Source organism: Perca flavescens, chromosome 12 (assembly GCF_004354835.1).
Source record: "Perca flavescens isolate YP-PL-M2 chromosome 12, PFLA_1.0, whole genome shotgun sequence".
Taxonomy (NCBI): Eukaryota; Metazoa; Chordata; class Actinopteri; order Perciformes; family Percidae; genus Perca; species Perca flavescens.
Window position 1 is genome coordinate 14,129,095 of NC_041342.1, and position 241,613 is coordinate 14,370,707.

Genomic DNA, 241,613 nt, shown 5'->3' on the forward strand with positions numbered 1-241,613 from the left:
GGGGTGCCCGGACCCCAGGTTGGGAACCACTGTCTTAGAGCATTTAACCACTCAGTGTGTAATTATGTTTTATTTTGCTGAAATTTCTTATGGTATTTTAACACATTTGTCTGCTAATAATTATATAAACCTATCATTATAAATGTACATCATAGAGATTTAGATAAGCATGAAAAGGCGGGGAGAATCTCATATAGAAATGTGTGCATAGATGGGTTTACCTTCCACTAGATGCCATCATTAAAGAAATGCTAAACTTTGTGGATAATTGTGAGTTTTTGGTGGTGTAATAGCACAAGACATTTGTATTTTTCACCTTTCACAAGGTTTATTGTTGCTCCCCCGGCTCAACAACCCAGAGATTACTGCATCTCTAATTGTGAGATCTCCCACAATAAAGAATATTTTACTCATGGACTGTACTGTTTATCACTTGAACAACAAGATGAACATGAACAATGGCAAAAGAGATTTACAAAAAGAGGGATGTTGTACAGGCCGAGAAACAGCAGGACTGCATTTTTCATGTTCAATTGTAATTTGAGAATTTGATCTGACCACTATTCCCAGTGTGGTATAGAATAGAGCCATGCTGCCCTCTGTCTGTAATATACCAGAATTGCTCTTCTCCACCCAAAACAAATGACATTTTTTTTTTATATTATTTCAGAAGGGAATTCTGATTTAGTTTTCATTTCCATGTTTGTGAATTAAATTAGAGTGGTTAGTCTTGAATTGTAGTGGTAAAGGAGATCCCTTATTATATAAACATAATATATAAAAGACTGCTTTCTAAATCAACAGCAACCAAATACAAATTTGGAACTTCTTGTAACATAATAACGTTACGTTCAATCTATTGCCAAATAACTTGATACAAAGCTTATTAAGACTATCGGCTCCACTAAACTCTCTCTGTATTTCTCAGCATGGCTGTGTGTGTTTAGAAATTGGTGTCGCCCGGTGACTTTCGCACGCCGAAAATCAAGTGAAGATAATTACCTCTTCTGAAGAGTCCATCATGTTTTTTTTAAATTCTCCGTTTCTTCCTTGGCTACGTAGCAACTGTGTGGAGGAGAGGTGGGGGTGAAGCGCAATCACGGAAGGCTTGTGTCATGTGGACGCATCAACAGAATTGTTGTCATTACTTAGAATTCCTCATGGGGGAGACAGAAACTACGCACTATGGGCCACTAAGTACAACCCTTTTGAACCATGCGCCAAAAGTGGATTTGGATACGCACCTGCGCCATGCGCTTCATGCCGTGTATTTAGATCGTTTAAATAGAGCCCCATAGCTTTAATATGAATATTTGAAATAGGTCAAGGAATGGTTGTAATAGGCCTTTTTCCATTTAAGACATCTTGTCATGTCATAGTAGGGAAAGCACAGGTGTAAATAATGCAATGAATGATGGCTGAATTCCATTTAGCTGCTTCAGTTTCAGGGTCCTGTTATGGTGCATGTTGGCTCACTGTCACACTCTCATAGCTTATCAGGACACTTGAATAGAACAGAGCCATCGTTAATGTTATTAGGAACACCTGTGCTTTCCCTGCTATGACAAGTTAAAATGTACAAAGATGAGGACTTTAACAGAAGGTGAAACACATCTCTAAAACTGAAGCAAATGTATCTAAATTACGTTTCAGCATAAAACATAAAACTATTTTTTTTGCATAAGCATTCAGTCCCTTCAACTCAATATTAAGTATAGAGCCATCTTTGATAGTAATTACAGTCTTGGTCTAAGTCTAAGTCTGTACATCTGTATCAGCTTTGCACTGGCAGGAATTAGGGCCACTAGAGTTTCACGGATAAAACACTATACAGCAGCTTTATGTGTTTCAAGGTAATTAGGTCAATGGTGGTTAGCGGTAAACGTACACCAGATCAAAAGGTCATAATTTACAAAGTGACACCTGTATGTGCGGCTTCTTACACTTCGCTGACACAAGGTAATACTCCTGATCAAACATAAGACTTTTGATGCTACAATGCATGGTCGCACAAGCCCAATAGTATCTTATTCATTTATTTGACTGCAATGTGCGACCTAGTTACATCTGTGAAGTCTGAATCAATAGTTTCTGTAGACATTCTTTCAATATCGTGAAGCAATGCGGCTGATGATGAATGCTTTGATGAATGACAATCCAAAACCACATTTTTGTGCATAAACCATTGTTTTAAGCAAAATAGCTGAAATTGAAAGCTACATTAGCCGACCATATCCAAAGGTCAATCCTGCTCACTGTTAAAGACAGGTAAATAGCTTAATATATAGTATACTATAGTATTTAAATGGTTTTTTTTCACTGACATTATTCCTATTAAGCTGCATCTGAGGATTTCTGTCTCATCTCAATGGGAAACATGTTGGTGGTTCTGCTGACAGAAACTAATCTGTACTTGAGATGTTTGTTCTCTTTTTCAGTGCTTGGAAATGATATATGATTTGTACTTAAAGAATGTATATTTTTCAGAACTTGGAAAATTATACTTGATGTGTATGCATGATTATGCTGTAAGTAAGGCCTATATAATTAACTTGTATACACTTACTTAAAGACTTGATTGCACCTCATCTATCCTTCCTTACCTGTTTTTCTTTTCTATGTTTTAGTTGTTCTGGTAGGGTTCAGTTTACTTCCCTTGTCTTTTATTCTCAATGAAATGTACTTGTTTTATTGTTATTATCACATTCTAGGTTTGTAGGTTTCCAAATGTAGCTGTCTCATCTGTGTGTCACAACATGTGTAATACTGGGCATGACATATACATTTTGGTAACAGATTAAAAGGAAAAACCAACATAAATTGTCTTTAAAAAGTGTTGTCCTATCTTGTAACTGACATGCATCTGATTGTGCTGTTATGACCATATATACCATAGATTTCTGACCCTTTTATGCAATCCGACCCCATTGAGCCACAGATGAGACTCAGGAGATCAATTGATAGTGCAGGGTGAAAGACAAATTACAAAATATGATCCCAGGGTCATAACAGTGACACATAAAAACACTCAACATAAAGGCAGCATGGTGGCCCAATGGTTAGCACTGTGGCCGCACAGCAAGAAGGCTATAGGTTCAAATCCAGGTTGTTCTGGGCCTTTCTGTGTGGAGTTTGTATGTTCTACCCATGTGTGTGTGGGTTTCCCCCACCATCAAAAACATGTACTAGGTTCTCCAGTCAGTGCCCTTGATTAAGGCACTGACTCGGATCTGGAGTTGGTCCCTGGGCACTGTAAATGGCTGCCCACTGCTCCCTTGAGGGATGGGTTAAATGCGAGAATGAATTTCACTACATGTGTGTGACAATAAAGTACCTTTACAAAATGTCTTATTAGTCCATCATATGTTACCAAAACAACTGCAGTGCTGCATAGATGTAAGGCCATAGCATAAGATTGATATTATGATATATCAAAACAGTGACCTCTCCTGCCATATGGAACACGTTTATGTACTAGGCTAAATTATTCAGATATTCCCTTTTAATTTGTCACTCGGCTGTATACTGCTATTTGATTTGTTTGAATTGTCTCCAACTGATTAAATATTAATAAAAAAAACAAAAAAACTTGCAAACATTTTGTCTGTTTTGTGTTGTATTAGCCAGCAGGGGGGGCTCATAGACTAGGAAAGATGTGCCAATTATCATTTAAAGGAATAGGGCTGTGTTTATTTCCATTTCTGGTGTCTTCACTCGAAGAAACAGTACATTTAACTTAAAGCGCCCAAAAAGCAACATGCACGTAAACACCCACTGGCTCTATTTACTTCATGTGTAGGGGCTGGAAGCCGACTCCTGGGGGCTTTTACAAAATGTAACCCCTGCGTGTTGGCTACAGTATGTCTGCCTATTTGCAGGCTACCGCTACCAAACACCCGATGCAATGCCTGCATCAGTGTGCGTGCGTGTATGAGAGAGAAAGAAAGCAGGAAAGGAGACCTTTTCGTGTGGTGCGTCAGCCTGTGGAAATCCATTTGGTCGTGTTTCATCTGAATGGATGCTAACGTTAGCTGGACGAGAGAACCCGCACATTCGCGTATTGAAGTTAATCCATCTTGAGTCAGTTTGAGTCACTACTGCTACTGGCAAATATTTGCATGAGCTTGAGTACCAACAGTTGCCAATCCAGCTCCGAGCCAGCTCGAATCCATGCACCATCTTTTCCAGCCCTTCGTAGCCATTATTTTATTTACTAAATGCCCATATCCCTCCGCAGGGTCAGAGAGTATTTTGAAGAAATTGTCAAACGGTTTGCTTGGTATTTATATCGTATCTTCTCATCGATGTTATTAAACATTTGCCACACTCACGAAACATCCCTTTATCGACGGGCCACAACGATTTGGAAAGATGTGTGTGCCGTAGTTGTGGTAGGGGGAGGTGGATCTAATTTATGAGGAGCCTAGAGGGGCTGTGCTTCGGTGCCACTTATCATTAGATATGGCCACCGTTATAGAGTACACCGAAGCGTCATCTTCAACTTAATTTAGTCAAATTTCATAGTAATTTCGCAGTTCGGGCACTGTGGCAGGCGAAATGTTATTTTTGGCAAGCTAATGTTTGTTTTTACATGTCTTTGGAGGCGGCTGTTACTGCGTGGCAGGCTGGCTGCGAGAGTCTCCTAGCCGCTTGGTCCCGCAGCTTGTCGATGCTGAAGAAAATAGAACCAGTTGCCAACCAAGCGGTCGGCACCCAACATTTGCTTTGCGCGTCGCTGTATATTCGCTGAGGATTCACATTTAAAGTTTCATTTACAGGGTGTTGACGTCTGCAGCCGCTTGGATTTAGGCGTTGGTTTGTTAATACGTTAATGGTAAAATTGTTGGCTGTAGACTTGGGTGGCTAACGTCAACTAACGTTAGCTATATAACCCGAACTCGTGCGACGACAGCTGTCATTGGAGAAAGGAAAGTGATCCCCACAAATGCGTGTGGAAGTGAAGCGGTTTTCTGTTGGATTAACATCATCTGCCTTTCCATCAAATGGGCAAAGTTGGGAATGACATTGCAACATTGGAATATAATGATACGCGTTATGCATTTTTGAGAACTGCGGTGTTGCTTCATTGGAGAGAGGCTAGCTAGCTCAATTAGCTTGCTTGCTAGCTGGGTGATAAAAGTGCGACGTTTCATCCCCCAGTATTTTGGATATGAAGAGGATAATTCGCTATTCATAGGGCTGGAAGGTAAGCCACAGTGAGATGTCAAATTATTGTTAATGCAAGCTAGATTTGTTTGGCATATTCACCTTGTGAAGTAAAACTGAGCCAACATTATCCACCTCCAGTCTGATGTTGGGGGTTTGTCGCCGCCTTGGCTTTCATGACTCAGACTATTCAACGGAACGGAACATTCAATAGAAACGGTTCATGGGTGCTAAACAATGAGAAATAGAGGGGTAACGTTATATGTCCACAGTTTAACACAATATGTGCGGTCATCATTCACACACAACCAACGCTAGTTTAAACCGAGAAGCAGAAATCGAAGCTTACGTCATTGTCTAACGTATCATTTTCACTTTTTGTGTAGCATTGTAGTTCCCCAGAGCAGTTCCGTTTCATTGAATAGACCAAGCCTTTGTGTGTGTTGGGCACAAATGCTCATCATTGCCCCGTACCCAGTTGTAAGTTGGCTAGTTAAGCGTAGTTAAGGTTACCCGTTAAGTTTGCCATTATCCCCAGACCATTATAAAATTAGACGTGGGACAACACAAGGCTGAAGCATTATTGTTGTGTTTTGGCGTAGGCGTTAGTTACAAGCTAGTACGATGAGTTGGCCAACTAGCGATAACTGCAACCATAGGTAACCTGTTTGCTATGTGAACCTCTTTTAAAGTTATCTTACTGACTAATGTCTCTCAAAGCCGAATTCAGTCTGCTATTGCCAGTTAAACATGAAATATGGCTTCATTTCTCTCTGCATCTTCAGTCACATTTAGACTATGTAAATTTTACTTTTGTCTATGGTTGCCAAAAAAGGCGACAGAGTTCAACACAACAGGCTAGCTATCGCTAGCTATATGCAACTGCTTTGTGCCCAAGCTTGAGTTAACAAAAGCTAACGTTAGCATGTCTCCAATTGTACCTATGGTGGTCGTGACTGCCTCGTAGTCACCGGATCCTAACCTCAGATGCCCAAACAATCAATGTTCTTCTCATAACTTTCGTTTATGGCTTACCTAGTACATCTGGTTAATAAACTGGTCATTATCCAACTAATTTTTCTTACATCACCACTTAGTTTTTTAGGGAAACAGTGTACTCCTGTTTCTTGTCTAAGGATTTAGGCTCACGTTCATAATTTCTGAATATGTGTTCTGACAGTCTAACTATTGTAATGACTAATATTTTTTATGGACTTTGGTGTTACTGGATCACCATCTGTCCAGAGCCTGGAGGTCAATATAGACATAAGAGAAAGAGAGAAAATTACCACAGATCAGCAGTAAAAGATGGTGTCAGTTCCACAATATCTAGCAGCTCAAATTTAGACCTCTCCTGCCTCTCTAATTTCTTTTTAATTAATAATTTTAGGCGATACAATGTCCTTTTCAAGCCACAGCACATGCGTAGCCAGCAGTAATAAAAAAATAAATGATGTTTAGGACAACATAATGTGCTAAAAGCAAATTTATATAATGTGGGGCTACATTTGACATTGCATTGTACAAATTAAGTTGCATTGCAAAGGATACAATGTAATGTCAAATTAGGCCCAATATGGTTTACACCATTTTACTGAAAATGAAAACTAGCAAAGTTGACTTTCTCATGACTCATCCTAAAGATTAGTCATAATGAAGTCTGATGTAATTGCATTTTGGTACAAAAAAACAGTTAAGCGGCATATGTGGATTTTTTTTTTTGCATTTATCTTTCTGAAATTATTACTGGTGTGTGAAAAGATGCTACGTCTTCTGTTTGGAACAAGTTTGCTTTTGAAAAGGATTATGTGCAAAAACTGGTACTCTTTCTTACTTTCTTTTCAGGTTAATTCTGGAAAGGTCAAGGGGTAAAAAATATATAATAAATAATATATATATATATATATTTTTTTTTTTTCTCTAATTATTAAAGACTTATTGAAACAAATTTATTACTGTTACAACCCAGCTAGGCTTTACTAGGTTTAATGATATTTTCTTCTATCATACTGCATCACTGCCTAGTCACAAGACTCAATAAACCACAAACCTTTCATGTTACTGTACAATCATGCATGAAAATCATGGGCCAACAAATAATACATTATTTACTGTATATGTATATCTAGCCAATGTTTAGCTTTATAGTTATCATTTATTTTAATTTTAGCAAGGTTTGAGACTTCAAAATAAACTCACTGAACCACAGCCATGATATACAGTGCTATGGGCTTCTCAAACTGTTAGCTGCTAACTGACGCAAACCAACCTGAGCATCTCATTCCGTATAACTGACTTCTTGTTTTTTTTCCACCAACTGCTAAGAACATGATCTGGTCATTAACTTGCTAGATGCTCAAATCTCTTGACCAGCCACTTGTTAATTTTGTCCTTGTCTTGCACAACAGCAACAGCTGCAGTCAGCCATCACTGTCTACACTAGATGTGCTCAGCCACAGATTTGCTGTGAAATTAGCATTTTGACAGTGCTTTCAGCCCAAAAAACAAAAAAAATCGGTGCAAATCTTTATTCATACAAACTTTTATCCTGCAACAGTTTAGCTCTCAGTGATGAACAAAACAGTTGCTGTTCAGCATTACTTGCCTGCAGCACATTAAAAGCCTTAACTGCACTGCCTTGCTGAGAGAGGCTTGCTGATGTTCACGAGACACGTGTAGCAAAACACCTTCAAATCAGTGCGACACGTGAACCAACACCATACAGGCAGGTGACAAATTAAAAGGAAAAACCGGAACAAATGAGTTGAGAAACACAACTGCCGATGCTGTCATAAAGGGCACGGGGGGTCACTACATGGTTTGAGCATGAACATTAAAAGAATCCCAAGCTATGCTCTATTACCACATCTCAACCCAGTTGAACGTTATTATCAAAATGCCAAATGAAAGAATATCTTTTGGGAGAATGGTCTTCATTCCTCCAGTAGAGTTCCAGAGACATATGCCAAGGAGGATTGGAGCATTTCACAATAAAATTGCATAAACTGTCAAACGGTCAACATTAGGTTTTGATTGTTTAAACCGTAATTGCGATGGGAAAAACCATTCACATCAGCCTCCTAATTATAGTTCTGAGTCGGTGATATTTGGAATTTCTGACACTGACGATATCGCTCACTTGTAAATTGAAATGCATCAATGTCAACAACGGTTGGCAGAATGGCTGCGAAGCACCACTGCTGTTGTATCAAAAAAAAAATCCCATATTAACACAATAGATTTACTTAGTTTTATAGGAGCTATATATGGTTTGTTTGTATCTGATGTAATTTGGTTACCAACATTTGGTTATGTAAATGTGTAACCCAACAAAAGTAGCTAAATTAGGCTATTTATGTAGTGTGACTACAAGGTTAGCACCTTGGAGTAATGCTTCAACACTCACAAGTTGGAGTAAGGTGTGCCATCCTGTTCTTTTAAATCTGCATAATATTCTGCATTTTGTGAATATGCTTTAGTACCTAATAGTCAAAAGTAAGGTAACTTTTGGAGATGAGCCAAAGCTATACTAGGTGAAATCCACTGTGAAAATTAAGTGATGAGTTACCCTACCATCTATAGAATTGTTGGCTGAAAATGCAAAGCAGTGTGTGAGTGAGTCATTTGGTCAACAACAACACTTCATCACATTAAGGTGTGTTAAGCACTGACAAAACAGGGTGGGAAGAGAAAACGCAAACCTTTCCTCAATTTTCCTTTTTCCCCAAAAGACACAATGGAAGAAAGGTCTGTCCCTATTTTTAGACATCTGATTGGACCAGGGTTCATGAGAGGTGCCGATTGGCATGACTTTGCCTGGAGCGTAATGTGGTGTTTCCTCTCACACTTTATCGTAGACATAAAAAATAGTGCCTGAGCATCAGTGACGTCACCCTTTGGTTTGTGGACAGCCATTTTGAAGCCTTGAGTTTGGTAATTTGTAGGGCTGTGCTCGATTTAAAGAAATTCTTAGTCAACTAACACTCATTCAATTGTATCGACTAATCGATTAGTTGATTTAATCGACAGATCTGTAAATCTGAGTTTCTCCGCAAAGAGTCATACAAAAGTACCACTTTAATTCTTGCGTTTACCAGAGATGTGCTTGTACGTTTCTTGGAAATAAGTCATTCAGCATGAAAAAAGTGTAAAACTTGACTAATCGACAAAGAAATCTAAGTTGACTAAGACCAAAACGACCGATTAGTCGACTAATCGACTAAGAGGTAGCAGCCCTAGTAATTTGGCCGTCGCCATCTTGGTTTTTTGAAACCTGAAGTAACGATTTTTGACAAGAGGGTTAAGCTTGGGAAGCTGAAGTGGCCAAGCCGTTGTTGTTTATAGTTGCAATGTCGATACACAGCTAAACGCCAATGAGAGAAAGTTGCAGGTTTTCAACCTTATGTTGACATGTTGCTATTGTGTTTGCGTGTGCAAAATACCACAAAATGTGTTGTTATATTATTGCTAACAATGGCTAACCTGCCTAGAGTCCCCAGACCCCCGCTTTACCGATTTGTAACTGGACACAATAGACTCTATGAAATGCCATTTTATTCAATATTAAATAAACTAGCACAGTGCCCGTTGAAAATGTGCCTGTTTTGAACAGGACGATTGCTTGGCCTGTGGTATTGCTGCTTGTAGAATTCTTCAAAACCAAATTGTATCCCAAAATTACTTACAGAAGGACCCCAAACCACTTAATATGCAGCTCCACTGTATAGCCTGCTACTGACTTACCGATTTACCTGACAGAACGTTGTAGATTCAGAATGTAATCACAAAATATCACAATGAAAATGTGGAATAATCAGACATTAGCGTCATGGACTCATGGCAGTGCGCTACCCACCTGGCCCGTTATGAGAGCTAATCAACACATGTCTGCACTCACCAACCACCAGAACCGGACCGCGTGCACACGCAGAGAGAGAGCGAGAGACGTCTCGTCGTATGATCGTTAACCAGCAGAGGTGTTCATTTCCATACAAGTTTAGTGGCTTGACGGTTAACGGTGAAGTAGGGGATTTGATTTGCGGGGGTATTTTGGTGACGGTAATGTTATTAGTGTTGTAGGTTAGCAGTAGAGTTAATTACTGATTAGACTTAGGAAAGTGAAGAAAAGTTAGTTTAGTCTATCTGGCAATCATGTAGCTAACGTTGGAAGCAGGAAAATAGTCAAAGGTGGTAACGCGTTCTGCGTGTGCCGTCTGCGTGTGACGTGCAGGTTACCTTCCCACCAACCACGCCCCCAAACATGGACACACACATATACAGATATGTCTTGCTTTTATAAATAGATAAATAATTATGCCTATGAAATGCATGCTGAAATAAATAAATTATGCAATAAATAATTATATAAATAGATATATTCTACTTCCTTGCCTTGTGAGAGAAATGGGCCTGTGACTGCCCTGCCGGTAGTTTGAATGGCATACTTAAGGAGGCACGTCCATCCTTTCTAAAATATATTATACTCTATATGAGCTGTATTATAACGTTAACCTATAGCTATCCTTAGTAGCTAGGCTCCTTACATGCTTGCTAATAACTTATTTAAACAGCTGGGTCTCCAAGATTGATAGCGTTGTGTTAAGAACATAGGTAGACTAAATAAAGCCTCTCACACATAGTTCCCGTTCATTACTGGGATAACATTTCAGGCACTGCTAGTGATTTTTCACTATTCACACAGCCGCATTCAGGATCATTTCCGCCTTGTGCCTTTTTACACTTCTCATAGCAATGCCAGAATAGATGGGGGAAGGGACAGCCAAACAGTGCTTATCACATAGACAGTAAAATAAATGGACCAATGGATCCTGTTGCTCTGGACGGAGATCTGTGAAGGCTATTGGAAGCACTTTTCCGGTGAGTGCTGAGCGTTACTGCTCATGCTTCCAACTGAGCTTGAAGACGTAGATGTGAGAGACGGAGAGCGTAGGTATATGTAAGGAGATAACATAGGCATAGGCTTCTCCTGTACTATACGGTAATTCCTCTACTATGCAACAGTAAGTCGTGTGGTTATGACACAATCGTTAGCCTATTTTTACAAAAACGACTGCTACGGAGCCATAACGTAATGGATCCTTTTATACATTGTCGTTTTTCTTTAGAAATAAATAATGGACAAATAAAGTCTTTAAATGCTTCAGATGTAAAGTTATTCGATGTCAAAGTGACGTCAAAATGAATGGCAGTCATTGGAATGCCAGCAACGGGTGAGTGCTTGTTAGCATCAAAATGGCGCCATGGGAGGTACGCGTTGTGGAGAGGCTTACTCCCTTGGCTTAGCCCTGCAGTGTTCCTGCTTGCATTCACACCACAGCCATACCAGCACTTTCCCTGGAATATTACTAGATCCTGAGGTGGGAAATTAGTGGGACAGACTAGAACACTTGTAGGCGTATACTGCCCCATCAGGTCCGGAAGAATTGCATCCCCCGATATCTATGGTACCGTAGAAAAACGAGTCACGTTTTCAGAATTTTGTACCCGGTCTCGTGACATCTCCAGTGTGAAAGGGCCTGAACTTGTCAGAGTAGACTTGAATGCAGTCCCTCCAGAAAAACGCGACTATGCGATCGCATAATCAGCCAAAGTCCTCATATTTATGCAGGGGCCGCATTTTTTTCAAATACACCACACTTTCGCCGCATAAATTGCAGATTTCCGCGCAAAATATGCGGGGCTTGATTTCATTATTCCTGCATTTTCGTTGCAAAAAAAGTCACATATATCTTAGCAGAAAGAATGTTGCGTTTACTTCATACAAGAGCAGTCATTTTCCCTTGTTGCCATGGGAACGTTATGAAGTGACGAAATTAAGCAACGTGAATATCATCGAAAAGCAGGGTGTTGGGGGGATAACTTTTTTTTTTCTCTTTTTCCTCAAATCGCAGTTTTTGCAAGTTCCCTGCAATTTCAGCACAAAAAATTGCATAAATATCATCCCGCATATTCCATCGAATTTTTTTAAGAAAACGTGCCGCATAATCAAGGATTTTTGCCCACAACAATCACAAAAAAACTCCGCATTTTTCTGGAAGGACTGTGAATGCATCAGTTTCGGACAAATTTGTGCACAGCTGTTCATGTATGTTGGCATTTAGGGCAGCAACTAACAATTTATTTTCATTGTTAATGTGTCAATTATTTTCTAGATTAATCGATTAGTTGTTTGGTCTATTTAATGTCCGAAAATTGTGAAAAATGTAGATCAGTGTTTTCCAAAGCCCAAGATGACATCCTCACGTCTTGTTTTGTCCACAACTCAAAGATATTCAGTTTACTGTCATGTCAATCTCTTTTTTTTTTTTTTTTTTCTTCAATTTCATTGTTAAGATGCTTAATATTTTAATTCATACTTTATTTCATTCTTTTTATTAAAAAGGATTGTTTTTTGTTTGACTATCTGGAAGAGCTCAGTAATACAATTGTATATTGATTGCTCACACCTGAATTGAATCAAATCAAAATCTTATCATGGCAGAGTTTTTGATATCCTCAAATATTGTATTGTTGTCTAAAGACCCAATATAATATCACAATATGATAAAACTTTTGATTTACGCCCCTAGCATTCACCATTGAGCTGTTTGTAGTGGGTTTTCTTTCAGTGGTTGGGTTTCAGCAAATAGAAAACCTGGAGCCACTTGATGTGGGGTGATGCACAATGCTTCGAATGACATGTCATCTTTTTTTTTCCTATCCACTTTACACTTCTTGAAAGTCTGTAAACTATTAGAAAACAGCAGAAGTGAAAATCAGTATCCGTCTATTCTCTGTTGAAAAAGTTGAGTTAATTTTCCAAGCATATGTATGTAACACATCATGATCCCATCTTTCTTTTTTCAGAATGTCATCAGAGGATAAGACTGTGGAACCCTCTGACCAGGGACCCTCACCGCCCTCCAGCAGTGTAGGGGCCGCATCCACAGGAAGTCCTGCCCACGCAGACAAGCGACCACGTGGCAGGCCGCGCAAGGATGCTGCTGCCATCCTACCCCAAGCGCCACCTTCATCCACGTCTAAGAACAAAAAGAAGTAGGTTTTTATATCTGGCCATTCAAATTAATTGATTATAGGAGAAGGCAGTGGTGCATCTTGACACACTAAGATGGCCCATTCATATATGGAGTCATCAATAAAGACACCCTTTTGGAATAACACTTGAAAGTTATTTCCTCCTAAAGGCTGATTTATAGTAGTACGTAGACTCAACGCAGAGTCTACGCTGTAGCCTATGTAAGTGGTCTACGTTGTTGTGAGGATTTATTCTTGTACCCTGGTGTGTCTGTGTCGATCTAGCGTATCTCTTTAAGAGAATAGCAGAGCCGGTATGTGTGTGTGCGTGGGAGAGCGAGTGATGGGGATTAGCTCTGGAGCTAGTACCGACTCCGGTGGTGGCGATGGAGAAACAGTGTCTCCCCTGTGCTCCCGGACCATGGTCGGAAAGCTGTAGCAGAGAAAGTTAACCCTCTCCTCCACTCATGTTGTTCGAGAACCCAGAAATGAGCAGGAGGAAATGCGACGCTACCATGCCATGGCCAAGCAGACCAGTTGCGGTCTGAGTCGCCACAATGTGAAGTTACACTTCTGGGTAGGTGCGGGTCAGGCTACAGTGTAGGCTACAATGTAGGTTTCGTACTTACCTATGGCGTAGATTCAACGCAGAACCATAAAATGGGCATAAAAATCTGCTGAACATGGTACATAACCCAGAATGAGAAAAGAGACTGGTGTTCCTTAAAATGATATACAGTATCATCAAACATGGTTCTGGTCAGTCTTTTATCTGCCATTCTAAATCAGCTTACAACATATTGAATATTGAACTGTGGGTACCCATAGCAACAGTACTTTTTTGACGCTATGTTACTCATTAACTCTAACAGGTAAAACTAGACTAACATGGGTTAAATGGACTAAAAGCTTGATTTAGAGCAAGGCCACAAATGTCTTATGAGGCATGTTACAAGGTGCCTGGCTTCTTTGTGACTTCTGTAGTAACATATAATGCAGCTTAGAGCTGCTCTGTAATATAATGCCTGCAAGGTTCTTAACTCTCTCCTTAGTCTGTCCTCTCAATCAATCTTAATACTCTGCTCCCAATGGATTGTCTAATCTGCCAGCATCCAGACAATGCGTTAATGCCACAGTGGAAGGAGGATGACCTGGTACACGCTTAAATTGCTTCATGTTGATGAACTGGTTAAGAACAAACCATCAGCAAAAATCATAGTCATATTTTTTTTGCTCTTCTTAGTTATTTATATTGTTGTAATGGTCTGTGTTGTCATGGTCAGAATTATTTTTTTTTTTTAAGGTTAGAGAGGTATATAGCTTAATATTAATACCACAATTATCCCATCTAAGATTTTAATTACATCCACTATACCTCAAGTGGGTTCATATACCATAAAATGTTCCCCTCCACCAACTCTCAACAATGATCAGAGCTTTGTGGATAGACCTCAGGTTGTACTGCCTTTCAGCCATCTCAATGCTACCTAATTTCTTATCTCATCTGTTCATAAAAACACTAGACTGATGGGTGGCTGATCATCTTTGCTTAAAACTACCTGTTTGGCAGTGTAGAAACCAAACTGTGCCAACTGTAATTGGATGATAAGTGACAAATACAAATTGATTGATTGATTGACACTATGCTCAGTCGCATACACTTGAGAGTGAAACAACATCACAGAGCTGTGAATTATCTTCACAGCACAATTTTGTGTTCAGACCAACTGGCTTCCTCTTCTAATAAAAGCAGTGTGTGTATAAATATTAAAATTACCAATGTTAAGTGATAAAAGCCAATTTGCTTGTGACAAAGGAGGATGTGTCAGAAAGCGCTCTTGTAGACCTGGTAGTTGGAATTTACTAGATTTGCCCACGCTCCATCTGCTAGTCAGTCCGTTTCAGAACAGCATGATCCTTTTCAGGTTTTCCAGGCAGCATGCTGCTAGCTGGAACTACTTACCACAGCATTATTTTCACCTTTCTTTTTCTATTTTTTTCTCTTTCTCCCTGTGGTGGGACTGTGGGGGGGATAAGTTGTGCAGGGTATGGGGTTGAATGTTAGTCTGGAGCGTTTGTGAGTGAAATAACTGGCTGTCTCAGTGCTGTAATTTGATCCCTCTAGCGTAGTTGTATAATTACAGTTGAATGTTAAGTTGCAGTCGATGTAAAGACGTCCCCACCACCAACTACTTTGTGTGTAAAACATCAGATTGTGGTCATAGATGAAAATGTCACAAACACACAGCTAATTTCTGCTTAGGATTTGCCTTCTGGAATCAAAACCCACTTAAATGTCATTAGCTATAGGCAGTGAAAGTGTTTGCTGTGAGCATGTAAAGAAAAAGCCTGTGAGACAGAAGTTGTGGTACTCAAAACATGAGCATGATAAATGACAGAAAGATGTAAATGGTTTGTTGCTCTGCTGCTGGTGTAAACACGGTTATCTTGATCCTGGTGCATAGCTGTCTGCAGCTTTATATATCTCTGTCCTCTTGTGTTGTGCTGATCAAATGAAGTAGGCTAAAATTTCGGAAATGTATATAATTAGTCTTGTCTGTCTAGACTTACAGTAGGTTTATCAAATTGATAAATTGCATCAAAGATTTATTATAAAGTTATGTATTATATATAAGCTGGGCCGGTTACCGGTTTCAAGATATACCATGGTTTGAAAAAAAAAATCACTGTTTCAAAACCACTAAAGATTTTCCATCATACCGTTCCTGAGGTATGAGCTGTTTTTTAGTAGTCGTCAAGGACAAAGTGGAGTTTAGAAATCCCTCTCCCTGCCAGTGTGCAGTTTAAAAAAGAAAAGAAATATGTTTTGTTTAATGGGAAAAAAAGTTGTTCAAAGCTGTATTTGCAATACCGTGAAACTGTAATATTTTTGCTGAAGGTTATCATACCGTCAGTCTTATACCGGTTTATTTTTTTTTTAATATCACATTTAGTCATTAATTATTATTATTATTATTATTATTATTATTATTATTATTATTATTATTATTATTTGAAAAATCGTGTTCCTCTTGAGAGTTATATAAGTTCAGATTTTGCCATGCACAAATCTGAAACTACAGCAAGACAGCCCATCTTTGCCCTAGCAACTACTGTGTGCCGTTACAATAGTTCTGTTAGTTAGGTTAGTTTTAACCTTATTAAGATATTTAAGTTTGACTCAAGCAGTTTTTAGCCAAAGTTTGCTAGAGGCCTCTTCTGTCATTCTTGCGTTTTTAGGGTTGTTCCTTATCTTGACATGGAAGTCATTTAGAGGGAGGGGTTGATTTGGCATCTAGCCATTTGTGATTTCTCTCTCCAGTGGCACCGAAAATTACCCCACCCCCAATCCCTCCATCTCCTCCCCCACTTCCAACCCCCTGTATCCTCCTGAGTACCCATGAGACATGCTGCTCTCATTTGGCCTGCATTTCTCTCCCCACTTAGCATGCTAACAATTGATGTTGCCATTTCATTTGAATCCATGACAATTATTCCCTCCATACGGCGCTTCCAAGATTAGTTTGACAGAGCTTCCAATGGAGGATGCTGACACTGACAGATCTTTCCATACTGTATGTAAAAGGCGGGTATGTGCTGGTGTGTGTGTGCATCTGTATGAGTTGGCAGCACACAGGAATATGGTTGGAAATGTAGACATGTCAGTCTGATTTGCTGACATTGCACATTCAGTAAGATATGGGAAGGGTTGCACTTTCATTATAATGGGTAAATTTGAAATTTCATGTTTTAAAATTGTGATGACGTCTGGGGAAGTAAGAAAAAGGCTAAGATTACATTAACCATGACACATGAGAGAAAATCTTGAACAGAAGCAGTAATGAGATATTTTTGGGTCACTCAACAGGAGGTAGACACATGAGAAGGGATATCCTAATCAAGTTGTTTTGCCTTGGATCTCAGTCCAAGTCCTTTTTTAATAATGAATATTTGCCAATACACAGTTCTGAACCAGTACATCCGTATCTACCTACAAACTAAAGCTGGACCGTGCAATCCAATTTACTACAGCACAATATGTTTGACAACTGAATTAAAATATGTAGTAATGTTTAATGCTTTCCTCGATAGTTTACTTTTTTAAATTTTTTTTTTTTTTTAGCATTGTGTCCTATAGAAAGGAGTGTCAGTATGTAGCGGTTGTGGCCAGTAGTATTGGACACGATTCGGGCAGCTTCTATTGGTCCTTTGAATGAACAAATGCCTAAGTTTGAGTACAGTTTTCAACCAGGGCTCCACTATGAGGAAAATATCAAATTTCCGATATTGTAATTGCGATATGATTCACTATATTGGAGGGAATGATCATTTTTGCATGATTCTCATTTTCCATGAAATAAAATTTGAATGATCATGGTGTGATTTTTATGCGATGATCTGTTCCAAATGCAGATTTTTTTTGGAGGCCAGGAATATCTGCAGCAACACAATACCTAATTTAGAAGTTAGTTTGTTTCCTTTGACTGCGCTGTGGTTAACCTACTGCTACACTGTGTGTTAAGGCCCAGACACACCGACCAGACGGCCGACCCTTGGCAGAAAAGGCACTTGGACTGATCAGTCTCCCCGAGTTGGTCAAAAAAGTGCCTCGGAACACACCAAAGCAACGAGCCACGATCTGTATTGTCGCCCAAAAATCAAAATCAAACGGCGGTTTGTTCGGAATACAATCTCATATTGTACTAAAATAGTTCACCGAAACGTGTGTCTGAAAACATTTTAAGCGAGAAATAGGCCATTGCTGAATCTGTCTTCATTTCAGATCGACAAAGTTCAGTTTAACCCTTGTGTTGACTTCAATTTTTGTTTTATATCAGAAAATATGGGACGTAAAAATAAGCGCTGAAATGTAAAGAAGAAAAATTTTAGAATTTAAAACGTTGGAAAAAAGCAAAAACAAACGATGAAGGCCGACGACGGCCCTGAACACACCGAACAGACTCGAGTCACTGACCTCGCCGGACTGTCCGACGGCCGATTATCGGCTTTGTGTGTCTCAGGCTTTAGGAATACGATGTAGTGTTTAGACAGAGCGCAGATGGACAAACCTTCTAAAACATTATGCAAACGGTCAGTATTGCACCAGTTTCATCACATAAGTGTTCAAATATGAGTAGGACTCGGGTTTTGGTACTGTTATCATACCTGCAAACTAGTCGCTTTGTGGCGAAAATCGCCGTTTTGAATGGGAAAATGTCATCCACGTGAATTGTGTAGATCCAAAGAGTTTTAATTTGGGGGGTCCCGAGACCTGCAACGTGGATTTCGGTGCCACTTAAATGCCTGCGCTTCTCTCTGATGCCCCGAAAACGGTCGTTAGAGGGAACCGAAACATCGCCGCACGGGACTCTAGTTAACACTACACTTGACAGCAGGTAACGTTAGCCTACCGTTAGCTAGCAGCTGTAGTAAACACAGTTAAAATGCTGACCGCTAAACGGTGTAAAAGTGTGTCTGTATTTCACTGTAGAGGATTCTAACACCAGTCTATAGTTGCCGTTGTCTGAAAAACAACACAGATGTTGCGTTCAGGGAATATGTCCCCTTTTTCAGCACTTCTGAGTTTGCAGGTATGTGTTATAAACACAGCAATTGTTTTGGATGCCTTTTTAAAAAATAAGATTTTTTTTCTCAACATAACCCTTTTTATCATTTAATATAAGACTTAATTAGCAAAAAGAGATCAAAGCCATTCTTAAAATGAATAAACCAACACCAGTTTGATACTCCCTGGATTGCACAACAAAAAACATGATTTAAGTAAATAAATAAAAACATATCTATTTTGGCAAATGAAACCAAAAACCAAAGTTCTCAAATGGAAGTAGAGTATCAAGACTTTTGCTTCCATAAAATAGTCTAAATTGGCAAAACTTTTGGTGCTACACATTTTTGGTCAGTGCGGATAAGGTTTGAAAATGCCTGTTTGTAGACAGCTGTAAGCTTTGTTCTACTAATAACACGGTTATTATTTGGCTCAACACGTACTCAAATACACACCCCCCTAAAGTAATAGACAATTGTATTTGGTTTCAATAATCAATTCCAATTTGGATATTTAAAAAAACACAAGCCGTGATCAAGCCCAATACTGTATTCACATGGGAGCTTAGGACATCACTACTTAAGTCATGGATTAGGTCAATCTTTTCATGACAGAGTCTTCACTTTTTTTTAACACAGTCAAGTACGTATTACCAGTGTCATTTGTATAGAGCAGTAACATTACCTAAAACCTAGTCATGTAAAGAGCAGCATCTTGAGTAGACTCTAGAAGCACTGTGTACAATAAATCTTTTATTTGTTTTTTTTTTGCCTTAAAAACTTAATAGAACAACAGCAATGATTTTTAAGTATTATGTTGGGGTTTTGATGAAAATATTTCTTTGATTGCAATAAATGTAGTCTTCAGAGACAAAGTTTTGCCACAGTTAGGCTGTAACTTGTAGTTTTTAATCTCACACAGACCTTTAAGAAATGTGTTGTATATGATGATTTTGCAGGTCGATTTGTGCACATTCATGGTTAGATGATTGTTTGTTCGGTCTTAAATTACACAACTATTATCATTTAATAAGTCATGTCTGTTCTCTGATTTGAATTTCAACGGGAGCATGTTTAGTTAGACTCTAATGAGTCGCCATACCTCCAGGGACTGTAAATGATAAGGTATTTGTTCCATGCTACTCTGAAGATGAACACACACATTTCAGTTGTAGTGTATGAGCAGTACAGTACATTTTGATTCATTATAACCATGTCACCCTACATAGGCATAGTAATTTAATGCCTGGTGCCTTTTTATTTTAATACCCAATCTCTTAACCTGAATCTTTAGCAGCATTATTCAGATTGGCCTACCTCCATCTTTAAACCTGACATACTACCAGTCTGTATTGTACACCCCCCACTACCACTCTTCCACCTTGCCCAGCGCATTGAGTGCCTCCATTAAAAATCAGTGACAGCTGTGACTATATTTAACTAATTCATGACCGCACCGCCACCCCCCTCCTGACACAAACCCAGGCACTTTTTCATGTCTTGTTCGTTTTTTTTTTTTTTTTACTGCCTCTGGTTATTTGTTTGTCTCTTCCTCACCCTAGGGGTCGCACCAGAGGAAGGGTTGTTGTGGATGAGGAGGACAGCATGGATGGGACTGAGATAACAGAGTCCATAGGCCCTCAGGACACAGGTGAGACTTTGCAATCCCCTTTTTTGATCCATTATGTAAACGTTGGTTACGTTGGTAGTGATATAAGACTTGAACTTGCACATCAAGGAAGCCTCCTGCAGAGTGTGCTCCGATAGGGTATTTCAGTAAAGGTAGAAGAAAAGTCTCCCTCTCCTGGAGAAGGATGGATGAGAGCTTTTTCTTGGCACCCCATGCTTCTACTTCAGGGCTATAATTGAAAGGGTTTAGCTTGAGCTGCGAAGCTGCAGTGGGTGTGTATTTTTTTTCTTTTCCTCCCCTTACTGCTTCCATCTCTCCTCCTGCTCCGAGATTGGCATTGAGGTGCAGTGGGAAAGAGCCCTAGGCTAATGCCCTCTAAAAGCTTTTTAAAATCCCATCAGTCTCTCCAGACCCATTTATGTGCTTTTTTATGTGTACATCACATCACGTGCCCATGCCTCCCATTCTCATACATCTCAGTGCTGCCCTGTTACTGTGCTGGAGATATTCTGCCAGTGGCTACCTTTACTTTTATTAGCTGTGGTTTATGTTACACAAACAATAGCCAATTATTAGGAGTTTTAAAACATTGTCACAATATGATTCCCTGTGTTATTTGTTTTGAAAAAAACGACTTGCACTTGAGTTTTGCCTTTTCAGTCTACTCCAATGTCTCTGCCTCCAGGCGCCAACATTAAGTCTACAATTTCTATACAGTTTTGTGCCAAAAGTGATGTGTTTGCAGCTGAGATCAAGCAGTATATCTTTATGTGCTTTTAAAGGGTCAAGACTTAGGTTTCATAGTGACATATTAAATGCTTATCAGAATAACAAGGTTATTGTTAATTAATATAAAAATAAAGGTGACTCACTCATATCGCAAGACTGTAAAAAGTTTTCCACAGGTGCATAGACCTTTTTCACAACAAACCTGTTGACATATCATAGTAGGAAAAGCACAGGTGTATTCAGAACCATTAATGATGGCTGCATTCCACTTAGGAGAGGCCCTGGTATGGTGCATGCTGACTCACTGAAACAGCTTACTGGGACACTTGATGGAATTGAGCCATCGTTAAGGTTATCAATTTCAGCTGTGCTTTTCCTACTATGACAAGTCAAAATGTCTGCTGTGAAAAAGGTCCATTCAGTTATTTGGAGGTAATGAGCTTGAATATCTCCTTGTGTAATTTCATTGGATGACAATGAATCATTGCAGTATTAACCTAATTACATTTCAATGAAAAGTTAATAAAAATTCTGCATGGCCCAAAGTCTCAGTGAGAGATACTTTTGGGAGTTGTTTTGTATGATTAGCACAGGGAATTGAGCCCTTTTTTTGTAATTTAGCTCAAAAGCACTCATAATAACACAATTGAGTTTAGTTGTATTTCAGGCATAATATTTCCCATTAATATTAAACCCCACTTCTTATTGATTCTTTTTTTTTTTTTTTTTTCCTGTCTCCTTTTGTTAATGCTATTCTGTGCAAGATCTTGATGTTTCCAGTGGGTTTACTGTAATCGGTGCTTGAGCATATCGTCCCCGTATTTTACCACCTTTCTCACTAATAAATGTTGTGTTTTTGGCCTGGAGGAAACTGACTAGAATGCAATCAACCTGCCCTATGACAGCATGTACCTTTCAGAAGCTGCATGCTGAATTTACAGTCATAATTGGCAATTAATTGAAGATCAGATAATAGCATTGAGTGCATTGTTGAATAGGCTGCAATGCTCATAAATGCTGTTGAGAGATATACTGCTTTGTTGTTTCTTACTGACTAACTGATTCTTTTATGTTTTTGTTACTATCAGAAACACCAATCCAGCCATTGGAAACTGTGGAAGTGGTGGCCACTGAGGTGCCAGAGGAGGACAAGCCCTCTTCCCCTCCGACACAGAGTCCTCCAGCCGAGAATTCAGCCGGGCCATCTGTCCCAGCTAGTAGAGAAGTCAATAGCAGGTTCGAAACATTAAAGTTTGCCTATAAAAAAAAACACACACAAGGATGTTCATTTCTAAAAGGGTTTATATGAATGTGTACATGTATAAGCATTTGTGTCCAGCAATGTGACATGCTGTTTGCCTTGCTGTGTACACATGCATGGATGAATTGAAATGGAGTCATCAGCTGGTAGAGCCAACACTCTCCTCCCAGGTGCCACTGTTAAAGGTTGTAATTGATCTTTGGTCTGTCTCTGCTATCGATGTTGGTGATGGAGGGCACACCAGCAGAATCTCCTGGGATCTTATTAACAAGTCTGTCTCATTCTCTAAAAATGTGATAAACATTTCCCACTTGTTTAAGTTCTCAGCAACTTTTTTTTTCTTTCTTTCTTTCTTCATACTATCGGTGACGTGTCGCTGTTTTTGTTCCGGCGCTGCCTGCTCTTATATCCGCAGCTGTCTGGAGCTCTGTGCCCTGCCGTTGCCTGGAAAAGGCATTCGCCGTTATAACCTTATTTTTAGTTTCATAAACTTTCCCCGAATTAATGAATATGTAGGATATTACTATAGACAGCCCTCCTCTTACGTTGCAGCTTCTCGTTTTTGCTATTTAGAAACTGCCAATCCTGAATGGTAGAGTGGCTGTAAAATGGTGGAACGGTTTAATTTCCTATAAATTCTAAACAACAAAATCCCCCCCCCCCTGCTATTTTGTTGTTTAAAAGCTATCATTATGAAGCATAAGCAAACATGAAACATAAAATGCCTGGCAAATTGTAGGCAGTGTGTTTTCATTAGTCATCGCACGTTTCTAATGTATGATTTACGTGAGTAACAAATGAAATTTATAACCACACAACAAACACACAACCCGCCCACCGAAATGATGTACATGTTTATTTGCATATAGAGCGGGAAAGTGAGATCTGATCACAAGTGGTCATTCAAGACTTATTTGAAGACCCATTCTGTCGCCAGGTGGGGATACACGTAATAAGAGCTGTCCAATTGTGATCGAATCACTCAGATCGGATTTTAATACCAGGTGGAAATGTGGCCAGTGTGTGCGCTTGCCTCACAAATATAGGCATTGTGCTTATACTGGTAAGCAGTATGCTGCTGCTGCCAGAGTAGGAAGGCCTTAATTTATGGTGACATGCGTGGCGCTGTATTAAGTCACAGTAGGTATATATAATTAAACAACCCCTACCACTCATTTTCTTTGTTTCAGTGAACGTCTCTGTGCCTTCTGTTACTGCGGTGGCCGTAGCCTGCTGGGTCAGGGGGATCTGCAAGTATTCAGCACCACGCCTCAGCTTGAGTCACTCTTCAGCCACAAGGGTGGAGGAGGCTCAACGAACGAAAGCCGTGATGGTGATAAAACCACTCAGCCAAAAATGGCCGGAGAGACCACCTCAGGACAGAAGGAAAAGACGAAGTAAGTGGGCCTGGCTAAGACCGTTGTCACAAGTGGTTTGGCTGTCCGTGTTGGTCAGGATAGTAAAGCCATCTGTGATGAGTACCTGTAGTAAGAAAATTCAAACTGGACACTGATGGGGGGGAAATAACAAATGTAGTAAAATATTTATCGTGACTTGGGTGTTCGGAATTTTTTGGTCGAAAATTCATTCATTTATTTCGGGTGAAATTACCTTTTACCCTGTCCCTGGAAAACAGTATTGATACTCACTGGATTATCCTGGTCAAAGAAAACAATTGTGGTGGTTAATAAATAACCACACATGCATATTTACCTACACACTAACTGGTTCACACAAAGGAGCATGCACACAAAACAAACACACAGACTTGACAACCTAAAGGGCCCCTCTCAGTTAGCAGGTTGTGTTCTACATTCAAAGGCTAAATTATTACTTTGCCTTAGCAGTTGGTGTCCCCAGGCCCCAGGGATGCCACATCAGGTGAAGGGTGCACATGAGCCTTTCCTGGAGCGCTACATATTTGCACACTGTTCGAACAAAAAAACCCTCCTCAATCTCTTTTGGACTGCCTAATTTGTTTTGGTCGTTTGGAAGCAGTTGGGTCTCTCTCTGGGTTCCCAGTGACGTAATGGGCAGTGAGAGCAGTACGGGTCTGGCCGCATGCCAAGTCAACCAGAAGCTGTGGTGCTGCTGCTGCTGTGTGATTGGTCATTGGGGACAGAACTTGGTTGTGCCACACAGAGGCACAGGAGGGAGCACAGGGCAGGAGGAGAAATTCTTTATTTATCAGGAAAGCAGAGCGGGTGGACAAAGGGCAAAACTGTGAAAATGTGAGGAGGTGGGAGAAGATCATTTCATAATGAGGTGATGAAACTTTGGCTGTAAACAATAATCTGTCAAGGCTGTGTCATGAGTGTGCCATCATGCTTCCAGAAACCAGTCTCTTGATTTTGGCCGTTGGTTTGTTTACTGGAACTAAGGTCCTTTTTAAATGCTAATGCTCCCTCTCCACATTTTCCGCATGCTATGCAGCTCACTAGTTCAAGCCAGGGACTCGGGGAAACACATCCTTTTCAACAGATTTCATGAGACAGAACAGCCAGCCTCTTGTGCACACGCCAAACAAGATGGCCCTCTTCCTCCTCCTCCTCTCCCTCCTCCCCCACAGCTTTTTATTTGCGCTCTAACATTTTTCCCCCAGCTCATTTTCTCTGTCCTCATCTCTCTGCTTTTGTAAAAACTGCACATCGTCCTCTACCTCAATGGCTCTACTCTCGATTCATTCCTAAATTGACTGTCTGTCCTTCTGTGTCTCAAATATTCTAGCTGTCCTCTTTTTATAATAATAAAAATAAAAAAAAACTGTGCTGACCTGCTTTTTCTGCAAACCTCTTCCTTTGTTCCAGTGGGTCTGAAAGCTGCGAGGAAGAACCAGACCCAGCCAGTCGATTTTGGGATGAACTTTCTCATGTCGGCCTTCCAGAAGATCTTAACGTCCAGTCTCTCTTTGAGTCAGGTAAGACCAATAGACATTTTTACTCCTTTTTACGAAGCATCGATAGCACTTTTAATGGAAAGTTAACATTTTTCATGAATGCATTATCTGTAAAAGCTCAATACGTTGATTCATAATCTGCACCAGATATTAATTAGATTCTAACTTTTTGTTGTCACAACTTTTAATAAGAAGCACCTTTTTATGTCTTGAAATTTCAGGGCAATGCTGGGCACATCAGAGTTGTGCCTTGTGGTCCGAAGGTGTTTGTGAGGGCGAGGGACAATCTCTGCTTAATGTGGACAGAGCCATTGACTCAGGGAGCACAAAGGTGAGTCAGGGGAGAACATCCATGGACTAATAGGTGTTAACACCATCTTAATGTGTTGGGGCAGCAGGGAGGGACTTCTTCACTGAGGCACAGCAAAGCTGATGGATCAGACTGGCTGGTAAAGGTCGGCCCGGCAGCGTGGATCTCTCAGCTGTGAAATGGAAAAGGTCACGCCACTCAACAGCGCTGAGCTCTCCTGGCAGCTTAGCTCCTAGTGTTAGCAGTGGCACAGCTCTCCAATTGCGTTTGCTGCCCATTGGACGTGTAGCCCATCAGCAAGTCTTGCACTTGATCTCCAGAGTGTCTATTAGTGCACACTCCTAAAACTGAGAGGAATAGGGAATGGATTATGTTCTGGCATGAATGTGATCAGGGGTTTAAACAGAGGTCTTCTCTAAACCAGATGACTATTTTTCCAAAGGGACATTAAAGGATCAAGCACTGTCTTTATATAAGCTAAGTCAGTCATAAAAATGTTTTGGAGTTTGTTGTTGGCTTGACAATTAATAAAGTAAAGTTGTGGATAAAAACATTTTAGACATATTTTGGGATCTCTCTTTCTCTGCAGCACTGTGCATACTGTAAGCGCCTTGGAGCATCCGTCAAGTGCTGTGCTGAAGGATGTGCTCAACTCTACCATTTCCCCTGTGCGGGGGCAGCTGGGACCTTTCAGGATATCAGGAGTCTCTCGCTCCTCTGCCCAGAACACATTGAACTGGCCATTCACAAATGTAAGTCAAGTAGTTTTGAATACATACAGCAATAGTAAAATGATTTACTTAAGTGAAAATGAGAAATGTGACGAAATTACATTGTGTCAACTGTACTGTCTGATGTAAGCTTGTCTCACTGATTTTCCTGACGTAAATCCTGTTTCTTTCATTTTTCTGCCCATAGTTGTAGATGATGTACATTGCGCGCTATGTGATAGCCCAGGGGACCTATTGGACCAGCTCTTCTGCACCAGTTGTGGTCAGCATTACCATGGGATGTGCTTGGACATGGCGGTGACCCCTCTAAGGAGGGCAGGTTGGCAGTGCCCCGAGTGCAAAATCTGCCTGACATGCAAGTGAGTCACCTTCCCATTCGCCTAAATAATGTATCTCAGACTGAATGTTTGTTTTTGTCCACTCTATCTCTTCTTTCACTTTTCGTGTTACTAATTTTCTCTATAGCTAACATGCATGGTGCCTACTGCTGGTTTGTTTACCTCCGTGGTTTGTGAGGAGCTAACTAGATGTTGTACCCTGAAGCTCAGTCTTGTAACTTCTGACCTTATTTAAACAGCAAAGGAGCTCTGCTAGCAACCAGGCCTGTTTGTCTTAGGTTAGGTCTGTTACGTTTTACATAGAAATTCTTGTACCCATTTTACAGATTCCTTCAAATTGTTAAGGTTTGACAACACAAATCCTTTTGTCATTGCCTGTGCATAAAAATAGCTTTTATTGTGGATGTTATACCAATATTTAAGCTTACCTGTATTTATAGGGGTATAAATAATTAAAATTCATCCGGTGTTGGTCAGGAAAAGGCCACAACTAATTATTTGTCCTTACTCCTTGCCAACCATACAATTAGAGATGTAGCACTCCAACACATTGTGACACACAGCTATACGCCCTAAGCTACTGTATATCAGCTGGGCTAATACTTTAGCATACTATAATTTCAGCAGGAGCAAGCACTACTTTGTTTGTGTTAACTATGACAATACAGTATTGCATTCACCCTTCTGATGAACTACAATTAATCATTCCTGTAATAGCTTTGTAAACAATCTCTATATTTGCCACCTTTAGCAACTAAAAACATTACACTGCTGGCTATATAACATTATATATTAAAGTTAAACAAAATACTGACATAAATAAATAATAAAACCTTACTAGTTAAATGTATTACAATGTAAATTAATGTCCTCCACAGGTAACTGCTTTGGCTCGGAATGCAACATATCAGGCCAACTTGTTGCATGTCCTCGCCTACTTGGTGCTGAAAGCCTTATCTTGTGTATGTGTTTATCAACGATGGGTGGTCAGTTAATGTGCTCAGCCAGTGGTCCAGCTGGCCTGGCAAAAATAGTATTTTTATTAGAGATGCACCGATTACAATTTTCTTGGCCAATTCCGATTTTCTTTGAGTTAGGCCAGCCGATACCGATTTTAGCCGATTCCGATAAAAAATTTTGTAACCACTTTACAGCACACACATATATTTATTTTCTATCTTTTCTTTAATAGAACATTTTGCACAGAACATAGAACATTTTTTTAACAGATAATGGATCACTATAAAATAGAACTATATAAATTACTCCTGGTGTGGGAAATTCACCCACATCTAAAGTGAAATGTTAGAACCATTTCCTTCTTTTCACATCCAATATCCAACTAAAAAAAATTAGATTTTGGATTTTGGTGTTGTTGTGTTGCTGACATGTTGCAGCTTAATTCCCGAGGTTCCCTACATGTGCTAGAATAGCGCGGACTCGCGCTTCACACCGTGAGCGGATCCGCGTGACACACGGCGGAAAAGTTGAGAGAAAGGAAAAAGAGACTGTGCTGTCGCGTCCGTGTGTGCGTGCGTCCCTGAGAACTGTAACTCGTATAACTTATGTTGTCAGTTAATTGTAGCACTGACCGGCATGGAATCAGCATATGTCAGACTGACCTGCCGGTCGCCGTTCATGGCCGAGCACGTGAAAACCGGCCAATTCCGGTGCATCTCTAATTTTTATTAGGAATTACTATTATATTTTTTGGGTTGTATGAAAATACAACATTTAAGGGTTGACAAGAAATGCACTAAAACAAAAAATCTATTTTCTGTAAAATAAGAATAGAGAGCACATATTACATAGTAGCTATGGCAGGATAAGGCTGGTTTTCTATTCGGATTAATTCATTCATTCATTAACATGATAACTAATGGAATTGATATTTGCCATAACACTGAGATCCAGTATCAACAGATCACTTCAAAGAAAGTCTCAAAAATGTACACCTGATTTGAAAAATCAAAGGGAAGCAAGTGCTCAACTGATAACTAAAGCATTATAAAAAAAACAACAACAATTGTTTAGGAAACCTCCTAAAGACGAAAACTTCATTAATGTGTATCTGTGTAGGTTTTTGCTGTTTATGTGCAGTATATCAATGTCCTGTGCTGTCCCATTTCATACAACCTTCTCTCTCCCTCTTTGTAGGAACCCAGGAGAGGACACTAAAATGCTGGTGTGTGACATGTGTGACAAAGGCTACCATACCTTCTGTCTACAACCTGCTATAGACACTCTTCCCACCAACGGATGGAGATGTAAGGTAGGAAAGACCTCATGTGATTCTGGATGGCCTAAAATAAGGTTTAATCTGACTGGTATGTAAACATATTTTAGAGTTACTTTACTATTGAAGTGCCAACCTATTGTTTCCCCCAGGTATAATTTTGCAGCAAACTGCAACACAAAATCCCAACTGTGTGGGCATTAATATTCAATGGAAAATATTCAAGATATGAATCTTTGCTCTGGCACAGAGTAAAATGTCTACCACCCATGAGAATATGACTTTTTCCTGGTTTGTATTTGTACTTCCTGTGGTTAAGAAATGACTCACACCAGCTGATCTTTTAAAGGCTTCAGTTCAGCCTCAGTTAACTGTGTGTGTGTGTGTGTGTGTGTGTGTGTGTGTGTGTGTGTGTGTGTGTGTGTGTGTGTGTGTGTGTGTGTGTGTGTGTGTGTGTGTGTGTGTGTGTGTGTGTGTGTGTGTGTGTGTGTGTGTGTGTGTGTGTGTGTGTGTGTGTGTGTGTGTGTGTGTGTGTGTGTGTGTGTCGGCCCCTCCCATCATCCTCCAGCAGAGTAAATGTTGTGCTTGTCACTCAGGCGGCTGGTTAACACACCAACCACTTTTCTGCAGTGGTCGGAGAGGGTGGTGGCAATAGAGCCAGAAGGTGATTAAAGGTCTTCACAGTTGGCTATTTTTAATTTTTTAGTTTCAATGCTCTGTCATGTTCCTCTATCATGTATGAGCACTAGAATGGCAGGCTAAGCTTGAGACAAAGGGCCCTATTTTAACAATCTAAGTGCATGGCGTGAAGCGCATGGCGCAGGTGTGTTTAGGGCGTGTCCAAATCCACTTTTGCGAGTTTGACGGCGGAAAAAAAGGTTGGTGCGCCGGGCGCATGGTTCAAAAGGGTTGTACTTAGTGTCTTCATTAATTCATAGGTGTGTTTTGGGCGTACCATGCACTAAACCAATCAGAGGGTCATCTCCCATTCCATTTAAAAGCCAGGCACGTTTGTACCTTGGCGCATTGCTATTATGATGGCGGATTTGCACGGTAATATTTTTATTTGTAATTTTGCATGTTTGTGTGCTGCTGCGCTTCCCTGTGTGTGTAACGAGCATAGTGTGCGCGCGCTGTGCACGCAACGCACCGAACAGACTCGAGTTACTGACCTTGCCAGACTTTCCGACGGCCCATTATCGGGTTGGTGTATCAGGGCCATTAAACTAGCAAAGGCACTTGCGTCGGGCATTGCGCTGTGCTTCGCCGGGTGCAAGATAGGGCCCAAAGGCTTACTCAAGCTGAGTGGCGAGCCAGTCTACTAAGCTGCAAAGTCACTAAATTGCCGAGAAAAAGTACGTGCTGGTACACTTTTCCTGAACAAGCTTCGTGATCATGTCTTGTGGAAAATAAGCAAGAACAGTTGGAGACCACCTTTGCTATGTAGAATTTCTGTTTTTTTCCTCTTACAATCTTAAAATGTACTTTTTCCAGATCCCAATGAGATTGCTTTAGTATTGAGTGTCTAACAAGCCCTATCCAATATTTGTTTTTATATTTTTGCATTCATAATACAGCTGCATAGAGTATATTTAGCCTAAAGTAGCCCTACTTTAAATTGTATAAACCTATTAAATTATGTTTGAAAGCTGAATATGTTTGCACTTAAGAGGCATTCTGCTGAAATAGAAGCCAAATGTTGTGCAGGTATGTAGCTAGAACCTAATACATTTGATGCAAATTTTATTCTTTTTGGCATTTATTTAAAAACTGGTTAGTCTAGATGATCTGTCTGATTAGAAAACTGCCTTGTAAATCCATTTCATCAGGGCCTAAAAATATTGATGTTATTTTTTTAGTCCTATTCCCCAGCTCTACCTCATACGTTTAGCTGGAAAAGAGTTACGGTCTTAAAGATACTCCCTCACATTCGCTGTGGGCCTGAACAAATTCCATGCTTGTATTCATTGTATTCTAATCGTATTGAGACTGAGAGACATATTACTCCTATTGCTCCTCAGAACTGTAGAGTATGCATCCAATGTGGAACACGAACCAGCGTGCAATGGCACCACACCAGCTTGCTGTGTGAGAACTGCGTCCAAAACCAGGACCCTGCTCTAAGCTGTTCTATGTGCTCCTGCATCCTGGACCCTGAGCATCACAAAGACTTAGTCTTCTGCCAGACTTGTAAGAGGTAAGGAGCATTTGTCTATAACTTAAATACTTAAAACACAACACTTTTTGTCCTTGTTTTATTCCTGTAGCAATTGTATGTTCCCTGGTAACAGTAAGGAAACGCTAGTAAAACCTCAGTAATAAATGTCACATTTTAATATTTCACAGTGATCCCAGTCGAACAATCCCTTAAAATTCCTTTGCCCTCCTTTCAGATGGCTACACCTGGAGTGCGAGCGTCAGAACTCAGGCCAAGCAGAAATCCACCCCAGAGAGGACTATGTTTGTTCCAACTGCAAGTCTCCTGCTGCAGAGCAGGCGCTACAGGCAGAGGATATGGACACCGGCCCAGAGCTCAGCCCTCAGCCAGCCTCCATGCACACAGACTCTGAGACTGGTCTACAGCTGGCTCAAAAGCACACGGACCTAGAACCTGGCACTCCGGGGCCTCCTGAAATGCACAATGACCCCCAACCGGAATTACTTGCTGTTCCATTGCACTCGGATCCAGAGCCTGTTCAGGCTACCGTCCAGGAGGAGATGCTGGCCACGTCAGCCCAGAAGCCTGGTGGGTCTTTGTTCCAAAAAGGTTAAATTAAACCCATGAAGATGACTGCTCTGATTTCTTTACTTGTTTTATCTTTAAATCTTGAAGTCTTTATTTTCCTCACTGCCCCAAGTGCCCCTCCTGAGAATTGAATCTGTTTTATCAGCATATTAATCATTGCTTGTTATTCCAAGGACAGGCCAAGGAATGTAATGCTTTTGATTATACAAAATCATACACACAAGCACCAGGTCATACGATTAAAAAACAAACTTTGTAGTTGAAGGTTCATTCACTCAGCCTCTAGCCATGCAGAAGCATATTAAAGTTTGGACCCTGCAACATGAAATTGGGCTGTAGTGTTGGCGATGATGAAGTTTTGAAAGTCAGAATTGTTGCAGATAAAAGCATTAGGAGTTGTTTGGGCTAAGAACAGAGTGAAACACTCCCTCTTTTATGTGGATAATTTTCTGAGGTCTCCCCAATAACCAGATGGAGTCCTACTAGTGACAGATTAAAGAGACTCTTTTGTCTTTGTAACTCTGTGTTTTGAAAATTAGAAGTACTTTGTTTCTCCCTCCTGTCTCTTGAGGCTGTAGCTTGTGCTGTCAGTCTATATAAAAGAGAAATTGATACGTGAGTGCTTTTTTTCTTTTCCTTTTTTTTAATGGGTAGTTAAGTAAAACTACATAGTGCAACGGCAGTGATGGGCACTTGAGTCGGCTGCTCACACTGCTAATCACCCTTAAATTTGACTTGGGAGTTGTGTGTGACAGAACCAATATGGAGACTTGGGACCTGACTCAAACTCCATTTTTTGAGCATATCTAGCTAGATGCTATTTAGTAGAAGAAGCACCATAGTAAAACCCTTCCTTTGCAACATCGGTGATTCATTGTGGTGCAAGCTGTACCAACACCTTGAGTTACGTGATGCTGGTATCTGCCTGTATGAAGCTCAGGGCTGCTTCTCCACTCCATGTGAGTTTTGCCAGCAGTGGAGTGGAGTATCAGGAAAAATAAGGGTGAGCTGGGGATGCCAGTGGTACCTATGTTGCCCACTCTGTCTAGACAGCAGACTCCACTGGCAGGAGAGACTAGCTAGAAGTAGCACGATGGTGATGATATTAGATCCCCTGTCTGCAAACCTGCCTTAGAGCTACACTTGCTCATTCATGACTGCTCACAGTTTGCTTGCTCCGCGTGCACATGTGCTCTCACTTTACTAGCTTTTTCCTGTGGTCATGAGCCACTTCATCGTTGGATTTAGCTGGCAGGGCGATGCTTCCCCCACTGTAGTGATTTGTGTATTGATTTAAGAGAAGCTTTAGGAGGTTTATGTTGAGCACCTCAAAATAAGACAGATTTTACCGTTTTTCTTTTTTCAATACACATTTCATAATGCTCTCTGGGATTTTGGGTCGACACCTATTAGACTATTAGTTTAAAATTTTACTTTATTTTTTTGCAGTGTATTTGGTATTCCTGCCCCCAATAAGAATAGGAAATTTATTTTAATAATCTGCTGAAATGTACTTAAATATTTGTGGATTTGTTTTACTTACTTTTTAACTTTATGTGAGATCATGACTATGCTGCCAACCATGTGCACATGTAATGTAATTAAAGTTTTAACCAGAGCTGTTTATCACCTGCCAGGATTCTCCACCACTCATGGTTTAACAGCAGGCTTACTGTGACTCAACTGACAGATGCTGTTAGATCAATTCCTTGACTGCAAGTTAGACCTGACTTATGGCCTCTGCTGCAATCAAAGCCGTGTATTTATCTTAACCATCACCTTATTCACTGTAGGAGATATAGGAAGCAGGGTGTTAATATGAATGAGAATGTGTGTTCAGCTTGGTCAATAGTTGAAGGCTGGAGATGGTTAGAGGCCCATCTCCTAATTGACTTTCTGGCATCGGCACCGGATGAGCACCTGCAAGCTGCACAGTCATGAGCCCAGAGCACACAGACCCTGGGATGTTGGTTGTCATGGTTACTCCCTTCCCTGGCAGAGATGCTTAGCAGGTGCATGTGTGTGTCAGGATCAGTGTGACATGGGAACTTGTGGATTGAAATGGTGGGTGCCTCGTTAAGACTAGGCTATCTGTACGGTCAGAGGCTGTCTGGCAGAATATTGGCTTGATGTGTAGATGCCTGATAGCCAGGAATGACTGGTTCTATTCATACCAGACTAGTCAAATGCATTGATGTTTAAATACAAAACCAAATGGAGAGTCAGGATAGGAGACTCTACAAGACCAAATGGAGAGAGAGGGTAGAAGACACTAGATTAATACTAAAATAGTGTATGAAGCATATAAAGGCTTGCCATGTTGTCTTTATATGCATTGTGACTGCTTGTTACTTGAAAGCCACTCCTTTTCAGTAACCGTCTGTCACATCCTTTTTAAGGCTAATGCAACATTAAATGCAAGCATTAAAATTAATGTTAAATCCACATATAATGTATATTGAACCATAAATAATTCCCTTTTCCATTTGTTGGATCAAGAGATAATTGGTGATCTGCAACACAAGGTTTTAGTGGTTCAGTGGTTTTTCTAAAGGGAGAAGACTTTCCTCGACTTGTGGATTCCCATTATTGTATAGTCATGCTGGTTTTACCATTAGATTTGAAATAATGGTTGGATAGTATTGATGCAAGCAGAAATATCTCTCTCCTCTCAATCAGTTTGACTGCCGGGTATCCAAGCCTGACATTTTCCCATGGTCCATTTTCTTTATTGCCTTACCACTTTATCTTTAACGTGTTCATAATCTCTCCAGACTATTAGTTCTCTCTATTAATGAACGAATATCCATTTCTTTCTATAAAATATTTTTTATAATCAATCTTCTCTCTTTTAGAAGTCTCAGTGGATGCAGATGTTGTAGAGAAACCGGTTACTGAACCTTCTGTCAACAAAATCCTAGCCGAATTCAAATTAGGTTTGTACACACAATTTAATCTGCATTGTGGAACCTCCCTATTGATTTGTATTATTGCAACTGTGATTGTTGTGGTAAAGTTTCTGTTGGTGTGAATAAACTGTGAGCATAACAACTGTTAACATGCTGTGTAAACATTGTTTACAGGTAGTATTAGACAGGGCCCCACCACATCCACGTCATTTACAGAAATTGCATACCATTTACATACTATTTCTTTAGTAAGGTTGACTACTTGAAACATTAGCATAACATTGTATTGGTTTACACTTTTATCTTTCTTCATGTGTTAATGTGCATGATATAAAGCTATCCAGATATGTTCTTCTCACCACTGTGTATTTCCTCCTACAGAAACAAAACCAGCAGCAAGAGCCCAGCTTACAACTACAGAGAGTCCTGCGTGTTCAGCGACTCCCAGCCAGGAGTCTGAGTTTTTTCCAGCCCAGTTTTCTATGGAGGCACTACAGACACAGGACACCACATTACAAATCAAACCAGCAAAGACAGAGGCCTGCCCCGAGCAGGGCATGGCCAACCCCAGCACAAAGGATTTTAAGGCCATCATCTCAACCACCAAAGAACCAAGTACTGCATCAGTACCTTTCACGGACCAACCAATGGAAGTCTCACTACCCCAGCCTTTGAGTATGGATGTAGTCAGGGCTTCATTTTTGGAAACTGCTCCAGAAGAACTTAACAATGAGAGGATGGAGGGTATTTTTCACAGGAACCTGGCAGAGACCGTTAAGCCCTCAGCCTCTAATACATCAGAGGACATGTACACTACACAAGAGAGCAAGCCCAATCTGTCATTTCCCAGCCTACCTTCAGAGGAGAAACCACTCAAGACATCTGTGGAAAGGTTGGCAGAAATGGTTTCCTCTCCTTGCCACTCCTCCCCTCTGGGCAGAGGGACATCTCCCAGAGAACTACCCCAGACCCAAATCCTACCTTCACTGGGTGACTACAGCTGTGTAATACCCACCACCACCCTTATACCCCTCACCCCTAAGATTGGCATGGGAAAGCCAGCCATCACCAAGAGGAAATTTTCTCCTGGGAGGCCACGAGTAAAACAGGTAGGAAACTGACTATCCTGTCACAGAAGACCACTGATTGGTTTACTTTCTGGCTCATTCGGTCTTACTCACTACCCCAGCCCAACTAATATACCCCTGGAGTCTAGGCTAATATATGGTGCTCATACTTTATATACTCCAAATGACCTGTGTGTAAGTGTCCTGTGGGCTATGCTCTATGAAGGTGGATTAGGTTTTTTGGTGGGTTGGTTGAAGCAGCTTCTATGGTTTAGGATATATTCTTCAGTAATGTTTTCAAATGTTTTCTCAGTCAATTAAACCTTGCAGGACACCATGCAAGGAGGACAGCGTGGCGAGTGATGCTTTTTCTCAACTCATTGTGCCCTTTCACGTTTTTGCACCACATGAGTAGTTAGTCACAGTGTTTATGCCGAGTTCGGTTGAAGTATTAATTATTGCCAGTGGGAATTATGTTGTTTTGTTTTTTTTATGGCTAAAACACCTTTTCCTGAGAGTCCTCACCTTATTCCACCTCAGTGGAATTTTTCATCCGTCACTGTTCATCTCATTTATATGTTAAAAACATGTGCCACTGTATTTTCCCATTTAGGAAGAGCATTCATCATGTCACAAATTTCCGTGACCATTACCATGTCCTACATGTAATATCTCCCTATTACGCCATCAACTGCAGTGGGTCACTAGTGACTGAAAAAACTTTTAATCTTCTAATATTAGTGTCCCAGTGTCATTAAAACAAACAAATTATAATAGAAACATTGAATGTAGACTCTCGCAGACAAATAATAATGGGAGTTGAATCACACCCTTGGCTATAATATATTATGAATGATGCTGGTGAGGGTAGATTAATTTAGTTAGCAAAATGTGTTTTTCCCCCCAGATATATCCCATCTCTTAAATAAACATTATATGGCTCAAACTAATTTGTTACACAAGGCCTGGGGAAATCTATTCCAGAAATTTGAAAGTTGCTCCTCTTTAGTCCAATGTGCTTTTTGTCTGATGTGCTCATGTGCTGCTGTGCTGACGCAATTCCCCTTGTTTTGTCAACATGCCAAACATACACGGTTGTCATGACGAGAGGTTGCAGGGCCTCTTTCCTGCTGTATGGTGCCATGATACCCTGGCAAATTATGCTGTGTAAAATGCAACTAACACAATTGTGCTCCACAGTTTTGCAAATTTCAAAGAGTTTATTAGAAATATTCCTCTTAAACTCATATGCATGAGAACTCTAAGGATTGGCTTTAACACAGACCGTAACCTAATAACTTATCCTGTTAATATTTTGGCACATCAGATGCTTTCTAATACTGTAGCTCTGCATATTATGGATGTGTATTGGGTAGTTCCCAATTGGCCACATTAGAAGCTCCCTACATCTCTCTAACATCTTTCTTTATATGTTTTGTTTCTTTGCTGGCTTTGTTTTTAAGTTGCTGCATTTTGTCGCCCTCCTCCCTCCCTCTCTCTCACTCTCTCACCCGCCCCCCTTACCTTAGGGTGCATGGAGCCCCCATAGCAGTGTGAGCTCCCCCTTGTCCTGGTCGCCAGACCAGACAGAGGGGTGGGACGTCCCAAAGACCAGGCAGTCCTCTGGCAGCCCCGGCTGGAGCATCAGAGTGGTAAATACTGTGGCTCACCAGAGACAGCATGGCAGCAGCTGCCCTCTGTTAGCCCTCGGTTTACCCTAGTGACGCACACTCCCCGAGTGTTTCTCAATGTCACTGTGATTTATACCGTAGCCTACTCTAACAATTACCACCACCTTACAGTGAGAAGAGGAGATTCATAGACCAATGGCTAAGCTAATTACTTTATGAAGTGGAACTAAAAGATACGGCTTTATTGAAAATGGGTTTTGCTGGCTTTGCTGTTGAATTTTGAGATCAAGGGTATGGTGTAATAAGACCTTCCACAGTCTAAATATTTGGCTAATCATTTTTAGTAATGCATGAATCTGTCCTGTTTCCTCTTTGTCAGCCATACTCGGCTGCGTTCTCTTCTTATTCAGAGACCTGTTGAAGTAGTTATTTATTTATATTTTTCTTCTTTGATTTTGTCAAAAGTCTGTGGCAGTTGGTTGCCATGGTGACAATTGTTACTCTTTGCAAGGCTGGGTGAGGGTTAATTTGTGCACTGTGGCAGGGGTCCGGTTCAGGTTAAACACCGTTGAACAGTGTGTCTGTCAGAAAGCACAGTGCATGGGAGGGGCCTTGGTTTGGGATTGGTGTCAAATGTGGGGTGACTGGGAAAGGATTTTGGGGGCAGGAGCTAGAAGATTCAGACTTAAGTTTGACAGTCATGATAAGACAGAGGTCTCCTGTCAGAAATGTGCCAAAGGCACAGTGGATCTCGCATTGCTAGAACAACAGCTCAGTCCTTTTCTCAACTCTCTCACTTGCTGGCTGTCTGGCAGAAATTATAGTGTACCTCTCAGATAACAGTAATTTCCATGAACTACCAAAATGTCAAGAATCACGTTGATTATTTTTCTCCTTGAGCATTTGGATGATGTTCAAATGCTAAAGATTTTTTATATATATATAAGATTTCTGATGTACTCCTTTTAAAAATTAACAGGTCTTATACATAAATACTTGAATGTATTAAAGGGGTGATAGAATGCAAAACCAATTTCTTAGTTTAGTAATGTGTGTAATAATAATGTGTTGAGTTATTTAAACAAACGATTGAGGAAATAAACGCCTCTTGTCCGAGTCTCATTGATAGAGCCTGCGGCTGGATGGAGCTCTATCAATGAGAGCTAGCTAGCCTCCTCTTAGAATTCCTCTGAAATTCACAAAAATTCATAAAATTGAAATCGGACAACATTTTTAGCTTTATAAGACCTTGGGGTAGATGTTATATAAGTGGTGTGACGAAATTCAAACTGTAAATATACTCTAATTACGCCGAAAGTGAAGCTAACTAGCCGCAATATGTACGCATAGGATTGAAGGGACCGTCGCAGCTGACGAAACCCCTAATGTTCACAAAAATTCATAAAATTGAAATCGGACACCATTGTTAGCTTTATAAGACCTTGGGGTAGATGTTATATAAGTGGCGTGACGAAAATTCAAACCGTAAATATAGCTACTCTAGTTATGCCGGCAGCTGGTAGCCAGCCAGCTCCGCGGAGCCCCGAGTATTTTAGTAGTCCAGTACCCAGGGAAACGGTTACTTTCACTGGGTATGGAGGTTGCTGCTTTCTCGTCAGACTATGTGGAGCTCCTAGCTAAAGTCCGACACGTCTTACCAAATTTGAAATTAGCCATACATTTTTGTAAAACGGCCCATATTTGAGCTTTATATAGTTGATTTCTCGCTTAAAAAAGTCTCAGAAGTGAATTTAATAACAAAATAGCCCAACAAACAATGTATAACTTTGCAGTGTCTGAAATATGAGACCTGCTGTCGAGTCTCCAATGTTTTTCTATCTAGTTTGCTCAAACCAATCAGCATGCAGCTCATCTAAATATTCATGAGCATACCATATTTGGAAGAAAAGCCCTTGTTCCAAATAGAGCCATATTCACAGGGTAGTTAAGGGCCTAATAAAATAGCAGAGACCTTAAGGAACAGTGTAAAATACCCTATATAATCATTCTATCACCCCTTTAAGTAAATCACTTATCATGCAGGTTGTACAAAGAACACCATAACTTACATTACCCTTCTAGAACTGGATGAACGATGATGTTCCTGTTGTGCAGTCACAAATATTTGTCTGTGCACTGAGCAAACTATGACTTAATGATTCATGATTCGAAGAAAAACAAACTTTTGCAAACTATTTTTAGTTGGGGGAGTGGTCATTGTCACTATGTTCCCGTACAATATGTCTATATTGTCTCCTTAGGTGCCGTACTACACATTTTCTGATTTTTGTCTTTTCTCTATAGGGTCGAGGCTCAGGCTTCCCTGGGAGGAGGAGGCCCAGAGGGGCTGGTCTGTCAGGTAGAGCTGGACGTGGCAGGGCCAGAGGCAAGAATGGAGTTATTCCCGGCATGAACCCTGGGGTATGTGCTGTCAGCTGGGTAACATTGTGACATCTCTGGCAAATGTTGCACTATTTAAAAAGCAGTGTTTATTTTCCCTCCAGCTGAAGACAGGGATGATATATTGTAAGCCGCATTAATGTTACAGACGGAGTTAACTGTTTGCTAGTTGCCTTTTATTGTAAAGACTGCCCCTTTCCTCAATCCTTCCAAATGATGACTCAGCAGTGAATGATATATAGAAATAGATGATAGTAACTATTCTTGTCATAACTGTGGATCTTGATAGTGGAAAATGATGATACTGCCTATGTCATCACACTGTGTTGTGTTGTTTATTTTTAATTTTTGTTTCCCTGATATGCAGGTCACCACAATAGAAACACCATACCCAGTCAAGGAGGAGGAAGAGAATGCCATGCATAACACGGTGGTCATATTCTCCAGCAATGACAGTTTCACGCTAAAACAGGTTTTTGTTTTTAATACTTGAGTTGCTGATGTATTCATTGTGAATCCTCATCCTTGAATTTCTCAATTCACTTAAGATGGCCTGAAATTAAATCTGTGCTTAAAGACCTCTCCCACTGGAGATCATTAATTCTTGTAGAGATACTGCCAAATGCCTGCAGGAAATGCAGTTATGTAAAGCAGGATCATATTCAAATTTTATTGTTTCTAACTTTCTGTCTTCAATATTCCTGTATTCAGTTTAATTCTGCAAACAATACTTGACTGGCAGCTACCGTTAACATCATCAACGTTTTCGAGACAGCAGTAACTATAAAGTTAGCAGTGTGGGAGAGTATTTCAGATGTTAAAATCCTTTAGTGTTAGATAACTATTCATATAATTAAACAATACAGATGAGGTGCTGCTTATCAAGGCACCAACCCCTGAAGGGCTCAAGTGAAACCGATCAGCGCTTAAAAGACTGTTCTATCTAGCTCTCGGCTGTGAATGCAGGCTGAAAAGGGCTCACTCAATCATTCTGGTTAAAAAAGGTCTTTTAAAGGCAAATGTTTCCAATAATGTCCTGTATTCCTATTACATTGCTATTCACTATGTTTTTTGCACAGCTATATTAGAGGATAGAAGACAAGTGCAAGTTGTTATTGACAGTGCTGCATCAGGGTGAAGAAAGCATTTTCATTCATTCCGTATTAGAGATAGCATGCAACAACATACTGATAATGACTGTTAATTACAGCGCCAGTGACAGAACATATTGATAACTATGTGATTGGGTGGTGAAAAGCCCTGAAACTGACACTAGCGGACTAGTTTCTTTATTTTGTCTTTTAAACAAGGAAGGTATATTAACTGGGTAAATAGGAATTACAAAAATGGGACTTGTTCTAACTCTAGAATTTCAGTGTCTGAACTGAACTGCCTTAGTGAAATGGGGTAATGATGTCTTATTTCCTTTTAGGACATGTGTGTGGTGTGTGGGAGTTTTGGCCTTGGTGCAGAGGGCCGTCTTTTGGCCTGTGCTCAATGTGGCCAGTGCTACCATCCATTCTGTGTTGGCATTAAGGTACATTTACTATTTAGCTTGTACACTGCATAAACATGATACTACAAGTACATAGCAGAAATACCATCTTATCATATGGCCTACATATGAATGTCCCATCGTTGCTTTCACAGATCACCAAGGTGGTGCTGAGTAAAGGCTGGCGTTGTCTGGAGTGCACAGTGTGCGAGGCCTGTGGCCAGGCCACAGATCCTGGCCGCTTGCTACTGTGTGATGACTGTGACATTAGCTATCACACCTACTGCCTGGACCCTCCACTGCAGAACGTGCCCAAGGACAGCTGGAAGTGCAAATGGTGAGTGACATGTGATCATCTCAGCCAAATTAGCTTCAACAGGCATAATTTAAATTACAATTGAATTTGTGTTAAGTTTAGTAGCATGACGCATGTAAAGCATGAAAGAATTGTACATATTAAACACTCTGCTGTTTGATGTTGTAGTAAGCAGTTCAGGCCAGATCAATAAATATAAGTACATCTGCACTGTCTTTCAACTATACAAAGCCATGTAAAGGGAATGTCTTAAATATTTCAGTGGGGATAATTTAAGATTCTAAAAATTACAAATGAAAAGCAAAAGAATTTCATATTTGCAGCATGTTGACCGTGAAGTGAGTAGGCAGGGTTTTTGCTTTACAGTTAATCTACATCTGCGTTATTATCTTTGAGGTAACCTGGGTAGAATGACCTCCGTCCTCCCTGTCTCCTGCAGGTGTGTGTCCTGTACCCAGTGTGGTGCCACTACCCCAGGCCTAAGGTGTGAGTGGCAGAATAATTATACCCAGTGTGCCCCCTGTGCCAGCCTTGCAACATGCCCCATCTGCCTGTTGGACTACAGTGAAGGCACCATAATTGTGCAGTGCCGGCAATGTGACAGGTGTGCAGTGTTTCTGCAATACCTAAGAAAAATACCCCCAAACTTTTTTTTTTTTTTTTTTTTTTTTTTTTTTTACATAGTTGCTTCTTATCTTAACCTTCTCTTCTATCCACAGATGGTTCCATGCGTCTTGTCAGGGTCTCCATTCAGACGAAGATGTCGAAAAAGTTGTAGACAGTAGCTTCGACTGCACAATGTGCCGAGCTTTCAAGACCACTAAAGGTGGGAGCATAATATTCCGGATTAATGAAAATACTCAATACTTGACAAAGGTCCAGAGGGATCAAAACATTAGTTTCTTCAGTAAATGGTGATGTTGTAGCAAGAGCAGAGTGCAGGAATTTTCTTTTTTGAAGCATAGTATTCCTCTTTGTGTGTGTCTGCTGTAAGTGAATAGACTCAACTATTGACATCCTCCCGTTTCTGCTGTTTGTTTTCCATGGCTTTTGTTTTATGCTGCTGCAGTTGTGACCAAGGCCAGAGACGCCATTGAGCCCGTACTTATGACGCAGATTGTCACAAAGGCTAAAGAAATGGGTAAGTTCAGAGCTTCAAAATTGATGGATTAAAAATTGCAACATAAAGAAAATGTTTCTCTCTACAAAATGGTCATTTGACTTCAGTTTATACAATACATGCTCATTCTAGCCATGTTTGTTTTTGGTCTTTTCAGATCTGTCGAGGACCTACACCCAGGATGGTGTTTGTTTGACAGAGTCAGGGCTTTGCCAGCTCCAGAGCTTGTCTGCTACAGCATCACGGCGCAGGAAACCCAAGCCGAAGCTAAAGCTGAAGATCATTAACCAGAACAGTGTGGCAGTGCTTCAGGCTCCCGTAGACCCCCTCTCAGAGCACTCTCGTGATGAAGACATAGAGGACAACAGAGGTACTTCTCGCACAAGCCTCTTCTTTCATCTCAGACTGCTAACTAGAGGCCTTCAGTACAGTAGTGACTTGGACTATCGGTATTGGCTTTTTTGTTTATGTTGTTTTTTGCTGGAGCGCAGCAAGGCGAGGACAGCCCTATAAAAACGAAAGTCTCTCACTGACTGAGTCAGTGATGAAGTTACACCATTGGTCAGTCAAGTGTTGGTGTTTCGTGTTTCCACTGTTAATGTCTTTGACTTCACGATCAATTATCTGATTCACTTCCTTAATACATAGGTGGTGCTTGTTGTTTCTGCAAATGTGTAGGGGGTTGACACAGTTTGATGCACATGTTATAAGAGTAGCTTAGCTGCTTTTAGGAATAGCTGCAACGTGTGTGCGTAGTGAGTGTGTGTGGTCGAGCGAGGGAGAGAGAGTGGCGGTGCATGCGCTCAGAGCAGACAGCTGTTGGCGATCGGAGCAGAGAAGAAATTGGCAGTAAAGTTGTCAAATGGTAGTAAATGTACAGTGGTTTCAGTTCCTCAAGACCCAAGTTAAGTAAAGAAAATCTCCACTGTACCTCCCTACCACGGTCTAGAAGCTGGAGCGGGAAAGTTATCTTGCTGTGTTTCAACATTTGAGGCTGTGCGCATGTCGCATACCATTGCCTGTCCACTGTGTGTTGGCAAGTGACTGAAATAGAACAATACCACATTAGATGAGTAATCCAGAACCACAAATTGTTGAAAATAGCATGATTATATAGTCCTCAATTATTGACTCAAACATGGCTTAACAAAGTCATATGATATGCTACTTTAGTACACTTTAAGAACAAATATTAGTGGGATCTCTCAGAAAATTAACACATGAACATTTAATATCCAGGAATTCACATTACAGACACTGCTGACTGTACTGTACCTGTGACAGTTGGGGCACAATTTGGCACATTGAACATACACAGCCCAGCCATATACCAGGTTTCCACCGAATCTTGTTTTCTCCCAGTTTGACTTTTAATGTTTTTCAAACCTTATACAGCTGTACAGTTTACACTTAGAATTACTAAAGCTGATCTAATTCTGATATGTTTGAGAGTTAGCGCTGCATTAACAGAATGTAACCTGCATCACAGATTCCTTTTAATGTACCCCAACAATATTTTTCTGTATTTTCCTGTGTTGCTTTGTTTAATAACTGTAGAGATTGAAGTCTGGAAGTGTTATGGTGGCAAGTTTTGGACAAGATATATAGACTGATATACACAGCACGGTCAAAATACTGATGAGATTTGCTCACTACAGCATGTTTGCTGATATTTTCTGTCAGTGTAAATATTATTAGTTGAAACTGCTAGTCGCTCTTATTTTGCTGTGCTTTACGACTACAATTCAATGTTTCAGCAGAAATGGGTCCTGCTTCATATAATCAATACCAATTAATTGGTACGATCCAGATGATCGGCTCGGGATACCCCTAATTAGTAGTAATACAATTAATTTACTAGGGCTATGCTCGATTAAAGAAATTCTTAGTCGACTAACACTCAGATTTATAGATCTGTCGATTAAATCAACTAATCGAATAGTCGATACAATTGATTTATTCGACAAATCTATAAATCTGAGTTTCTCCGCAAAGAGTCATGCAAAAGCACCACTTTAATTCTTGTTTACCAGAGATGTGCTCGTACGTTTCTTGGAAATAAGTCATTCAGCATGAAAAAAGTATAAAACTTGACTAATCGACTAAAGAAATCTAAGTTGACTAAGACCAAAACGACCGATTAGTCGACTAATCGACTAAGAGGGAGCAGCCCTATAGTTTACCCATTATTTAAACCTATGCAATTATTTCTCTAGTCAGAGTTTAAAAAAATAACAAAGAAAATGAAGGTCCATAGAAATGGAACTGGGGAACTTAACTTCAATCAGGCTAATGTCCTGCCACTGAGTGCAGTTCAGATAGAATTGACCCTTGTGGCTGTGTTGAGGGGCCTGGCTGGGGTGTTCTCTGCCGCAGGGCTGTCACTCATCATCAGTGCTCTCTCCCTCTTGCAGAGGCGGAGCTCCTAGATTGTGAGACGAAGTCTGACTCGAGTCTGGAGCGAGAGCCAGCAGAAGACGACTCCAAGGGGGCTGACGGCGGCAAGAAGAGGAAAAGGAAACCGTACCGGCCGGGTAGGGCACCTGATTGAAGGAGACAGCTCCTCTGAAGCGTAAAATGGTGCAGTACATGCCCGACGTTGTAGCTGTAGCAAAGCACTGCCATCTCAGGGCCTCTGATGTACTCAGGGCTCTATCTAGTGTTTCTGAGCTTTCATGCTGACACACTGGACAATTAATAGAACCATCCATACAATCAAAGTCAATATATCTCAAATCACCTCCATGATTGTAATGAAAATAGGTTTTTTTGGTATATGTATTGATTGATTGCTAATAAATGAATAACCTCTTCTTTCAAGGCATTGGTGGGTTCATGGTCCGCCAGAGGAGTCGTCCAGGTCAAGGTCCAGGCAAAGCCAAACGAGCCATCTGCAGAAAGGATTCCACTGGCTCTGTGTCAGAGAATCCCTTTGGAAAAGATGGGGGTCTGTACACCTTTACTTTCTACACACATCTGTATTATAATAGATTTTCCTCTGAACTGTCAATTTATGTTTGTATGTGATTTTATGTGTGTCACTATTCTCTTTTTTTTTGTAGGATGGACAGAGGCTCTGCCTGATACCCCTGTGGATGAGATGCCCCCTGGACCAGAGGTCCAAGAAAAAATAAAGAAACGCTACCGAAAGAAGAAAACAAAACTGGAGGAAGCTTTTCCTGCCTACCTGCAGGTCCGTCCCCTTTGATAGCACACTCTTGCCTCTAATACTGTGTACAAACATAATGGGCACATAATATGAAATTATATGACTATATAACCATAAAGAGTAAACCACTATACAACCATTGTTGGGGTATTATATTGTAACTCTGATCAATGTGTAGAAAAAAAAAAGTCTTTCTCAATTTTGTACACGGTATCTACAAATAACTGGCTTCAATAATAATCAACTTTTTATTAATTTTATTCAGCTCATTTTGCCAACACATATACCATATTTTAACCATTTCATATTCTAAAAGGCACCTGTCATGGCGAGAGAAAATATTGCGTTAAAACATCTAATTTCATCAGTTGATTGCAAATCTATTTTTGTTTTATTGTTATGCAAGCCTCCTGTTCATATGCACAGATTGTCTGGTCTTGTCATGCCATATCTTCATAAAATACCTTTTATCTCACCCTTGGGAAGGTTGGGAATCCAAAGTACATTGCCTGGAAACCACTTACAGAACCCTTCTGTGAGCTTTTTTGAAAGAGGAACAGCCTAAAGGAACTCACTGTAGAGGATACTCGTCTCTGATCGTGCTTTTTAAATGGCTCCTGTCTGTGTTGTAAATTGACATACAAAAGCTTAACCGGAGATGGCTCCCTGTCTCTAGCCAGTATCTCGGTGTCCCCTTTTGTTGGCCAAAACAGAGATATGTGATGTGCATTAAGACACCGGCAGCTGTCAGTGCTGCTTTATCCCACCACAGTCGGGGGATGTTTAGTCCCACCTAAAGGTCCAACACAGTGAAGCACATTTCATTAATTATTGAAATAGCAACACGTTGGGCTTTTAATGTCCTGGTGCAGCAGGGAGCTGCAGTTACATGTCTTTATGGATAGTAGATGACTTGTGGGTATAAGTGGTGGGGGGCTCACAAGAGTGAGGTCAGCAGCAACATGACTGTTAGTTCGAGCCTATCTGTTTCACTTCGGTCAGTTCTCATGGGCCTTCAATGTGTGCTGAATAATGTGACATGGTGATGTGTTTCCCAAGAATGATGTCAAGAAAGGTAAGCTGACGGTCCTTGAAGAAAAGTGTCAACACAGAGAGACTTGACCAGTCCCTTGTGTTGTCATGTTCAGGAGGCATTCTTTGGAAAGGACCTACTGGACAAAAGCAAGCAGAGCAGGCAGCAGGTGGTCGAATCAGGCTTACTGGAAGAAGGGCAAAGCCAAGTGGAGAGGAAGCACCCCACCACCAGCTTCCTGGACCCTTCATCAGACCCTCTGCTCAGCGCCTCAGCAACATCTCTTCCCACCAGACCAGCAGCAGCACGTACGTACACACATTACTTTAGTTTTCCAGGACAAGGGATGTAAGGATTCATTGATTCAAAGCGTTGGACTAAATATTAGATTTGACCAAATAACTGCGGCTTAAATTTGAACTGGAAAGGAATCCATGCAGGTATTGGAAATGCCTGACACTACAGGGGTATCTCTTATTTTATTGGCATTTTGCTCCCCCCATGAGAGTATTAACCTTTTTCACACAGGACACATGTGTTCAGTGGAACACATGTCCAAACCACATTTCACCCATTCATACAAAACACAAAGTCAAAGTGTCAAAGGTTAATCTCTGGTCATTAGTGTTCACATACTAATTTGTGTAGCTACAGCTCTATTCACTTTACTGCTACGCCAAAGAATTACATAGAATTCCAAATATACTAAATCAAATGAAGTTTCAGTTTTCTTTGCAAGCACGCTCTGCCTCGCCTGCCCACTCATACGTCTCCTGCTCTCTCGACCGTTCTCTCAGTTTTACATGAAACGGCACGTATGTCCCTTGCGCTGCCCTGAATGACATCCGTTGTGTAATGTTATGCAGCCAGAAAAAATATACCACGTGTCTGAAACAGAGTAGTAACAGTGGCTTGTCAAGGCTGATTCCAAATTGAAAATGTATCATACTGTCTTTGCCAACACTTTAAAGCTGTCCAAATATTAAATAAAAAGTTTGCAATGAATGAAAGATTCATGCACTCTCACAGTGGTTTAACATGTTTTTATTGCCAAGTGGAGCACAGCCACTACCATTAAAGTGTCTGTCAACACACCACTCACTAAGGTCCATGCATGCTCAAAATCTATTACTTAAGCCAATGTGTACTGTAAATAAACCGCAGAAAACCATTATAACTAATGTAGACTGATTATTGCTTTCCTTGTCACAGCCAGTAGCTGAACTGCATCAGAAGTAAACTGGGATTGTCCTAATGTTTGAATTACATCCTATTGTAAAGTATTAGTGTGGCACATCAAATCAGTGTCAGGCGATTAGGGATAGGGTCTAAAGGGTGCTAAAATACCAGAAATTCTTTGACCGCCTTTTATATTGGCAAAGAGTGAAATCAAAGAAAAGAGTCAAATTACTGAAAATATATCGGACAATCCTTACGCTTTAGTTCTTTGATAGTCAATCTTTGAATTTGGCTGAATATTAAGTATTAAAACAGTTAGTTCTATTTCATCCCTGCTATTTCATCCCATACTTAAAGCACTGAATATTCCCTTTTGCGCATGCGCAGTTCGGGTATGTATACCAACAACGTGACTGGACCCGTTGATGACCCGAGAGAGGCTATATGTTCCGGTGTCATCAGTTACGGTATCTTCTTTCGGGTTCACGGGGATTCCAAGTGACGGAGCCCTCTGGCGGTCATTCGGGATTCATAGAACCATAGTTTTATTGATAACTTTCGTTTTAAGTAGATTTGATGATGAGTTTGACATAATACCAACTCATATGCAGTAGTGTTGTTTATAAAAATTCAAAAGATGGGTATCACGGGTGGTACTACTAGGTATCAGCGATGATATTGCAGTTCAGAAAATGGTGTGCTGCAGTTTAAAAAGTGAGATATGGCAAATAAACACCAGTTTTAACAGTTTGAAGAAGTAAAACTGTAACCTTGACGACTGTGACCTTCAGACAATAAGAAAGAAATAGAACATTTTTAAGGGAAAACACTGTAGCATAGAACTGACTGCACCATGCTTGGTTGAGGAGCATTTTGCAACAACTTCATTAAATTAATCCATAATGTTTACTTGGGAGAACAGTGTTATCCAACCTCAGTATGTTTTAGTATGTTGATATTCCATTATTACAGTTCATATCTTTGGCAGCACTTTTCTGACGGTTACTTTAATCAGTTAAACAATACTGTTGGAAGATTTGGTGTAGTGCATTTCAAGTCTTTCAGAGGCCAGTCGATTAACCTATTGTTAGATACAGTTTATTCTCTTGTTTACTCAAGAGCAAATTCTACATGTGGCATACAAACAAATGGTTCCAGATCGCATTCTCATGTCCGTCACCATCAATTATGATTTGTGACTGTTTGGTTTTCTTTCTTTTTTTGTTTCTTCCTTTTTTTTTCCCCCCATCTACAGAGACGTCTGAGGAACCATTAGTTGATCTATCTGATGTTCTGAACACTGATGCAGACATCTTGGGAATGCTCGGAAAGCCAAGCGGTGACTCTGGTGCGTCATATATCTCACAGGCAGTCACAGTGGCAAGAGTTTATTAATAGTCGCCTAGCCGTGGGTTTACAAAATCTTTTCCTCCCGGTTCAAAATTATCCTCGGACAGCAAGTTTATTTTGCTTTCACCACTTAATGATTTTTTTACTGTCACATTCTTTAACAATACTTTTTGTTCATTTTTGGTTTTATCTTTTGTTTGTTTGCATTGTCAAGCGTGTTGTGCTAGTGCTGTCTTCACTATTTTTTCACTCATTTTATCTGGTTTTGGGTCCTTGTAGGTCTTGATTTTTGCCCCTTCCAGGTTGACAGCTCACCTCCTCCTTTTGGTAAGGGTGCTATGGCCTACTAATCCCTTGCTTTAGTGCATTCTTCCTCTTTTACAGTGTTTGTCTCTATTTGAGTGTGCATGCATATAAGCTGCTTCATACTTAGCTTTTTCTTAACCATTTCAGATTGTTTTAACACTCATAAACTGCTTAGTGCTTACCTAACCCAGTACAGTGTTCACTCAAATGCATATGGTGTGTCAGTCTTTGTTTGAGCACCTCCTAAACCCTTTCACAGTGGGGAAATAAATAAAAACAAATTCATAGCTGGCTGACTGAAGATGTCTTCAAGATAGCAAAGAAACTAGCTGACAAAGCCATTTTGACATTCAATAAATCAACAGTTTAGAACCAAGAAATGTATGCCTCATTTCCACCTCATGGCTCGGCTTGACCCAAGTCACTTTTGGTACCAGGTCCTTTTCTTTATTTTGTTTTCAACTGTGGCTAGAACCTCCTCAGTCTAGGTGGGATTCTCAGCTGATAGCCACAGCAATGCCTCGTTAAACTTTAACGCAACACTCGCTGAATCCTTTCATCGGCAGACCAGAGGAACGTCTGCACTTTGTCAATTGTACGGCGTAGTTGTGCGGCCTGCCATTTTTTAAATCTGGGTCGAGTGAATAAAAGAATTGTGGTTGCTATTGACGATAGCTTGGCTATCTAAAAATGGTGGGTTTGTGCAGGATGTCCCATGACGCTAGTGAAGATCGTCTCTGACCAGTCAGTTATCTGCACTACCTCCACCTTCTCGTATCTACTCAGCTCGCTTGAAACCTTGTCACTGGTACCAAAAAAGGGTAATATCAGGTACTATCCACAACTTTTGCAATTGCAGTTGATTGGGTAGAGATCCGTCACGTACCGTTCCATGCAGTGGAAATGCAGCATTAGGAAGCCTTTGGAGAATGTCTTTCCAGTTCCTAAAGACTGTGAAGGTCTTCTGTTCTCAGTCCTGTGGCAAGAAGACTGCATGTAACTACTTTTTCAGCCTAGATGCCTTAAGGGCTGATATAATTTTGTTCTACTACAGATATTGCAAATTGGTTGCTTACATCCATCCTTATGTTGGTAGAAAGTTTTGTGTTGAAGAAAGTATGGAATAAATGAAAAGTATAGACAAGAGTCAGAAAACGGTTTTGCAGTGATAGAGAATCCATCATTTTGATATAATCTAATAGCAGTGTAGTAACCCAGATTATTTACATGGTTTTGATCAGCGATTTAAAAGATGAGGTGTGTTTTTTTTATATATATATATATATATATATATACATACATACACACACACACACACACACACACATTCGAGTGTTTGTTTACTTTTACTGAGAATTAGTATGACCTATCTGCCTCTTTAGAGTTCCCAAAACACTGCTTTTAAACAACACAGGGACCCCAAGGAGCTGTAATCCTATACTGTTCGGTTTTGTATTCCTCAGGCTGTTAAGACAATAAATATGTTCTTACTTCACGTCTATATTTGTGATCACGTTCTTTGTTGGTTGTTTTGTGTGTGTCTGTCTGTCTGTCTGTCTGTCTGTCTGTCTGTCTGTCTGTCTGTCTGTCTGTCTGTGTGTGTGTGTGTGTGTGTGTGTGTGTGTGTGTGTGTGTGTGTGTGTGTGTGTGTGTGTGTGTGTGTGTGTGTGTGTGTGTGTGTGTGCGTGTGTGCGTGCGTGCGTGTTATGATTTGTTTTTGTATGTCTGTGTGTTTCCACAGCTGGTCTGGACATTGGGCCCCTGGCAGAAAGTTCCCCGGTGGCTCTCCACTCTCAGGCTGGCCGGAGGACACCTCGAACCCTCCCTGAGGAACCCCTGGACGGCATTCTCAGCCCAGAGCTGGACAAGATGGTCACTGATGGTCAGTGCAAGAGACCAGGCATCCAGACACTTTCATTTGTTTTACACTGTTATTTTAAAACTTTATACAGGATGCATAATGATCTGTTTTCTCTAATTCTTTCGTTATTTCAGAATCAATTCTCAGCAAACTTTACAAAATTCCAGGTTTGTAATTTCATTATTTTTTTTTTACAAAACTGTAAGCTTGGAACCATCCGTGTCCCACCCTTATTATTGTGACCGTAAACTCCCTATGCAGCTTTGTTACAGCACTTTGACCAGTGTTAAGTGTTTTGTTAAATAATGTTTTACAGGTTGGTAAGATAAATTGCCCAGGTGTCTTTAAGACAGAAAGAAAAAGAAGTATCCAGTTATCTCTCATAATAAATACAAGAGGAATCAAATCTGACATTCTGAATTCTTATTCATTTTAACCACCTTTACTCCTACAGTACCTTTGTGTGTATTATATGCACACACATCATTGTACTTGTACACTCTGTTACAGAGCTGGAGGGCAAAGATGTGGAGGATCTCTTCACAGCAGTCCTTAGCCCCAGCATGAGCCATCCTCCTCTACCACAGGTGCCTCACCCCCAGGGTTCAGGGCCCCTCCCTGCCACACCTGGCACTAGTATGCCTCACCCCAATGCAGGTACATTATTAAGCACCTTGTCGTTGTCAGAGGTAGCATTTGTATCTGTTGTTTTTGAAAATCTATGCATCCAATTCACCTCTTAAATCGTGTGTGTAGGGAATCCCATGTTTCCAAGGATGCCGATGATCAATGGCATGATGGGACCAAACCAACGCTTCCCTACAAATCCTGGAGCAGGGCCCTGCATCCCAGAAAATTTCTCCCCTCTTAACCGTATGCCTTTCACTGACAATCCAAGGTAATGTATTGCTGACTTCCTTTAAACAATTAAATATTCAAAATTTTCTTTTTCTTTTGTTCTCTGCAATAACCACAGTGCTGTGATTAAATTTGAGCTGTTTTCCTTTGTTGTTACAGGGATAGAAAGTTTAATCAGATGCCTAGAGAAGCAGTCGGTCCATGGCCCTCCCCTGCCCATGGCCCCGGCCCTACAACACCTGGACCCCTGCCTGAGGGGGAGACTGAAGCCATGTCAAATGCCCAAAGGAGTACACTCAAGTGGGAGAAGGAGGAGACACTTGGAGAGCTAGCCACTGTAGCGCCTGTCCTATATACCAATGTCAATTTCCCCAACCTCAAAGAAGAATACCCAGGTTTGTACATACATTAACATATATTTCCCCCTTTGTCCATGTTGTTATTGTCATCATTGCAATTAATTCTGCTTATCTATGGCTTTTTGTTTGGGTGTGCCCAATGCACTGTCTCAGTCACACTGTACAAAAATACCTTCTATGCTCTGTGAGACTGTTGGCATGACGACAACTCTTTTTCTTTCAACAGACTGGTCTACAAGAGTAAAGCAAATTGCAAAACTTTGGAGGAAAGCTAGTTCACAAGACAGGGCCCCATATGTGGTAAGATCACTTACTCTTAAATTTACAGATTTTCTTCAACTATCTCACAGTCTAAACACATTGAACCATGCCAGACATCAAACTGTCACTACTAGTTGCACTGACATATTAGTATGCAGAAGGCAGACTCCTTTATCGCATCTGGCCTCTTGCCTCTTGCCAATGCAATTTGAAATCCGGCCATTCACAGATGAACTAATTAACATAGGAAGGCCTGCTCAGTGTTAGAACTCACTGTGGTCTCAGTAATTAAGTTCACTAGAAGTAATTTTATCTGGCAGAGGCCAAGACCTAGTCTTGAGTAAAAAATGTACCCTGAATTTGTGATTGTAATGGTATTTTGCCACTCGTTACATGGTGGCAGTTCTCAGATAGAGATTTTTCTATTCACTATCCCAATTATTGAGATACCTGATTTACAGTAACGGCATGACCTTTCTGTGCTACATACAGTACAGTACAAATATGTTACTAAATGGTATGGGTAACACTTATCCCTTGAACAGTTATATAGTGCCTTACCTAATCAAATAAATATTTTTAAACATCCATTGGGCCATGGAGTTCTTTCTCCAGCCATGCCCATATTGTAAGGTTACTCTAGCCTGAGGGATGGAGACCCAGGGCTCCACATTAAGGCTTGTCCGCTTGTCCGGGACAAGTGGATTTTTTGTAGGGCAAGTGGAAGAGAAATTTACTTGCCCCACTGGACAAGTTAAAACTCAAATAAAACAAAATAAAATGCCATGTTACTTAACGTTATGTTCCAGTCATTACGTCTGTTACCGATTTGAAACAAATACATTTTTTTCCCACAATCTGGGGCCGCGGACCCCTAACGTTAGACCCAGCGGCAGTGGGTCAGCGGACCGCTGCTAGCTAGCTGTTCAGCTCATTCTCTGTAAGCGATGCAGCATAAAAGCACGGCGGAACCAGCAACCAACCAGCCGGTGTTAGTTCGCTAACGTTAGCTTGCTAACTCCGCCTTAACGTTACCCCGTTGCCACATCGTTCACAGAATACAAGCCGAATAAAGCTGTCACTCGTGGCGATAGCATTGTGCTTTGTGTGGATGAAGCATGAAGTCAATTTGACTCATTTAGCGGCAGGCTCTCTGCCTCGTCACGTTACTACTCCACTGCTCGTTGGTCCGTCAGTTATTGTAAAACCTCAGCTCTGCGGATTAAATATCGGGTAATAATCAACTATAAAGTAGCTACACTTTTTAAAGGATCCCTTGGTAAATAAGCCTCTGCCTGGTAGAAAGTGAAATTGTAAAAAAAAGAAAAAAAAAAAAAAAAAAAAATGTTAACACCAACATTTGGTGGCAAAATCCATTGTTATGTCTACAAAATTATTTTAGATATAGTATAAGTTCAAGTCACCACTACCTCTGGTGATACACTGCACACCGGTGTGAAACGTATTACTTTGTATTATGAGTCTGGAGATCCTTTTTTCTTGTTGAAGGGGAAATCTATGGTTGGAACACGTTTGTTTCTACTGTTCAACTGAATTTTATTAATGTTGATAGTGTTTGGATGCTTTCAATGGTTTGTTCGAATTCTGCATTAGCAAAACACACAAAAAAAATTATAAAATGATAAATCTTTACCCGGACAAGTGTCTTTTGTGCATGGACAAGTGAACGGTAAATGTACTTGTCCAAAGGACAAGTGCCTCAAAAAGTTAATGTCGAGCCCTGAGACCCCTTTCTCACTGTCACCACCAAGTGTCAACTCTTTGCCAATGATAAGGGAATCTCCACTCCAGAGATTATTTTCTTTTCTTTGTGCATGTTGTAGCTTTCCAACCCCCCCTGTTTTTGTACTAGCTTAGCAATGCTGGGAGATCCTCCACACATACATGTGGGAGGTTTTTGGGAAATAATTGAATGTTACATACACACCAGTTTTTGTAGTAGTAGTAGTAGTAGTAGTAGTAGTAGTATGCGTGACATTTCTCCAGTTTACACTTGTTTCAGATAATCAGGGTTGCATAGGTAATTTTTTTTTCTGCAATCTTGTGTTAATTAAGTGTTTTTGTTTTGCGATTGATTTGCTGTTTAGCAAAAGGCAAGAGATAACCGAGCAGCCCTGCGCATCAACAAAGTCCAGATGTCGAATGAGACGGTGAAGAGGCACCATCCACAGCAACAGCCCCCTGAGGTGTTTGATCCCAACATACCACTAGACACAGAACTGCTGTTTAAAGACCCTTTGAAACCAAAAGAGTCAGAGCATGAACAAGAGTGGAAGTTTAGACAGGTAAGAGTGTATGCAATGAAGTCAGGGAATGCAGCGGCAGGTCCACTTTATATTAAGACAGCTAAGAAGTGGTGGTTTAGTAAAGCTCCCTAAACAACTGCACTATCCTCCACATTAACCCTGATGACATTGGTGGTTAGTAGGTCCAGTTCATTTTTGGCATGAGACTGATATTTGCTGCATCCCTTTTTGATGTCTAATCCCACTTTTCACTGTGCCCTTTCAACAGCAAATGAGGCAGAAAAGCAAACAGCAAGCCAAAATTGAAGCCACTCAGAAATTGGAGCAAGTTAAGAATGAGCAACTCCAGCAACAGCAGCAGCAGCAGACCAACAGCCAGTCAGAGGGAGATGGCAACAACAGTGGAAACCAGAGCCCAGCCTCCCAGCCCAGCAATGGAAGCATGTCCCCCTTGCAGCAGCTGAATTCTAAAGATGGCTTTGCCAGGCCACAGCTACCAGGGACGCCCACTTCAGGTCCCCCAGAGGATGTGTTCTTACGACCCCCTCCTCCCCCTCCTTCTGGCTCTTCCTCCCAACCTCAATCCCCACAGGTATTCTCACCAGGTTCCTCTGGTTCAAGACCCTCTTCTCCATGGGACCCATATGCCAAGATGGTCGGGACCCCAAGACCGCCAACTCTTGGGCCAAATGCATGTCGCAGAATGCCTGTGGAATCTGGTAAATCCCCCACGTCCTTGATGGAGCAGCAAGACAGAGGGAGGCCCTCTCCTGCTCATGAATCTTTTGGATCTCCAACATCCATGAGCAGTGACCCTTATGCCAAACCGCCCGACACCCCAAGGCCAACAGGGGAAATGGACCCTTTCCTGAAGCCTATGGGTCCCCCCAGGGCCAGTCAAGCTGCTCAGGGAAGGCCCCCAATGGGTTCTCCAGTCAGAGACCCATACTCAAGGCCCATGATAAGAACTGAGGCCTATCAGCGCATGGCCCAGAACAGGATGATCTTGTCTGACCCTTACTCAAGGCCTTTACTAACACCAATCCCTGGAAGTAATGAGTCTGGCTCGATCCCTCTGTTCAAAACACCTATGCCCCCTCCTCAGGCTCAGGATCCCTTCAATCGACCAGGTCCACATCTTACTGACAGGTTCTCTCAGAATCAGCAGAATGACCCCTATGCTCAGTCTCCACATACCCCAAGACCATCTGGGAATGACAACTTCACCAGTCCTCCTAGAATGGGCCAACATCACCCTCAGATGCACTCATTTGCTCAGCCAGGACCAATGACTCAGATGTCTAGAAATCCTTATGCCCATGCACCTTCCACTCCAAGGCCGGACCACTTCACATATGACCCCTTTGCCCAGCCCTCTGGTCCTAACAAGCCAGCTGCTGACCCTTTCTCTCAATCTACAGGCAACCAGCGATCCATCAATGAACCCGCTGCTCAGCCTCGCTCATTTTTTGACCCATATGCCAGACCTCCCGGCACCCCACGTCCACATGACAACTATGGTCAGCCTTCAAACACCCCTAACCCATCCACAGACCCTTACTCACATGCTCCTCTTACTCCCCGCCCCAGTGGGATGAACCAGTTCACTCATCAGTCGCACCCTGGACAGAGGATTTCCCCTTCCCACTCAGTGGACCCTTATGCTCAGCCACCAGGTACTCCACGGCCCTCTGTGGGAGAGAGGTTTTCTAAGTCACCGGGCAGTCAGAGGGGGCCAATAGAGACATTTACCAGTACACCTGGGACATTACGGCCAGGGAGTAGCGACATGTTTTCCCCGCCTGGGGCCCCCAGACCAATGCTTAATGACCCCTACGCCCAGCCTCCAGGGACCCCACGGCCTGGTCCTGATGTGCTCAGCAGACAAGGGCCAAGGCTAGGGCTTATGGGAAGCCAGGATCTTTTCTCCCCACCTCAAGGTAGACTTCATGAGCCCTTCTCTCATCCAGGCTCACAAACACCAAAACACCCTAGTGTTTCAGATGATGGATATACTCAGTCACCCTCCAGAAGACCCAGTCAGACACCTGGCCATGACCCATACGAGCAAGTGCCCATGACCACTCGTCCACAGTCAATAGAGAAAATGGAAATGAAAGATCAGTCATGTGTGGTCAACAATGGAACTGTCCCTCAAGACCCAGGCCTACTGTCGAACAACCCACAAATACCTGGTGCTTCCTCCGAGGCTCAGGGTGTTGCTCTTGCTGAGAGTGAGGAAAGACTGAGACAGGTACATGTTGTTATGTTATTTTAAATCTCATCACTTATCACTCATGGTTTTTTGTTTAACAATTGTTAAATTGTTTAATTATTACAAAGTCAGTTATTGACACCCCCCCCCCCCCCACCACCTCTTTAGCGATATTATGTAAATAATTTATCTGGAGGCAGAACCTTAAGTGAGCACACCTGAAACATCTCATAACCCCTCATTCCTTAGAAGAACTGTGTGAGTGCACAGCTATCAATGGTAGGTCGAAGTTGGACCAGGAACTCAGGACATTACAACAGATTTAGTTTTAGTAATAGTGTTACATTTGTCTTAATTTTCTTTTCCAAATAAATGTATTAAAACTGGGGGTTTGGGTCAACCTGTCTGAATATCTGACCATGGCTGTTTCTTGGTTTGAGCCTACAACCTACACAAAATGCACACCACATAACAAACAAGCAGTAGTAAGAAAAATGTTTTTTATATCAAATGGGAATGACAGAATTATTACGTTTGTTCTCCGTCTATGTTGATGGAGAACTTGTATCCATACAGCCAATCAATTATATTTGCATAAAGCAGTAACGTCTCCATTCTATAATAGGCAGGTGGTCACAGCCAGACAGCAGCATGCTATAAACACAATAGCCACAGACTTTAAACAACAATGTTAGTTTCCTTCCCATCTTACTTACAAATATGAAAACACCTTGTCCTGCACTGTAGCTTGTTGAACAAGCCACCAAACAAACACTCACCGGGAAAAGGTGCTCTGCTAACATCAATTTGCAAGCTAGATAACTAATTAGCTGTTGAGTAGTTGAGCATTGCCAGACCTACCTCCACAGCGCTGTGGAGGAGGGTCTGGCTAGTCCACACAGCATTCCGTAGTGGGAGAAAAATGTGCTCTGGTTTATTGGCATTTCTTTAAACCAATCATAATCGTCTTGGCCGGTGCCTCTGGAAAATAGCCTCGGGAAGGAACTTGTTTTGGTGGGACGTGTACGTTCATTGTATGTTTTTTGTTCTTAGTAAAGAAAACAACCAAGATGGCTGCAGCTTATGTGAAATTTTCTGTTAAACTACTATTTTAAAATTCTGATGGCAAAAATGGCAACACTCGTTCAGTCATATTGATGCCACACCATCACAGCTTATCTTTGCATGCTGTAGTCTGTTCACATTTGTCCGTCAGCCAAGCACTACTTCACATGTTCCGTTGCTCTGATTGGTTGATGATTGGTCTACCCAATTGCGTCCAGAGGCATTTTAATCTGCCGTTGAAATTAAAAATGAACGGAGAGGTTCCATACCAACTCGCGTTTACGATTTTGCGATATGAGGCTACGTGGCCCATTTACCTTGTTTTAAAAAAATAAATAAAAAAAAGGCTTAAATGTCTGTATGCTTGTTGTTGTGTTTTGTAGCGACAACGAATTAGAGAGCTAATCCTCAAGCAGCAGCAACAGAGAAGTGCTATTCGACAGGAGAGGGGCCCTCAGGAGCCTGCTGGCAACATAAACCCAGGACCACCACGGCCCTGGCCCCAGGAGGGCCCTGGGCAACCGGGGGAAATGTTCAACCGGCCTCCTCCACCTTATCCCGGACAAGGACCCATGAGAGGGCCAATGCGGTTTCCTGGACCTTTTCCAGGCGATCAGCGTGTCCCTTTCCCTAATGAGGGACAACTCCTCAGGGGCCAACATCCTGGAGATCCTAATTCGAGACATCAGGGGCCAAGGTTTGTGTGATATTCTTATTTTTATTAAACCCTTTGTGATTCAGATATTCTGTAATTAATAACCGAACACTGCAAAAATCTATTTTTTATTTCTATTTTAGGTTTGCATTCCCACCAGGGGTTCTAGGACCTCATGGGGCCCAAGAGTTCTTTCCCCGTGGGCAACACCCAATGCAGGATATCCCTCCTCAGATGAGACGATCCATGTCTGTCGAAATGGCAAAGAGTATGGGAGGTAACCCTATGGGGATGCCCCAGCACTTTCCACCACGTGGTATGCCAGTGCAGCAGCACAACATAATGGGCCAGCCTTTCATTGAGCTGCGACACAGAGCAGTAGAAAACCGGCCACGTATGCCATTTCCCCCTGGTGCCATGCAAGGAAGCAACATGGATCCCAACTTTCAGGGTCAAAGGCTACCAGGATTTCCAGGAACACCCGATTCCAGGTTTGCTTCAAATCAGGGGCCCAGGATGGTAGACCCCATGGCCAGCCACACTGGCCACGTACAGCTGTCTGCCAGCATGGACAATCTTCATCAGCATGCCCAAATGTCAGGAAATAACACACTCAAACAATCTCATTTGATGAGATCCATGAGCCAGCCTGCTTCAAACGAGACCCAGAACATGGCAGCATCTATGATCCTGACTGCACCCTCTGCTGGGCAGACAGAGGTGGTCTCAGTGTCTGGCAGTGAAGCTGTGGAGGAGAAACTGGATGCAGAAGAATCAGCAGTCAAAGATCTTGAGGATGTGGAGGTGAAAGACTTGGTGGATGCTGACTTGGAAAACCTAAATTTGGATGCAGAAGATGGCAAAGACCTAGATCTAGAGACAAATGACCTACACCTTGATGACTTCCTAACATCTGGGAAATTTGACATCATTGCCTATACAGACCCTGACTTAGATGACATCAAGAAAGACATGTTTAATGAGGAACTGGATCTCAGTGATCCTATGGATGATAATGCTGACACCACAGACATCAACAAAAACTCAAGCACAGGAACTGAGGCATCATCCAGTTCCACATCTGTACTGGCAAAGTCTGAGGCCTCAAGTGAGCAGTCTTCAGCTGAAGTCAAGATGGAGGCCTCTGGGAGTCAGGAATCTGCTTCTTTGGCACCTGGGCAAGAAATTAAAACGGAGGTCAGGGACTGTCAGAAACCCTCTGATTTGGTAGACCAGAATTCCTTAACCTCAAACCAGCAGGGAGTGCTGTCCGACTCCACCCCAGTCCTGTCTAGTTTACTCATTAAGCAGCAGCCTGAAGAGCAGTCATTAAATCCAATCGGTGAAGCTGTCAGTCAAGGAGGTAACCTCATGCCCCAGCAGAACCAAGTTACTGACACTCCTACTACCTCCGGACTTACAATACCCGACGCCACAACTGCTGTAGAAGCTTCTATGACTGGCTTTGGGGCAGACCACCAGGTGGGGCTAGCCTCTGAAGTGGACCAGAGCGGTCTGACCCCAGCCCAGCAGGCAGCGTTGAACCAGGCGCTGGGTCACCACGGCCAGCTACACCGTCCTCTTCTGCTAGAGGAGCAGCCACTCCTATTGCAGGACCTCCTAGACCAGGAGAGGCAGGAACAACAGCAGCAGAGGCAGATGCAAGCTATGATACGACATCGCTCCAGTGACTCCTTCTTCCCCAACATTGGTAAATTATTAAGTCCACAACTTGTTGGGATAGGTTAATGTTTGAGATTACCAGTCTTTTATGAGAGTGCATTATTTGTTATTTGCAGATTTTGATGCCATCACTGACCCCATCATGAAAGCTAAAATGGTTGCCCTGAAAGGCATCAACAAAGTCATGGTTCAGAACAACATGGGAATGACCCCAATGGTCATGAACAGGTAAAAAGTTTGCTTGGTACCACATGTAATACTGGTAGTGGGAGTATATGTATTAGTTTGGTTTTCAAGGAGTGGTAATACCAACCTAATAGCCCAGCCACTAGGATACTGTGCAACTATTTGAAGAATTGTTACTGTGATTGATTAAATTGCTAAATGGTGCATGGTTGTGGTATTGCTCTATTACAGATTTCCTCCTGGTCCTGCACCATCTTGTCCTGAAAGCACACCGCTTCCTCCACAAGTTGTTGGTCAGGTAATTGAATCATTACATCTGCTTAGAGGTTATTTAAACTATATAATGAAAAATATCTAAGTTGCAAATATATAACATATTTGTCAACATTGCTTTTAGGATGGCAAATTGACACAAGTAGCAAGACCAAATCCACCAAATTTTGGACCAGGATTTGTCAGTAAGTTATCTTAAAATGAATATGCATTTTCAACTTTTTGGTTTGTAGGTCTGTCAGGCCTGAAATGTTAAGATGTTTGTTTGTCATGCTGTCAAGTTTGCTAACAAAAGAGCCTTTTTTCTCCTTTCAGACAATGCTCAGAGGGCTCAGTATGAGGAGTGGCTCCAGGAGACTCAGCAACTACTTCAAATGCAGCAGAAGTTTCTGGAAGAGAAGATTGGGGCTCACAGGAAGTCTAAGAAAGCCCTGTCTGCTAAGCAGAGAACAGCTAAGAAGGCAGGCAGAGAGTTCCCTGAGGAGGACGCTGAGCAGCTCAAACATGTCACAGAGCAGCAGGGTGTAGTGCAGAAACAACTGGAGCAGGTAAATGTTAGGCCTGTCAAGCTCAACTACTGAATTCTATCTCAGCCCTCCTCTGCACAGTGGCTGCCTTAAGCTTTCATTGGTCATATGTAGCAGAGTTTATTGTTTAAAGTATGGATTGGCAAATAACAGAAGTAGTTTCCCACATGCCTGGCGTGCTTAGGACCATGTTATGGACAGGGTGTGGTGCTGAAATAATGTCAAACTGAACAAATGGGGGGGGGAGGGGGGATATTTAATCACTTATTATTATTATTATTATTATTATTATTTTCTAACTGTAAGTCTATTTGCAATGACACAGTAGCATTGGTGTTAGCTTAATATAAGCACATGCTTTTTCATTATCTTCAATTATTTTATTTACACTTTTGAATGCCTGTTTCTTTTTAAGACCAGAGGTGCTGCCTGACTGTATCTTAACTTTATAGCAGACCTAATAAGTATTTAAAAAATTGACTATTTACTCTAATTTATCCGACAGATAATGTAGGTATATGGTATGCATTTGAAGATATACATCTCGCTATTTTCTTTCCAAGCAGACTTGGAAAAATGATATCTGACAAACTGAAGAACTCAAAACGCAGAGGCCTGTGTCTGCACTGCACTGCAGCTGTCAAAAAATGATCTTGGCTGATTGTACTTTCCAACTCCTGCTTAAAAGTTAAATTCTTCACTTACTGTTTGAAATAAAAATCATTCATCCCCTCCCTTGGGTAAACCTATGTCCTTGTAAATTTGTCTTGTAAATGTGATCAAACACCTTGCAAGTGATAAGTATTTTCTTTGTAAAAGTCTTTGAGAACCTCAATAATATTTCTTGTGAATATGTTTTATGTTTTGTTTCAGATCCGCAAACAGCAGAAGGAGCATGCTGAACTTATAGAGGAGTACCGAGTGAATCAGCAGCAAAACAATATGAAACCCATAATGCCTGTGATGCACCCAATGCCTGGCCCTGCTGGCATGGTCCCCAGTGGACCACCAATTGTCCAGCCTCCTATGAATCCCATAATGCAGATGCCGCTTCATCCTGGCCCGCAAAATCCACCTACGTGTATGCCCAACCCACCACCTGGCTGGCATCCTGGTGCTCCCATGCAGGTACCTGTGGGGAATCCAGGCCAACCTCATCAGATACCAATTGGTAACATACCTCAACACTCACAAATACCTGTGGATTCCCAGGCACCACCACCTCCACCAAGTGGTATGAAACCCATGCAGGCAGGTGGTGTGAAGTTTGATGACAACAACCCATTCAGTGAAGGCTTCCAGGAGCGGGAGAGGAGGGAAAGGCTTAGGGAGCAGCAGGAGAGACAGCGGGTGCAGCTAATGCAGGAAGTTGAACGACAGAGAGCCCTGAAACACCGTATGGAAATGGAACAGCAAGGGATGATGGGGCCAGATGGGAACATGGCACCACTCGCTCAGATGCCATTTTTTAACGCTGAGCTACCACAGGACTTCATGCAGCCTCAGAGGCCTCCTCTGCAACAACAGCAACAACTTGCACCAATGTTCCCCCAGCAGCAGGGCATGCAGCCTGGTATGGGCTCACCACCTGGGACATTTATGCAAGGTGAAAGGAGGGCCATGATGGGCAATGGAATGATGCCACGTGACATGGGGCCTGGTTTTGGGCCTGATAATGTTGCCCTACAAGCACCTAATTTTCCCCAGGTTCAACCCAGACCGCGTCAGTTCAGTGGACCAGGAATGATGCTTCAGATGCCAGGTGAGGGTCCACCATTTGCAGGTGACTCAGCTACACCTCTACCGTCTAACTTTCCAGGCTCAGGTCAGTCTCTAATCCAACTGTACTCCAACATCATCCCAGACGAGAAGGGGAAAAAGAAGAGGAACCGCAAAAAGAAGAAGGATGATGATGCAGATTCAGTCAAGACACCTTCAACTCCACACTCAGACCTTACAGCCCCTCTCACACCGTGTGTCTCAGACACCTCTTCAACTCCAACCAGAAACACTCATCTTTTCTGTGACCAGGACTTGTCAAGGTCTCCCTTACTGGGATCTTCCACCCCCAGTCACTCAGAGCTGGAGAGGCAGCTTTCTGGAGGCCAATCTGGACACCCTTGTCTCTTATCAGACACAGCAAGAACCCAGGCTCAGGAACATGACAGGATCCTTAACAACATAAAGCTGGAGCAGACTGATGCCAGTGAGTGTCATGGGCTTCGGGAAGGGCCCATCGGCTCAGAAATGAGCTCTGTGAAGGAGGAGGGTAATAAAGGGAGTGTGTCTCCCTTCCCTGCAGGGCAAAGTCCAAACAAGGGGGAGGCTGGCAATGAACTACTAAAACACCTTCTGAAGAACAAGAGTACACCTCCACCTGGATTGTCCCAGCAAAGGTCCGAGGAGAGCATGCGCTCAGAGGAGGAGGAGCCTGCAGACTGCAAAGCCCTATTGAGGCAAAGCTCCATGGACAGCAATGGGGTCAGTCTTTGTGTTAGTCATACAGTTAAAGCACGGAGGGGTGATCAACATAGTGAGTCATAGACAGGCTAAGTGATTCAGATAGGGGAGATGTGTCATAGTTAAATTGGTGCAAGACATAGCTGTTGGCTTTTGAATGAGTCATAGCTCTGTGATTGCCATAATGCTGCTCAAGTAATTAGAAGTTTATTCATGCCTTTTTATGCAAGAACATCTTTTTTTCACCTCCAGGCCTACTCAGATTGCACCCCCGACTTTCCTGGACCTGTGCTCCCGGAACAGGAGAAGAAGAAAGGGAGGAACAAGAGAGCTCCAAAAGGAGGGGAGAAACCTGCCTCTCGCTACAAGAAGAGGAAGAAGGAAGGAGATGAGAGGCAACTAATGCACTCTGGCCATGACACTGTAATGACCCAAATCAAACAGGTAAGATTGATTTTACAACCTTATAACCTGCTCTAAAATGTGTTAAAGCTGCACCGCTGCATATCTTTGGGAACGAAGGGTGGTAGAACAATTTTATAGCTTGAAATCTGAATGCTTTATTCAGAATTTAACACTATTAATTACTACCAGAATGGAAAATGGTCTCCGTCGAGTGCACAGACACTAATTTCACATATGATAAGCATATTACTGTAATTAGGTATTTGTTGGATGACAGTTGCACACACAGGTTTTAGAAACTGGTATTATTTAGGTGAAGGGGATTGTGATTATATTGCAAGTCCCTCATTGATTGAGGCTTATTGATTTAAATGTTATGAAGCTGACTCACTAATTAGAAATGTAGTACAATATTATTTCATCGTCACTGTATTTAATACAGCTCAGCAAAACCAAATACATACCCAACACTCAACGAATGCTAATGCTTGAATTGGCTTAAAGGTGCCCTGCCATACAAAACCGTTTTTACTTGCATTTTTTGAAATGAATGTGTTTGTGTTATGTTGTGAATGTGAAAATGAACTGCTACCTCCTCTGTCAGCTCTATCCACTGAAAAGAAATAAGCAGAGAAATCAGGCCAATTACAAAAGCTGGTCAGTCTGACATCATACTGCCTGAGCTCATTACTATTCATTAGCTCGCCCAGTTGGGCTGGGTAAAGGATTCTGACAGCCAGGCTCTCATTGGCTAGCTGTTAGCCAATGAGATTCACACAGCTTAGCTTGTTGAATATTAATGAGAACTGGCAGAAATCGAGCTGAGTCTTCCTGTAGGCTTTCTATACCACGCTAGAATGGCTTGAAACAAGGTAACCAAGGCATTTTTTCCCCAAAAAAATGTTACATAGTCCATGGTAGAACTTCAGACATTACCACAAAGTAATGAAATACGTGTGGCAGGGCACCTTTTTAAGAATTGCCTTTGTGGTGGTGGAAGGTTATTTGTTTAAAAAAACAAAAAACCTCTTACTATTCAACATTAATGATGCTAGTTATGCTACGTTGATCATAAATATAATTTATTTTTGTATGTTTTTTTAGTATTATATGTATACATTGTATACTTTTGGCTTGGTGTATCCATTGCACTTGCATACTTGTTCTGATTTCCCTCCTATCCATTCCCCTTGTCCTGTTTTCTCTCCTGACACAGCAGCTCTCCCTGCTGCCCCTCATGGAGCCACTGATTGGGGTCAACTTTGCACATTTCGCTCCCTATGGCAGCGGCCAGCTCAATGGAGAGAACCTCTTGTCTGGTACCTTTGGCAGCGCCTCACTCGATGGAGTCTCTGACTATTACTCCCAACTGGCCTACAAGGTGATATCTGCTTACCTTACCAAGTTGGAACTGGGTACTGTTAAGTGTGTCTGCAGCATGATGTGCTGACACTGCATTGGTTCTGATTCATTGGTTCTGATTCCTACAGCAGAGTAACCTGAGCAATCCACCAACACCACCGGCGTCTCTTCCTCCCACTCCACCACCTGTGAACCGACAGAAAATGATCAATGGATTTGCCACGTCAGAAGAGCTCGCCAGCAAAGCTGCTGCCATGGGTAAGCATTCAGAAGGATGGACTTTTTTTTTTTTTATATATATATATATAATATGTATTTCCATCATTTCAGGTAAGCACAGTATATATTGACAATGTCCTTCTGTTTCAAACAGTGTCCAAAGGCCTGGTCCCAAAGCCACTACATGTCCCATTTAGGACTGAGGAAGACCTTCTAGCCCGAGCCATCGCACAGGGTCCCAAAACTGTGGATGTTCCGGCCTCCCTCCCCACCCCTCCTCACAACAACCAAGAGGAGCTCAGGTAAATACATAAATAACAGTAATTCTTTGGAACTATCTGAGGGCTACTGCACCATTTAAAGGTCCCATGACATGGTGCTTTTTGGATGCTTTTATATAGGCCTTAGTGGTCCCCTAATACTGTATCTGAAGTCTCTTTCCCGAAATTCAGCCTTGGTGCAGAATTACAGCCACTAGCCAGTCCCACAATGAACTTTCCTTAGGATAACCGTTGTTTGCGTTGATTACTCATGTAATCATGTTATGATAATCGATCTGGGCTGCATGGTCTTGACAGAGGTGGTTAATTATTTGTTCTTGTTTCTCCCCGTAAAATAACAACAGTAACAGAGGACAGGAGCCTTGCAAAGATAGGGACACACCTGACAGTTTTGTTCCATCCTCATCTCCTGAGAGCGTGGTTGGCATGGAGATCAGTCGCTACCCAAACCTGTCTCTGGTGAAGAAAGAGCCACTGTCCCCCTGCCTGTCTCCTGTCCTCCCCATGCTTCCTGCACCTGATGGGAAAGGTAAACACACTCCAACATAATCCGTGCAATTAAATGTATGTATTCCTGTGACTGCAATTGTAATAAATTGGATGTTTTGTGTATGTATGCAATTGAAACACACAACTCCAGCATACCTTAGCAGTGTGTTGGCAGTTTTTTATAAATGTCCTTCTTTTTCGTTCTCCAGGGTCAGAAATCAAACTGCAGGATATCAAAACAGAACCTTCTGTGATGTTCTTTGGATCCCCCTTTGGCCCCATGTCTAATGATTCCAAACAGGGGCTGGTGTCTGTAGCTATCACACTCAGACCAGCTGCAGCAGAGGTAGGAATACATAATCCATGGTTTTAAATACTGTGGTCTCACAGAAAATTCAGCAAAGGCTTGAGTTTTTTTATAGTACTGTCAGTCCGAGTTCTGCCAAATTTGATCACTCTTTTAATTTTTTGCAGGCCTGTTTGTTTTTCATTCATCAGAATCTAGGTGTACAGAATTACCCATTTGTATTGTAAATATGTAAACGTGTACGCACCACATAGTACATGCACTACATTTGAAGCAGCTCACTTAAAGGAGAACTCCAGGCAATTTTTACGTTAACCTTGATTGCTATATGTATATGAGTACTGTCGATAGCAAAAAAAAAACCGAAAAAATAGCAATCAAGATTAACGTAAAAATTGCCCGGAGTTCTCCTTTAAGGCTGTCCTACTTGTCAGGCTTATTCATTTTCTGGCCATTTCACTTGCACATGGCAAAGAAAACTACTTCTAAATCAGTTAAAGGTAATCACAGTTACTGAGAGGCCAACTTTAGTCGTTTCATTTTAAAAGTAAAGGTGCATCAGAACAATAAATGCATCATAATTTTTTTTCCAACTGATGTAATGCAGACATGCCAAAAATCTTAGATTTTTGATAAGAGACCTAATCAACTATACTTTTTTCCCCCTCAGAATATCACGGGTGTAGTGGCAGCCATTTCAGACCTACTGTGTGTGAAGATCCCCAGTAGCTATGAGGTCAGCAGCACACCAGACAGGGGGCCCCTATCTCTACTCAGTGGTCAAAGGGTGGGGCCCCATGGCATGGAGCCTCGGCCTCCCATGCTCTTCCACGGACAAGGAGACAATGGCGGGCTTCACGGACGTCCGGGACAGATGATAAGGCCCAGTGGAGCACAGGCGATGATGCAACAGCAGCAGGCACATCATTTCCGTTTCCATCCCAACAGCCCAGGTAAGGGAATAAAACTAAATTAAACAGCATTTGTTTCTAAACATAATGGCTTCCTGTGAAAAAGCACAAAACAACAGTGTTCTAGTTTTATTTTCTGAGCTAATATTTGTTAACTTAAAGTGCCCATATTATGAAAAAAAATAACTTTTTCTGGGATTTGGGGTGTTTGTGTCCATCTATGGTGCTTCCACATGCATACAAACTTACGGTTTCTGAATGTATCCTGCTTTCAGTCTCCGGGTGAGCTGTTCAAAATCTGCACGGCTTTCTATGTCACTAGCCGAAACGAGCTGGCTAACCGCAACCGTTAGCATGCTAGCGTTAGCATGCTAGTGTTAGCATGCTAGCGTTAGTGTGCATGCTACCTCATTCTCAATAGCAAAGCACTGCTACAACACACACAAGTTCACCATAATCTACAAAAGAACTACTTGCATGTGCACCCTCATTTAGAAGTCTCCCAGCTAATCCTGCCTTGTAACTGACCAAAGTTGGAGAAACAACCTTTCTTTTACGGTCTATGGAGCTAGCTAGCTGACATGATCTACATCTGAGCTACTGCGCATGTGTGAGTGCAATCAAAGATAGTACAGAAGAAGAAGAAAAGAGGTCTCACTCTGTAGCTAAAACAGAGACCAGGTGAAAAGAGGATCTGCAGCAGTGAGAGAGAGCTGTGCAGTACAACAAAAATATGGTGTTTTCTGAAAATTAAACCATGTAAACCTATTTTGGTACAACCTTTAAAATATAATTATGAACCTGAAAATGAGCATAATATGGGCGCTTTAATGTCAAGCATCATACCATTGAAGGTTAACTATCAAAGAATAAATTTTGAAATGGATATGACTTTTAAAAGCATTTTCTGTTACTGCAGGTGCAGCTCTACCTCGACCTGACCAGAAGACCCCTGCCAGCCCTGGATGTAGAAATCAGTGGTGCTGCCACTGTAAGGTGGTGGTTCTGGGAAATGGAGTGCAGAAATCCATCAAAGATCTCCCCGCCCACATGAAGGTACCAAATTATTTAGGCTTCAATACTCCGAATGGCAGCAGGGTGGTATATTAAGCAGGCAGGCCACCTAAAGTACAACATGTTTTAAATGCACAGTACCAGTTCATATAAAGTCATCTCTGCCATTATGGATCATTTTATGATTGATTTCCCAATGGGGGGGACTAGACGAGCCATGACTGGATGTCCGGACCTTACTTTACTGTAAAGGATATATCTCTACATTCAGCCTGAGGGGCCATACGCATCTATATACACACACAGCAGCACCATCACCACAGTAATACTGCATATATCGTCTGATTATGTAAATCCTGCCTGCTGGAGTTTAATCCATTTCAGATTAATTAATGGGTTAAACGGCATACCCTATTACTTCAGTCTTGAGTATTTTAGTTATTTAATATTGTATGTTTTTGATGTTTATTTTAATAACTTCTTTTAAAGTCCGTTGAGTTTAAGCAGGTCACATTGGTCAGGCTTTGATTTAATACCTCATTTCTTATTCAGCCTGTTAAAATTTGGACTAATTTCTCTCATTAGGAATCTGGAGGCAGTTTAAAATCTGAAGATCTGGTCTTCTGTAGTCACAGCTGCTTCCTTCTCTACTGTTCATCTCCCTTGCAATCCAGATCAACCACAGAAACTAAGGTCTGCCATTTTTAACACCACAGTGGGTCTAAATAGCATGCAGTTAATTTGATTTTTCATTATTTTTGCTGGACATCATGGCTCTTGTCTTATCTTTTCAGGAATCCGTGTCCCTTCTCCCTGCCTCCGAGCAAACAGAGAGCCTTTTTAAAACTCTGCACCAGTACAGTAACAACATGTCATCGCTGGATGTTCATTGCCTGGCCCAGCTTCAGCCCAAGCAGTCTCCCCCCTCTACTCCTCCTATCCCCTTCCCCATGGCAGGTGAGACAACCAAGATGGAGACCAAGTCTGATGCCATCAAAGTCACAGTGAAGCTGAAGGCCCGGCCAAGGTCCCATGACGGCTGGCACCAAGGAAAGCGACAGAAAGGACTGCGCTGGAGGAAGTGGACTGTGCAGGTGGTAGTGCCAAGAGGGAATTCCCAACTCCCAGATGAGGCGGAGATTGATGAGCTCCTGAAGAAACTTGGGGCCTCCCTGCGCCCTCCTGCCTTACTCCGAGACCATAGACGGTGCTGTTTCTGCCACCAGTTTGGAGATGGGGTCACTGATGGCCCTGCTAGGCTTCTTAATCTAGATCTTGATGTATGGGTTCACCTAAACTGCGCCCTGTGGTCAAATGAGGTGTATGAGACGCAGGCTGGCGCCCTCATCAACGTAGAGCTTGCACTGCATCGTGGCCAAACGGTACGTTGCGCCTACTGCCAGCAGACTGGAGCCACCAGCGGCTGCCACCGCCTACGCTGTACCAATGTCTACCATTTCACCTGCGCTCTGCAAGCTCACTGCACCTTCTTCAAGGACAAGACCATGCTGTGTCATGCCCACAGGCCCCGGGGAACAGTTGGACAAGCACTGGAGCATGAGCTACGTTGCTTTGCCGTCTTCCGACGTGTCTACGTCCAAAGAGACGAACTGCGTCAGATTGCCACCGCTGTGCGGCAGCCAGAGTTAGGCTATACCTTTCGAGTTGGCAGCCTGGTGTCCCATGCAATGGGCCAACTAACCCCTCTACAAATGGCAGCCTTTCATTCCCCAACAGCCATCTTTCCAGTTGGCTATGAAGCTTGCCGCATTTACTGGAGCATGCGCCATGGCAACCGCCGTTGCCGCTACGTCTGTTCTGTTGAGGAAAGAGAAGAACTTCCAGAGTTCACCATCAGAGTTATCGAACAGGGCTACCAAGACCTGGTCTTGACTGACACCTCTGCTAAAGGTTTGTCCTTGCGCATTTTTTACAGAAATATTATTGTTGTTTGAGTACAGCTTTTGACCATGTGTGTTTGTCTTACTGTAATTAGGAGTTTGGGACAAGGTTCTGGGCCCTGTTGCTGAGAAAAGAAGTGAAGTAGGCACTCTGAAGCTCTTCCCTGTTTACCTGAAAGGAGAGGACTTGTTTGGATTAACAGTCCCTGCAGTCGCAAAGATCTCTGAATCGGTTTGTTGCTGCTTTTTCTGGTTTTACTCCCAATGCATAGATCATATTATGATATTATGAACTGATCATATTTTTTACTCATTTATTCCAGCTCCCAGGAGTGGAGGCTTGTGTCAGGTACTCATTTCGTTACGGACGCAACCCTCTTGTTGAGTTGCCTCTCATATTCAATCCAGCTGGCAGTGCCCGCGCCCAGCCAAGAACCAGCTCTCCCTACACTTCACTGGTGATAAGGTAACTTTGAGTGAAGCTGACATTAATTATCTGTCTCTCGTCTCCAAGCAAAACATTTTCATTGGTTTTATTCTTTTTTTTTTTTTTTTTTATGACTTCCCACTCTCGACATAAAGGCCGCATCCACAGGCTGTATCCAGCAGCAGTGCCAGGTCTAACCAAAATGTGGCCCAAGGAGAAGGTGGCGCACCCCATAGCAAGCCTCCAGTAGTGCACCCCAGGTCTTCTCAGTACCGCTGGATGAAGAGTGAGTGGAGAGCCAATGTCTATCTGGCCCGCTCCCGCATCCAGGTCAGTGTTAAAAGAGATATTTGAAGTGTTTCTTAGTTCTGACAGAGTGAGGCTGTGACGCTCTTGGATTCAGTTTTTTGTGGACAGAATGAATTCCTCCTCGTCTAATGTGTTCACAGGGCCTGGGGCTGTTTGCTGCTAGAGACATTGAAAAACAAACTATGGTGATCGAGTACAATGGAACCATCCTCCGAAATGAGGTCGCCATCAGGAAGGAGAAGATCTATAGATCTCAGGTATGCATCTGTTTCTAATACTTTTTGAGCTGAAATTCCATTTGTCTAAAGTTACTCTTGCCAAAAGTAAAAGCAAGTAAATTCTCCTCTCTCTCCCTGACAGAACCGAGTAGTGTTCATGTTCCGCATCGACAGCGAGCATGTTGTAGATGCCACTCGAACTGGAGGGCTAGCAAGGTACTGTGAGATTCCATTGGTTATTAATTTATATTAAAACAAATTGGATACTGTTTTTTCATTCATTATGGTACCCCATATAGTCTGCTACACCAGTATTGCCTCACAGTCCAGCGCTGTTACTGGAGCCACAAATTGAAGCATTTTACAAGTAATTTTAAAAACGTGACCTTTGACCTACTTTATTTTGATAAAACGTGACAGTAATTTAAGCTGCATACTTAAAATAAATCTGATTTTTTGAAGTAGAACATTTTTTTTTTTTCTAAATTCAGAGCTAAATCAAAACACTTGATTTAAGTTAAAAATATTTGGTATGCACAATAATTTGAACATATAGCTACTTACTTTATATTCATGCGTAGAATGTTGTGGTATATGTAATAAATCTCTTTTTATTTCTGTTTTTGTTTTTCAGATATATCAACCACTCTTGTGCCCCAAACTGTGTTGCTGAGGTGGTCACATTTGAAAGAGGTTACAAAATCATCATCAGCTGCAATCGCAGAGTTGAAAAAGGAGAGGAGGTGAATTTTTTTTTTTTTTTCTTTGATTATAGTATTACTAGTGCTTAAACGCGTTATTAACGGCGTTAACGCAAACCCATTTTAACGGCGTCAATTTTTTTATTGCGAGATTAACGTTCTTTTTGGCCTAGCAAACTTTGTAGATTTTTTTCACATGCTGTTGCAACAACTAGCAACGTTAGAAAAACTACAACACCACACCGGATCTAGCTAGACCGGAAACAAAACAACAGGCACGCCGCACACACTTGTTTGGGCTTGCGAGCCGGCCAAAGAGTAGTAGGCTAACGCTACGTTTTGAGTGGATGGCGAGCGCGAGACGCCAAAATGGATGCGAATAAGATTCTGAATGGAAAGTTTACTTTCAAAAAGTTGCCAAATGGTTCCATTGACAAGACCAAAGTGATCTGTGTGTTTTGTCATTGTGAACGGAGCTATCATCGCAGCACGTCCAGTCTGAAATACCACTTGATGGCCAAGAGCACAGCTGATGTGAATTCTCCGCCCCCTCGTCAAAGCCAGGCGACAGAAGCACAAAGCAAGCCGATCCAGTTTTCCATGTTGATAAGAGCATTAACATGAGAAACAAATAATGGGACAAAAAGAAATCAAGGGACATTTGGAATAGATAAAAATATGCGATTAATTGCGAGTTAACTATGACATTAATGTGATTAATCGCGATTTAAATATTTGAATTGTTTGACAGCACTAGTTCTTACTTCTACAGTTGCATAAATATACTCAAAAGCGCAAATGTGATGCTCAGAAATCCCTGTTTCCCTCCCTGTTTTCCAGCTGTGTTTCGACTACCAGTTTGACACTGTGGAGGGTCAGCACAAGATTGCTTGCCACTGTGGAGCTCCTGAATGCAGGAAGTGGATTAACTGAAGAAAACAACCAACCTAAATGCATTCCTTGCTATTGTGTGTGGATGCTGTGATCTCTGCACAGAGGAAAAAATGGTTTCACATTAAAGTCATTTCATGAATGAGAAGGCCTGAACCCTTGCAGGGAAGAATGAATTTACGTGTTGGTTCATCAAGATCATGGAAAGAAATGGGTGGAGGAAGGGAAATGTAACATAGTAGCAGGATGTGACTTGTGCCATATGTGAGGGGCTCTGTTGTATGAGATACCTCTGTCTGTATGTATCTGTGCGTTTGTTTGGTGTACATGGGGTGCGGAATCCACCAGCGAATGAGAAAGCACTGTGCAGGGTGCGGCCTTATTGCTTACTAAGGGCAGGCCCTTTTGTTTCATACTGTTAATGTATACCGTATGACTAAATGTAGACATCACTGAATGAGGAATGTACAGCAATGAATACCGCGAAGGGAATATTAACTTGCACTAAAAAAAAGAAAATAAACAAAAAAACACACACACACACACACACGAAAACTTTTAAAATACTTGATTCCATGAGTCAGTTTTATCATAGGTCTCTGTCATGTGATTTGTGTGGAATTCGAGAGGTTTTGTATTTATTACTGAGTGAATGAATTTTATTCTTAAAATGATGAGATTGATTTGAAGAAGGCTAGTTTGCTTTTGTTTTTGAAGATTGAGGAAGACATGCTGTTACTTTTGTATAAATGTACATAAAGAAAACTATAGGAATAACCGACCAAATACTACCTTAACCTTCTTGATGTTTGGGTGTTTTTAAATTGTTTTTGTTCTGTTTGTCATTGAAATTTATTTAAGATGGACGTTATTTCAGTTTGAGAGTATATATTATGATTATTCTGTACAGAATTTGTAATATAACCACAATAATTCACAAAGTATTTTTGTTGTATTAAAAGTAAGGTATTGTAGCGTAGTGTTTTGTGACTTACACATGCTTTGACCACTCAAAAAAGAAATATTTTTGTTGACTAACGTAACGAGTTATCAGTTACAGAATCAAGAGAAAAAAAGACTCTTCAAGTAGTACGAGATCAGTGTGATCGGTTTGCTGTTAATCAGGTTTGATTTAAAAAAAACTGTGAATTAGGTTTTGAAACCCAAAAATGACTTTTTAACTTTTTAACACGAATAGGAACACCGACATGTATTTACCTGTTTGTTTTTACATTGCTTTTAAAATAAGGTGCAAACGTCTAATGATATTGTGAGTAAGACGAACCAGTGTGTGACAGACAGAATCGTAATGGGGAACTCTTGTTTGGAACCGTGGGTTGATCTACCTTGGACAGAAATGGCATTCTCCTTAATCAGAAATATTTCTTATACTGACACTTCACAAGTCACATGCTTAGAAACAGAAGAGTTTTTTGCGTGCACAATATCAAGTCGACTGTAAAATTTTGGAGACAGTCTTAGAACTTGTAATGTATATGGCATGTATTTTTTTAACTTTCCGAAGACTCAATTGTATATATTTTCTCAATGAATGGTTGTAACAAAATTGTTTCTTGGATATTTTTCTTCTATTGTATGATATTACATCATCCTGCCAGTGTGTTTGTGCTACATTTTCTTGGTCGTGTAGATTTTTTTTTTCTTCTTTTTTTTGAAAATGCCTTTTGAAGTGTACAGAGTATGAGGTTTGGAGTTTGTGGAATTGAATTTAGAAACATTTACAAAAATAAACTATTTTACATGTTAGCAAGTTGTGTACGTGATATCCATAATTGCACATCTTAGTAGTTTTTGTTAAATATGAAGAAATTGAGCAATAAAAAATCTTAACTGCAGGTTTGACTGACTGTAAAATACTGCGCAGTATTTTTGCACGTAAGATGCGCTATAAATGTTACATCTTATAAAACAACATTTATAGCGCATCTTACGTGCACATCAGATAGAAGCTTAAAAAAATAGTTGACTTATTTCAGTTAAGGATGTGCTTAAGGCCTACACATTAATACATGTATGTTTTGTGAAATTACCACCAACTCAATATAATATTTTGGTATATTAGTGCTGGTAGTTTTGGTGCAGATGCGGTATGATTAACTCAACAGTCTGCTATGTGCACTGTACTGTACTTGAAGGTTACATGTGCAATGCAGGGGGACCTATATATGTCAATGGGACCTACAGCTCGTATGTGCCACAGAGGAAATCCGAGTTAATCTGGTCATGTGAGAGCACACCAAGTTTATTAGCCACACTTTAAACACTAAAACACACTACAAAAATACTACGCTGCATGCAGAGTTTCTAGAGGAAGATTTATTTCACTACTCTAGCCAAAAGCCATCACAATCTGTAGCTACACCAACTCAAAAGAATAGATCTACTGGTGACAATTGTCTATACTTCCTCCTCCTTCCCTCCTAAAGGTAAACTGTGGTGTTCCTCAAGGTTCTGACCATGCATTGTGTGTCTGTTTTTATGTTGTTTTTTTATATTGCGGTTACACTTTGTAACCTGTTTTGACAAGAGAAGTTTATTTTATTAGTAATATAATTTGTAATAATAAGCCCTAGCTACTAATAATATGAGCCATACTTAGCCAATTAGCATACACCGGATTGAAATCGCATTTTATTCTCGTCCATCAAACCCATGTATGCATCCAACCAGTTAAAATCTAAGTCGTACTGACATCTGTTGGTGAAGGATCGCTATACACATACTGTTGTGTCGAAAATAGTTCCCCTTAAGAAACGTGTTTCCCCGCCCTCTGTTTTGCCTTTTCTTGTTTCGGTACAAGGAAATGATTGACATGACAAGTAAACATGGGACATTTACAGCCCCAGTTCACAAAATTAGCGTGTGATTAAATTACATCAAATTTGAAAGAAACTGTAGGCAGGCTATTGGACTGTGTGATCAAAAGAATAGCCTATAAAAAGCGTTGTTTTACCAGGACTGACGGAGTGTTGCTGTTTTCTTTTGTGTCTGGCGTGACCGAGCCGTAAACACGTCAGGGCCGGGGGCACACATTTCTCGGGGGTGCAGACTGCGACAGAACACCTGTAAACAGTCCGCTTTGAAGCACATTTGAAGATGCGTGCTCTGCGGTGCCCTGCCTCTTTTCACTGCCAAGCCTACTTCCTGGTAGATGAGGCAGCGCCTCAGGGTTGTCGTAGTAAGAGGCGGCAGCTGAAGTGAAGGTGGAGGCGGCTATTAGTGGTCTGCAGTCGCGACACAGCAGTCATTTAGCGCACTTTTTATTTTTTATTTCGCCCCTTTGGAGAAAAATGGGAAGCACGGTGACGGAGTCCAGCAAGGAGAGCTCAAAGAAAATGCCAAAAAAGAAGAGAAATCTGCGGATTAACATGCCAGTGAGTCGGTGAAGTATCAACTAATGTGGCTTCTTACTGTGACTGTAAAAAAAATAAAAGAGTCACACTGGGCTTGTTGTTTAGCTATTCATGAAATCAGGACGGGAAGACATTCGAGCCGTTTCGTTGCGTCTCCGCTTGAACTTGTACGCGACGTAGAAGAGCGTGCATGATTGACAGCTGTCTCTTTATCACGACTTTTCAGTTCATCAGTCTCGTAACTGCCACAAAATATATGGCATGTATTTCCTAAGACTATGTTAAGTGGACATAACGTTTGCTAGAAACAGTTGTCTGTTTGCGCCATTAAAAAGATATATGTTGGACAATTGTCTTCCTTAACCCTTGTGTTGTCATCCTCCCGTCTACCTTGAAAAAAAAAACACAATTTTTGATGTTTTTGACGCCTTTTTTTCAAATTGTTTTTTTTTTTTTTTTTGCCTTTTCCAACATTTTGAATTGTTAAATTTTTCCTCTACACATGTTCAGCGCTTATTTCTACGTCCCATATTTTCTGATATAAAACAAAAATTGAAAACGGGTCAATGTGACCCGAAGTCAACACAAGGGTTAAACGTGTTAATCAGTTTGCCCCTATAGTAACTCTTTAATGTAATGCCATATTGTAGCTAATTCGTTAATTTACGACGGTTTTATTATCTATTATTCTGCAGAATATGCCTATGTTCTATGCATGTAAGTATTGTGAGGAAACACTAGTAATATCAAGCAAAGGAAAAATTTAAGAAGAACCAACATGTTCCAAAGTCATTTTTCATTATGGTCACTCTACTGAGGGCCAGCTGTTTATTGTTGCCTCTATTCATTAATCTGGGCAGTAATGTCTGCGGATGTGTTTTTCTTTTCTTTACAAGCCTACAAAACATGTTAAGTGAATGATATCACGGCAGCTTTATCGAACCTTCAGTTTTTCAGAAGTCAGAAGTGAATAGTGAGCACACTTTCCCAACTTAACTGCAAATGGATTGTCGTTTGAGTTTTCCTGACTCATTCGTGTGCAGCTGTAGATTGGGATAATCACTTCTCCGCTTGGAAGTAAGCTTGGAAATACAACTGTTGTTGTGGCAAACGCTTAACAGCTGGGTGTTGGAGCTTTCCATCACCACATGAACTTCCCCAACCTCAACCTGGTGGAAACAGTGATACAGTGGCATGAAAGATGTCGGAACAGGTTGGATAGGTGGTCACCTCATTATGTAATTAAACTGGCTTTCTGCTGAGGTGCTCTGACATGGAATGTAAAACCCAGCCCTCCCTTGGTATGGTGCAAGGTTATGGGTTGTACTTGGTCACAAAGTTTTCCGCATTGGCAAAACATTTCTGTTTGAATGGCCTTTTAAACATGTTCAATTTAACTCCAATTTATGATGAAGAACCAAATGTCTATTTTGTGAAACTGGCTGAAGCAGCATGTAGTGGCTTTTGTTACCTGTTATGAGCTCTCATTTTGTTATTCTGCTGTATTTCCTGGAAGTTATCTTTAACCTTGACACTGATTTATGTGCAGGATTTCGGTGCGCTTACTTCCTCACAAGTGGAGACAAGTGGCTCAATCAAAAGGGGCGCTCAGACGGTACAGACACTATTTTCCTGATTTTTGTGGCATGATTTTTCATTTACTTGCCAATTGTTTGTTTTCTCAAGCTTGCTTTCTTTACAGCACATGCTTTATCTTGTCTCTTTGGCTCTGGTTTGGCTTTGAACACATTTAGACGTGGATTTGGGATAGCAAAATATTTTGCCAACCCTCTCTGCCTTGCAGTAACATGACGCCCACTGTGTCCAGGCATAGCAGCATCACATACAGGAAATTGATTTTTCTAAAAGAAAGCAGCCTCTTTCTGTCTGCTCCGATTGATTTGAATACAACCCTTGATCACTACATAATATCTACAAGAGTGCAAATTTCAGTTTTACCTTAGCAACATTTGTGTAACGCTGATTAAAAACCTGCATTCTCCTGTGTTTTTAAACAGCTAATCTACAGTATATTCAGACAAAACCCTAATAGATGTTCACTTGCCTTAACAAGCTCTTGCACGATGACAGTGAGAGTTTTTGGCAAACAGAAAAGATGGGTGTGTGCTCCCTCTTACTCTGATTGGTCACAGGATTGGTTTAAACAGAAATGTGTGCGTAGAGTGAGGCAAGCCTCTAAGCAAATACAACTCTGAACCCTTGTTAAAGAGACCAGACAAAACAATTCTTCCCTTTTGACTTGTCTGTCAGTGCGTTGCAGTACAGTGCTTCTTTTTTCACTTCATATCATCATGCATCATCTGTTTTGTTATAGCTGGTTATTATGTTGGCTTTTATCAACCAACAATTTTACCAAAAACACTACTCTTTAATTTCATTGTTTTCTGTAAATACAACTTCCGAGCTGGAGATTGCTACATATTATAACTCTCACCCACTCTTATCAAAGCCCACAAATGGTTAAAGATTTTGTTGTTGGCACATCCAGAGCAGACAGCAGTCAGTGGTGGGAGGAGGCACTCTCTGTCTCCAGCTAGATTGGCTGCCATGTCTCCTGTTTTGTTTTGGTATTTGCACAGAAGAATTTCTCAGTCTGTAAACATGATATTGACCTTGCAAAGACAAAATGAAAAATATGCTCACTAATGTTTAACTAAGATAAGTGTTTTTTTTGCTGATAGTGAACCTGATGATGCTGTTACTGACTTGTTTTGAGGGTGAGGCCGTTACACATGATGCCCTGTGAAAGTATTATGTCTTAGAGGGAAATGGATAAAGATTTAGATTTGTGCCATGTTTTATGAAATAGTTTCAGTTGCTGAACATTTTGAATGCAGCATGAATTGCAAAATTGAGAATATGGTTTCCTCATCAGCTCAAATTAAGTATTATTATAATAGCAAATAGACTTTTTACTTTTTATGGATCATGAAAGAACATTTTCCTTATTGCATTTTGCCCACAGTACTCACATCCTCATACTGCTTTTTATGAAATGCCATTACAATGTGGCTGACTAAACAAAACAGTGTTGCATAATGTGAAAAAGAATTAACCAAAATAGCAAGCAACCACAAAAAGTGCAATCAGCCGCTGTCCTTTCACAATAAATCTCTACATTTTTTTCACAGCATAGCTCTGCAGCTTCTCACTGTCCCACATAACACTGGGTAAACACTGAACATAAACCAAACATTTACAAAAGTGCAAGATAAAAAAACCTGCCTCTTCATTGTCTCTAAGGGAGAGCGTCACACCCGTTCAGCCAGCCCCACCAAAGGAGTGTCCGCGAGGAGCCCAGCCAGCACCTCTCTGCCTCTATGTCCTCAGTCTGCTCCGGTGCAATTGAGGGCCAGCTCAGGTTCCCCCAAAACTATCTTCCCCTATCCCTCTCATCAGGACTCCCCACCCAAGTCCCCACGCCGCCTGAGCTTCAGTGGTATCTTCCGCTCCTCATCCAGCTCCACACCTGCAAGCATCAAAATCTTCTCCAGAACCAAGAGAGGTGAGTCAAAAAAGCTAACATTGTACTGACTGCCCATTCATGATGGCTGTTGTAATGTCAATTGGTGGATTCACTACAACTGGATTTCGGTAGTTATGCACATGTAAAAATATAGTATTATTCTGGTGATGACACAGATTAATACTGATGTTATATTGTGCAAGACTGGGTCGAGGAGGAAGACAATTGTAGAGGAAGTAAGACAATAGATATAAACTATGCTATCTCAAGGATTATGTGGTTTTCCTGCGGTTTATACGAGGTAAAGCCACATACTGGAACCTGTATCTATCTGATTGAGTTCAGGAGATCAGATATTTTGCAGCTTGTGACAGAACTGACATAAAAACTTGTCATGCAGCATTTTCAGTTACACACATTGAACATCATTGTGTCAATAAGGAAGTAGAATTTTACCTAGATTTCATCATGGTAAACAAAAGACAAGAATCCACTGTTTTATTTTGCAATTCCCAACAGGCCAACATGGTCCTGAGCCACGTCAGACAGGTTGGCGATCATTTGGGGTGCAGATAGATGTACCTTCATCATCAGTCATCCTGTTATTGACGTCAATCAATCAAAGAGGAGGGTTTTTTTTAGCTCCCAAATCCTAGAATTAAGCAGTGCATTTCAAAGCCAGTTTATTAGATTACATTTCTGGTTTGGCATCCCACGTTTGGGAGTCCAGCCATAGTGCATTCTCCAAATTAAAAACTCATTAATGACATAATGGTAATACTAGTATGCGCTAAGAGGTGGAAAAGAGACAGGCTAGGCAGAACAAGGCCTTGTTTTATGAAGAACAGACCTAACAGGCAGCTCTTATTTTTCCATGTATTTGGATGGCTGATTATTACATAACAAAAAGCAGCCTGTTTCTAATGGAAACCGCCCTGCTGGAAGCAGCTTAAACGGCACAAAGATGAGTCATATGTTTTTGGCTCGTACATACTCATGTTCCTTCGCACAGGGTTACTTTGGCATTGGCTGATGGAATAGCTCTGTTAGGGCCAGACCTCAAGAGTTGGCATGCTTGGTTTCCTCTGGAGATTGTTATTGATGGTAACCAAACTAAAACACACAAATGGCTTTCTTGTGCCAGCTGCTCAGGATTTTTAGAGTGTGATGTGGATCGAGACATTATATCCTCTCAGTCTCTTCTGACAAATGATGTGGCTTTAAATGAACGGGGGCCAATGATAATAGCAACAAAGTATGCTTATAGATGAGTATCATACAGCGACTGAGACAGATTTTCTGTTTTCATTAGTGGAATGTTTTTGAGGGCACCCTACTTTCGCCACAAGGGTGTGCTGAAGGCATAGTCTTGTCTTTATTTAGTTCAACTATTCTTGATTCAGTTTTATGGATCTACATTGTTATCCGTATTTTACTAATGTTTATTTAGTAAACATAGAGGTTTTTTTTTTAGAGTTGTATGTTTTCCTGAAGATCTGACTTTGTATAATGTGCACAGTATTTTTTTAGGTGACTGTGTTTTCTCAGGTGTGTTAATATCCATATTTGCTACAACTCAGAATGATCAGAATGTTTTCCCATCGCCTGGACATTGTCAGTCTCTCAATGCTGCAAGGCAGCGTGGTGCTTTCATACCCTTATCTGGAAGTGACCAGACTCTCAGGAGCTCCTCATACAACCATACAGAGCCTCTCTCTCACTCTTTCTGTTGCTGCTGTCTGTTGTCAGTAAATAAAGGAACCGGGCAGTTTAGTCACTTTCCAAATTCACAAAACGCACACCTTACAAGGACAGAATGATTTTATTTTGAGTGTGGAAGCTAAGCTAGGGAAGAGCTTAACAAAATACACCATGGGCAGTATTAAAAATCCTCATGGATCTGAAACTTAGCAACCTTCAATACAAACTGAAGTGATCTAGTTTCATTATGATACTGGAAACATTATCACAGTGAGTACCACAGGATGTTTGAGGTGACTGATTTCATCATTGATATCTCAACCCCTCACTCATATTAGCCATTGACCCACTGAGCGGAGTGGAACACTTGCATAACATGTTAATTGAGATATGTACTGGACACGCTGTCGCTAATGTGAGCAGTGAATACTGAGTGGGCCATCTGTTACGGGTAGGGGAGACTAGTGGTATTGAATGGAGGCTTTTTGATCAGCTGACAGAACATGGGATGTCCCCCTGCTGTCATCTGACAGGGGCTGGCCTCAGCAGTCTTAAAGGTCAGGCCCCCAAAAGTTACTGACAGCCGACTGTACAAATGACAGAGCTGCAGGACTCCTAGCTTAAAACCACAACCTTTATGTCTTTATTTGTAGTTTTTATCTCAGGAAAAGCTGATATTGTATGATCCTGAATGTATGTTACATTGTGTGAAGACAGAGTGAGACAGATGTGCCTGTGCTTACTTTTCCTCTGTTGGAAAAGGGAAGGCAGTGGAAGGTGGGCAGGGAGATGTGCAGCCTGAGCCAATCACTGGTGTATCCTTCATGGACTGGCCTTCTTTTACAGGCTGCTGACATGCGTGCTATATTAAAGAGACGCCACCCACAGCTGCACCTGACAATTTCAGCACTGACACGGCTGGTGCTCCGGTCGCACTTGTTAATTTTGCATCACTTGCGAGAGAGACATTTCTCAGCTGAAGCTGTGTGGAAATTAGAGCTTTTACACTCCATGCCTTTTCCATCAAACGTATGAGCTGACGCAGTAGACTGCTTCCTGTGGGCTCTGTGCTGCTTGAGGAGGATTTTTATTTTTTTTTTGCCTGGATGCAAGCTTAGTCTATATTGGTGACTTGCTGCGGTTGTCATTTTCTGTTTGTACCTAGCACTGCTGGCTCCAAAGAAAAGTGGAATGCTCTACTTCATGGAGTAGCCAAAATAATTTTCTCTCCTGCAGAATAATCCAGAAGACTATTCTACATATTCTTTATCCTTCGAATGAAGTTGATCAGTTCAATTTCTCTCCTAAAAACAAACTAAACAAAATTGTTTTCTAGATCTGCGGACGTCAGCTGGATATCCCTTTCAACCTCTTTTTGTACTTTTTTCATCAAATGGAGTGACTATTACTTGAGACAGTTTTGAGCCATCTCTGCACCCCTATCGTGATGCGGTTGGCCATTGTCAAATTTAGTTTTGAACCCACAACCCACTGAGTTTCATGAAGAGGTTTGGCAGCCTGAGGAGGAACAAGAAACGGAAGGAGCAAGATGGGCTAGGAGGGCGGCATCAGTCCGAGTCATCATGTCTTTCTGGTAATGTGCTATGCTCTTTAGAGGCTCCATTTTCCTGCAGCTTCTTCCAGTAGTCTGGTAATCTCTTTGGTTCCGATATTTTAGGTTTACGCTCAATCAGTCACATGCTAGTACACATTTTAAGGTCATTACATTATAAAGGTTTCAGAATAATTTATTTTAAATTTCAGTAGTCCTGCATAAATATATTCTTAAGTTTGACCACTCAAGTTATTCTCCTTTTGGCAAAAGTCATGATGAGAAAGCAGCTATTTTTTGTTTGGCATAGATCTGTTTTTAGCTTACAGTATATACCTAATAGGTATCTATCTATATCTGGTCTCCGATTTCACAAATGCATGCAGTACATCCGCACAAAGGGACAGGAGGACACAAACCAAAGTGGTAAAGCTATGTGTGAGGCTGAGTAAAAGGTTAGCTCCAGTATACCTTGTTAAATGCAAAATACTGCACATACTACATGATGCTTTTATGCATTGTGCCGGATCAATAGGTCTTCTTTAATTAAACCAGTGACCAAGATAATAAGTTTTTATTTTTTGAAGTAATCCTGTCATCATTGTGAAGAAATTTATAGCCACTCTATCTGATACAGTGTCAGCTCATTAATTCTGTCCCATATCCTTAGGGATCTCTTCAGAATAGCTGCTCCATTTTGAAAAACTGTGTTTAAATTGACAGGAAGCATTTTAGCTGAAAGAACATTTTAAGTTAAATTTTTTGGGGCTTTTCCTTATATGTGGGGACTGTATCTCCATTCATAATATTTCTCCAGGTTTAATGAGAGGAAGCAGGCCACCATGAACAGTGACAGAAAATGGATACCAAACAAAATGTGAAGAAAATGTGTAAAGTGAAGTTGCTGTCATCCTGCCATGCTTTCCAGGTCAACACAGTAGCTTTAGCTAATAGCATTGGCTTACCTCTGCTCTGTCTGCAGCCATCCACGTATGGAACAGCATTTTTCTTTAGGAAAATGTGCTTTGGTATTGGATATCTTCACTTCTTTGGCTGGCAGGAGTCATCCCCACTAAAACTGGTCACTGCAGACCCAACGCACAGTGTTTGGACCAGAGTGTTAGGATCCATTTGTAGCTGTAACTTCAGCCTGTTCATATACAAAGGTAATGTCTATGGAAGCTGCACTAAGGGTAGCTCAACATTTTGTTGGCACAATTCAGAAATGCGCAATTGAAAATACTTTGGTCAACCCAAAGCTACGCTTTCTGTTCTCCAAAACAACAAACTCTACCCAGCACTCCTCTCTCCCCACTCCCGTTCCACACCGCTGTCTTCCAACAAGTCACACATGATATTTTAGAACGAACATAATATAGTCAGACACTAATAATAACAATCTGAGCCTGTCACTTGCAAAAACAAGCCATTGTAGTGGACGTACATTGGCGGTCGCTATTGCCCAGTAGGATTTCATTGCAAATTTTGTTCACATTAGTCATTAAACACAAATGCATGGGTCCAGGTTCAAAAATACAGAAATCCCCCTTTAAGGCAGCTATCGTGAATTCGTGAATAATGCTTGTTGTGTGAAGCACTGGGACACCCTGTGAGGCGTTCAAGTGGTGCTTTATCACAGACTTTACAGGTCCTGATTTAGAACCAGTCTGACCTCGGTGAAGTAGATGAGAAGAGCAGAGTCCTGTCACAATGATGTACGTCCAAATGTGGTTGTATAAGATGTAGAGTTAATCGTAAAGGCAACATACGACGTGGTGACACCTAAGCCTAAACCATAAGTCCTTCGAGCCAGAGCTTCTACATAATGGAAGTGCAGCTATGTCGCTGCTGACATCTGCATGAGAAATTTCAGAATGTTGCCAATTAGAGGACATCTGTGTGCTTCTCACCAACATTTTGTATGTCAGTTTGAATTGTGACTACTCATTTAAAGGTTTTGCCATGATGCAGTTTGCACACCTATGTGCTAATGAGCCTGCCATTAGTGAGGTGCTGAACAGTCACGTCCTTTGTTGCAGAGAGCTGTATTATGGTGTACCTAGCAAATTAGTTGAAACCCTTGTTGCTAATTGGGGTCCCTGACTATATCACCTATTGCTTCACAATCCACTCACAAGTTCTGACTAGTGGGCCCATACAAACATAGCCATTCACAGTTGTGATTTATTGTGTTACATGGCTGGCCAGATCAGTCTGTAGCACCACATCCATTGGGCCTCACTACTGCTCTGACGTCAACCAATGAGGATCACGTTGCTCCCAGAATCACTGTAGACCCACTTGACTGACAACACCCTGTCAACTCCTCAGGGGACACCCACTCTTGAGAGGATCTGCTTTTATCGGTGTTATGTTAACATGTTATGTCATGATATGTTAGCTTGCAGTAAATTTCAATATAACAATCAAGTGTGAGTAGCTTCTGCTAATCTGCTATACTCCGAACAGCCTCCACACCTTTGAATCACTGCACACATCTCCTGCAAAATATTGAGTTCAGGCACCCATATAGCTCGGTTGGTAGAGCGGGCGGCCATGTATAGAGGTTTACACCTTGACGCAGCGGACCCGGGTTCGATTCCGACCTGCGGCCCTTTGCTGCATGTCATTCCCCCTCTCTCTCCCCTTTCACTTCTTCAGCTGTCCTATCATTAAAGGCCTAAAATGCCCCAAAAAATAATCTTTAAAAATATTGAGTTCACTATCACAAACAGTAAATCCTCACAATTGAGAAGCTGGAAGTTAATCAATTCTCAAAGTATCTACAATTGTATTTTCTGTGAGTCAACTAATTGATTAATTTAACTAAACCTAATTGTCCCTAATTCAAATAGTTTCATAACGAAGTGATGTGGAAATGGCAATTTACTCTAATTACAAGGCTATGGAGAGATTAACCTTACAAATCAATGTTTTCCCTGCGTAGACAGCCGTGTCCATTGCATAAGTGCATCTTATCAGTATGTTCTTAGGTAGCTTCACTCTAAAATATTATATAAAGTACTGCGTAGTACTGTTTTTATTTTTTTATTTTTTTAAATGTGCGTAAAGTTAGATGGACTGGACTACTTATAGCAAGGCATCCATTTCCTGTGTGGTGTCTAGCTGCCCCGTATAAACCAGGCTGAGGAGAGGGCTCCCAACCCTGCGGTTATCTCCTCCTGTGGAATGTGCCACAACAGCGTGGCTAAAATAAGGTTAACTGCGGAAGTAAGGCATGCCAAAGAGGGCTGGTGTACTGTGGCAACCCAGGGGACGTGAACGCCAGATTCACAATGAACATAGGAAACAGAGACCGTCGGCTTAAACAGAAAGTGTTCTTTAATGAAGCAGCTCGACAAAAGGGTAACGGTACAAACTGCAGCTTAGTTTTCTTCCCATCTGGGGTTGGTCAGCCTTCCAAAAGGTGTAGTCCTGGGAGGATTTAAGCAGAGGGAGAGGTTAGTCTTTTCCTGGCCAATATCCTCGTTGACCATCAGCTCCTAACATGTTACTCCCCTGGGCCTTTGTTGCTCACTGTCTCCTGTCCCCCTGCAGCCTTGGGCTGGCTCTCTTAACACCTTCCCTCTGATTACCTGATGGGCTGCAGGTGTGACCAGTGCCAGGTGCCAAGTGGCTACAGCACCTGCACAGGCAGATAGACTCCCTCAATCACTTCCCCCAGTCTGAGCCTATGTACCCGCGCCCTGTGCTGGACTGGCTGACCCGTTTCCCCTGGTTTGCCACAGTACGCCAACTAAATGTCAAGAGATAGTGTGAAGTGTGCTTGGACAGACCAAGGAAAAATGTTCATTCGACACACAGGGCTTCATTTATGAAAAACATCCGGTAACTTTTAATAATTCTCTTTTTGAACAGTATATTTAGAAGGCAGGAAATGTCACAGGAAATTAGTTAAGACCAATGTACCATGCTGATCACAATATGGATACTTCTGTCCTGGTTCATTTAAGAGTATACACAAGTTGTCAACCTTTGAATGATGATCCTAAGTACTTAATTTCTCATCGTGTGTTTTATATAACTTATTAATGATCTCAGTTTGTTACATATTACTGAGTTAAGTCAAATGATTTAATGAAATAGATTCTTGTGTTATTTACAGAGTGGCTTTACTGTCACACCAGTGTTGGATTTGTAGGCGTGACAAAAGTTAACTTGAAGTCTGGTAGAGGGCCTTGTAATGGGAACCATTTGGTCCTCATCAAACATATCACTCAATGTCTGGCCTCAGAAATATGTCGGTGTGGTAGAGCCGGTGCAGGGAGAGTGTCGCATGTCACCCTGCGTAAGATTGTGATGCCTGATGTGAAAGAGCATGTGAGGGCTGCGTCACAGACAGCTGACTGCTACACTGGAGTTTAATGCAGCTGCTTATGTTGTAATCGGCCTAGTTATCGTGGAGGGACGCCAGGAACCGGAAAAGACAACCTGCGTGATTCATTGTGATTCTTTTTCCAATAATGATCCATTATTGATCACTTTTTATTGCATCCATCGATATGAGTTGAGCTTTGGAGTGCCATCAAGGGATTTTTCATTAAGAGTGATGCAGATGTTGGCCGCTGTCAATTCACTGCAGTGTTATTGAGCAATATGCCACATGGATAATCATAGCCTTGAGTTAGCGGTTTTATATAATCAATAATTTACTTAATTAATAATGGTTTAAAAAACAATTAAAGGAATGATAACATTTACATCAAAATACTAAGTAAAACTAAGTGTAAAAATATATGCAACCTTATAGTTCTATTCCAATATTCTTTTAAAAATTAAATTAAAGTTTTGATACTTTGTATTTTGATTGTTGTTTTTTCTTGTTGTGATATTCCATTTTGTTATTGACATTGGTTTAGAGGCTTTTTAGCCTTTACAATTCCTTCACCATCCACATTTTAATGTAAAGACGTCACACCAAAAGTCTTATGATGTCCAACCCACAAGACCAGTTCTCAGCTTTAGGCCACTGATCCCACACAGGACCCAAGCCACCTCTCCCTGAGAGAGAGAGTACTAATCTGGAACTGGATTAACAAAAATGAAAGGCTCTGCACACCCACAGGTGTTTTCACTTCTGGCTAATCTGAGGTCTAATCATGCAAAAAATAAAAAAAAAAAAAAAAAAAGTTGATTGGGAATTTGAAGGGCCTCTGAAATGTAAAAGCCTTTTTTGAAATGTACGAAAGCCGAGAACGAGGTTATCTCGAGATCACAAGTGAATTATTTTCTCATCTCGAGAAAATTAGCTTTAATGTCGAGATAATCAACCCATTATGACAAGAAAGTTTCCACTTATTACTTGTTTATCAGAGATCAGGAGTAGCCTACTGGACATACACACATATATATATATATATATATATATATATATATATATATATATATATATATATCTGCTAGGGGTCTACTACCCTTACAAACTCCTTACAAAAGAGTCACCCCACAGTAAATAATGACAGTAGAGTGACAGTAGAAATGTTAGTTGAAGACACATTTTAAAGCTAACACATGCTGCTAATTGTTACTTAAATTAATATACTTTTGTTTTGCAGCTGTCTTTCTAATGGTGGTTCTTGCATCCCTGTCTGTCAGTGACTGGGCTGAGAATGTATCTCTGGTATCTGTGTTGTTTCTTAGTACCTAGGACACTCTCAATCCCTGATGGATCAGATATGCATTCCTTTTCTGTCATAGCATGTGACAGCAGTGATGGTATCTGTAGCAGTTACCATCGTAGCACCTCAGTCTTGCCAACTAAGCCCATCAGCGATGTCAACCCGCACAGCGTTTTTCATTGTCACTGAAAACAATGTATGGACTGACATTGAGAGAAACAAGAGATAAGTTGTGGCATTTATTGTGGACCTTTTTATCTCTCTGCAGCCTCTGGACTCTCCACACCACCCACCACCCCAGCCCAGGCGTCCAGCCAACCGTTATTTACCCAGGAGGCCCAGCCGAGCAGGCCCAGCCCCGAACGCCTGGAGGCGAGCTATCGATCCCGTTCAATCTCCACACCTCCAGACACCGGTCAACGCCTCAGCCTTCCCTCTGCTAAACCACCGATCCCTTCCTCGAGCCCTGTGACATCTTACTCTACCTCGCAACAAGTGAGTCAAACTGCAAAAATGTTACTCTTTTTAAAACGCCACTTAAATGTTATTTGTTTGCCCCGGGTAAGTTCTGTCACTACTCTAAACAATCAATTAATGTGGTTATGACTCAGTCAAATACATTTAGGTGTATACAACTTCTTTCACCAGTCAGCAATGTTAGAACGTAAACATACATTTAGTTTGAAGAGTTTTTCATGGAGCAGAGAAATTTCACACCACAGGTACAAAACTAGTGTATTGTTCCAAGGCTCCAGTTTCTATCTTTGGGAGAGGGTGGTATGAGTTAATAAGTAATAACTGAATTTTCCTGGGGCTCAGGAATAGCATATGCATTTGAATTTCTAAAATAGGTGAAATATTTATTACTTTAACTAAAAAATAAGTCAATATGTCATATGTGACAAACCTTGTAGGTAAATGCTATATCTTTGCAGTATTTCAATATCAGTTAAACTAAGCCATGTATTCTAAAAAAGTACTAATAAAATTATCACATGAATCACAAGATGTTGAAACTAATAACCGTTTTTTTCTTTGTAGTCTGTCCATGAGTCATGCGCTGCTTTACTCGGTGTCATGAGGCTTTACTTGGACAGTGGTGAACAGAAAGCATGGATGATGCAAATCTCTTTAGTTTTAGCTCTGACACTGGGGCACGCTGTGTGTCAACAGGGTTGTGTTTGCACTATTTGCTCTAAGAATATAAATATTGGCTTTGCATTGGAACAATATGTTCAGCATGAAACGTCGGACTGAGCGGGTGCACAATTGACTGCTACTGCAAAAACAGCGGAGAAGTATTCGTTCAGGGTTTGGTCACAAGGGTTTTCATTGTGGGATTTATTGAGGATTCACCACAGTCTAAGTCAGGGTGTGATACTAGATTTCCCAAAGCTAGCGTGTCCATTTAGTGATCAATTATCTGGTCTGTCTCGACCTGTCTGCTGGGAGTGATTGTGGATTCTAGCCAGAGAGGGTAAATCAATATTTCATCACCAACATTGCATACTGTTGATATTAACACCCAAGGACTCACGATTGTGGTTGAAAAACGACAAGTCAGTGCCTGTCAGCCTCTCTGTGCTGCCCCTTCCCCCTCTCCTTAAGTCATAAGAGAGGCTGACAAAATAATCTTCTGATGCTGTAAAGTTTACTTATTGCCAAATCCCATTTCCAATTAATTTAATGGATTTCTGTATGTCTGCTTCCCTGTTGTCTGCTGTAATCCCAGAACCGGCTGTGTGCCCGCTGTGATGCAGCAGGGCAAGATTTATGAAAGTGCGGGAGTAGGTTTTTGGCGAGAGAAGCGCTGTGTCACCATTGCAGGGTGACACTGGGGAGCTGTCTAGCATCCCAGAGCAGGTATGCAGGCTTTCTGCTGCATTTGCTTCATCTCCTGCTGCAGTGGCTTGTTGTTGAATATATACTTGCAAATTAGTGACCAAGGGAAATCATGTATCAACAAGCACACCAGTGTACAAATCTCTCAGCGTGACACAGCATTATGTCATGCTGGGAGCTTGCCTGTGTCAGTGCAAGATGCAAATAGCACAATTTGCATGCCGTTTTCTAATGTTGCTGACACTGTGCTCGAGGCTCCAACGAGTTGTTTCTGTAGAGCTCGGCCATGTTGCTCATTTTGTCAGAAGAAATGAACTCTCGAGGATGTGACAAGGCATCCCCAGCTTCTTGCTGCTAAGCAACGTAAGGGGATTTCCTAATATGGTGAAGCACCCAGGTTGCTCTGCATGGAGGGGTGTGTCCACAGCGCGCGGAGCTTCCTGCTTTTTCTCCACGCTGTACATATGAAAGACTTTTCCTGTGGTGAGTGTTGTTTGGTAGGCTCTAACTAGAACAAAGGACTCCGCTGATTTATTGTGATGGGATTCCTCCTCGCACGTCCGTGTAGTGGCTGGCTGTTTGAGCAGCGTGTAGACGTTGGTTCCCCCTACTGCAGCAAATGGCTCAGGACTGTTCCACTCTGAGTTTTAAGGGGTGTGTCTAGTCTAATAATACTGTGCCACTAAAGTTGCAGCTCTATAGTTAACGGTGTATGTCACGTTATCTGTGTATATCGGAACTGGAGGAGCTTTATGTAATCTGTGAAACGCCGGTGGCGCGCGACGTTTTTGTTGTTGTTTGTGTGGGTATGTGTGTTTTGTTTTGGTGTTTTTTTTTGCACACCTCACTCTGTGTGATCACAACGTCTGCCCAGGCCGCGGGGGGAAAGTCGCTTCACCACTCTGCTGCTCGGCTCACAATTTACAGTAAAGTTTTGTCGTGCGCTGCCGTGTGTTGTTGTGAGGATTTGCTGCGATCTTCACTGCACACTTCTGCATTTTCCCTCTCTTAGGTCTACGGTTTATTCGAAGGCATGCTGGAGAAACTTGAACTAGATGATGATGGTAAGTGTCCCACTGCGATATCTGCTCATTTTTACGAACGTCAACGCAATTAGTGATCAAATGTAAAGGTGACTCCATAACAACAGGATATCGTAGGTATTACAGCTGTTTCTAGCCAAAAGAGTAGTCAGGCCATGCTACAGATATATCAAAGCCGTTTACGGCGTAACCCAACAGACGACTGGCTTTACCGGTTTGTTATAGGCTATCACAACAGACCCCTTTTTGTAAATGAATGGGTTTTAATGAGAATTTTACACCGCTTTATTAATAAATGAAGACGTGGAATGCTGGAGTGATATTCAACAGGCCTGTTTTTTTTTTTTTTTTTTTTTTTTTTAATCACGGTGATTAGAATTGTCTGGCCAGCAATCAATTTTCAATGTACCATGATGTACACTTTACATTTGAGGAGCTGGAGCAAGCAGTTTTTTTAATATATTTTTTTAGTTGTGTGTTTCATTATCACATGTGGGGAAAACAGCACTGTAATCTTCAAGGACCTACATTCCTAAAGTAATTTGCTGTGTATTTTTCCACTGTTGTTGTGCTTGTTAGTGCTTAAAGCAGATCTTAATTATCCATAAGATGGAGCCGTAAAGTGGCTGTAAGTGGACCAGACCTGTAATGGTTGTTTAGGCTCTCAGAGTGTTTTGTTTCCAGGCTGTCATTATATATTCCCTGTGAGATTTCTCCTTCCTCTAAAAGTTTTTCTCCTGCTTTTCTTGTCCTTACAGCTGCTGAACCTGAAAGTGATATTTACATGCGCTTCATGAAATCCCACAAGTGCTATGACATTGTCCCCACAAGCTCCAAGCTGGTGGTGTTCGACACAGCGCTCCAAGTTAGTATTTTGACAAAATAGTTTCTTTTGCCTGCAGACAAACCTTTGTGATATAAAAGTAGCTTGAGAACCAAAAGAGACATCCTGCAAAAGTATTCAGTATGTTCAGTAAATTAAGTCTGAGTATTTGCCCCAGAGCGGTTTCTACGAAATGGTTGATTAAATGAAATCTGTTAAACAGTAATCCTTGGGAGGTCTCTTTGAGGTGTAGATCTGCAACCACGAAATCCACTGAAGCCCAGAGTTGGGAGTCTGTATCTAATAGAAACGGAAATACTAAAACCACCAAAAAGCTATCGGGAGTTTAGAACATACTTCTCAAAATGCATCACAACTACTCATGATAATGTGACAGAGAAAAGTAATCCGATGATGAAGGCTGCAACCAAAGATTGTTTGTGATTAGGCCCTTAATTTGTCATCTTGTCACCTTGTTTAGTCTATGAAATGTCAAGAAAATGGGAAATAATTCCTATCACAAGTTCAGAGAGTCCAAGGTGACGTCTTGTTTTGTCCAACCATCAGTGCAAAACCTAAACGTGTTGAACTTAAAGTCATATAATAAACCACGCAAGCAGCACATCCTTATATTTAAGAGGCTTGTACCAGTGCTGTTTTTGCTTGATTTAACAACTGAATTGATTGATCGATTCGATTATCAGAATTATTGCCGATTCATTTTCTGTTGATCAACTAATAGATGAAGCGTTTCATCTCCAGAAAAGATAATCGCATAAGTATTGTGTATAATCTAATTAGATTTTTCATTTGAACTGTTGCCTACAGGTTAAGAAAGCGTTCTTTGCCTTGGTAGCTAACGGTGTGCGAGCTGCTCCGCTATGGGACACAGAGAAGCAAAGCTTTGTGGGTAAGAAACCCAAAACCTGTCACAAAACTAACTTAATTGTGTGTGTGTGTGTGTGTGTGTGTGTGTGTGTGTGTGTGTGTGTGTGTGTGTGTGTGTGTGTGTGTGTGTGTGTGTGTGTGTGTGTGTGTGTGTGTGTGTGTGTGTGTGTGTGTGTGTGTGTGTTTGTGTGTGTACAATTGTATTTCAAAGAATCTTGGATCTATTAAAGTGCCACGTGTGATACTGTTTTCCTAGTTTACAGTTTTTTTGCTCTGATATTTGATGCTCTTCATGTCTAAGTTAGTCATGTTTAACATTGACTTTGAAGTTTTATGAAGTTGTTAAATCGCACAAAGTATTTGATTCATTTAAGAGGCAAAAAAACTTTTGTACTCTTTGCACATTGTTGTTGTTGTAATTGCCAACTTTCAGTTAAATACCATCTCCAAAGAAAAGACCAAACTTGGCAAATAAATGTTAAATTAGCAGATGCCTTTAATCTTCTGACTTGCTTCTTAAGCACTGTAATGGCACTTTAGTGTGCAGCATAGTTTTAGTCCACAGTTTAGTTTTAGAAAAAAATGCATTTTTATTTCATAACTTCTCTTGCTGTGCCATTGCTGAATGAACACAGAGGACAGGCTGTGTGTGTATTAATGCTGCTGGTCATGTCTAGTGGAGTAAGATGCTATATTGAGCAGAAGTCATTAGAGCTCTCATAAACCATTGAACACAGCAATGGCTTCTCTGTATTGACCTCTGAGAGGTTGGAAAAAATATTTAACAGAAAAAAACAGCAGACTCTAAAAAATAAACCCTCTTGTTAGTAGGAGAGTTTCAAAAGCCAAACCAGCGGTGAATCGGCTTGGTTGTTCTGGTGTTTGTTTTTTCCTGCGTAGAGTTTATTGCAAGTCAGCCTGTGATGAATAATGAATGCAAAGTCAGCGTGGGGATAAAGCGAGGGGGGGCAGCAATGTGTTGTTTGGAGCACGCCCTTGTAAGCATCTCTTTTAACCAAATCGTACAATGCCTGCAGTCACGCCGCTGTACAGTGTTTATAGATTCTGTTTTCATTGCAGGAATGCTGACAATCACAGATTTCATCATCATACTACACAGATACTATAAGTCACCAATGGTAGGTCCGCTTGACAGATCATGTTTGTATGAGATTTGTTTCTTGGTCCAGGAGTTTTTTTTTTTTTTTCTTAAACCAATGTCTACTTCTTGTATTTCAGGTGCAAATATATGAATTAGAGGAGCATAAGCTTGAGACGTGGAGAGGTTAGCATCGAGCTCATACTGTCATGTTTTCGTAGCATGCATAATGTAAGATTATATTTCTGTTAGAAGGAAAATATAAAAAAATACTTTCATGTTTCTTGCTGCAGAGGTTTACCTACAAGCAACATTTAAGCCTCTGGTCAACATATCACCTGATGCAAGGTACGTTGTCTCATGAATAATGAATCTTTGTGTGTGTATGTGGGCAGATTTGATTGGGCTACTTGTAACGGGTCATTGTGTTTGTTGTGTTGCAGCCTATTTGATGCCGTGTACACCCTCATCAAAAACAAAATTCACCGCCTGCCTGTCATCGACCCCGTCACAGGGAATGCACTTTATATTCTCACACACAAGAGGATCCTCAAGTTCCTCCAGCTTTTTGTGAGTCCCACACAGTCACTGCCAGTCTGTCTGTGAATGAGTGTTTAGCTAGCATAGTATTTTAATCTATATGATGGGTAATAAGGATTGCTTATTGCTGGGAACTTTGTGGTCTCCTCCTCACTTTCGTTTGTCTGCTGCCTTCTAGTGGTCAATGTGGACATTAATAAAAATGTGCCATTACTGAAAGGAAGTGGGTGGAGAGAGTGAACCGATTCGACTTGTCCCTGCCTCATTATGTTTGTGTTTGTATTTGTGTTTTCCAGATGTGTGAAATGCCAAAGCCAGCATTCATGAAGCAGACTCTCGGGGAGCTGGGCATTGGTTCGTACCAGGACATCGCTTTCATCCACCCGTACACGCCCATCATCAAAGCACTCAACATTTTTGTGGAGAGACGAGTGTCTGCCCTGCCTGTGGTAGATGAGTCGGGTAAGATCTCAAACATCAGTGTTGACAAAGTATAATAATTATAATACTAAATGAACTTACTTTTTATGTCATGTTACAGGCAAAGTTGTGGATATTTACTCCAAGTTTGATGTGATTGTAAGTTGACATTTCGACAATTTCTGTTTTTGAAGAGACAAAAGACCAAATTTAAGAGGCTAAACTGCTCTGTGATTTATTGTCTCACTTTCTACAATGCATTTTCATGTTTGCGTGCAGAACCTGGCTGCTGAGAAGACGTACAACAACCTGGACATTACAGTGACGCAGGCTCTGAAACATCGCTCCCAGTATTTCGAAGGAGTCATGAAGTGCCATAAGATGGAAACAATGGAGACCATCGTGGACAGAATAGTCAAAGCAGAAGTGAGATTTTGGAAACACAAAGATGTATACATACGTGCATTTAGTTACCCAGAAATCACTTCAGGACTGATTTGACATGCATATGTAATTGTGTGTTTTGTGTTTTCTGCCAGGTGCATCGGTTAGTGGTGGTGGATGAGCACTCCAGCATCGAGGGCATCGTCTCCCTGTCAGACATCCTCCAGGCCCTGGTGCTAAGCCCTGCAGGTATAGATGCTCAGCATTGCTAGCCCCAACTCCCCCTCTGTCCCGGACCCTGAGCCCTCTTCCCCACCCCACCCTCTCTGTCCCAGGTAGGAAACGCACCCGTTTGAATCTTGGCTGGTTGTCGCCTGTAACGGGAAGCTAGGAGGCATGGTGCCTGACGTCCTGCTGGATGCTGCTGTGTGGATTTTTGGGGGAGGATGAAGAGGCTGGCATCCTCTTTGTTGAAAAAACAAATCCCATGTCTGCTCTCACCAGTGCCTTGACATATATTTGATACAAACCTGTCGGGAAGTTGTTTTTCATTATACACCAGCTTCACCGTGTGAATAGAGATTTACATATTGGTATATTGTGTCTGTACTTGAAGTTCATAGGTGGACAGATTAAGGGACACTCTGCTGCCTTCACATGCAGCACAAAGGAGTAAGCATTCTTACCATACAAGTTGGTTAAGAGCATGTTCACACCAAGAATGTTCAAAGTGACTCATTGGAAAATGTAGTGCATTGATCTACTGTATACATGTATTTATTTGTTGGACATATTGGAGTTTGCACCAAATACCTTAATTGGGAGAAAAGCAAGAACTGTGGTGTGATTTGTTGGGAATGGGAATGAAATTCAAAAGCACTCCACAGCTTTGAAGTGCGATGGATCATGGATGTAAGGATGAAAGCCAAATTTAACAACATCAACTGAGCACAAAACTGAACCAGGCTTGGTGTCAAAATGAGGGAAAATGTATTGAATCAAGACCAGCTTCAGGTCTTTGCTGGACGATTCCTATCAAACAATTCCTTCATGTATTTCTAACTTAAATATCAGAGTCTGTTAACTACAGCAAGGAGCACAATTATAGAAAACATGAATAGATCTTACTAGGCTGTGTTTAAGTCACATCTGCTAGAATTTGGTTTGTTGCCACTTTGCCCCCTAAAGCGGTCAGTCTGGTGGGGTGGGATGGTATGTTACCCAAACTCTGTCTATGACACAAGATGAGTCAATTGTTGCTGTATTTAAAACCTGTGGTTTTACAGTTGTAATTTAGCTTCGTGAAACAAACAAAGTTTTCCACAGTGGTTTGAGTTACAAATGTTGGGTCTAAATGTAAACTAAGGCATATGCTGTCCAATGCAGATGCTTTACATATCATAACTTCTAATTAATATTTGGCTTTTAGTAGATGCAATTGCATTTTGCCCGTAGCAAGCTCTACTTTGATTAACATGTTTTTTTTGAAACCCTTGAAAGCAAATAACAGGTGCCTGCATACTTTTAGTGATTTCAGTGTTAGAGGTTGCCTTGTGTTCCAAGCTGTGTCCGATCAGTATAGTGTTGTCGAAGGAAACATGCCACACAAGCATTAACTCTTCACTTTAAAGTATACTGTATGTTCACAGTTTTTCAACCCAGGCTTTATTGAAATATTTATATCCTTTATATTTGTGCATAACACAACACAACAATCTCGATTTTGTGAAACTAACCAGTCTGCTGTAATTTCTCACAGGGTCTAAACAAAGTCAAATGAGTCGTTCAGGGCTTCAAAAAGTGATAAATCTTGTTTTTGAAAACAGGAAGCTCCGTTTAGTCTACATGTTGTACAGATTAGCGGACAGAATTATGTTTACTCCTACTTTTATTGACTTAATTGATGCTGGTTGGTTCCTCATTGAAGTGGGTAGTATTGTAAAATTAAGTCATTAAAAGTTGCGAGAAATATTGATTTGTGAAAATGTATATATTTCTTGGGAGAGATCCTGCAGCAGAGTGGAAAGTTTGCCCAAAACCAAGCCACTGGTGAGGTTACGTTATGCATGATTATTAATAATGAAAAGATTCCAACACTATTTTAGTCAAGTAACAGTAATCCTGTCTGTGCTACAGTATGCATGCATCGTGTCCCTGTTGTGTCCTAAGTCTGTCTTCTTCCTCTTCACAGATGCCTGTAAGGAGGAGAACCTGACTGAGTGAGAGGGAGGAAGCATCAGCTGGAGTGGAGACGTGATGGGAGTTAATAAGTTGAATGGTATGGAGCGTGAGGCTGAGCAGAGCCAGTCTGAAGGTCCCAGAGACTCCTGCAACTGATGCACTGTAGAGGCTTGGAAACCAAAGAGCTAGACAGATGAATGAAGTGGAGTTCCTGCACTGAGGATTGATTTTCTGAGTGTTTTTTTTTTGTTTGTTGTATTTGAACACTGATCACACACACACACACACACACACACACACACACACACACACACACACACACACACACACAGTATACTGTATTTATACACACGCATACACAGAGATGCATTATGGTCATCTGCTGGGGAAAGGTGGGAAAGTCGAGACTGGTTCTGATGAATTAGGGCTTCAGTGTTTTGCGTTGTGTAGTTACGATCATGCTGCTGTCATCTGTTGATTTTTAGTCTCATTTTGTAGTCCAATACTGAATGTTATCACTTCTTGCTATGTGGTGTGGAAAGGTGGACATTGAGGGATGCAATTTATTGTTTGGTAGCAAAACTACACTTTACTTACAATGTGGCCATTACGGTTTGCCAGTGCCAATATAGAGGGATTGATGCCCAATATGTATTTGTGCCTTTTTTGCTCTGCCAACACCTGTTAAAACTGTCAGTAATTGTGGCCTTTGACTTTTTATTGTCAAATGAGTGCAATTATTTGGATTTGTTTTAATAAATGGTTAAGATATCAATGTGTAATAGTTGGCAGATTCAACCTTCTACTTCTCCATTCAAAAAAGATTTCCCTTTCATTTGGTTGCATATTCTGTGATTTTAAACCATGTCAGAAGTGTCAAGAATTTCTGTTAAATATATCTTATTCTAAAATGAAAGTTCTAAATAAAATCAAAATCATTTAGGCACAAAAACATAGTGGTCAGAGGGAAATGCAACTGTACATCAATAAGGATTCTATCAGCCAAGAGCTATGAGTGAGCACTTCTTTTACATCTGTAGTCATTTAGTCATTGTGACTCAAGGATGCATTTTTGTAATGTTATTAAAAGACCGAAAAATGTCTTTTTAGGTGTTTAAAAACTTAAAAAAAAATTTACTTTCAGTTTTGATGCTTCAGATAATCTGATACTCGCAAACATGCAACACAACTCTGTTATCTCAGCTGTAGCGCGACAGGACTCATCTCCATCTTTGACTGTAAATAGGATCAGTTTCGGGAAACGTGTCACATAAAGCTTTATTTTTATGAATGTGTCAACATGTTTAAAGAGACTGCAGTTTTATTGTTATTTTTGTAAATATATTGTGGCAATATGTCCAGTTCAAAGAGACTTTGTATATGATCAACATGTACTGTAAATGGGCAAGCATGAGAAACTACACTTCAGCAGTATGAATGTCCTTTGTTTTACTTTTTCTATTTTTCTGGCTGCACAAAAATAAATGGACACTGAATGTACTTTAAAGCTGTGTTCTTAAGTTTTTGTTGAGCTGTTTTTAACTGATCCATTTTTTGTCTACCCCCCCCTCCCCCTACAGTCCCTTCAGGTGGTCTCAAATACCCCTTCATCATACTCATGGCTTTCATGGAATTGTTTGATAATATTTCACTGCAGGAAAACCACAGTGGCTGTGATGGATCCATGGTACAGTATGTGACTTCATACAGAACTAAGTGATCTCTGTTCATTGAGTAGGTTGAGTGAGCTTGGCATTCATACAACCACTTAGGGTGGCAGAAGCTTGATGTTTCTTTTACTTTTAGATATCTGTTGACTTTTCTGCCTGTTTATTAACTCCTTTTTGAATCCTGTTGCGATTGTGTGTGTAAGAGAGAGAGACTGTTGATCAGACAAAAACAAGATATGTGGTGATGTCAATTATATTTTATTTTATGTACTTTTTATAGACCAAGCAATTAATTGTGAAAATAATGGTTGCAGCTCTATGCATTTACATATTTACAGTACTTAAAATAACTTCTTTTTATTATGTACTTACACAATGTTTTAATCAGGCTAATGTGTGTGTGTTTTAAGATTATTTTTGGGGCATTTTAGGCCTTTATTTATATTGGACTGCTTAGACTTGAAAGGGGAGAGAGAGGGGGAATGACATGCAGCAAAGGGCTGCAGGCCGGAGTCAAACCTGCGGCCGTTGCGGTAAGTAAACCTCTATATATGGACACCTGCTATACCAGGTGAGCTACCCAGGTGCCCTAATGTGAATTCAATAAATACATTTTTGTCTCTCTGATGGCCAAACACACAATGACCCAGCCTCTTCAACACGTACAACTGTTCTTTAACGATGGACAACTGTAAATAACAGGGTTGCAATAGTTTCCTAATTTTCATTACAGCAAAAACCCTGAAAAAGCAACACCACAAAACAAATGATTATTACAAAGCAGTGTTGTGGTATGTGCAGCATACCTTCAGTACTATCACTTAGTATTGAAACAAATAGTTTAACATTACTTTTTAAAGCTTTGAACAAATGGTCTGTATGGGTTTGTTGCTAATCACAGACATTATTTGAAGTTGGTAGTTACACCACACGTCTTCTTTCCTTCTGATTACCATATTCTGTGAGATTCAGATGCTTTTCTTTCATTAGACATTTCTAAGAAGACTATCACTAACCACAGACGGCTCGAACAGTCATCACCGAAGCTGTAAGCAGTTGGGCCTCTTCCTGGAGCCTTTTTCTCTTCATGGCATGCTGCCCTGAGGATATTTTAGAGCAGGGATAGGCAACCATGTGCCAGAGAGTGCTGAGAAAAGGCTGGTTTTTATTTCAGCTGAATGCTGCAGCAGCTCAGGGTTCATTCTCCACGTTTGAAGATGATCTGCACAGTGAAATCAGCTGTCATTTCCTGTAGATGAGGTAGAAATGTGCAGACTCTTGGCACTGTGATTGCCTGATGTTTTAAACCCTGCTGGATTGTTTGTGGAGCAGCCACAAGGTGACACTGCAGCACACAGTTCAGGCAGGACAAGGCTTAAAAAAAATCTGCTTCTACAGTTGGTGTAATAAGTAACTCTTTCTCATTGAATATTTGCATTCCAATAAGAGATGAATGATTTGCGAGGGGTGCTTTTTTTTTTATCTCTTTTTAAGGAAATTGCTAGATTTCAGAAGGAAGTTTTTAATGCAGCAAAGGCTGCCTCTAAGTGAGGCAAAGGTGCCGTGAGTGGATCTGATGGACTTCCAAATGAGGGGTATAACTGGACCAGACTTACTCCAGACAATCTGCTTTGATCTCCCAATCTCCCCTGTGATATCCAGTGCTGGTGGAAGCCAACTCTACACCGTGTAGCCCTAAAGCAGAAGAGGCAGGAGGGCTTCACTACCCCCCCTTTCCTCTTCTTACTGCCCATCTCTTTCTTTACACACACACACACACACACACACACACACACACACACATTCACCATCCACACCCACACTGGACTCTCTTTTGAAAGTCTCTGGCTTGATTTAACATTCCTCTTCAGAGCGTGTCCTGCATTTTATATGCATGGCGAGTGAGGGAGCGAGAGGAGGTTTTGCGTGGGGCTCCAGCCCAAATGAACTTTCCTGTTGGTCTCCTCAGGGATGTATGTGTGTGTACACACACACACACACACACACACACACACACACACACACACACAGACAGACACCACTTTCTTTCACTCCCTTCATTTTACCATACCCACTCAACTCTTTCAACATTAGTTTTACTACATCATGCTTTTCACAAATCCCACCGAGCAGCAAGAGTGCCGTGGCCTTTGAAGACAAGTGTGATCAGAACAGTAAAAAAAAAAAAAAAAAAAAAAACTAGCCTCAGGGCATTTGGGGTTTTTGCACTCGTGGTTAACAGCGCATGGAGCAGAAGAGGGAGGCTGACAAGTGCAGTGTTTGGGGACAGCTTTGATGTCTGATGGGGTGCGGCTGCTGTGCCTTCACAGTCCTTCACAAGGAGGCTCACGTTGACACAGCCAAGATTACATATACAATTAGATAGATCACAGATAATCAAAAGAGCACTGTTGATACACTGCTCTTCACTAACATTATCTCTTATTTTCTTTCTGTCTTGCTGACATGCACAGAGACGAAGCTGAGAATCAATAAAAAACATTTTTTTTTATAGCAGACGCAACATGAACTTGTACTGCAGCTGCTTGAGAAATCTGGTTTATTAGGAACAATATGATCCCACTAGCTTATTGTGGATATAGCAGTAAACAACAGAAACACAATTCACTTTTTTAAGTGCTACAGGTTTGTGATTATAGACATGAAACAGTAGCAACCATGGCGTCTACATTCATATATTATGCACAGAGAATATAAAATTACAGTATATTGCTGTTGAACTGTTCCTACTCCTGCTCATAAATAGCCTTCTGGTTCTCTCTTACACACACATCACTAGGAATATCACACAACTGTGAGTTGCTGTAATGAGAGTGGGACAACTGAGACAAGGTTTAACTCTGGCAGGTCAACATTTTACAGATAAGCACTGAGTTATCATTGGAGCACAAAGCTGACAAAAGTTAAGCTGATATAGTACAGTAACACTAGACAAACCCAGAGAGATCATCAAACCTCACTGAATAGACTCAGTAAAGTGAAGCGACGTGTATCCTCCTTAAGCTACTTTTTTTGTTTGTTTTTTTAAATTAAAGATTAATACAAGTTACCTTTGGTTTCCAGCTCTCAAGAACTATACTGTAAATCTGTGGCAGTTTAAGCTGTTAATTAAAAGTTAAATCGACAGTATAGCAGCCTTAAGCCAAAAGTAATACAACACAGAAATTCACTTTTTTTTTTTAAAACATCTTTCTCATTATAATAGCAGCCAGGAAAAAAATGTAGTTACAGTGTGATTCAATAGAAGAGAAAAAAAAGTGAAAACAATTTATTTTTCATCAAAGTAGCTACTGTTAAAAAAAAATCTGTGATCTGGTACCTCTCAATAAATAGAAAAATGCAACTCCTTTGCTGTTATTTGTTATCTTCTACCCTATTCTGTTATAAATATGGTTACACATATTTCTCGTGTGAAGACAGTATCTTTCATCCATGCAATAAAGAAGTTGAAGATTTGTAATGACAGAAAGAAAGGGGGAAAAAAAAAATCACTTTTCCATAACCAAATAAAGTTGTGCAGGCTACAACAAAATATTTTGAAGCCTGTGAGCATTTCCAAATTTTCTGTCAGACTGTAACACAAGACAAACATCAATAAAACAAATCAATGACTGAATGCATTTGCAGACCGGAGAGAGGGGACATCTCAGGTTCAAGCACACGGGACAGACTGGCTTTAGTCCTAAACTGAAACCCTGCTGCCGTGGTATTCCACTCAGTCATCTGTGGCCAAGCGAGGTTTTCTCAGTCCACGTCAACAAGCGTCTTTGTCAGAGTGGATTCTAGAAGTACCAGGTCACTGTGGGGCCTCAGCAGCTGGAGGACACATGTTGACAGGGCCAGCTCTGAGACCTGGGTGAGCCCAAACAATCTGACCACGAATGGACTGAGTTAAGAGTAAGAAAGCTGGTAGAAACAGTGGTAGAAAATAGAAAAAAAAACTGTTTTTAAGGGTTGCTTGGTGCTAATCAGTGAACAGTGATGGTGCTTTTAAAGCAGAGTAATTTTAGCAGAGGAGTGGTCTCGTTCACATCGCTTTGCTTGAGGAATGCACATTTCAAATCCTGTCCATTCATGCTTCCTTTTTAAGATGCTTCTACCTTACTGTTTTGTGCTGCGCTTGACATTTTTTCTCAGTATATTCATCATCATATGAGTTTTATGCAACAACAGACTTCTTCTGCATGCTTTTCAGTCATTGGAAAAATTCTCCATTCTCCTCTTTTTTTCTGTGGTAAAACCACACAATTTGGGGTTTGGCATGCTGCAAAAATTAAAACCAACATCAAAATCTCAATCGAGGAGCTCTGCAAAAGAAATATCAGCAGACCTCAGGCTTCCGCTGGCCCTTCCTCTACATATTAAGGACCATGGAGAGTATAATGGTGCAGTGTGTTCAAAGTTCACTGGAGCTGTCTAAGGAGTGAAAGCAGTAGACACAAACCGTGCCGTTTCCATTATACATTCTGAGCAGCTGTTCTGTGGAGGAAGTCCTTTGAAGGACGGCTGCAGGGGGGGCAACACAGTTCAAAACGGGGTTCTTCACCCTAACAAGCAGGGGCAGGGCTGCGGCCGCTTCCTCTCCGGTTTGGAGCATCGTTGTCCCTGGACCCCCATCACCAAGGCCTCCAAATAGAGGTCCTGCATGAGCTCTGACACATGCAACAACATCTACACAAACACTCAACATTCATGCTATAACTAGTACAGAAGCAGGCAGAACAAAAAACCCCAAAAATGCATGCCACTGATGCCACCTCATTTCTCAGTTGTAGGCTACTCAGCAAATTAGTGTGATTACATCTAAGTTGCCTCTTTTCAAGACATCCTTTGCTCTGTATGGGCTGTGCATCTGGTTGCTTCAGTTGTTTTGATTTGTGTCTGTTTTGACATGTAGGGGCGAGGAAGAGGGAGATTTCTGAGAGAGGGCTTTGAAGAGAGCCAGATTCAAAAGAGTCTGAAGGTTGTCTCTGAGGGGTCAGGGGCGTCTATAAAAAGGAATAAGAAGAGGCACAAGGAGAAGAAGGAGGAGGAGGAATAAAGTCAAGCTGGTAGAACGAGGGCTCTTTCACTTCTGTGTCAGGTATGCTCCGAAGGTGAGGCTAGCTGCCCCGAGTGCAGCTAGACCAAAGACCGTCTTAATGGAGGGCCAGGAGCAGCTGAAGAGGGAGTCCCTCTGTCTGTCATACAGCTCCACAAAGGCAGCCTGGGAGAGAGACAGGAAGAGAAAGACAGACAGTTAATTGGGCTGTCAAAGAATGTGTTTACCTATGTGTACTTTCTTGCGTCAGCTGGTTATTTGATGGGTTGGACTCTACAAGAAAACACCATAAAGGATAAGGCTGACATCCCATTTGTCCCTACTTTAAAAACAGGTCACAATTATAGAACATTTAAAAAAAAAAAAAAAAAGGCTTGTAATTTGCTAAAACAGCTATGCATTGTAGTATTTAACATACTTTACCCCAACAGAAATAAATAGTGCATTTGTTGGGGACTGTTTTTCAGCTGCGGATTAATACACGTTGAGTGCTCTGTGTGGGACTGTCTCAAAGGAGCATGTCACCTAGAGCAGCAGTGTGGCTCATTGATCTATTGAAATAGTTTTTGAACAACAATGAAGCTCTATGGCACAGAGGAATACACTTCATCAGTTCATTGATCAATTCATTTTGGGTTTTGGTCTTTTTATGGGATTTGTTGACACTAAAAAAAGTATAGAATAATTATGATAATCATAATCATTGTAAGGATTGGTTCACCAAACAACATATTTATTTCACTTTCCACTGGTGGTATCTAGCTATATAGATAGTTTTACTTTAATTTCACCAGATTCTAAGATATCCACCTTTGAGATTTTCATGGAAGTGAAAAATTATGTTAAAATAATTAAAAAACATGATTTCTTTTCAACAACAGTACCCCGGTTACTCTTACAGAATCCATAGAACACTGTTGGACTATTTTTGTGGTAATTTAATTTAATAAATGTAAGGCAGCGGATATCTTAGGGGCAGATAGCTCAAAATCTGCATGATGATCCTTAATCCTAAAATTTAAATCCCTTGGCCACCATCAAATATGGGAACTAGTGTTATTACAGCCATGCTGCAAGCAGATCCATTCATTTTTATTGGCTCACACACACACACACACTCAGACACACACACTCAGACGCACAACCTCAGACACTCTTCATGCAGACACACACAACCCAACCAGAAACACATTTAACAAACACGGAAATCACCAAAAAGAGCCAATTTGTAACTGCACGTCAACAGATTTAGGCGTTTTCTTTTTTAGCATGTTGACGAGCTCATGCCGCCCTCACGCATAAATATATTAATGTTACTCAGAGGCTTTCTGCTGCTAACTGCTTTTAAAAAAAATAAAATAAAAAAAGGCGTGTTACAAGTTTAGAATTTGTGAGTGGATGTCAGGTCCATGGAGCAAATACCACGGCTGTGTGTCTTCGACTAGGAAATACAGACATCTGCTCATATTAATGACAGCAGGAACAGCTGGACAGGAAGTGCTAAGGATGGTGCTAAGCTCCTCGCTCTCCCACACATGCACAAGTAGATTATCTTGAACCTGACTAGAACAGTGTTTTAGAGCGGTTTAAGAGAGGATATAACGTTTCCTATTAAATATCAACTCTTTTGTTATGAAGCTAACCACATTAGTAGCAGTGTTGGTAAGCTGTACATTTGAGCCCCTTTGATGCCTCTGATTTTAGCTGTAACTTGACCTATCTGTGAACAATGGTCAATTGTTAAGTTTAATTCAGTACATTACTGTGTCAGTTCCCGTGGGAATCTATCAGCATGCTATTTTAATCTGTCTTGATTCAACTCAATTTACCTACAGTAATTATGTTTTGTGTAATTCTAACTGGAATACACACGTTTTATTCGACCTTGATCTAGAAGCAAAACTGGGTCGTTATACTCTGTCACATTTTAATATACAGTTTCCTTTTTATCAAACATAAGCCCACACAGGACTAAAAAAAGGAGACATCCATTCTGAAGTGCTGTGGGGAGACAAAAGTATTTCCTGTTTCCCTCTCCTCCCTTCCCATCCTGTGGCATTCCTGAGGCTGGGGGCCAGTCTGTGACACAGAGGAAGAAGGATCAGCAGTTTCTTTCCACTTAAGGCCCTCTGGTGTCAAAACACACTGTGCTCTTAAGTCAGCCGACATGATCTTAAACCACAAGTCTTTTTCCTTTGTTGGAGGTGAGCGTTTTTAATTATCCACGGCTAAAAACAAGACTCTACAGCCTTGCTAGCAGCCCTGTGAGACTGAACTCTGTGCGCTGTGCATTGAGCTAAATGATAACATTAGCTGACATGCTCACAATGGCAAAGCTAACATGCTTATTCTAGGCAGGTATGATGGTTACTATTTTCACCCTCCCATGCTCGATGGTGTTTTAAGCCCCCAACGTCGACTTCAAGGCAGCGCTGCGACCGTCGACTTCAAGGCACCTAACCCTAACTGTAACCTTAACCCTAACCCTAAACAGAAAGTAGCCTACAGCTGAGGCTGATGGTGATATTATTAGTTTTGTAGGGTCACCAAAGTTATTACAGTTCCTACTGAGGGGGACATGAATGTCTGAACTAAATTTCATGGCAATTCATTCAATAGTTGCTGAGATGTTTGACTCAAAACCACAAATGTTAGCCTCCTCCTTGCACTAAAAGCCAGGGGTATTAGGATTCATCCTCTGCGAACCATGAATGTCTGTAGGCTAAATTTGTGCTCATGCATCTATGCATGTTGAGATACTTCACAGGATAAATGAAAACATTGCCCTGCTGGTGGTGCTAATGGAAAAATCAGGCATGGCAAGCCATCAGTTTGTGAGAAATTTTCAGTGAGCTAAAAATCGGAATAAAAAGAAAAGCCATTTGACGGCTTTTTTTTTTTTTTTTTTTTTTTTTTTTAAGAGAACTGTGAACAAGCCTTGTTTTTCAGTGATGATACCCTCCCTCCCTCCACTCCAGGATTCAGGTATTAATTAGAGAACAAGCTCTTCAGTCAGACCTCCAGCTGAGGGGAATGTGTTAGCTGGCAAAAACACTGCCTCCGTCTTTTTTTCCTACTCCAGAAAAATATCAGTTTGCTGAGGCAACAACACAGACCAGCCACCTTCTCCAGTAGCAAGTGCATGTGACCACTAGCGGGGCTAGACAAAATGGCAAACTCATGATGTGTGTCCTCAATATGTCCCAGACTGGCGGCATAGATTATCTTCTATTTAAGTATGAAACAAAAGTGGGCCAATTACGGTAAGAGGTTCGTAAGAGCGGTGATTGATGTTTAAAAGAATCCTACAAGGACATGGGCGGTAATAACTCCAGACTGACCCAGGGGAGAGCTGGGAAGAGATAGAGGAGGGAGGGAGGGAAGGAGGGTGTCAGGTGGATATCATGAGACTGAGGCATGCTCCTGGAACTTTTTCACCCACACGTTAGCCAGCAGTGCTGCCCAAACCATGTGAGTAGTAGGAAAAACAAACCTTGGTACTCTCTTTTTTTCCCCTGCTTCCTCTCCCTCGTTTTTCATTCATACAGTGTTGACTGTCATTTTGAACAATCTAAACCTTTAAAGAAAATAATAATAAGCAGCTGGCAAAGGAGGACACAGAAAGTTTGCAGGGACAGGAAAGGACAAAACATCTGCATTCATCACATCAACAAAAGACTGTATAATCCTCAAGAAGTTATCTCACTGCCCTGCAGCAAACCATCTGCCACCGACAGCAGGTGGGCATCTGGGAAATAAAGTCCAGGCTTTAGTTCTCCACAGTATTAATTTTTTGGATCAATGGCTTTATAAAGGTCACAGCCGCCCTACAGAAGCCAAGAATCCAATGGGAAAATGCCTAGCCAGGTTTACACACTCCCTTTCCTTCGCTTTTACTGCACACAATGAATCCCTGAGAGGCACATAGAGTAAGGGAGTAAGACTTGAGAGGATCCCATACTCAGCCATCGGGTGGCAACTTGCTGCCTGAGTGTCATGGTTACCCTGGCTGGAAGCTTCACACATGATTTGCTTTTCCCACCAGCAGGAGAGAGCCTGTCCTCAACCTCGGATTTGTTTTTCACATGATTTAGACCTCTGGGTGTCTTTCTCGTGAACACAAAGAGATTATACACTGTTGTCTTTCTCTGATGGCCTTATGCTATCTTAAGGGTAACAGGAAATGCCAGTTGCTTTGGGTATCCCCCTGCTTTTGGGAATGATCGCTCGACTTGTGTGGAGGATAATGAGTCATCTTGTGCGCTTGGCTAGCTCCGTCAAAAACCCCAAGCAGCACTTTGCCATAACAGAAAAATGATTAGACAGTCATCTCTGTTTTGGGACGTTTCTGTGGGTAATTGCTGGCAGAATGAGACTGAGTGAAAGGGATGTGGGTGAAAGTTCAACTTGTATTTAAAGGGCCTGTTGTGGCTTCGCTGCTATATCCACCTCTGAACCGAGCTTCTCCCCACGCTCTGTTTATTTCCTAAGCATTCACATAGTAACGTACTTATAAAATTGCATATGCTGCTGCCGCCCCTCTTTGATTTTTCTAATGAGCTTCTTGCAGACTTCTCTGCAGCTAATTAAAGTCAAACAAAACTCCCATTTCAGGAGCCAAGGGAGAGTAATGGGAGATAGGAAAAAAAAGTGTAAGGAAGGCATTAGTGTCCTTTATAATTGATCTGCTTTGATCCAAATATACACTAATATCTCTCTTTTTCATGAGTTATTATTTTAGGTATGAATGCATACACAGATTAAAAAAAAAAAAAAAAAAAAAAAAACTCGGCAGGCACAATAGGTGACAGGACAGCAACCTGTCGTCTGGCAGCAAGGTCAGGTTCTATCAAGTCTCTGGAGTGTCATCCATCGACTGGCCCCGGCAAAAATGAGATGACGGAGGAGTTTTTTCTTGCAATACTCATTACCCAGTGAATCCCCCTGTGTCAGCACTGCCAAACAGCTTGGAGCTGAGGACGCTGAGCCCTTCACTACACTGTGACAATACTGCAATACTTGGAAACTTCGCAGCCAAGTGATGATGGCAAACAATGGCAAGCTGGACAAATCTGTCACTACACAAACTTAGTGGATCAGACTTACAAAACAATATTTGCTTGAGTAGCATCCTTGATTATAAAACATAGAGCTCAAACGATTAGTCTATTAATCTATTAGTCTATGGTTAGACATTCACTTTCTGGCAGAAAGTTAGATGAAACAGGCACTTAACTATACAATTATAACAATTTGAGCCTTGACATTGACTGTGACAATTCCCCCTTGCGATCACATCGCAGCCTGTTTTGCAGCACTCTCGCTCAATACTGGACCAGTTTCAAAAATTGTTGTTCCCATTATCACATTATTACCAAAAACATGGGAAAACAGCGTCCAGGTTGAAAAATACAGATGTTTCCCCTTTAAAATCCCAGACAATATGGAAACTACAGCATCATATCAGCCTGTGATAAAAAGAGAGCAGAAGGTAAATCCTGACATGAAACAAAAGAAATGGGAAGCCCTTTTAATTAGCTTTCGTGTTGAGTGTCATTTGAAGACTCAGGTTTCATACTTGGCAATGTACTTTCATTGGACTCAACCGTAGAGGGAGAAACTATTTTGACGTTGGATGCTACCCTAAAGGCTCATAAATATTCAAATGTATGTCAGTGGCAGCAGCAGCAGCAGCAGCAGCAGCAGCAGCAGCAGTATTATTGTGTGTTTACAAAACAGCACGCTCTCCTGTGGGAGTGAGCCTGCTCTACTGGAACATGAAACGTGATCGCCAGTAAATCACCCACAGTCCTCATGACACTCTGAGTTTTTTATTGTCTCCATTATTCATTGTAAAACCAGCTAGATAAATGAGTACTGTAAATTTACACATGAGACTTTGGTTTCTTTAGAGATGAATAACGCTTCGGTAAACTTGGTTTTCATCCCATCAAGGCAGGAGGAGGAGGAGGAGGAAAGGCACTGGAGTTAAACCGTCCAATTTGTGCAGAAGCATCTAGTTTTTTGGAGTGCAGACAGATTTTGAATTGCCAAACATTTCTGATCTATTTACTTAACCTTGACTAAGCAGTTCTATGAGCCTTACAGGCCCTTTATTCTTCTTGAGCCCATTCATTTTCATTGAACATCTTTGATCCAACATGAAATAGAGAAGTGGGTGACCTTGCAAGCTCGGAGAGGTGAGGGCTACAGATTGTGTTTGCTCTCCTGTAACCTGCATTCCTCCTGCGCTCCTGGTTTATCTGCACTTCTGCACACCTTACTGAAGCTCAGAGTGTATCATTTGCAATCAGTCTCTTGCAGAGCAAAGAAACATCAAAGCAAAGAGAGACAATCCTTTTCTCTCACAATAAATCAGACCACCTCTGCAGCTAAATCAATATATTTCTTTCATTCTTTAAAACAAGCCAGAGCTGTGATTTTGACCTTGGAACCATTTTCAACATGAACAATTAATCCAAAATCCTTCACAGTGGCCAAAACTGGGCACAATGGCTTCATCAAATAGATACAATGAAGCTAAAAGGGGATGTCTGCCTTATGGTGAGGATGTCTGCCCTGAGCCCATCTGGCCTCTCAGCGGAAGAAGAAGTGACAATAGTCGAAGCCGCAAGACTTCTGTGCTGCTATAAATATAAGGCTTCATCGAGCTCCTGATTCAGGGCTGCTCAAATCTCACAACTCACATCTCCGCTGCTTGGCCCATTTAAAAGGCCACTGATGATGCGCAAGAGCAAATGAGGGAGTGGAAAATGGCCGCTGAGTCATCATCCACACTTGTGGAGGCTGGTGTGTTTGGAGGGCATTAAACCTGGCTAGAGTGGCTTTCCAGTAAAGACAGGATGTCTGCCACTTGAATGTCTAATAGCTCTGTGTTTACTCCAAGGAAGCCTTGCACAGTACGTTGGCTGTTCCAGTGACATGTTTGTGGCTTCAAAAATGTAAGCGTGTGAAAGCCAAAAAACTGTGGTGCTCTTTCTGAGAGAATTGTGTAAAACGCCACCTCCAATTTTGCATTCAAGAATGCAAGAGCACTTGTGTAAAGAGCCACTTGGTAAATTATCTGTGGCATTTAAAAAAACGCAGAAGCACTCAGCGGACAATAAAGCAATGACATTCTCCACATTCACTGCAGTTTGGGGTTAATGATTAAACAAAGAGTTCAAACTTTCACATTTCAAACTGCTCTATCAGCTTTGGAATGCTGACTACAGGAACCAGAGTATGTCTTAATTTTGGCAAAACATGGGAGCGTGGGAGCTCCCAATAGCCAAGCCGCTGTGCCTGATTGGTCCAGATAGAAACGTCTGATAGAGACCGTGGGAACCAGCAGATTCCCAGGTGGCCTGTTGATTCTCCTGTGACAAACAGAGCCCATGGGAGAAGCTCATTTCCTGTGACAGGGGCGGCACGCTGCTTCGAGCCTTAAAAGTCATATCCACTGACCCCTTAAGACCTCGCGACCGCACAACCACAGTCTCAAATGCAGTGGAGCTGAAAATAGACTGACTGATCTGAGCCAGAAACGACTACTGTATATGGTGTAATGAATGGGGATGTGTGGGAACACCATCTGCAGTATGATCAGTGTGCAGCCCGTGTGTTGGCTGATTGTTCTGAACTTGCCCAAGAAATGAAGTCATTTGGTTTTCTTGAAATGGTGCATTCAGCTTTTCCATTGTTGTGGTTTTCTTGTGCTTGCATCAAAGAGCCCTTATGTAACAAAATGACACAATCCGGATTTTTACAAAGTTGCTTTGTGACTGAGTAAGTCTTTGAAAAAGAACTTGACAGTTCACTTAGTGTTAAGTCACCTCCTGTGCCAGATGCTGCTGGGATGACATCATTGTCTGGTTTTAGACTATGGCTTCTCTATGGTAGAGCCAAGTATGGTTAAATCACAGACTCTGTTCGGGTAACTAGGGAAAGACTAGAGGCAAGCCAAACATGTAGTCATGCTAATACCATGGAGAAAGGGAGGGGGAGCAGCAGTGCAGAGCCACAGTTGGTTAGACACTGTAACTAAGAGATTTGTATTTGTTTTGAACCATTAACTGACTCCTAAGTCTTAGCTCCAAGTCTAAGAAAAAGCAAACTGTAACAAATGGGCACGTTTTATGTTCACAAAAAGCAGGAATGTTTTTTTCCTTTGATGAAATCCTAAGTTACCTCTGTAATTTAGGAAGGAGTGCCAAACAAATCGAGGGTAATATCGTCAGAGAATTAAACATGTTGGCGAAGGAGAAAGTACACATCAAACATCAAAAGCTAGATGCCCAGTTCCTCTCACAGTCTCCTCTTTCATACAGGAGACGTCTTGTAAAATCGGGCTGCTAAATGAAAGCGTGTCAGTTTTGGCAACAAGATATTGGAGCAGTTTACGTGATTGGAGTACACAGGGCCAGGTTTCAGGTTCAGGTAGTGTTCTCGGTGTACCCATGTAAATGAGAGAGGCCACAGTCTGGGACAGGGCACGCTGTGAGTGGAGCAGAGCAGTTTGAGGATCTCAGATGTCCGATAATGTCAGAGAAAACAATCATCTGTTTGAAGCGCAGCTCCCTCAGGAACACCTTTGAAGTGAGGAGAAGAGGAGCCGAACCACAATGACAACTTCCCACAAAGTCAAAGTGAAGAGATCTGCTGCCAGTGATGGGAAGTAATCGTGTACCTTTACTCAAGTACTGTATTTAAGCACAAAGATATTCTACTCCACTACATTTATCGAACAGCTGTCATTTTCACAGATTAAGAGTTGTGAGTAAAGTTGATAGCAGTTACACCAAAGAGACATCATATCACATCACATTTAAATACTGTTTGACTCAATTAGTCGAACATTTGGAGGGGCCCGACCCCTAGTTTGGGAACTGTTAGCCAAAACTACCGTGCTGTGAATAAAATAGTTAAAACTAGCTCTACTTTCACCAGCTACAACAGTAAAACGCTACTTAATCAAGTGATGCATTAGTATTAAAGTTATATTCTCGAAGATTTTCATTAAAATAAATGTCTGTTATGTCACTATCCATTGCCAAATGAGGTAACACAATGGTGCCTAAGCCTATATGGCCCACTGATGAAAATGTGCAGTATTAACAAAGATTATAAACTGGGTGAATGTGGCAACATTACTGGGAAAAATCACAATATGTTCTCAAGATATAAAGGCAGGACCTTTACTTTTAATAAAGTATTCGTACAGTGTTTTACTGGTTCACTTTAGTAAAAGTCTATAGATCCAAATACTTCTTCCCCCACTGTCTACTGCTGTCATATTTGCATCAGGAAATAAAAAGAGAAGGTATCATGTTGGAAGACAAAGCCAACCTCGATATGGGAAAGAAATCAGCTTTCTGAAATTGTGCAATGCGTGACAAAACTTCTCTGTCCTGCATGGAGCATGAGGTCATTCTGAACCAGGAGGGAGGGGGGGAGCAATCATTTTGGTTGCACAATTTAACTATCGGCTGAGAAATCGAAATATATATCCATAGCCTATGATATGTTGAACTGTCAGCTGTGTTAAAAGCAATGTCAAAATGAACCCCAACACCCTCCTGGCTGAGAAAATGTTTTCCTCCCCCATTTCGCTTTTCAGGCTGGGAATACTGGGGAACAGTTCAATGACCTCTCTCAGGCAACCAGCTGATTTTCATCCGGGGGAGAGGAATGAGTGGAATGCATTGATGTGTGGAAACAAACAACTGCACTGTGTGTGCCCGAGAGGCCTGATATGAGAAGGAATGAACCTTGAGATAACCAGATTGACTGCAAGAAACACAACTATACTAGTATTATGTAATAAAATAACTATATTTAAATCCTTCTCAGAGATAGATGAAAGTAATTAACAACTATTCAAGCAGCTAAGAGCCGGGGTGGACAGTACTTATATTCCTGGTCTTAAACATTAGTTCAATGTGACAATGTAATTTAGAGACAGCTATGTTGAACGGCGTGCTTTCAAAACGGCCGATTGTTTGAACTATTTGGAGCAGGCTGGCTCACTGGGAGCGGTGTGACTTTCCCTGTCTTGTATGCAGAGACCAAAGGGAAACAAGCACAGCCTACCTGATGAATGATAATAAGTTGCCTATTGTGACATTGAAGGTCTGGTAGGAAAATTTGTGCGGAAGCTAACAAGGCACACTTCAGTGTGATATTAGAGGTTTTTTTGTGGCATTTTCTCTCTGGAATAATCCATGGAAATTGGCATTAGTGTTATTCAGTGACAGGCTGAGCCTTGATGTGCAGTGAATATTAGAATATACTGCTTCAAAGCAGAGACTCTAAATTATACAGGACAAAAATGCATACATACTGTATATTGAGCTGTGGCTGTTAACATTTTTTTTATTTAATTTTGTGGTATGTAATGCCCATGTGGGTGTTTTATGAGAACATTCCTCTACTTTTCAAGTCAGCAGATGGATCAGCTGAGAATCAGATGATTGTTGAGTCAGATGACTTTAACAGGCAACTTTATCCAAGTTTGCTCTATTAATTTCTATGGAGTGAGCTAATCTACTCTTACTTCTCCAACTCTCTTCTAACAGCACACACTCCAATTAAATCAAAGTATTTTGCTCCATTAGCTCCATTTTGCTTTGGTCTTTCAACCCTGGTGGCCTGATTGCACTTTGCCAACCATCCATACTTTTTTACAGCAATTACCTCAGCAGTCTCGACCTGGCTGCAGCACATGTGACAGTAAGAAGAAATGCACTGCCTGTTTATAGCTTTATAAGCCTCCTCTACTTACTTGCCCTTCCATCTTTTCTCTTCCTCCTCCTCCCTGTCAGCCTCCCCACCTGATCAAAGACACATTGTGAAGTCCAGTCATTTCATCTGGGAATATTTTTTAACTCACCGTGCTCCCTGTATTGCAGGAATGTAGACTGTAGATTATTTCAAATCTGGAAACATTGGAGTTTTTTATTTACATATAGTATAGTTCTTTAAACAAGAGAAAATGCATACTTATTGAGCTCTGCCTTTCTTTCTTTTTTACAGCTTTTCACCACCGGGAGCAACAAATGTTAAAGATAAATGAAGCACTTTATAGGTCAATTTGCAGAGTTGATTAAACTTCTGGTGGTTAGATTTACCGACATGAGGCTCGTCTAGACATGTCGCAGTTAATATCTTCTATGTCCCCGGACATTACTGAACCCAGGCATTGCAAAATATTTGCTCTGACATAAGTCACAAGATGTCAGCTTTATTTGTTATTTAGTTTTATATGCAGATATTGTTATATTTACTTTCTTTTCTGTATGAGTCATGAAATATTTTTAATATTGTCTGATTTAATGTTGTTTTGGACCCCAGGAAGACTAGCTGGTCATCTAGGCGGCAGCTAATGGTGATCCTTATAATAAATACAAATACACCATCCTTAGAACATACACAGGCATAAAGCACAACTGTATTGTCAAAAGAAAGACCAAAAACACCTAAGAAGAAAAGGAATCACTGTCGGTTCTCCTGTTTTTAATTCTCCCTGTTTTCTTTGAAGTTTCTTTCATTATTTGAAGTTGTAATGACAGCCCAACAGCCAATTAAAGGCAGCACAGCTTCAGAGAAGACCCAGTGAAATTGATGTAATATAACACAGTGGCAATACTGGGTAAGCCCCTGCCGGCGATCCCTGTCAGAAGTAGCATGCAGTAGTAGTCCTCTGAAAACAGCAGGGGTTATCTGTGACAGCGCAGCAACTAAATGTCTGTTCACTGCAGCATGCTGACATCATTTGGTTGTTTGGGAGGATAAGAGTTCGAGATGGCAAAGAGTTTCATGAACACTGATCGCTGCCCTGAAACACTAGGTAGCAGCAGCAACGTTCCCTTGGAAAAGCTTTTATCTTCCAAACGTCAGGTGTGAATCGTTTTCTCTGCACTTCAAACCTAATCAGTTGCTATCAAAGGTGACTGCAAACAGGGGGGCGCTGTGTGAGCTTTACCAGGAGTGAGAGCTCTCAGTTGCACACACACACACACACACACACACACACACACACACACACACACACCGGCTGAAAGACGTCAGCATAAAAGTGTTAAAACATCTCGCCAAGGTCTTTCCACAGCATGAATTTTTATAAATCAACTTTATTTATAATCTGACATTTACAGCTACTGGTTCACTGTGTTGTCACATTGAGTCTTTGCACTGAGATACCAACGCAAACCATCGGAAATGCTTAATCAATACCACACAGGCTAGTCACAGTGATACCTGAGCAATGGTTGACCTCACTCAGTGTCCACTGAAACAGATCACATTTCCTGAGGGCTATTTGCACTGCTGCCAAAAATCACATTGGGGAACGGGTGCAGAGAAATATTTACCCCAGACCTCCATGGATGAGGCAGAGAAATCTATTTACCATTATCTGCCTGTTGTCATTTTTTAGGAAGGCATCTCAGCATTTCAGAGAAGAGCCAATAATAGCGGGCTGTTTGTTAATGGCCAGTGCTGTGGCTAGTTGCACCAGGAAATCCCAGCGGACATGGTAGTGGGGTGTGCATGTGTGTCTGTGTGTGTTGAGGCTGAATGGCACGGCTAACAGGAAGCTAGGCACCCTGGGGCCATCTGCTCCCTGCCATGGCTCACATGTCACTGTGACAACACAGCATTATTGATTCACACTACCACATCCGCTTCTGTGTGTTCACGCTGATGTGGCACAGTATGCGTGTGTATGCATTTGCGTGTGAGTGTGTACACAGCCATTTTGTGGACAGCAAATAATTGATTTGCACCAGTACATCCGCTTCTGTGTTTGCCTGCTTGTCTGCATATATAAACTCTATAAACATTAAATGGTCAATTCACCCGAATCACAAAAAAACATTTTCCTATTTAAGCCTGTTGGAATCTGGCCATGCAGATCGTTAATTTTTATAAGGTTTTAAAGCTGCAACAGTCTTTATTTTTATATTAACAATTGATCAGATGACTGTGGAATGTGAAAGGTGTCGCTCGTAGGGATAATAATTGAAAAGAGAATCATCACAACACTGCAGGTTCTCTCAGCTCTTCAGGGCATTCTAGCCTTTTTCGGCTTCTTGTTTGGTTTTATAAGCTGCAACTTTATTGTTTTGGTTCCCTCTCAACACTACCATCTGCGTCATTTTTAGCTACAGCATACAGCTGTTTTGTTCGGTTTATGTTTTTGTGTGTGTAAAAAAGCTCTATGTATGCTACCTGTCTAGCATCAAACAAAGTTAGCAACGGACATAGCATTTAGCAGCTAAAGAGACAGGTATTTCCCTCAGGAGTTGGTGGAGACCAAAACAGAACTAAATGAATGCTACTACATGTCTACTAAAGTGTGTAAATAGTGAATAGGTGATAGTTTGCAAATTTTGCATTTACAGCTATTTTCATTTCCCCGAAAGTGGCCACAACATTGGTAATTATTACAATCTTTGCTGCTGAGTCTTCTGACACAACCCCAATACAATGGAAGTGTATGGAAATGTATTCATCGTCAGCATAAGAAACAATATTGCAGGTACTGGAGATCCCACAAACAAGATTTATGTTTTATATTGGGAGTGAAAGTAAAAACTTTCAACCATGGGGGGTAAGTAAGAAAATGTTGTTTTGGGGATTTGACTGAACTGACCCTATAACAACTTTTTAGGTTATGTTAGGCATGCAACAGGGTCGGTCTTTGTGAACAAGGAAGTAATTTAGGTGACACTCCCAGCTGCATTTCAATCAGTAGTGGCTATTGTTGCTCTAGAAATTAATTGAGGAGATCAAATCTCTTTTACAAACCCTTTTGGGGGTTTGTCCCAAAAATATCTACAGTAGCTAGACAATGGGAGGAACCGTTTAACCTTGCCCTATATTGATATGCTGCACAGCTTCCAAGAGTGTGCCCAGTGGCAAAGTCAACTAGCGTCTCAGTAGGCTTCTCATTATCCAGCTCCCAACATGACAGAAAAGGTGGAAACTCTTTTATCTGCCATCTCAAATGGTTCATTAGGACCTTTTTTACCATGCAGATTGGCAGACAACTTTGTGATGTGAATGTGACGATAGCACAGAAGCAAACAGGGCATTTATGTGTAATATGACAATTAAAGGACCACACAGGAGCAGTGGTGGTAACGCTTCTATATTTAGAGGCCTCTCACATGTCCCTGCATTTTTCAGGAATCTGAAACGTTACCTGACACTGAAAGCCAGGTCTCTGGGTATTAGTGTGTTGTTTATCAAGGGATTAGGCATGTGTGTGTGTGTGTGTGTGTGTGTGTATCTATGGTGGGGTAAGAGACAGATAGAGGGAGAAAGAGGATGAAAAAAAGAAGAGGTGATATCTCAACTGGAGTGCAGACAGCCTTTGGGGTTCTACTTGAGGGACATCCATTTAGTGTCCGAGTTTATCTGCTCCATGTATTATTCATCAGTGTGTGTTCTGACTGGGATAATAGTGCTTTTTAAACAGCTCAGGCACGTGTCCCTCATGAAACAGGAAAACAGCAGGTTTAGGTGATTATTGATTTCTTTTTAAAAAATATAGTTGAAACAAAATCATCAGGCTGAATTCACAAACACCAATCTGTAGGCTCACCTGGCCCCAGAGGCCCACATAAAGATAATTTGCAAAATTAACACACAAGTGCGCCATAAATGTCAGCACGCAAACCGCCTACAGTGGTTCCTGAATGAAGAATGCTCAGCTGACATGATTTTCAACAAACAACAAAATCGCCAACACCCTTCACCGGCCACTCCGGAAAGAAACACCCAGGTCGTCTCCATTATTTATTCACATTCCTCCGCCTCTCCCGAGGAGGTCCAGAAATAAGCACACAGGACGGGGTGGAGGGTGTCTGGGGAGAGATGAGGTCGTGGAAATAGGCACAGCACTCACAAAGCACCAGAATTATATTCCAGGAACAGTTAAAACACAACTGTATTTCTGTGATTTCCATTCACAACAAAGGTGCACATTTCTGGCGGGTTCATGAAATGCTTGGAATGTGTGGAACGTAAAGATGGCGTAAACGTAACATAAAAGTAAATAGTGTCATGTCAAGCTCAAAAGTGATCATTAAACGATGTATGACCATACATTCCAGTCAACCGTATCATAAAAATCCTTTGTTTGGGTGAATTTTAGTTTGAGAGAGACAGCGTGTCTTCATGATAACAGCCTTTTCTATAATTAAGACTGACAGCATGTCTACAGTTTGAGGATCGACTGATTTTATTGTCAGAAAAATAAAAGAATTGCAGTTGAAATTTTGAATAAATAGCTGAATTATTCATTGCACGGTACCCAGCTGCAAATAAAATCTTATGTTTGTTGTTCTATGTACTGAAAGGCAAGGCAGACACTGTAAAAAAATATACTTGGCCACAAAAAGGTCTATTAAAAAAGATTGTGAACACTGTCATGGAAACACATTCAAGTGTAGTTAAGATGAAAAGTAATTGACGTCATTATTAATACCTAACAGTCGACCCCAAGTTTAATATAGGCCGTGATTCAGATACAAGTGATTTCAGAGTGAAGATTGACCAAAGGAGTCACATAACTGAAAGCACCACTTAAACTACGTATAAAGGTTTAATAAATCTTTCCAAAGTATCCCACACACAGGACTGAATATTTGGAACAAGGGTCTTTGTGCTTTGATAGCAGAGAGACTTGATATCTCTCCAGGTCTGTCCCTGAAAGAAAGTATTCATGTCAGACTAATTCAGAGAGTTAGAGCCCAGAGCTGCCTGCGTCTGTAGGAAATGTATCTGAGATTACAGTTGCCGGGCTGATGGGTGTAAACACAGTGGCAGATGGCGAGCCACCGAGGTCTGCGCAGCAAAAGGGGTACAGTATGGGGGGAAATCTTGGCTTGCTTCTTGCCACACTGAGCTCTTTTGTGGTGTACAGTGGCCACTACAGAGCTGAGAGTCCACATCAAAATATAACACTGTTGTCCAAATCTCCAAATCTCTTTAGTTGCAGAGATTTTTGTGAAATTATGTTGTTATTTTTCTGTTCTGAAATAATGTGTGGGAGGGAAAAACCATAAATGATTTGCATGAGTAATTGTTCATGCCTCGGTCTGATTGCTAGAAACAAGTAAGCAGAGTTCAATCCACGCTCTAATTTTGTGAGGCCAGACTGATAAACTACAAATTAACAGACAATAGGAAACAACTGGCTGAGAAGAGAAGATTTCTGGCTCAGAATGGATGTATCAATCATGAATTGTAGAGCTGATTACATTATAAAAGCATGTCTCCTCAAACACTGCTTTCATTTTTTTGTTTTTTAATTGTACTGACTTGTGTTTAACCGATTGAAGTTGCATCTAGGAGACACAAATTGGATGTAAGTGAGATCTCATCAGGATTTTTTCTGCTTTCCTGTGTGAGAGGCTGCATGTGCTCCTTGTGAGTGAGTTTATTTGGGTTTTTCCCCCTCTCCTCTACTCTGCCGACATGTCACCTATATGGAGATTAATGACTTCCTTGCTGTCCCAGATCCACTCAGCCTCAACAAGAGAGGAGTGGGGCGCAGCCAGATGCCTGCAACACCGTAGCAACATGCAGGTCCCACCCGTCGACTAGCAGATTGTGATCAGGGAATCCCCCACTGGAAGGACCCAACCCAAGCCAACTACATTGTCACACACACACACACACACACACACACACACACACACACACACACACACACACACACACACACACACACACACCACCTGGAAGGAACGCAGCATTCCTCAGACACCTGATCCTGCTGTTTGAGACTTCAAAAAAGGTTTTAGGTGATTTAACTTTGTCTCCACTACTACATGAAAAGAAGACATGACCACGGCCATGCTAGCTCTACAGGGCTAAATGCTAATGTCAAGCATGCTCACAAGGACAATACTGATGCTTAGCAGGTATGTTAGCCATCTTAGTGTAACGTGTAAGCATGCTAACATTTGCTAAACACAACGTACACCTGACGCTGATGGGGATATCATTAGTTTTGCTGCACATTGACCATAAAATCTTGACCTGAAGATGGCACTAGATTAAGTAGTTTAAATACAGACCATAAAAGGTCTGTACATCATTTCATGGCAATCCATCTAATAGTTTTGAGATACGTTTCAGTTTGGACCAAAGAAATTCATTTCTCAACATCATGTCCTCTAATAAATGTTCATAAATAAATAAATAAATAAATATCTGGAGCTGTTCTCACTTAGCCTTCCAAAGTTGTGAAACCGCTGTTTTTCTCTTGGAGCACATTTTGGCATTTTGTTCCGTACCGCCCCCACAGCCAGTCAAATATCTGAGTGAGCATGTAATTTCAGAAGTGGGACGCCGTCTGTCACTTTGTTCAATCACTTGGTATTTACTGAGAGGAACTGTAAATAAACACAGGTGAACCACATGTGGGTACAGCCTAAATGCAATCGTGCCCTGATGAGTGCAATTTCTGCCACCACAAAAGATGAATTTATACAGGTGGAGAAAACTGAGTGTTGAGGACAATGAAAGGACAGTGTTTTACATCCTGGAGTGTGGTAAGTAATCAGTGCAGAGTGGGAGCTATTTCACCCTTAGCTGGGTTCTTGCAAATACAGTAACTGCTTTGTTATGTCTAAAGGGCAGATAGTTTTGTTTAACTAAAGGTGTATTTGACTTACCGGTGATGCCTAGACTCAACAATGATTAGTGGGCACTCCTATTTTGGGCTCAAATTGTCTCAAAAACAACAGGAAAGAGAGGGTGAGCTGATAGAAAGCTGTTTCCACACCACTCTCACATGTCAGAAATGTCAGTAATAGGTTGATTAGCCACTAACATTGTTTTAAGGGTGGTGGAAAACACAAGACCCACCTCTAGCATACAATAACACAATTGACAATGTTAGGGACTATAAACACAACCTGTCTAAACGCACATATAACTATGTATATTCCATGTCTTCATTGTTAGGTTAAAGCTGTGTCACACCAATTGAGAAAAACAATACACTTGTTGTAGTCTGTACCCTTAAAAAGCCCCCCAGAAAAATAAAATAAATAAAAAAAATGTATCTCTAAAATCCTGGTCTGATAAGATAAGAAAAATGTCTGATAAGAAATCTCAATAACTAGGGGTGTGGATGCATAACTTCGAAAGACATCGGAACAAAGTCAACAAACCTTTAGTTGCAAAAGAGTCCCAGACTCTTCACTATATAAGAGTAGCTACAAACAACATGGGAGAACATCCGTTTTGGCACATGCTGTAGCGCTGGGCAATATGGAGAAAATCAAATATCACGATATTTTTGACCAAATACCTCCATATCGATACCGCAATGATATTGTAGTGTTGACTATTGGTGCTTTCACAAAATATTTACACAATGAGATTTTTGATAAATAATCATCAGTAATGTGGATATAATGACTAAGTGGGTAAGGGCGAATAATAGAACAGTTACAACAGTCTGGTAAGTTCAGAAAATGATATAACTTTACTGTAATGCAGCCTTTAAAACCAGGAAAAGACAACACTTATGCCATATTATGATATCCAAAATCGAAGACGATATCTAGTCTCATATCACGATATCGATATAATATCGATATATTGCCCAGCACTATGCTGAATGATAATGTTTCAAACACAAGTCAGTAAAAAAAGGAGAAGTGGAATACAAACCCAATCTAGAGCACAGACAAAGCTCTGTGTCTGTGCCAGTGTCCGTTATTAAATGTCAGGTAATAACTGAAACACAAACACAGCTCAGGAAATCCCCCACCTGACAGGCATTCAAATAATAATATAAATCAACACCAGTGTCTGTTAGATTCCTATCTGTCAATGCTCAATCACAAAACATTACAGGTATAAACTCACAAGCTCCAATGCTAGTGTATTCTGTAATAAATTGATTTAGAGACAAACTAATTTGGATATAGTTTCCTCGATGCTGAGAGCAGAAATCCACCAAAATGACCCAAAGTGGAAACATGCGCTTTCAAATAATCCTGAATAATCCTTTGGATTAAAAGACTGTACTCTCTGTCTCTCTAGTTGATTCAGAGCAGCAGAGATACAGTCATCTCCGCCCAGCTGGAAAACACAGACTATGATGACCTACATTATTGTACAGTGGGCACAGGCTCCAGAGACCTCGAGCAAGCGCCTCGGCAACATGCGCCGGCTTCAAGGCACAGGTCTAAAAAAGCAGACAAAAGATTTCCAACCTTGATGCACAGGGGACTGTATGTTAAACCCAGTGGCTGCAGATTAACGCTGTGTTCCTGGAGGGCCCTCCCTCCATTGCCTGCCTTTGATATGTGGCACAATCTGCCACCTCCAGGGGTAAGGCAGACTCAAGGGGAATGTTAAATGGTCCTTCCCTTTGAGATGAAATGTTCAATATGAATCATTGATGACCCCCTCCCCAATTCTGATACCTTCTGGCCAAGATAACCAAGCAGCACAAAAATTATGCTCTCATTAAGAGCACCTCTACTAATAAGAGGCTAATTCATGGGAGACTGGTTTAATAGTTGTTAAAGAGCACATACGATGAGGCTGCTGTACTCTTTGCTGGCTGCAGAAAAGGAGAATTGTTGCAAAAGTGGATTTGATATCGCACAATTTTTCTTTTTAGATTCAACTCTCTTTCTATACATGTGTGTATGCAGGTAATGGTGGAGTGTAGATGCCTCTCCTCATTAATACCTGAAGTTTGTGTGTCATTTAGATGAGATGTACAGAAAATGGCCCTGATAGCTGAGCCTTGTCCAGTCATACCCAGAGGCCTAAACACATTAATTCAATGGTTTTCTGTTTGCTGACATCTGTATGGCCACCTCCCTCCTCTCCTGCTACAACCATGACCAACACATCACACCACAGCCTGCACCAGAGCACTTTACAGCATAAAGCTTTATATACAGGTACAAGTTGGAAATGTTATAAAGTTCTATCTTCTGTGATGCATTAAATAATGTTTTCGTAAGCTTCAGTTCTCCCTGGAACACACTGTGCTATCCCTTCTGCTCCATGACAGCTGTGGCTGCCACTGGCTCTACTGTGACAGGGCGGGATTCATGTAGAGCGTCGGGAGGTGTGACAGAGCACGCGGACTCATTGGTCAAATACGTTTAACAGCCATCATCAACATCCAATCAGAGCAGCTCATAAGTTAGGCCGTCCATGTCTATCCTTCGTTCTGTCGTGCGTAATGGGCACATCTAGAGAAATAGATGTGCATTAATCTACAGCTGTGGTTTCGATATTGTGCTCTATTAAGTCAAATCAGAATGTTCGTTCTGATCTCAATTAAACATGTATACAAGAGGTGAATTTATTGTTTGAAACATCTTCAACCAAAGCAAAAGTGGACCTTTGCGCCCCCGTGGCACACAACTGCAAAGCGCTCATCTACACGGAATCAGACCTACCCATCCTCCGTTATCTTGTATCCAGCAGTTTAGAGGTCCATTTAGATACTCCGTCATCCACTCGGCGATGTTGTCCACCTGCGATGCCATCTCCTCTTTGGCGGCGCACTCCACGCACACCGTGCCCCCGAACTCGAAGAAAGCGATTATCCGGCCCCAGTTCACCCCGTCCCGGAACAGTTCGTCGATCACCTCGGCGAATCTCCTTTGCGCCGTGGTGGAGGTGAGATACAGCTGCCGCGACATCTCCGTGAAGTCCGGCTGGTATAGTCTCTCAAGTTCGTCTCCAGCCTCGCGGAGAACTCTGTGGATGGCGGCGGTCGGGTCAGACTGGGGGAGCCGTTTGCAGAGGTGAGGGATGCTCTCGCTGTCAGGCCCAGTGGTGGCTTCACGGCACCGGCGAACCAAAGTCGGTGGAGGGACAACTATTGACCCATTATTAGCAGCATCTTCATCCCGGACATCATCAAACCCAAACACGTAGCCCCGTTTGGAGAGTTTATGGCAGATATACTTTTCCACAATGTTGCGATTACACTCGTTCGCCATTCCGGCTTAATTTGGCACTTTGTATAGAAAGAGGTTGTCCTAAATTAAATACATAGTGATCGAATTTGTGCACTGTACAATGCACAGCACAGGCGTATCCAAAACTCAATTACATTCAAATACAAGCAATGCAACGAGTAATCCCACACAGGGAGCAAATGCTTCGCGAGTTGAAGAAAATCCCCTAATCAAAACTGCGTTTCAAACGTTTCAAAAGTAAAAATAATACTGAGTCCGTGTCAGTAGCTGTCTTCATTTCCCGAATCCTTAGATGGACGTTGGCGACCTTCTCTTTGCATTGAAATCCAATATGCGGAAGAGGTTGTCCTGTGCACAACACCCAGACGTGAATGTGTTGCGAAAAAAAACATGAATGAGGGCCAAAGTTGTACGCGCCTGAAGGGGCTTTAAACGCCGCCAACTATTTTAGCAGCGTTTACGCACAACCACGCGAGGGACTGTGAGCCAGACAAGGTCGGACTGAGCCCTCTTCCACGATTGCTCCTAATATCCTCTTCAGTAGGCTAGCTCCCTGCCCACCGCCATCGCTGCTGGTGAGGTATTCCTGACGTCAGCTGCGCTCGGAGACTCCAAGTGCACATGAAGAACTGCACTAAAAATCATCCAGAGCCCTAATTCTCGTGATTGCATGTTTACACCATAAAACATAAACCTGAAATCTACACAACTTCACCCAGGACAAAAATATAAACAGATAATATAAACAGATAGCCTCCATTAGGTTGCTTACCAAAACATGTGCAAGAAAAGCTCTTAGAGGATCACAGGACCATGGCATTCTGCTAAGGGGCCGTTTTGATGTGGTCCAGCCACCCCCTTGTGGATGGAGATCCAACCTTGCTCTACAATACTGACGTACCTGTATACAATTTACCAGTGTTCTTTTGAGTCCCGACCTAGTCTCCTCTATCTGCCCTGCATGTCTTTTCATTCTTTGATGGCACAAACAAAGCATCTAGAAATCATGTATTCTGTAAATCTGAGAGAGCTGCTGCTCTGGAAAGTTTTCTTATGGAATATTAAAATCCCATCTCCTCAAATAGAGTACCTATATTCCCACAGGACTCTTCACACCCAACTCAGTCCTACTGAATTGAGACTTAATTTTTCAGCAAAGAGTTCCCTAAACGGAAATGCAGCTAGAGGTCTGCAGCTATAGAAAGTAGCATAGAACAGGAGGGAAATGACTGTGACAAAGCATGACATTAAGAGCAATTTAAGAAGGATCCAATAATAAAGAATGAAGACTAGTGGTATTACATTACAGGTATTTATTTAGTTTATCATGTAAGAAAATAAGACAAAGAAACGTTCCACTTCTCACATTTTCTTTCAATGGCACACAAGGTGAAGGTGTTAAGTTTTTTTTGGCAGAAATGAAGTAAAAAATTAGAAACAAAAGCGTGCAAAAGGACTTTCATGTTCAATACTTAAAAACTCATTAAGTATCTGATGACACCATTAAATAAGGGAAACTAGCGCGACGATTACAGAACGCAAGTCTTGACTGTATGTTCCAACATATTGTAAGCATAGGCTTCATTTGCATAGCTTAAAGGTTAAAACAAAACTGCTTTTATATGGGCTACTATGGGCTCTATGTTCTATAAACTATTTGTTGCTACCTCAAGATAAAAGACAACTTTTGAAAGCAATAAATGTATAATTATAAAAAGCTCTTGATTGCAGGACAGTATGCCTTTAACCAATTTCAAATGAGAACATCATTAAACATGAGTCATCCATTCCCACTTTCATAACTTGGATTTCTGTAAGGCTTCTGTTTGTCATATAAAGACTGGAAATGGACAAAATACACAAAAGCAGTTGGCATTTTACACTGAAAAGCTTTAAAGACTAAGTATTAAATGAACTGGTAAACCACATGTGGGTTAAGCCACATTGTTCTGTGGACGGATCCATTCCTATAGCATTAGCTTCATCAGTAGTCACGTCTTAAGGCTTAGAATGGGTCCCCACACTGCCCCCCAGCTTTAACAAATTAACTTCAACATCAACAGAGCAGCAACATTGAAATAAATCTTAAATAAATCCATTGCATCTACAGAAATTGTCTTAACACATTTTGGCATTCAAATATTGATGTATTTAAAAAACAATATGTTCTGATTTGTGTGTTTTGTATTAAAGTACATTCTCCCGGTTTGTGATGGACCGAAGGAAGACTTGCTAGAGTTGACATTGTACTTTTTCTCTATCTATATGCAAAACATATGGTAAACATGTGGTAAATACAAGGTTTTTCAAGGAGGGAATCGATATTGTCATTTAGGAGCGGCAAAGTCCAAACTGTGACATGGTGACAGCAGCCTTTGTGTAAAACAAATCTCTAGCGCCCTCACTAGGCCTACAGGGACATGACTCGAACCAGCAAGTCTTACCCTGCCCTGATTTAACACCGCCCCAACAAATTATGGATCCCACTTGGATCTTGGCTGGCTGGGGTGACTGAATATGTGCACTGACACATACAACTCCATGTATAAAGGATACTCCTCTTTTTACACAGTTCATGAAAAAAAAAGTGTGCTAAACGTGGTATATTCAGAGGTGAAAAGTGAAATTACCTGTGCTGGTCTCCCCCCCCTCCCATCTTATGATTTTATGGCTTCAACCCATAGTACTAGCTTTCCTTTCTCATTGAAAAAAGATGGGATGCCGAGAAAATAATTTGGTGCGTTTATTCCCGAGACGATAAAATCTAATGGCTTTTCTCTCCCCAGGGGTTTGGCTCAGTCCCAGCCAATGCAAAAGACACACACATTCATGCACACAATTCCCCCCAAAACATTTGCCCCAACACTGCGTCTAAAATGTTTGAATATTATTGTTTTCTGGAGATTATGTTTTTGCATTAGTAAAATGAAAAAAAAAACATCACACAGATCTCTCTCTCTCTCTCTCTCTGATATCACTGAAAGTACTGTTGCCTCACATCTGGCTTGGTTCACACACTGCACAAAAATTAAACACCCCACAACATAAACAAAACACTGAGGGTCACAACTGGTTCCAAACACAAAGGTTATTTAGTCAGTGCTTTGCCTGCAAATTGTGAAAACTGTGAAATTCCTACAAGGTAGACCTAGTTGTGTGAACATGAAACAAAATGACAAAAGCTTAGAGTATTATTCTGGTTTTCACTATAGCCCCTAGGTGAGAGGGAATTTCAAGCCATATTTGGCACAACCGGTCAGACAGGCTATCTGTTGCTTTTTCTCTGTGCGAAAAACAATTAAAAAACAGCACTGTGCAAGTGGAGGCAAGGAGGCTTTATGTCTAGACAGTGGTTCACAAAGCCTAGCAACTTTAAAACCAGACTGCGGGATGTTTAGTCTGCCCCCATTCCCTTAAAGTAAGGCTGCTCCCACAAAAAGAAGCAGGTGGACACATTAAACTGAAAAGCCACTGGAATGCTCTTGAGGGGTTTAGAAAAATTGAAATTACTAAATTCTATAGAGGAATTACATCACTGGACAAGCAAAGAGTAAACATCTGCCAGGTTTTTTTTTATCCCATCTGTTGATATCAGAAATGCACTCAAAGCTTGGCCTTTTCCCCACCTATGGTTGTGCACTTGTACATCTGGACATCTTGGGATGGGATGGGATGGGGGTGTGTAAAGGAAGAGGAGGGGCATTGGGCTGTGAAGAAGGTAAGGCTGCTGCTACTCCCTCTTGTCAGCGGCTTTTGACTGCTCCCTCTGAATCATACAGCGGCGCACAATGCTGTCAAAACTCCCCAGGTAGAAGAGGGCGATGGTCCGAAATAATCCCATGGTAACAATCTGTACAGAAGATAAATGGAGGTTAGAATTAGTAAATCGCTCAATATTAACAGCATCCTGGAGCAGGACTACTTTGGCCAATGTGACTATATCATGTACATGGTGTTACCTGCTGGAGGCCTTCTGTGATGGATGTAACAGGTGACATTCCACAGGTGAGGGCTGATAGCATGTAACCATCGGGTCCCACAGAGCTGTTAAAGTTCCCCTGCTACAAGAGCAAAATAAATAACAAGCAGATAGATTTACAACAGACTACCCATTCACCTAATGTTTAAAACTGGACAAGAAACATGGTGGGGCAGTGGCAGGTGAAGTGAGTTTCTTACCACTGCATCCCGAACAATGATTTTGGCTACTTGGTCTGGTTGACAAACTCCAGAAGTTTCAGAGATTAATTTGGTCTCTAGAGGCTAGTAGAGGGGGAAAAAACAAAGTAAATGCTTTAAGTAGGGGGGAATTGAAAGTGAAATGATGTGAATATTTCTTTTGTTAAACAGATGTTTACCTTGGTCTTATTTTCCTCAGCTAATCCTGGAGTCTCAGTGTCAGGGGGGTAGGCCACAGTCACATAGATATTGTATGGCTTTATCTGGAGTAGAAGAACAGCAACACTCACTGAGCATTACGTCCTAACATTTGACTTTGATAATAACTGTCAATCAACATTTTATTCACAAAAGATCTTAAAGGTCCCATGGCATGAAAATTTCAAAACTCACCTCCATCTGCAGCGACTCTGCTAAGCCACGCAGAGCAAACTTGGATGGGGAGTAGGCGGTGTATCCAAACAGGCCGATCTGGCCTGCTTGGGAGGACACAAACATAATGCGGCCCATTCTTCGCTCCTTCATGGTGGTTATGACGGCCCGTGTTGGGTAAACGCTGCCCAGGTAGTTTACTTCCATCAGTTTCTGTTGGCAAAGGCCAAAAATCACGCACATTATAACAAGGTTACCCACAGTGCAGCACTGCATACTGTAAATGTAGCTACATATTCCAAAACCTGATTACTAGCAGACTATTTCTCGAATATATTCACTGCAAATTGCTTACGGTATTACCTGGGAATTTAACCTCCTTTCTGACTGTAAAAAAAAAAAATCAACTACATAACCAGACCGCAATGAAAACTCCCATTTACCTATATGGTTACTGTTGAATGCACAAAACATATTCTGTGGTCTTAGTGCAAATCTTAAATGTTGGTCTAGATAAAATATATTAGTTTTTGTAAAGTAAGTATTTAAATCACAACAGTCCAATGGCTAAATATTGTATGTATATAAATAAAACTATCAGTATTGTTTCTTATATCTCCAGAAAATAGATAAATGTGTTAAGTATAATTCCTATTATAACTTGGAAACATATGGCCCTCCTCAAAAAAAAAAAAGTTAAATTAATAAAACTCTCCTTTTTATTCCGACACCTGTTAATCACTGGATACTTTTAATCAACACAGTTTTCAGTACTATTTTGAGAGTAGCTTATTGACATGACCATGTCTTTGCTACACTCCCTGGTGCCTACCTTAAAACGGTCCACTTCCACGTCCTCAAACTTTCCAGAAATGGCTAATCCAGCACAGTTCACTAACATATCAACCGGACCCAGCTTCTCTTGAGCCTGCACGACAGGAAAAAGCCACTTCAGCACTGAATTATTAAAAGGAATCTGAGATGTCCCACTGTTGCTAAAAGGGTAACGTTACCTGTTTTATCACACTTTCCACCTGGCTATAATCACTGGAAACATCCACTGATATGCAGAGCACCACCTGAGTAAGGAAATTTAACATGATCTCATGCAATGTAATAAAGTATAACGTATGTATACAGTCACAACATGTGCTTTAAAACAATATCTGAAAGTAAATGCTAAACACATACCTGTTTGTCATTGATGGCAAATTTCTCCACCTCTTTCTTTGCTTGAAGCAATTTAGCCTAAGGATAAAAGAGCATATGTAATCCGTTATAAAAACGTAAGAGTCATAAAATTTCACTGAGTAAAAAAAACATGTCAAATCTTTAGAACATGAAAGCTTACATGCAGACAAACACAAAATAAAGTAAATGTAGCATGTAGGTAAAGCTCATCCTTTACTTTGCACGGAGATAATTAACCTTTACAATATATTTTACTGTCTTTGACATCAAATGAGTTGACTATAACAACAAACAGCTTGTGACTAGGCAAGACACAAAGAAATGATTGGTTGAATGTGGTTTGTGCTGACCTCATCCCGTGCCACCAAAGTGATGAATGCTCCTTGCCTGTAGCACTCAACTGCAATGGATTTCCCAATCCCACTTGAGCCTCCTGTCACCTGAAAATTCAAAAGGCAGATTAATCAAAGGTATCTGGTAGGGTAGGGTTGCTGATCTGAAACTCATAGGCTGGGATGCAGGTAAACTGGAAATGTAGTTATGTTTCCATAATGCAACATAATGTTCTACTATGGGTTTACAACATCTGCATGATGAAATGAGTCAAACTTCACTATTGACAGTTTAATAGGTACACCTAGCTTAAACTTGTGTGGTGTAGTTTGTGGTGCTTAACTGTATTGCGTTACACTAAGAGGAGTTTCTCATATTTAGCTAACGTTAGTCAACCCTCTGTGCTATAACCATAGAGTTGACCAGTAACTTAAGTTAAATTATAACTTAACTGTTTCAACAAAACTATTTTATATACATAAAGACAGGATATAGCCGGGATAGACGGCATTAATTTTACCTATTTTATAAACTGGTAATTTAGCGTCAGTGAAGTGTAACGTGACGTTACTTAGCTAGTTAACGTTACATTCAAAGAACTGTAAAGCTCTGAAGACTGTCGATATATTCAACACTAGTGACCTCACGTGACTCAATAATATCTAACTCTTCTAACTGACTGATGCAATGAATTGGACTCATAGACTGTAAACATTAACAGTCTATGATTGGACTGCTTGTTGATCAGCAATGCTGGACTTCGCAGACTCCCTGGGATATGAATTGTTTATGTATTTATTTTGTAGTTGTGTGTATGTGTTGTTTGTAACTGCAAATGCTCTTACTAAATTAACTGAAAGATAAAAAAATGTGGGTGTGTCACTCTTTACAACAGGTTTACATCAAAATGTATGGTTAGTTATTAGCTATAAGGCTAGTGCTAATATACATAACTGCCGGACATTTAAAACGTAGCTAGCTAAAAACTCAGCTAGCTCAGGACCTAAAGTCAGTATAATGACTGGACTTTAGCTACCGTTACCAGCCTAACAAGTAACGTTAGTTAGCACTCTGGTGCACTTACCACGACATGGGCCCCGTTCAGTTTCAGAGGTTTGGGACTAATGAGAGGCGATATCATGTATAACAGCAACACAAAGGCAACGATGAAGGCAGCAACTACAAGAAGCATGATGAATGGCAGAAGAAGCCACCAGGAATTGATGAAAAGCCAATCTGTGATCGTTGAGCTCAACCCTTCTTCAGAGGACATGGGTGAAATCTGGCAATCGTTAGCTTGTTTGCTAACTAGCAGGCCAGCTTCTGAGGTCCGATAACAGAGCGACAAGGCAGACGACAGCCCTGAAAGGGGGTGGCGAATTACAGATCTCAGAGGGGGCGTTGTTCCGGGATTTTGGCAGGGAGTCAAAGATTATTAACGACACAGGTTACAGTATCGCGGTGGACATTGGCTCCCCGTGACAAAGCGCAGTCTGCAAACCAAAACAAATCGAACTGTGCACTGTAAACGGACGCTTGTCGGTCGTACCTGGTACTTGTAGTTCTCAAGCCGACAGCGTTGCGAAATCCAAACGCTACATTAACAACAGCTCCCACAATGCAATGCACCGCTTCCTCATTGGTCGTATCCGTAAGCCACACACCTATCTTCATCTTCACACGCCCTCCGAACCAGCCACCAGGTATGTTGACTGACGATCAGTAAAGTAGCTATTATAAATTGTGATAACATAATTAATGAACCTACAGCTCTATTGTAAAGCCTTGTCAATACCAAGCGTGAATTTGTTACAAAAAAGTAAACAGCTTTTCTTGACGTAGCTTTAACTTTTATTTACATTGTGGAAACAAAAACAGAAAATGTTATGCATGGGTGACCACACAAAGAAAAAGCTCGAGTTGGCTATATGTATAGACATTTACAGTAAAATAAGACTCTTAAAACTCAAAAGAGATAGTTTCACACCTTAGGAGCAAAAGAGCACAGTTGTATACAATCTCTGGAAGAGCTTACATGAATTATACATTTTTAGTTGTAGTGACAAAGCACTGGATATATAAGCAGTGCGACCAATTTAGAAATAAACCAATAAAAATGAATCTTGCAGCTTTTCTAGAAGGCACATGGTGCACACTGCCACTTATGGCAACATAGAGTTCATGCTTTGAGATGCACTCCTATATTGTTAAGTATACAAGAAGATGATCTCTCCACCTGAGCCATCAGTGTCCAACTGGGTCTTGTTTTATCAAAATTTATAATGACTTTATCATAACATAAGGCTTAGTTTTTTTTTTACAGTTTATATTAAAGATAACCAGCAAGCCTGTGGATAGTAAAGAAAAATATATACAGTAGGTTGTGAGAAAAAAGCTGAGTGACAAAGCAATTAAAAGCTATTGAGTCCTTGAAGAATTGTAAAATAATGCTGGTCTGGCAACATTGGTGATCCACCCTTGTAGCCGTGTTTAATTCAAATGACAAATGAGTAAACAAATACAATTGTTCCTTGTTAGGAAACTGGATAAACATTCCAATATTTCCACAGGGTCTAATGTAGCTCTCATCCTGAATATCTCTCTCTCAAAGCTCTTAAACGTCAACCACCTTGAGACAAAAATGACATATTTCACCAAACAAATCCTATCAACTCATGCCCTGCTTCACTCCCCCAGCCCAAGCTTTTTACATTCCACAAAGTACAGTATACACTATAAAATGCTTGTTTTTTTCTTAACATAAAATGGAGAATATGCAAGCGGTATATTTTAGTCTAGTGAGATGTATTCTGGCTGGAAAATAAGGAGACAAGAGCTAGTCTTAAAGCAACACTGTAACTTTTAGCTGCAGCTGTAGTTCCAATGAAACAACCTGTAGGGGGACCGAAGCGGCGTGTAGCGCGAGCTGTAGTTCCAATCAGACAACCATAGACTTAATATTAATATACAGTCTATGGAGACAACCTGAAGCGGGACCGAAGCGGCGGGTAGCGCAAGCTGTAGTTCCAATGAGACAACATGTAGGGGGACCAAAGCGGGAAAAGTTACATAGTGTTGCTTTAACTTAAAATAAATTATCTTGACTTCAGAAGTCTTATTTGCAATTAATTGTTGTGTATGTCATTGCTAGGGTATTCTGCTGATAAATACCTTTTATTCTATAGTGCACAAGTCAAACAACACTCTAAATTATTTATGTCATTGATTCTTTTATCAGGTCAGCTGCAGATGGGATGTTTTTAATCTTCTTTGGACAATGGTTATTTTTCGAATAAAACAAGGTCCTTTCACCCTTTGCTTGGTTATCAAATTGGCTAAACAACAGCGCAGTGATCTTGTCCACTCATGATAAACCACAAAGCCTGGTGAAGGGTTATGATGAGAGAGTAAAAAAAGAAAAGGACAGTAAAGAGAGACAATCAAAATTCCTTTGCTTTGGCTCAATCATTCCACCTAGCCTTCCTGTCCAAAGTCATTTGTGAATTTTTTCAGTTTGACCAGATCTTGATCATTGACTGTTGGCTTTGTGTTGGCCAGAGACCTCATCATGTCGGACTGAAAAGAGGAAAAAAAGATCATGATATTAAAGCAAGGACTCGAATATGCAATTATATTACTAGGGCTGACCCGAATGCTCCTAAGCTAGGATTGTTGCCATGGTAATTGACGTCCAAATCAGTATTTGAATATTTGGTTCTTTTTTTTCGTTTTCTTTTTAAAATGACTACTATATGCATTACCCCATAAATCCCAAACAGCCCATTAAATAAGGAATAGTAATCCCACATTATTCATTCATGCATCAACAGTAATTATAATTATTCTCAGACAGAGACCCAGACTGTGTGCGTGCGTGAGTGTGTCTAGGTGTGTGTGTGTGTGTGTGTGTGTGTGTGTCTAGGTGTGCATGTGTCTAGGTGTGCATGTGTCTTGGCGCTGTGCTGTCCCGGTTACTAATGTCAGCAGACAGAAAAACACCAGCACCCAAATTGAATGTTTGACCACGTAAGTGCTAGAAACTTGGCTGCAATTATTGGCATGCAAGATGTCGAAAAAGTCAAGCATCTGGATTGATTTCAAATTTTGCGAAGACGACGCGAAGGAAATTGGCATATCACAAATCTACGAGTTTAGCAAATCCCTGTAAAACTAAGGAACAGCTGAGCCTTGATAAAGTATTGCCAGGCCTTTATTTAAAAGCTTTGAAATGTATTGAAATGCTTCCCACCAAAGTTTCAAAACCCCAAAAGTGATATTCGGGACAGCCATATATATTTCTATATTACCATGTAGTATTTTAATATCCTTACCATGCATACTACAGGTTCCAATAGTTTCTCCCCAGGTACCTCCATCCATGTCATTTCAATCGCGTTGGGATCGCCAGGAGAGCAAGGAGTCAATAGGTCATCTACAAGTGTGTTGGGGTCGGTTCTTGATTCACCACGTACCTGTTTTATATTACAATATAAGAAAGGAAACAAAAGTGACAATTTGTTAACTGCAACATATTACACTGGAGCATAAAACGGAGACCAGTTATTTTAGAAGGCGTACCTTTTTGAAGTGGGTTGCTGACTGGACCTTTCTAACAGGCTGCATTAGAGCGTCTCGGACAATGATGCTGATATCTGCTCCCGAGTATCCATCTGTCTTCTTGCCCAGAGTGACAAAGTCAGTGTCGCTGAGACTTGTGGGGGTCGCGCCCAGATGGAGCTTGAACATGAAGGACCGTGCGTGCTCTTCAGGCAACGGGATGTAGATCCTCTTCTCAAATCTAAGAGTATTATTGGTGTACAGTCAGCAAAGGTGAATGACATCATGGTTACTAATAACTTTCACCAAGTCATAACAATTACCTTCTTCTGATGGCTGAGTCTAGGGTCCATGGGATATTTGTTGCGCCAAGTACCAGCACTCCCTCATTGTCATTTCCCACACCTGCAAAATAGAAAAGGTCTGGGTAAGTACACACTAAAATACTTCATCTTAGCAATGATACTCTGGTGCTTTCACGGACACATAACGGTCCCTCCAGCTTTCTATAGATCTGTGACCACACGTTACCTTACAGGCCATATAGGTGTTAGTTCCAAAATTAGGAATCAAAGACTAATGCAAATCTGCTTATTAGTGGTTTCCTAGTGTTTTGTTGCCATCTTGTCTGAAGCAAAAAACATGAATGAAATGATTTATTAAAAAATTTAATAACAATAACAACTTATTTCACCAGTAAATTCCTGTTAAACGACAAAAACAACCACTGGATGGGAAAAGGGTATTTTACAACAACTTTGATTGCAGCACGAGGCTGGCGAAGCAAATTTCAAGTGAACGCAACATCGGAGTTGTTTTTCAGATAACGGCTCTACAGACTGTTGTACGTCTCGATGTTGGAATCCTCTCCAGTGAAATACAGACACACTTTTACACCATTTAGTCAGCATTTTAACCGGGTTTACTCCAGCTGCTAGCTAACGGTAGGCCAACGTTACCTGCTGCCAAGTTTAGTGTTAACTAGCGGCCCGTGGGCGATGTTTCAGTTGCCTTTAACGTCCGTTTTCGGAGCATCAGAGAAGCACAGTCATTTAAGTGGCACCTAAATAAGGCATCGAAATCCCCGTTGCTGTTCGGTCCGGTAGAGAATGGTCGTTAAGGCACCGGGTCTCGGCCCCCCCGCCCCCAAAATAAAAACTCTTTGGATCTACATGATTCACGTGGATGACATTTTCCCATCCAAAATGGTGATTTTCACCGAAAATCAACTAGTTTGCAGGTATGAAAAAACAACTCTACAAACATCATAAAAATGAATACACTTTTATGAAATAAAATATTAAGCTTTAGGGAAAAGAAGATGTGGTATTTCATACAGCAAATACCACATATTTCATGAATTTGGCTACAGTTTAGTTTTTCCACCTCTGCTTAACAAGTTCCTGGGTGAAACCCTCTTACTGCAAACTGAGTATGCACATACAAGGAGTAAATCTATGAAAGTTGCTGAAAATTGAATACATATAACAATAACTATTATTATATTATATTGATCATAGATAAGCAACCTTCACAAACATCTTTATTGCATGACTATTCAAATGGACTGCATTATATTTTACAAAATGTTATGTTTTAGGGTCCAAACCCTAGATTTGCAAAAATATGAATCCATATATCCATATTATGGATAGATAACATGAGTGTAGCTTATAAAATAAAAAAACATGTTGTAGTTCCAGCCACACCTCAATCACTGACATCATAGCAGGTGTTTTCCCCTATATGCTCTGACATCTGTTTAGTTAAAGCTTCTGACTGCAGCTTTAATTTTCTCCTGTGCACAGCTTAAGTTTCGATACATCTGTCTATCCCATTGCCATGTGACTACAATGATTCCAGTCAAAATCTAGGATGCAGAAAGAAACTGAAAGGATTGCTTCACTTAGTGCATAAACATTTATTTTCTACAACTGCCTTTTAAGAAGGCTGCTTACCGATTCTACAGGACATTGCTGGAAAAAAACGTCACTTGTGTCTTTTTAAACTATTTAACACTAAAACAGACCATCTTTAATTTATCACAGCATTCAGTAAGTACAAACAATTGTCATAGCTCATCAGACTTACCCTGCATCTGAACCAGGAACTCTGTCTTAATACGCCGAGCAGCCTCACTCTCGTTCTCACTTCTTGAGCCACACAGGGAGTCGATCTCATCAATGAAGATGATAGAAGGCTTGTGCTCCCTTGCAAGGGTAAAAAGATTCTTCACCAACCTGGGAAGCAAAAGGAAAGTTTAAGAAATGAAATAGCAACATGCTGCAGTATATTTTTATGCTTCACTGATTTTGTGGATTACTGTTAATATGACTTACTTTTCACTCTCTCCCAGCCATTTGGAGACAAGGTCAGAAGAGGAGATGGAGAAGAAGGTTGAGTTGTTTGCTTCTGTGGCAACAGCTTTAGCCAGATAAGACTTTCCTGTACCTGGTGGTCCAAAGAGCAAGATCCCTCTCCATGGAGTTCTCTTTCCTGTCAGTCAAGCAAAAGGGTAATTTAGGCAATATTAGGGTCATTAAAAACTATCAAATGTACTCGGTTTGCTTCTGTCATTTAAGAGCAAAGTAATGAGAAAGCCTTCCTCATAATTAAGATGTAGTACCTGTGAAAAGGTGGGGAAATTTGATCGGAAGAATAACAGCTTCTTTCAGTGCCTCCTTGGCTCCCTCTAAACCAGCAACATCATTCCATTTGATGTTTGGTTTCTCCATAACAATTGCACCTGGGAAAAATAACATACTACCTTACTTAGGAGTCTAAATAATGCCTGATTTATGACAGATTTCCAGTAAGAAACTCACAAGAAATCAACAAATAGTTCAGTTCAGCAAAAAAAAAAAAAAAAAAAAAAGAAGGCCCAATAGTCTTTATATTACAAACCTGTGAGTTGATTTTGGAACTTCTTTTTCTCTGGATCATCACCTTCATCACTTTCATTCCTGGAAACACAAACATAGAATTATAAAAAACAAAATATATATACACAGAATTTTGTCTATATATCAAGTACTAAATAATGCATTATATTTTCATATATATAAAAAGGAACATTGATTTTCCATCTAGGTCTGAATGGCATCACATCTGCCCCACCCGTAAACATACCCTTTGTCATCAGACTGTGACTCTTTGACAGGCTTCGCGGGAGGAGCGCTTTCTTTCTTCTTTAAATACTCTTTCAACTTCTCTGCTCTGTCCAAATATTCTGCACATTTTGCCCGGATGCTCTGTTTAGCTTTGTCACTCTGGGCTTCATCTGTCAGAAATAACAACAACAACAACAACAAAAAAAGGTACACAAAAATGATTTAAGGTTTGAGTATTTGTTCCTAAAAGAGACATCACCCTCCTCTTAGCATTTCAGCGTTAGTGTACTGCTCTAAATACAAAAGAATTATATTAACAATTTTTTCAACATTATTCTTGCTTTAACCACTGCTATGACACTGTACAGAATAGCTTGCATGTCATTTTGAGAGATAGGAAGTCACTCTTAAACTATGTCACAAAGGATTATTATCTTTATTATTATATAACGTGATTATCAGATTGTAGACACTTCATGCCAATGTGCTGTCCTATGCCTTACATTTCACCACATGGAGGAAGTACTGAACAGCAGCCTGGTAAAGACGTAGAGCCTCCTCGTATTTCTGAGCTTTATCCTCCTGAGCCGCCTTGCTGGCAAGATCAATGGCTTTCTAAAACAACAGAAACACAGAACAATGTTAGTTATATTAACATTTGTAGATTCTACAACTGATGGAAACAGACAGCTGTGTGAGGTTAATGAGTGCCTTTTGAATTATGACAGCGTCAGAACACCATCAACCAACCAAAACAAACATAATAACAAAATGATAAATATAGGCGATTAAGTTTTTAAATTATCTGAATAAGAGTGGCAAATACTTAAGTGAGAATGTCGGTCGCAGGCAACCTTCCTATATATAACGTTACTTACCGTGATCTACTAGCTGTAGATATTAGATTTAATGCTACACCTGTCCTGTGTGGTGACACTACGCACACCGAGATAGGAGTGCCTGAACCTGAATCCACTGTTACTTCCTTTTGGTTAACGTTACTATAATATGTCACACAATTTGTACGTGTAACACAACCTGCACCGAATTTATTTAATTTTGCTTTCCATTTGAAGTGGATGTCTTTTTAGAGGCCAAATAAAACCAGTTAAAGTTAGCTAGCTAGCAACGTTAATCCCATTAGCTAGGTGTCTTGTTCTTCAATATATACTCACGCTACTGTTACTGTATAACTGCTACGTCGTTTGCCACAACTGCATACATTGTAGCACAGGAAAACAATAGCCTTTAACAAATGGGTCGTCTTTTGGTTGTCTTTGTTATTTACAAGTTAACTGCCGAATTCATGCTGATGTTAGCTAACCATGCTAATTAGCAGCTAATGTTACAAACGTTACTATTTTACACATTTAAAGGCATTTATACCAAACATCACCTAACAAAACAAGGCCAGGCGTTTCGGTTGACAACAACTAGGTTACTTTTTTTTTTGTATGTTTACTCCAAGATGTGAACAACTTTGTTATCATATTTTATGTTACGCGTTTTAGCCAGCCCTGGGGTTGGTCCTCAACTTACCTGTAAATTATTGTTGGTAGCCATAATGGCTGATCACTTGCCCAATAATCGAAACGAATGTAACACCGCCGTATGGAAACAACTTTTAAACACTATGCTTTAGAATTTAACCAGACAAGTTGTCTGTTAACTCGACAATCGGGGTTTTTATGACGCTTGTTTTCGTTTCTAAGATCGTTCCGGAGTCAGATCGAGGAGGGAACTTCCGCATTGAAAAGTCGATACTCGCGTGCACGGAATCTGATGACGTCAAGACGTAGCCTCGAATACATTACTGCGTTTGGCCATAGACTGTAAAAATAAGGTTTTTACATTTGAAAATATTGATTTATTGTATTTTAACGGTAACTGTTAAGTGAAGATACGGGTATCAGTTGGAACTACATTTTCTCCGTTTGTTTTCATTCTGTTACCTAGTCTTTTTTTCCTATTTGTCTTTTGCCTGTCATGTGGTTTATTATGTGGTGACGTCTTTGGTTCTATGGGTTTGCCACAATGAAGCACTACCAGACTATGAATGGACTATTAACCCTGTCGTTCTAACATGAATTATCTCATCAATCAAGCACTTGAATTCAGTTTAAATTATTTTTAAAAAGCCACTCTTGTTGCAGCACATCCAAACTGTTGTGAACTTTAGACATTAGCCTACTCTGATTTTATCATCATGAAAAAATTATATCCATATTTGTAAAACAGATATTATGTATTTCATTTTCGTAACAACCTCTTTATTCGCTAGGTACTCCTGTAGTTCTTCTGCTCTGTCCAGGTACTGTTTACATGTATCTCTTATCTTCTGGTTGCCATCTTTACCCTGGGGTTCACCTGATGGGAAGGATAATGTTCATTTAATAGCAATGTTAATGATTTTTGTTAGGTCCATTTTATAAACTATCTATTGCAACAAGTTATAAGGATGACACAACTTAAAATAGGCACAAACACAAACTAAAGTCATTAATAGTTAGTAATTTCAGAGAAATTTCACTTATATGCTAATTGGCCCATCCGGCAATGACTCTTGTACATGCTATTAGAAACATCATTATGTGACATTGGATGCATTTTGTTTCCAGCTGCAGTGACGCACGTTTTATAATGTGCAGAAAGTACTTGACAGCATGTTGGTAGGAGCGGATGGCCTCCTCATAGTTCCCAGCTTGGTCTTCCTGTGAGGCCTTCTGGGCTACGGCAATAGCTTTCTGAAAAAGCAGGAAACAATTAATATTTCAGATACTATCATATCTTAGGTTTTTGCTGAAATCACTACATGACAGAGTCTGTAAAGGGACCTCAAACTAAGTCAGTTCACATCATCTCAGTGTCCCATAAACTGCATAAATCTACTCCGGCCAAAACAAAAGTAACATTGTACAGTGTTGTTGTTATACTAAGAGCATGTTAGTACCATATTATAAAAAAAATCACAATAGTTTCTAAAAATGATCTGGAGCTCAAGCTGAAATGATAAATTGACTGATTGAGTAGTTGATCAACACAACATTTATTAAGTCCACTTTTGGTAATCCAGTAATTTCAGTAATGGATTGTGTAATAATAGGGCTTTGTCTAGTTTGCAGTGTTAATAATTACACTTTTGCTTTTTGTATGAATTCTTTTTTTTAACAAAATGTCTTCTGTGAAAAAGGTCTGTCTTGCTCATGGACATTTTCAGTGTTGACTTTTTAAAGAGTAAATGGTCAATCAATTAAGTAATACACAATTAATTGTATAGTCACTTAAAATATGCCAGTGAAAATCTTTGATGTGAAATTATTATAGTGTATAAATTGCTGCTGAACTGTTGCCTGTGTCCAACTATATAACTTCAACTGTATGGTGATTTTGTGTATTAAACCCCAGCAAGAGTAAACTGCCTACTAAAGCAGCTGCCTTAGCAGACTGAACCTTACAACTCTACGTGGACAATCAGTTGTTGATAATAGAAGAGGGTCTTTGTGAATTCCACCCATCTATTAGAGTACCTTTAGAGCTACCTGCTATTTTTTGACAAACACAATAAAACTACACTGCATAAACCAATCAGATAGCAGTTTGCTTAAAACATTTTGTAAACTGTGAATGAATAATTTCACTGACTGCCATTGAATCTGTGGACTTGATGCGAGTCACTATTTTTGGTCAGTGATGGAGTTCAGTCAGCTCTTGCAGAAACCGAAATATTGACACAAAAGGTCCCGCATTTAACTGCTCATTCTGTTATAGTTGGATAAAACACTATTTTAAGAAATAGGCTACTTAGACTTAATTTAAAGCTGAAGCTTTTGTGAAAATGAAACCCGTCAGATTGCACTCAGGGAATAGCCTATAGCCTACTCGGTGTTCCTGTCTGTGTCACTACACTTGTTACACTCCAGTAGCCTAACATCGACAAACGGGGAGCTTCCAGTCTTCAATAACTATTCATCCTACCTGTAGATTTGTTGGCTCCATGCGGAGTCCTGTGAGAATAAAAACACACAACAGATAGGACCCGTGATCCCCGCCAGTCGTGTTTCGTTTACCCAGCCGTATGTCACCGCACAACAAGTTCCTGTTTGCTTATCACTCCCTCAGTGACACATGCCTCCAAGAAAGCAGTCTGCTCAGTCAAAGGAATGGCAACGATGCCAGTGAGTCACAATGCTTAATTGTTGTCGTACAAGTTACAAAGACAACAGAACTGTGAATTATAATTAACATACATAAAACAAATTGGGACAAGATGCATAAAGTAAGACAGAAGAGAGTCGTTTTAGTTAGGCTAGTTCTCTCAAAAGGCCAAGTGTTAAACCGTAGACTTCATTAGTGCATGTGAGTGTGAGCGATACTAAAATCCACTTCATCAATGATTTTTGTGTGATGACTTTTCTCCACTTGAGGTCGCCCCAAGATCATTGTAAAAGGACCAACGATGTTATAATCTGCGAACCCACTGGTGCAGGTTCGGGGCTTCTCTGATCCTGCTATAAGGGATAATACTATAGTTAAAAAAAAAAAAAAAAAAAAAAAAAAAAAAAAAAAAAATATATATATATATATATATGTATATATATATATATATATATATATATATATATATATATATATATATATATATATATATATATATATATATATATATATATATATATATATGCATATAAAATAGATTAGCCTAAATATAATTGAAAAAAACAAGATGGATAGGCATATCAATAAAAATAGGCCAGTATATTGAAGCTTTCTTAACATATTAATCATATGGCTAGACAATTTGATTTCATTCCATAACCAAACTCTAATCTTTCATTTTGTATTTGTACAAGTGACAGCCTGTTCAAAATGCCTTTGCAATTACAGAATACTTCTCTCGGTCACGCATTATCAAATGGTTGTAAAATTATAGGATACAAAAAAAGTTTTAACCTTGTAAGAGAGATTGTTCATGTTAAAAGAAAAGAATGGGGGGGAAAGAGGTGGTGCTGGGAACTCTGACAGGAGACCTTTGGCCCCACTCGGTAGATTAGCATGGAGCTCAGATCCTGACAGCCTGACACCTGATAGCTCCAGAGTGGCGCACAGCTTGGTTAGGAAGACGGGAAGCTGGCGTTGTTAGTTTGGAAACATGTGGCGGAATGAGAGCACACCTTTAATAGTAGAAAACCAACTTAAAGCTTTGTCATTGACATAAGCGGACGTACGTGCCACTGTAAAAGACCCTCGCGCGGAACTCGCGCAGCCCCCTAGGCGCACTTCATGGACCTCTTTCTATGACAAGACCTGCACGCTGCGGGTTGCTCTCGGCTTCTACAGGGATCTCTAACGTGGAACATGGCGAGAGGGATGAGAGGAGCTCATCTCCTCGCTGTCTTTTTTACCTTTTCCGTAACACTTTTCAGGGACGCAAATGGACAAGGAAGCTTTAACGACTTAACAGGTTTTAGTTTGAGTCCTCCGTATTTCAACCTCGTTGATAGGTCTAGTATCTCTGCCACAGCAACCTGCGGTCAGGATGGTGCTGGGACACCGAGATATGAGTTATACTGTAAGCTTGTCGGAGGACCGACCAGCGGACCTCCTACTCAAAATATACAGGTAAGAAAAAACTGGATGCGATCTCACGTTCGGTCCGTGCGTAAAAAGTAAATAACAACAATATACAGACACTGCAATAGGAAATGACGTTGTTTCTAGATACATATAGTTGACAGTAAGTTAGTTTCCATATATAACTATTGACAGAAAGCCTATATTTAGCTGTTTTTATGAATTTTCGCTTACAAATGTCGTCTGTGTCTTTGTAAAAGCTCTGACAAGTATCCCTGCGATGGCCAAGTTGTGCAACTGCCAGAAAAGGTTTTACACCGTTGTAGTTGAGTTTTCTAAAGGAATTGCCCTTTCAACAGATCTTGTCCCCTCTTGAGTTCTAATGATGGTCCCTACATTACAGCAGTTGGAAATGGACATGCAAAAACCTCTGTCTAAACCTAAGATTTGCTTGTGTTTGCAATATTTTTCATATTTGCATTAGGTTATATTATTTGCCAGTGCCTGTCTCCATTATAAATCCTGCATGTGGTTTTCTGCAATTATTTGGGTGTGCATGTCTCTGAATACCAACAATTTGACACCATTTAGGGTCAGTTCTGTGACTACTGTAACTCCATTGACCCAAACAAAGCCCACCCGGTGACCTATGCCATTGATGGGACAGAGCGCTGGTGGCAGAGCCCTCCTCTCTCCAGTGGACCGGGCTACAACGAGGTGAATGTTACCCTGGACCTTGGGCAGGTGAGATTATCATACCATACTCTGCTATGAACAGCTGTTTACCTGCTGCTACCTGCAGCGTGATGATGATTGCTGTGTGGTGACAGTTAAATATAGCACCCGAATGTTACAGAGAGAAGAGAAAGAATGTTTTCTGCCTTGGTCATTGCTCTGCTGCTGTGAGATGAGTGATGTCGTTTATGGGAGGTTGCAGAGCACCTTCACTGCTGTGCAATTGCAACATATTTTGCACCATATTCTATTTCATTGCTGTGTTTTGCTGCTGCTTATGTGTTTTGGAAATGCTCCGAAGAAAGTTGTTTGACTAACGGTGTTTCATTCACAGATATTCCAAAAGTGTTACACGATTATGTTTTCAGTTTGACCTTCATCACCTCAGCCGATAGTGATCATGTGAATAATGTCCTGCAGTTGGATGCTTAGCTGGGGTTTGGCTCACGGCCCATAAAATTGCACCCTTACGCTCAATTATCTACTGTGAGGAAAGAGAGGAATTCTTTCTCTGGATTAGGGATCAGAAGGATGTAAAATCAAATTTGAAGAGTGTAGATGGAGGCCTTGACCTCTTGTGTAAGGAGTGTTTTAACCACTTGTGGAGTAGACCTCATTCAAAAAGAGAGCAACAAAAGAGCTCCTCTCCACACGTGTTGCATCTTTGGCTCCCAGTGGGCTCTGCGTCAGACAATGGTTGTTGGCTTTTCTATCTCTATTTTAAGGCAGACTGAGCTGAGCAAAGATCCTACATGGCTAAATATAGTCCACACTTACATGAGGATGGACACATGCAGGGCCTGTAGGGATGTCTGACTCTAATACGTGGTAATGCTCAGTTTATTTCGGAGCCGGGAAAGTAGCATTATTGTATTATGGTGTGCTAAAAAGAGCGTGGCTAGATCTCTGATGGTGACTACCAACTGCACAACACCCTACACTACCTTACTAACACCACCACCTCAACCACACACACACACACACACACACACCTGTCACACATTTTTCTCTTCATGGCATCTGATGCAACCACCAAGACTGTAAACAGTGCTCACTCGTCTCCATACGGTTGTTTAGCACTCAAATCCTCAGAGCAGAAAAACGGATGCTGTGAGAAAACACCTGGCAAGTGTGGGGCAGATTTGTGATTTACTAATGAGAAATCATTGATTTACTTTATCAGTTGGCAGCTTCCCAACCTCTGGTGTATGATCATATCAACAAACTCAACATTCAAGCACTCCTCTATAAGTGGAAGAAAAAAGCCTAAATTCAAAGAAAAGAACCACAGAATGTGTATATATATATATATATATATATATATATATATATATATATATATATATATATATATATATATATATATATATCACTTAATGATAACGGCTGTTTATATCTGAAATAGGTTATGATTTGGTACTGAAAGGAATTTTTTGTTCTTCAGGCATCGTCCTAAATTTTTACTGTTTTATTCCACCCTACAAATGCAATCTCATGCATTAGAGCTGTCAAGTTGTTTGACTGTGCCATGTGAAGCTTGATAGCTTTGTAGATTTCTTTTCAAATCCACAGGATAAATGAACTATGTGGGTTAGACCCGACTGAATGGGTTCTGTGGTTTCTTTCAAGACCAACGCAGGTGGCTGTTCTGCTGTTGTCTATATACCTCTCAGTAGATATTTTAGATAACGGCATAGTTCATGTTTATGTTAAAATGGTGAGGTTCAAAGAGAGAGGCCTTTTTGACAGAGCTGTTTCCGGTTATAGAGGATTGTTTGAAGCATCGTCTGCCAAGTTTAAAGCTAGACTAATTTGACGAAAAGTGAACTCAATAGTTTGTCAGGGAAAATACACCAAAACGGGGCATAAAATACAATTTTGAGCATTATTAGAAATAAAACCTTCCCAACTGTTTAGCCAGCGGTAGCCTATGGCTTTATGGATGGCGATGGCGGTCTGTGGGTCTACCACTTTGGTCCAAACTGAAATATCTCAAAAACTAAGATGCAGAACATGGTAAACAGTATGCCTGCTAAACCTCAGCACTTTTGTAGGCTATTCTCATTGTGAGCATGCTAGCATGCTAGTAGACTCTTAGTCTTGTATTCATTCAAGCAACTTATTTTCAAATCTTGGTGCGACTTTCATTTACCAGCCCAAAGGCTGACTGCTTCTAGTGACATGATCACTCTCTAAATTGCCTCCAGCTCAGAAATCTCCAATGAATAAGCCCTGTACCAGAGAGGTCAATGCAAGCAGGTTAACTGCTCCCTGTTTTTGTGATTTCTTGGCTTTTGACCCATGACAAATCCAACCTTGAGTCAGGAAATGACCTCAATAATCTTCATTTTGCTTCTGTATAGATAAAGATAGTGTTTGGCGTAAATGCCTTGTTTACTTCTAGAATAATTTGGCTCATAATGAGTGAATTTGAGGTAAGTAGATAATTGTTGGAGCACAGATTATATCTTAAATGATTTCAGCTAAAACAGCTTTTGCCTTGTATGTGTTTATCTCTTCGCCATTTTGTTAATCTATATGTCAAGAACCAGTAAAACCTTTCTTGTCCATCCCCTTAATAAAAATCTGTGCCCACCAACATACTGGCTACTTTTCCAGGAACGTTTGCCCCTGTTAAACTATTTACAGAACACAGTAGGCAAGCCATTGTTCTAGTAAAACTTTACACCACATATCAAACATCCAGTCACTCCTTTTTTTCTGGGGAATGTATTTTAGGAGCCCTGACCACATGTGCTTATCTGCCTGAGTGAGCCCAGAGTAGACCATGTGAGACAAACATACCAGGGCTTACTGCTCTCTGTCTCTCATCTGATGAGACTGAGCTGCTTTTGATTGGTGGGCGTCAGTCACTAAATTAACATCAGACATTATTTGTTTAAATGATGTTCTGATTAGTTGCTGGATTGATGTCCAATGAAGTTAACTGGCATGTTATATATAAGGCTATGGATTATATCTGTAGGTGACAGGTGTTTATTGTGTTGTTGTTGATGATGATGTTGTGGTGTGTGTGGTAGTTCTGTGGCTTTAATGGGACTGCTTGCAGAATATCTTGTTGTTTATCTGTGCATTTGCTTAGCAGCCTATTATTTTAGATATACATGCTTTTTACTTTGTAGGGGATGTGAGTAAGTGCAAGAACATTGACATGATCTGGTTCAGGTTAATGCAATGGCTTTGGCACCGCTCACAGTTCTGCAATCGTCAAGAGACAAAACTCAACTCAAAAGAACTCAATTTTAGAGACATTCCCCTGGAACCAAATCCCCTCTCTCAGGGGTCCACCTTCCGCCAAAGTTGGTTTGAATGTTTTATTTGCAGCCGTCGCCCCCTTTTGTGTTAGAATCTCTTCTAGGCGGTATTGTGTGACATCCTTTCTGTGCTCTCAGACTCTTACAAAGGTTTGGTTCTTTTTAAGCCTCTCTGAAAGTGACCTGACCCTCTTTTCACTCGATAAATGGGTAGAAATGGAGAGGTGGTGTAATTTGGTGGTGAGAAAGTACTTAAACAGAAAACACACAAGTCTCAGACTGAAAACATTCCACTTTCCCTTGTTTTATGATGCTTGCTTGCGTACATGTATGATCTTGTGCGCATTTGTGTGTTGCTTCATCCATCCAAATCATACAACAGGTGGTTAGCAAATATGTGGAGGCTATAATCCTAATTGAGGTGTCATGTGTTTTGAATATGTAATCTGAGACAAAGAACATATAAAATGTCAGTTGAAAATCTATCTTATTTTGTTGTATATGCTTGATAATAAAGATTTGTCCATTCGGTGCAGCTGGCTCAGTCTAACCCTAGAGACAAGATTGGCTGTTAGACATGTGCCTATCTCTGTGGTGACGATGGAGGTGATGTAAGTGCCCATCTTTAGCCGGGCTGCCTGAGGCGCCAGGCCATCCAGCAGCTATTTACTACTACACCTCGTGCTAGTTAGCAGCATAGCAGTCTGACATCACTGCGGCCTGTTGGACTGCAGTTCCTCCTAAATCTGAACCTCCGATGTGGAAAAGCTTGTGGGGGTTAACGTGTGATCTGTTCACCTTTTTAAGGCCTTTGTCATATGTGGAAATGCTAATCATTGGTTTGATGTTTACTGACGCAGGCATTGATGTAATAGGATGTGTTGGAGAGCAGGAGTTTTCCTAGACCCATTTGAAAAGACAGTTTCATGAATAGTAGTACACCAAGAAGTGAAGCAAGAGGTGGAGGAAATACTGCATCAGAATAATATTGCAATAGTTTCCTACACATACTGTACTGAAACATTGATATCTTTTGTAATCTTAAGTAAAAAAAATGTTGGTCTTGAACCAATTGCAGCAAAAAGTCATAACTAAATCGAGAGTATTGCTAACTTATTAACCTAACTACGCACCAGATGGTATGTTAACACAGAATCATCTAAGAAGCCGTCATTGGAAAAGGGCGGGCACTTTAAAAAAAATACCTGGCTGTTGTTGTTTTGAACGAAAAGTTTCAGCCGTCAAAAAGATTTGGAAAATACAAAATGTCTCACTTGTTTATCAACTCCTAATACTTGAAATTGATCCTAAATACTTTTTGTTATAGCCCATTTTGAACTCTGCATTGCTTCTTAATGGTCCCATGACATGGTGCTCTTTGGATGCTTTTATATAGGCCTTAGTGGTCCACTAATACTGTATCTGAAGTCTCTTTCCCGAAATTCAGCCTTGGTGCAGAATTACAGCCACTAGAGCCAGTCCCACAATGAGCTTTCCTTAGTATGTGCCATTTCTGTGTCTGTAGCTATTAAGGAGGAGAGAGGAGGGGGCAAGGTGGAGGGTGGGGGTGTGGCCTTGACCAGCTGCCACTTTTCTCGTTTGAAAGCCATGATGTCTCTCTCTAATGGGTGGGCTAAATCTTCTGGGCGGGCAAAGCAGAGAAAGGGGAGGTAACTTTGCTCCTTATGACCTCATAAGGAGCAAGATTCCTGATCGGCCCATCTGAGCTTTCATTTTCTCAAAGGCAGAGCAGGATACCCAGGGCTCGGTTTACACCTATCACCATTTCTAGCCACTGGGGGACCATAGGCAGGCTGGGGAAACTCCCATATTAATGTTAAAAAACCTCATAAAGTGACATTTTCATGCCATGGGACCTTTAAGGTTAATAATGACAGTTCATAAACAGGCAAACATGTTGTGTTCAACGTAGAAAAGCAAACAGACAATTTTTGAGCAGCTGCTCTTCAGGCTTTTACAATGTGAAGATTGCTTACAAGTAGAGACTTGTATATACTCTATGTATTCTGTTACACCTACAAGTCTTTTGTGACTTTTGGCCAACATTTCTTTGTCACCATATAACTAATTCTGTCATGGAGACAGAGAAAAATACACCAGACTACCCCTCTCCCCATCCACCACCCACCTGTTGCACACAGACAAACAGTTGTACATTGCATTGTTACAAACTGGAGGCCAACTGGTCCACCCCACTGTGCTGCAGTATGGCAGGGTGATCCACTCCAACAGAAGGTTGATGCCTCCTCTCATTTGAATTGCATTCCTCTGATCTCACATCAGACTGACTTTCAGGAGCCAGGTTGGAATTTGGGATTAGGATATTTAATATCTGTTTCTTGACTGCACTTGCGGAAAATGTACTTATTGATGTTAGATTGCTAGCTTACGTCCTGCCTGTCTAACATCAGATAAGATTAGATTAGATATACGGATGTTATGTACTGTGTCTACACATCTCATCTTCACATGGTAGCACACAACACCTGTTATTAGGGCAATGCAATACCATTATAATGTCAAATAAATAATCAAATACATTTATGAAATAAATAAACAGTAATTATTGCAGGCACTATAGTTTCTGATTAAGAAGGCTGGGAGAAATTCCTAACCAGTCCACTTTACAGTACACTTCATTTGATTAATACAAAGAGATTATAATTGAAGAGATCCACGTGGCAGGCACGGCAGCAGGAGCAACTGGCGAAGGGTCACGCAATCAGTCAAGTCAGTTTTGTTTATATAGCACAGTTGAAAACAACAGGAGTAGATCCAAAGTGCTTTTCAATCAAGCATTTTTCAAGCAGATGGGTTAGGATCTGCCTCAGTACAGGTATACATGATTAAAGAAATAAAAGATGCATAAAAGCAAAGGAAATAATACATAATGTCATACAATAAAACAATAATGAGAGAAGGCACGACTAAAATATAAACTTAAAACAACTAGCTTGGTAAAACCAAAGTAAAGAAAACAACAAAAAAGAAAAGAAGTAGAATGATAAATTCAAAGTTGAAGTAATAAAATAGGAAGTTATAAGAAATAGAACAAAACCAACAACAATAATAAGCAATAAGAGGCTGCCATTGGGCAGCCTCAGACTAAACTACAAGCAAGTGAAAGGTGGATCTTTAAATTTGTTTTAAAATTGTCAATGGTGAAACAGGACTTAAAGGCAGGGTTGGTACTAACTATTTCCAATGTACACGTTTTATATATTGTTTGAAATGGTCTTAACACGGCAACAACAATAAATAACTTAGGGTCTCAATGCGCGTCGTCGCCACATTGCTAACAGTAGTTTTAAACATTCGGTATGATAATATTATATTTTTGCTTACCAGAGTGAAGTTCACACTTTAAGCTGCACATTTATCACTCTTGAGCTGTCACACACGGTCAGGGGTCAATAATTCAGAAATGATAATACACACGCAAATACCCATTAGGCATGAAATGCCAGGGGTCAAAAGATTGTGAGTGTGGTAATATGTGTAATACGTGTAATATGCTGTTGTTAAAATAGTGTTTTGTCATGAGAGACTTGGTTGACTGTGTTGCCATGTTGTGTTAATTGGAAGGTTAGAGGAAGTCTTGATACTTATACCTTGTATATGTGACACTATTTTAGGGAGGCGAGGTTAGGAATTTGAGATGGGGTGAGGAGGCTGAGAGGGTACATGTCAAACAGTCCATACCTGCCACAGCTCGACCTTTGACCTTTTTGACACCCACCCACAGCCTCCTACACTAAACATCTTGGCATAACACTGTTGTCTAAGGCCTAAGGGCTGCATATGCAAGGAGGGGCAGAAGATTGCTCTGCTCAAGTGTTATTCCAAGTGTGTTTGCCACAAGCTTGTCAATCTGTTTCATGTCTTTGTATGCCACTGGAATCCTTCCTTGGTGCGCTTAGTATGCCATCGCGGTATTTCAGGCTCCCTGCAAACAATACGTAGGTGCTGGACATATTTCAAGAGTGTTTGTTTAGACTGGCAGCACACAGTTAGAGAGACAGGCCTGAAATTAAGCGAAGCTGGGCCAGGACTAGCCCTGTCTTCCAAGATCATGCTGTCTGTTTCTCACTGGGTTTGTTTCCGGAGGACTCAGTTACTGGCATCAAGTCAGTGTTAGATACCACAGTGAATAGCATCACCACAGTCAGGCTAGATGAGAATTAAGTAAAGTTGGATGCATGAGGTTTGCGTTAGTGTCTAGATCACAGAATTTACACAGTTTCCATAGGAATGAGAGTAAATAAGAAGTGGTTGGATTGCCTATTTCAGTCTTTTCTGATTTATTTAAGATTAAAGTTCATTTTTAAAAAGACTTATGTTGATACTTATGATGTACAGTGAACAAAACACAGAACAGTATCACCGTTGGTTCCTCACCAGCAGGCAAATGTACCAAACATCTGTGTGTTTTTAGTAGTAACTCAAATGTCCATTACAAAAGGTTGGCATCAAATGTTTTTGTCTGATCTTAGTTATCATATTGGCAACAGTATTTCTAATGATACCCAGCCAGCACTAGGTAAAGCCTCACCCATTCTGAAACAAATGTGTGCTAAAACATGTTGGTTGAATGATTTGCAGACTACTGCAAATGTGCCACTAGCCAACCCCACAAATCCCCAGAGAGCACACATTTTGGTGTCTGTACTGTACCAGGACAGCAATGGAATTCTTTTATGGGTGAGGACACTGTTATTCTTCTTGGAAACCAGGAGAATCTCTTGTCGTTATCATCTTTATATGTACCCATAACAAGTGCCGGAGAAGCTTTTCACTGCTGCGCATTGCTGTCTGTGACAGGTTCCCGAAAGCAGTGGCATGCTCTGCTTTAGGGGCATTTGGAGGGAAGGGGAATGTGGCGCTATGTTTGGAATCTGAGATGGGTCCGGATGCCAGCCAGCACGTCTCTAGCCACCCCTACCCTTTTTACCCTCCCCCCATCTTGCGCTCCTGCCTCCCTTTCCCCGGCCTTCCCTTGACGTCATCACAGCCCGTGTGAACTAAACTTCCTCCTGTTCCTCAGTGGAACCAGCATATTGATAGAAGGCAGCTCCTCTGAAAAAGCCTTGCTTCTGTTTTTAGATGGATGACAGCCCACATCTTGTTTGCATGCCCCCTAACCCTTTTTTTGCACATCCTGTTGCATGTGGGTGGAAGTGTGTTCTGATTAATTTCAAGACACACCCCATTTAAAGTTGAGCTCAGAAAGAGGCGTTTTAAGCTATTTTATTTACTTATAGATTGACTGTTTTGCTCAATGACAACAGTGATTAAAGGACAGTCAAAAAAAAGGCTTTTTGCAACCTAATTATTTTGTTGTTTTTGTTATCAGGGATTGTTGACAGTTTTCAGAGAAAAATGGCCAGACAGTTCCCCAGCTGACCTCTGAGCTCTCTCACAATCCATCAACGCAGGAGCTCCTTGAACTTCGGGCCGTTACGTTTCAGGGTTGGGGGGAGAAATCAATCAAGATAATTGTGGATCCTTCTTGAAACAGTCCAATACTCTTTACTTTGCTTTGATATATGTGTTAGCATAGCTCCCTGCCTAATCCAAGGAGAGACAATCTGAATGTTTCAAATGCCCGCTGGGGGTTTTCATCAAGGCGCTGAGGGATGCTAGACGAGTGTGGGCCTGCCTTCCTCCTTCTCAAAGAGAAGAGAGTCTGTAAATGTCTTTTATTTCATTCATCACTTCAATCCTGAGGGCAGATACCATAGGCTCAACAAATATGCCTATAGTACCCTGTTTTTGAAAATAAATGTTGCTTTCGGAGCTAAGCCAACACTGAAATTGCATGGAGATGAACTCTGTTTCAGCATTACAGAAACAAGACAGGGGTGTGGTGGTCAGGTGTAGGTGAGGCCTTTTGTTGACACTGTAGATGTCACGTGCAGGTTGGTGTCACAGGGTTTAAATTCCAAGCCACGCCAAGTCCATGCCAGATGATAACAAAGACAGCTTTGACTATCACAAATTACTTTTCCATGTACAATGTTCAATCAAGCTGAAGTCACCCGCTTTTAGGGCTTGATGAGGATGCTGATGAACCGCAAAGGAAACATACTGCTCTGAGCTTGACAGAAAGCACAGTGTTGGCAGAAACAATCATTGGCATCATTTTCTGCCCTTGTATGGACTGTATATTCTGATGAATGGTGGTGATAGAGAGTTCAGAGAATAGACACGGATCATGTGGGCTTAGCTGATGTCTTTTCACTAACCTGGCTGCACCTGCACCACTTTTTATTGACTTTATGCTAACAAATGTTGGGGAATTGATTGCTGTATGGCCACACAGATATGGCTGAAGTCAAGCTGAGAGAATAAAAGCTCAGAGCAGGAGGCCATGGCCCTGATTCATTGTGATTGCAAAATCCTAATTAAAGTTAGTTAGTTCTGCGGCGATCGCAGAGATACAACAACAAAGCTGATGTTGTGCCCCGGCTTTCACAAGAAAGGAAATAAGGGTATTGTAAGAGCTGGCAGCCAAGACTGGGGCCATACTTGATAGAGCAATGAGAGCACAGGAAACTACATCATAATGCCAAAATCCGTTTAGAGCAGTGACTGCTTTTTGTTTATCCTGCTCTTTGTGTTCTGGTTTTTAGCTCTTCCATGTGGCGTACGTCCTCCTCAAGTTTGCTAATTCACCTCGACCTGACCTCTGGGTGCTCGAGCGCTCTGTAGACAACGGGAGAACCTTCATACCCTGGCAGTATTTTGCACGTAAGTTGAATTGAATTGATTGAATTGAAAAACTTTATTAATCCCGATAGGGAAACTGGTTTGCCACCAACCATACAGCAATCGAGCACAATACACAACTAACAGACAAATAAATAAATAAATAAATAATTCAGGATTAGTAAACTAATAGACCCTAATAAAGAGACAAAATACATGAATGTAAAAAACAAACACTATAGAAGACAACAATAATATCCAACGGTTAACAGTGTTGGTTAAAATATCTAACCGCTGCGGGAACAAAAGACTTTCTCATGCGCTCACTAGAGCACCGAGGCATTACCAGTCGCTCACTGAAAGAGCTTCTGAGTCCTTTGAACAGAGTGTGTAATGGATGGCCTTCAAAAAGCAGGACAATTTTTAGTTTTGAACTAATCCTCTTCTCTACAGTAACCTCCAGTACATCCGGGTTAAGACCAATAACTGAACCAGCTCTCTTGATTAACTTGTTTATCCTATTTTTGTCCTCAACAGATATACTGCCCCCCCAGCACAGTACAGCATAAAAAAGAACACTAGCCAAAATCCCTTGATAAAAAACATATAAGAGCTTTGTGCTGATGTTGAATGATCTAAGTTTTCTCAAAAAGAACAATCTCGACTGAGCCTTCTTCATTATGACATTCGTATTCTCCTTCCAGTTTAATTTTTCGTCCAGGTGTATACCTAAAAATTTATATGACTGCACAATTTCAATCAGTTCCTATGTAATTGTCTTTTTGCAACATTACAGTTTTCATTGTATTCTTAAAAACAAGTCAGATGGTCAGATTTTGGGCTGGAAATCAAAAGTAAAAGTTGCTTACACATATAACCTGTCAGTTCCCAAACTTTCAGTGATTTGTATGTTAATCTAGTAAATCTGGAATGCATGTTTGTATTTTTTAAGTAAATTATATTTTTGTAAATGAATGTCTGTTATTCATCGGCTGTACAGTTCCATAGTGATCCTTACTTGATGACAGCTTTTACACTTTTTGTTTATTGCACGTGGTAGCAGGATTTCTATTCAGATGATGTGTTTGGAATACACAGAAGACATTGGAAAGTGATTCATAAGAAGTACAGTGCAAAAACACAACAGCAGCAACCACTCATTAACAAAATCCTGTTAGAATCACAAAAACACAGATAAGGGGGATTAGCTTGTCTTTGTAATAAACAGTTGTTAAATCATAATTTGCAGATTTTGTTTAAAAAAATGCTTTTTTTTATGGCAGACATTTTGACTCTATTTAAGGAAATGCACAGGTGTAACTAATAATGACCCACTAAGCTATGCCAGAGATCCATCATGTAGAGTACAAGACACTGCTGAATGGAATGCAGCCATTATTATAATTATTAATTATGCCTGTGTCTTTCCTGCCATGACAAATCAGAATGTCTGCTCTGAAAAAGACCCATTGTGAGGATAGATTATAATTTGTTTAATAGCGCGCATTTAATCCTGGCAGAATGATCACCCTGCTTAAGAATTTAAGACAGGAAGTGTGTGTGTTTTTGGTTGTGTGGGAAAAAGAGGAAATCAGAAGTAACCACAGAATATTGAATGAATTCCAGGATAAATGTCAGGCTTAAAATGTTTATGCTTTGTAGGTAAATTTTGTGTAAAAAGTGGCAAGTGGTGGTATGCAGTATATTTCAAACTTAATTTCCATGCCTGTTATTTCATACAATATCCAAATTACCTGAACTTCACACCTGAAAACATACACTCGATTTGCCGAATTGGCACATCTGAGCTGTGAAGTCTAATATCCGGGAGACACCTGTGCACACAGATTGCCAGGAGACACAGCTGTGACTCATCAGATTTATAATATAAGAGTTTCTCTTTGCTGTCATTTTTACTTGATCCAAGTTCATGTTCGTGCAGAGACTCCACAACTCTCATCATTCATTACCTAAGTTTTAATGCTTTTTTATTGGCTTTGTTTCTTTTTTCACAAATTTTGTAATTGGATGTTACTCATCCTATAATTGTAGAAATAACAATAGTACAAAAACGTACGTATCAATGCAAGAAATTTCAAAAATTACATATTTAACTTATTTTCATTTTTAAAACGCTGATAAATCCATTTAAGATGATGCCTTCTGGGTTTGAGATATTTTGGCAACATATCAGACTGCAAGCACCTGAACACAACAACTGTCAGTGTTTCAGTAACTAAGTATTGGTGTGTTATAATAATTGGCAATAGAGAGTAGCTTTACAGAAGTCATCCATGGGATAATATTATTGTCTTTACATTAAAATGAAAAAGAAATGGAATATGGGGTGAGAGGTTAAAAGGCTTTTAATTAAAACGTTTCTTTTTGGCAGATTCAAAGCGTGAGTGTATTGAAAAGTTCGGAAAGCAGCCCAATGCTCGTATAGTGCATGATGATGACCAGATCTGCACCACAGACTACTCACGGATTGTCCCTTTGGAGAACGGCGAGGTAAAATATCATATTAAGTTCTAGGAAAATTATACCAAAATTGTGATATTTTATGAGGTATCAGAAACAATCTTGTGAAATAAATACATTTGTGATGTCTAGATTGTGGTGTCTCTGGTCAACGGTCGGCCCGGGTCCAAAAACTTCACCTACTCGCCAGTGTTGCAAGACTTCACAAAGGCCACCAACATTCGCCTGCGCTTTCTCCGCACCAACACCTTGCTGGGCCACCTGATCTCCAAGGCCCAGAGAGATCCCACCGTCACACGCAGGGTGAGGCGCATACTGTACGACCTCACACAAAGGTGTCATGCTGGAAGACTCTTGTTTCCCATTTGGGCAAGCCATATTTACAACTCTGCACCACCTACCCTCCAGCTTCCTTTTTGCTGACACAAACACACTGTCCTGCTCCCTCCTGCTCACACATTCATCCTTGTCAGAGCCTAATGCCATATCTGTCTGTGCGGTCATCATAATAATTCATTTTGTAGAGACAGCTAGGACTGCAGGTGCATAATATGACATTTCTCATATCAGCAGGATAATGTATGTTAATAAAAAATCTGTAGCATCAGGATATCCTGTAATATAGCTTGTATAAAGTAAATCTCTTAAAGATGGAATTCCAGAATAGTATCCTCAGCATTTATGTCCAAATCAGCTCATTAATTCATTTTTATTTGACATGCTGAGAATAGCTCAGTGATGTCAGCTCTTCATTCTTATCTTATCTCTTTTTTTATAATGCACTGATTCACCTCATAAAACTAGCCTCGGCCCATGGATCATGGTTTAAGTTTCTAGTAGTTAAAATGTGTGACTCACTTCTTCTTCCAAATAAAGTCAGACAGTGTGGGTGATGTGGCAGATAACATAGCTGTTACTTTGAAAATGCTGATAACATTTCCCCTATTTGTTGACAGTATTACTATAGTATCAAAGACATCAGCATTGGTGGACGCTGTGTTTGCCATGGGCATGCACACGTGTGTGGTGGGGGGCGTAACCAGGACAACCCAAAGAGGTTAGTAATGCTCTTTATTATATTATGCAATGCTATGCATATTTGACACAATACTTTTGTGTGGAAAGCTCTGGTTGAAGCATTTCTCATCACTCATTAATTATAACCTGAACCGGTTCCTAATAAGCATTTCAAAAGTTAACTTTGAAGTATAGCTTCAACCAGTAAATCCATTCCATGTGTTTATTCATTAACAGCAGTGAATAGTCTTTTTGTACGATCGGCTTCTGTGTATAAACAGTGTACTGAGATGACTTAATGCTGAAAACATAGAGGCAAAGACCACAAAGAGGCTGCCAGATCTACTGATTTTAGTGATAGTGAATTGTTTCTGAGGAAGGACAATTACCTCATATGTTTTTACATTGACATCACCATTGTAAAGTGGAGCAGATTATTTTAGTTACTCTGTTAACTGGGTGTGACGTTGTAAATAGTTGGTAAAAGGGCAAGATGTGTGATAAAGTGCTGCTCTGTTGATCTCTGTATTCTGAACAGCTAAACACAGAACAACATAGCATTCATGGATGCTTCATTGTTGCTTTATTGTTTACTACCAGCTTGGACATTTTAAATTAATATTCCCATTGGCTTAAAGCTGCTCCTATCAATGTTTTTATATTAACAATGGATGAAATGACTTTGCATAATGTGAAAAGTGTTGTTTGGAATGACAAACACACAGAATTATTACCTGACTCTGTAGTTCACTTCAGCAATACAGAGCGTTTTAGTGCCTTCCGGTCATTGTATTGTTTTTTTTGGCTCACAGCTTTACTGTTTTGATTCTGTCTCACTGTTTTCAGAAAACAGCTCTGATACTTTCCCAGCACCAAACGACAGACAGACAAAATAGCACTAACTAGCTGGCAGCTAAAGAGTCAGATACTACTCTCAGGAGTTGGTGGAGACCAAAACTTAGCTAAAAGCAGAATGTTGGACTTACATTCATCAGGTTATCTGAAACATTGACTCCAAATGAATGCTAATGTTGTGTCTGCTGTATAAATAGACAACCATTTGCCATAACACCTTGGTAAAAGGTAAGAATGTCTGTGTGTACAGCTTGTTCTGCTGCCCCCAAGTGGGTAACAAAATAAATGAATGTAGGTTTTTTGGTTTTGTTGCAAATAAAAATGTGAGCATTACTAAATCCAGGTGTCTCATCCCCTGTCTGTAGACTCCAGTGTGAGTGCCAACACAACACTTGCGGTGAGACATGTGACCGCTGCTGCCCAGGCTTTAACCAGAAGCCATGGCGTGTCGCGACTGTTGACAGCTCCAATGAGTGTCATCGTAAGTGTCCATGTACAATGGTTGATTCAGTGTGTAAACAAAAACACAATCTGCTTCTCCACACGCTGCTGGCTCCATAAATTACGGCCCCCAGAGCGGACTGAAGTGTCCTCTTGATATTTAAGCCCTGTTGTGGATGCCCTGTTATGGTATTGTAGAGAGCCTCAGTTGAAGAGTTGAGAGGACATTCCTCATATGGTATGTATGAAGAACAGCACAGTGCACAACTAGCTCCAGGATAACAGCTGTTTTGTTATACTAGCTCCAGGATAACAGTTCTTTTGTCAGCTTAGCCAGCTAGTCAGCCAGGTAGCCAGGCCCTCGCCAGCCTGCCAGATAGTCCCCCATTATCATTTATCGCAAACAATCCTGTCAGCCAGCAGAGCCTGTGTCAACTGGAATTTAATTGCTTTGGACAGTTGACAAATTTTCCCTTCATGAAAAATGACCTTGTAGCAGCCACAAAAAGAGAGAAAAAGATGAAGAAGACTCTAATTTGTGGACTTATGCAGTGGAAATGCACCCTAACCATTCATAAACTTTAATGAGACAGGGGTGGAATACAGGAAGAGGATGTGCCTTCTTGTTTAATTTGGATTTTATAGTTTCTCTTCATACTTAACACCCAGACTTAAAACTCTTTTTTGAAGAATGAGTAGCTTAAGGTGCTTAAACAATGACAGTCTGCTGAGGCATATAGAGTAATTGTGTGTGTGTGTGTGTGTGTGTGTGTGTGTTTGTGTGTGTGTGTGTGTGTGTGTGTGTGCATGCATCTGTCTCGGGGGTTTCCTCCTCAGCCTGCCAGTGTTTCTCCCATGCCTTTGACTGTTATTATGACCAAGAGGTGGAAAAGAGGGGAGCAAGTTTAGACACCTTCGGAAGGTACGACGGAGGAGGAGTGTGCATCAACTGCCAGGTATGAAATGCATGTCAAGTCTAAACTGATTCCTGTGTGTGGTTGTAGGAGAGGTGGAGGGTATAAAAAAATGATAGAAAAATACAATGTTGTCTGTGTGTATCTTAATGGAGTCCTCTTTGGAGCATTTGATACTGCTACACCATTTTGGCTTTGTGATGTTGAAACAAACTTTTTCCATTTGCTCTTACTACTCCAAGAAATTGATTTTGTTTAATTTTCTTTCATCAAAAAAATGTTTATAAAGTGTTTATTCAAGAAAAGTGTAAGTGTCCCTCTGGACTATGATACAGATGCAAATAGTGTATGAAAGCATTGTGTCCTGTCAAATGCGTCAATGTGCTTTTTAAACGAGAGATTCTAAGTTACAGAGCAATAACGACTCTTGTGCTCTTTATGTAAGAGTTATGGCTCACACATTATTTGTGTGTTCTTCTTTAGCACAACACTGCTGGAGTGAACTGTGAGCAATGCCTAGAAGGTTTCTACAGACCTTATGGAGTACCTCCCGAGTCTCCCACCGGATGCATACGTGAGTTGCATTTTCTGTGTTTGTCCCCTTGATTTAATGTAACATTGTAATTCAAAATTTCTCCTTTTTTTATTACTTCATTTTTTGATCCTTCTGTGCAAGTGCTGCAATCATTTCATTTTTTATCTCTAGACATGGATGTGTAAATGATATTAAAAGGATATAAATTCTTCAGATACCAGTTCAAATCAGTTTCTGCAGCCGCTTTAATTAATGCAATGAACGCATATTACGAGGATATAACTTGTTAGGGTTGAACTTTGCTGTCTGTCAAATTTCCAGGCTATAGCACTAGATAGCTTAATAGAAATATAACGTCTCACCATGTAAGTATTTGACCTGCAGTATGTATGACGAACAAGTGAAGCCAAAACGGTGTTATATTCACAGAGAGGCATCATTGTCTTGTTTGAGACGGACACAAATGACATCCTGGCACAAGCACCAATGATCACCACTGCTTATATTATTGCTAAATTGGGCTCCACTCTTGTTCACATTACTTTAATGGTCCATGGCTGTTGCTCGCCATATAAATAGCTGCCAGTTGTGTTTGGACATTAGAGAGTAGTGAAATTAAACTGGTTGCCCTGAGCACTTTGAAAAGTAAACCATAAAATCCACAAACTCAATTAAGTTCAGCTTAGCAGAAGAAGGCGTTTGTTTTGGCAAAAGCAGAGTCACTAAAGGTTCAGTAATCATTATTTGCTTCTGAGATCTCTCATTTTGAGATGATCGATAGAATAGTTGAAAGCCTTCTGTGCTTGTAACTTATATTTGATGTTATGTACAGTAAATTTGTTTTCGCCAAAACTAGGGCTGGGTATCATTCAAAAATGTCGCTACCGGTACCGATAACAATACCATGACTTTGATACCGGTTCCTTAACGATACTTTTTTCGATACCAATTTTATAAAACAAAAAGAAATTACATTACACATTACGTCACAAATCATTTTATTTATTTTTCAGCTCCTACTTCGGGAGTCCTATATCTATGCTTGTTTTTCCTGCGTGTCTCTACAGCCAATTCCCAGCATTATTAGACCTTGGTAGAAGCATGCTGCATGCTTACTGGGTCACTTACGCTGATGCGATTTACTCCTTAGGTATTGAAATTGGGTATTGAATGACGAGGCATTTATCGATACTCAATACTTTAGAGGCAATTCGGTCGGTGCCTAAAACGTCTTGAATTCGGTACCCAGCCCTAGCCACAACCAATAATTCTGTGAGGTGTTTATGCATATGGATGTCCATGTTAAAAGTCTACATCGATGCATCTGAAGGTGCACATTTGTCTGTAAATGTTAATTGATAAAGAAAACATGCAACCCCACCAGCCTGCAGGTGTGATGAAAGGACTACAGCTGGCTGTGAAATGGGGTCTGGAAGGTGTATCTGCAAGCCACAATTTGCTGGAGAAAACTGTGATCGCTGTGCTGAGGGATACTATTACTACCCTCAGTGCATTCGTAAGTTTCTTTTTCTCTTATCACATACAAGATACCCAATTTAGCTTTACCAGTACCCTTGTCCCTTTGAATCATGGACAACAGAGACAACTATAACATTTGATAAAATGATGTGTCTGCGTTTGGGAGCTCAGTGTATCAAGGTATACACAGTCAGGTGAAACAGAGCCCACTCTTTGACGTCTGGAATCAGTTTTATGTTCCCTCTTTTTTTGCCCCTTTTATGTTTCAGTCTGTCAGTGTTCCCCTTAAGGGAGGAATACAACTTTTTTGGACATGTTATTATTATATAATCAAAGAAGTATGTCTTTAGTGCTGCAGGGCTACATGCAGGAGGATGTATGCACATGCTACAGTATTGACTAACTGTTCCACATGCGACACGTTCATCTAAACAAATAAACTCAGATATTAGACACACAAGGAGAATTTCCCCATCTTATCTCATTCTGATCTGGCTACAGACTCAGATGTCTGCCAGGGCGTAGAGATAAGCCACCCAGTCTTTCATCTTCCATCTTTTTGAGTATTTTTTCTTCCAGTCTTTGACTGACATAAGTCATTTTTAAGGTCTCTAGTTGAACTTGCTTGAGCATTCAGCTTCTGTGTTCCTGGAATTTGAACTTCTAAACTGACGGTCACTTGTTTTCTTTGAGGGTACATTTATGTTTTAAAACGTTAAATTTAACTTCCTAGAGAGCCCTAATCCTAATAATACCTTTCACTGTAAACCACTTTGATTGACCTGTGGTATCATCCTTAACATTCATGCTTATTTTATTCAGCTATAATACATGAAAAAGCAACACATCTGTATTCTGCCCCAGGTGTAATGTTTCTTATATCATATAACGTGAAATTAATTGTAGACTGAAAACTTCTTGGCATTTTATGAGCAATAGATAGATTTATTACTAGAAGTTATTACAACTTGGTCTCTCATCTCCAGGCTGTTAGCACTGACAGACTGTCTAAACATGCTGAGACAGTCATTAGGAGGCTGTCTGGGTTTCAAGAGACTCTTCTCTGCTGTTTTGTGTCACTGTATGAAATTTCTACAAGATCAAAGTCGATTTAGTTTTTTGCTGGTAGAAGGCTATGATTCTTTACATATAGGGATCACAATGTTACAGGAATAGTTTGACACTTAAAATTATTTGGGACTTATTTGCTTTCTTACCAAAAGTTAGATGAGAGGATTGATACTACTCTTTTGTCTGTTAATGCTAGATATGTAGCAGTTAGCTTAGATTAGCATAATGACTGGAAAAGGGGAAACCGCTAGCCTGGCTCTATCTGGCTTGATCTAAAGTTACTGAAACCACCAAGAAAGTGAATGAGCATATTTCTCAAAATGTTGAACTATTCCTTTAATAATGTGTGTCTCTATCTGCATTGCATTTTGTTGTTTATGTTTTTTTTAGTTTTTTTTCATGTCAATTTGAAATGTTACAGCAAAAGCAATTCCCCACTGCGATAAATAAAGTTGACACTTGGGGTTTTACTTTAACTACTACACAGTTTCCCATCAGTGGATGTCTTAATTTTGTTGCCTTTCCTTTGCAATCAGGATATCCCGTATACCAGACGACCACCAAATCCCCTGCAGGACCTATAGTGGGTAAGTTCAATCAACAAGATGTTGCAGTGTCTCGTACCACAATTTAGCTTGACAGATGTCTTTAAACAATCATTTAAAATGCTTTTACTGTTGATCCTATTTAGTTCCTCTTTGATTCTCCATCCTTTTCCTTTCTCTCTGGATAGGGCCCACCGCTTGCCCTATGGGTTATTTTGGCTCACCCAGCTGTCAGCGTGAGTGTGATTACACCTGATATGTTGTGCTGCTATAGAGGTGTTTACACCGTTCACCAATTTTTATTGCTTCTTCTCATTTGCATTACTGTATTTAAAAAAAAGAAAAAGGATTCAGTTTCAAGACTGAAACTGAATCCTCTTTAAGAGCTTTTTTACAGGGCAGTCATCTACTCACCTGAGTCACATTTACTTCCAGGCAGCCCAGGTTGTTAAAAAGTGCTTTGGAGGACTATGTAGGAGGCACCACTGAGTCTGACTTGATTTTTTGTAGAGCATGAGACAAGGGGCAATCAAGAAAGGCTTAATGTATATAGACACGACTAAAGGTCAGACAATGTTTGTAGGCCTTATGAAAACAGAACTGGCAGTATTTTGTGATTATAGGTTGAATGCGATGGTTTAAATACTTGTATAATATAATGTCTGAATGAGTAAATCTGCTGCTCAGTGACAGCAGATCTCTTGCAATCGTTGAGCATAACTGATGGTCATAAATTATCATGTCTGTCGGTTGGAGATTTAAGTTCAAGTGGCCTCTCTCCTCTCATGATAGCAATAGTCAGTTGGGACTGTGAGAACTAACCAGTCTATTATTAGTTGTTATAAATTCCCTTTTCTGGTTTCCCCCAAGCTGGAAAATCCATTATTAGTAATATGGCATTTCTATTAAAACAAAGACCTTTAGTCCTGTCTTATAATTTGTCAGAGAACCTAAGCAAACAATAACTTGAAGAACGTGCACTGGGAGCTGACTGAGAAAGAATTTTATCAGCAGCCTTAGAAAAGCTGATTTGAATGTTTTGGAGCTGCTTAGGGGCAAAAGCAGTGCCAGTCTCTCTGGTGGCTGTCCTGTCTTAGTGCCAAGTCTATTCACATACCAATACCAAGGGAGGCTTGGCAAGACGTGAGCATCAGTGTAGCCGTACCACTGTGTGCCACAATATGAGAATAGTTCAATTGACGGAAGTATTTGTCATTCCCTGTTATTCAGCTGGACCAAAGAAAGAGCTCAGTCTCATTTATAAGCAGGCTTCAGGGTTCAGCTGGGTTTCTCATTTGAATTTCTATTAGCTAGGATTTAATTGGTTTACTTTTATTGTTAAAATAAACATTTCTAATGTGTTTGTGCACAGAGTGTATATGTGACTACAGAGGGACAGCGTACGGGGTGTGCGATGCTTCAGGCCGCTGCCTGTGCCGTCAGGGTGTGGAGGGGGAGCGATGCGACCGCTGTCGCCAAGGATACCACTCCTTCCCAAACTGCCGGGGTGAGAAAGAGTCACTATGCCAATGAGCATTTACTGTAACTTGTTTAAATAATTATTAAACATGACCTTTATTTTTTAAGTAGATTGCCACGAGAGGTTATGATGTATATGTAAACAAAGACAGAACGTCACAAAAGGAAATGGGGATTTGTTTCCATATGGCTATGTAGCCAGTAATGATATTTCGTCTAATCGACTAATTGCAGATATACAGTAAAGGGTTGGTATGTAAAGAATTTTAACAGTTTGTCCAGTGAGCTTTTGCTTTATTGTTAGACAAAAGTGTCCCTTTGTCTGCATGAACATGCTTACACTAGTTTCTGGAGCAAGTACACTTCAAGCAGGGCAACAAGTTTTTGGGCATTTTAAACTCTATGCTTAAGACTTTTGACACTTGAACCTTGAGGCTCTAAAATGACTTCCTGAGTAGCCCAGACCAACAGAATCTATTTTATATTTTCACCAGCTGAAATTTTAACAATCGCACAATGTTTATATAAATGAATGTTTTTTTAAAAGTATTCTTTATCCGATTTTATGAATTTTAAGGAACCCTGCAGCTCTATTCAGATCCAAACTGAATGATAACTGATTATTTTGACTAATGAGGAATAAGGAGTTTCTAACTGTGCAAATGTGCAAAAGCAGCAGCTCGTGACCCTCTCTCTCTTCCTCCAGAGTGTGTCTGTGATGGGGCTGGTGTGGCTGACAGTGTGTGCAGTCCAAATGGCCAGTGTGTTTGCTTTCCTAACTATGCGGGACAGGATTGTGACGAATGTGCACCAGGCTACTATGGATACCCAGACTGTGCTGGTGAGTGGCTTTGATCCCTCTTACCATGACAGATAAACCACTTGGCTGTATGAGATCTTAGTGCTGGTGGAAAAAAATGATGCTGCTGGTTTCACTGGGCTTACTGTGGCCTCTTCTCATGACTCTGTGGAGCAAACACGCTCCTTCTCCCACAGTATCCCGTAAAACCCAATGTTGTCATCCACATTTATTTGTTAATGTATTCTGCATGACACAACGTTTCACAGAGAGCTGGAGCATGAGAAATATATGGACTTCTTCCTTCTAGGGAATCAAATTCCCAAGAATAGACAACTGGGAATCACGGAAGGAAATCAGATTCTGGAAAACAGAAAAAAAACAGGATTCATTTTAAACCCTTTTTTTCATACCAGATTCACCTAACCCTTATGATGATAAAACTACAGGCTTACATTTGAAGTTCTTACTTCAACTTGTTTCTGTCCCCAGTCTGCCAATGTTCACAGGAAGGCTCGTACGGCAGCATATGCAACCCACTGTTGGGTCAGTGTCTGTGTCTCCCAGGGGTGGTGGGCCAGCAGTGTGACCGCTGTGCCTCTGGACTCAGGTTCCCCCAGTGCTCAGGTAACCACATCAGGAACCATCATACTCATGAATTAAGTCATATTGGGAGCAGCAGTTAGACCAGTGTTATTTAATGTGTCAGGGTTTAGTAATGTCCACTTGATATAAAATATTTTACTACCTTTAAGCCATGCTTGATAGTCCGCTGCAGAAAGTAACAATACAAATTGCCAATTTACTAATGTTTTTGACTTTGTTGTGGATTCATTTTGTGCTTCCAGCCCCCATCAGTGTGTGTAACCAAGCTGGAACTGAGGCCACTGATCCTCGAACGGTATGTTACTCTCAATAAACTTCTTTGGACTCTTCAGAAGAGGAAATAATCTTTACTCGATTTTTCTGCGTGCGAAAGTCGCCGGATGACACCAGTTTCTGAACATAGCCATGCTGAGAAATACAGAGAGAGTTTTGTGGAGCTGATAGTCATAATTAGCTTTGTATCAACTCATTTGGCAATGGCTTAAATGTAACAGACATTCATTAATATCAAAAAAGTTATGCACTAAAGCTTTAAAGCGGAAGAAAAACAACAACAAACAACGAGTTTCTGGATGGTCGTCCCTCCACTCTATTTTGGAACATAGCCTATGTTGGAAAAAAACTTTAAATTTCCACTCATTTAGAAAACTGGCTCTGCAGTATGTAGGTGACTGATTTCAACCAATTTGGATTTTAAACAAATATAACCTGGCATTCAACAGTAGCTACCAGTTTCAACAGTCCTTAGATTCCTTGTCTGTTATTTCAGGGCTCCTGCCGCTGCCTAGCAAACGTGGAGGGAACCCTGTGTGACAGGTGTAAACCTCTCTACTGGAAACTAAATACAGACAACTCTCGTGGCTGTATAGGTAAGTGACCGGAAATCTAAAAAGAACGGAAAACTGTTATTGACTTAATTTTGTGAATGATGTAAGAAAATAGGAAAAAAGGAAATACTTAGTTGACCTCCTGTCAGCCAAAAGTGCCCCTGTCTAATCCATTTTCTCGAGGAGTATTACCGGTAGTTTGGCTCACTGACCCCATTTTTTCCCACTGCACTGAATCAGTAGCAATCTGACAAGGCACTGATATGGGTCTTGGCCCCTCTTACCCAGTGGATATGTCAACACAACCCTGTCAACAAGGCCTGATCCGCCTTCCTGTCCCTAAGAGGGGAGCTGAGGAAAAACACAGAAATAAAGGCAAATTCCTGTTAACTGCTGTGAGTGTGGCGCTGCAAGCAAAATCTGTAAGATTTCATGCTGTGACTTTGTAGTAATAAGTACCTAGTGGCATATTAAAAACAATACCTCTGGACTAACAAAAATAGCTCTGTCTTCATCCTCTGAAAATGCTTGATTTTTGGGAATAATAAGGTGGCTCCCATTATTCAGCCAGAGAGGGAACAGCTTCAGGCTGCCAGCTACCTGTCTAATGTTGCAGAACAAGAATGTTGTCAATACCACAGTGCCTGAAGACAAGAAGAAAAGGGGAAAAAAAGAACTTTTAATATCCTAAGAATGCCTCTGGTGGACTATGGCTGGACATTAAGGGGAATTTTTTTTCACTGTGTTGAAAGAAAGCTGTGGCAGTAAAGCTCCTCTGGACCTTTGATGTGCAGATCTGTGAAGATTGTGGGGTTTTGTGCTGTTGTGTTTCACCCATGCAAGTGACAATATCCTGCAATCAGAGTCTATTCACTGGAAAGCCACCTTTATACTTTCATAACCTCTCCCCCTTTTCTCTCTCTCTGACTCTCTCTAATACCAGAGTGTCGGTGTGATGTGAAAGGGACCCTGAGTGGGGTTGGAGAGTGTGAACAGGTGAGTATTTCATTATTACCTGCAGTGACTGATACACATCTATTAATCAAATTGTGATTCAGATGAAACTGTCATTGTACAGAGTTTTGAATGAACGGCTCAAGCACAGTTTTGTTTGTCTTATATTCTCCTGATTATCTGTTTGTTTAGAAAAGTGGACAGTGTCACTGTAAACCTAATGCATGTGGACATGCATGTGAAACCTGTAAAGATGGATACTTCCTGCTGCAGAAAAAGCAGTATTTTGGCTGTCAAGGTAAGACAATCTTCTTAACTAAACTAACACATCTCACTTACATAGTATGTACTATGGTATAAGTGTACTCAGTCAGTGGTCACACACATTCACAAATAATGACTTTAACTTTTACTCTCCCTGACAGGTTGTCAGTGTGATGTAGGTGGTGCCATTGGCATGGCGTGCGATGAGATGTCGGGACAGTGTTGGTGTCGGAAGAATGTAGTTGGCCGTCAATGCACTGAGTAAGATAATTATAATGCGTTAAAAAATGTTAGGATTCAGGCAAAAGTTAACATTAAATATTTTCTCTTATGCAAATAGAACAAAGTTTTCATCAAATTCCCATGCCCCTTGTAGGCCAGCACCAAGTTACTATTTCCCCACTCTCCATCAACTGAAGTTTGAGGTCGAGGATGGCACTACACCAAATGCCAGACCAGTCCGCTTTGGTTATAACTCCCAAGAGTTCCCAGATTTCAGCTGGAAAGGTTATGCTGTAATGTCTCCTGCACAGGTTTGTACATATTTACATTGGTACCTTGATATATTTGATACACTAATGTGATTATTCTTATAAATTACAGTATGGCCAGGCAGTTTTTTGGAAATATCTGCCATTTCAACAACCTTATAGTGTCCTTTTTCAGTTTATTGTCATGCCACCATGAATGTTTTGCTTTTACTTCTGCACTGATATTCCTGCTTAAAGCACACACTCTTCTATTATATCAGGGCTGATGTGGGATTGTGGACACCGGGGGCCAGATGTATAAACGATGGGTACGCATAAAAACCATGCGTACGCCTTTTCCCATACATAAACTGATATTTATGAAGGAAGAATGTGCGGTGAGAATGTATTGATATGCAAACGGATGTTTAGGGTGTTCTCTACATCCTTTTAAGGCTACCTGTGAGAGTGGAAATGAGGCTTGCGCATGTGCACCCAGCTCCACAGTAATTGAGATTCATAAAAATCAGGCAAACGTGCATCTTTTTATATCAGACGAAAATAATGCGCATGCACATTTCTGTTGTTGTGCATACATAACATTTTAGTCGTCAATCTACACAGAGTTCTATGCATCTGGCCCCAGCTCTCTTAGAACTTACACTGTCTCTCTTCAGCCGGAGGTGATCCTCACGCTTACCCTTGGCTTTCCTGGCCCTTTCCATATTATAATGCGCTACTCAACCCCCCAAAGAAAGGGGAGAGCACGAGTGAGAGCAAGGATCTTGGTGGTGGACGAAGCGGGTTTTCAGTCTTGCAGTGACTGTAAGTGAAGGGCCTGCCATCCTTTGGCTGTATTTTCCTCTCTTCACCCTGCTTGCTGTCTGTTGATTAACCCGCTCTCTCTGCTTAAGATCTCTGCCCACCTGACATGATTTTGAACCTTTCTCTTAACATTATACCTTCATCGTCTACTCAAACCTGCGCCATTGCAGTCAGCTGTGTGTCACTCTCGTCCCTGCAGAGTGAAGTCAGAGTAACAGTGCATGTTGACCCAAAAGATGAGAGGCAGCACTTATTCCGTGTGGTTCTGCGGTTCACTAACCCGAGCAGCACCAGCGTGACAGGTAGCATCAAGGCTACCAATAACAAAGGCACTGCAGGTGAGGCTGCCTCTGACATTAAATCAGCTCTTACATTTCATGAACATGAACATTGTCAAATCTAACCCAACATTGAAGAAATACATTAAACAACCCATTTCCTTTTGTTTGTCATCTACAATATATGTAAGCTTGGTGCATGATGTGTCTTATGCTGCTGATGTCCCACCTGTCAGCTGATAATGTAACACAACAGATATTTCTGCTTGCTGTTCTTCAGGGTCAGACCAGAGTAAGGAAGTAATATTCCCTAAGAGTCCCTCCCCATCCTTCCTCACTGTCCCAGGAGAGGGCTTCGCTGAGCCCTTTGCATTGACCCCTGGGAAATGGATCATTCACATAAGGGCAGAGGGGCTTCTGCTGGTGAGTTTATAAGGCAGACATCAATCCATCCATTATCTGTAACCGCTTATCCTAATATTGTAGCTCACATTAGGAAGACAAAAATGTAGGAATGAATTGGAGCCTTCTGTTCTTTTGTTCATTGGAGAAAATATCAAACATACAATAGACTGAATACTAAAGTACACAGTGTCACTCTCACACTCCAGGACTATTTAGTGCTGCTACCCCGGGATTACTATGAGGCACCTTTGCTGCAGGAGAAAATTACCCAGCCCTGCACATACTTACCCACTGTAAACAGAGATACAAAGTAAGTCTTTAACATTTCTGTTCAGAATATTTGAGGTGTGTCTCTGTTTCATACTTAAGACTCATGCATAGGTAGCTTTTGTTTTCATAGCCATCCATCATTTTCTTCATACTACACTCACACCTCAAGTTTTCTATGTACAATTATTGGCTTGGTAACCTAACATCCTATAGAAATCTATCATGATAAATATGAGGGTTTAAAATTGACAGATGATTCGCTACATGCCAAAGGGAAAGGAGAGGAATCGCCTATTTTTTAAGTACTATGCACTAAGTTAGCAGAGAGTATACAAAATGGATAGCAACCAACAATTCCAAAATATTCCTTGCATTAACTAGAATGCTAAGCAATGATAGACTTGGCTTCCACATCAACTAAAACAGGACAAGTGTGTAATTATCTCTCATTGTTCTTGCTGATTCTGCCTATTCATACATGCATCTTTCTCAGCTGTCTCTTGTATAAGCATGTTGCCATGGATGGCTTCAGCTCTGCTCTCGGCTCTCAAGGAAAACTCTCCAGCCGCAGTGGGCGCAAGAGGAGGCAGTCTCGTGTCCGCCGTCCCACCCCAGATCACCCTGAAATGGCTGCTCTCAGTGGCAGACAGGTAGAAGGCCTGCATACAGAGTTTTAACCAATTACTACTGGATTCTGAGTTTGGTTTTAGTACTGTACCTTTAAAGCACGAGTAGGTTGAAGATAAAGCTATGATAAACTGAGGTCCTTTGGCAGGTTCTAATCTACTATTTCACAGTCCAGAATGAAAGCAGGGGGACTTTTGGCATCAGGACTGTGGAACTACTTTCCAATTAGCTAAGGCTAGCAAAGGCTAAAACGTTTAAGTCAATATTTGAACATGCTTTTATAATATTTTACTGATTGCTTTTATTTACCTCTCTTAAAGAAGTGTTTTACTGCTGGAAAGTGTGTCGTTTTATAAAAGTAGGCTGTCTATGCAGTAGAATGGTGCAATGTTTTTGTTAGTTTTTTCCGAATTAGTGCTACATAGCCAGAAAAAACAGAGAAAAGGGGTTGTGGTATTCTCTTTCGCTCAAAAGGTAGAAAACTACCAGAATGCACTTCGCCGCACCGGACTAATAAATGCTCCTGCTGGTGGGTGACGTATTGTGAGCACATTACAGAATCAATATGGCGGCCTGCTGGTAACAAATAGTCTCGTCTTAAAGTTAAACTGTAAGCTGAAATATGTTTCTGAAAACATTTTAAGCGAGGAATAGGCAGTAACAGAATGTTGTGTCCATATTTGAAAGGACAATTTGGCCTGGCCTGTCAGTAGGGAGATCTGGGCACTGATAAGAAACAGGGAAGTTTAACATAGTTAATGTACACATACTACCAACGTTATTATGATACAAAGTTGGTTGAATATCAGCAAAGCATCCCTTTAATTAAAGCATTCCTTCATTCAAATAAACTAAAATGACTTTCTATGATCTGCGTCTTGTAGTCGCAGCTCCAACTCAGTCTACGCGTGCCTCGTCCTGGCCAATATGCCCTGGTCCTGGAGTATGCCAGCGAGGTGGACACTGTCCAGAATGTCAACATACTCATCAGTGGCCAGTCAGGTGGCCAGATCCCAGCCAGGGCCAACATTTACAGTTGTGCCTACAGGTGAGACCTGTTTTTGATGCTTCAGCTTTCAAAACATTTCTTGTATTTTGTTGATTTATGTCTTTACAATTTGGACAACATAATAGTGTTTTAGAGCTAGAAAGTTGTAGAAAATGTATCTTTTCAGCTGTTGTGTGTCACTTGCAGCTTTTTGTGCCGGAGTGTGGCAGTGGACAGCAGTAGTCAGGTGACAGTGTTGCAGCTTACTCACAAGACGGAGCTTCTACTGCAAACTTCCACTACGTCATTCCTGCTGGTGAGGGAAATGTTTCCACAGAAACTAGAATTGCTCAATATTTGTGTTATGTGTTATGTCCAAAGTGCTGGAGATAATTCTATTGTGTAGACTTGAGAGGTATGTCCTGTCTACTGATAACCAGTTTGGTTTTAAAAGAAAGCATGGCACTGATTTATGTATTTTTGCGCTAAAGGAATTTTTAGATAAATATAATAGGCAAAATTCCTTCATTCATGTGCTTCATTGATGCTTCTAAAGCATTCGATTGTGTTGATCATGAGAAATTATTTTTAAAATTGTCTAAAAGTGGGGTCCCATTGGTACTCGCATCAGACAATGAGAGTGAGATGGGGGAATGTTACATCTGTCCCCTTCCAAGTGACCAATGGTGTCCGCCAGGGCAGAATTCTGTCTCCTTTTCTTTTTAATATGTATATGAATGATTTGTCTTTGATTTTAAATGTATGTGGTACAGGTTGTAGGGTTGGTGACTCACTAATTAATCACCTTATGTACGCAGATTTGGTCATTTTTAGCCCATATAGTGCTGGTCTCCAACAGCTTCTGAGAATATATGCACACAGTATGGTGCTGAATTTGATATAAAATACAATGCCAAATAGAGTAAGATCATTATTATTAGAAGTAGAGAAGACAGACAGTCAACCTTCACTGACTTCTATCTGTCTGGCACTGCACTTAGGGTGTGCAGTGAGATTACATATTTGGGCCATATTATTGCAAATGACCTGTCTGATGATAAGGATATCTATAGGCTAGGCTGTATGCTCAAGCGAACATGCTGTGTCGTAAGTTTAGCATGTGCTCTGTATCTGTGAAGATGTCACTCTTCAGAGCGTATTGTACACCTTTGTATACTGTGTACCTGTGGTGTCGTTATAAGCAAGGCAGCATTAGAAAACTCATAGTGGCTTATAATGACAGCATGAGGCTGCTGTGGAGAGCTCCAAGAAGCTCCAGTACAAGCCATATGTTTGTCACTGTCGGGGTACCTACCTGCTCTGCTGTTTTACGTAACCTGATGTACAGTATAGATTTATGTGTAGGGTATCTGAGTCAGAAAATGACTCAATCACTGTTTTGGCTAACCCTGTACGCAGTTCTGTCAGATTTTCTTCCAGACTGTGGAACCATTGGCAAACATGTCTGTATGTCAGACACTGAACATTGTGGAAGGTTTTGTATTTTTATATGTTATGTCATACTCTGTGTGTTTTTTATTGTGATATGTCTGAAATAAATATATAATATAATATAATAATAATAAATATGTAGATGGCAGCATTGACCTTTAAAATTAATTTGTTTCTCTCTGTAGTATAAAGTGTATGCAGTCCCTGCAGAAGAGTTCTCCATTGAGTATGTAGACCCAAAGGTGCTGTGTGTATCCACTCATGGCCGCTTCACTGAGGACAGGTTAGCCACCTTGACTAAACCACATTGCATGCTTTTAATAACATTAATCATGCAGGAACATTAACACCCATAAATGTAAGCTGCAATTTAGTAGATGATGCTACAAGACTAGACCTCTGTACTGTGTTGTTCTTTTGGAGTGTGGAGACACACATATCTGTTTTCCAGGTGTGATTGCACACATCTCTCCAGCTGTGTAAGCTCATTTACCTGAGGCTGCTGAACTGAGGCTGAAGGGTCAAACTCCCCTTTCACTCTCTGTCACACCTAATTTACTCTTACTCTAAACCTAATGACCAGGTTAGATATTACAGTTACACTTGTGTTTACAGTTGTCAGTGTGTTCTGTCATTTACTGTGTAATTCAATTCTGAACAGTGTAGAAAAAGCCTTCCCAAAAGAGAAACATATGTCACAAAAAGAAATAGTTCATAGTATTTTACAGAATATTAGATCTTCTTAAAAGTAGGAAACACTTTGAACAGGATTTTCTGAATCTGGAAAGAAAAGCACACATTTGACCAAGAGAGAAATTTGAAGTAAGTTTGACTAAATATTGGAGGTAGAATTAGGAAGAAGGGGGTCATGCAACCTGAAGGCAGTGTTTGCCTTTAAAACTAAAGCTTTCCTTAGATGTGTATATTTAGTGTGTGATGTCAGGATTTCTGCACATTGATGAGACAGTGTGTGATAACCAGAGGATTTCAAGATTTAAAAAAGGATTATTGATGATTAAAGTTGGTCACAACCTCTGACTGGCCATCTCCCCCACATTGTTCTGCTACAATAGCACTTGGCAAACACTATCAACAGGCTTTAAGTAACGACATATTGTTGCTGTTTACTGTTTCCAGCCGACACTGCGTTCTGAGGCGATTCGACAAGCCAACCTCAGCCTGGATTTTGTATGCTGCCCGTGATGGACAGCTATCTTCGGCACCAGCTGTTTCTCCCCAACGAGGAGAGAATGAGGATTGGAGATGGAGACGACAGACGGGGGTGTTCCATGTCAGTGAACGTCAGAGTGATGGGATACTGCTTAAATTCCCTCAGGTAAAAACCTTGTTGAATAATTTGAGCTTTTCTGGACTTGACCCTGCTGCTGGGAGTTGGAGACATTCAATGAACAACCTCTGCCCTTACATTCATTTTAAATTTCACCACGACTGTTTGACGCTAAAGCTTCCTCCTTTTTTTTCCCCAGACGGAGATCCATTTCACTCCCAAAGTACCCATCCCGGGCTCGTATGTGGTTGTGGTCCATTATCACCAGGCTGAACATACGTCCTTCCCCGTAGAGGTCCGAGTGGACGCAGGGCGTGAGTGGAAGGGTGAGTGTGTTGGAGGAAGAGGTAGACTGACTCCTGTCAAATGAAATCATATTCAAGAGTTTATTGGCTCCCATTTGATATAAGCGTGGTTACTCCAGCAGTGACTGGGAAAGCCTTCTCAGTGAGAGGGTGATTCCTCCTTAAGAGCAGATTAAGTCGCTGGGGTCATGACAAGATGATCAAAGGCCTTGGATACACTTCCCTATATGGCTTTAGTGGATGGATGGATTATTGTGCAGCATGCTAGCATTTCTTCCTCTTTCTCTACTCAACTTCAACTCTGCTCTTCTCTTACAGGTTCAGTAAATGCATCCTTCTGTCCTGCAGTCTCGGGCTGCAGGGAAGTTGTGATCGCTGATGGGCGCATTGCCCTTGACTTTGACCAGAATTCTTGGCAGCTGCCCACCATCGCTCTGATCATGCCACCTAAGAAGACACTTATTCTGGTCAGTGGTCAAGTCAAACACTGTCCAAATTGTGTTTACCCACTAAATAAAACAAGTATTAAATGATAGAAATATGGAAAGAAATTAGTAAGACATGCTTCTGTGTAAGGTCTGCATGTTTAAAGTTTGGTTTTGTACTGGAGTTAGTCAGGTTGAGTACCTGGCATGCTGAGGTCCTCTCTCCTCAGTGTTATGCCATATCCCCAAGAACAACAATGAAGGGACTGTATTCTACCTGGCAGCCTCACGCAGCTTTCTAAAGGCTGAGCTTCCCAACCTATTTTGCTTGCCTGTTGTTCCCTTGCTTTACTTTCCCTTCTTCACATAAAACCAAGCAGAAAAATGTGGCTAAAAACCCTTAAAATCCTCCATGTATCTGTTTATCACTCTGCATCATACTGATATGAATATATTAAGCACCAAACAAAACAAACTGGAAGTTTCTGGTGAGATTGTGTGTTTTTATCATTTATCATGTTGTGTCCTTTGTATAGGATTATATCTTGTTGGTTCCCGATAGCAGTTACACCCCAGATCTCCTGAAAGAGAAGCCACTGGATAAATCTGCAGATTTCATACAACAATGTAGAGGAGAAGGATTTTTTATTGAGTAAGTATCCACCATGTCTGCGAAACAAGCTTTTTTTTCTTTCTTTCTTTGGTTATAAGCTCTTCTCTTTTTTTAAGCAGGTGATATTTTTTTTTAAGCGAGTGTTTCAGGCCAATAATCTAATATAATGTATCCACCAGTGCAGCAGTTAAAAATAATAAACAGTAAAGTGGAAGTTTTGGAAATGGTGCCCTCTAGCTGTGATAATAGAGTATAAAACCACATCTGTATTTGAAAGAATTTATTTGAATTTTTCTGTCCTTTCAGCCTGAGAACTTCTCCCCAGTTCTGCAAAGACTCTGCCCGATCTCTTGTAGCAGCCTATAATGATGGAGCTCTGCCTTGCAACTGTGACGAGTCTGGCTCTACAGGGACCACTTGTGATCCGGTTGGAGGACAGTGTCCCTGCAGGCAGCATGTCATCGGTCGTCGGTGCACAAAGTGTGCCATGGGATACTATAGCTTCCCCTATTGCAGACGTGAGTGAATGTTTACTTCTGACTTGTGCTGGTTTTAATGTGAGAGTTTCCCGCTGTCTAACCTCTAGTTAGTTTAAAATGTATTTGTTATTCCCTCTCCCCCTTCTGCAGCGTGTGAGTGTGGCCGCCGACTGTGTGACGAGGTGACAGGACGCTGTATCTGCCCTCCTCAGACAGTCAGACCAGCCTGCGATGTGTGCCAGGGTCAGACGTTCAGCTATCATCCGTTGCTGGGCTGTGAGGGCTGTGAATGCTCCCCAAATGGCATCAAAGACAACACAAGGCCTGACTGTGACCGAACCACTGGACAGTGCAGGCAAGTGGAAACCTACTACCTACAAGGATGTGCACTCATTAAGATTGGAGGTTAATGTTTATTAGGGAGAAGGGGTAAATTAAACAGTATTCTACACCAGAGATCTTCAACAGGGGGTCCGGGACCCCTAGGGGGTCCTCAGAGTTACTGCAGGGGGGCCACCAAATTACTGTTGGTTTTTTGAAAGTAAAAAAAAACAACTAAAATGTCTTAACATGAATTTAACATATTATTGGCAAATATAAATCAGCCTATTTGTGAAAAAAACAAAACTGGTGATAGGCTTACTGTTGCCTATAGGTAAGGTAGCCATCCACAGATACACTTCATTCTTAGGATTCACTGTGCCACGTGTTTAACATTAAAACATTATTTATAAAATGTATGGCAACAATTAATTTAATAGCTCAGTATTCTATAAAAAGGTATGTATAAAGGCTTTAGGCTTCTCTACACGTTATTGTAGGCCAAGTTTAATATGCAACTTAATTTTATACAATATATGTAGTAGGGGGTCCCTGCTCCGTCTGTCTTTCAGTTAAGGGGTCCTTGGCTTAAAAAACTTAGAAAATCTGTGTTCTACACATTTCTTTTGTTTTCCTGTGTATAAAGTAATATATACTATTAATATAAACAATATTTAGTCTGATCACAGACACCAATGATAAGGCCTACCTGAAAGAAGTAGAGAACCTGACCCACTGGTGTCAGGCAAACAACCTACTCATGAATGTCAGCAAGACTAAAGCGATGATAGTGGACTTTGGGAAGATGCAGGGAAGGAACTATGCCCCTCTAATATAAACGGGTCCTCTGGGGAAAGAGTGGACAGCTTCAAGCAACGTGGTGTGTCCACATCACCTAGGGTCAGACCTAGGCGCTGCATACTGACTCAGTGGTGATGACTGTAAAATCACATCCAGATTTTGACTAAAGATACTGTCCCTGTGTATTCTTCTGTAGTTGCAAGCCTAGGATTGGTGGCCGACAGTGTGATCGCTGTGCTGCAGGTTATTATCGCTTCCCCGACTGTGTACCTTGTAACTGTAACCAAGGTGGCGTCACACCTGACATCTGCCACCCAGACACAGGGAGGTGTCTCTGCAAGGTGAGTTCATTGCATAAAATTGCTGATTTAAAAACTTCCTCATTTTTTGTTTTCCTTGCTCTGACTTTCTCTCTATTATTACTGCTATGTTTGTAGAGAAATATTGGTGGCGTCAAGTGTGATACCTGTCTGGAAGGTTCCTTCTATTTTGACCCCTCCAACCCTCACGGCTGTACCAGGTGCTTTTGCTTCGGAGCGACTGACCAGTGTCAGAGCTCCAGTAAACGCAGGGGGAAGGTGTGTTTGCTTTTCGTGCCCCTGCATGTCTATACATACCGATGGAATTGTGATGCCTGCAGAGCTTTCTGGCTGATAGCAGCTATGTGGTGGACAACATTATTTGTTTAGCTGCACATATAGATGTTCAGAAAAACAGCCTACAGTTGCATATTGGTGATTTCATTGGAATATGGGTACATTCTGTTATTCTGTTATTCATCTCTGTTTGTTTGTTTGGTTGGTTGTAATATTATGTGTATATGTATAAGTTACAAGCCTAGAGAGTCTGTTATCATTTGTGAATTGTGAATACAGAACACTTTTAGGATGGATTTTTCACTTTAAATACTCCCTGTTGTAAGTTTGTTGATATGCGGGTCTGGCGTTTGGAAAGCCCTGACCAGGAGGAGGTTACCTCTGTGCTGAACACAGCCAGTAACACAGTGGTGGCAGACATCCAGGAGCTTCCTCCCACAGTTCAAACTCTACACTGGGTGGCACCATCATCCTACCTGGGAGACCGGGTGAGTCATTGAATGGAGAGAACACCATGACAATATGTGTCAATAAATGTTCATAAGGCTTTTATTGAAAATTTAAGCCAAAATAAATGTAATATTAAAAGAAAATGTAACTCACTAACATAAGCAATCTGGCTGCGTTCCCACTTTAAACTGTTTAAATGACTCATCTGGAAGTAAAAATGAATGTTTAATTTACATTTCTGTACTACCTCACTTACCATTGTTGCATGTGGCCCAGTTTTACAATGCGGTAGTTGAGCATTGTAATTTCAGTTAACTGTCACCTTCCTGTCACACTGTTTGTACACAGGTGGGTTTTCACTTCCAAATAGTTTGGTCCAAATAATTCAGTTTAACTTTTTTTTCTTTGGCATTATCTCCTTTTGCTTTCATGCACTTTTATTTTAGAAACGTTGCATACGTTGTCCATACAATTTTAGTAATCAGATTAAAAGATATAATACTATCATAAACTGATAGAAATGATGGCCTTGACTATTAGTTGTGAAATAAGACCCAGGTTGCAGAGTTACAGAATTTCATTTAAGCTCATTTTTGTATTCCAGTGATGCCTGCAGTCCTTTCAGTTAAGCTGACAGATATTTGGGCTTTATCCCTCTCTCTTAGGTGTCGTCTTATGGTGGTTTCCTCACCTACCAGTCCAAATCCTTTGGGATTCCCAGCGAGGGCATGACTCTCCTAGACAGGAGACCTGATGTCGTGCTAACTGTGCGTAGTGCTAAATATCTCTTCACATTTAGACCTCTTTTTTTTAATCAGTGGCGGAAACACTGCTTATTTATCCATCTTATTATTTTCCCCTATAGGGTCACAATATGACCCTGATCCACACCGCTTTACAAGTCCCACTTCCAGACAGGCTGTACCAGGGCAGAGTCCAGCTGTTGGAGGTAAAGTACAAATCAGTTCCTTCTTTTTCCTTACAATCTAAATCACCACTAGGCTGTGATTTTAAATCATCCACATGATATGAAAGTGTTGATAGGGGATGAACTACACACTGTTGATTTTTTATATTTTTAGTGCAAGTTATGAGGTCATTCAAACCCATAAGTTGATTCCTTGGAAATTTGATTATAAGATATGTTTGTGTGATGTCGATTTTGACCAGAATGTGTGACTAGTGGAAAATTCTTTGAATGTCTAAAATGGAAAAGGCTTTGTCTTCTGGGGAGTGTACATGTGCTTTTTAAAGTTCACAGAAATCTGCCATTAGATTTAGTTATTTTGGGGGATAATTAAAATGTTATCCTGATAATGGTGCTAGAGAAAAGGTCAAGGAGTCACCAAAACCATGAAAATTCATCCTCCGAGACCATAAGTATTTATTCCAAGTTTAAAGAGAATCTGGCCAGTCATAGTTGAAATACATTGTCCTGCATCTAAGTGTTAAACAGATATACTGCATCTCATAATATACTACATGTATAATATTTATTGTTTAATATGATATGAAATCTAATAAAATATGATTTTTGATTTAGGTCACCCCTATACAGATTTCTTAGAATTATTCAAAAAATACCTGATCTGTTGTCTGCAGGGAAACTGGCGCCATGCTATCAGCAACAGGCCTGTCTCCAGAGAGGAACTGATGATGGTCCTCGCCGGTCTGGTTGGCCTGAGGATCCGAGCCTTGTACTTTACTCAGAGCCAACGACTCAGCATAGGGGAGGTGGGCCTGGAGGGGGCGACTATCACAGGGACTGGTAGTCCTGGAAACACTGTGGAAGATTGTTCCTGCCCCCCTCAGTACACTGGAGACTCCTGTGAGGTGAGGAGTTTAAAGTTAAATATCCCGCAATACTGCTTTGTCTTTATTTTTCCTTGAATAAAAAGGTGTATAGATAAATGTTAGAACATTTTATGATTACCCTCTTACTGTACAACCTGTGTCTTTTTTGCAAATCAAATGATAGTCTTTACTGAACTCCATAAGTTACAAACACAACAGATATAGAAAAAAAACAAGCTCATATTTAAAGCATGGACAAGTGTAGCATCGTTAAAAACTTTGCATGTTAGCGAATCCTGTCTTGGGTGACAAAAACGTGAAAGGTCTGACTGCATTGACTCTTCCATACTGGAAAAAAAAACTTTCATACTCAAAAAAGTATTTTCTACACCTGAAATACTATAATATATAATATGTAGGTGTGTAGATTGGTTGGTTGTGGTTGGGGAAATTAGGATCATTTTGTCAGGTCTGAGAAACAGTGGAGAAAACAAGCAGGGTGAAGCAAGGTGTTGATTGAAATGGAATCTTGTCATCTCTAAAGAGCTGGACCTCCTCCTCATATTTTAAGGGTGTTCTGACACGCCTGAACCAAGTACCACACCCTTTCCCTAAAGAAAAATTCATCAGCTGAGGCACTTTAGATGGAATGTCATGGAAAATACCGTCCGGGGAGCTTCCCAGCCAAATTGTGAAGCCCCAGGCTGGGATATGATGCACAATCACGCAGACATTAAATTAGTGATTATACAGCTAGAATCACTGGCGTGGCTACAGCTCACAGAAACATAGTGCAAACAACCATGATGTAGTTGCCAAGGAAATTATTATTATTAGGAATTCTTTTTATAATGGGAATGATGCTGATATGTGTTAGTGTTTATCAGATCTGATTTGTATACACATGATTGTACCATGTTTGCTCACGGAGGCTAATTAATTAAACAATGAGAATGTAGCAACCACTAATTAAAAGGGGTTTTGAGCAGAGAGCATTTATTAGTGGAGAAAAACAGTAATATCAAGATTTTTTGTCCTTGTTTGTTGGAGTACTGTTGCCATATAGATGTGGTTACCAACCTGTGTGTATACATGAGCAAAGGTCTAATTGGGAGTGTTTAAAGGAAGTTGATTATATGTGCCCAGAGGCGGTATGACAAGGCACCTCGCCTTGACACACGAGGTGTGGCAGTTGGCAAACCGCTGTTATTCATAAACCTGAGTGCGTTCACCTGAGTGTACCGACAGTGTGCGTGTGTCAGTACACCCGACACACCTAGTTGTGTCTGTCGTGTGTTTAAGGAGCGTGATTCAGGTGTGAGTTTGTTGTTTGTGTTGTCTGAGTTTGTCTGACTTTCCTCTGTCACATACAGTATGCTTGCACAAACACTGTTACAAACTACACACACACACACACACACACACACACACACACACACACACACACACACACACACACACACACACACACACACTAATAACATTTTACAGAATATTAATACATATTTAACTTGCTTTTCCAAGTAGATGCTTTGTCACCACACCCTTGCAGCATTTATAATATTGTCATTTTCTTTTTCTCTATTCAGAAATGTTAATAGTGGATTTCCTGTGTGTGCATGCACCAACACTTGAGTGTCTCAATGTGTCTCAAGCTATTTTTGTGTGTGTGTGTGTGTGTGTGTGTGTGTGTGTGTGTGTGTGTGTGAGAGAGAGAGAGGAAAAAAGGAGAGAGAGCACTTGCATGTGTGTGCTTGTGTGCCTGCATACACTCATGCTGATCTGTAAGACTGACTCAGGTAGGAGATGGGGCGTGTCCTCTTTTTGTACGTGTGTGTGAGTGTGAGTGTGTGTGTGTATAAGAGGCTGAAGCAGGGGAGAGTGGAGCATTATTTCACACAGACTAAACGTTAGGAATGTCAGATACGCATATGGATAGACGGCGGCATACAGGGGTTTTGTTACAGACCCTGCTGTGCTGGACTTTGATTGGACTTTGCTGCGCCGGCCACAGGCCCCGAGAGAGAGGGGAGCAATCCCGCTACGCCAGACACCATGACAGATGGGCTCAAAGGATACAGAACCCTTCTCTTCATGATCAGGGAACTCAGCAGATAGAGTATCCATCATTGAATGATGAAGGTACCCAGGGGGTACGCTACCCCTTGGTAAATGACAGAGGACAGACAGTTCGCTATCCTGTTAATGACAGTGCTTCCAGTTTTCAGATTCAGGTAAAAGATCTGTGAAGATGTGATGTATCTTGTTGTTGAAGGGATGTTGTTTCACCTTAGCTGTAGGTTACACTTCTCACCGTCACAGGTGTGAATTGGTGGTGACTTGAAGAGTGTTATCTCTGAAAGGAAAGGGCATGCTTTGGCTCTTCAATGTTACTTGTTAATGACACTCATTTGAGGTCAAGTTTGTTGCTGTGCTGCTTCTACAGTTTCTAAGTTCTCTCTGCTCTACATTTGTACATGGTATCATTCAAGGTTGGGCAATATGATAGTATATAACCTAAAAAGATAGAAATGTGTTTATTTACATTTATGCTGTTAATAATTGTAGTTGTTATGTATGTAATGTTACAAATCAGTGAGCAGGAATGCTTTTTACCAATGTTGAATTTACAGGAATCTTTACACCATTGTGATGAACAATTTTAATTTTGTATGTATTTAATTCACTGGATGAGACAAAAACATTTAATTGTTAATTGGTTTTATTTAATTTATGAATAAAAAACAAAACCATTTAATTCCAGAAAAGATACTCTATCATGATATATTATATAACATTTAACATGGTAGTGGATATACTAGTCAGATATACTAGTATACTACAGTGGTACACCTAGGTATGTGAGTTATACTTGTAAATAAGCAGTAACTTCAGGTTGCGTAATCATGTTTATATATATATTTATGTATATATATTTATTTTTTGCAGAAATGTGCTCCTGGTTACTATAGAGATAGCAGTGGGCCTTTCCTGGGCCGCTGTGTGCCCTGTGAGTGCAATGGTCTGGCTGATGAGTGTGAAGGGAGGACAGGGAGATGCCTGGTAAGAAATACACTTAACCTTCAACCCTTATTAGGGACATCACGACCACAGGTATATAGTAAACACCCACACATATACCTAAAACCAAGAGCAATTACTTCACCCAGCTGACTTCAGTGTGAGCCACAGTTTAATCAGAGTCTAGACCTTTCACCTTTCATGATACATCTGTGGGCCACATCAAAAGCACTATTTGATATGGCTTACTAATTTCCTGTTATGGGGCCCCTCTTGCTCATTAGTCCCCTTGATGGGAGTATGAGGCTTTACGCATTTCAAAATCTCAGCCGTCTCTGTTGTGTTATTGTTATGCAAGACACACAAGACCAGGCCTGTGTGTGAATGCAGACATGGATCCACACCCTTACAGCCCAAAGACAAATGGACACAGGAGGCTGAACACACACTCTCTGCCCTGTGCATCAACCACACCCTTTGATGGATTGGCAGGGACATGTCTTTTCTCTCTGCCCCTAGACGATTGCATTCCTCAATGTAATAACAGACTTGATGTCTGGTTGAGTTGGTACACCGTGTGTTAAAGGCTAGCTGCAGTGCACACACAGTACTTCAATTTAGTTTTTTATACATTGTCTATTCAGTATTTAGTTTCTTCACATATCGTTTGTAAGTGGTTTAATGAGTACATTATGTCATTTTCAGAACTGTCAGTACAACACGGCTGGGGACCGATGTGAACGCTGTAAAGAAGGTTACTATGGAAACGCGGCTCAGAGGACATGCAGAGTTTGCCCGTGCCCATTCAGCATGCCTGCAAACAGGTGCGTGAAAAAACAAACAGACAGATGTACTATAATGTAATGGAAATGTGTATTTCAAGAACTAAATCATATCTCTGTCAATCTGCAGTTTTGCAATAGGTTGCAAAGAGGTATTTGGAGACTTTGAGTGTATATGCAGAGCAGGCTACACTGGAGACAGGTGTGAGAGGTGAGTGTCTGTATAGACATATGAGGTTAATAGGCCATGCAAATATGTTGAAATCCTGTGCATATACTATGTATTTTAAAATACTTAATAATAATAATAATAATAATAATAATAATAAGGCTTACTTATTTCTCTTTCCCATAGTTGTGCTCCTGGTTACTATGGCGATCCACTGACGCCAGGAGGAAGTTGTCGGCCCTGTAATTGTAATGGCAATGGCAACAACTGTGATCCCAGGACTGGAGGTTAGATTGTGGACTGCCATTTAAAAACAATGCATTAATCCACTATTTAATTCTGCTATGTTAGGATGCCTGGTTAGCTCACCTGGTAGAGCAGGCGCCCATATATAGAGTTTTACTCCTCAACTCAGTGGCCGTGTGTTAGACTCCGACCTGCGGCCCTTTGCTGCATGTCATTCCCTCTCTCTCTCTGTCCCCTTTCAAGTCTAAGCTGTCATCTACAAAAATGTATCTTTAATTCTGCTACGTTAGTTATATTCAGTCATTCTGTTTTTAAATTCGAATTCATCATCATACATTTAATTGTTCTCTTCTTGTGTTTCTCCAGTTTGCAAGAACACCCTGGAGCCAGGAGACACAAACACAGATGAGCAGTGCCAAGGTGAATTAAGAAAAAGAACTGAGGTCTGATGCTGTGGCGTGCAGCTTACAATATATTGAGTATGATCCCCTTGCTAATCAAACACTCTTTTGCATTCCAGAGTGTGATAATTGTGCCCAGACTTTACTACAAGATCTGGAGAAGCTGGATGATGAGCTGGGAAGGATCAAGACTCAACTGGACAATGCCACTGCCAGTGCCTCCTCCCAGGACAGGCTGAAGAAGCTGGAAAAGGCCGTGTCAGACACCAAGGTAACATGTCAGTGTACTGCAACTTAGCACCGTAACTCTGAATGCTACAGATAGGGTTGAAAGCAAGGTGAAGAGCACTTAGAGATATTTAAAAGAGTCATAGTTTCGGTGTAGACACAAAAGCCATGAAATTATGTCAAATCCTGATGCAAAATTCATGATCACAAGCACAATGAGAACTGTTTTGTTTTTTTATTTGCACTTTGCACAATGTCCGTTTCTTACATACCAATGCAGACAAATACACACACAAACAGTATATCACAGGATGGGTGTGCTTTTTAAAACATTCGAGATTCCTGCTGATAAGCAATCCCAATTGAATTTTGTCCCAAAGCCTGTGTGTCAACACGAGTTAGAGAACACACCACCGGATGCCAGTGCTTGTTGCACCGACTTGTCGTTCCTCGTTACCACCTAATCTCTGCGTTACATTCACTTAATTTGACTGTGCATCCTTTGTGCATTCATGATACACGAGTGAATAAGGACAGCCCCAATCACGGTCAAGCTTTAGCACACCACCTACAACATCTGAATTTTCCTCTATGCAGCTTCATTTACATGTCTGCTACTTTGCTTTCTGCAGATTCTTGTCAACAGATTTACTTCTGCCATCAACACCCAAAATTCCAGAGTCAACCAGCTGGAAGACGACGTGAGCACTCTGTCAGATGACATCAGCACCCTCAAAAACAAGGTAGAGCGATGGAGACAAGGTCTAATGTAGCATTTTCTTAAAATATCAACATGTAATAATACGTGTATAAATGTGTATTGTCGGTATGTATTTTTATTTAGGCAGATAAGAGTGCTGCTGATGCTGACAAGGCGGTGGCAGATATCGAAAAAACCCACAAGAGGGCTAAAGATCTGGACGCAGAGATTCAAAACATGCTCAAGAAAATCCAAGGTAAACATTTAATTCAGCAGCACAACTCTGTCCTGTCTTTTAGTGTATTAATGTATTATTTTTTTTCTAACTTTCTTTTGACATCCTACTGTACTTTTCTTCTGTTTTCTGCATTTATATTTGGTTTATCTACACTGTAGATATTGATGTAGATTCTACATCAATAGTTTTTAGGTAGTAAAATAGTATCCAATACAATTCATTAGAAATGACTTTAAGTGCTTGACTGAGTTTGTTTTTGTGTGTGTGTGTGTGTGTGTGTGTGCGCGCGCGTGTGTGTGTGTGTGTGTGTGTGTGTGCTTGTGTGTGTGCTTGTGTGTGTGTGTATGTTAAGCTCTGCTGGACCAACTGAAGGAGGCAGACACCAGTGGTGATGTGCCCAATGAAAACCTGTCTAAGATGCTAGAAGATGCTCAGCGCATGGTGAAGGAGATGGAGAATAGGAACTTCACCTCTCAGAAGGCAGCTGCTGAGAAAGAAAGAGAGGAGGCCAAGAAATGTACGAAACTTAGTCTATACTTAGTCAGTAGAAGCTGACAGAAATTTCTTCCAAACCCATCTAGAATTGCTTTATCAAAGTTAAACATCACTGCAAAAAAGAAATCCATTAACCTATTCTATTCTATTTTCTAGTGCTAGACTACGTCACAGCTAATGTAAGTAAGCAGTGTGACCAGAATGAGGCCGCAGCAGAGAAGCTTCGGGGCCTTCTGAAGGGTTACGAGGCCAAGCTGAATGACTTGGACGAGGCTTTAAAGGAGGCAGGGGTCTTGCTGAAAAATGCCAACGCCCAGAATGGACTTAATGCTCAGACACTGGGAGTCTTGCAGGTATAACTCACAAGTCAAGTAGTTAATCAGTTATGAGAAAGACGTGGGCTTGTTGGTTAATGGTTAGTAGGAAAGAAATTGTAATGAGGTTCATATGTATATATAAGTTTATGCATTTGTTTCATAAACAAGCAGTGCATAAATGATGATTGGGGATGTAGCGGTTTATAACATTAAAGTTAATTCAAGTTATATTAAGTTATTATGTAAATAAAGTAAAGAATGCCCTGTAGGTTGTTTATGGGCCTTCCACAGTTGTACTCTGAACTGACTCATGTGCTCATTACAGAAAAAAATTGATGACTTAAAAAAGGAGCGCAAGACTGTTGAGGACCAAATTGCCATAGCCAAAAATGAGCTGCAGAAAACAGAGGATTTGGTGAAAATGCTATCTGACAGCAAAATGGTAAGTTTGGCAAACTGTTACCTGCATGTTTGCCTTAAATATTCTCTGTACTCAGTATGATACACTTGCATATCTCATATTTTGTTGCTCCTCAGCATAAGCCAAAACATTTTGACGCACTGTAGCTATGTCAGAATAAAAGGCCTCATCTCACGATTGAGCTGTCAGGTCCCAACATGCCGTCCACTCAGATAATGATCCATGTTTTCGCTTGCTGTGGTCTGCAGCAAGCTTAAAGGAATTTCCTGCTGTTATTAATAACTTGCACCCACTCACCTGTCCTTTTCCTCTGAAGGAATACGAACAGCTGGCAGCACAGCTGGATGGTGCCAAGACTGACTTGACCAAGAAGGTGAATGAGATTGTCAAAGCCGCAGCCAAGGAGGACATTGTGATCGCTGCTGAGAATCATGCCAAAGAACTTAGCAAGCTGGCAAAGGAACTTGAGGAGTAGGTCTTTTGTGCACACAATGAAGACACACAATCTCATTATAACCCAAGGTCTCCATGAATCCATTTAAGCAAAACATTGTCTGTGGTTTATGCTATGGAAGAGCTCCTGGCTGGTTCAGTGCTGTTTAAGCATTGTCTGCTTAGTTTTTAAGATGTGTGTCGTTTGCATCCATTCTCCATGTGTCCATTTGTGGTTTCTTTTCTTACCTTCTAATCCTGTATTACACAGTGCTGTGAAGAACGCAAGTGGACGCACTGAGGTGCGAAACGCCAAAGACGCTATTGACGCCTACAAGAACATCACAGATGCAATTAATGCTGCTGAGGCTGCAGCCAATGAGGCCAAAGGTGCTGCCGACAATGCCCTGAATGTAAGTCACAGACGTGATACCTTTCACATAATGAAACTGTACAGGCTTCTATGAATGAATATGTCTATATGAAACTATTTTAGAATATAGTTTCACTTTAACCAAAATATTTTCTTTCTTCCTATAGAATGTAAAAAATCAGAAGCTCACAGAAAGAGCAAAAGACCTTAAGGAGACTGGTGATGACCTACTGAAAAATGCAAAGGCGGCAGAGACAGACCTTCAAGGTATTCAGCCCTACCAATAAACAGTTGTTTTTAAAAATAACCCAAAAGCTCAGTCACTAATTCTTGTTTTTCCAGGCGCTGCGGACAACATTACTGACCTGAAGAAACGCCTGAAGAACGCTGATGAGAAGAAGAAAGCTCTTCAGAAAGACCTGCTTAATGCACAGAACCAATTAAACGGCATCAAGAGAGGTAGAACAAGTCAAGGCATTATAGCATTAGCAGGACTATTTAACTGATTGTGTCTGAGCCTATTGACAAGGTTCATATTTCCCCTAATCACTCATTTTGTCAAATCAGATGACATCGGTGGTATGATTGATGAAGCCAAGAGGAAGGCATCTTTAGCCAATGACACAGCCAACGCCACTATGGACAAACTGAATGGCATCAGAAAGGAAATTAGCAATATCAGTGTCACTCCTGTGCACTCCAACCTGAGCAACGTGTTGGATGATGCAGACCAGTTAGGTGAGATTTTGAAAAGATGTCTTTAGGCACACTAGGCAACACTTTTTTGTGTACTTTAAGGTTTAGGAATAAAAGATAATGCTTTCTACACATTACAAGTTGTTTCTCCTTTCAGTGAAGGACTTGCTGAAAACCATCCCATCTCTGAATGATAAGATCTCGGAGGTGGAGAACCTGACCTCGCAGGTCGCACCATTTACCAACATATCTGAGGACATCAGGAAGATCAAAGAGCTCATTGAACAAGCTCGGGACGCAGCGAACAGGGTGAGGTCTCACTCTGTACATTCTGTACATTCATAACCACGCCTAAATCAAACCAACTTGTCCCCTCTTTTTCCTTGATAGATCTAATTTCCCTTTTTTGTGTATCTTTTCTCCAGATTGGGATCCCGATGAAGTTCACAGGCAATGGCTACGTGGCGATGCGTGCGCCAAATAATCTGGATGATCTGAAGGCCTACACGCTCCTGTCTCTGTCGCTGCAGAGACCTGAAGGCAGGGGTGATGGAAGACGCAGACGCAGACAAGCCAGCAACCGTGGAGACATGTTTGTGTTGTACCTTGGCAATAGAGATGTAAGGGACTCTAATTGCATATGAATGGTTTAATATAGATATTTAATTTGTGATTGTACCCAAAGCATTAACAAACTGTCTTGTAGTCTTCTAAGAACTACATCGGTATGGTTCTGAGGAGCAACAAGCTGTACGGTGTCTACAAGCTTAACGGAGTCGAGTACGAGATGCATACGGATTTCATCACCATGTCTGCGTCTGAGACAGCCAAGTTTGATAGAGTGGACCTACAAAGGTAATCTGACGCGGTTCTGAGGCATCCACCTGTTTTTTGAGTGTTGCGAAATGAAAGTGAACATTTATGGCATCTTTCATTTTTCAGTCTTATTTACATTTTACATTTTTACATTTACATTTGATTGTCTTCCAACATAGTTCATTATTTAAAGTGAAAAAAGGCCAAAGACATTTGTGACTGTTGTAAATGTGATGTGGATATTCTTTTTTCTCTCTTCCGATTTAGGATTTACCAAGATGCAAAGATGAACCACACCAAAGATATCACCTCAAACTCACTCAATAAATTGAAATTTGAGGCTAAAGTGCAAGGAAAAGAGGGCAAGAATCTTCTGGACCTCAGTCCCAGTGATGTTGTTTTCTACGTTGGAGGCTACCCTGACAACTTCACTGTAAGCAACAAGGAAATGAGAACAGCAATACCATTAATTTAATTATTTTGAACTAGCATGGGACTTATAATACCTCTTTTTAATTAACATCTCTTGTTTTGCTTCTCCTCAGCCACCAGCTTCTCTCAACTTCCCCAAGTACCAAGGCTGCATTGAGTTCTCCTCCTTTAACGACAAAGTCGTCAGTCTCTACAACTTCGAAAAGGCAGAGGGGATCAATTCAGAGACTCCTTGCAAGAGGTAGGTCCTAGTATAATCAGTGTTGGGAATAACTAAACTAATGAAGTTTTTGAACTAGAAAACATGTGTCTATGCTTTTTCTGCAGTCACGTTAACCTGTAACATTACTTCAACATGCAGCAGCAATAAGTTTTATAAAACGTTATTTTTCTATCCAGATATGTAATCCCAGTGGATACTGACTACTATGAAGGCACCGGATATGGCAAAGTGGTCATAGATAGTAAAAGAGGTGGCGTCCTCCGCATTGATATGACCATCACGACTCGTTCAGAAAATGGTCTGCTCTTATACATCGGAAGTCAGGTAAATTATTGTTCATATGGTTGCTTCATAAATCTTCTGTTTTGATCCATTTTGAATAGAACTATATGTACTATTTGCAAGAATTTGACTATATTTCCCCCGCAACATAGGACAATTACTTCATCGTGACAATAGAGAAGGGCGTCATTTTCCTGCGTAGCAATTTGCTCCAAGCACCAGCTGCAAATACAGTGAAAGCGTTCCCGGTAAGAAGTTTTTGTTTTGTTTTGTTTTATGCAGTCACTCAGGTTATTTCTTGGCAACTACCATTACTCAATCGGATAACATTTGTAAATCAAGAATCATTAATTCGACTGCATCTTGCTCCTCTATCCTTTAGATAAGTGACTGGGTAGACATCCTAATCATTGCTTCAAAGGGAAAAATTACAGTCCGCTTGGCCGGTGAAGAAGTGGCCTCAGCCAATATTGGGAACGACCAAAACGCATTTCAAGAATTCTATGTTGGTGGTGCCCCGCAGGACTTGAGGGAAAGGTACGTGGTTATCAATCTTCCTTTTAATTATTGTTTGTTGTGAGTTAAGTTAAAACTTTTGACACTATCGAGAGTAACTTGATTTTACTGTTCCTCTTCACAGAGATAACATCACCATGCAGCCATTCAAAGGATGCTTGAAGAATTTAAAGCTGAATAGCGTCTTTAAAACTGTTGATGAGCAAGTGGGCATCAGCAAAGGTTGTCCCACGGATTCCTTGGTAGGCTTATTTGCATCCCAAACCTGTTACCAGCATTCATATGACTGCCCAAACCACACTTATGAGTCAACTAATTAACAGATGTGTAATGTTGTTACAATGTTGTAGATTTCTCGTAAAGCAGAGTTCAGCTTGGGGAGCTCGCTGTCAGCTGACCTCGCAGGCTTTAGTCTGGCCAATGACGTTACTGTCTCCCTTGGATTCAAGAGCACAGAGAATGAGGGTCTCATTCTGCAGGGCAAACAGCTGGTCAGTCCTTACATCTATTTTGAAATCTGATATTTTAATTGTGACTTTATGCGATAGGATTTGTGAGAGACAGCAGGAAGAACTTGAATACCTTTTATCTTTTTTTCTACTGTTTTCCAGGCTAATGGGATGAGTCTTGTGTTGGAAAATGGCTATGTGATTCTCAATTTCAACGACAAGATCTGGAAATCCAACAAACAATATCAGGATGGCCAGTGGCATTATTTGACTGTAATCAGAAAAGGTGGAAGGTATGAATGTTTTACATTCATTTACATTCACACACATTATAAATAATGTGAACATATATACACATTAGTCAGTGGTTTGGTGTGATTTTAATTTTATTCCAATGACAAGAAGGTACATGGGCTCAGTTCCACATAAATAAAAAATAGACATTGACATATAGTGCAGTAAAAACAGAACTACTTTGACCATGTTTGCTCAGTGGTGGAGTAGGCGCACATGTACTGAGAGGTTTATGCCTCAACGCAGAGGCCCAGGGTTTGAATCCGACCTGTGACGATTTCCTGCATGTCTTCCCCCTCTCTCTTCCCTTTCTCACTTAGCTGTCCTGTCAAAAATTAAAGGCGGAAAAGCCCAACAAATAATCTTTAAAAAAAAACAAAAAAAACAGAACTACTCAATACCTGCTTGAATATAAAGTTCTTATACAAAACAACACCATGATGATTTTTCCAAACAGGATTCAGCTGATTATTGATGATGAAGACGAGGGTCAGCAGCAGGATCAGAGTGGCAGCACCATACCTGACACAGGTGGCTCTGTGTTCCTGGGAAAAGAGAAGTTCAAAGGCTGCATTTCCAACCTCTACACAAGACGGTAATATTTCCTGACTTTACAACTTTGCATATATGGCTGGGTTTTAAAAAATTGATTTTCCGATTCACATCAATCTTCATTTGAATGCTACGATATTGATTCATAAAATCCCGAGATCAATCTTTTAAGAAGCTCCGTTTTAAAGCTAGAGTGAAAATATTGGTATCATATGAAACTAGACAATCTAAGGAATCTATGTCATGCTAAATAATGCTCCAAAGTTAGGCTACATTTTGTTGAGGGCCATGGCCATTATCACAGATGTATGGCTTTAGGTATACCGTCTCTGCATCACACCCTCTGCACTTGCAAAGAAACTGTCAATTCCTAATGATGACGTTAATATTTTTAATAATGCACCAGGTTAGAGGGTTCCTTGTACAATTTACAGCATTAGTAATCTGAGAATCTTTCATATCCAAGCCAAATTAGTATTGTAACTGACATACAAATCACTTCACAAACTGATATTGAATCGAATAATATTGAATCAGAAATCAATTTTAATCGAGATCTTGCAAATCGGAATCGATTCAGGAAATCAGTGGCAATACCCAGCCCCAATTGTACAGATGCATCATTTTGATATACCTCAAGATTTATGTACAGCTTTATTGAATTATTAGTATTATTATTGAAGTTACAATGTAATTGTTTGCGTACCAAATATCTATGTTCTTTGATGTATGGTGTTTATATTATTTCTCTGTCATTTGTTCTGTTTGCAGGCCAGACAATCTGTACAAGCCTGAGGACCTCAGCTCCTTCAAGGTTTCTGGAGATGTCTTGCTTGATGTGTGTACTGTTGACAGTCTTGCTCAACTGATGCTGGACCGTGCCTCTAAGAAGGTGAGTGTTTGTTTACTGTTTTAGTAAGGACAACCAGACCTAATGGTGGCATAATTGAATCTTCTTTCCAAAGCAAATCCACTCGGTTCTCTTTCCTTTGAATTAAATGGCATAATTGGATTACGACTAGAGCAATCCATCTTAATTAAAGGCATAACTATCGAAACTAGCATGTACATTATGAACATGGTGACTTGATGATTGATTCCACTCACTAGCAGTAAGTCATACCATCTTTTTCCTTCCCTTTTGTGACTTATTTTACATGTGTGCAGTGAAACTGCTGTGTAATACTATTGTTGAGGGCAAATTGATAATTGCGTAGTATTTCCTTTGTTGACATTGTTTACATTATATTTTGCTGCCTTGTTTTCAGAGATGAAGAAGAAGGAGCCCTAAGACCTGCTGATGCTGACAAGAATCTTAATATTGACATGAAAAACTGGCAGCTTGAAGCACAATGTCCTGTTGCTTATGCACAAGCTCATTCATCTGCAGTGTACTTAAATAAAAAAGTTGCATGAACATTCCCAATAATCATAAGAATTACTAAATGTATTGTATCTCTGTCTATTTTATTTAAAGATCCATTTATTACAAACAAATACTTGTGAATAACAAGCTTGAAATCAGCTCATGTCTCTTTTCTTTTCTTTTGTTCTTTCTTTCTTGTAACTCAGTAATGAACTACTTTCTAACAGTCATTCACAAGCACATGCTCTCTTACTAACTGTTGTCAGACCTAATGGAAACACTCAGACACAAACATGCCTGATTATAAAATTATATAAATCATAATCTCACTATCAAATAAAATCAGTAATCATTAAACATTCTCTGGCCCGTGACTAGGGTTGGGTATCGTTTGTATTTTTACAATTCTGATACCGAACCGGTAATTTTAAAAACGATTCCAATTCCATAACCGATTCTTGAAAAACTGAAGAATGACATCAAAGATGTAATATGTTTACTAGTGATCACGTGCAGTAAATGGTTAATATGCTTTTACGTCCGTTTTGGTGAGCTCCGAGGGGAAAATATAGCATTTTAAAAGTAGCCTACGTTTACGGTGGCTAGCTAACGGTAGACTACAGAGAAAGTGTGATATTTTTACGTCCGTTTCAGAGCGACCTAGGGAAAATATTTCAGTTGACACATTAAGTGGAACCAAAACGAGGAACCTAAATGTGCGTTCTAATCCGGTCTGATTCCTACCGGTTGCGTAGGAACCGATTCCATAGTGGAACCAGGTTTCGGTACTCAACCCTACCCGTGATCCAGTTTTACCTGACAAAATTCATGTGAATTTGATCATAACATACTTGTATATTCTACTTTTATCGACATAGAGGGACACACATTTTAAATATTTAAAGTTAAAATGCATATTAAATGAAAATCCTCCCTGTTGTGGACCAGTAAAGCCATGTGAGATATGGTTACATAAATAAACTTGTCTTGACTTAACTACCAAACCTAAATGTATCAGTCTTCTATCTCTTGAAACACAGAATGGCACCCCAGCATGAAGGCTGAGTAACACTGATCTGCATTACAATAAATGATGTAGCCAACTGGAAGTTTGTAAGCATTTCCTGAGACGAAATGTTGGTTGGTTTTCCCAGCTAAGCTCGGCCTCACGGTGAAATATGCGAGGCCTAGCAGAGCTTACTGTGTTCAGACATATTATTAAAGCATGATTGCATTTCTTCAGATCACTGTGGATCTTGCATGCCCATCATAATTTACTAAGCTCTATGCATTTGATTTGGAACATCCGACTAATGTAGGCTGAATCACCACCACAATCTATTCTCTAATAACCCCTGACCCACGATACATGGCCTGAATAATGAATTCTAAGCTGCTGCATTAGTGCATGTAACTGCAAAATCAGTTGACACTAACAGTCTAGACTTAAAGGAAATGTTTAATCAAAGGAGTAACAGAAAGACAAAATACAGAAGAGACAGTGATGTGAAATTGTCATAATCCATATCATGATATCACACATGATATTACAGTGTTTAATGTTTGTTTTTCCTTTATCCATGATTGGTGTTTTCTATAATATCAGGACTTCATCAGCCATCTCACAAAAGGTTTTTGAGTTTGTTTATTGTTTAATAATCTACGCAACTCTATTAGAAGTTCACCCCTGTAATACTGGAGTATATGTCAAACTGAAATCACTTAAATCATATAATCAACAACTTTCCTGTATGCTGTACTGTACGAGCACAATTTAAAATGCCTAACTATGTTGAAACCAAACACACCTCTGAGTAAACAGAATATTTGCTAGGGTTGTGCTCGAAATATGATAGTAAAAACCTCAACATAACCAAAACAAAGCATCTGATGTGTTATTCTATAGCTGTAATTATGAGATCCACACTTATCATCAAAACTTACTACATGAGGGATGAAGTCATTACTACTGGGCTATACATGGCTATTTATATAAACTATTACATTCTGATTGTTAACTCTCTTCGGGTGACATCTGGTCTACATAAAAGCATTAGTCGATTAATGGAGTAGTAGATCGACAGTAATTTTAAAAGCAAAAATTAAAAAATGAATTGTCTCTAACTTCACAATTAGGAATGATTGCCGGTTTTCTCAGTATTCTATGATAGTAGGCTGAATATATTTAGGTTTTGGACTGTTTTTCTGACATAACATTTAAGTCAATTCATCTTAAAAAAAAAAACTGTTGATGCCCTGCATTCATTTATTCAGTGTACAACATGCGTGCGTTCTCTCCTATGTAGAAGATATTTTTTAGTAATGTAGTCATTCTGACCACTATACATTGTCATACCCTCTCATCTTTATTTACTGACAGAGTTGAACCCCGTTGGAGACTTCCCCAGATATACATGAGCAAACTCTGATTAGAGGGACAATTTTATACCTTGTGCTGAGTGGGTCTTTTGTTTGTTTGTGCTCTTTTAGGATGTTGTGATGCAGGCGATAAATGAGAGTCTATCAGCATGTGCATTACCAGCCCTGGTTCAAAATGCTTATCGCATGGGCGGCCCTGTCAGCAGCCTGAGCTACAGCCTTCCACTACAGGTCCTGCAACCCAGGTGAGTAACCTGTCATACATCACATTTCACATGCATACAAACACGGCATGCACACATGGAAGATTTCTAAATGAAAAGTGTGCTTGGCTGAGTGTGTCCTCTTAAGAAGAATGCTACAGTTATGTCAGAGCCATCACATACAAAGATGGTGTCCGTCTTTATTCTCTCCAGGCCCCACTTTTCTCTGGATATCAGGACTCGAGCTCCTGAGGGCCTGCTGTTCTTTGCTGCTACCAGAGAAGGGCGCTCTCATCTCGCTTTATATATATCCAAAGGCAGGATCAGACTGTCTGTAGGCAAACAGAAGGAGATCTTCAACAGGGAGAAGTACAATGATGGAAAGTGGCACTCGGTCAGTGAACTCAACTCCTCTCATACTAATCTATTTTGATGCTACCATGGCATCACTTAATCCAAATGATAGAGCAAATCTGCTTTGTCATTCTTTATGTATATGGTGAATATGTTGCCTGCAGGTCATTTTTAGTTTGGAGAAGAAGAAATTTCGATTGGTTGTAGATGGGATCAGAGCCCAGGATGGTCAGCTGACAAATGCTGAGTTGACATCCATGCAGAAATTTGTGTCACCGGTGTACCTGGGCAGTGCCCCGGAGTCCCTTCACAAAGAGCTGAAGGTAAACAAAAAAAGCACTCACTGGCCAATTCTCACAAGCACACACTCAAACAATTCATTCACAAATTGTGATGTCTTTGTAATGTTTTTTTTTTATTTTTTATTTTTTACTTTTAGTTGAAGGCCCTTCCAAAGCAAAGTGTGTCTGGCTGTATTCGCAATTTTAAAATGAATGGAGCACCAATTTCAACTCCAACCACAAACCACGCTGCCGGCCCCTGCTTCGAGGGACAAACACAAAGAGGAGCTTATTTCTCAGGGAATGGAGCTCATGTCATCATCAGTGAGTACACATCTCTGATAACAATCTGATAATACTGCAGAAGCATTTCTAACCACCATAATGATCTCTATCAGCTTCTGTCGGTGATGAGTAGGAATTGCAACTGCATCCACACAGTTTGCCTCCTAAACAAGTGAATGACACATAATGCTAATAATTAAACTCATATTGTAAAGGACATATCTGAAAAGGTGCCAAGGTTGACATGTCAATGGACATGAGTGGGGTTTCCCTTCTTTCTTTTTTTCCTAAAAATAAGACAAGTACAGTGCTCAGCATAAGCAACCCATGCTAAAGTTGACTAAAAAGAGGAATAAAAAAGAAAATCATCTTTTGGAAATTTTCTTTGTGAATGAATAATGTATTGTAAATAAATAAATTTTCTTCCTTATAATACATGTTAAATTCCCATAGAGGCAGGCAGATTTTTTTTTTTTAAAGGCCAGTGATTTCATGGATCCAGGATACCATACATCCTGATAAAGTTCCCTTGGCCTTTGGAATTAAAATAGCCCCACATCATACCCTTCACCATACCTAGAGATTGGCATGGGGTACTTTCCATAAGATCATCTCTCAATGCAAATCAAACAAGCTATTAGGCTAACTGAAATAAGGAATTAAGGAAAAACATTTATTTATTTACGATACATTATTCATTCACAAAGAGGTGAAGGTTGCATTTTTCCTAATTTTTTTAATTAAGGCATTAAGATCAATTTCCAAAAGATGATTTTTTTATTCCTCCTTTTAGTCAACTTTAGCATGGGTGTATTCACTTATGCTGAACACTGTATGTCCAAGAAGAGGAATGTGAGTGATCATATTAGAATTTTAAAGGTTCTTCCAATTGAGCAATACAAACATTAATTTCTCACATAAATATTATACAGATTGCAGAAAATATGTAAACATATATTATTTTACAGGTCTAGTGATTTCTTAATGATTGCCTTTCAATTCAATTTGATATTAATTATATTTAAAAATGTGGATGTTATAGGAAGTTGGTAATATATCCACAGAAATGTACTGGAACAACTAACAGAGATCTATTTAACCCAAAGTAATGTATTTTTGAAATGTTTTTTGTACATTGTTAAATTTCCCGTATGCTAGTAGTGTACAACAATTACATTTTTGAATGTTGAACTTACCAGCTGTGCACTGAGTAAAAGACTCTATGTTACACACTAGATATTAATTGGAGTTGATTAATTAAGGAACACTGTCTCCATTTGCTCTATAATTAGTACCTAATTAGAATTCAAAGACACTTCCTAGGAAATTAGTTACATGTCAGTTCATTCAAAGAAACTATGAGACCCGTAAAAAAAAGAGTCTCCATGATATGTTAATTTCATGGCTGTCTCCTCATTTTTTTTTTTGATACTTAATGCCAATGATGACAACCAATGATGAAATCTGTTTTCTGTATTTCAGATGACTCCTTTGTTGTGGGCACCAGCTTTGAGCTGCTGTTTAATATTCGTCCGCGGAGTCCGACTGGACTCCTGCTACATGTTGGTGATTCCAGCAGGAACCAGTATGGGCCTGCAATGGGCCACTATCTCACTGTCTACATGCTCAAAGGAGAGGTGAAGCCTTTCTGTCAGTTTGATGATGCCATATCAGCTGTTTTTTTTTTTTTACTTTTCTGGCCTTGTTTTGGGGACTTTACCAGTACAGAACAAATTCTACATTTAACCTCGACTGAAAAGGTGTCTTTACTTTAAGTGTGTGTTACGGTACATGTGATTAAAAGCACTGTGTTTGGACATTCACCCATTTACAGGTAGTGGCACAAGCAAACAATGGCAAAGGGGAATTCATGGTGTCGGTGAAGCCCAAAGCTTCTTTGTGTGATGGAATGTTTCATAAAATTTCAGGTAAAATGCACACAGTCATGAAAAGACATGACAAAAGACAATTCAAGACAAATTAAAACTGCTTTTAGAACCTATTGTGACACTGATATGAATCATCTTTTGCATTAAGTCACTGTCCATGTGTCTTCTAGTAATCAAGAGGAAAAATGTTGTGCAACTGCATGTGGACACAATCGACAATTACAAGATTGGACCACCATCTTCCACTACAACTTTGACCAAAGACTCCTTGTATGTGGGTGGCATTCCTGGTGAGTGTTAATCGGAGAGTTAATCTACTTAGTTTAATTTTAGTTTATTCACACATACCACAAATTCACCATGTGTACCTTTCTGCTGCAGAGATGTCAATGCAACAGATGCTCCCTGTTACATCGTCCTTTGTGGGATGCATCCAGGACATGAGGATCAACAGCGACTCGGTCTCATTCGACAGGCTGTCTGGTGCGTTTGGTCCGGTCAACCTCAAAGAGTGTCCAGGCTGAACGTCTCACTGCTCATCATGGAACAAACCTTGGGACCACGTCCACCACCAACCATGTGCAATCTGTTACCAAGACAGAGAATGTGTTTGTGTATAACAGTGTATCGTTTTTGAGGTGTGTGTGTGTTTGTGTGTGTGTCTCTGTGTGTGTCTGTGTGTGTGTGTGTGTGTGTGTGTGTGTGTGTGTGTGTGTGTGTGTGTGTGTGTGTGTGTGTGTGTGTGTGTGTGTGTGTGTGTGTGTGTGTGTGTGTGTGTGTGTGTAAAATGAGCAGCAGCTTACCGGTTCATATTATTAGCTCTGTTTAACAATGCTGTATTTATTTTGTGATAAAATCATGTATCAGGGCACCGATTCACATATTGTAACAGTTGTTTTACAGTCTAATGTGTTGGTCCATGTACTTTCTGTCGACAAATGCTACTGGATATGCTTATATTTGGTCAGGGCTGCAGTAGGAGCAACCCAGCACTTTAAGAAAACAAATGATGCCTTTTTGTGATGGTGCTTTAATGGAGATCAACATTATTAGTTGATTTTTTGTTTTGTTTTTGTTTGTTGGAAAGTTTATACTAGAATAATTACGTTTACACCCATGGTGCTCAATTCAGTGACATTTCAGGCACATGCCAGCATGTAGAATTATGCATTTCACCTGGTTTAATAGAAATGGAGTCTGTACACAGGTAGTGAAATCACATGGTTTCTCCCCATACTGAATTATTGTTGTTTTGAATTCATTTTCCATTTTGCATTCCTCTGTCATGCATGAGGATGTTCTCTGTGGATGTTAATCAGTTACACAAGAACACAGCATGTTTGTGGAACATTGTATATGAGTTGAAAACCAATATAGATGCCTTTAACTTCTAATACTGTATATCTCACAAGTTTGGGACCATTTAGCCCATATAACTATAACGTTGAAAGTAATGTAACAAAAAACAATACCATGTCTAATTATGTATTTAAACTCCCACAGCAGATGTTTACCTGCTTTGTACATTTGTGGAAATATTTGTGATATGAGAAGAAATATGCATGATGATTGGACATGATGATTTTACATGCATTCCTGTCTTATGACCACTGATTTGTAAGCCATTTTGTAATTATTGTTGTTTATAAATACTTCTCAGTGCCACAAGTAGGTCTTGAAAAATATCTTTTGATTGTGATCATGGTGACAACTCAGATGTCTGTGTGGAGAAGGCATTGACACAGCATTTAGACCATTATGTAGGGAGAAAACATGTAAATGATGATGAATATGAATTTAGTCAAAAATGTCCAAGAGGAACCTTTGAACCCTCCTTGGCCGGCTATCTCCATGACTACAGCTGCTCTTCATAGCTCTCTATCACAAACCACCACGCCCACTCAGATGCTGCCTTCAAGGACTTTAGGAGTGAAAATTGCAAAGTCGTGCAAACACCCAATTCTCTGACCCATCAGCTTCTGTGACCCAATTAGGTAGGCTATTTAACCAGTGGCGGAATAAGTACTCGCCCTTAAAAGAAAAGTAATACCACACTGTAGAAATACTATGTTACAAGTAAATGTTCTGCATTGAAAATGTCACTTAAGTAAAATATTCATACCATAAAATATAGCCTCAGTATAAAATTCAGTATGCATGCAATGGCCCATTTTGGAATAATGTATTTTACAGTAATATTATTGATTAATGTGTTCATGGCTTTAATGTTGCAGCTGGGTGGAGCTAATTTTAATTCACGTTTTATATATTACTTCACATCTTGTGAATCCCACCCTGGAGACTAACAGTCTAAAAAAAGAGTCTCATTGTTATAATAATAATATTTAGGCCTATTTATTGATTATAATTTGTGTTAATTTCAATCTATAAAGTAACTACTAAAGCTGTCAGATAAGTGCAGTAAAACGTAGAATAGTTGCCTCTGAAATGTAGTGAAGTAGAAGTATAAATAAGTAGGCTACTTCAAATTTGTACTTTACTTAAAAAAATGATTTCCAACCCCTGATTTTAGTTATTGCCACAGCAAATGTTTTTTTAATCTAGCTTTGTCACATAGGCCTACTTTATTTGTTCTATTACAAAAAGGACACCGCCATAGTATTTAGAAGAAACAATTTGATAGCTATAATAGCAGAAATATATACGTCAAAACTATATCCTGATCTGGTCGACCCTATCAAAATTGGTGACACATGGAGGCAACACGTTTGGTAAGTAACAGTAACTAATAATAACGTTAGAAAGCGTGCAGTGGATAGTTGGAATTTCTACCTGTAACAAAATGTGATGGGTCGCAGAATTTGGTAAACCTCTTATATACTGCCTATGGTTTAAACCTGTAGGCTACTTCACAACGTTTGAACTTAGGCTACTAGAAAAATGAGAAAGCGCACAAACAAAGAACTAAATATTAACTGCATGGAGAATATCAAACAGGTGCTTTATGATATATTTACAGCTCTAACGTTGATTTACTTACGCTTTTCCTTTTGAAAGCCCCACCTCGGTTAATTATTGCTTATTTGCGTCTCGTGTCTGATTGGAAAACTATAATTCCGATAGCACCCAAAGGCATCACATTTCCTGCCTGCACAGGAACACACGAACCACCGGCCGGGCGGCAGAATACGGAACAGCGACACAACCCTTGGTTAAACGGCTAGCACAGGCGCATGTAGTTAGCGGTTAGTTATTTGAACATGTTCGCTTATCAGTCTCCTTGTGCAAAAATATGAAGGTGATTGCGTTTGCTCAAAACTGCGCCACTGGCTGAGACTATTGTGTCAGTAAACTAACGAGACATATACTGTACCGCACGTACCCTCCCTGCTTCTTCTCCTCCCTGGCCCCGGTCCCGGCCCCGGCCCCGGCCGCGTTTAGCTCCTTGCCTCCGGTATTGGATATCTCAATGGCGCAGCCGAGAGAACCAGCCCCGGGAAATGTGGAGGATGACAAGACGGACGGTATCAACGACGCAGAGCTGGCACTGAAAGGGATCAATATGCTCCTCAACAATGGATTCAAGGAGAGCGACGAGCTCTTCAGATTATACAGGTCTGGTACTGTCTATTTCAGAGACAATATGCAGTCTTTTCTGTCTGTTTTGACGTTTTAGTGATGGATAATTAAATATGCTCTAGGGAGTTGTTAAATGTTATTACAACTTTAGCTATTGTGTCCAAAGTACTACTGTGGTCAACCAGCATAAGTAGAAGCCATCCCCACCTTTATTCCCTGCAGCACTGTCTTTGCTTAGCTTGCAAAACAAAACCCCAAACATCCTTGTCAAGCTTGTCTACTGTAGCACCATATGATCCGGTCACAAGCAGGATAAATCTTGTTTAAATACCCTGGGCAAATATCCACACCCAGAATGTGTCTTTTTTTTTTTTTTTTAATATGGTGACACTGATAGGCTGCTACAAGTGTAAATATGCAAATGTTTTCAAAACCGACATGCCTAACAGGTTGGCAGTCCTGTCATGCCAGTAGCTTGCTCCCATTGACTTTAAACAGGGTTGTGTTAAATGTCTCATCTTGGCCCAGCTAGTTTATTATCAAAACCACACGTCAATTGTTTGGATAGTTGCAAAACTAAGTTGACTAAGGAATGTAGTATCCACAGTTAAAGTCCACAGTTAAAGATTAAAGTTGCAATAGATCTCTAACCCAGTGGTTCCCATCCTGCGTGTTCATCCTGAGGATATACGGGACATTTTACAGTAGAGAAAAACTAAAATGTATTCATCTATGCTATGCTAAATAATATTTTTCCACATTAAACATAATTTAGTTCCTTTTTTTGAGGATTTACTGGAGGATTTCTACCTTTTTTTTTTTTTTTTTTTTTTTTTTTTTTTAAATAAATAAATAGTCCTTTTCAAATAAAGAACACGTGATGGGTCACACAGACATTACTTTGCTTTTTAAAGGAGTCACCATACAGGCCATAGTCCACTTACTGCTTGCATGATTTTTCATGGCAATCCTACTGTGCTGTTATTATAAGGGCTGATTATCTCCTAGGAAATGTTTGCTTTTAACTTGAATGTTGATGCCACAGAAGGGCAAACCCTATGTGTCCTGACCCCTGGTGAAGGCTTAAATGTCACCTCTTCCACTAATTGCATTTAGCACTATGTGTCATCCTGATTGCATTAGAAAAAAAGGAGGGAAGCGAAAGACTCCTAACACAGCAAATGAGGATGAGCTTGTGACTGCCTGTACTAAGCAGTTTCCAGAGTATGTTCCCCTGGCTCTGTTAAGGGGTCATTGTGTGTTGCATTATGGGGGGTTTCAGTGATGCAGTCCACACCCTTATTGAATCAAGTTGCTTTTGTCTGACTGTCATCTTGTGCCTCAACATGTCCATGTCTTAACAGTGAACCAAACCAGTGCTTGATGCATGAAACTGGCTGAACACATTTTTGTCACTCATGTCAGCCGTGAACTTTAATGGCCTCTAGATCCGTTCCCTGTTCACACAGCATGTCTTTCACTGACGTGTCCATTATCTGTTCTTCATCCTCTGTTTTAGGAACCACAGTCCTTTGATGAGTTTTGGGGCCAGTTTTGTGAGTTTTCTGGTGAGTTAAGCAAAATCTTTTTGCAGCACTCTATTGTTTTACTTCATAGTTTAATTCCACTTTAAAACCACTTCTGTTTCATGATGAGGTTCAAGGAACTTCCCTTTTTTTTCTGGCAAAAAACTATAGGTGTGACTGACTAAACTGATAAGTGGATTGAAATTCAATAGAAACAAAAGGAAGTCGTTAACAAAAATGTATTGGGAGTGCAACCCTCCCATATAAACAACTAAAAAGCATGTTCAGAGATTATGATGCAAGCTAGCAGAAAAGTTGGAGCCTGTGCTGCCAAAATAATTATAACTACTTAATAAACTGATCAATTTAGAGACACTATAACTTAATTCATTAAACTAGAACCATAAAACTATTGTAAAACTCAAGGTAAAAGAAAAAGTTCATTTAAATTTAACAATTCTACTTCCTCATTTTATATTGAAGTGATGAACCAATAATTTAATTTTAAAGGGGTGATAGAATAGTTATATAGGGTATTTCACACTGTTCCTAAAGGTCTCCTAATAGGGTTAGGAATGGTAAATTTATCACGATGAAATCCCCCGCTTCGTCCGACGACTGAGCAGTTCAATGGGGAATCAAAGGCAAGGGCACGGGCCGGCGCACGTCAGTGATAAGTTCTCAATTCCAGCAATATCCAATAAGGTTTTTCATTTGATTTACAATCTTGTGTTTCTGATATTGTCAGATGCGGTACGGAAGTTCCAAGGGGCCAAGGAGGAGGGGTCTGGCATTGTCTTTAATTTTTGGGAACTTTGGTAACTGTCATGTTCGTTTCATCTGCGGTAAAGTAGATCTGACATTGTATGTAATTCTAAGGAATTTTGGTACCTGCCATGGTCGCTTTATCTACGGTACAGAAGGTCTGGCATTGTGTGTGATTTTAAGGAATGTTGGTACCTGCCATGGTTGTCCCTTTTTCTTTCTTTTCTTTAACTGTATTGGTTGGGCTGAAAATGGCCCGGTTGCTATTCTATGGGCCCTAAACTACCCTGTGAATATGGCCCTATTTGGAACAAGAGCTTTTCTTCCAAATATGGTCTGCTCATGAATATTTAGATGAGCTGCGCACTGATTGGTTGAGCGAACCACATACACATAGAGTGGAGATGAGACAGCAGGTCTCAGGCTTCAGACACTGCATTGTTATACATTATTTGTCTGCTATTTCATTACTAAATTCACTTCTGAGACTTTTTGTATGTGAGAAATCAACTATGTAAAGCTCAAATATGGGCCGTTTTCCGAAAATGTATGGCTAATTGCAAATTCGGTAAGACGTGTCGGACTTCGGGAGCTCTTGACGAGACAGCGGCAGGCTGCGGCGCTCCATACCCAGGGCAAAGTCACCGTTTCTGGGTACCAAATGTAGTCCGGAGCTCGGAGTTGGCCGGCTGCCACACAGACACAGCGCTGCCCGGTGCACAGGACGCACAGCACTGCCCGGCGCACAGGACACACACACACACACACACACACACACACACACACACACACACACACACACACACACACACACACACACACACACACATACACACATTCATTACAACTAGTGTTGTTGTAACGTTACCCTTGGACATAAAAAACCTCCACCAAGGAATCACAACTCACCCTGTAGCTAGTCAGCACAGGGAACACTGCATTTACAACCGTGGTTAATTTTCAATATCCTTGGAAAAACTTCCAAACTTTCTTCTTTTTAAAGTACACAGCACAGCTTGCAGAAGCTCGTGTGTGAGATCCTGACAGAGCTCCAGCTCATATAACGGGTCTGTGAAGGGGGAGAGGCCGACCGGGAAAGCATCAAACCCGGCCGGCAGCCACCACCTGTCGCGGCAGATTGTGAAGCTTCTGAAGTCCGATACAGTCATACAAAATTTGCAATTGGCCATACATTTTTGTAAAACAGCCCATATTTGAGCTCTACATAGTTTTTCTTGCATAAAAAAGTCTCAGAAGTAAATTTAGTAATGATATAGCAGACGAACGATGTATACAATTTCTGAATTCTGCGCGACCTATTCAGAAGCCTAAGCTAAGCTAAGCTAAGCATACAGTGGTGTATGTAAATTTTGGGCCGTGACCATTCTCTTAATACATCCATGGGCGTGACAAAGGTACAGGTCCTGAGCTATTGACGTCAACTTCTAGCTTTGTTGAGATTCGCCCGTTTTCAGCGGCAGTTTCAAATTGTGAGATTTGCATAGTAAAGCGGTGTCAATTGGATTTTTAGCTTCTATGTATGTTCTATTTTACCCACCAAACTGTCAATATTCAACTATGACAAGGTAAACTCGGTTTTGCATTCTATCACCCCTTTAAAATGTAATTGCAAAATTGATTTTAATGTGTCTGCTTATCATATTCCATTTAACAGTGTTTGTCTCCTGCTTTAAAATTTACAGTTTCCATTTTGTGTTCACTTACATTTAGAGACGGCGCTCTTTAATTTGGAGATGTACAAGCAGTGTGCCACCTAAAAATTAAATCAAGCTTTTGTTTTAGTTTAGTTTTTCTAATCTAGACTCTAGGGTTCGATGTGGGATTAGACATTTTGCTTCACTAGTAAAACCTGTCGATCCCCAGCATTAATTTGGGAATAGTTGCATGTTCATAATTGCATGATTATTTATCCGGCAAACCTTTTGTAGAATGCCATGATGACGTTTGAGGAGGAGAAAATGCAGTTGGCCTTTGAGGACCTCAAAGCTACAGAGAGACTGTGTGAGAGTGAAAACGCCGGTGTTATTGAGACCATTAAAAACAAGATCAAGAGGAATGTGAGTAACCTCTTCAACACTTGACTGAATTGAATGTATACAGTATGATGTGTATAGAACAAATGTACCGGTAATTCTTGGAAATGAGCATTTTATGTTGGACCATAATGTCCAGGTTTACAGTTTGTTAGCTTGCTTGTTACATCAGTCTAGTGTGAGGTGTCTGTGTGGGCAGATGGACTCTCAGAGGTCGGGGGTTGCTGTACTGAACCGACTCCAGAGGCAGATCATCATTGCAGACTGCCAGGTTTACCTCGCAGTGTTGTCTTTCATCAAACAAGAGCTGTCATGTAAGGGAACCTTTAGTCCTTGTTTGTTAGCTATGAATGCTACACATTTATCAATGTGAAATGAAAATAAAGAACTTTGCATTTTTGTAATATTACCAGATGCATTTTTTATTTTTTTTAAATACTAGTCCTCTGCAAAGCATTGCATGTTTCACTGACCTCTGTTTCAATCTGCTGACAGCATACATCAAAGGAGGCTGGATCCTCCGTAAAGCCTGGAAGATGTACAACAAATGTTACAGCGACATCACACACCTGCAGGAGAGCAGCAGAGCCTCTGAACAGCGAGCAACTCCGCCTCCATCTGTGTCCTCTGACACGTCCGACCACAGCCTCACGTCTTCACCCGGGCCGAGCCCACCCCTGGGACTGGGCGGCATCAGCCCAGAGGCTCTGGATCGGCTAAAAGGTTCGGTCAGCTTTGGTTACGGCCTCTTCCACCTCTGTATCTCCATGGTGCCGCCGCACCTCCTGAAGATCGTCAACCTGCTGGGCTTCCCTGGCGACCGCCTTCAAGGCCTGTCAGCGCTCACATACGCCAGTGAAAGTAAGGACATGAAGGCCCCCTTAGCTACGTGAGTATGTGAGTGAGTACGTTTGTGTATCTGTATTCTGGCTGTAACTTAAAAGTGACCTAAGTCATTCAGCATAATTTCTCGAACAATGAAAAAAAGAGGTCACTTTTTTGAGAAGTGCTGTCTTATGACGGTGGCTACCACAAGTCATGCCATAAGTAAAAATGACTGCATTGACCAAACATTTAACAAATACAAAATCAACAAAACACAGAAACATGAAAAAAACTCCTGTAAGCAGCTTTAATAACAGACTGATGCCAGGTCCTGCAGCATAAGTTGCCCAAACATTCCTTAATTCTTTCTTATTCCTAGAATATGTTGGCAACTATGTTTGTACTTTACCCCTTTTTACAAATCCAAGAGTGGAACTTTGGTCACGTCTACCAAGTTAACTAAATGTTGATTAATCATGGTCAATAATGGTAACACTATGCTATTTTAGCTTCTTTTTTTTTTCTCTGTATTTGTTAAATATGGTTAATCTCTTTTTATAAACCAGTAAGTTAAAAATCTAAAATGTAAAACAAACAAACCTACAAACTAATTCTAAACAAACATGTTCTAATTTCAAACCAGATGTTGTCATCTTTACACTCCCACTCATTCCAGCCTCTGTGCTTCCCTCCCAGCCTGGCCCTCCTGTGGTACCACACAGTAGTGCAGCCCTTCTTTGCTCTGGATGGCACAGACACACAGGCAGGCCTGATGGAAGCCAAATCCATTCTTCAACAAAGGGAGGCTATCTATCCAAACTCCTCCCTCTTCACTTTTTTCAAAGGCAGAGTCCAACGCCTCGAGGTGAATACATGTTCAGAATAAACCTTACTATCGACTGCTATGTGGCCTAATTCTCCTGACTTGGGGAAAGCTCAATATTGTCTGAGCCTGTAACTCACACCACAAAGTTCCCCTTTCTAGTGCCAGATCAGTACAGCCTTGACGTCCTTCCGTGATGCCTTAGATCTGGCCTCTGACCAGAGGGAGATTCAGCACGTGTGTTTATATGAAATAGGTACTATTTTCCCTCTCAGAATTCAAACCACCTTGCTCGGCGCTAGTCTGCATCATCCTTTCTGATTTGTTGAACATTTTAGGTTGGTGCAGCATGATCGAACTGAACTACAAAGAAGCCTACAGGGCCTTTGAGCGACTGAAGACCGAGTCTCGCTGGTCCCAGTGCTACTACGCCTATTTAACTGGAGGTGGTGACAGAACAAACAAATAAGGCGTTAAGGGCATTTCTTGTGAGTTTGGTATTGGCTCCTAATCCATATTACATTTTGTTGTGTAGTGTGCCAAGGAGCCACAGGTGATCTGGACGGAGCTGTCACGGTTTTCAAGGATGTTGAAAGACTTTTCAAACGCAAGAATAATCAGATAGAGTTGTTCTCCATGAAGAGGGTGAGTATGCATCCGGCTGATTTTTCTATTGCAAATCCTTGCTGCAAAAATACAGTTAAAATAAGTGTGTATGCACACATTTGATCAGGCTGAGAAGCTTAAGACCACCAGTCTATCCAAAGAACTCTGCATCCTGTCTGTGATTGAGATTCTTTATCTGTGGAAAGCTCTGCCCAACTGCTCCACCGCCAAGCTTCAGACAATGACACAAGGTAATCCGTTATAAAATGTTTAAATCATCAAACTAGTTTTTGTGTCGTTTTGCAGCCTCGTTTGTTGTTGCGTCATTGGGCGTAGCGTCATTGGGCGTAGCGTCATTGGGCGTAGCGTCATTGGGCGTAGCGTCATTGTTTTTTTCTTGTAGTCCTGCAGGGGATTGACAATGCCTCGTGTGCAGGGCTGAAAAACCTGCTTCTTGGTGCCATAAACAGATGTCTTCATAATAACAAAAATGCCATTCAGGTACTCTTATGTCTGATTATTCAATGTATAGGATGTGGTGATAATAGCTTATAACTTATCTAGTCTGCATAACCGATTTCCCCAGTTTTTCCATCTGGCTGCCAGGGATGAGGTTGGTCGTCTGAGCAATTCCTATGTGCAGCCCTATTCCTGCTATGAACTGGGCTGTGTGCTGCTGAACACCCCAGAGGTAGGGGTGTGTGGTTGAGAGAAAGAGAAACTTGTTTCCCTCATCTAAGATGGTGGAAAAATTACACATTTTGTCTTTTTTTTTCCAGTCTGCAGGGAAGGGCAGAATGCTGATGCTTCAGGCTAAGGTACAGTTGGTTTCTTTATTGCATGACTTTTTTTGCTTTCTTTTTAAAGGTTTGTACTGGTTTGTATTTGTTTGATTGTTCATAAACTTTTAAGTAGGCAGTAGCAAGTTCTGACTTATTCTCCAGTGTTAATTATTAGTTTACCCCTGACGAAGTCTAGCTAAGATCTCTGAGATCAGAACATTGCCTTTTTCATTTTTGTAGCGCAATTAGTAGTATCCAGGTTTTGTCTTATTTCCGCCCTCAGTCAAAGTTTTGGATCAAGGCCCTGTAAACGTTTTTAGGATGTGGGAACTTGGACAGATCAATACACTCGCTGCCTGATCAGATAATAGCATATATAATTAAGGAGCGGCAAGCCTTGGTTCCCCTTGAAGTCTGTAAACTTAGTACAGTGGGTCACAGGAGTTGATGGTGTCCGTCACTCCAGCTGGAAAAATAGCAGCCAACAAGCTCCATAAGCCATGGATGTAGACTGGGTTTGTGTGGTCGGAGAAACTGCCCGCTCAGCCACCCGATCATGAGGCACTGACCAAGAAAAGAACGCCCCCCCCCGAGAAGGAAATGTGTTCAGCAGTCCTGAGACTGTGCATACACATCCGCCTTCACAAGGGGCGAAGCTCATTTGCAGGGACAAGCACAGGCAACATTCATGTTTTCCTTGGACACTGGCTGAAGCTATGCCAGGTCCCTGTCACTAGGTCTTTGTGGAACAGCCTCTTAATTGGACTTCCCCTGTTACGCTGCGCCATGTGGAGGAAACCAGGGATATTTTGCGCCCTCCAGGAGAGGGAGAACTCACTCTGACAGCATTAAATCATGACGGAGCAAAGCAGGCCACATCCCATCCACACTGAGCTGACTAAGTGGTGTGCCCCAGAATATCAGGTGTCTGAACATCTTTTGTAAGCACCAACAATCGACAAAACGGATGTGGTGAAGGCAGTTCCAAAAGGCTACATGAGTTTGTCTACACAATGCAGTAAATGGTGTCTGCATTGCCTGTGGTGCGCTGGGTGCAGCCTCTCCCACCTGAATAGCATTGGAGATGTTTAGTGCAACAGCATTGACTTTGTTAGTGGACGGGTTAGTCTCGCTTTGCCACACCTTCCTCCACAGCACTGCGGAGGAGGGTCTGGCTAGTCCACACAGCATTCTGGGATGGGAGAAAAACGTGCTCTGGTTTATTGGCATTACTTTAAACCAATCACAATCCGTCATGGGCTGCGCTAGGCGCCGGACACAGCCGCGGTGCCACTGCAAAATAGCCTTCGGAAAGGAACTTGTTTAGGTGGAACGTGTACGTTCAAAAGTTGTTTTAGTCGTGCAACAGAAAACTCAGATTGGACAGATAGTCTAGCTAGCTGTCTGGATTTACCCTGCAGACATCTGAAAGCGTAAAATAACGGGCATCATGGCGGAATTTCCAGCGGCAACGGAGCAATCCCTGGGAGTGGAACGTCGTGGATATAGACTAGTGAATGGGCAGCTGACATTGACGGAGCAAAGATCTCACTCTCTGCTCAACATGTCATAATGACTTCGTGTAAACCTACACGGCCACTTTCTTAAGCCAAGTGGCGTGTTATCTGTACGCATTTTGAGCGATCCACGTGTGTCTACACTGTATACAGCGGACGTAAACATACACGCCACTTGGCGTGTTATCGCCAGAAGAAAGCTACGATTGAGTTTAGGAAACGTGACACGCGGGTTGGGTTTAGGAAAAGAAGAAAATGACAGTTGAGTTTAGTTAAACGTGACACGCGGGACACGATCCCCGCTCTCCTGGGTGAAAGTCCTGTGTTTTACCCATCCTCCTCCACCAACCAACCAACCTCCCTATGTGGATTTTCGCCCTTTTCATACTACTCGCTACGGCGTTCACATGCAATCACAAGGTAATGTACTGTAAGTCAATGGAGGCCAAACGGTGTTGATAAACATGCTAAAAAGTGAGTATGCGTCTTGATAACACGCCAATAATGGCATACGAATTGGCATGTCATACACACGCCACTTCATGAGATCAGTCTGCTCTGTTGTTGCTGTAACAACCAACTCTGCATGCCTGAGCAGATGCAGCAATGTCTGACAGGACGAGGCGAGCAGTGGGCTCTCTGCTTATTTAATTGAAATTCTGCCCTATGATTGGGCAGCGAGTGCATTGATCAGTTAGTGTGCGGACTGCAAAGCTTGTTAGAGGGCAGAGCACGAACAAAATACATTTTATTCACCATTTTGTCTTTTTTTTTTACAGGAGGACTATGCTGGCTATGACTTTGAGAACAGACTCCATGTTCGTATTCATTCAGCTCTCGCCTCCACGACGGCTGCTGCAGCCCAGCCTTGACATTTTATCGGCACCTCAAAGAACTGGAAGAAATGTCTTTAAGCCACAATACCATTCGAGTCACCAATGTTACACTGTTTATTTTTTTTATTTTCATATTCTGAGCCAATGCATCATTTTAAAATGTGTGCAATATATACAGTACAGCAGGTGTTTTATGGGAGTACAGTTACAAGAGGGGTTTTACTTTACAGTTACTTAATGTTACTGTACTTTACAATAAATTGGAATTGTATAGTTTAAAGGTTAATTTTAAAGCTAGATGGCAGTCAAATCAGATTAAAAAAAAAAACAACAATTTTTTCCTCTGGGTTGGAGGGAAGTCAGGTCAACTACCGTAATGGCACATGCAGTATTAACTGACAAAGTGGTTAAAATGAAATGACTGCCAACTTGTGACATTTGTGATGTAAAGGCTTTGCTAATCCATAGGAATGAGTACTAAACTTGATTCTTTTTTAAACGTAGCTCCTTTGTTTAAGCAGAATTGTTTTTATCAGTGTAAATATGTCTTGCACACAGGTTTTAATAGATGTGCCATCATCACGAGCCTTGATGCACAGTGCTACTCTTGGCTGTGAACTGGCTCCAATTTATATTGTTTGTTTTAAGATAATAAAATTAATATTGTAAAATGGAATATTGTTGTATCCTCTGCACTCGATTAGGTGTACATGATTAATTCACATACTGCATTGTGCAACAACAAATTATCTTAACTCTTAATTATTCCAACAATTTAAAACTACACTGTAGGCAGCAGGGGAATATCTATTGCATTAATAATTGTAATCTTATTAGTCTACCCTCAGTGATATAAATGAGATTAACTAAAAACTTTTTTCTTAATATGGGTACAATTTACTGCCAGGAATTTTCAACCTGGATTTTTCTGATTGCCTAGGGATCCATTGATGAATTGTGAAATAACAGTGCATAATTTGGTGGTTAATCACTAAAACAGGTAGGCCAAGACCAATTTTATGATGAAGTAGGACATGGCCCAGGGTACACCGGGGTTGTGGGGTTGACTGCCTCATCTTTTAACACCTTAATCCAACAGACACCCATCTAATGCAGACATGTTTTCTTAAAATTACAGCAAATCGCACAAAACCAAGAAAGTTCAATCAACATTAAGCTTTTATTTAACAACAATAGAAATTCAGTTTGATACCCAAATGAGAAACAGAAAAAACTCAAACATACAGCAGCTATGCACATGAGAAAAGGAATATTCAGTACTCAATTGTAAAGGACGTAAGGGATTGCATAGTTATAGTAATGCACATGCATTTATTGTAATAGTTGGAATTTTAAATAGATCAGGAATATAGCTTATTATACTTTAATATCTCTTAAGTGCAGAGCCAGTGTCCCTGCTTCAGTATAGTTACAAAAAAGTGCTACTGTGTCCACAGAGTCAGGTAGACTTATGTGCAACACTGTTAGTCTCTATACACCAACTATACAGTACATAGTTTAGGGCTGATGATATTTTTAACATTTATTTAGTTGTAAAAGATTTATTGCTGTGGTGCTGGCCACAATTCTTGTCGGATGTGGTAACATTTTATTTTATATTAAATTGGAGTGCTGTCCTAGTAACTTTATCTGTAACGTTTTACTTGCCATCATCTTTGCAGAGAAAGAAGGATGCAGGGAAACAGCCAGACAGATTTACAATCCACTGCCGCAGACTCTGCAAACAAGCAGATTTTGAACAGTTAAACACTAATTTTATGCACCATCAATTGTACCGCTAAGTGAAAACAAAGGAAAACGTTCCCAAATGGTCTATTTGAATACTTTTCACTGCATTATAGTATGCAGTGAAAAGTAGAATCGGTGTCAGAGTTAAATAAACGTATTGATGTGCTCAGGATGCATCGTACACTCCATTGTAGCTGTAGGTAGAGGTGTTGCCTCATGTATCTCTGCACTGAAGCTGATGAGTAAAATGTTTCCACGGCCAGCAGAAATTATGGACAAACTACCAACAACAAAACCAAGATTGCTGTTTAAACTCCATCTATCTAACATAGTGTGTGTGTGTGTGTGTGTGTGTGTGTAATATATATATATAGATATACATTTCTAAAAGACATTCTAGTATTTTCAAAAACATGCCTATACCATACTTAAGTGGTCAACAACCACAATAAATACGCAAAAGAGTTTTTGTGCTTCATTGTTCACACACTATTAAATAATTTATGCCTTTGGTGTTTATTCAGTGTTTGACTGCCTTTTGACAGCTTTAAAGACATTTTTAAGCCTATCTTCTCAACCCAACCTGCTGTTATGTACCAACTCCATGACCTTTTTGCATGTGCTAGGGAGCCCTTGCACAAACCCCAGTACAACAGATAACATCCAAAAGATGGTTAAAGTAGATATTCATGTGTATGGTATAATTGTGTGCATTTCTACTTCTTAGTAGATTTCAGGCAGGTGAGTGTAGTTTCTGTCCCAGTAGCCTTTCGAGTAGAGCCAGTCCTGAGCTTTGTTGTGAGGGTTGGGTCCTTGCTGAAACCACCTGCAGAGTTTTAACAATAAGAAGATCTATTTAATGTTATGGGGTACAGCACTTGGGGATAACAGAGAGATCAGCAAAGAATCACAAACTGAAATGCACACAAAAAGCACAACACTACATCATGGCAAAAATGTTGCTAGTCTTCCTTGTTCAAACTAAATACCCAGTGTCAAACACCTGTGTCTTCATAAGTGCCAGTATCTCTACAAATGAGTTCACTAGCACAGAGTTGTAATTGTGCATTTTGTCCTGAGGAGGGTGGTGTGGTGTAGTGCTGAAAATTATTTACTTCTCCAATGTGGCACTAAGCACAAAACCACACATTAAAAACATTAGCATTAATATATAAAATATATAAAAGCTGCAGAGCAGACAACACAGCTTGAACCACCATTTGGGTACAAAGTAATTTGACACCTGTAAACTAATGAGCTTTCAGCTGGTCTGGTCAAGCCTCATGCAATACCCATGCATGGATGTACAACTGCATACGTGTTTTTTACAAAACCGTATGGTTACAAGACATTTCTTAAATTGGTCTTTCTGTATATGAAGTTTGGCTTTAAGATAAGTACATTTGCATACCCTTTAGATTAATTATGATGAGCTTTCTCTGTCTTATATTATACACATGCAGCTGCTTTCCTAGTCCCTCTTTAAGCCTTTGCTGCTTGACTAAATCTGGTCTGTGTTGACGGATTTTATCTTCCAACCTTGCCAACATCTGCGGTGAGGACTGTTTTACAGGTAAGAGAAGAATCACACACAAACTGAAACGCACACAAAAAGCACAACTACACTACATCATGGCAAAAATGTTGCTAGTCTTCCTTGTTCAAACTAAATACCCAGTGTCAAACACCTGTGTCTTCATAAGTGCCAGTATCTCTACAAATGAGTTCACTAGCACAGAGTTGTAATTGTGCATTTTGTCCTGAGGAGGGTGGTGTGGTGTAGTGCTGCACTTCACACTAGAAAAAAACAGCAAGAAGGCAAAGCTTTGAACCTAACCTTGGGCCAAGTGCAGCGTTCCTTCTCAGTTATAATAAAGGGGAAAGTTGATAACACAAGACAATAGGGAGGCAATTAGTAAAAAACAAATTAGCAACGGGGCAATGACAGTACATCATATTGCTCACTAACTGACCTCGTTTTCCATTCATCTGTTGATTTGGTGCGATTTTTCCGGGCCATTCTTTGTTTTTCCTCCAGTCTCTTCTTCTCTGCACTTGCCAAATCTATAAAAAAGGCATGGATATAGAAACTTGAATACCGCCAGAGATGGTGTGGCATAAAAAGGGACTCAAATCAAGGTCATACACTGTACCTATATCTCCATTCTCCATGGCGCGGATGTCAGGTCTGAGGCGACTGTCTGTTGGGGGAATAACTCCCTCCATGCTCTTCTCCTGCTCATTTAGGTGCATGGCGAACGTAGAGAATGCATAGAACTGCCAGAGAGAGAATTCAATTACCACAAACTGCCATAGAGGAAAAAAAGCAACAAAATAACAGTACATCATCTTAAGCTATTGTGCCTGATTTTTCTATTTGAAATGTACAAATTGTTCTCCTTCCACCACTTCAGTCTTCTCGTACCTTGGCTGAGTTGTCTGGTCGTGGCGTTATCTTCCAGATGAGCTCACTGCCGGGGATGACCTGGGCTGTCTCAGCGTCAGGTGGAGGCATCTCTTCTGGCTCCTCATCCGGACTGCTCTGGGGCCACAGAGACGCACGCACATTAGTTTAACTTGAACAAAATGGAGGCAGAACACAGGTGACTTTAAAAGCAGTCAATTGTTAATACCTGTTTATTGCCCTTCTTTTCATCCAAATTCTTTTTGTCAGTCTTTTTGTGGGCCTCAAAGGTAGCGGGGTCTACTGTGTAGAGGCATTCAGTCCATTTGCCATAAATTGCACAGAGCTTCTTTTTGCTGCAAACATACAATAAACCAATAAAAACACAGCTTTAGATGCCTTTGATATTTGATACATCATCCCTGAGCGTCACCGTTCTGACAATACTGATGAGTAAAACTGTTCAATTGTTGTGTTCAAATGATTTTCAATACATATGCCAAATTACTTTCAGGCAACATTAAACATCAGATGAATAATTAAATCATTGGTAATTAAATGAAGAGGATACCTTTTATCAAGGATGTATCCCTCCACTATATGGAGCTCTTTTCCAAAGAGGCCACAGGGCTTGAACATCATGCTGCATCTCTCTCCGGTCCTGCCACAGAAGGACAGGCTGTTTACCAATTCCCTTTCACAATTCTCCTTCTGCAAGCTGAGGCTTTCAAACATTAATTATCCTGCTCTTCTATTCTAATGGCAACCGTCCCAGTTCTGCTCCCATGATCAATACACTGAATCTGAAAGTAGATCAACACCCCACTGCAGAGCGCAGAAACAAAAAGTCTCCGTGCATGCAAATGAACCGGGCGAGAATGCATGTGCAGACAAACAAGACACACGGAGCAGCACAAAGAGAAGGGAATTTCTATTACTTGTGATTGAGCACTTCCACGCTGCCGTACTGCTCAATCCAAAGCTGACCAACAATGATGTTGTGGACACAACAGGTGGGGTTTGTCCAGGTGTATGCTTCGTTATATCTGCAGAGACATGGAAGCAAAAAGGTAAAGACAAAAGTAACATGAGAAGACATAAAAGAATCAAAGTGCACTCACTTGGGCAGCTCCAGTGTGATGAGTCCCTTGGGCTCAGCTTCTATGCTCTTTCCCCAAAACTTGAGTTTGGGGTAGATGGAGCCATGGAAGACGAAATCCTCATTGAGGCCCTCAGCATGAAAGGCACTGACTGGAGGGTGATGGCTTACTTGCTCCGACACCCACCTAAAGCCCAAATCGTCTCTGATGGAGAACAGGGACATGTTTGGTATTGCATTATAGTATACATCTTCACTATATGAAATATGGGTTGTGTACAGGTGTGCTCATGAAACATATTAGTGCATACAAGGTGAGGAGTCCATTGTCTTACCTGATGAGCTCATAGGTCTCCCCCAGTAGTGGGTTGAAGGGTTTCCCAGTCCTCTCCCACTGCGATGCTACAGCTGACACAGCAAATGCTGCAACACACTACAGAGCACTCAAGTATTATAACCAAATTACAGGTAACTAATTCAATATTTGATAATTATAAGAAAATATAATACAATTATTGAGTCTTGTGTACTTTATGAAAAGCTAGAAAGTCACTACTATTTGAATTTTAAATTAGATAATGTGACCTTGTATGAGAAGAAACAAATGACAAATCACTATTAGACTTATCTTTGTTTTTAATTAAGGAAGTAAACTTTGCACTGTGGTACCTTCATCCGCTCAACAGAGTCGGTTGTGGCGTTGGCCTGGTGGATGAGGTAGGTGTGCTCCATGTATTCTGTTAACCGCTGGAGGAAACTCAGAGGCTCATTAAATATTACAGGCATGGCAATCTTTGACAACTCCTGAAAATGAAAGTGGGAGAAGATAAAAGAAACCGTGAGAAAACAGAGTATTGCATGGGCAGAGGATTGTGTGCATAATTGACATATTTAATTCAACAACCACATGACTGTACCATCTGCACCCCATGCGTGTCTGTGTATCTGCCTGCCTACTGAATTGTGTATGCATGAATCATTAGCCACATTTAATTGGGGAATAAAACATTAATAGACATTATTAAATGTAATTAAATCCAGGCAGAGGCTGGGTAAGGACTGAGCTCCCTTAGGAATCCAAGACACTGATAGTAATGACTATATTTCTAAAGTCATAATTTAAGGAGGAAGTACAAATACTAATTTATCTTAATTAACTAACTTTTATTTAGGTCATTTTTACTTTCTTTATTCACCAAGCCTACTTAAAAACAATAATATCTCAAGCCAGCATTCATTTCCTCCAAACAGTAAATTGAAGCACAACAAATAAAGGGTAAATCTGTCTGAGGAGACTAGTCAGTTCTCACCATGCCAATGCATTTTTTTAGGATACTCCAGATGCTGACGTCATTCCTGGAGAACATGGGAGCCGGTAGAGATGTTCTGTAAGACAGTGTTATAAAGAGTGGGAGAAGCACTGTCAACTATACAAGACAATTACATTAATAAAGAAGATTACACGTTATTAAATCGGAAATCATTAGATTGTTTATTTTGTGTCATTTTGTGTCAATTCTTAGCAGCCAAACACTGGGCATGTCACCTGGTCTCCTCCACACTCAAAATGATTTACTTCTTCAATGTGGCACTAAGCACAAAACCACACATTAAAAACATTAGAATTTTGTTTATACTATATAAAAGCTGCAGAGCAGACAACACAGCTTGAACCACCATTTGGGTACAAAGTAATTTGACACCTGTAAACTAATGAGCTTTCAGCTGGTCTGGTCAAGCCTCATGCAATACCCATGAATGGATGTACAACTGCATACGTGTGTTTTACAAGACCGTATGGTTACAAGATGCATTCCTTAAATTGGTCTTTTTGTATATGAAGCTTGGCTTTAAGATAAGTACATTTGCATACCCTTTAGATTAATTATGATTTAGCTTTCTCTGTCTTATATTATACACATGCAGCTGCTTTCCTACTCCCTCTCTAAGCCTTTGCTGCTTGACTAAATCTGGTCTGTGTTGACGGAGTTTATCTTCCAGCCTTGCTAACATCTGCAGTGAGGACTGTTTTACAGGTATGCTTGCTGGAGGCAGATGGTGTCCTTGTTTAAAACTGAGTGCTGAAGCAACTACACAAATAAAAGCCATTACTTCAGCTAAATAAACAAAGGTAGAAGGGTGGGGGGTTTGCTCCATCTGTAGGATGAGCAGCACAGTGATGCCTGGCAGACTATTACCTCTGGCATAGTTTGTGTTTCACCAGACTCGGCCCTAAAATAGATTTTTTACAGAGGACTTCTTCATTGGACTTTTAAAAAAACTGGAAAATGATAAAGGGGTTTTCCTAAAGTAAATGGTACCTACAACAGGCTTTTATATGTCTGAAGATTCACGGGACCTGTAGGTTTGACTTTTTTAGATTAGATGGTCCAATTTGTTCAGCCATTTAGCTTAGAATATGGTTCTACACGTCAACATCCCTATTCAATCCTTTAAGCATGTACTGTATTATAGCAATTATTATTACATTTTGACTTTATATTAGAGTGGTCCTTATAGAAATGTAGAGTAAGACACATGTTAAACAACTAGACTTAGGCCCAGGGACAGACATATCTTTGAATGACAAGAGTATTTCCAAATAAACAGACACCTCATAAATCTTTAATGCACAACACACACAGCCTAACACATGCATGCACACACAGACACACACAAGCGTACACATATGCACACAGAGCTAGCCAGCCAGCCAGTCCCCTTTCCTCCAACTCCTACTCTGAGCCAGCACATGCTGAATTATTCATGGATCACTTGTTGGATTAAGAAAGAGAGGCCAAGCCAGAATCAGCATCCACGGAAATGAAAAAGATTGTGAAATCTACACAAAAAAAACCACCAAGCACTAGGTTGATTATTCACCTGGAGAGTTGGATCAGTTAGGAAAAACAAAAAAAACAGGCCATTATCTGTGGATTGGCTGAAGTCTGCAACCTGTCATCAGGCACGCATATCAAAAAGTCACACGTACAATATTTATTTTAGTTGCTCAGCAATATAAAGTTATATACTACTTAATCCTGCAACCAGCTGTGATAAACCACTTTAACAAAGCCTTGCACATAATAAACAGTGAAAAGGTTGTCTGAAGAGTATTCACTATGGCTGGTATTACCATACCATGATATTTCCACTCGTACCTTTGCATCATTTAAGCCAGTAAACAAGCATGACATCATAACAGGAGCATGTCCCACCTGTGCTTCTCGACTCCATTGTACTGGGCGGGTTGGTTGCCATGGTTACCCTCCCCTGACATTCCGGTAGGTCCCCCGAGTGCGCTGGGATGGCGGAGGCTGCTGAGAAGGGGGTTGTCTCGGCCCTCGTCCTCTTCACAAGACTGACTAGCCACAGACAGGAAGCCGCTCACCGAGAGCTCCGACTCTGTGGGATGATGACAGGGGGCAGATGCCAGGTCATGCCAAACACTCGCACACCAACGCACATACAGGTTTGAGTAGCCGGCTCAAAAAGCTGCAGCCTGAACAGCACACGGTCTGCGAATAAGCACTTGTGCTCGAGTTCCTATCTAACTTCCCCCTCCCTGCTGCCACCTAATCCCCACCTGAGGATTGTGTTCCAATGAGAGGCCACACAGAGGCTTCATTTCCTCAAACATTGTTTGCTCTGCGTTTTCTGGATGCTGCTCCTCCCCTGTCAGTGACATTACAGGTACTGTCACATACACAATGGGATGGGAGAATAGTGTGTGTACACTGTGATGGAGGACTGTATATGCTAGTCTGAGTTATCAGTGCTTATTGTAAGAACATGTGCTTGCATACTGAACAATGTATTGACAGAAATTTCAGTTTCAGACACAACTCACCTCAGCATGTGAACATCTTCATGTACTGTATATGCTGAGCACAGTTTAGAGTCTACAGGCAGTTTGTCTCTAGCTATTATATAACTCAGGGCTATCTATGAATAATGCAATGATTCCTGAGAAAGATTGGTCCGTAGTGCTCAACATGTTGTAAAAGAAAGTCTAGTGTAAATAATCACCATGGCGAGGCTTGGGTATACAAAGAAGCAAACTTTGTCCATTTTTTCCACAGACATGTTGCTGATGCAAATACTGTACATGGTAAACATACAGTGGGTGTCAGCCTAATCACTATCTCATTACACTTGAGTATAAGAGAAGAGGATATTGGCAGCGTTATCTGGGCAATCTCAGAGACCGATAAAGTGCCAAAGGAATATCATTAGCCGTGTTTCCATCAAACACTTTCAGTATAGTACTTTTTGAACCATAGGTAACTTGTACCCACATGTACCTAAACACTAGATCTGTTTTGCATTTTCACCGCAGACGCTACTACTAAATGAAGGCGGGGTGTTACCGGATGGTGAGAGCCGTGGACAGCCATGCGCTGAGAAACAAGCTGAAAACCCTTTTTATTCTAGCTCCACCTTTTAGTATCGGATCAGTTAGCTAAGTACTCCAACAGAGGGGTAACAAAAAAACAAAACAAAAAAAAGGACTGAAAGGAGCGGTTCTATTGGTACCATTCTCAACTTTTGACAATGGACACGCAAAAATAACAAGGCTATTGGGTATAACCACCCACCCATTTTATAATGTTTAAAATTGTGCATTGTTTACATCTATGTTTGCAAGCTTCCACTCTTCTTCTTCCCTGCCCAGGTGCTTTGCACTTTACTGCCAAACTGTGGACAGCACTACTAGAGGTCCAAAACTCCATACAATACCGTTCTTACAGAAGCTCTGCAATGGAAGAAATGAGCGCAGCTCAACGAATAATGCATTTAACTCAACGTTAGTTTAAAGTGCATCATTAGTAAAAGCAGAAAATTACCAGGAAAGAAAATTCAGATAATGCTTGAGACTTAATTTGTGTAATCTATGACCTGGCCAAGACACTGTATGAAGAACAAGATATACTGATACTAACCCCCGTAAGATATTAACTTCTTGATTACTTCACTAACTGTGCACCTAGAGGCTGCTGACCTGATACAGCATCATAGAAGTCATCTTCAGTGAGGGTACTGAGCGTAGACGGCCTCCTGCTCTTACACAGGGACTGCTTGAGTTTGTGGTGCTCAGTTGCCAATGTGTGTAGAGCCTCTGTCAGAGCCTTGTTCTTCTCCACCTCCTGCTCTAACTTCAGGCTCCACACCTGCGAGCGAACACACACACACACACACACACACACACACACACACACACACACACACACACACACACACACACACACACACACACACACACACACACACACACACACACACACACACACACACACACACACACACACACACCACACACACACACACACACACACACACACACACACACACACACACACACACACACACACACACACACACACACACACACACACACAATTGACTGGTGTGATTGATTTGAAGGTATTGATCTGCTTCTGTAGCTGCCATAGTGTGTGCGTCTTTGTGGTTCTGATGACAGGTCATTGTTCTAACCCTGCCCACATATCTGGTTTCCTCCAGTCGGAACCAAACACCCCAGTCTCTGAGAGCTCTGTAGCCCAGGATTGAGTATCTATTAAGGGCAACCTGAGCCAGGCCACTGGGGGACAGACCAGATCAGTATTTCCTATTGTCTAACGCTGCTGTTGTCCGTTCTTTACTAGCTAAACAGAAGACAGGACACTTAACAAAAACCAAAAGTTATATAGAACATAATGGCTATAACAACACATTTTTCTTAGAAATGCATTGAGTTCATAAATGTCCTTTTTAAAGTTTTCATTTTTTAAGTATTATAAGCAGACAAAAACACATTCACAAAGCAAATAAAGTGCACTGAAAATACCGGTAATAAGAATGCTCTTAAAAATCGAGCAAAGCCTCCACAGTTTAAACACTCCCACAGTCACCTTGAGGAAGGCAGCGGAGAGAGACTGGAGCAAATCACAGTGTAAATCTGAGACTGAAAAGTCTTCCATTGAAGAAGAAAAGTTCATCCTCATCTCTTACACTGCCAGTAGTATTAGTAGTTGTGTGTACACAGCCATGCACAAAGAAGCGCCTGTCAACGCATCTGCTGATGTGCTCAAGGTGGGTTATAATTCATGCCTGCAACAAAGTATCTGTGGCTCACCAACTTTCCTTTCAGATGTGTGGCTATACAGTAACCACCATGGGGGCAATGTTTCAGTGATCACAATGGAGATTCTACGTGATCCAACGAGGTCAAAAAGATAATTTCTATGAAATTCTACTCCGAGATATCCATGATCTGTGATTTCCATGAAAAGTACCAAATGTGAAAAACACCTGGCGTGTCTACGATTTTATTTTATTTTTATTTTTTTAAATAGTGCTCATTTTGACGTAACTTTTTAAAATCATAAGATATTTATAAATAAATATACTGTATATAGATCATAGCCCTGTCAGCAGCTCCAACATTATTCCGGGAAGTTGGAACATCAACTGCTTCAGACTCTTGTGTGGTGGAGATCAGCCACACATGATGGATGAGGCAGTGAAAACACAGTGATATATTCACCAATTTGCTGATTGCTTTTTTTCCCCTTCTTGTCAGTCGATCTGGCTTTTGGTAATAAATTCCAATAAAGTCCAATCCACGCATAGTTGATCTGAGCACCCTTATATCAACTAAGGGTTTATTATGCAAATAAATTACTGAAAATACATAATGTAAACAGGATTTCTTTTGTGCACTAGACTTGACTCAGCAAAACATTATTATACATACAGTACAGAAAGGCTTATGTGCAACAATATGCAGAACCTCACTCTGCAATAGAGAGCAATAAAACACCTCTGGCCAGAACATTTCAAGCTACACTGGGTTTATCCGAACTGAAGCTTTCATGACCTTGCTGTACCGCTCCATTTCTTCAAATGCACACACATCTGATGGAACCAAAAACCCACAATCACACTAACATTTTTCATGAGCACTTTTCTATAGAGGCCTGTATCCTTGTGTACTTGAACATACACAAGGACTTCATGTCGCACTAAGATATTTGCTGTAACTGTGACAGAAACTCATAAGCAGCTTCTTTCACACCAACAGTTGTCTTGCACCTACAGTGGAATGCAGCCTTATCCTACTGTTCTAAATTATTTGTGCAAATCTAACACTTTCCCAAAATATGACCTCTAACATGCTTCCAATGAACAACAGCAAAATCACACTAACACTGGCTAAACAGACCCATTTCACATATCACGTGTGCCAAAAAGGAGGTCAAGCCCCCAATTAATTCAAGCCTCTTTTAAAATATATGGTGTAAAGTAAATTATATCGCTGTTTAGGAGCCTGTGGTAACACTCCCAGGCCCAGGCACTTGGCTTAAGAGCCCATCCAGGAACAGAACACTTTGTTGTGTAACTATCCCAGCCAGTTTTTTTGCACTCACAGCATCCTCTCTCCAGAGCACAAACAGCGCTATTTTAAGCCCTGCTGAGGCTTTGTGTGCGCAGTAGCGGTTGCTGGAGCCTGGGAGGGAAGCTTCTCCTTGGCCGACACCCTAAAGGGTAGAGCATTCACTTTGTTCTAGAAGTTTGCTTTCTCTGCTGAGGGGGGGGGGGAGGAAATCTCAGGGGTGAATGTATTCTAGCTCTATACAGTACCCTGTAATATCTGTAACTTGTATTTGTATATCAAACTGTACATGACTATATGATGGCTGGGAGCTAAGCTACTGAACAAATATTTGATTTGAGCGTGATGCCAGTACTGTTGCAGCAGAGAGCTGCAGTACCAATTACAAAGTATTTCTCAGTACATACAGACCCTTGGCTTAATTGGTCAGAATCCAAAAAGATAAGGTTGAATATATACTGCCTCCTCTTATCCAGATCTCGTATTACCTGAAAAAGAAAGAAGTCAGTGCAGGGACCAACACAAACATTAAGCAGGAAGTGTCTCCTGGCTGAGAGATGACAGTCAGTAGGTCAGACAGTTACCCATGTGGCAATGCTTTATTTAAAAGGTCAAACGGTACTTTGTACTCTCTCCAATCCCCAAGGGTTTGAAGGGCAATCTGATTTCTTACTGACTGTTGCCAAAAAAAAGTTATGAATGACTGCAGAGAAAACAATGCTGCCCTTCTCCTGCCTTCACAGAAATACAAACTGACAGATATGCTTATCTGTGTGTCTCCACTAAGTGGTTTCATGCAGTAAGCCTCCATTTGTTTTCTTGACAGGTGTGGAAGCCTGCTGCATGAGAAACACAAAGAAAAGCTTGGGCTTATAAATCTGGGTTGTGTGTGTGTGTGTGTGTGTGTGTGTGTGTGTGTGTGTGTGTGTGTGTGTGTGTGTGTGTGTGTGTGTATATGAGAGTTAGCAGCACAGACCTCTACACTTTAAATGCTGTGTAGTCACCAACCATACGGTGCCTGGCATGCCCTGTATAAATGTGGCACTCCAACTAGCATACTTCATTTCTGCAACTGCTGAAATGGGTCAGACCACAAATACTCTATTGGAAGGGTAAAACTTCACTTGCTGTGAATCATGCTTCTTTATTTTACATCTGCCTGAACATCAAAGCACTACCACAACAGCATGTGACTACTGTATGTTATGTACTACTACAGAGGCATCTGTGCCAGGACAATGAGAATGGAGGATTAGATTTAATACTACCTAATACAGCCAATCTCAGCAGTGTAGAAAATATAATCCAGTTAGTACATGTAGTAGTACCAGTTTAGCATAAGACCACTGGATGCTTGTTGAGATATTTTCTTCTCATTTGGTTGTCACAAATTCATTAAGTGTCCATTGTTATGACACTTGCAATGCTTCTTGGGTGAGGAGGCTGCAATAAATGTTCTCTGCGTTCCTGTGATAACAGTGCCGGGTTATTCCTTGTGACAGGACAGCAGCTTTTGCCAATTCATACTAAGATGATGTGGTTTGGCAATGCCCACATCGAGGTGTAAACATGCTGCATTTGGGCATTGTTGAGCAGTATTATATCCAGCTGACTTCCAAAAACAAGTTTTACTATGACAGAGGAAAATTAATTCAGTAATCTTCAACACACACTTGTAATTCCTCTTTGCCAATGGGTTTACAAGACAATAGTCTCACACACACACACACACACACACACACAATTACATTATACATTAAAAAGATGCAATCAGCAGTGTACCACTCAGTACCACCTCAAACATGCTCAATTTAACACTCTGAATTCAGATTATTCAATCAAAGAATAATGACTTTCTGCATATTGATGAATAGCTTTCGCAAATGCCAATGCTTCAGATCAACCATTAAAATCAGCAACACACTAAAAACATCAGATTAAATCCAATCTATGCCAAACTTCAAACACGTTACGCTACAGTAAATCATCAGGGACCAGCCCATTGCAAACACAGACAGACCGATACAAGAAGAACAACGGTTTGGTTTGTACCTGTGCAGATACTGGATGAGAGTGCCGTCACTGCCTCCTATTTCTCCTTAGCTCAGATGCTCTGGCATGTGGAAGTGTGCCTGTGAGCGTAAATTTGTACTGTGTGAGGGAGAATACATGCCTCTCCATCTGAGCCTGTGAATATGCACGCGCTTCACTTCTCTCGCTCAATGCACAGCCTTTCCCTTGAGCGGGACTGTGTGGATCCAGTCCAAGGGCGTCCGCGTGTGTGCGTGTGTGTGTGTGTGTGTGTGTGTGTCTCTACACTCTGATCTGCAAGCTGAATGCAGACCTAAGCATAAAAGCGGATCTTGCCTGTGTCCTTCCTACAGACATGCCAGTGATTATCGCACTGTTCCATTGATACCCCCCCCTCCCCCAAGGGCACAGCACTTGGACAGGTGGACATGGGCTACACACAAACTTCAAACCGGACAGGTATGAAGGAGCTAACGTAAAGGGGAGGGGCTTAAGGATTATGTAATCATTCATATAATTTATCCAGCCAATAGGAGCGCAGCACGTGGGTTAGAGCTATGGGAATCAATAATATAAATATTCATACATGCTTAGTGGGCTGCAGCTAATCTAAAAAGAAGCTTCCAAAACCAAGCGCAAGATTGCCGATTACTAGATGAGATTTAATTTAAATGTCAAATTTCCGGCATCACAAGACCAACGCTGTTTCACCTGCGTAGCAAACATAACAATACAGTATATTAGATAAACTTCTGCAATGTTTTTATGGTTCTGGCTGCATTTAGTTATGTGTGAGCAATGATTTGATGGTGGACAATATAGCCAAAACCCTAAAGGCAACTGTATTGTATGTCGTTTGTTTGTTTATCCAACCGTTTACATGGTGATACAGGCCTGATTAGGATGCAGAGGTTTCCCTACCTCCTCTTGTTTTGACAGCAGTTCAAGGCACTGATGGAGAGCAGCACAGGTTTCTCTGGAGAGCTCACTGGTCTCTTTGGCTTTCAGTAAAAGAGGGGCAGCCAATGCTTTTCAAAAATATAAAAAAGAAAACATGTTCAGTTTAGATATATGCAACCTACGGTTATTTTGTATATTAATTTGTAGACTATTTTTTATTATGATTCATCAACTCATAATTTAGTCTCCAAAATGTGTGAAAATAGTGAAAGAATGCCTATTTTCCCAAAACCCATGGCCAGGTCTTTAAATTTATGGTTTTGTCTGACTAACACTCCACACCCCAAAGATTTGTAATGTACATTGAAATAAATACATTTGAAAGGTCTAAAACAGAGAATGTTGTAATGTTTTACATGCTAATTACCAAAGGTTAAAAAAAATAAAAAATTGGAGACTGGGTTCGCTACATCGATACGACACCAACTCCAGGACTCCTACCACAATTCTCCTCATTCTTCACCATCGATAGAAATATTGACACTTCACTCTCCAATTGCTGCTGGGAAGCGTTGGCAGCCTGCAAGAGCACAGTACAAGAAAGATACATTGGAATTGGGTTAGCCTAACCCTAACCCCTGAACAGAACATCCTCCCTACTGTTGCCTAACAATATACCTTATTAAAAAAGGTCTGAACTTAATCTTACCTGAAGGGCTTGTGATAGATTCCTCACTGTCACGCCACCATCGCCATCTGCATCATTGATAATCTGTTCCTGGGTGCAGTGGCGAGTGCTATAGGATGAATGTGCCTCAAAAGCATCCAACCATCTCTAAGTGGACAAATATCAGAAACATTTACAATGTTGTCCACCCTTGCAGATACACTTAAGACAACTCAGTCAGATTGAGGAATGGTGGGGGGGGTGGGTGGGTATAGCAACAGCATAGAAGGTGAATCTCATCTTACTTTTCTTGTTGCCACTGAATCTGTCTTTGAGGGGACCTTAAAATAATGTACAGTGTCATCAAAGCACCTGAGCATGAAGAAGCAATGATCCCATGGTTTGACCTACAATGACAAAATGACTTACAATACAGTCACGCTTGCTGCACTAGATGTCAAATATCACCATGTCATACGTGGAGTGAGCATCCTTGTGTAGTAATAAAGGTTAATCGGTTACAATAACCATCTAACCTCTACTACTTACCGTGCAGTAGCTTTGTGTCAGAGACTTGCAGCCCTGTTTTCTGACACCAGCCAGCGCATCAGCCCTAGAAAATAAAATAAAGGAGAGCACATAGACAAAGGCATTTTGACATGGACACCCACTGTATAAACTAAAACAACAATTTACCCTACAGTGCACATGTAGTCACCGTTTAAGGTTCCAGTTTTCACTGAATCCTTGTTGCACTACTCCTAATGCCTCTATCTCCAACAAGAATTATTTGGAGAAAAAGAGATTTGCTTTTATTTCAGCCACTACAGCTGACAAGACATCATGTAATTAAATTTGGCTTTTTACACACGCCAATCAAGGATGGAGTAGCAAGAGAGAAACTTTTACCATGACAAACAGCATGCATACAGAAAACATATCCTACACATGTATATACTATATTTTTCAAGAAAACTGCATACATACAGTATAAAATTATCTCACTGTCTGGGATACCAGGAGAGAGTTCCATCCTCAACTATCACCCAGTGGGATCGCCATCCAAGAAAAAGTGAACTCTGTTGGAGACACGTGAAGTCAATAACAGATAAACTATGTAACAAAGAAGATAAAATATATAATACTGAATCGGGTATAAATATATATACTGTATATATATATTTATATATATATATATATATATATATATATATATATATATATATATATATATATATATATATATATATATATATATATTAAACCTTTGTACTACTGATAATTCAAAATAAACAAATTTACAAATAACACTTTAAGACTTGAAATACAAAACAAAAAATAAGAAAAGGCTGGACTTTTTGTATATAATAATGATGACATTGTGTTGAGCAACAGGGAATAAGTAAAGTCTGGAGGATGTGGAGGAGTCTGAACAAAAACATTGGCTGACATTAAGAGTAGAAAAGAATACACTTCAACATCTGGGTACCTTCCAAAGAGGGCCTTCAATCTTCTGGACCCCACTGCTCACATCCTTTGTGGGGGAAAAATAATAATTCTCAGACTTGTGTACAGACAGAGCCTGATTGACAACGATGAAGAGTTTCTGGTGAGACCAGACACACTCACCTCAGTGTATTTCAGTTCAGAGATAAATAATATATATTTTCATTTACTTAATAGCTTAGTACTTAGTCTTATTTTCACCATGACTATGCAATGCTCTGCATTGAATCTGTGCCAGGATTATCAGACATCCAAGCAGGAGCAAGGACTGCTGACTTGCAAGGCTTTTTCTCCACAGTCACCAGACCTCAAGTGAACACATTTATAGATTTGTAAAAAAAAAATAAAAAATAGAACGTGCAGAAAGATAGTTGCGTGCTGCAGTGCACCTATATTTTGGTTCGATTTAGATTGTTCCTAGCTAGATTTTGGCCCAATGGTGGTGATGGTGGAGAGGCCAGAGTTTCATCAAAATAATTATTTCATCCTTTGTCGACCATGACTTACACCAAATTTAATAGCCATGTGGTGTAGAGTTGATAGCTCAAGTTGGACAGTGCAAAAGAGGAGTGCATGTACTGTGGTACATGCACTCCTCTTTTTTACATTAAATGCAAAGAGATGGGAACATGTGCTACTGCACCTTAGTTCATGTTCCTGTACCTACCTCATATAATTAAAAGGGTGATTAAAAACTACTTATCTGCACTTACCTTGTCTTGATAGGCTGCTAGAATTGGTCTCAGTTCATCACTGCGAACCAAGTCTAACGCTGTCTGGTCTGCAACACAATTAGTGATCATGCAAAAGCCGGGAACAAAACTAGCACAACGTATTGCAGTATTTACATAAATGTGTATTCTTTAAAAACAAATTGGCACTCTAAAAATCACCATTTTAAAGAATATATGTATATAATAAATGTCAGAGTGATAAGGGGGTGATGTTAAAACGTTGAGTCATATACCATTGTTGTTTTTAGTACTGGGGCTGGCTCCAGACTTGAGCAGCTTTATAATGCACTGCTTCTGCCCCCTGTAGGCTGCACAGTGTAAGGGCGTATTCCCCACTGAGTCCCTGCAGTGAATATCTGGAGCTTCTTTTCCACTGAGCTGAAAAACAGAAGACAATTGAACAACAGAAAACAACTTAAGTGAAAGCTACTGACATTTACCTCTTTTATACATCTAAACTGCAATGGAAACTCATCTATATCCAAATAAGTGTCCACTTCAAGGGAAATGATAACCCTAAATGTGGTTTTCTGAAGAGTCTGCTTTGGTCTGCTAAAACAGGGCGGGCCATTAGGAAAATTGGTACAGGTCTTGTTTGTAGCTGTCTCGGATTCCAACTTGTAGCTTCCTGTCCATGCAAATATGAATGTAATTCCGTAGTTTGCGCATTTTATTTTTAAAAATATCAGAGACATCAAAAGCTGTAAAAGGCACTGGTGTAATATGTGAATTATTCTTTAAGTAAAGAAGATGCTGTCAAAGTGTAATATATTCTGCAAAAAAATATTTGATAGAATGGTCAGATGCTAACCAGTTTAGACAGAGTGGAAATGTCACCCTCTCTGGCTGCTTCCAGAAGCTTCTCCTCCCACCGCCTTTTTGCTCTTCTCTCTGCAGCTGCACAAATTAAACACTGCTTGAGAACAAGGCCAGCTGATCTGAAAAGCCATCACCAATAAAAAAAAATAAATAAAAAAAAAATACTTCATACCCTCTAGCATTGTAATGATTTCATCATCCTCTGTGACATCTTTAGGGATTTGAGCTGTTCCATTGATTATATTGGAACAAGCATCATACCGCAGCAGCAACAGAACAATCTCCTTAAGACAAAGGAAAAATCTTACCATCATTTTTCATCACTCAAAAGCTTCAGTGGGAAAATATCTGGTGAGGTCGGTGAAAGTAGTTCGGTGGAAAAAAGGGTTATCAATGCAGCATCTTGGGGGGTTGTGTTTCACCTTTCTTCCAGTATAGGCTGCTTTGTGTAGAGGTGTGTCACCCATGTTATCCTGCAAATTTGCATCAGCACCTGCCTGCAAATATGTTACATTTCACTGGCTGGAAATATGTACTGGACATTAGAGGTGTTGAAATTAATCAAATAATCGATGCATCGAATCGTGGACATGGACGATGCTGCACAGATAATCGGCAGGCTCATAAACGATTATTTCTATTTACAATTTAATGTAGGCCTAACAACATTTCTGTTTACATATTCTGTTATGTTTTGCACATTAAGGAAGTGCCATGTGCTCAGTGCGGTAGTTTTATGTATCCAATTTATTTAGTATTAGAGCACTGCAGAATGTCTTGTTTTTGAAGCTTGAAAAGCTATGAATTAAAATATCCTACATGGCTTTAAATAGAAAAATGTATTTGCCGCATCGTGATGCATCGAGATATCGAATCGAAGACATGATAATCGTAATCGAATCGGGAGATCAGTGAAGATTCACACCTCTACTGGACATAATATAGTATAAACCAACTCTCTCACCTTGAGTAACTTCTCCACAGCATCCATGTGTCCAAAGTAACAGGCGAGATGGAGGGGTGTCCATCCTAAGCTGGCTTTAGACCTAGCTACAGTGACAGAAAGAAACATGAATACTGCTAGCATAACGTTCCCTGAAATATTGCTAGTCGGCGGGTAATGTCGTCGTTAAATAATAATAATAATAATAATAATAATAATAATAATAATAATAATAATAATAATAATAATACTTACATCTGAAGTTGATGTTTAGAGAGCTGCTTTGGTTTATTCTCGACTCAAGGAGCCTTTGAATATGAGAACAACTGCCCGCTTTAGCGTAGAGGAGAAGCTTTTCCTCAAGTGTATCTGTCTCCATCACGACTTGACTTCATTTGGCCCAATAATTTGGTCCAAGATATTGGGGACAAAAAGCTTATTATTAGACAGAAGCAAATATAACAAGTGAAGGTGAACAAAGCTTCCCGGCAAATTAACGTTAAGTATGTACGAACAAGTTTAGTAACTAGCTAAGTTAGCTCGTTTATTTAACTTAACTAGCTAGCTAGCATATTTAACTTTACTTTCTTTTAGCTTGAATGTGGAGGGGTGAACTAAAACCAACAACACAACATTCTCAAAGTAGCTATATGGCAGGAATGCACTTGAACATTAATTAACTCAGCTTGTTAACTAGAATGAAATAACATCAGACTTACAGGTAAAGGATTTTCAACTCTTAATTCACCCAACTCTCGCAGACTTTGGTCTGGTTTAGCCAGCTGGGGTACCAAACACTTGACTGCCGAAATTTGATCATGTCAAACAGCTGACAGCCGTTGTAAGCCATCATGTGACCAGGCAGCAGCAGCGTGTGTGTGTGTGTGTGTGTGTGTGTGTGTGTGTGTGTGTGTGTGTGTGTGTGTGTTACATAGCCTATATTTTAGTAAAGGTAGTGAATGGCGATAGACAATAATCTTTTGATAATGTTTAAATTGTGCCATGAATTACACACATGTTATGTTTGTCAATTTAAAATATAATGTATTGACTTTACATGACCATATACAATATTTCCAAATTCGGTGGTTCTATGAATTGTGTTGGTCTTATAATAGTAGGCCTGCTGTGTTAATGAATCCCTCAAAGCCTAATTCTTCTTTTGTACGCTAGATGGAAGTATTTTCCGCACCAGGTGATGTCCACACAGGTTAGAGCTAATTATTTCCTAAGCTTCTGTCAGTGAAACAGTAAGTTTGTGCAAAAACCACACAGAAACCAATGCATTACAGCTACATTTTAACCTCTGAACTTAATTGCACCTTACTTCTTTTTTAAATGTCATTCATTCTAGACATTTTGGGCTCTATTCTGTGAAGAAAACAGTAGCTTCAGACATGTTTGAGGTATTGAAGATCAATGCTGAGTGTGTGGCTTTGTAGGCCCTGCTTACTTCAAGCAATTTGGTCCCCTGAGGCAGGTGCATATTTTGCAGAGAGGATGATGGGAGGTCATGCTGTAAAGACGGTACAGTACGCGTCAGAGAGGACTTCAAAGAACACCTGTGAAAAGAGAGATGTCTTTTTAAGGGGCTGTGTTGACCAGGAACCCCTAGGCTAAGGCAAGGGATAGACATAATTAGAAAGATCCAATGGGATAGGACTTAAATGCTGAAGCAACTAAATCACTTGCAAACAATGCCACAGAGGACTGAGTTTGGTTAGTAACAGCAGCATTCGTAATCTGTAAAAGAAGTCTGTTAATCAGCCCTATGTTATGTGAGCTTTTAAAGTACCAACAGTGCTCCAAAGAGGCAACTCAGTGGTGCTTAAATTGCTTATGCGTCCGTCAGAACATACAGGGAATTAAGTGTAACTAGTCTAGGAAACCATAATGGTTATGCCAAAGACAAACTGCTCTGACAAAGAAGAAAAAACTAAACAAATAAGATCTGCCAGACAAATATTTTTTGTACATGGTTTTACATTTGCATGCAACCTACCTTTTGTATCAAATATATGTTTGCAAATATAATTTTGTTACTTTAATGTCAAATATGAATGTCCTCTCAACGAGGCCACACATTCACTGCTAACAATTGCAGATTTGACGGTTTTGCAAAAAGCAATCATGTACAAAAACAGCAATGTTCTGGCTTGTCGGTTCCAAGCACCATTATCTTTATATAATAGTAGGACTCCTGAGCTAAAATTATGTTGCAGACTATAAGGGAGAAAATGTGCTCAATCTTTGCTATCTCACCTGTTTAAACAGACAGGGTCATGTAGACCGCACCACGTGGACCGCACCATGTAGGGGAAGAAATCGTTGCTTACTTTTAGTTTTAAGTGTAAATCTGGTTGTTGGTTATAATTAGTAATATGCTCTAATGCTGTTGATAGAAAAGAATAACCACTTCCATCAATGGAGAAATGCATCATGGGTTAAAGGTGCTCTTTTCAAGTCATTATGGTTGAGCTGATCATAATTTGCTTCACACTCCAGGGATTTTTGTATTGATCTTATTGCAATTACTGCCCCCATTACTGCACCTAAATAAAACCTTCTCAGTGGCAGGACTGAATACAGGTTGCCTTTGTTCTTCAGAAACAGTAGCCTCTCAATTTTATTTGTTAACATAATAGTCATTGGTTATATATTTAATTGTAATGGTTGGGAAGTTATTGAAAGTGCTGCAGACATTAATCAAAGCATATTCATCAAATCAGGTCTGGTGAGGGAAAGTAGCGCACTGGGGTAGTTCTTGCTAATTAGCATGGCAATTATTGTAAGCTGTCACAGTTCTTAAGCAACAGGGTGGACTGTGTGTGCTCCAGAGCGTAATCCCTCACAAATTACAAGATAATGGAGGCAAAGAGAGGCCACTGCTTCAAAAGGAACCAGGAGATAAAATCCCCAGCAGGGACATTTTAGGGACAGGCAGGGAGAGAGACTGCGAGCAAAGGAAAGGTAGGGGAAGGAAGTACAGCATGTAGGCTACTGTATTCCCTTCACATGGAGCTCTCTGAATAGGAGAAGCTTATTTGCCTACTAAAGTGATTAGCTTCAAAGGAATCACGTCTGGTTGTTCTTCTTTTGACAGTTTTTATATACTGTAGTTGCAAAACATATTTTGAAGATAATAGCCACCATTAATCACTTTTCATTCTGATATATTTCATGTTGTACAGCATAAGCACAGCGGATGGCTAGGCTAATAATCATGGCTACTGTTTTTTTTTTTTGTAGTGTCGTAGGAGTCATTGTAAGCTGAATTTTTCTTGTCAAGAAACAAGAAAATATAATTGCAGAGAAATGGTACAGCACTTTGTAGGATAACCCCTAACCCTAACCCACGCCTGCACAGTCCTCCGTCAAACTCCAACCAGGCAAAAAAAGTTAAAAAAAAACCTGTGTGGATGGACCATAAGTGTAGTGTAGCACCTTTAAGGTCTACTGTATAGCATTGTCATTTACACCTAAGTTGAGGGTGAAGAGGTTTTAGAAAAATAAATGGTGCATCTAATTAGTTATTTTCTCTGTTGTCTTTTTTGTGTTATAGCTTTTTATATGGAAATGAAAGTTTACAAAAGTAACCTTCACTTCAAATATGACTCATCAGGAGATACATGCATTGTTTCTCTGAAATGCTTTCAAATGCATTGTCTCTTCTTTGAATCATCAGATATAGCCATTATTTGCACGAAAGGATATTGTCAATAGCACTGCTACTGATGTTGACACTTAAGCTGTTATATTCATGAGGATTTTACTGCCTTGATACTGTAGGATACCAAGGAAATTGAAGTAAGCAACTTCATTTTAAATGTATAATTTCTTTTTTTTAACATTTACAACACAATACCTGAAATGTATTCAAAAGCAAGTTGAAGCAGCAAGTCTTCCCAAGTATATGAGTGGAAACAAGTGCTGTATGCATCATTGTAGAAGCGAACATTTGAAAGAAATATAAAAATCTATATTATATTTGCCATGCTGTCACTTTGCAACCCGGACTGATTACATAATAAAATTACTTTATTTTTATTAGTATTGAAACAGCTCAAACGTGCTAATTACAATTACTTTTTCTGTTCGTAAACTGTTCTTCTGTTTTTCTGCTAAACATGGTGCATTCTGGTTATTCAACATTTAAGGTTTCTGATAATAATTACATAATTCTTATAGTAATAATTACTGTACACTCTAGATATTAGGGTGGGGTACAGCGATACACGGATTACCCAGCTTGGAGCTTTTGAAAATGAAATAAAAAATTTAACAAGTCACAATACTGTCACGATGAGGCACACCCACGGCATTTCAATGAGCTTCTGTGGATCTGGAGCATACGGTAAATGCCAGCACCCCTCATCTCACAAGCTTCTCTGCCAAACAGACTGTGAGACTGTGAAGCCATCCAAATATGAGTGCAGCTCTCTCATTAATGATTAGTATTTATTATGTAAACTGTGACAGCTCTGATGTGATGTGGAGATGGAGACTACCAGGGGATGATTCTGTTATATTCAAATGGCAATTAGCCCATACCCAGTATATTGATGAAGCCCTGCCTGAACAGTTGGAGGATGCATTTCTCAAAAAGTAATAATATTCCTCTAACATCATAAAAAGTGCATTGTTCCTGAACCATTACTAAAACTGTATGAACAAAATAATCAAAATTAATTGTTTTAATACTTGACATTTTTAAATGTATGTCAGGACTGGGTGTTTTGACATTACAGTTTACAGTAAATATATCTATTTCTAAACCTTAAAACCTAATCAATAATACGTTATTGATTAGGTTTTAAGTTTACAATATAATACATAGACATAGTATACAGCAATTATTGATATTTATGATAAAATACAGTATCTGCCTCAGCTTTGCAGACCATTTGTACTACTGATTTGTAAACTGCAACACACACTGATGATATATGATATATGATCTCCAACAAATCCTCCACTGTGGTTTAACAAGAGAATAGGGATGTGCACTGTTAACGTTTAACTTAAGTTTTGATTACTGTAGATAGCCACACTGTTACAGTATGATAGCATCAGTACTCCAGCCCAGCATCCAAACACAACCACTTGAGTACTAGAGTAATGGAGAGCCACAGCAGGGCACAGTATAATCAGCAAGACCAGAGCCTCTGTGTACCCTCTGTGTCACTGCTTTGTTTCTGAGTGCCCTCCAATTTCAGATGAGTCGCCGCACTTGTATTTCTAAATCCAGCGACAATGCACCTGCCAAATTCATTGCTTCCCTGAAACACTTTGCTTGCATTCTGTTTAGTATGTATGAAGTAGTTAAACATATTTTATACAGGCAAAGCATATTTATATTACATGTAAAATAAATACACTTTGGGCTATGTAGATACAGTTCCCAATATTTAACTGTATAACTCAGTATGGTATCACGAACACCTCAAGCATGACATTTGGAGTAATGATCTAATAAGACACCTGCATGATCTTTATGGCATTTGTTATTTATTCTTGGGGGAAAGGGGGGGGGAATCAAGAGCAATATCAATGGCTTTCGTTTTTAACTGGTATGAACATATGAAAATGTTTTGTTGTTATTTGCACATCATGACAGCAGAAAAGAAAACAACATTTTATGTGAAAACCATCTCTGGAGCACAGCAATTAGTACTGGTGTAAATCTTTATGTGCATTAGTTTCCATGACGGCATGGCGCTAGTTTCCATGACATCTCTGTGCCTTTTGTTGCCTATTTTAATAATTTACATTTGTCAGTAATAGGTATTTCACTATCACTAGCCTTGTTATGGCCAGCAAGTAACTACAAGAATAGTGAATGTACATTTGACGCTCAAGGGAAAAATGTTTTTTGTTTTTTTATTTGATCATTCTAACTATCATCATTTCAGTTTCTCTTTTGTCAAAACTGGCAATGCAGATTGTCAATCATCTAAATAAGAGAATCTGCAAAAGTAGTTATAGTCAAATTCCTAAAGAGCTGATTTCACTTTAATTAAGTGCATTGTGAACAACACTGGAAAGGAGTCTGAATGGAATTGGATTAAAACACCTACGCTTGCCGTGGGCCTTTGCCTACACTGGTTCCTGTGTTGCAACTGTGATGTGACTAACTC

General features: G+C 40.6%; 9 protein-coding genes and 1 long non-coding RNA gene across 25 annotated transcripts; 4 read left to right on the forward strand and 6 right to left on the reverse strand.

The window, feature by feature from the left end:
- Window positions 1-4,457: 4,457 nt before the first annotated feature.
- kmt2cb (lysine (K)-specific methyltransferase 2Cb) lies at window positions 4,458-75,489 on the forward strand. Of its 6 annotated transcripts, none has more exons than XM_028594155.1 (61): window positions 4,458-5,206; window positions 13,033-13,221; window positions 20,328-20,416; window positions 22,213-22,360; window positions 23,576-23,782; window positions 25,193-25,302; window positions 25,503-25,612; window positions 26,181-26,343; window positions 26,510-26,681; window positions 28,818-28,932; window positions 30,918-31,093; window positions 31,290-31,642; window positions 34,498-34,578; window positions 34,933-35,660; window positions 37,148-37,270; window positions 39,554-39,670; window positions 40,017-40,121; window positions 41,082-41,186; window positions 41,300-41,481; window positions 41,900-42,064; window positions 42,180-42,286; window positions 42,530-42,601; window positions 42,738-42,950; window positions 44,995-45,114; window positions 45,402-45,527; window positions 45,643-45,773; window positions 46,898-47,090; window positions 49,217-49,309; window positions 49,591-49,638; window positions 51,359-51,499; window positions 51,613-51,645; window positions 51,989-52,135; window positions 52,235-52,376; window positions 52,496-52,731; window positions 52,922-52,995; window positions 55,065-55,262; window positions 55,492-57,477; window positions 58,887-59,200; window positions 59,302-60,869; window positions 60,958-61,069; window positions 61,259-61,325; window positions 61,425-61,485; window positions 61,616-61,848; window positions 62,701-64,308; window positions 64,540-64,731; window positions 65,909-66,073; window positions 66,183-66,312; window positions 66,428-66,575; window positions 66,899-67,083; window positions 67,253-67,389; window positions 68,021-68,303; window positions 69,181-69,317; window positions 69,861-69,968; window positions 70,070-71,186; window positions 71,272-71,408; window positions 71,500-71,642; window positions 71,759-71,933; window positions 72,053-72,169; window positions 72,273-72,346; window positions 72,765-72,873; window positions 73,672-75,489. In XM_028594155.1, the coding sequence occupies exons 2-61, from the start codon at window positions 13,034-13,036 to the stop codon at window positions 73,762-73,764; spliced, it is 14,910 nt and encodes a 4,969-aa protein (XP_028449956.1). In that variant the 5' UTR covers window positions 4,458-5,206; window position 13,033; the 3' UTR covers window positions 73,765-75,489. The 6 variants fall into 6 exon arrangements, with proteins under 6 accessions (XP_028449956.1, XP_028449958.1, XP_028449957.1 ...); XM_028594157.1 differs by having other exon boundaries at window positions 66,186-66,312; XM_028594156.1 differs by having other exon boundaries at window positions 65,912-66,073.
- A 1,264-nt stretch (window positions 75,490-76,753) lies between these two features.
- Window positions 76,754-100,202, forward strand: LOC114564921 (5'-AMP-activated protein kinase subunit gamma-2). Of its 6 annotated transcripts, XM_028592595.1 has the most exons (16): window positions 76,754-77,117; window positions 78,646-78,711; window positions 80,361-80,622; window positions 89,744-89,970; window positions 92,330-92,381; window positions 93,119-93,225; window positions 94,012-94,093; window positions 95,152-95,210; window positions 95,311-95,356; window positions 95,464-95,518; window positions 95,614-95,740; window positions 96,007-96,172; window positions 96,252-96,289; window positions 96,410-96,556; window positions 96,670-96,763; window positions 98,706-100,202. In XM_028592595.1, the coding sequence occupies exons 1-16, from the start codon at window positions 77,034-77,036 to the stop codon at window positions 98,735-98,737; spliced, it is 1,644 nt and encodes a 547-aa protein (XP_028448396.1). In that variant the 5' UTR covers window positions 76,754-77,033; the 3' UTR covers window positions 98,738-100,202. The 6 variants fall into 6 exon arrangements, with proteins under 6 accessions (XP_028448396.1, XP_028448397.1, XP_028448398.1 ...); XM_028592596.1 differs by lacking the exons at window positions 76,754-77,117; window positions 78,646-78,711; window positions 80,361-80,622 and adding an exon at window positions 83,198-83,878; XM_028592597.1 differs by lacking the exons at window positions 76,754-77,117; window positions 78,646-78,711; window positions 80,361-80,622; window positions 89,744-89,970 and adding an exon at window positions 91,718-91,800.
- A 2,652-nt stretch (window positions 100,203-102,854) lies between these two features.
- bcl2b (BCL2 apoptosis regulator b) lies at window positions 102,855-126,982 on the reverse strand. The gene is made up of 2 exons (XM_028593809.1): window positions 125,881-126,982; window positions 102,855-105,592 (listed from the first exon to the last, which is right to left on the reverse strand). Exons 1-2 carry the CDS (start codon window positions 126,427-126,429, stop codon window positions 105,455-105,457), a joined length of 687 nt encoding a protein of 228 aa, XP_028449610.1. The 5' UTR covers window positions 126,430-126,982; the 3' UTR covers window positions 102,855-105,454.
- Window positions 126,983-127,706: 724 nt separating this feature from the next.
- Window positions 127,707-134,026, reverse strand: kdsr (3-ketodihydrosphingosine reductase). Its single transcript, XM_028592728.1, has 10 exons — window positions 133,568-134,026; window positions 132,501-132,590; window positions 132,151-132,207; window positions 131,973-132,038; window positions 131,792-131,887; window positions 130,981-131,172; window positions 130,767-130,850; window positions 130,588-130,671; window positions 130,368-130,469; window positions 127,707-130,258 (listed from the first exon to the last, which is right to left on the reverse strand). The coding sequence occupies exons 1-10, from the start codon at window positions 133,754-133,756 to the stop codon at window positions 130,139-130,141; spliced, it is 1,080 nt and encodes a 359-aa protein (XP_028448529.1). The 5' UTR covers window positions 133,757-134,026; the 3' UTR covers window positions 127,707-130,138.
- Window positions 134,027-134,311: 285 nt separating this feature from the next.
- Window positions 134,312-141,941, reverse strand: vps4b (vacuolar protein sorting 4 homolog B). Its single transcript, XM_028592727.1, has 11 exons — window positions 141,690-141,941; window positions 140,654-140,765; window positions 140,170-140,320; window positions 139,945-140,003; window positions 139,667-139,786; window positions 139,380-139,536; window positions 139,132-139,280; window positions 137,364-137,445; window positions 137,062-137,281; window positions 136,815-136,955; window positions 134,312-136,059 (listed from the first exon to the last, which is right to left on the reverse strand). The coding sequence occupies exons 1-11, from the start codon at window positions 141,711-141,713 to the stop codon at window positions 135,958-135,960; spliced, it is 1,317 nt and encodes a 438-aa protein (XP_028448528.1). The 5' UTR covers window positions 141,714-141,941; the 3' UTR covers window positions 134,312-135,957.
- On the reverse strand, window positions 141,939-144,312 carry LOC114565941 (vacuolar protein sorting-associated protein 4B-like). The gene is made up of 4 exons (XM_028594285.1): window positions 144,126-144,312; window positions 142,783-142,894; window positions 142,417-142,517; window positions 141,939-141,980 (listed from the first exon to the last, which is right to left on the reverse strand). Exons 1-4 carry the CDS (start codon window positions 144,144-144,146, stop codon window positions 141,939-141,941), a joined length of 276 nt encoding a protein of 91 aa, XP_028450086.1. The 5' UTR covers window positions 144,147-144,312.
- A 909-nt stretch (window positions 144,313-145,221) lies between these two features.
- LOC114564806 (laminin subunit alpha-3) lies at window positions 145,222-202,617 on the forward strand. Of its 2 annotated transcripts, XM_028592386.1 has the most exons (77): window positions 145,222-145,769; window positions 146,313-146,465; window positions 156,385-156,502; window positions 158,853-158,971; window positions 159,074-159,244; window positions 159,898-159,998; window positions 161,179-161,294; window positions 162,092-162,210; window positions 162,652-162,742; window positions 164,088-164,219; window positions 165,790-165,840; window positions 165,987-166,034; window positions 167,171-167,305; window positions 167,984-168,118; window positions 168,569-168,703; window positions 168,925-168,977; window positions 169,452-169,551; window positions 170,453-170,505; window positions 170,656-170,761; window positions 170,889-170,988; window positions 171,104-171,260; window positions 172,222-172,360; window positions 172,581-172,723; window positions 172,912-173,015; window positions 173,469-173,625; window positions 174,487-174,650; window positions 174,798-174,906; window positions 176,228-176,325; window positions 177,180-177,378; window positions 177,530-177,656; window positions 177,954-178,102; window positions 178,597-178,712; window positions 178,980-179,191; window positions 179,303-179,507; window positions 180,471-180,615; window positions 180,712-180,852; window positions 181,197-181,358; window positions 181,986-182,087; window positions 182,186-182,269; window positions 182,923-183,153; window positions 186,064-186,177; window positions 186,841-186,959; window positions 187,048-187,128; window positions 187,273-187,373; window positions 187,699-187,752; window positions 187,853-188,004; window positions 188,594-188,704; window positions 188,806-188,917; window positions 189,252-189,416; window positions 189,551-189,747; window positions 190,037-190,153; window positions 190,449-190,603; window positions 190,836-190,977; window positions 191,105-191,204; window positions 191,280-191,396; window positions 191,505-191,675; window positions 191,791-191,942; window positions 192,059-192,253; window positions 192,340-192,488; window positions 192,717-192,882; window positions 192,995-193,122; window positions 193,281-193,428; window positions 193,539-193,634; window positions 193,769-193,923; window positions 194,027-194,144; window positions 194,253-194,393; window positions 194,514-194,644; window positions 195,103-195,240; window positions 195,969-196,089; window positions 199,054-199,187; window positions 199,359-199,539; window positions 199,664-199,822; window positions 199,939-200,104; window positions 201,548-201,702; window positions 201,900-201,993; window positions 202,125-202,244; window positions 202,336-202,617. In XM_028592386.1, the coding sequence occupies exons 1-77, from the start codon at window positions 145,506-145,508 to the stop codon at window positions 202,476-202,478; spliced, it is 10,242 nt and encodes a 3,413-aa protein (XP_028448187.1). In that variant the 5' UTR covers window positions 145,222-145,505; the 3' UTR covers window positions 202,479-202,617. The 2 variants fall into 2 exon arrangements, with proteins under 2 accessions (XP_028448187.1, XP_028448188.1); XM_028592387.1 differs by lacking the exons at window positions 199,054-199,187; window positions 199,359-199,539; window positions 199,664-199,822; ... (3 more) ...; window positions 202,125-202,244; window positions 202,336-202,617 and adding an exon at window positions 196,466-196,721.
- On the reverse strand, window positions 198,005-205,008 carry LOC114564808 (uncharacterized). The gene is made up of 3 exons (XR_003693842.1): window positions 204,956-205,008; window positions 202,323-202,540; window positions 198,005-199,477 (listed from the first exon to the last, which is right to left on the reverse strand). It is a non-coding gene; the product is annotated as an uncharacterized LOC114564808 (long non-coding RNA).
- Window positions 205,009-205,060: 52 nt separating this feature from the next.
- Window positions 205,061-215,904, forward strand: LOC114564807 (tetratricopeptide repeat protein 39C). Of its 3 annotated transcripts, XM_028592388.1 has the most exons (14): window positions 205,061-205,530; window positions 207,014-207,062; window positions 209,735-209,863; window positions 210,039-210,153; window positions 210,335-210,728; window positions 211,361-211,529; window positions 211,650-211,743; window positions 211,826-211,933; window positions 212,023-212,132; window positions 212,221-212,344; window positions 212,497-212,594; window positions 212,680-212,784; window positions 212,873-212,911; window positions 215,172-215,904. In XM_028592388.1, exons 1-14 carry the CDS (start codon window positions 205,385-205,387, stop codon window positions 215,262-215,264), a joined length of 1,773 nt encoding a protein of 590 aa, XP_028448189.1. In that variant the 5' UTR covers window positions 205,061-205,384; the 3' UTR covers window positions 215,265-215,904. The 3 variants fall into 3 exon arrangements, with proteins under 3 accessions (XP_028448189.1, XP_028448190.1, XP_028448192.1); XM_028592389.1 differs by lacking the exons at window positions 205,061-205,530; window positions 207,014-207,062 and adding an exon at window positions 207,787-207,838; XM_028592391.1 differs by lacking the exons at window positions 205,061-205,530; window positions 207,014-207,062; window positions 209,735-209,863 and having other exon boundaries at window positions 210,106-210,153; window positions 210,335-210,736.
- Window positions 215,905-216,389: 485 nt separating this feature from the next.
- LOC114565301 (oxysterol-binding protein-related protein 1) lies at window positions 216,390-236,321 on the reverse strand. 3 transcript variants are annotated; one of them, XM_028593256.1, is made up of 28 exons: window positions 236,196-236,321; window positions 235,732-235,865; window positions 235,498-235,583; window positions 234,956-235,030; window positions 234,706-234,814; window positions 234,526-234,611; window positions 233,948-234,092; window positions 233,694-233,761; window positions 232,964-233,008; window positions 232,480-232,553; window positions 232,024-232,087; window positions 231,780-231,881; window positions 231,517-231,642; window positions 231,309-231,387; window positions 230,829-230,935; window positions 225,483-225,651; window positions 223,699-223,885; window positions 221,791-221,866; window positions 221,150-221,284; window positions 220,816-220,913; window positions 220,503-220,685; window positions 220,320-220,427; window positions 219,953-220,042; window positions 219,611-219,737; window positions 219,403-219,519; window positions 219,131-219,254; window positions 218,951-219,041; window positions 216,390-217,803 (listed from the first exon to the last, which is right to left on the reverse strand). In XM_028593256.1, exons 2-28 carry the CDS (start codon window positions 235,853-235,855, stop codon window positions 217,701-217,703), a joined length of 2,898 nt encoding a protein of 965 aa, XP_028449057.1. In that variant the 5' UTR covers window positions 235,856-235,865; window positions 236,196-236,321; the 3' UTR covers window positions 216,390-217,700. The 3 variants fall into 3 exon arrangements, with proteins under 3 accessions (XP_028449057.1, XP_028449055.1, XP_028449058.1); XM_028593254.1 differs by having other exon boundaries at window positions 234,706-234,817; XM_028593257.1 differs by lacking the exon at window positions 234,956-235,030 and having other exon boundaries at window positions 234,706-234,817.
- Window positions 236,322-241,613: the final 5,292 nt, after the last annotated feature.

Excerpts from the sequence above, each read along its gene's own strand:
- kmt2cb (XM_028594155.1), top strand. The coding sequence starts at position 13,034 with ATGTCATCAGAGGATAAGACTGTGGAACCCTCTGACCAGGGACCCTCA. Across the intron at positions 66,313-66,427 it reads CAGCAAAGCTGCTGCCATGG|TGTCCAAAGGCCTGGTCCCA; the intron begins GTAAGCATTCAG and ends TGTTTCAAACAG. Across the intron at positions 69,318-69,860 it reads ATCTCCCCGCCCACATGAAG|GAATCTGGAGGCAGTTTAAA; the intron begins GTACCAAATTAT and ends TTCTCTCATTAG.
- LOC114564921 (XM_028592595.1), top strand. The coding sequence starts at position 77,034 with ATGGGAAGCACGGTGACGGAGTCCAGCAAGGAGAGCTCAAAGAAAATG. Across the intron at positions 94,094-95,151 it reads AGAGAAGCAAAGCTTTGTGG|GAATGCTGACAATCACAGAT; the intron begins GTAAGAAACCCA and ends TTTTCATTGCAG. Across the intron at positions 95,357-95,463 it reads TAAGCTTGAGACGTGGAGAG|AGGTTTACCTACAAGCAACA; the intron begins GTTAGCATCGAG and ends TTCTTGCTGCAG.
- bcl2b (XM_028593809.1), bottom strand. The coding sequence starts at position 126,429 with ATGGCGAACGAGTGTAATCGCAACATTGTGGAAAAGTATATCTGCCAT. Across the intron at positions 105,593-125,880 it reads TACAAGATAACGGAGGATGG|GCTGCCTTTGTGGAGCTGTA; the intron begins GTAGGTCTGATT and ends TCTCTCTCCCAG.
- kdsr (XM_028592728.1), bottom strand. The coding sequence starts at position 133,756 with ATGTCCTCTGAAGAAGGGTTGAGCTCAACGATCACAGATTGGCTTTTC. Across the intron at positions 132,591-133,567 it reads TGAACGGGGCCCATGTCGTG|GTGACAGGAGGCTCAAGTGG; the intron begins GTAAGTGCACCA and ends TTGAATTTTCAG. Across the intron at positions 130,672-130,766 it reads CTGAGGAAAATAAGACCAAG|CCTCTAGAGACCAAATTAAT; the intron begins GTAAACATCTGT and ends CCCCTCTACTAG.
- vps4b (XM_028592727.1), bottom strand. The coding sequence starts at position 141,713 with ATGGCTACCAACAATAATTTACAG. Across the intron at positions 140,766-141,689 it reads CTACCAACAATAATTTACAG|AAAGCCATTGATCTTGCCAG; the intron begins GTAAGTTGAGGA and ends CTGTTGTTTTAG. Across the intron at positions 137,282-137,363 it reads GACTCAGCCATCAGAAGAAG|ATTTGAGAAGAGGATCTACA; the intron begins GTAATTGTTATG and ends TAATACTCTTAG.
- LOC114565941 (XM_028594285.1), bottom strand. The coding sequence starts at position 144,146 with ATGGAGCCAACAAATCTACAG. Across the intron at positions 142,895-144,125 it reads TGGAGCCAACAAATCTACAG|AAAGCTATTGCCGTAGCCCA; the intron begins GTAGGATGAATA and ends CTGCTTTTTCAG. Across the intron at positions 141,981-142,416 it reads AGTACCTAGCGAATAAAGAG|TCTATGGCCAAACGCAGTAA; the intron begins GTTGTTACGAAA and ends TTATTTTTACAG.
- LOC114564806 (XM_028592386.1), top strand. The coding sequence starts at position 145,506 with ATGGCGAGAGGGATGAGAGGAGCTCATCTCCTCGCTGTCTTTTTTACC. Across the intron at positions 170,762-170,888 it reads GCAGTATTTTGGCTGTCAAG|GTTGTCAGTGTGATGTAGGT; the intron begins GTAAGACAATCT and ends TCTCCCTGACAG. Across the intron at positions 177,657-177,953 it reads CGCAGGGCGTGAGTGGAAGG|GTTCAGTAAATGCATCCTTC; the intron begins GTGAGTGTGTTG and ends CTTCTCTTACAG.
- LOC114564807 (XM_028592388.1), top strand. The coding sequence starts at position 205,385 with ATGGCGCAGCCGAGAGAACCAGCCCCGGGAAATGTGGAGGATGACAAG. Across the intron at positions 211,530-211,649 it reads GCAGAGTCCAACGCCTCGAG|TGCCAGATCAGTACAGCCTT; the intron begins GTGAATACATGT and ends TCCCCTTTCTAG. Across the intron at positions 212,912-215,171 it reads TGCTGATGCTTCAGGCTAAG|GAGGACTATGCTGGCTATGA; the intron begins GTACAGTTGGTT and ends TTTTTTTTACAG.
- LOC114565301 (XM_028593254.1), bottom strand. The coding sequence starts at position 235,855 with ATGGAGACAGATACACTTGAGGAAAAGCTTCTCCTCTACGCTAAAGCG. Across the intron at positions 233,009-233,693 it reads TAGCAGCCTATCAAGACAAG|GATGTGAGCAGTGGGGTCCA; the intron begins GTAAGTGCAGAT and ends TCCCCCACAAAG. Across the intron at positions 230,936-231,308 it reads GAAGAATGAGGAGAATTGTG|CATTGGCTGCCCCTCTTTTA; the intron begins GTAGGAGTCCTG and ends ATTTTTGAAAAG.